Genomic DNA, 244,317 nt, shown 5'->3' on the forward strand with positions numbered 1-244,317 from the left:
TAGCCCAGAACAATACATATGTGCTGACAATGAATTATGCTCCTAGTTTATTCTGTATTTATGATCAGCCCCATTGTCTGACTCAAATGCAGTTTTACTGCTGGCTAAAAGAGGATAATATGTCTTCATCAAGAAAGGCCTTCAGAAAATACTTAAACAAGCTTCCTCCATCTGCAGCTGCAGGGAGCTTTTATTCTTCCTTCTTGGAGACATTATTTTAAATCACACCCTATTTAAATTTTGGCACACCATGTGTTCAGTGATGGACACAGCTTTTACACTAACCATCGCCTCACCAACCTGAAAGTGTGTGTGTGTGTGTGTGTGTGTGTGTGTGTGCGTGTGTGTGTGTGTGTGTGTGTGCGCACACATAATCCACAGCTGAGTGCCTCAAATGTCTTAAGTAGGATTAAAGAGAGCAATGACAACCTCTTTTTCTCCAGGCTGATTGTCATCTCACTCGTGTGTAAGACAGTGAAGGAGTGTCGAGTTAAATTGATGGATAAGCACTTGACCAAGAGAAAGGAGCAGATGACAGAGATGTATACACAGACGTTATGCTACACCAGCAGATTAGCAACACCTTCTATTCCCCTGATGGATCCTTAGACTTTGCTGTAGCCAGTTATCCAATAAGCTTAAAGATTCTTGAGTGGTGGAGGACAACACCACCATCACTGATAGATCAAAATAACTGAGTGTATATGTAGTGTATCCGTACATTCATAATACAATGCTGGACAACTATTGTAGGATTTATCTCTGGGTCTGGCTCATTATCAAGGCTCTGATCTTCCTGGGACTTTCTATGTGAAGTGAATGGGTGAACTTTGAAACAAAAAAAATACTGTTATAAATCAATTTATTTTAGAGTGCAGACTGAGAGATACACATTTGAGTTACTTGAGTTTCTTTTTAAAAAATGTTGTTACACTAAAAAAAAGATTATTTGATACTTATTGAACCAATAATTTGGAGTAAAATGTATCTGAAATATATAAAATCAAAGGTTGTTTATCTAAATAATTAATCATTAGGAAAAATATGCTTGTGATGAACTGAATGTATACCAGTCAAGTAAATTTGACCAACTTCTGTTAAATGTAAGTTTTACATTGTGCCTAAGTAACAAAATTACATCAAAATTTAACAAGTCGTCAAATTACTTATAAGATATTTAGGCCCCAAAAGTTGATTTTGAGCGTGTGATTTGAATGTGACCTATATTATATTTTTTGTGTATTAAATTAAATCATTTTTAATTTAATACACAGTCTCATATTTAGCTTATTGACAGTATGCTCACATACCTTGATTGAATCTTACTGTGTAAAACTTTGAATATTACCACTTCATCGCATGCTTAGCCATCAAAATCAGCTTCCCAGTTTAAACAAATTAAAAAGGAATAAATAAAGAATTTAAAGTAAACCAAGTGCACGTCTCAGGCACAGAAGTCATTTTGATAAAATCTGAAATATTAGCTGAGGAAAATTAAAACCAGGAGCTGACTGATGCATTTCATCATGCCCACATGATCCCGCTCTCAGTTGTAATCGCCGATGTGTCATTTAACCAAAAAACATTTTCACACATGAGGCAGTTTTTGAAAATGAGTCATAAATATTCTAATGGTGTTTGTCTTTAACGTCACAGTAGACTGGCTCTTAATGGGCCGGCATGACCCTTGACTCTCTGAGTGTGCCTGCCTGCATGTGTGTGTGTGTGTGTAGGTGTGTGTGTGTGGCCACCTGCAATCCAGTAAAGCCTTCCACGTGCAAATCAAAATGTGGCAAGTGTACAGGGACCTTGACACACAACAACACACACACACACACGATCAAAGGTAATGATTGCTTGGACTTCAGATTCAAGTAAATCCTTTCCTGGCCCAGGTGTTGGACGATATCCCAAATTACAAAAGATTCAAGTGTGTGGGGTTTTTTTTTACAAGCTCATCTCAAGGGAAAGTCCTATTTTGGGCTAATTAAAAGCTCAAAAGTTGGATTATTCCAGGCTACAGAAGTGAATTCTCTCTGGTGACACTGTTAATGAGCACAGTGTACAATAGAAGGCACGGTGGAAATGGTAATGGTGTGATGTGACAGTAGAAATATCTCGATCATTAGGAGTACTGCACATGGTCCGGCTTTCTTTTATTGTTCCCACCTCATTAAATTTGAACTAAGATCATCCTGAAGGCAGCGGCGCCCAAATGACACCAGCCGACATTCACAGATACAGTGTGCCTAATTATTAGAGCGCTGACTGACAGGCAAACAGTCTTTGTGAAGAGACGCTCTAGGTCAAGCCTTTGTTACCACCTTGGGGTGTGTGTGTGTAAAACCATATAAAACAGAGAGCAAGAGCAAGCCGAAGAGACAGAGACTGAAGGACTGAGATATGCGATGTGTCACCCTCTATATTTAGGGCTCCCCCCCCCAAATCAAATACAGTCATCAGTCTTTGGTCAGCAAAACCAGCACTAGGACACAGTGTTTAACACAGTCAAGGAGAGGAAGGCATTCAAGTGTTATGAACAGAATCAGACATTTTTTAGAAAGAGTTGAATTTGAGCAGTTGAGACCATCATCAACAACTCACAATAAATTTTTGTTCAAATAACTGACTTGTGTATACATTTTCTTGCAAAGCTATTTCCTGTCCACCAAATGATGACTTTCTCTCAGGAAGAAACAGCCAAAAAACTGAGCTTTTGACAGCATTATAATAATAAGCAGTGAGATGTGCTAAGATCTTGGGAAATTGGTTTTAAATGGAAGGGGTAATTTTCCACAACTTCAGATTTACTTCTGTCATTCTGCCTTCCTGTAACAGTGTGTGTACTATAATTCTTCTTCCTGCCCTGTTGTAGCAAAGTCACTGTGTTTCAAGATTTTTGTCTTTTCTTTTTTCTTTCCTTTCTTTGGCTAGAATAATGTGTAAAAACGTTATCTTTCAAGGAGCTCGTATGGCTCATTTTGGTGTTCTGCTGTGGTTTGGTGAGGAGTATTTGTGGGAAATTACTTGAAAACAAAGAAACAGTTTAATGATTTTTGGCAAAAAGACAAATGAAATCATGCACAGTTGGTTTCACATATGGTGTCATGTAACTGCTGCCAGTAGAGAGCTCAGATAGATTAACACTTTGTTCTCAGTGTCCTTTCCACCCTTTAGAAGGCTGAGCACCCCTGCTTGCTGGGTAATGTAGTGTAGTGGCCTGGTGAGAGCTGTTTAGATGGGTAGAACTAGTCCACTCCTGAGACCCAACTATTAAGGCTGTCCCCAGCCCATGGGGATGAAAAACAACACCTCCTGTCCACAGCCTTGAGTTTTATACACTACTCAACATTCTTTCCATTCTCCATCATCATTTAATCAGACCAGCGAGGACAAGTTGGAAGTTCTGTCATCGTGTCGTCCATATTTAGTTCTGTGTTCTCTGCAATGTCAGTTTTTAACTTTTGTCGGCCTTTTGCGCTTGTTTCACTGGCATATTTTTTTAACCACTTTTTCTCCTTTGCTCCTCCTCTCCTTGCTTGTCTGAGGGTTGTTTTGACATTCCCGCTGTTTATATCGTCCACAGGCACAACCATCTGCGGCTGACCCTGACCACACAGTGTTGTCCCTCAGGCGCAGACCCATGTTATTATCATCCACAGGAACATTCGTAGAGTGGGAAAAAAAAGAAGAAAAAGGACTGTCAGGACCACAGCAACACCAGTTTCGCATTAGGACTGCAGAGCTGCAGAAGGAAGTGTACACACAAATCCTTCATCCTGGCTCGGCGCTTGGTCGGTTAAATAAAACAAAGGCAAACTGCAAGCCTGTGCTGGGATGGGTCTGCTGATAAAGATCTGTTAATGGCACATTTCCACGGGACAGACTGGTTGGAAGACGGGGGTTGGAGAGGAATGGAGGAAAAAGAGAGTTTAATTGATTTCAGAGACGGCCCAAGTTTCCCAAATCTGTGCAGCACCTCCAATTGAAACATGCTAATCTGCAGCAGGTTTCTTAGCATGGAATTCAGGGAATGGGGCAAATTCCAGTAATAGGCTTCAGACTACTTCCCCATTCCCTCATCAGCCCATCTTGCAGAGGTGCAGACAGAGTTGCACTGGCACAGCCCCAAGTTGATGATCCTGAGGATACTGATCTACAAGAACATGAAAAAGTCTGGAATGGAAAGAGTTTTTTTTTTTTTTTTTTTGAGTAAATTCCACTGCCAACAAGGTACCACAAGTTTAAGTAAAATACAAAACAATCTTTGCCTGCAAATGCTGATAGCGCGAGCTTGGCTGTAAATCTGGTTATCTGGCTTTTTGCAGTCTTTAACAAGTCTTTAAAAAAAGTAATGTATTATATGTAAAGTGTCATCCAGAAGTGCAGCTGACCTCATTTCGGTAATGTATTCTTTTTGTGGTGGAACAAAGCTGTTGATGGTATTTTAGTGAAGCAATATGACCCTGCACTGAATTCCACTGGTGCACATTAAATTACAGCCTAGTGCCCCTGAAAGCTGCGGAGGATTGCAGTTGAAGATGTACAGCCTCTGTTATGAGGGAAACAGACTATCCACTGGGTCGGCACTTTGCGAATGGTTCCCATTGCCAAGAAATGACAGGATAAAGCTGGAAAGAGATTATATACAGCAAGCAAAGAATTTATGCATATAGCTTCCATCCAAAATCTTTCAACCATGGAAATTCTCAAGCTTGTTTGGGTAGTGTAAAGATGGGGGAATGTTCATTACTTTCTCTCTGGAAATTGAAATTATGCAATACCACACATGCACTGTGTACAGTATATCTATACATGACAACTGCCACCAGCATAGTGTCAGTCTTCTCAAGTTCTTTCAACAAGAGGATAACTGCAGGCTTATGCAGGGTGAGATATCCCTCAGGACGGGTGCAGTCTGGAAGGCTGAAAGAGCAGAGTGTCAAAAAGCCACCAACAATGAAACCAGACACCAGAGCCGGTGTACTAGTTCGCATTGGACAAGGTCTGAAAATTCAGACAGAAAGTGTGATGGAGCAAATCCAGCACATCAGGAATCCTCAGTGAAGACAGAGGGGAAAAGGAAGGAAGGGAGACATTATGGAGACTAAATTAAAGCAGGGCAGAGTGAAAGCAGAGCTCCTCTTATGTCCCTTATCTGGGTAGCATAAGGAATCTTAATAGTAGTGCAGGTTGTGTGCTCTGCGCTATCTCACAGGCGACAGAAGACTGGACGAGGGAATGCAGCATGCCCAATGGAGCTTCAGTCCACCCTTGGGAATTAATAGCAGAGGGATTGTAATGTCTGGGATAAGAATGAAAGGCTGAGGAAGGATACAGAGATGGGGAGGAAAAAAGCAACGGAAACTAGCTAACATCATGGTCTGATCATCTGACAACGTATGCCTTGACCATAACATTTAACAGGGAAACCTAGCCACACAAACCTATATGCGCAGGTCGCCAGCCAAAATGTGGGAAAAGAGAGCTAATGCTTTAAACTTAAATCTCTCTGCTGGCGTGGCACCGCGTTTGTCTTTCCTCCAGCGTTCCCAGCTGAAATTCTAAAACTCTTACCAACTCAGCAGTCCTTTTTGACTGGGAGGTATCAACTACTTTACTTTGTGCATGCATATTGCCTCTCCAAAGGGATTCAGTTAGAGACCCACAAACTGATCAAAGAACATAAGCCCTGGTATACAGATGCAAAAACACCATCTCTCTGATGGTTTGTTTTATGTTCAAAACCAGTACTGAATATATGTTTATGAGAAGGTGTAAAAATTAGATAAATACTGTTCATTAGAAATGGAAGAGCAGGCTTCAATGACTTCTTTATGGAGCTTTCCCTGTAAGTGAACATGACAAGTAGAATGTGTTGTTTGAGTCTTGTGTAACCGCAATAGTTGGATTAAAGGAATAGTTTGATTTTTTTTTTTTTTTTGGCAGGGAGTGTAATATAATTATTCCATTTGTCTATGGTTTCTCTCTATAAGCTACCACTGAAGGCTGGTTAGCTTAAATTAGAACCAAAAGTTGGAGACCAGTTAATTGTACTTAATCTGTACAAAACTCTAAGTGAATATATAAAGAAAGGTAAACCTATTTTTACCATCTATTGTCCCATTTTATGTTGCTGGCAGTGGATTTTTATGTATATTTTGAGCTGTAGTTTTCCTTATCTAGCTATCTGCAAGAGAAAAAAAACTGTACTTTGAAAAAGTTCTTTGAAATATTTCCTCTATCACATTAACTTTTAGCTTTTGTCCAAGACTGGCTCAAACAAAGAAAGCATGTAGTACCTCTCTTGAGCAATAGTTCTCCAGGCTTTCTGAAAGACTTTCAAAGTTTTTCTTTAGACAGTGGCTGCTTTTTGACTCACTGTCAGTCCATTTCATTTACCTGGCCATTTTCAGAGGAATGCTTTTTTTTTTTGTTAAGTCATTTTACAACCACTGTTGTGTCTACAGATAACAGGCAATCAATTTCAAATTGTATCTGTAGGCATTAAAGATATGCATAATTTGTTCCCATGTCTTCAGTTTAGAGTCTATGAAAATGCCAGCAAGAACAGTTGACAGATATAGAATATTATTTTTGCATCAACAAAGTGATTCCAAAAGCGCTGTTAGCTAAAAACCTGCCGTGCAATGTATCCTTAAAAGGTTTGAGGAAGAAGAAGAGGACAAAGTTAGAAGTAACAGGCCTAAAAATCTATCTGCAGTATCTGAAAGTTTCCTTCAGAAACTGGAAAAATCCAGAAAGGCCTGAGAGATACATCTGGTCCTTCAGTTTTTCCATCTATTGTTCACTGAAGCCTCGTCAGAAATGAATGATAAAAAGTTGAGTTATGACAAATAACACAAGAAATGGACTGAAAATTAGTGGTAACAGGTCTTTCTGATTCAAATCATCATCAATATGTACAGAAAAAGTCAGAAGAGAGATACAACAATAAGTGTCTACAGAAATCTGTAAAACACGGTGGGGGCTGTGTCATGGTTTTGGGTTTTAAGTGCATTTCAGCCTGTGGCATCGGGGATCTTGGCAAAACTGACTAAGTTATGAACACAGAAAAGTACAAAAAGTACTTTGATTCACCGTACAAAAACATCTGGAAAGCATCTGATTGGTAAGGATGGCTTCATTTCTCAGCATGACAGTGACTCCAAACACAATGCAATGAAAACAAAGCAGGATAGAAAAACTCCTAATGTAACACAATCAGTTGTGAATTGGATTCCCAGAGCCTGGACCTCAACATTACTGAAGCAGTGTGGGATCATTTTGACAGAGAACAGAACAAAAGGCAGTCAACCTCCAAAGAAGAGCTTTGAATGTCATTCAAGAAGCCTGGAGAACTATTCCTGGAGACTACTTAAAGAAAAATACAAGATTTACTGTATTAAAATATGTTTTCACATGCTTTTTTTTTAAAATCCCATTTTCTATCCAAATACAAAGAAATGTAGGTGACTTAAAATTTTTGCACAATACTTTAAGTTAAACTAGATTTCCCCAAATCATTAAAATCACTCCGACCATTAATGTATTTCAATTAACTGAGTATTTTATTATAATACAACTTTAATCAGCAAGCATAAAAAAATAAGGGCCCACTGTCAGTTTAGCCTATGAAGTTGCTTCAGTCAGCAATCTTCCAGAACACAGAGGAAAACGTGATTTATTATTATAACAAGAAAATTGTGTCTCTGTTTGCTTACCGCTTTGGCTGAATGGTGTTTAAAAGATTTCTTATCGATCAAAACTACTTGTACTTTGTAACTATATGTTACTATTCTTGGTGGAAATCACTGCTTAAAGCAACCTCAGGCAAGAAGATGGGCTTTATTACATAAACATTTTCTATTCTTAAAATCCTGAAACTTAAAAATATAGTTTGGGGTCTATTTGGAAATTTGAAGTGAACCAAGAAAGGTAGAGTGGATTTAAAAATCTTCAAAACTGTGGAAGTTTTAGATGCACACAGCTGTAAACGACAGTTTGACCACAAATCTAATTAACTAGTTTATCTGAATTGTCACAAGAATTATTTGCTTAATGGGGGATGCTAGTGATACAAACAGGATGTGCAGAGGTCACAGAGGACAAAGTGGAGCAATCAGTAACTACCAACTGTAGACCTGTGCCATTATGGAGCAAGGAGCAGTTAGTGACTAGAGGCGGTAGTAACTACACACAGCCTGTTTCCTGAAAGTGCATGTGGGCCATGAGAGCTGGGGGGATACACCTTTGCTAAAAAAAAAAAAAAAAAAGGAAGCTTTTTCCAAGATAAGATTAAAGTTGTCAATGAAAAACAGACAGGCTGCCTGCAGCCTCATGTGAAGTGGGAGCAACCGACTAAAATGTCCCAAGCCTCAGTCTCAGGCCGACGTGTGGATAAGGCCTGAGATTACAAAGGACTTCCAAAGTTTTTAAACTTGTGACTGTGGCTTGGTGGCAATAATTACACAAGTGCGGATGACAAGATTAAGTACATAGGGTATGGCTGATTGCTGAGAAAGCACAGAATCTGCTGAAAACATCTGCCGTTGAAGAGCCTGGTGGGCAATGGGCCACTACAATTTTTGATTATCTATATCTTCATGTGATCTCTAATCATCAGAGAGGAAGGAATCTGTACTTGAGGCAAAATACAATATTTCATCTCAATTGTCAAAAAAAAAAAATCAATAAAAACATGATGAAGCCACAACAGCTAGTCTTGAGTTTAGTGGAAATCATCCCACCTCTATGAGAAGTTCGTCATTACTTCTGCTCATGTAACAGTTCCATAATTAACAGGTTGACAGCAAACACGCCTTGTCTCATTTCTGTTGATAGTTATTTTGGGAGACTGTGAGCAAATTAGAGACTATAGAGGCTTTGACTACAAAGTGCAGCATGCCATTTACAATACTCTGGTATTAACAGGATGCGATAAACAAGTGAATTGTCATGACACCAACCAGAATTCCAATAATCTTTTGCTACTGTAGCAGTCTATTGCTGCTTCTCTATGGGTCAAGACAGGCAATTGGTATCTGAATAGCTTTCAGGAACTATAGCTTATTAGTTTAAAAAGTGATCCACGTGGATCCACTTTGTCAGGCTGTGATACACTATGCAAAAACCAATTCAAGTCCATTCTGGTGGCTTTTTGGGCCATCATCTTTTTGTCTCATATTTGATTACCACTTTTTGAGCAGCCATGGAAACTGGTCAAGGAGTAGCTTCTCTGTCTTCTAGTCCCACCTTTGCCTTCAGCCATCAGCTTTTGTTCTGGTCAACTGTTTATTTGTTTGTTTTTCCTGCCTTTGTTTGGACTGCAGATTTCCTGTGTAAACTCAAGGAAACTAGATCTCTTTGCAAAAAAAAAAAGAACTCCCTTTCCAAGGTGTTTGAATGCATCTTATTGTGATTTTTTTCTCTCTCCATATGTTTGAATAATGTACCAGGAACACGCAATTAAAAGATATCTCAAATTGAAGTTGAGGGGAATACCCGCATGCGATATGTTTATGGGGCACACAGTTTCCTTCTCTGTCTCTTAATCTCATGTATTCTAATATGTAAATATCCCAGTAGGTTGCAGGAAGTCATAACTTGCATCTCTGCAAAATAATTTTGCATAAAATAGACAAAACATGAAAACGTGAGCCACTTGATTAAGACCATGCTTACACTACAGCATATCCTCTCCTCAGCCATTCTTGCAACCGCACAACAACTATAATGCTGTTGACTTGTGGTCGCTCTAAATAAAAACTTGTACTTTTTCAGAAACTTAATTACTGTAATTTCAGACCAAAAATCAAATAAATCTAGTTTTATGCTCTTGAAAGTATGCCACTGTTTACTGCTCATCCAAATGCATTTACCCCTCAAGAAAACTATGCATGCAAGTGGGATTCACTGCAGCCAAACACAGAATTCCTGCAAGCATATAGAGCTGGATCTGTGGCTTGACTTTGCGACATGTTCAGTTATTATTTGTCCACTGAACTGAAAGTAAAGAAAAACAAAATATAAGTGGCTGCATATTAACAGCATGAACAGTATGAAAGATCTGAGGGCTTCAGTTTCTTTAGTTCCTAAACTTGCTGAAGGGTTTAGCCATCCTATCGACACATGAACTGCTCCCCCATCACCCAAAAAAGGTTTTACATTACGAAAAAGTCAAATGTCACATCATCTGAGATAGTACCTGGAAAGTATGACAGGCATCTTTATGATCCACTTAATAAAGTAATGCTCCCTAAAGTGTTTTGTTTTAATTTTTTTTTTTACAACACCACCATAAATATCTCATTATCCTCTAAATGCGACGAGATATGTGACTAAAACAGGCTTGAACATTCAGGTCTAGCCAGTCCAGCATTTTTGAACTCAGGCAAAAAGGCACTTCAAAAACAATTAGTTGGCTGAAATTCTATCGATCGGCTCTGGTGCCGGGCTAACAGTGGAAACATGCACGCTGTCTTCCTCTCACGTGTTGTGCTGTAACTTGTGCTTTCTTGCTATTTTTTCCTTCACTTTTTGGCCTATTCTGTCCTATTTTCAAATCAGTTTTAAATGAGGGAGGAAAATATAGACCAGAAATAGATCAAATATCTCTAAATACATCTAAAACTCTTAAAATGAGCTCTGATGCTAAAATGAGACACATCACAAATAAAGATAAGAAAGAAAAGTATTTTAAGGTTTCTTTTGTATAGGGACTAATTGGCTAGAGTGAGATCATGTGATACCTCATTTAGATAAGCTTCAATCTATAATATGAAAACATATGCAGCTCTGATGGACAGAGAAGCGACAGTGAAAAAGGGTGACATGAGTGTGATCCACTTGAGCTCACTGTGTTGTGAGAAGAAAGGTTGACCCGCTTTGAGCTCCCTAAACCTGCTCTTACTTTAGATGCTTTCAGACTGTCAGAGCTACGTGCTGGTCACTGGGCCATAACCCTGGTTAGCTAAATATATAGTGTCAATCTGAATAAGAGCATGAGCCATAAAGGTGATAGGGCATGGAATTAAATTGATACAAGCTGTTGCATTTGTGTTTCAAGTTTCCAAAGCCTCTCTAAAATATGAGTACTTTTAAGATTCTGTTTTTAAGATTCCAATATGACACACAATCCAGATTTGGCAGAATTTGGACAGAAAACTCAAATCTTTTTTTAGGACTCATGAGTTAAAACCATATCATAGTTCATGCATTAACACTGCTGTGTGAAACATAAGTATACTTAAAATTATTATTACAGTAATCAACCTTTTTGCATAACTTTGAGCAGCACAAGCCTGAATCGTTTACTGTTGTTTCGTGCGTGTCCAAGCACTTGTGCATGGGTGGATAGCTAAGCAACAGCTTTTTGGGGTTATTAGGCTGACAGACTTACCTTCCATAAGTCTTTGTGGCAAGAGGGACAAACGAGTTTGTAAGCTGGTGTAGATTTCTCTACTTCTGTGCAGCACAGAAGTAGAGAAATTGAAAGGTGAGCTTTCTTGATTAGTTAAAATAAAGACCAAAGTAAACTTTAGGTAAAGCCGACAAATCTTATTCAGTAGGTTTCACCCCCTAAACTAAGAGTTAAGGTAAGAGTTAAACTCCCAGGAGTATTTGTCCACTATGCTGGAGGGACTAGCCCGTCTCTGCTGGAATGGTGGGGGCTGCTCGTTTAAGCCAATAAGCAGTAAGCAACGCTAATGTCATTTTACTGTGACCGCTGAGAGGAGCACCACAGCGCACCGCGCGCCGCTGAAACGACTGGGATGTGGTGACAGAGAAGTCAAGACCAAGCTCTCTCAGCGCTTCTCTCCAATACATTCAGTATCTGGGGTTTAAGCTTATCGCTCTGCGCAGCTCTCGGTTCAGCTTTCCGGGACATCCTCTCTGGACTGTGCATCTAATACCAATGAGACGCAGCTTTTCTAACTTCGGGAATATTGGTTCTGGATACTTGGTTCACTGCGACTGAGCAATTTTGGAGGTGAGCAGACTAAGTCATTTAGAGCGTTTAACTCAGGTCTACCTAGTTTGTAAACAATCCCACCCACTCTGCTTGTTTTTTATGATGGCTGTGTTATTTTTTGCAGTTTTACGCTAATTACTCTAAATGCATCGGCGGCAAAGCTGACGATACTTTAATTAAAAAAAAAACAAACAAACAAAAACCCCAACAACTTTTAAGCATTTGTGAAACACGCACATACTCTGCAGAGACCATATGCCACTAGTGTCATCCACACAAAGTCAGAAAACTAGTTTTAATTTCCCTGCGCAGTTTTGGGGGCTTTTACGCAGCGACATCTCCAAAGAGACACGTTTCACTTTCCCTGCGCGTACAGTCACAGTAACCTCGTTTCTCTGACGCTGAAAAAACTTGACCAGAGACACTCGGACGTGGCGTCCCTGGGGCCTCCAGATGTATAGATTCAGCTGTCGCCTGTCACTTCGGTGACAACTGGTCGGCGCACCGTGACCGCTGCCTGTCCGCCGCCACAGGCTTCGCATAGCTGTCAAGAATGTTGTTGAGTGAACCAGAACTTAGTCACACATGAGAAGTTAGTCCACTTTTAAACTCTTTCCCCCCTCTTCTTTACCATGATGTATGCGGTGAGAACGTCAGCTATTAGGGTATTTTAAATGTATTTAAATAGCTACATGAAAACATCTGGAAACTTATTCTTATAGCTTGTTTTGATCTGATATACTTTGTTTTGCTCTTTGTGGGTTTAAAACAGAGCCTAAAATATCTATTAAAAAAAGCTTGAACTTAAAAAAGGGGGGAAAGGACTGCAACCTTCTTGAGTGAATTCATCACTCCTTATGGACCTCTCACAGAGCTAAACATGCCATAAAGCCCTTCCTTTGGAGAAGAATGACACACCCTCAAGTTTCACATATTTCCATCCTCAGCTGTGATACAAAGAGCTAAACCTACGAGACACAGGAGAGCAGATACTGTTTATATTTAACCAAGGCTGTCTGAAATAATCATTTGTCCTCAATGGACCGGGGGGGGGAAAGCCATTAAACCCTGAGCGTGTCTTTTTGAGGAGACCCACTTTCGACTAAGTGTAAAAGCAAGACTCAAACCTGAAATCTGTCACTGAGAGCACAGCGGATGAAAACAAAGCACTGCTGAGCTCGGGGCAGTTAGGCATGAAGAGCTAGGTGGAAGAGAGTGGTGTGGTCTTTATTTGGACACTAAATTGTTGGTTTGTGGACGTGATTTGAGACGTTGCATGGCAATTTAAGTAAGACTGGATTTAAAAGAATGGAGCACTTTGACAACACAAAGCAGGTATGTTTACTCCAGACTCTGGACAGTATCATCACAGTATGATTTCCAAGGTCATTTCCTGCTATAATTGTACCAGAAACTGTTTTCAGATATAACCCCACCCAGCCATTATTACAGCACTTTAAATTTTTTTTTTTTTTTTTGCTCGCCAGTCCAGAAAAACATCAAACAAAGAAGTAGTTTGAGAGAGAACAGATATGAGCAGGAATAGAAACGACAGCACAGAGAATTAAGGTGGTGGTGTCACCTAGTGGCCAGATTGCAGGTTGACTGCTTCACTGCTTTGGAGTCAGGAGTTAACCAAATAAGGCAAACAATCTTTTGAATTTTCATATAAATAAACGTTTATTAGCACTTCAGTGCTCAGCTCATAACAAAGACATATCAATGTCACTACAGCCCATGTTTAAAGAAATTCAGGATCCAGTATCTAATACATATTTTCATACTTTCAAATTATTGATTTACATCGTATTTCACTGCACATGGTCCTTGATGTGTCAAATAATGTTGCATAGCCACTAAAATCTGTTACTTTACCGTACTGCAGGCATCAGTGTTTACTTGATTGAGAATGAAAAGGGGGCGTGTGAGCTTACACTTTGAATGATCTGCTAAAGGTAAGAAGTCTCTCAGAATATTAGGTTTATTTATAGACTAAATGATTTACAAAGTGGTGCTTTTGGACCAGCACCACATGCCACACCATGCTTGTTCACATCTCATTTGCAAAGCCTCGAGGTGCTTCAAAGGTGCCATTAATAGAATCAGAAGACTTTTAAAGTGCTTTGTGCAGGATTGTGTGTGAACATAAGGGGTGGGGGTGGGGGTGTAGCTGGCCTTATCGTCATTTTTTGGACTCAGGAATGGAAACAGATTTGATCCTTCACAGCAAGCTTGATGTTTATGGGCACTTGCTTCATAATAGTAGATTATGTTGATGGTTTATTTTAGTACTACAATGCATTGCTAAGAAAAGGTGATGGTTTTTAGGAGAGAGAGAGAGAGAGAGGGGGAGAGAGAGAGAGAGAGAGAGATTGTAAGTAGGTGTTGGAGAGTGCTAGAGTCTGCAGAGCTAAGTGCGAAGGGGCAGAATTTAAATCCCGGTGCCCATATGTATATGTTTCCCACTGTTGATTTAAAAGCCCAGCACTAGTGAAATTTACACAGAGGCCTGTTTGTGCGAAGCTAGAATGAATCACCTTTGCGTCCGCGTAAATTGCCTGCAAGCCAAACACTCTGGCAGCCTTTTATCCCCCAGACGTGGTCCAGCTCACCGCAGCGGGGCTAAAAGCAGAGCAGGACAGGGGCCGTGTGTTGTGAGGATCTGTCAGAGGAGGCCAGTCTTTCACGGCTCTGGATGGGGAGATGTGGCACTGGAGTCGAGTTGCCATAGACAAACTCCAGAGAGCAGAGTCCACTGACTGTAAACTGTTTGTGGTAGGTTGGCAGGAGATTGGAAGAAATACGGCTTGTTTAAACGCCGGTGGTCCCTGAAGCTGTGGTCACTGGGCCTGGCTGAATTGGACGGCGGCTGAGATGGTCAAATTTAGGGCACTGTGACAGTGTGATTGTGGTGTTTGGGATAACTATTGTGGATCCTGCTTCCTGTAGGACGGAATATAACTTTGTGCTTGCTATACGGTACAGTTCCCCTTGTGTAATTTTCAAACGGCATCATGTATAAGAGTGGGAAATGTGCCCGAAGCGGTGGCGCACATTGGATCCACATGTTAAGCATTATTCTAAAGTGATTAGAGGTAGTTAGTGATTTAGCGCTTCCAGGCACAACTCTGTTTATTGGGAGCTGCAGGATGATGTTAGAGGAAAACGGGTTTGGCTCGCAGACTGGAGTTTAATGCCCCAGCAGATCTTTTGCAACCACACAGCATAATTGTGCGACCAACCATCAGACCACCAAGATGATGAAAGTCATACTCCACACACACACACACGTTTCATTATCATCACCATCTATAGGCATGATGATCAGCTTTGGATGTATACTGCATGATAATCATGGTGCATTGCTAAGAAGCTGATTATCATCAACATGCCTGAAGGTGGAATAACAGATGTAAAGATACCAAATGTCAGCAACTTTTGTGGCTCTGGAAATTCATCTGCGCCAGACGGGAATGCTTGCAGAATGGTGTGATTTCTCTTTGTCCTCCACATCTATAGGGATCCATCCAAGCAATCAAAGCATCGCAGGACTAGAAGCAAAAGAAAACATATTACGCAGAGTTGTCATTAAAAAGCCCAGCTCACTTCCCCAGCACACAACGGGGGATTCAGTTAAAGCTTTCCGGACCCCCGGCTGAAAATATGCAAAACACACTCCCCCAAACTCAGCCCCTTCCTGTGGCTCTTGTTCCTCCTGTTGGCATTGTCACAGGGGTGTAGTCAGTGAGCGTGGATGATATGGAAAAGGTCAGCAGGGTTTAAAAATGGACGCTGCAGGGCTGGGCAAGAGATTTTTCAGCTGACAACAAAGGTATTTCCGGGGAATTCCCCCCCCCCCCCCGAAAGGTTACAGTAGGGACAGTCTGCCAGAATATTCCTCTAAGAAGGTTTAGTTAATAAAAGTTGCCATATTTTCCTCTACCAGTAATTAGGTTGCAAAATAAATGTATGCAGAGAGATGTATTCCCAAATTGCATAGTGCTGAAGTTGACTATAATAACTCATTCAAAACATTTCTTAAAATATATCATACAAAGATTAAAAGGGACAAAAAGCAGTATGTCAATGCACTATCCCATTCCAGCTTTATGCCTGTTTCACTTAAAGTTTTACATATTTTTGGCTTCAAAGCTAATCGTCCATTTACTGTAGTTTCAAGCAACACTATACTTCAGGGTGTCAGGGTTAGGGATATACATGGTAGCCAATTCCTAATCAAAGCCAATACTAAATGTTTAACAACTGAAAGTTCTTTGTCAAATAAACATGTAAGGTTTGAATATGGTAGAAACCCAATTACATTGCTATGCTAGATTCAATGCACCATACAATATTTGATTGAAATATAAGTGGATTTGAGGTTGGGTACAACATAAGATACAAGTGTCACAGCAATCAATACTTGCAAGGGCAAAAGGTCAATCAAGTGCAACATTAAACCTGCCCAGTATTGTGTATAAATCTTCCCCTAGCAAGCAAACATGTCTGGGCTTGGATGCAAGACCTCTGGGTGGGGGCCCTGTGCTGTATGGCAGTGGAAGCTTTGGGTCTTATGTGTTGTAGGGGTGGATCCTCTAAGCTATTTCTGGCATATCCCTCGCATTGTGCCATTGAAACAATGTGCAATTAGTGTCGATGTAGCATGCATATAGAATCCAGGACCCATAATTTCTCTGCAGAACATGCAGACAATGCTGATATTAGTACTCTGATTAATTGTTGTTCAGTAAGAACTGAATTCAGTTGAAACATTGTATTAAAACGAAGAAAAAGATCCAGTATAGTTAAGCTGTGTAGCTTTAAGGGAGAAAAAAATGCCATATTCAAAGTTAAATCAAACTTCAAGTTGTTTAGCCAGACATTGTAACCAAAACTAGATTTATTTTATATTTGTTAAAGAGTAAGAGCAAGAATTGCCTGATGTCCTCATCATCCTCTTTATTTTCAGTCTGACCGCCATCTGACAGCTGTCATTTACAAAAATTCGATTTATGCATAATATGTGCTACCCGTATAATTTTCAGTAATCTGTTCACACTGAGAAAATGCATCACAGTAAAGGTGAGTAAATGTTGGTAACATACAAATGGGTTAATATTGGGAAAGGGCAGCTGAGGACATGTGTTGCAGAGGAGCAGCCTGAGGCCCGCAGTGGCTTCACCGAGCTGACGCAGAAACATTTCATTTCATTTGGCCACAACAACCCAATGGCAGCTCCTAGTGAGAGGCCAGTTCAAAGAGCCGGGTTTTTGTTTGCTGTGCTCGCGCTGTCTTCCTGTTAGGGGCTGGGCTCCCAAAGAAAACAGAAAGCAGGGGGTCAGCAGATGTGTGCATCTTTGTATGTGACCTGTTTGTACAGAAGCACACTTCAGAGAGCTCGTTGGACATTTTTGGATCTGGAAAAGAAACATAACAGATATTATTAAACTCCTTCACGTGTTCCATCGCTGAAGATGGTTTGCTGTCATTAGTGACCTCAGTATTAGCAGCTCCAAAAATAACACGCTGATGCTGACAGTAACAGACACATTACATGCAAGGTTTCTAGGAATGGGCTTTGCCCTGGAGGATTGGGATCTGTAATTTGGAGGGTGATAATGCAGCCAGTTGCGTCCCTTTTTCCATTCCACACATTGTGCCAACACACACGCACACACGCACACACACACACACACACACACACACACACACACACACACACACACACACACACACACACACACACACACACACACAAGCTGATCCCAGCCACTAATGTCTGGTCTGTATAGCTGATAAACTGACCGAGGCTCCCAGAGGGCTTCAGATTGGACCTCTCCATGTTTACAGTGAAACATTCACACGCTCCAACTTATTTGTTGGTAAGCTGGACAGGTCATTAACTACTGAAAAGTTATACATGCTCTAATACTCTAACAACTAATTCATACCACAGATGTTAGCCTGACCCTAAAGACATGGAGACCAAACATGGGTGCAAAGAATAAGAGTTGATTTAATTCAGGGATTTAATCAGTGTGAGTTTTCTTTTATAATGGAAAGCAACCAATGGCAATTTTTTCAATGGGTCATGATGCACCAGCAAAATATCAGCCACTATCCTCAACACCGCTTCACACTTGACATAGACATTACATCAAATTTCTATAAAGAAGTAGTCAATTCCTGACTCACATTAAGAGGAAAATAGAAATGTTAAAAGCACATATTGAGTTGGTATAATTAAGGTTTTATGATTCTTAAAAATTAGAGCATTGGTTTGGGACCAGTATACAGTAACAGCAGAAAGCCTGACCTGGATACATGGCTGGAAAGAAGTTTTTAAAAGTTTCATGCTCATTGTTTCTCTCTCCTCCTTTTCTGCTTCAAAAATGTGATTTTCTTGTCTTGTAGACTGAAAAAGATCTGTATAGTCAAGTGATCATCTTTATGGAAAAGAGCATCTTTCATGCTTTAAGACAGCGTATGTATAGAAAGCCGGTATAGATTATGTCAACAAGCAAGATCAGGTAGAAACACGATGATCAATAATGCACAACAAGAGGAATACTAATAAAAGCAACCCAATGTGGCAAACACATGCAAAGATACTCGTGTACAACTTTGCCTCACAAGATACAGGACCTCCAAACGTGTATAACCTCATGGTCTACTTCAGTTTTGCAACTACATTATACATGCTTAACTAACAAGCCAGTATGGGTCTCTCTGGACTGGATTTAACTTCAGCTATACATTTTTTCCACCCCTCTTTTTTAATGTGAGTCACATGAGAAGGTGAAAGGGTCAACAACATCAGAGCAACAGGGAGCCTTACAGGGGAGATCATTGGGCCTCTCCTTTGCTCTTTCTGCTGTTTTACTACCACCTTAATGACTTAAATTGTGTCCAATTAAGCCGAGTTGGAAAGAAGCATCCCCGCTTGCAGTTGCAAGTTCCCTCTGTGCTGTGGCACTGGAGCATGTGTTTAATTAGAACGCTCTAAAAAGACTGTAACAGAGCGTTTCTTCAGGAATGTTAATCATTAGTGGGATCCTGACTGAGCAGCTCTTAACTGTTTCAGAGTATTGTTGGATTCCACGGTTTGCCTTTTGAAGCCAGGCTCAGGAAAATGCTTCCACGTGTGGGAGTTGTCAGCCACTTCTTCTTTGCTGGACCGCGTCGTCTCCTTATACAAGAAAGCACTTCATTTTGAAGTGTTGCCCGTGTTCATTCAGGTGACTGTTTGAACCGGTGGGAAGTTGGGAAGACACAGGAAATAGTTCCATTTCCAGAGGAAGGATATACTATTGAACTTCGAGGAGAGTTAAGGAGAAAAGCCCATCAAGTGTGAGGGGCCGTGGTGCGTGCATGTGTGTTAGATTCTCTGAAAATTTGAGGTCATAAATTAAACCTTTTTGAAATTGGGTGCTGTTTTAAGAGGAGTAATTAAACCTTATCACATGTCATATAAATTAACAGCTTTTAAGGTCACCGAGATCATATCAAAGCTCAGCTGAAGAAACAAGACGGTGTTAAAGCAGAGATTTTTTTGGCCGAACATGCTGGTTTGAGGTGTTAATAGGACTGTTTAGCTATTTTATGTATATACTCGTCACAGTTTGCCCATGGAGACCACACATGAGTGGCTTTGCCCTTTGCTGATCCACCGCTTTTGTTAGCACAAGTGTGTAGTCTAAGAGCAGCCCATTCATCCTTAGCCTGCTCTGTGTGTAGACAGCCACAGGCTTTTGTTGAGTTATAGCATCCTCAAATAAAGGGGCTTCCTCTCTTTAACAGCCCCAGGAGCTCTGTCGCTCCACTTTCCATTGTTCCCAATGAGGTCCGGCTTTTACAACTGTGTGAGAGGGTGTCAAATTGAGGGTGAAAAACAAGGCGTCCCGATTGTGCGCGTCTGCCACGTTTGGCAAAGCACTAACGATAAAGCGAAGAAACAATGGGCTGATGCAGCATGCCGCGTGCTGCTTATTACAACTTGAGAATGTGTTGCATTACATCATACATGACACAACACCAGTGTGGCAAATTGAATAAAGCAGAAATTAATGAGTAAAGAAATAGTGTTTGTTCATAGATTGGTTCCATGCAGCCAGGCCCATTCATAGATCATCTGTTTAATCACTATTATATTATTGGTTTTAGACAATAGCATTACAATAATCTAATAAATAAAACCAGGTGGCCTCTATTATCGACATTTTTTAAGCATCATTAACTTTTGTGTTTCTATTTGGTTGATGAGGAAATTAGAATTTCAGCTGAAGTGGAAATGTTCACATGTAGTCGTAGCTCATTAGCAATAGAGTCCAATAAATGTTTTCCAATTCAGCACCCTTGAGAAACACGTGATCTTATGGGGTCAAGTATCAAATGAGCAGATATTTCTCTTTAATTTTTACAAATGTCTCCTGTCAGAAACGAAGCTTAGATCTAAGCTTTGCCCTCAGCTGCCTCCAATGTGTCAGACTGAAACAGTAAAAAGGGGTTATGTGAGGGTTATAGGGCTAACAAGCCCACAGTCTGACCTGAGTTTGTCAGCGCCAATCTAGCTAAGTCAATATCAATGCGCTGACTGCTCCACCAGTTGACCTTTTCCTCCCTCTTTCAAGGCGTAAAAAGGATTGTTGTTACAGTAGGGTGATAGGCTTTTATTGGTCTTTATAACAGAAGCTTTTGTTGGGCCTGTGTCCTGCTAATACCCCTTGGCAAGTCATTTAAACCTTGAATGCCTACTTTTTATAAGGTGGCTCACACACTAGCGAGAGCAACTCTCAACAATAGTTCATCAATAGCTCTGAGTTAGAGACTGACCTTCCATTTGCCTCCTTCGGTGGTAGTCCAAAACTTGACTAATACAAACAGTTAATAATGTTAATTTGTGCTAATTCCATTATAAGAATCACTAGTGGTAGATCTAGCAATAATGTTTGACCAGATTCTTAGTTTTATGTGTTCCCTGCTTTGGGATTGTGTTAAGAATGCAGATTTATCACAGGTGATGGTTCTGATGATCATCTTCCCTGTCCTGTCATTGTCAGGGCGTGCTAGTTCAGAACTACTTTGCCAGTAGCACAGGGTGCTTTTTTTTGTTTTGTTCTTCTTCTTTTACAGCAGTGAGAAGATACAGACCAGGTGTGAGATGCTGTTCAGGTCATTGTAAATATGACAGAGGAATGGGCTGTAAATCCCTAGGGCCATAGATTTATGGGTCATCTGGTGTTCTCACAGGTCAAGGGTCGGGGATCCGTGACTTGTCCGACTTTATATTTTTCAGCTATCTTGACGCGAACCTTGAACTGTGCAGCCGGCTACTTCTAACTTTAGAGTGGTGTAATCATAAATCGATACTCGCCATTCTGCACGTTCCTGGGTAGATGTCTTTGATGAGGTGTCTGCACATTCATATTTAAGTTTCTCTCTTGTGGGAAATAAGCAGGTTATTAATTTCTGTATGTTGAGGAAATGAAAAACAATTCAGGTCTCGTGTTTTGCCCACACTAGAGGAACCATCTTAGCTTTGCATTTCATGAATCCTTCTTTTGGGGGACGGGGGTACATTGTGTTGTTCCTCCCCTAAAAGACTTGCTAATGGAGCATGGTACTTAGGCCTTTGAATTAACACAAAGGCCTGAAGTTTGCTGTGAAAGGGCTCCTCTCCTCCCTGGCCTTGACTGCAACAATGGCTTTGTCCCAGTGCCCGACTGCAACAGCACTGGCAGGGGTTAAATCCCGTACTTTATAAACAGAATATTTACAGATATAAGCTCCATTTTTTTCCATTGAAATGACAGCCATCATTCGCCACCCAAGCTGTGATATTCTGGCACATAATGGTGTAAAGTATGTAGGCGTGTGGAGGATGGAAAAAGTGCCACTCAGATGGTGTCCATCATGTGCTAGAAATGAGTTGTTAGCCTTTTTTTTAATATATGATTTATTTTTGTTTAAACAACTTTCTTTTTAAAAGGCTAACTGAGTATTTCGCATGTAGACAATGATTCTCCGCTTGATTAAGTTCAATGCATTACATAAAACGTTTTCTATATTAATCCTCAAAGCAAAACACCATTCACAGAGTTAGGTCCCAACATTGCATCTCCTAAGAATAAACAGCTTCTAAAATGTTTATAAAGAAAGAAATCTGACCAGTTTAATAGATTCCTTGCTTCCTAGTAAAATGCCTTACTGCTTTGTTTTACAGTCTAAGTGTTTTTATACTCGACAGCAAAACCTCTCTGACGAGGAAGAACTTCTAGTGCTCTGGAAGTCATGTCCACTGTAAACATGACATGGGCAAAAGTAACACTTTGATATTGCAATTAAACAACCACAAAAGGATGCAAAAGGTGCAACTGTCCAGAGTTTGACCTGAACCGGCAACTTTTATTTTCTGAGGCAACAGGAAGAGGATCACATTCTGGCATTCCAGCAGAGGTGAAGGAGAGGCAGAGGTCAACAGTGTCCTCTCCAGGGAGTTTCACTGCGTGGGTGGATCTGTACGTTTGGGCTTTATAGATATCTGTCATTTTAATTCCTTCTAATTTGTGATAACAGAGTAAACATTAGGGTAATGATTGTTTTTACTGACAATACATATTATATTGCTAATATATAATATCTTAATTTTGAGCAACTATTAAGACCAGTTAATTCTGTTTATCAAATAGTGGCCTAATCATTTCATCTTGGAGATAACTTTGGTTACATGTGTGTGTTTAGTTTAGACAGTGTGAGGCTTTGTGGTTGGAGTAACTTGCATGGAGGACTCGTTTTGATTCACAACCGGATGGCTGGTCTCATACAGAAATGCTGACATCACATTCAGGTAGTAGAAAAAGTTATTGTGATGGTTGAAACCAATCTTTCTATAGAATTAAAATACATATATATATCATTTGATCTAACAATAAGCCTATAATCAAAACTTTTGTTAGCAGACAGCACTCTTTAACTTTACATGTAGGCACAAAGGAAATGTCAAACCACCAAATAAACCAAATCCTGACTCAACATTCACCGCCGTCCCCACATCTTTAAGCCGTTGATAGGGAAGAAGAAAGAAGAGCGTCATGTGAAAGCTGTTGTGGATACGGGGCGGTTAGCCTGGCAAAACAAGGTCTGCCATCACTGATGTGCTGCTTTAAAGCACAGTTTCTGCGTGCTCTACCAGTGATTCTCATTTGGGAGCATGTGTTTGAAGTATGAGGGGGGGCTCACTGAAGCAAGAGACGCCTTGCTCTGCCATACCCAGCCATGACTCGCTGCCTCTGAGTTTAAGGGCCGGGCTGAGGTTAAGAGGGCCGGGTTGGAAGAAAGAGGAGGGGAGGAGGAGGAGTAGTGTTTGACAGAGAGGAGGGTGGGATGACCATCTGGTTGGGCTCCTTCGTGTACACGCACATGCACACACACCTCGCTCACTCTCTGACTTTATACAGTCTTAGCTTTGATATGGGCTGTTACTGTGCTGACAGCTCCGGTAGAGAAGGCTGGCTGCTGCTGTCCTGGATTTAGAGTTTAGAGGAGCTTACATAGATATGGAGTGCAGAACAATTTAGGACTGGATATAGTGGCGACAAGATCCGTTTTTCTCTATTCACATCAGGAGAGTTGGCCTACACTGAGGTAAGACCTGCAGGAAAATGAATGAGATGTAAACCGGTTCCTCTGAGAGCTTTGCTTTGGTTGTAGTGAGGCTGAAAGAAAATGGAAATGTTGCACCATAACTCCTTGATTAAATGTATTTGAATGAATGTGTGGATGGCTTGATTGCAAATGCATGTTTCGCCTGTAAAACATGTAGCACATCCCAAATACAGGCAATTTCTGGTCTTTGTGGAAGTTGTCTCTTATATACGCATCAGTGTTCAGACTTGATTTTAGGTCTCATGCACGAGTTAATGCGTTTGAAGTCTGCTGCTGTGTGTTGAATCTTAGTTCAGGCTGGCCAGCACAGTAGTGTATATCTCTGTGGGGATGTCACTCCCATCCATTTGGTCTTGAAAAAACACTCCCCCGGCCACAAACAGAGGCCTCCATAAGCTGACCAAACTCCAACTCCTTATAGCGCCTCTGCACTGCGTAACTTATCCTCCTGTCGAGTTCTTTTTTCAGTAGCATTTTGACCTTGACTTTTTCTAATCTGACTGGTATCAAATTTTGTGTCGCTTTTCCAGGTTTTGATTTGATGATGCTGTGTAGTTTTATTCATTTTTGAATCATAAATACTACTCAATTACAAGTTAAGCTTTTTAAAATGTGATTTATTTAAGCATAGGCACGAGGCTTCTAGTTTAGCACAGGGGTGTAATTTTTCTAATGAACTTCATCTGGCCCAGAGGTTGGTTTTTTTGTTTCTTTTTTTATTTTTTGACATTACATTAATGGCCAAAGGCTGACAGGCAGTGATTTTTTAATATTTGCGTGTGTGCAGGGAGATAAATAATATGCTGCATATTTTTCAATCTTGTTGGACATGAAAAATAAACTGAGTTTGTCTGACTTCAAGCTTAAGTAAGCAGGGACAGTGAACAGAAATTCTTATTTTTCTCTCCCAACTACAGCCTATCCTGCATTACCGAGCTAGCAGAAGCCAAGTTAAACAAGTAGGGCCAGCCTAAACTGACAGAGAACACTGTGTTGGGTTGTGTGCATGTCCATCATCCACTTCCTAAAGAAATAGACAGTAATTCAGACCAGAAGTTGCTTATTTTTCCTGTGCACTCTCTCAAGGGCTGTTAATCCAAAGCTCCAGTGTCTGGATTTTTTTTGGAGGGGGGGGGACTATGGTTTAAGTGTTGTCGAACACTATTTAAAAATGTCACTGTTGATTGTATTTATTGGTCAGTCGCTGCATGGGGTCCTTTAAGAGTTCTGTATTCAACAAAGCGATAAATAATGCATTGCACTGTAGTTAGGCACACCACTGCTGTTGGGCATTACAGTCAGACAGGACTTTCTTCAGGGTGAACTCAAATAAGTGGTTGTTTTGTTCTTTAATGAAACACGTCTGAACCCACACAGTCACCGAGGTCCTGTTATGCAGCATTTGTGGGAATGTAAGCTCCATTGTCCGTTTTCCGTAGAACACGGGGCTCTTCCCTCCTTCAGTAAGTCGTGGGATGTTCTAAAATCAGCAATCACTGAAAACATTTCAAAGCAAGCGCGTCTGTTAAAGATTTCCCTCTTTCTCCTGGCATGACTTAACTTCCCTCTCCTTTGTGGAAAAAGGACATTAACATTTTCATACATGTCAGTCACCCCATTTTATCCTCAGTCTAATAGCACCCCCACTACCTTCTGTGTGTAGATCAGTCAGATATGCAGACCTGCAGCTCCCAAAGCCATGTTAACAAGCACCTTTACAAAGGAGTGAGGGGCTGTTAAACATTCGGGACTGCAGGGGTCTGGCTAGTGTGGGAGGAGGGCAGGGCAGGGGCTTGGGGGGTGGGGTGGAGGGTGAAAAGGGAAGGGGGGCAGAGGGTTAAAACTAATCTCACAAACCATAGATCCCTTGTTAGAGGAAAAAACTATAAAAGCCAGCCCGAGTGATGAGTCAGTTAGTATGAGCACGGTGAAGTTAGCTGGCTCAGTGCTTCTGTCATTCAAAATTTTAAGGAATTGTTTCGGGTAAAGCCAGAGGAAATGAACTGCATGACAGATAAAGGAAAAATTAGCATGCAACCAGCTGTATGAGAAACTTTTTTTTTTGCTTAACACAGAGCTGCGTGCATCCTGTATTGCTTTCGAGAGCCTGGCTAAAGTTCAAGCCTGACATTCCTGTGAGTCAGGTTTGGCTGTGTGAGACATCCTTGCAGATACCCAGCCAACATGCGAAAGCAAGAATTCCAGCAAATGTAGCACATGAGTGATTTTGTGCCTGATTAAAATGTGTGGCTCTGAAGTGAGCCTCTTGCCTCCTGACTGAACCTGCCTATAGTTAGCTATCTCCCACGTGAAACCCAAGCTGTTCTCAAACAAGGGCACATTTTTGTAGGTTATTTTGGTCTCATTTGCAAGTCAATAGATATGAATAGAACAACAGAGTGCCTTATTCCATCCCTAGCTCTCTCATTTGAAGACAGGTTATCTGGGTTCGAGGGCTTCGACTGTCATATGTGACAAGATAAAACGTGGCATCTTCAGGAAAAAAAATACTTGCAAAGAGATAAACAGACTCTTGATGGATAAAACCTTCAGTGACTTGACAAAGGCACCATTGTTTAGGGCATCAGAGGCATTTTAACGGGATATGTTATAAGCCAATCCGCCTGACCTGACACTTTATGGTACAAGGCAGCCTAAATTCACCCTCCCAAAAGCCCAGGAATCCTTTAACACCATTATCATCACACCTAACACTGATAGTCTGTGACTGGATAAGCTTAAGGGGGGGCTTGTCAGTCATTAGTAGTAGCGATGCCACAGTGGCTGACTTGTCTTTGAGAAAGATGAGCTGATATGAATAGCCAGTAGCTGCCTGAACCTGCATGTCTCGTGGATCTGTTAATCATCACAGAAAGGTCTGACATGCTAATATATCAGAGTCTTCACTAACAGAGTGAATCGACACGAGCACCTGATTTTGACAAGGTATTGATAGTTATTTCTGTATTCTGTGTATTTGTGTGTGGAGCACTTTAGGATAGAGTAGCCTGTGTCTGCATATTCCTTACAGAGGTTAAGCAACATAAAATTATATAAAAAGCTTGAAGTCTGTCTACAGGGATGGTTCTGTTTGCTGGAATGACCTGGGTCTACTTTTTTACAACAGAGAGCAACGTTTTTCAAAGAGGTTCTGATCATCTTTTGTACTATGACGAAACATTTCTGTCGTGATGGGAGTGGTCTCTTCTGTGATGACAGTGCCTCCAGCCTCGGGGCAGGACGGATCATTGAGTGGTTTGATGGACTATAAAAATTATATGGCTTTTGAGGTCAGCCAGCACCTATGGGAAATTTGAATTGTTAGACAGTGCTCTTTTACATCATCATCAAAACAAACAAAATATCTTGGAAAGACTGCTTTTCCATCCATCCGTTAGAGTTCCAAAGTCTCCCAGAATCAGTCTCAAACCTGTTGTGGTGGCACTGGTGGTCGATCTATTTATCATTTGAGCAGAAAGCAGATTTTAAGGCCCCTACACTGTCATCTCTGTGTTCAAAGGCTTGCCCTCGAGTGTATTTGGTTTTCTCAGCTGTCTCTCTGTGGCTCTCTGTACCTTTGCTGTCCATAGGGGTTCAAGGCTTGGGTAGGGGGGAAGTGGTGCAAGGGCCAGGCTGCTGGATGCTGGCTGGGCTCCCATTTGATCTTAGTTAGAGCTCTTGGCTAGTGAGAAATTACCACAACTGCACACGCATTCATTATGACTGTGTTTTCGTGGTCCTAAATGCTTACAGGAGTCCAGGAAATAAAGTTATGGGATGACTGGAGAGGGATGAATAAAGATCAGGGCAGATGGGGTTGCCTAATGATTATTCCAAAACCTGGTTTGCTTGGAATTTGCATGTCAAATAATCACTTTAAAGTTACTCTGGACATGCATCCATCCATCCATCCATCCATCCGTCCGGGTATATTCTGAACATTAAAGACAAATTAATAAATAAATTAAGTGATTTTATTTATTCGCTATTTCTTTAATTTTATCCAGCTTTGCACAGATTTAGTTTGTTTCTGTTTCATCACAACAGTCATGTCTGCAAAAGTTTGGATTTTTCGTAAGACATTAGTAACTGCAGACACCACATATATAGAGGTCAGTACAGTTCGAGTCTTTTATCTCCCTGCTCTGTTTGTTGCCTCAGGTTATAGTGTCAGTATCAGTCAGTCCTATCCATCCATGTCAGCCTCTATCCATCTGCATTCATCCAGCTGCTTCACCTGTCTGGCACTGCGCTCCCTGTCCATCTAAAAGATGAAAGAACGATCAGGCGCTCACTGTAGCAGGTTGGAAAACAAACAATCCAAAGAAAAAGAAGAGATGAAGGGAGAGAGCAGGCTTGTGGACGCTTCCCATATGGTGGCCTCGTCTTAAGGCCAGGCTTGTGTTTATACAGACCTCGGGCTCAACTGATCAAGCTAGCATCAAATCCCATGTGTTGAACTCCACCCCCCTCCCTTGGGGCATAGCATCATCAGCTTCTCAGCAAAGTAAAATGATGACTCATGCAGACATAAACCCAACAAATTATTTTAAACCTGCAGAAGATTCATAAGAAATGGTCACAGTTATAAGCAACTTCAAATAGTTTATACTTCTGAATAGTTTGTTATTGTCACTATAATGAGATAGAACATCACCTCATGAAGCTTTGGGAATTTCCTAACAATCTCTGCATCCCCAAAAACCACATGAGGAAGGCACGTGTTTAACTGCTACCATAATAGCGGTGAAAGGATGGAGTTGACTTTATGAGTGCCTTTATGTAGTAGACTCATCACTAAAAGTAAACCAAAAAAGCTTGCTTAAATACCATAATGGGTTTTTGAGGGGTGCTGTGAGCCTCATGAAAGAGGTGGCAATGGTGTGACTCAGCCAGTGGTTAACAATCAGCAGAATAGCACTGACATGAGAGAGCCGGATTAAGATGTGAGGACGTAGGAACTGATGTCATGGCTTGATGTCAAACATTTCTATTTTGTTTTCCTTTATATTTCTATCCTCTTCCCCCCTTCTGTCCTCTCCCAAATCCCGGTACTTCCCTTCTTCCTATCCTTTCATCTCCTCTGTCTAGTAAAAAGAGAGCCCGATGAGCCTGGTGAGTGCAGCGGGGCTGGTGGCTGGCTTCCAGGGTGGGGCACGCAAGCGAGATTTCATGATGGAGCAGAAAATCAGTAAACTGACATCTGGCTTCCAGCGGAGCTCAACGTCTGATGATGACTCAGGCTGTGCACTGGAGGAGTATGCGTGGGTGCCACCTGGCCTGAGACCTGAACAGGTAAGCACAATGTGGCTTACAAATGCACCAGTTCAAGACGCTCTGAGCTAAGATTAATCAAGCCTGCTCCGTTTGGATACCGGGACACTGTTCTCTATAACTGTGGTATCAATTTCATTGGTTCGCAAATCATTTCCTCCCTAAATCAACACCACGAATAATGGTGTATCCTCCTGACAGCGAATAAAAACAGCCCTGACCTGATTTTAACTCCCTTATAGCCCATTTGCTTGGCCCAGATAAATGCTATTCAGCGCATTACTGAATAACACACCAAGTCTCTGGAAAATGGCACCTATGGGAGGGACAACATATTTCATTAAGCTTCCTTGTTCTCACTGCTTGTGGCAGATTTCTCAGACTCTATGAGGTTGCCACTAAAGGGCAGCATGAGTATACGGCAGAGTTAGAAGCAGGACTTAGTGGGTCGAGCTAGGAATCGGAGTCTTCGCCTCCACAACCACAGGCAGAGCTGTTAGCAGTGTCCGTTGAGCAGTCGGTGAGATGGCACTTTCCCAGATCCTCAGAATTTTTAAACTCTGCTCTCACCACTGCTTGGTGTTCTTTTCTCTCTCTCGCTCAGTCTGTAGCTGTCCCATTGCCCTTGATCAACAACACACATGGAAGCAATGAGTGGGTGATGGGCAAGAAGGGAAGAGAATGCAGCAACAGCCTTAACATGCAGGGCCTTTTGTTTTAGGAACCATATAGGTCAACTGTAATGCTTTTACTGCTGCCAATTCCCTAAATTTCAGGTCACTACTACAGGGTTGAAACACCTAGGGCTTGGGTGCTTGCTAGCTGTTCCTCGGGCCTAGTGAGCTGGATAAGGGGTCATAGCAGCATCGTGATGTGCATAATTTATGATGGTAGAGGTGGTTGTTGGGGTCTGAGGGTGATTGTCAGGGTAAATTGCTGTGCTGTTACCCCTCCTCTAGACAGCCAAAGCTGCTGGAAGTCCCCTAACACACAGGACTACAGCATCCCATCTCTTTATCTAGCTAACTGTGATGGGCCCTCCCTCATAAAGTTTAGTCTTTAGCAGTCGGCCCCAAGGGTCAGGGTGCTACAATTACAGCCTGCTTTGTCCTGTCCCTATAGAGACAACCATATCACTGAAAAATATAACCCTTAAACTGATTTGACCTGTTGACCTGTCTTGGCTTGTTCAGCACAGATTTATGTAGACGATGATTCCTGCGTTTTTCATCGTCAAAGAGGATCACTGCTGTGTGTTGCACTTTTGAATTAAAGCTGATTTGGGGATTAGGGAAAACTCTTTGATTCCACAAAGTCATTCTTCCATACATTTTACATAGCGCTATCCCAGAATGTGTCTCATCACAAATTAATGTGCTTGTTCTCTAGTTTCTTGGAAAAGAAATTGTGTTAATATTGGCATATTGAATCCGAGGCAATAATGATAATATATGGCTGCAATAAGACGGGTGAAAATTTGGGTTTAAAATTACTTTTGGGGCGGACCAAAACCAACTCTCTGCTCCTGCAAATAATAATTCTGAGCCATTGCTCAGTTGTTATATTAGTTGGAATGCATTTAGTTGTCCAACCCTAACCCTTTTCAATTCAACCAAAAACATCATGTGTTTAACCTAATATTTCCCCCAGGTCCAGCTATATTTTTCGTGTCTGCCTGAGGACAAGATCCCATATGTCAACAGCCCAGGAGAGAAGTTCAGAATCAAGCAGCTCCTCTACCAACTCCCACCACATGATAATGAGGTGAGAATTTTTGGTGCCTGTGTGTGCAAATGCATGTCTCGTAAAAATTCAGCCCTCCTCACATTTGCACCGAAATTGCAGTAAAAAAAACAAAAAAAACCCTCTTCTGTTTGAGTAGCTGCATTTGATGCTGCTCACTCATCCTGCAGTGCTAAAGCCTCACCACCTCCATTGATATCCCACTAATGTGGGCCCATAGCGTCTCCATTGACATCACACTGGGGGATTTTTGTTCCACAAGCTTGTAGACGTCCAGTGTGGGTACAATGTTACTTTTGACTTGATAATTTTATGATGTTTGCCGTGAGCCCCCACCAGCAGGATTCCTGCCATAGCAGTGGTTTTTATGAGGACCACTCAGCGAGAGAGAGAGTGAGCGGGAGGCTGGTTGAAAGAGGCTTTATGTGATGCCACCACTGCAGTGGCACCACAGTTCGCCTCGGCTGTCTGTCTTCCTTTGTTGCCCACTGTCTTGATTACACTCTAAACACAGGCCTTGTTTGTGTAAACGTCTGCTTTCCCCCTTGTTAAGGACTGTTGTAAAAAAAAACAAAAAAACAGGTTCTCAATCGGGGACTGTGGGTGGAGATATGTTGGGTGGTGTAGGAAGGGAGAGCTGGGGTCAAGAGTTCCTTTTGTTCAAACTGCTCTGATAAGCACTTCGCCCTCAATCCAAAAAGGTCACTTATATATACTATTCTCAGTAGTAGATTTTCGAGAAGCATTAATCATCCCAATTCTTATATCTATATCTATATATAGATATAAAAGCCTGTGGTTGTGAAACTAGCCATCATATTCTTAACCAATTCCCTTCTTTCCCAGGTGCGTTACTGCCAGTCCCTGAGTGAGGAGGAGAAGAAGGAGCTGCACATGTTCAGTGTTCAGAGGAAGAAGGAAGCATTGGGGAGGGGCACAGTAAAACTGCTGCCTCGCAATTTTCTGAACAGCAGTTGTGATCATGTACGTTGCATGCAGCCCATGTATTGTTTATAACACGATGATGACTGAGAAATAGACAGTAGTCTAGAGTTTTTGTGGAACTAAGGATATAAACAGTATTCTTATATAAAAATAATCATCCATGAAAAGTATTAAACAAGGGTTTGCTACGTTTCCTCTTTGCATCTCATTCTTGGCTATTTAGCTAATCTAGATCAGAAAGAAAGCTGGAAACGAGAGAAATGCTGTCATGGACTAAAAAGTGTTTGCTGTCTGGGCTGGAAAGGCTCAGTATAAAGTTCTTTTTTTAAACTATAACCAGTGAGCAGCCAAGTGGGTGCCCATAAACTGATGAATCTCCGAGACTGCTGTTTTTCCTTTTCTTTCTCCTTTTAAATGACCTCTACTACCCAGTCCTGTTCTTGTCAGTCAGAAGGACAGACATAAAATATGTTCTGCTAATCTGAGAATAACCTGGTGGGATTCCAGGTGCTGATGGAAGGCATATGATTTTTTGTAGCCAGACTCAGACTTTGTGTGAAGCTAAATCCATGCCCATGTAGGACTCAAAAATTATTACAAAAGTATGACAATTGTTCAGTCTTAATGTGACTTGTGTTGTTTTTAAAAGTTGATAATTAGCCCTTTCAATTACAGTGCGGCGAAAACATCAACGATGGAGAAATGGCCGTGTTTGCTTCAAGGGCGAGCGCTGGGCTGTGCTGGCACCCATCCTGCTTTGTCTGCTCCACATGTAGGGAACTCCTTGTGGATTTGATCTACTTCTACCACGATGGAAAGATCCACTGCGGGAGGCACCATGCTGAGCTGCTGAAACCACGATGCTCAGCCTGTGATGAGGTAGTACTAAGGAGAAAAGAACACTGTGTTGCAAAGATAGATAATGCATCTGAAGCTTCTAAAGGTTGATGACCATTTTGTCTCAACTAATGCACGTCTGTGTCCACAGATTATCTTTGCTGATGAGTGTACTGAGGCGGAGGGGCGCCACTGGCACATGAAACACTTCTCCTGTTTTGAATGTGAGACAATTCTCGGAGGTCAGCGTTATATCATGAAGGATGGCAGACCGTATTGTTGTGGCTGCTTTGAGTCTCTCTATGCAGAGTACTGTGAGGCTTGTGGAGAACACATTGGTAAGACAGTGATCTTCTGGAGTTAAAATACTATTTCAAGCAACAGAGAAATGTTCACTTGCTTAAGATGTCAACTCTCCCCCTTTAACAGGTGTTGATCATGCTCAGATGACCTATGATGGGCTCCACTGGCATGCCACTGAGAGCTGCTTTAGCTGTGCCCACTGTAAGACCTCGCTACTGGGTAGTCCTTTTCTGCCATACCAGGGTCGTATTTACTGCTCCAAAGCCTGCAGTCTCGGGGAAGATGTGCATGCTTCCGATTCCTCTGACTCTGCCTTCCAGTCGGCGCGCTCACGTGAATCCCGCCGGAGTGTGCGCATTGGCAAAAGCAGTCGTTCAGCTGACCAGTGCCGGCAGTCACTCCTGTTCTCACCCTCTGTCAACTATAAGTTCCCTGGCTTGAGTGGGAATGCTGATGACACCTTGACCAACAAGCTTGCCCATATGAACTTATCAGATGAACACTTCTGGAGAGGCCGCAGTGATGAGACTGAGGCACCCGACGACCAGGAGGAAGAGTGGGCTGAGCACGAGGACTACATGACTCAGCTATTGTTAAAGTTCGGGGAACAAGGGGTTTTCCAGCAAGCCAGTGACTCTAGACCTACAGATTTCTGGATTGCAGAAAAGGACACCAAGTCAAAGCAGGTATCCTCAAAAACTGGGGGTAGTGGTGGGGGAGGAAGGGGAAGCCTTGCCAGCAAGAAGTACCAGGCTGACATGTACTGGGCACAATCACAGGATGGGCTAGGAGATTCTGCCTATGGTAGCCATCCAGGTCCAGCAAGCAGCAGAAAAATCCAGGAGTTGGAGCTGGATCATGGGGCTGGAGGAGGTTTTCGGGGAGAGGAGCCACAATGGTACACCGACTCTTTGGAGTGTATCACCAATGAATTTAAGAAGACAGATCAGAATGTCCGAGACTCTATGGATTCACTTGCTCTTTCCAATATTACTGGTGAGTAGATGGAACTCTAAAAATCAGATATGGAAAATAACATGATTTTATGCTATGTCAGTAGTTGGATTTTGATGTATTTTAGTGCAGAAATGTAATAAATTTTCTTCTCCTTTCTAGGAACCTCAGTAGATGGTGATAATAAAGAAAGGTCTATGGTATATTCCCTGCAAGGTTTCCATGAATTGGAAACAGAAGACTGTGAGAAAACCAGTAATATGGGAACGCTCAACTCTTCTATGTTACACAGAAGTACAAATTCCCTAAAAAGTCTTGCATCTGAGCAGGAGGAGGTGGAGAATGTTCTAGAAGCACCACCCCAGGAGGACAGACCCAAACCTCATGTCCCTGCCCTCAGAAGGACACGTTCACAGTCTAGGCCGCAGCAAGTCAAATTCTCGGATGATGTTGTGGACAATGGCTATTATGGTGATATTCAAGTGCGGCAGCCACCTATGAGTGAACGGACTCGGAGGAGAGTGTACCACTTTGAAGAACAAGGTCAGGACCTTCACTCTGGTCGCCAACAGCACCACCACAGGAGGCGTCGCAGCCGCAAATCCCGGTCTGACAATGCTTTAAACCTTTTGCCTAAGGAAAGGCCCCAGATGTGCAACAAAGTGGACCGCAGAGGGAATCCCCTCGGTTCCAAGGGGCACCAACCATTCCACGGTCACCCCCATTCTGCTGCCATGTCAGACTACAGGCTACAGGGCCAAGCAATGGGAAGGTTCTTGGGTCTATATGATGATGATGATGACTGGTGTTCTACATGCTCATCTTCCTCCTCTGATTCTGAGGAGGAAGGTTTTTTCCTGGGTCAGCCCATCCCTCAGCCCAGGCCGCACAGACACTATTATACTGATGACTTGCCAAGCTCTGTAGCAGGCATGTCCTCTGCTCCTTATGGCCAATGGACTAAATCCAAAAAGAAAAAAGGCCACAAAGGGAAAAACTGTATAATTTCATAGGCTTTACTCTGCTGAGCATTGGGCAACGATTTGCCACTCACCTAATCCCCTTTGTTCACCATCTAAAATATAAACAGTTTGCTTGCTATTAAATGCTTCACAGCACTCAATTTACCAAGGTGGTTGTGTAAGACACAAGTCCATATTTGGATTATTATAGGTGTGTACACTTTGTATAGCATTACAAACTGATGGTAAAGTATAATACATATTTATAAAATATAATCTAAACTGTGTTTATTTAACAGTGCAGATATATTGTATATATTGTAGAAATTTTTTAAAGTGATATTTTTGTACCTTTGTCATTCTTTATACCAAATGGCATTAAAATTAAACTATTGGCTGTTGGTACAGAGCCATTGTTAAATGAGGGTGTCAGAAATTTAAAGACAAACTGACATGACCCAGGCTCTGCAGATGTTTTTTCCAGGTTTGTGCAGCACCAACATAAAAGCACTGTGTATTAACAATTAGCCTGTTGGAACAATCTATTTATGGGTCACTGTACTGTAAGAAAATCATTGCAATTTGTATAAATGTATAAACTGGAATATAAGGCTAAAATAGGTGTTAATTGCAATAAAAATCTCTATATATCATGATTTGATTGTGTTTGGTGTTGATTTTTTTGTGACCATTTTCTGAAAACACATTTAATTGATGTACTGTAATTGATGTAAACAAGGAAATACGAGACATCATTTATTTACAGGTCTAACATTTTATTTGCGAAAGTTTTAACTGCAAAGCAAAAAGATATTCACAAGCAGAAAAAAAGAAAAATGCATATCCTAAAAAATGCACTCTCCTGCACCAGTAAAACACGTAATGAACTTGGACCCTTTGATAACTGGTGGATAATGCTTGTTTTTGTGTTGGTCTCAGCTGCACTTGCAGCCATAGCTAAAGGTAAAAATCATTCTATCTGCTACATTTCATGATTTCTTATTTTTTTTGTAATTTCCTTATCAGAAGTTTTTAGCAGTAATGTTAACCAAGACTTCTAGCTGGTGTAAATGATGATACATTTAGCTTTACATCAATTATAAATGCAATAACATTTTATGTTTCTGACAACACAATTCATGGTTAAAAAAAAAAAAAAAAAGGAAAAAAAAGCACTTTAAAGTATTATGTCAGTTCACAAAGTATCTTGATTTTGACCCAAAATGCAATAGGCATTTCAGTCATTCAGTTTAGTTTTAAACATACCCCTTTCTATCACAATGATCCTGTTTGCACATAATACTGTACATGAGTGTTTTGTGTAAATAAATTGCCAGTACTGTTCTTTGCAGAACACAGTAAAAATATAAAATAGTTAAACACTTTAGATAAACTTTGCACATGGAACATTTTTCCACTTTTTTCAAATGGAAAGTGTTGATACTCTATTCTATCTTCTCTATGTTTTAGTGATGTGCGGCTTACGCTTTGGTGTCCGGCTGCTCTATTACTTCATCCAGCTCCTTCACAAAGTTCCTAAGAGCATCTAGGCAACGCTGTTTGATCTCCAGCAGGTTTTTGTCTAGTGGCGCTTGCAGCATTTTATCCAAGCTGGGCTCTTTTTCCACCAGCATATTCACCACCGTGCGAAACGTCTCACAGTCCTGTCTGTAATGCTGTAAACAAAACAATCACATCAGGAATGTCATTATGCATGCAATATCATGACACAACAAATAAAAAACTAAACTAAACTAAATCAAAGCCACATTATAAAGACATAATAAATTGTTCTATCTGAATGTTATAACTGTGCCCTTATCTTAAAGGGGTGATTTGTAAGAAGGATAGCTGCAAGAATGAAAAGAAAGTCTAAAAGGCAGAAGTGAATCCTGTTCTGATGTGTCATTTGGAAACAGTGGCACTAAGAAGGAAGCTGAGCTGAGGTGGTAGAGTTGAAGATGCTCAGGTTTATACTGGGAGAGACCAGGATAGACAGATTAGAAATATCAGAGGGACAGCTCAGGTCGAGCAGCTTGGAGACAAAATAGAGACACAAGTCTGGTTTGAACAAGTGAGGAGGAGGCATAGTGGATATATTGTGCAAAGGATGTTGAATATGGAGCTGCCAAGAAGGAGGAAAAGAGGAAGGTTTATAGATGTAATGAAGGAGGACATGGAAGGGTTGATGTGACAGAAGAGGATGCTAGCGATAGGATGAGATTGAGACAGTTTTTTGCTGTGGTGAGTAGTAAAAAAAAATTAATATTATAGTCTTTGATTCTTTTTTTTTCTTGTTGCCTCTTCAAAATAAAATCTTGAGTCTTTTGGCTTTAAAAGCAACAGATCTTTTTTTTTTTTTTTTTCAAATTACAAGAAAAGCAAAGGATGTCGTTTGGATGTGTAGTTACACAATGAAATCAATTAGAACTAAACCTAAGTAGGTTTTCATACATGTAACATGTATACTTTATGTAACTTTATGTAACATGTATACTCTTGAAATTAATAATTAAGTCCCAGGTTGAGTTAGTAAGTGCAACATAAATATAAACATAAATAATTTGTTCGTTATGCACATAAAACAGAGTAAAACTGTGTATGTACAAAAACAGAATACACTTGAAATGTACTGATGTATTTATAAGCCGTCTGAGCAGAAATGATTAAGTAACTAACCTCAAATACAGAGTGAACACTGACAGTTGTTTAAATTATAGTCTAACTACTGTGCTCATGGATACCTGTGAACTTAATGAACCCACTTTTCCCGTATTCATCACATAGGTGTGTGAATGTGAACCTACATTCGTGCACGTCGGCTTATAACAAAATGGACATGAGGTGTCAGATTATGTTAACTGGACTGCAGCATTCTTTCACACCACATTGCAACAAGCTCTCATGTCCCATAGAGATTTTACTGCCGACCCAAAACAGCTATTAAGTTCTTTATTGGAGTCCCAGGTGCAAGCTGACAACATCTTTATCACCTGAGGGAAAATGGCAAAATGCAAGGCCTTTCACTGACTCTGCACAGAGGTTTAGGGCTACACCAGCCTGTTAAGGAGGACTATGGGACATCAGAGTCTTCCAGAGTTCAGCCGCAATTACATCTACAATCAAGGTCACTGGAGAACTTGAAACAGCCACTCTGCAGGTGATCAAGCAGCAAATATATATCAAAATAAAGCCAGTGCAAAAAAAAAAATTATATCATTTCTAGCTAGTTTTCAATTTTTTTGGTTATCTCAACTATTGATAACAACTTGATCAAACAGAAGACAGTCCTTGCTCAGTTTTGCACATGTCTGGAGACATGACCTACTTCTTCAAAGTAATGACTTAATTAAACAGTCTCAGCATCCTTATGTTAGAAGTACTACTTATCTGTGTCATGTTCAGACCACAAAGCCATTTTAAGACTGTGGGGTGTGCAGGCATTAGTTGCTGAACTAAAATTAGCCAACTGTATCGCATCTACTATGATCAGTCTGTTAAAATACAATAAAACACACACCATCAGCTTTGCTAGCTTTGAAAAGAAAAAACGTTGCCTGTCAACTTAAATCAGTGTCCGTGCTTAAACAGAAAGTGAGGTTAACCGGTTAAACACTATATTCCAGGGTTCTGTCAGTCCTGGGGAAATTAAAAACCACAGCTGCTGTTTCTTTGCCTAGATACATATCATGTAATGTCAGGCTAACTCAAAATTGTGTATCCATCAGTCAGAAGCATTTAGAAATTTACTGCCATAACCTAACCTTACCCGCTGAGAATTTAATAAAAGTTATAAGTGTCTCCAATATGTAATTTGCTAAATCTTTTCACTGTCATTATTGTAAATCTAGAATATTTTAAAAAATATAAATTTACCACAGTCAAAATCTGAGAGGGAGTTGAGCCGGGTGGGGCTTTAAACACACGGGAAAGGTCAAAGAAACAAGAATAACATTCACTCCTGAACAATATGGATGGAAACAGATCACCACATGGGAGCCATTTACTGTGTTTTCAAGCAAAAGAGGCTACTGAGCGAACCTGTTAGAGAGGGAAAAAAATCCCAGGTGCTGGGTCTGGTTAAAACGTTATGTGAAAATTACACACAAAACTTGGAGAGTGAAAATGAACGGTCTTCATTGTACGGTATGCTGTTCTTGATAATTACAATTAAGTTAAAAAACTGCCTCCAGCCTCTTTAGTTATCCTTTTTATATCATTCCTCTCTCACTTCACAGCTGAACCAGCCACAGCATGTTCAGATGCCTAATTCTCGCTTATTTGTTCATTCTCGCATCTTTAACACACCTTCTTCACTTTAGACCATTTGAAACAAGGCTAAAGGAAAAATGAATCAAATATTAGGTGAGTAAATAACTATTATGAATGAATGTTGATGCAATATAGGTTATTATCACTGTATTTCAATATGCATTATACACATACACACAAAGGGAAGGCTGTTTAGAATGAATCTGACAGAAATATCCCAGACTGTGGGAGATGTTTGGACTGCGGCGGATGTCTTAATGTCTGCAGATCATGTCATGTGAAATTTGCAACCCCACATAATGATAGACTTCAGCGCGACCACAAGGAAGTGAGCGACTCACGACACGTGTGGCCACTAAGCTGAGGGTCAGCTTCATACAGCAACGCGTGGGCCCCTTTTCTCTGTCGACCTACAAAACCATTTGTCCTTCTAACAGTTGCAACTATTTTCTACTAACAAATTTATCTCCTAAGAAAAGATCTGTCCTTCTTGAACATTTGCACAAAGTAAATATCATTTAGAAAAAAAGCCTGGTCCAAATGTGAGAGGAAACATGGGCTAAGTGAGACACAAACATGTGGTATAATGCCCAACGCACCAATCCCACCCCTTTAATCGCCTTCGGGTTGATTTTGTTTGCCATCTTTCAAAACAAAACCATGTCTGAGCTCTTCCCAAGTTACAGCCTTTCTTGGCAGTAATTACATTTTCACTTCATTATATCCCACAGACACTGTTTTACATGCTTGAAAGAATCAAAACAGACTTGAGAATGCTTCATTTGCTTCATTTTTCTGAAGGATTAACAACCAATGTATATATACAACATACTGAACAACTGTGGGGAGACTATTATTTCTATAAGAAATGTTTCTATTTCGCATGAACTAATAGGAAGTGTGTTTCTGACCTCAGCATGCTCTTAATGTTGTGAGTAAAGGTTGCGGTGAGGTTCTGCCTAAGTTCCTTCTCTGGAGTGGGAGCTATGGGCTGATTTTTAAGCCTGATACTACGGGCCCACACAGGACGGACCGGAGCCCCAGGAGAAATGGCAACACTAGGGGCCTTAAGGAGGAGCCTTAAAAAGCAGGCTTCTGCCCAAATCGGATGTTTGTGGAGGTCCAGATTGTGAACATACTGACAGGAGTGTGCAGTGGAATAGTGTGTGGGGGCTGGGAAGTAAAGGCTTGGAGTGAAATTATACATACGGCTCTCACATGGACGTTTAGTGAGGCTCTGTTCAAATGAGCACTGATGCAGGCAGGGGTCCTGCATAATAAGGGAAGTAGGGTAATGACTTGAGGGCTGGTACACATTAGGGGATATTAAAAGAGCCATTTTAATCACTCAAGCTGCAAACCGGACCTCTCAATGGAGGGGCTAATAGTTGAAATGGATATGTTTCATTTGGGCTGATTGAGATGATGAATGTACTTCTCTGAAAATCACTCCCAGGCACTTAGCTATGGTGTGATATTGAAATATGGATGTTTTCTAAGTTTCTACTCTGTTGTTGTTATTTTACATGTTCAGACTTGTTCTGTGGTCACTTTAAAGAATAATAAACTGATCCTCTGCCAATCTGTTGCAACAGAAAAAAAAGAGAAGGAGTTATGCACTTTTAACTTAATGTTCACACACTCAGACTCTGATGGATGCAACTTGGTGTCCAGTATTTTGCTCAAGGATACTTCGACATGCAGGTTGGAGAATCCAGGGTTCGAACCACCAACCTTCTGATAAGCAGATTACCCACTCTACCTCCCAGGCCATTGCCTCCCTATGATGCCTTCAGACAGTATGTTATAAGCTCTTGGGATGCAATGAGTCACTGCATTAAATCTATTTGTGACTGAATGAGCCTCGTGCAGGGATGTCCACAAATGATTAAAACTTGTAGAAAAAGCTCATTTTGAAACGACAAACATTTTTATAAAAAGAACACATTTTTTTAACCAGTGTATTGACTCAGTGGCCCGTCTCTGCTTGCTACCTGATCGGCTCATTTCGGCATTCCTTCAGAGTGACCGAGCACTATGTGGTTTTGACTGCGCCTGTGGCAGATGTTACAGTAAAGGCGCAGTTGAGGTTGCTGCCTCTCACCACGTCTTTAAATGGCAGGGTAAGCATGTGTGTGCTAATGCCAAGAGATGTACCACACTGTGTGTGGGCCGCCTGCATCCTGCAGGGCAATTCCTGCACTGCTTTAACTGGAATAGATAAGTAGTACTGTAGTGTAAAGTGATGAAGGGGATGGAAAAAGTGCAACTCCAAATAGCAGGCCGCGAGAGGCATCGCAAACTGAGGTGCTAAGCATTTTTCTGCTTACTCATCCTCTTTTTCTACAAGAAAAAAATGATTCTCACATATAAGCTACAACAAGCCGAGGCATAGCTTGTACTTATTGCTCCATGACTTACAGTGATACATAAAGTCAAGTTAAAAGGGCTGATCAACCCCCAAGATCATGGTGAGGCTCAAACATGTATAGCAACAGGCCACCGCACATTGAGGTGAACCTATTAGCATGTCCCAGCTAAAAAAGGTGGTTCAATACGTTTGGTATTTAATAACTTAAGACATCAGCTTAGTTTCTTTCCTGAACCTGTGCCTATGTCCTCTGTAACTGGCTGATCTGAGTGGTGTATAAGTCAGTCATGAGTCGGCCTAAAAAAAAGTGAGAGAAACGAGTTACAATGAGGCGAGTCTGAAGGTTTCACTGGCCAACAGGCGGTTCAGTATCCTGAAACAATACGCAATTAAGCTAATTTCTCTAGTTTCATGTAAAATCTCAGAAATATAATCTCACCTTTTTAAGGTCAAAAAGATTTTAGTTGATGTCGTATTAAAGACCCAGTGATATTATGAATGAATAATGAAGGGTCAGCCTGAGCAAAGAGCCATATAGGCAGTTGTGGTTACCCTTAGTTATATTATCCAAAGCAACATATAAAGAAAAGTGAATTCACAGAAGGTAGACAGTTTCATGGAGGAAATCTTACTACCGTCTCAATTTCCAGAGCCTTCGCCTTAATGGCCTCCAACCGGCGAGCCTTGATGTCCTGCTCTGGTGTCAGCTTTGGCTCCATGCTGGCAGCCGCCGCCTCTTCCGACTCCGCTGCAGATGCTGAAGTTTTTTCCTGGCGGGTCAAAGGTTAAGGGGTTAGAGCCGAGGGCACCGCGTTTAGAAACTGGCTCTGATTTCAAAGTCTTTCAAATGGAGACAACTTTGCTCTCTTACAGGTGTTGAGTTCTTGTTTTCGTGTGTGTCTAATTATGCATGCCACATGTCAACAGTAAACAGAAATGAGGTTACCAGACAGGGTATATCGCTCTGATTACAGAGATAACCTAAAGGAAACCCAACCTTAATGTCCGTGAACCAAAGAGCAAATTTTGCTTATTATTTTTACAGTAACATGCTGATGGATTTTTGCACAATGACCACAAATGTTATACAATATGTTTCACCCATAATAATCCAGATGCACACTTTTTGAGTTTTCTGTTAACTGAATTGAAATCAATTACCAAGGAAACTTATTATATTTATGTAAACGTATTACTAAAATCATCATTTATATATTCTTTATCCTCCTTATCTGAGTAATGCATTCTTAAGATTGACAGGATTTATGTTTCATTAACGCATTCACAGAACTTTCATTTGGCTCAATGTCCAAGATAAACCAAAAGAATATGTAGATCGTAATGGATATAAATTGTGAAGGATTACAGAGCAAGCCCCAAATGCAAATATTTCCCTCTTCTGTATTTGCAATGCAATAGTGCAAGTGATATTCTGTAACATCTTGTCATAGCTTGCGTTACCTGCACTTTTTCCAGCTGTTACCACATTTGTCAGTGCATTCAGTTTAAGAGAACAACTATTTGAATCTTCTTAAAAATGTTGCTTTTACCTTTGAAGATGCTGAACTGTGAGGAGACCCTTCCACAGAGCTGCTGGGAGTCTGGCTTGTCACCAGATTGGGTTTATCTGTAGAGAAAAGTAAAATTAGAGTAAGAAAATAAGCAGATAAGCATCCTGAGATAACTATCATACATCTGACTAATGTTACACAGAGGGACCCAAAAAATACATGCAAGTACCCATAAATACATGATTTAAAATCTGTTTTTTGTTGTTGTTTAATGTTCTTTTTCTAAAGACACCGAACTCTCCCTACTACAATGCCCAATAATGGTAAAATACCACAAAATATTTCTAAAAGATATCCTGGAGGAAAATTTGTTTTTAGAGTGAGACATGAGACAGTACCTCACTTATCACAGTGAACAATTTACCACAGCCTTATGAAGCAGCTGAAAAGTATAAGTCAGTTTTTTTAATACTCCCTTGTTGGAGCCTCCTACACAATAGTGGTCATGGAGTTCAGCTGTGCCTAAACTGAAATATTGCCGTCTTTGGCTCCAGTGTGTCTAGAAAAAACAAACAAAAAAACAAATAGAAGCTATCTGTTTATTGTAATGAAGGAAACTTCTCATTTTGATTTAATTGATCTGAGATGAAAGTTAAATGGTGTTTTGCTGTGGGACTATGGAGTCTCCAGATGGCACCAACTTTCACTGCAAAAAGGTTAGATACTGCGATAATGTTGCTCAGAGCAAACAGAAAAACTACAGTGTGAAAGTCAAGCGCTTATAATAATAATGAACCATGTTAAAGGCACAGCTAGTTATAACAGCCTAAAGCTATTGTAGGCTATTACACACTCTTACATGAGCACCAGTCTGCCATAATCCATATGCAGTTTAATGTTATAACTGTTCATATAAAAACACAGCACAAACATACATGTAATGGAAGTAGTTTAATGCAGAATAGCTCTCATTTTTAGACTCACAGCCAAATGCTACATAAAGGGAGTGTACTTGTATTGCTTATTTCAGAATGTGAGAAAATTTGTCATATGTACCCGACAACAATTGACTGTAAAAACGTACTTGAACTAAACCTTTTGTGTTCATGACAAAGCCCAGTGTGCCCTATAATCAAACTCCCTTTTTGAGTACTTTGCTGTGCTGCTCTAATTAACATCCCAGATGGTAGTGGAGCAGGGAGGTGCATCTGTTTTCTCACTGTTTTATTACATTTTCAAAGGGCTGTAGAACATGAAGCTCGGCTTTTAACACATAAATACATTTAAGCCTCTCAGAAATCAAAGAAGTGGAGAAATTATTGTCCACACTTCTTACTTTAAATTAATAACTCTGCTTGTGTCAGATCTCTTTAAAACATTCATAAATTTCGCTGACTCAGCACTGAAAATGACATTTCTGAAGCCTATAAAAGTCACAAAAGTGACACTGAGTAAAATGACACACCCAGTGTGATTCTGAAGACAGTTTTAAGCTAGTGTATTTAATACATTCGTACTAAAAAAGAGGTCAGGGTAGAGCCAAAGCCAAACCACCCCAAGCTAAGGGTACCCTTTTCCCAGCCTCTGAAAGTGTGTTTGGTGTTAGCCTAATTACCACCCTAACATTTTTCAGCACACCCTGACCCCACACATTACACACCACCTCTGAAAAACAGATGTTTCACCTGAAGTGGCTTAATTTGTTCAGACATTTTAATTATCTTTGTAAAATTGGGAGTGATTTCTAGTTTCACTACAAAGAATATAACAGTTGCACAGAAAGTGCTGTATTAGGTAAGGCAATTTCACAACTCTCGACCTATCAATGGGCTTTTAGGTTTTTCTCATGCAAAATCAAAGAATGTGCTTTGTTATTAGACGTCCTACTATCTGCTGCCACACCGGGTCACACAATCAAGTTCAACTTTTAGGTCTGATTTATCAAAGTGGAAAACAGAGGAGAAGAATTGATGTTGGACTATACACATAAAGTGGACTATGAGAAAGAGTTCAAATGCAAGTGTGACAAGGAACAACCTGTGATCATCCATGTGAATATCAAGGTATTGTTTTCATAGACTGACCCTTGGTGACCAGTTCCCTCTCTACACACTTCCTTTGGCATCTTTTAGCTAATCCCGCTGTGAATCTGTATGCGGGCATTATCAAAATCATTAAAATGAGCTATTTGGCATCCTCAGAGGATTTAACACTTACGCTTTTGCTGTCCCTGCTGATACGTGTAGCTTTTGTCCCCATCAGGAGAGAAGTTCCTGTTTTTGATGTTTGATCCAGAACGAACAGTCGGCTGGCCTTCTCTTCTTCCAGGAGAGCGATCCCGCACGATAACCGTAGGCTGAGGGTTCCTGTACTCATCATGGTCCTTTCTATGGAGAGCAAACTAATGCCATAAATACTGGCAACCAAACAAACTGCTTACTGTATGCATATAAAGGGATTACACAAAAGGCAAACTGGATTTCTCTTTATATAACTGATTGTAATGTATCCCACAAGGATATCCCAGATTGTGCTCATCTGGACGTAGCACTTGGATAACAAAAGAAGCCACTTGGATGAGTGACAAAATGTTTTTCCAACTGACAATGTTACATCCAGATGAACAGAATCGACTTTCTGTGGTTTCCTTATCTGAATAACTGAACATGCATCAAGACTGGACCGTAATTCATATTTCAAATTCAAGCTTTGTTTGCAAACAGTTAAGAGGATGTCAACACCCAGAAAGGCATGTGAGGGCACTGACTTGGCTTTTCTGTCGCGCACTGACCTTTGAGTAGGGCCTCCCCGACCTCTGTTGCGAAAATGGTGTCCTCGACCACTCTTTCTAAGACAGAACACAACAGAAAAAAAGTCAGATTTAAGCACTAGCGAATGAAGCAGTTTAGTTAGAAGCACATTTAAAGTAATCTATGAAAGTTGAGTTCAAAATGCTATTTTAGTTACGATTGCTGGTATTAAAAACAAATGTGCAGGTTATTCATCAGTGACTCCGTCAGATTGGTGATGGAAGCAGGAAAACTAATGAAAAAGACTTGAAAGACTCCGTGGGGTACTGATAAATTTCTGGAACTAAGGCAATCTTGGCAAAAGCAACTGTTGGCTGGAAAATGGACTGATTATGGTCTTCCCTCACTATGATCTGTCCTCAATTTCATGCAGCCTGTAGCTACGGCAAGAACGCACTGACACTAAATCTGTTCTTTATTTACCATTAAATCCAATTTCAGAGCATTTTTGCAACATTTGATAGCTCCAGCATAATTAAATCACCATAGTTCCTTACACATCGACTTCACAATTCTCCAAACTCAAAGCTTGTGTTCAAATAACCTCCAGAGGTATAAACAATTTAAAGGCACCTGGCTGTCACGACCTCTGCTTGAACCCAATCCTCATCTCAAACAAAAAGCAGGTCTAACAAGGCCTCAAACTTTTACGACTCATGGCCTGTTTGAAGTAGCAGACTTAGCATGCCATTTGCCAAACACTAACTGTCATTTTATGCAGTCCAAAACAAACATTAAAGGTAGAAAAAAAGCTTGTGTATCTTATTTAGAAGTCAGAAAACAACAAAAGAGAGTAAAGCGTTTATCAGACATGCGCTCACAGACAAATGACATACATTCAAAGGTTCATGTCTGCACATGAGTGCTCTTCATTCTTATAGTCAAGAGTTAAATGTATAATTTCCAGTAAGTAATAATAGTAATTTGTATATTTATCCACGCAGACAACTTTTAATTTAGAGAGTGACTAATTAGTGCCTGAGCTGTGTCTTTATTCCCCGTCTGCATGAGTCCTGCTCGGTCTTACGGAGCAAAGAGTACCTAGAGTTTATATCTTGTGCTGGGATTGTAAGAGTAATTTTACATTTGTCAGCTTGGCCTTGTTAGTAACCTTTACATAAAATGAATCTGACTTCCAGCTCTTTGGTAATGATAAAATGACTCAAAAAAATGAGCTGTACCTTGGCAGAACAACCAGAAGCATAAACTTTCTCTAAACTAAACACTTCATTTACACAGTTCTGATTGTGGAGCAATATTACACCAGTGCTGCTGAGGAACTGACAGAACTCTTGGCTATGCATTGTGACACAAATAGGATCAATACTGAAATTTTTAGTCATTGCAATCTTTGTTTAAAATACCCTCCTTTTCTACTCACAGAAAACATCTGACAGATCCAAAGTTCACGTAAAGGCTCAGTAATTACACAAGCAAGTCAAATTAAATGGGCGTCTTTGTAATTTTACAGTTAAACAGTACAGAATTCCTTCTTTAGTTGTTGTGCAGTGGGTGAGACTGATATAAGTGGGGAATCTGGTAACTAACTGTGAAAATATTCACTTGATTTTAAAGTATTTTTTCATTAATCAAAAACTATAGATTTAGTTTAGAATTACACAGAAAGCAAGTTGTACTACATACTGTATGACCACTCTGTGCATTCTGGGTTTTTACAATTTTACCGAAATGCCTCATTTTAAGGTTCATCTACAATGTCACTGTCAGCATTTTACAAGTTATGATAAATCTAACGTGGCAATCCAGCAGTGTCAGCATGAAAAAAACAGAAGGGGCAAATTTAAAAATGTGATATATGAGCTTACAATTTAAGCTGGCAAAATGCTTTTTTAATGCCAGGCATTCCTTCACAAGCTTTAAATAATATGCACCTAACAGAATTACTGCATCATACATATTCAAGATTAAACGACAACCTGAAATTATCTAATATTCATTTTAACTTTAGAAAAATAAGGCCAGAAATTAAATAAGACGTGCTGCTCAGAGTGTCAGAGTGCCTGAGACATGTATGTGTATATGGGTGGGTGTGTGTGTGTGTGTGTGTGTGTGTGTGTGTGTGTTTGGGTGGGTGGGTGTTTAACTGTGGACGGAGTGTCCAGCTGTTTTTCCTCTCAGGGTGGGGTTGTCTGACTTAGTGAGTAGACACTAGTGGCCTTTGTCCCCTTCTGTAGCCTGGTATGACTCCTTGAAAGTGAGGCTTGGGCCTATAAACTGGTGGTATGTCGAAGTGGCCAACGAGAAAAGAGTGTCTGCTGATGTAGCTGCTAAGAAACCACTTTTAAGGAAAAGCAATAAGCAGAAGAGATTTGTTTGGGCCAAGAAACACAAAGAAAGGACATTAGACCAGGGGAAATCTGTGCTTTAATCTTATAAGTCCAAATTTGAAATCTTTAGCTCTACCCACTGTGTCTTTGTGCGACGCAGAAAAGGTGAAGGGATGGTCTCTACATGCATGGTTTCCACCATGAAATATGGAAGAGGAGGTGTGATGGTGTGGGGGTGCTTTGCTGACGACACTGATGGGGATTTATTCAAAACTGAAGGTACACTGAACCAGCACGGCTACTACAGGATCCTGCAGTAATACGCCATCCCATCCGGTTTACGTTTAGTTGGGCCATCGTTTATTTTTCAACAGGACAATTACCCCAAACACACCTCCAAGCTGTGTAGGGCTGTTTGACCAAGTAGGAAAGTGATGGAGTATTGCACCAGATGTGCTGGCCTTCACAGTCACCTGACCTAAACCCCATCAAGATGGTTTGGGATGAGATGGACCGCAGAGTGAAGGCAAAAGGGCCAACAAGTGCTCAGCGTCTCTGGGAACTCCTTCAAGACTCTTCGAAAACCATTTCAGATGACTGCCTCATGAAGCTCATCAAGAGAATGCCAAGGGTGTGCAAAGCAGAAATCAAAGCAAAGTGTGGCTATTTTCAAGAAACTTTTTTGATGTTTTTCAAACTTTTTGTTTGCTGCATAATTCCATATGTGTTCATTCACAGTTTTGATCCCTTCAGTTAGAATCTACAAAGTAAACAGTCATGTAAATAAAGAAAAACCATGAAATGAGAAGGTGTGTCCAAACTTTTGATTGAGCTTACTTTTTAAAAGACAGAACTCTGCCACCATCTAGTGGTCAATAGAATGTATTACACAAAGAATTCATCAGAGTTGAGATCTGACACAAAGTAATGGACATGAAATATAAAAAGCAAAAATTGTTGACAAATTGAATACCTTAAAAAAACAAAAAGAATGAACATACTACCTTGAGCTTAACTGATGCCTCAAATCATCTCTGCTATAACACTGCTGAGAATACGATGCCTCCTGAAAAAATAAAAAATAAAAATCACAATTTCAGTAACTTTAATGGCGAAAGGCCACAAATGCAGATTTAACACAACACAGATTCAGGCTTCTGAACCACACTTGCAAATCAAGCTTATCGTACACTTTGGTGGGGAGAGGAATTTCTATGGAAATTGCCAAAGTTGAGATTTTCATCAAAGCATCGTTGATCGTTCACTGGATAACTGCCGTCATCAGAATAGCCTCTTCCATCATGGTAATCACGAGGACCTCCATACCACGGGTCATCATTAAATCTTCTGTCTAATTCCACTCCCGGCCGTGGCATATGGGACCTCTTTTCGACAATATTTACAACCCGCTGAACTGTCACCTGAAATAACAGCACAACACATTTGACATTTCAGAGCATACTATCCTTAATACAGCATCGAATAGAATAACAGAAACATGTCTAAAATTTCTGAGTGTCAAAAGACTTGGAAAGAACACTGACCTCCTAAAAAGTGGTCAAATACTCATCAACACACTATATACTGTGTCTACAAGTAGGGGTGGGCGATATAAACGATATACGATAGAAACGATATAGATTTGGCCAACGATAGAGATTTTGACTATATCGCTCTATCGCGATAGCGCATGTTGATGATGTCATCAAGCTGCGCCTGTTTTGGTAGAAAGTATCACGGCGGCTACAACCATTATCATCAGTAAATTATGTTCTCCTGACTGAAGTTTGGCCCGTGTATAGCATCCTGCTATGCGATTGCATTTGTCCCTAACCACCAGAATCCCTCACGTTAACTTTTATTGAGTGGAAAAAAAGTTGCCGTTCATCCTCCAGCTTCACTGTGCTAATGTTATGCTAACATAGCTGTGTCGCTAGCAATCGCGTAGCACAACATTATATACCAGGTAGTCTAACTTCGGTAACCCTGCAAACGCCACTGCTGTTTAGTTTTCTGTCTTCATTTATGTTGGAAGTGGTAGCAGAGCTGTACGTTTTAATTAGTTTCAAAAATCTCTCAGTCAGAACATGGTATGAAATGTTTAGGTATAAACTAGCGAGCTAACTTCCTGTTAACTTCTAACTCCGTTAAATTTAATAAATTCTGTTTTCATGGATGCATGGATGTTAAACTTAATTGTTACACCCGATAAAGCAGCAACGCTGATGATTTAATTAAAGATGAAAGAATTTAGACTGTTTTTAACTCTGTGTTCGTTTGACTTTGGGACCTGAAGGGGACGGAGTTTTGGACCCAGATTACTCCTCACTACGGCAGCCGTAATGCTCTGACAATCCATCAAGCAGTCCATCAGCAGGCTTACCAAAGTTGTACTAAAACATTTTTTAACAGATTTCTACACGCCAAAATCGGTTCAAGGTCAGTAAGCACAACCAGAATTCATACATAAGGCACACTCTGGATTTTTGAGAAAATTTAAGGATTTTAAGTGTGCCTTATAGTGTGGAAAATACGTTATACAGAAGAAAAGAATATATCGTGATATATATCGTTATCGCACATGCTTCAAATTATATCGCGATATGAATTTTAGGCCATATCGCCCAGCCCTATCTACAAGACTATAGTAATGATAACATCATAACACCAAAGATTTCTACTAATAAAATTCTTTTCACTAAATACAAATGAATTAGTCATGAAAAGCACATCCTCTCACCTCTCTTCCATCCACTGGTAAGAAGTGTTCTTCATATGCTTCTCTAATAAATGATTTTCGGCCATGTCGATATGCCACTGCAAAAAAACAACAACAAAAAAACATTTAAAAAAGGATTAAATAGCTGTTTATCAATATAGACGCTATTATAACATTGCTCTACAGTCAGCCAAAATAAAGACAACGTTTTAAAGAATGATCTTAATACATCAATGATCTCTCGTCATCAGAGATATTCTACTCTTTATGTAAGGCAGGGAAAAAAAGGTTTGATGATTACACACACGATTCTTTCACTACTCCTCTTAAACTCAGGGAACCCAGCCTGTAGACAAACCTTATCAGGTAGTGTGATATGAACAGGATATAGAAAACTGAAATGGATGCCTGATGATCTCTCAAACTATTCTAGCTAGAAAAACTACACTAGAAAAAAACTTCACTTCATGGTGTTTTGTGAGTTCTCAAAAGTGATGTTCTTGGCACAGACATCATTTTAAGCAGACTCTACAATATATGTCTGAAAATCACACATATAAACATTTAGGGTGGTTATAGCTCAGGAGGCAGACCGGGTCTTCTGCTAATCAAAACATTGGTGAAAATAGGCTTTAAAGTCTAGACTGATTCATGCAAATGTTCATTACTTATGGATTAGATTTTATGGTTTTTATGACCAAAGGGATGACTTATCACATAATGAGAATTTGTATAGGCATGAACTGCTGAAGCCTGCAGCTGCCATGCACAAGTGTCTCTCTTGTCTTCTCTCTTGTCTTTTTTTAAGACTAGAGTGCTTAAATCCAGAGATCTGATGGCTTTAAATCACAACTTGATGTTTGGCAAAATCCCATCTCATCAAACTAGAGGAAATAACGAAGGCATGTAAGTCAACATAGGGTGGCACTGTAAGTACTCTGGGATAGAACCCCAAGCTCAGCTCGAGCCTTTTGTGTGTGGAGTTTGCCTGCTCCCCCTTTACACCGGTATCCTGCCACAGTCAAAAGTCATCTGTTAAGTTAATTAGAGATTAGTAAATGTGGATCTTAGAGTGTTTTGTTATCTGTAAATCTGTGTTAGTCCTATTATGCCTGGTGACCTGTTCAGAGTGTCCCCTGCCTCTCATCCTCTGTCAGCTGGGACAGGCTCCAACCACCAGTGAATTGGTCAAGGGTTTGATAAGAGTTTAAGAAAACGGATGAGCGTCTACACAGACAGAGACAAATGAATCCATCCTTGGAAACTTAAGAGATTGAGAAACACATAACAATATATCGCAGTCTCAAATGAACTTGCTCAGGGCACTGAACACAGTAGAAGAGCCAAAAACGTTCCCTTATGAGCTCAGATCTGTATTATAATGTACCAGTAACGCACCGAAAAGTTGGTATATTCACTTACTGCCAAAAGAATGTTTTTGGTTCTCCGTCTGGTATTTTCAAGATGTTTCAGTAGCGAAAGATGAACCTGTAAGAAAGAAAAAAGTATTTAGGGAAAGCAAACCATGCGTGACCACATCATAAGGCCATTTCTGTTAAATACTAAATACGTGACTCTGCCAGTTTTTGTATCATGCTGCTCTAAATCAAGGACATAGCTGTTTTACCTATGTTATTACCAATGCTAGCTAGCTAAGCTAACACATGAGGCGAGGTCTTCAGAAACTCACCAAGTAGTGATTTCTATGTCTCTCACCGCGACGTCCACATTATAGAATCCTCCTATCGCAAAAAGGCTCCCATAAATAAATACAAATTATACGAGAGTCCAAACTATTCAAAAGTAAAACCAAAACAACCCCAGCAACACTGCAAAGCAGCACCCTGCACTGATTCTTATTTTCTATTTTGAACGAATTTAATAACAACTTTCATGCCATCTCATAGCGCCACCTAGCGCGCCGGAGTATACAAATCAGAATACAATTTACGTTATATACAGTACAATAAGCCTAGTCCTACATGATAACCGTCTTTAATGGTCATTGATTTGTTTTATTCTTAAACTCTATGCAATGTTTAATAAGAAAAATCATTTAAGCTATATTTTTGACTAAAATAAGACTAAACCAAACCTGTGACTAAAGAGTGTTTACTTAAAATGATACTACCCTTCCTTGAGTTTAAAACAGCTCCTCTTCTTACAGTAACCTCCAAAATCTCATCCTTACCAAACTCTTATATTTGTTGTTGCAAATATAACCTTCAGGACCCTACTTTCAATTAACTCTTCATTTTCATTTCATTTTCGTTTCATTGTTTTTTGAAAAGGGTTGTAAGTGTAAATGTGGATAAGTCCTAATGTTCTCAAGGAAACAACTTTTTGTTTTGTTTTTTAACTCTGAAAGAGGGGTCAATGGAGGTCTCCCCTCATTTGTTATTATAATCACTTTTTTTAAGTGTTGAGTTTTGAAGAAACTACTGAGATGTACATCTGAAATAACGTTTATTATTGTGTTGCTGCAGGAAACAAAATACGAGATGTATTACTTCACTTCGATGCAGCTGCTTTCATTTTGCCTTTTTTTTTTAAATGTTTTTTTTTATTAGTTGTGCGCATTGACTTTGCAGACTGGACGTGTGAAAAATGAAATACGAAATCAGTACAGTAACATAAACATTTGCAAATACAGTAAATAGATAAGTAAAACAGACATTTACGAAAATGCACACTTATTTTGCCGACATAAAATTATCATAGAGGATAGAGATCATATTTTACTAGGGTTTGTGCGTGTGCGGAGCTCACGGGCACGTCACTGCAACCCCCCCTGGCTTCTGCTCCGCAGCTGCTGAGTGACCCCTCATCTGGGGCTCTCCTCAGCTCTTTCTGGGATAGTGGCGCGGCTGCCCCTCTGTTGGTCTTCCTTGGTCTCTTGTGTTCTGGGGGCCTCTGGATGTCTGGAGTTTTGATCTCCTCCATACCTGCTTCGTGCCCTGGAGGACGGGGCAGTGGCCCCCACACCCTCTAGCAGATCATTACATGAAGGAACCTTTTAAAAACAAGCGCGTTCATGCTCACATGTGTACACACGGGTGATCACACACACAAACTACACCCTTTTTGGCTCCTACCTCAAAGCACACTGTGCGCTGTCAATCTTACGTGCTGCACAATAATGTTTAATATTTAGTATTTACTGTTATATTCCCATATTTCATTGTGATGTTGTTTATTCTATTACTCTCGTTTTCTTCTGCTTGTTTTCTTTATTCTTTCTCAACAGGTGATCCAGGTGATCGATATATGTATTTTTTGTCTACTTATTCTGTTGGTTTTTGTTTTTTGCCCTTTTTCCCCGTCCCTCTTCTCAGCTGTTTTTCTTTCCCTCTTTCTTTCTCCCCTTTCTTTCCCCCAGTCAAGTCTGTCCCGTATTCAGCAAGTGAAAATAAAATAAACAATAAAAGGTGAATCAAATAGACCATTACGGCAAGGCTGGGATGGTCCATTTGGTAAAGTAAATCCGTTGGGCATCTTTCTTCGCCTTTAGACAATAATTCTGATGGCAAAAGAGCCAAACGGGACAGGCAAAAAAAAAAAAAAAAACCCCAAAAAAACAGATAAGTCATAAACTCCTTGATATGCTGATGTTATGTCAGTAATTGATGCAGACATCAAATGTCAAGCCTGTACACACTTTGTCATGGATATAAGAGGACTGATAAAAAAAAAAGGTGTACTAATAAATAAATCAAAAATGTTAAAAAAAAGGGGTTTGTGTGTGTGTGTGTGTGTGATTTTAAGAGATCATTTACTTCTAGAAAAAAATCAACCAATAATAAATAATGTGATGTATGTGTATTTGTACGTATGTGTTCATGTACATGTCTATACTTATAGATATCTATTACTTTCATAGTAATAGTAGTAGTAGAATAGTTGAAATGTATTACTTGCATATTTCCACAACCCTGTATCCATAACACATACTGTGTATGCGTGTACATAGAACCTCAGCTACCGTTGTATATATTGTATTGTATCGTATATTGTGTTATCTTATTTATTTTGTATTTCTTGACTTTACATTCTTGGTTTACTCGTTTTATTTTTCTGCTATCTGTACCTGAGCTGTGGTAAAGCACACATTTCCCCGCCGTGTGATCAATAAAGTCTTATCTTATCTCTCCTAAATAAACAAGAAGTATTTTGTGTTTTATATAGCAAAACAGATCGATAGGCTTTTTGGTTGATTTTTATCTCATAAAATATTAACATTAAAGTGAACTACGCCTAAATATTTTCAGTCCTACTCTAAAAGATTCTATTCTTTCTTAAAATCCTGTCTCGTACTACATTTATGCATTTCCATGCAGTTTACTGCAGTAATAAGACTTTTAATCACATTTATAGCGCTTGTGATTACATTTAAAGTGATTGGGTAAACCCGCAGCACGTGACCGCCCTTCGACAGGAGTTTCTCCGACAGCTGAGCAGCAGCTAAATGCGTCTTTTCACCTGTAACATCGATCCTTTTCAAGTCCTGTAAGACCGCGATTCTCAAAAAATGGGAGACAAGAAGAGTCCCACGAGGTAAAACTTTCACTAGTGTGTTTGAATTTAGACTTAAACGGACAATTCGTGGAGGCAAAGCACCGTGAATGGATGAAGCCGTTTTACTGAAGTGTTCATGGCGGCTGGCTGCTGGTTTAATACGGGGCAACTGCCTGTGTCAAGTGAAGACTCGCTTTGCTTCACTGACTGCCTTCTGAGCAGAAAGTACTTCCTCGAAGAGTTAATTTCCACCAGCGGTAACCTTAGTCGCACATGTAGTTTGTGAAATCACCATTCCCGCTGTAAAACTGCCACTGTCCCTCTGTTTTTGTTTTGTTTCTGTCTGAAGGCCAAAGCGGCAGTCCAAGCCCTCCTCCGACGATGGTTACTGGGACTGTAGCGTGTGCACATTCAGGAACAGCGCTGAGGCGTTCAAGTGCATGATGTGTGATGTCAGAAAAGGCACGTCAACTCGGTAAGAAAAACTGGACCTACCCCATAACTGCTTTAATTACCCACAGCTGTGCGAAACCTCATTCACGTAGTCGCTTTTCATTCTTTCTTTCCTTTCTTTCATTTTTTTTAAACATTTGTGATGTTGACGCGTGACAACTTTATTTAGGCGTTTTTATTGGTAGCTGGGCTTACGACCTTAGTATTTCCTTTCCTTTTATTTTGTTTTATTACATTCAATTGAATTATACTTTAATTTGTAATTGTAATATTGTGTCCACCTCATTCATAGTACAGAGGACACACCAAATTTTAATGATCTCTCATAATGGTACAGCTCTACAGCCTTACATAACCTTCCAAAATACTTAAATCAGAATAAAGCCAACCACTCTCCAACCAGACCAGCATTTAACACATTGTCAGACTATGTCATATACTATATGACATATAGTATAATATGTCAATGTCATAGGCCCGTATGTGGAAGCAGGATTTCAGTTTATCCAGGGGGGGTTGGGTTGCTTGTGATGCGAACCTAATCTACACCAGAGCATCTTAGGTTTCAGATTAGAGATCACCAGGTATGAAATCACCAACTATTGGCCAGTTCACTGTAAAAATTTTCCAATGGTGTCAAATGCCTTTGTGTTGTTCTCATTATAAGTAAGAGGTCTTAGAGGTAACTTGGTTTGTTATTATACAATCCTAACACATAGCACTTATTTGTACTTCCTGACCTTCAGGGGGTTTGCATGTAGGCCTCTTTTAAAATACGTATGTATATTTATTCTTTACTTACTCTCAAACTGGTAAACACCACTGAGGCTGCAGCAAAGAGAATTTAAAAAAATATAACTGTCTTGCAGATATATGTAATAAACGACTTGATTATTATTCGTGAGGGTTTCTGTGTCTTAATGATTGAGCTGTGTCTGTTAACTCACACAGCTGGCCAGCGCTCTTTATGAGCTTTAAATAGGCTAAATTTTATTAGCCCCTTTTGTTCCAGTCTTTTTGACCAAAGCATTTAAAATCTTACCTATTGTGTCTGATAGTCTACAGTTATTTTTATCTCACATCGCTGATATTATCAGGAGCTGTATTGCATGTGTAATATTTTTTTTCTAAAATTATAGTTTACTCTTCCTTTTGTACATCAACTGCTCAGTTGCCAGTGCAATAATCAGTGTGACTGCCAGATCACAATGCCACCCCTTTCATGTAAGCGCGCTTATACCTAAATCAGGAAACCTTGGACTAATTTAGCAAGTTGATAATCAGCTTCCTGTGACCACTTATCTTGATCACCATTGTTAGGGTAACTGAAATTAGGTAACGGATGGATACCATGGGTATGTTGAACTCGCTTCATAGTACTTTCCAGTTTCTACACTGGCCATGTGTCTGCAGGTGTAAACATAAAGCATAGGGTTTGTTCCTTGTAGGAAAGACTACAGAGGAAGAAAATTAATTGCAAAGGTGAGACTGTAAATGTATTTGCTTGGACCAAGAGTCAGGTCGATCCATTACTGAAGGTTACATAGAAGTCTAAAGACATCATGGCAAATTTAGATTGAGAATTGTCACAAATCAAATTCCACAGTGTATTAGAATTATAACAGGTGCATTTTTCACTGCCAAATGAAGCCATGGCAATTTGAAGAAGTACTCAGAGAACGGCAAAAAGTTTCTGAGCTTGGCTAAATTTTCTGACTAATAAAGCAGAGATTTAATTCCGTTGTGGGCGTGAACAGACAAGTTGTCATTCCTATTATACTTCTTAGAAGTCCACCTTATAGGGTGCAAGCATATTTGGTGCATTGTAGTGGAAAGCCCTGCCGACAAGTCTGCCCTATGACTAAAGGTTGGTTGGCAAATGCAGCCTCGTGCTCCCCATCAGAGGATTGAAATTCCCGTAATTCAGAGGCAGGTGGATCCCAGCATACTCATGGTCAATAAAAGGTTGCATGTCATTGGATCCAGTGAGGTTGAGAGTGCGGCTGTCTGTGTCATTGTAGTAAAACTAAAACATGGCTGTACCATGAGAGCAAAACTCTTTCACATTTTCCCAGCTGATGTAGACTGAAAGGTTCTTGGTGGGGAAGGAGGTTCTACAGTTGTTACTCTGTAAAAATACATTCCAGAGTTTATCTGAAATATATATGAATCTGTGAATTCAATCACTGTCATTTATGTAATATTCTATCTTTATGTTCCAATGCTCCAGTTAAGCTTCAGCAGCTTAAGATTAAACCTCTGAATGATTCTATTTGCTTGGATAACATCAACTTGTGGAGCCCATTTTAACACACTGATGACAAGAGTTTAACACAAATTTGTTTTAATTGCCTAATACACACAGTCAAGCAGTGTAAACCTCTCACTCACCCGACTTACTGGTTGAGTGATCTAAATATTCAGTTTAATTTTATTTATGTTGTACCAAATCACAACAACAGTCACCTCAAAGCATAATAATATTATAAGGTAAAGACCCTACAATAATACAGAGAAAATCCCAACAGTTGGGTAATCCTCCAGGAGCAAGCACTTGGCAACGGTAGGAAGGAAAAACTCAGTTTTGATTGGAAGAAATCTCAGACAGAACAAGGCTCAGAGAGGGGCAGACATCTCCGTCGACAGGTTGGGGGTCAGGGGAGGAAGACAGGACATTAGTGACACTGTGGAAGAGAGGCAGAGATTAATAATTGATATAACTCCAAGTTTTTTTTTGTTTTGTTTTTTTGTTTTTGTTTTTTTAGAAAACCGCGGCCTGTTTCTCAGCTGGTTGCACAGCAAGTAAATCAGCAGTTTTCCCCACCAACACATCCCAAAAAGGAGAAGAAAGAAAAATCAGAGAAAGACAAAAGTGATAAAGAACCTACACTGAAAAAGAAGGGCTATAAAAAGATGAGGTAAAGAATTTGTTTTCCAAAGAAATCAATGAATGGGTCACTCTATTTAGTAATCCTTTATTTATTTTCTTTTTTGCTTTTCCTTTTCTTTTGCTACTGAAATGTTTTTTACCCTTTAAGCTGTACTTAGACCCCATTTGTTTTGGGTTCCTTCAACAGGCCCAGGTTAAAAAACATAGACAGGAGCAGCGCTCAGCATCTGGAGGTCACAGTTGGAGACTTGACTGTAATAATCACAGACTTTAAGGAGAAAGCCAAACCCACGTCCACTTCAGTAACCACTGCCTCAGCAGACCAACACAATCTGAGCGGCTCAAGCTCTGATAATACTGAACGAGGTGTCTCCAGATGCTCTTCGCCCCGTGGGGAAAGCTCGTCAGTTAACGGAGAGACTCACTAACATCCACAGCCCTGGTCAGCACAATCCATTCTCCTGCACTCTCAACAACCTCAGTCAGAGATTAAACTTCAAAATGCACATTATTTTAATAATACTATAAATGCCACTATGATAGCATTCACTTATTTTTTTTCCAGTGCCTTCCAATAGTAAAACAATTCAGGAGTCAATATGTAAGATGTCTGCTTGGTTCAAAGACCTGTTGCAGCAAAATCTATCATGATGAACTGAGAAAAAGGAACTGTAGCATTAAATCCTGGACGTCAAGAGGAACTGCGCCACGTGCTGTGGCAACTTGCGTTTAACACCTCAGTGTCACACAAGCATCGCTTTCAGTTTGCCGTTACAGCACAGATTAAATGATGTATTGTGGAAGAAATGTGTCTTCATCTCACAATTGTAGCTCATCCTCTGAAAACTGTTGTGTTTTGCACTTAATGTCAACCTTTGTTGATGAGAATGTTTCTGGGTTTTTTTTGTTGTTGTTTTTTTTTTGTTGTTGAAAAAAGCATTATAATTTTACCATTATCATAAATCATAACACTGTTGGTTTTTCTGGCCTTATCCGGCTCTCATTTTTTTAATCCCGTTAATGCAATAAATGTTTACTGTGTAACTTTTTAGTACAAATATTGATGAGCTATTCTCGGTATGCTTCTCCTTCACTTGGTAGAGTTGAGCATGATCTAATCTATAGAATGGTTTATATTGTAAAATGATGTTGAATAAAGTAAGTTGTAGATATTTGGCTATTTTTGTTTTTAATGATCAAAAAGAACTGTTAAATAAATTTCTGCAGTTACTGAACACAAATTTGAGGTCCTTTCATATTTCCACCTGTTTATTAACACACACACACACTTCTCCCTGCTCTTCAGAGAAGTATTGCACATTTGACACGGATATGAAATATGGCGCATTAATACATTAAAATACTGCTTATACACCAGTAAATACAGGAGATTTAAATATGTACCACCACTTCATAAAGGAGACTATTTTTTCTAAGATTTAAAGTTTAAAACTTCATTATTCGTGTATTCAGTTGGCGCTTTGAGGGTTCCCTGAATTTAGTCCAAGAAGGCATGATACTGATTGTAGAATCGTTATGGGTTTTGGTTGGTTTTTTTTCTACAATGTGTGCTGTAATTGTGAATGACTCCACCTCTGCCCTGCATATGCCACTTACTACTGTAAACTGTGGCACAGTGTAGGTAGATGGCTGATAAGACAAAACACGTGTAACAGAAGTGGGTGGGGCTGAAACTGTAAACACCAACTGTGCCTGTCTGCTTACTTTCTGACTTATTAATGAGATAAAGTAGCTAGCTGGTGATATGTCGTGTGATAGCTAGCTAAGCTTAACATGAAAATGTTTCTTTAACCTATAAAATCTGAAGCGCAAGATGCGATGCTATCTTCACACATTTCTCCTGTGCATGATCTTCGTCTTCTTTTCCTTTTTGTATGTGTTCAATCAGCTAGCCTCCACCTTAGAGGACAGAGACGGGTGGAGAGTAAAAGAACACGGAATACCCGGCAGGAAAAGTCATGACACCGGGCACCTTCTCAGGAAAAGGCCAGGCCTGGAAGGCCTCCGAGACCGCGAAGAAGGGCTTGACAGGTAGCTTAGCTAGCTGTGTCAACCAATTTTACACTAAAACTACAAAAATGAGTAGAAGTTAGCTTTACCTGTTTGCTACAGCTTCATTTGCACCTTTAGCATATCGCTGCAGTTTAACGTTAGTTTACTTGCTTCAGCTAGCGTGTACGAGCCGATACATGTATCGTAAAACCTAGTTTACATTAGCCAGCTACCAAACAAATAGTAATTTGGCGTGTTTTGGATAAGTTAAAAATGTTCAGTGTTTTAGTTGTGCTGTTTTTCACCAAATAATATGAAAACAACCATTAGCTACCACCTGTTAGCTTGCTAGATAACCGATCAGCTTAAGGTTAGCTTTACGCTGGATTTAAAGGACCGCCACATGTTAAACAAATCCTAATGAGAATCGCAAAACACTACTGATATCCGAGAGAGAAATTTGATTCTGAGGATCCAAAAGATGATGTTTCTATTCTGTCAGGTGTAAGTCACAGTCAGTTTCTTACTGGAAACCATATTGGAGACTGCCTGCTGATGTTTGTGGAGTGAACTGCTTATTGGAATCATCTTTTAGGTATGCCTGATTTTGTGAAACTATGAATGATACATGTTGCAATAATCAACTGCCTCCAGCTTTACACTTTTCACCTACTTCATAGGTCCACAGTTCAGAGTACATGCTTGATAACTGCTGCATCCACAGTGTTCTGTGTGACTGTTTTTGAGTTTTTGCATTCCTGCGTACTAGCACAGCATTAAAGCATTAAATCTTTCATTTTATTTATAATAAAAGTTTTTTTGTGGTATAATTTAATCAATGCTGGAAACAACCAGTTCAAATTTGAGGTCTGAATAAAACTAACGTTTTGCTTATTGTATTTTTGTAAATGGGTTTTCCATACAGTAAACATTTCTGTGCATACATGGAAATGATTGAATATGACAGGCTACATTCATTATGTCCAAACGTGAAAGCAGTAATTCACAAGAAGCACTTGAAGGCAGCAAAAAGTATGAATGATTGTTCTCTTCTGAGTCCCTCTGTTAAATCTAATGACAGTTCCAACCCTACAGGGCTGAGTACCAGTCAGCTGAGACTCACTTTTTGTTTTGCACTTGCCAGTGTATCCATTCTGATGTAAAAATAAACACCTTAATTTTTTTCTTCTTCCACCTCTCTCTTGGCTCTTAGTGAGCGGTTAAACTCTGCAGTGAAGGCAGGAAGCAGGGATGAGAGGAGTCACCTGGCTGTTGTGGCCTGTGGCCCCAGGCTAGAGGAAACAATCACCATGTTGAAGTCTGCTGTTCTCTTCAGCAAAAAACCTCTGCACTTTTACATCTTTGCTGAGGATGAACTTCACAAGAGTTTCAGAAACACTGTAAGCATATGTGGTTTCATTTGCTATGTTTCTTAACCATAGCCTCAACTGTTCCTTTGCAGTTTTTTTTATTCATACCGTGCAACTTCACAACAATGGTCATCTCAGGCCCCTTTACAGTACAGAGAAATCTTTTAATTTTGTTTGAGAAAACACTTGGAAACCAGCAAGTAAAAAGCAAACAAACAAACAAACAAACAAACAAAAAGGATTAGTGTTACTAAATGTATCTTGAAAGGTATCCTAGCAGCCTTGGCCTGTAGAAACATACCTGAGGATTGATTCAGAGTCACCTTAGCGAGCTATAACAATACAAGGCTCAACAGATCTATGGCTTTTTGGCAGCTTAGCTACAATGCTATAAAGAAACCTGAGGTTGGTCTTGTTTTCCGGTGGAAATACCAGGTTTCCATGGCAGGTAACTTTTGTCACTTTCTGTTCCTGTTTTCAAGATACCTGCTTTAAAACAGCAGTCCCCAACCTTTTTTGCGCCACAGACTCGTTTATGTCCGACAATATTTTCACGGACCGGCCTTTAAGGTGTCGTGGATAAATACAACAAAATAAAACCAGTACCGGTACCAAAAAAACTTTATTCATAACATATGGGAAAAGACCCAGGGAAACCAAGGTAACGATAAAACGATAAAAAAAATCTCCACCCTGAAAACCATAAATTTCACACCCGAGCCTCAACTCTCGCAGCCCGGTACCAAACGACTCACAGACTCATACCAGTCCGTGGCCCGGGGGTTGGGGACCGCTGCTTAAAAATACACATTTGCAAACTGTATCATGGAGCTAGTCTTCTCCAATTCATTTTTTTTAGAGGAGAAACAGCATTAAGTGTCCAGTTATGACTAAGTAAGGAAGAAAGTAAAGTCTTTACCCAGTTTTTGGTGCTTTTTGTTCTAAAGACAAAGATGCATAATGAATGAAAGAGCTCAAAAAGAGATGCAATTAAACATGTAGTGCTTTTCTGTTTTTTGTTTGGGGGTTTTTTTCAGCTGGAATCGTGGCCTCGGAGAGTTCGGGCAAGGTTTAATTCCACCATCTACCCTATCACTTTTCCCAAGGAGAATGCAAGAGAATGGAAGAAACTCTTCAAACCCTGTGCCTCTCAGAGGCTTTTTCTGCCAGTAGGTATCTTTTTACATTCGGATAGCTTAATACAGTAATGCTTTTTCAGAATATACTAATCTTTTTTTTCTATATGTCTTTTGCAGCTGATTCTGAAGGAGGTAGACTCCTTGCTTTATGTAGATACAGACATTATTTTTCTGCAGCCAGTAGAAGACATGTGGGCTCTGCTTTCTCAGTTCAATTCAAGCCAATTAGCTGCCATGGCTCCAGAACATGAGGAACCACGTATCGGCTGGTACAATCGTTTTGCCCGCCACCCTTACTACGGCAAGACAGGCATCAACTCAGGGGTCATGCTCATGAACATGACACGCCTCAGGGAAACAATTTTCAAGGTAAAGATAAATCTGTTGCTTATTAACCAGCCTAATGGTTATACCGCATTGTGTCATGATATATGTGAAAGTGTATCAGCTATTAAAAGGGGTTTGTTCATGATATACATTTATGGCCTTTAATATACAATATCTAAATAAGTACTCTGTTTTTAAAACAAGGACTGCATTAGGCATGTTTTTCTCAATTCCATGTTAGTTTTGCATTTTGACTGAAACCTCTAGAGATGTCTAATGTTCTTAAATCCTTAGAAGTAGCTGTTCTGCACCACCAAAATTGACCAGCTGAGGTCACTCTTGTAATTCAATGCTAAAGCTTCCTAGAGAGCTCACTGACAGTCCCTTCCCTTTGCGTGGATGGGAAGTGTTCCCCAAATGATTGATTGGCTAAAATGGCATGTTTATGGTTTCTAGAATCAAAATGACACACATCCCTTCTGCGTTTTGTCGTTCCAGAATGACATGACAACAGTTGCACTAAAGTGGGAGGAAATGTTGATGCCCCTTCTCCAGAAGTATAAGCTCAACATCACCTGGGGTGACCAGGACCTTCTTAATATCATATTCCACCATAACCCAGGTTAGTGCAACCACATACATGGCGTTATTGTGTGTCATGATAGTTAAGTCAGACCAGCAGACAAAGATTAATTAAAGAAGCTTCTTCTTTTGGATGTTTACTGTCAAGTACAAATTTCAGGGATTTTAATGGTTTTCTTTTGAATCATTGTCAACCCACTCATCTTACTGTGTTACAGAAAGCCTGTATATGTTTCCCTGCCAGTGGAACTACCGTCCAGACCACTGTATCTATGGCAGCAACTGTCAACAGGCTGAACAAGAAGGTGTCTTTATTCTCCATGGTAACAGAGGAGTTTATCATGACGACAAACAGCCAGCATTTCGAGCTGTCTATGAAGCAATTCAGAAGGTACGGGCATCTTCACAGAAGTCTACCTTACCTTACAAGAGGAACAAATATTCAAGTGTCCTTCCTTCTTACACAAAACTCTGTTCAGTGAAGTATATGAGACACAGCATGCAAGAAAGTCAGCCAAAGACGCAGATTGAGAATCCAAGCTGTACACTAAAGTAGCTAAGAAATGTTGCTACAAAGAACAGCTGCACTTATTGTCAATGTTTCAGTGGTTCACAGTTTGCAAATATCCCTCAAAACTATGTCAAGAAATGTAATTTATTGAACGGTTTCTGAAGCACAGACTCCAAATAAACAGCAAATATTTTGCCCCAAGTCTTCATCAAGGAAACCTCTCAGCTGTGAGGGTAAACCCCCTGCTCGGGACAGCCGCACACGCCTGGGGGTGGGACCTGGCAGTCAGCCAGTGAAATTTGCCCGTTCAGTGATGCTGCCGACTCGTCCATCTTTGGCTTGGGGCGTTAACGTTGTGTGGATTGTGATCGATCAGTGGTTTCTTGTAAACCTAATGGGGTTTTTATCAGAAGTTTAATCATTTAGAAACACATTACAAGTGTCTGTTTATTTCTTGGAATCTTTAAACCGCAATCATTCAAAGAACAGACACAGTTTGAATTCATAGAAAATAAACAGATTATGAAATCATTTTTTTTGCATGTTAATTTTGAAGTTTTCAAATGTAAGAAATATTTTTAAAAAAATCAAATATGAAAATTAGCCACATATCTGAAGGTATTGAAACATTTATTCTTCCAAAAGTTTACAACACATTCTTGAAATAACTGACTGGAAAAAGTTAGAAGATATTTAATATTTCATGGGACATGTTTATTCTTGTGAGAAATTGCTCTTTAGAGGGCAGTTGTGTAGGAAGACCAGATTATTTTGGAGAAACATTTGCCAGTTATTACATTATCAATAAGCACTCCAGGTCAGTGCTTTTCTCTTATAGATGCTTCCATCCACGAGTGCTTAATCAATAGCCTGTTAAACATTTTCGTCATCCTGTCTTTGGTCTTCCAAACCAGGCATGTCGGCTCCATCCAGTTTTAGTCAGTGAAACGGTTGCTTGGTATCCTATTAACTGCAAGGTTAAAAATACAAGCCAAAGTTATTGCTTCTCAACATTTAAGGCATTTATTCAAACATTTTCACATGGAGTTTAGACAAAGAGGTCATTTCACTTAGATTTTATACCACTGTGAACACAAATGCCTGACAAATCTATGCAAAGCTGAATTTATTTAACTACTATTGAATGTGGCTGCTTTCCAGAAAAAGGCTTTTTGTCACTTTGTCCACAAATTGGGTGAAAGGACTGAAACCAATTGTCTGTCAATATTTTTCACTTTGTTAAGACTGACTGTATATCTTTAAATACAGGTCACAAACACGTATTTTAACTATCTAGATCATTTCTTCAGTGCTGTCTTTAGGGGTTTTTTATGTAATGGAAGACTCATGTCACAGAGTGTGATTTTCTTTTTTTGTTCGGCACTGATGACACAAACAGTATACACCAATCAGGCTTTAACACTGTGAGCACTGACAGGTGAAGTGAATGACACTAACCGTTTCTTTCAAGCCAGCAGAGGCAGTGTGATGCTCTGTGCAATGTTCTGCTGGGAAACCTTGGGTCCTGCCATCCAAGTGACTGTCACTTTGACATGTACTTAAGCAATACTGCAGACATTGTAAGCTCGTCATGGAAATGGCATTTCCTGGTGGCTGTGTCTTCTTTCAGCAGGATAATGCGCCCTGCCACAATGCAAAAGTGGTTCAGGAATAGTTTGAGGTGTGTAATGACTTTAGGGGTTGACTTGGCCTCCAGAACTCAATCTATTCGAGCATCTGTGGGATGTACTGGACAAACAAGTCTGATCCATACAGGACCCACCTTTTAAAGGATGTGTTGCTAACATCTTGGTGTTAGATACCACAGCACACCTTCAGGGGTCAAGTGGAGTCCGTGTCTCGATAGGTCTGGCCTCTTTCTGGCAGCAAAATATTAGGCAGGTGGTCATAATTTTATGCCTAATCAGTGTATGTTCGTAGGATTAGTCTGTTATTGTTTTTTTTGGTATTTTTTGGGTGTTTTGATGGAATGTAAATAACATAAGTGTGATTTTTACCCGTTTGAAACAACTGGCTAGGTCTGATTTTGAATTAACACCTGTAAAGAGTGTCAACATAGCATTTTTAAGTCTGGACACAGGACGCCACCTGGAAATAAAGACTGAACAAAAAAGCATCTGGAAACTTGAAATGTGTTTAAGCTTATAGACCTTGAAAGGCTAAAATGCAGCACTTGTATCATAAGTGAGCAAGCAGATCAGCCTGAGAGCTCTTTCACCGTTTTGCTGGCAGCTCCCCTACGATCTGCTCATTTTGATTTCAGCTTACCGGTCAACATGCAGGCAGCAACTGGGGGGAGCAAGGGAAGCTTCATTAGCTGTTCTCCATCCATTACCGCCACAGGGCCGAGCCAGGCCGCTATCAGTGCGGGCAATGTTCTCAGCCATTAAGAAAACGAGCAGGCTTCATTATGGGGGCACTCGGTCCTCGTGCTTCCATCAGTCTCTCAGACAGCACAGAAACACATACAGCACATACCACATGGTTTTAGGAGGCAGAGGAGTGCTGCGGATTCTCATTAGTAAGCAAAAAGTTGAGAAGATGTTTCTAAGATAAAGGGCCGTGTTTCACAGTCGCTGTATTGGAAGAGAGATCTGAAGATCTTTTAAAAATGATTCTCCTTTTGTTTTTATCTTTAGCTGTTCTGCTCAAGTTTTCTTTTATTTTTTATCAGAGCGTTCAGTTGCTTCAGCTCCACAGTCTCCTCCCACTTTGTTCCCACTCCAATCTTTTGAGGCTATCATCCCAAAGCTCGGCGCAGGCAATTCTCGAACAAACTCTAATTTCGATCCAACCGAGACCTCCTTAGTCAGCCTAGTTCCCAAGGCAGGCTCTCTCTCAGCCAGCAGAGGAGCTTGCAATAAAGGGCACTACCATTACCCAGCCAAGCCCACAGAAGAGTTGTAAAATTTTTAGTGCTGATGCTAGTTTGAGACATCATGATGGCTGTGTGGACAACGCACCCGCCACATCCACATAAAAATCAATAGGAGGCTGTTAATGGTATTTTATTGCCTTCTGCACTATATGAAAGATAATAAAGAAAGTGCGCTTTGAGTAATGTAATACTTTGCCAAACTCGAGTCAAATAAGACGTTGTAAAATAGTGATTTCCCTTATTTACTCGAGCAGTAAAAGATTGGTGCACCTCAATATAAAAGTGAAAGGCACACATCCTTATTTGCATACCGTACGTGACAAAAGCCTTGGCTGCCAATATTCATTCACAGAGGAGGCTGAAAGTTTCTTTTTTTATTTATTTTTTTCTCCCCCCCTTTGCTGTTTACTTGGCGATACAAAAGCGTACAATAATGAAGCATATCTGGAATGCAGCAGCTGTAGTTTTCCCCGACGCTGTCACGTCTTATTAAGCCCATTTGCGAATAGTTGGGGTAATAGATATTCATCACTCGAACACACTCTGAATTGACAGATACGAATCAAAAACAGAATGTTATTTTGTCTGGAAGTGACGGTGATAAATGTGGCACTTAATTCATGTGAGATGAATGTAGTCGTCATTGTGCTTTTTCTTTTCTTTGAGCTGTCACAGGAAACAACAGGTGTTTAAAAAAAACACTTGTGCTGCTTTTATTTATTTATTTTAAAGGCATTTTTTGAGTAATGTCAGGAGAACAAGAGAGCTGCGTTTTAAGTTGGTGCAGCAGCCAAAAACGACGTGGGCATGGAAAGAATGCAATTAAAATGCAGTTTTTATTGTTTGATGTCTGAAATGAGGAGTAGGAAAGCTGAACATGTTTACTTTTGATCCTAGTACCAATTCGGCGACAACTTGGAGACCTCACTGCTTCGACCGCTGGAGACGTCGCTGCAGACAACCACCCACACCTACTGCGGCAGAGCCAGTCACTTGCTTACAAAGAGGTTAAAACAGAGCATCATGTCTGTTCAACAGGACGCCACACAGAGAAGAAGGTGATGATGGGGGTCAGCAGGCGTAATATCAAAGAAACGGTGCCTAACATCTCTTAGGTGAGAGTAGCTCTTCCTTTGGTGACAGTGAGCTGGATCAAAAACAGACTCGGGTTAACAACGAGTCATCATTTGTTTACAAACCGCCTATCAAGACACTGGGAATGCAGAAGGGTAGCCTGTTTTGAGATTGTATTTATTTTATTTTGTCATTTTATTCTACAGCCAGTGTTGGTGCATATCCATCAAATGAACACAATGGGTGTTAAATGTGGTATAACTGTAGTGGACAGTGCACTGATGCCACTTTGCCCTGCAGAGATTTTTGGACTTCATGGCCAAAAAGAAAAAATGTTTTCTGTATGTCAGACAATCAGTTTGTATTTTTGTTTTATTTTAACACAGAAGCTACAATCACTTTTCATTTCTGTAGTGATTTTTATTAACAAAAAAGACTTATCAAGAGTATTCTATTAGATTTTTATATTCATTTCTACTCCAGTTTATTTCACAGAAAAGGGATGCTTTCATTTTCAGGTACTATTTTCAGCTACTGTAGATGAGAATGTTCTTTTGAGGAAAGCACTCATTGAGAATATTTTAAACATTTTTCATCAGTATTTATTTTTGTTGGATATGTGCATCTGGAAGAAATTTTGATGTCTGTCTTAAGTTTTTAACAGGGGTCTGTCATTTCATGTACTTTGATATGGGAGTTTTCAGTACGTCGTGTACTGTATATTGTCATAGCATATCTTTCTTTTCATTAATTTTACAAGTAACGACACATTGTCCTATTACGGTACAATATATGGGATTGTTGTTTTTAATTAAACCAGCTGGCATGAATGTGTATGTTTAAAAAAAAAAAACCCGCACAGCTGATTTAAGAAATCAATGATTGTAACAGATGTTTGAACATTTTACTGCAAAACTGGAGTAAATATTTTAAATGCATCTCAGTTGTATGCTAAATAAATGTTTTATAAATAACACCCTAATGGTGCCCCCATTTTATTTAGGCATATATAACCAAAACACTACGGTGCTCATACACACATTACTCATAGAAACCTAACGATCCAGTGGCCCCTGCTGAGCAAACACTTGGTGACCATGGTGAGGGGAAAAAACACTCCCTTTTATCAGGAAGAAGCCCGTCGCAGGACCAGGCTCGGGGAGAGTGGCCATCTGCTGTTACTGTTTGGGGTAAGAGGAAGGAGAAAAGAAGAACCTAGAGAGAGGACAAAATCTTTGTAGTATCTGTGCTTGCGGTGGAATTTAATTGAAAATGCCATAACATTTTCAGTGTGACAAAGATTAATGGTGTGCGATTTTTAATTTGAAAGAGCCTATTGTTGATTTAAAAGTGCACAGTATACACTGTGTAAAGTATTGCAGTGAAGCCTTTTCGTTTTTGTAATATGACAAGCTAATGCAGGTGTAAGTACATGACTGTGCAAAAGACTTGAGGCTCAAGTAAGGACATTGGCTGCTTTTTCACTCATTTTCAGTTCAGACCTCATATCTGATCTTTTTCAGATGCAATGCAATTTAATGCAATGTATTTTGTATTCCACTAAACATTGACCAATAAATCATTCAAGCACTGAAAAAAGCCACATAAACCAAGGAACAGACAAAATAGCAAGTTAGCAGACCGTTGCCAAACCACAGAATCTGTTCAGACTATTTTAGCTGAATCACTGAAAAAAGCTAAGGATAACACAGTTTGACAACCATTAATTTCAGCCTGTGGTGCTTGTTGGGGATTTTGTCAAAATTAATGAAATAATGAATGCAGAAACATAACATGCATTTCCGTTTGCAAAGCAACTGGTTGATTTTTCAGCGCGACAATCATCCCAAATGCACTGCCAGCCAGGAAAGCGATACCTGGACAGAAACTAGGTGAGGACACTATCAGTCATGGATTGGCCTCTCCAGAGCCTCAACATCATTGAAATTGTGGGATCATCAGAACTGAATAAAAGACAGCCAACATCCCAAGAAGAGCTTTGAAAAAGCCTGAAGAATTATTCCTGAAGAATATGTAAGAAATTACAAGAAAGCTTGCCTAAGACAGTTCTGTGTGTGTAGAATAAAGGTGCTCATACCAAATATTGATTTTAGAACCATACAAATGCTGTTTTGCCAAATATACTGTATTTCCATCTAATAGATCAACATATCTATGCATCCATTTCCCATTTTCCTAGAAATGTATATAAAGAAATGAAGGGTGGCTCAAGACTTTTGCACAGTACTATATGTTCGTAGCAACTGGACATCCCAAAGCTTTTCACTTTCATGCATTTTATTTTATATTCATTATTCAAAGTCTGTTGCATCAGCCATCATAACCACTTTGTATAAACTGTACTTGTTGCCCACTCACTCCACACAAAAACTGAGCCGTGTCCTCGAAGGCAGCAGCAAACTGAAAATAATGAATCAATGTGTGAATGTGAAGACTTCAGAAAGTGTTGTTAGAGGCCAAAAAGGAGCTGATGTGTCTGGGTCAGTAGCCCCTGGCTCTTCATTTCACAGGCAGATTGACAGACGTGCACGGAATAGGCAATAGGTCTGTGTGATGAATTTAAAGTGGTCTCCATGCCAAGAAGCAGTGAGATATATCCATTTTCTTCTGAAGTGCGCGCTGAGCGGGCAAACGTTTTCTGTGTTTAAGGAAAGAATCATGCGATCACAAGTTTCATCAGTTAACTCTGAAGCTCAATGTCAGGATGTGAAGCTAGCTGGAACCATCAACAGATTTGCATATCCACTGTAAACTCACAAAGTTGAAAGGTTTCGTTTATTTCTTTGGGAAACTCATAATTGGTAGATCACTCATAACTTACTTACTTGTGGTCAATTAAAAGCCTAAAGCCTATAAATTGATTATTTATATTTTCAATATAATACAAACACAAATCACTCTCAACATTACTGAGTTTGCTTTTTCATGTGGATGAAAGTATATATTGCACTTGGGCCTGCAAAAGAAAAGAAAAAAGAAATTCTCCTAAACCCATTTTTTTCATGAAGTGATTATACATTCGCAGAATATTTAATATTAAATACCCCGAAGTGCACCTATTAGTGAGATGGATTACAACTTCAAAAGGCAAAGTGTGATCAGTTTTTAGTAGGAAAGGCTAATGCTGCTACAGCCTGGTTGCACTCCCCCTGAGTATAATGGTGATTGAGAATGGCCTCATTCTGTTTTGGTCTAACAGGAACTGCCAATGGATTATTCATGTTATTGCTTGGAACACTTGGCCCCCGTGATGTTCAATAGCGATTTAAAGCCCGGGCATAAATTAAAACAGTCAGCGGCAAACTGGATCAACACATAGCAAAAAGGTTTATAAAATAAGCATTATGCACTCTTGGGCATTGTAAAGTTATCAATTTCATCTTTACAAGAATAAAATGTGGAGCCTGGATTAGCAATAGTTAAGGTTTTTGCAAAGTGAGTTTCAAGAGGACAGTTTTTGTGCTAAGATAATTATACCTGCTGTTGATACAGTTTATACAGCATTCCCCAATCCCAGAACTACAATTCAGTGAAATAGTCACTTAAATGTAGCTGCAAATGATGCCACTTCTACACATGCTTGTGTTATAATACTTAAAGGGTGCTTAAAGCAATGTAGAAATAAAACTGAAGATTATCTGGTGGATAAGCTACATGTGGAGATGTAGCCTTACATCTGGGACTCTCCACTGGTTGAGTCCCAGGCATTGTCGCCTTTATTGTTTTAGTCATTGAATGCTTCTATGCATTAAGAGTAACAAAGTGGTATTAAATGAGTGTATGGGTAGGCACTATCTGGTTAAAATAAAAAGACATTAAATAGACATGTTTTAACATTTTCTTCTTCACATTGTAATATATTTTTGAATGTTTTAAACTGTTTATAAAACAAATCTATATACATATGTATATATATTTTTAAAAAAAATCTAATTGTTAAAGTTCAGACTCTCCAGTCGGTACTGTTGGAAGGCCCGTTTGCCTGTGTCTGAACTGCCGTCTTCAGGCCTCTCTACAGATATACTATGGGGGTCCGTGTTGGGGCTACTTAGCTACTCATGTATAAACAGAAAATTGACCTGCAGCTATTCCAGCACTGCCGAGGCTGCATGTTTTAGTTTGCAGTCATGCTGAAAGATGAACTGTTGCCTAGTGTGGAGCAGCGTCCTCAATGCCCTTTCCCCATTAGCCAGGTGATGATCTGGTATTCACAAAATACAGTGTTCAATTTTTTGTCTTAGATTTGAGAATTTTTACCATCACAACCAAGATTGATCAGGAGCTGCTTAAGTAGTTCTGGTAGGCTCTCCCATCTCTGCAGTAGACTTCTGAAGCTGTTAGAGAGGCAGTTTGGTCCTCGGTCACTTCACTGACTGAGCGCCTTTAAATGATTATTCTTTTCCAAACTTTGGGAAGAGTGCTGGCAGTTGGAAACTTATTCCATTTCAGAATTAGGTCACTTGCTAGGTTTTTTTGACCCGTATCATGATCTATGCATGGGTGCAGTTTTATACTAGCGGTCTACAGAGAGTTACTTGGCTTGGTTTTTGTCTTGGACTTGTTTAATGTATGACCTTATGGACTGAACTGTGTCCAATCAGTTCATTTTGGCACACCAAACCAGTGCAGCTCCTCACAAGGCTTAAGGATAATTAAGACACATTTCGGTGTACAGAGTGATGAGTCTTAAGGCTTTCAAAAATGACAAATTTCAGGGGGTTTTCCATATTAAATGTTTGAACAAATATGTAGAATGCACAAAAGTAAGAGGCTCTAAATACATCATGAATGCACTGTACAGTATAGATTTGTTATAAATATTAGCATCAAACTTCTTGCAACGACTGATGAGGCTCTCATTGCAATGAATGTTGCATATTAAGGGGATTTTTAAGGAATGTTTTTTCCTTATTGGCTGCGAGTTACAGGACAGCACTTCAGTGAATGTAAGGATCCAGTTAGTCAAGAGAGGAACTTGAGAGTCATTCATGTATTTTGTGAGTTTGTTAAAGTGAACAAAGTGACCTATCAGAGCAAGAATGAGAAGTTTATCACAGCTGAATGGATCGGGTAGAAAATCAGTTTCTTCCCCATGCATACATCTCCCTTGCTCCCTACCCTTCCTGCTGCAATAGGATATCATTTAACGAGTGAACATTTTGATCAATAATACATTTGCCTGCACTGCTGAGACAGGTATAATTGTGCCGGTATGTCAGGGTTTAAAACAATTAGTGTAATTTACCGTTGAGCATTAGCTATGCATGGATCCTTCAGTATCACGCTGAGAAGTAAATTTGCCACTGTAAGCAGAACAAGATGAGAAATACGCATATGCAAATACAACGAAATTGCTAGTTCAGTGCCTCCAGTCAGAAGTATGGATATCACCTTGTCATGAAATGAAGTTCTGTTTATGACAAGGTATGGCTTGGGTGCTGACTAAGTCTTCCAGTGCACTTCATTAGGCATAAAGTGACTTTTGCGAGTATTGATAAACGGAACTATGAAGTTCATTTAAGCTTTGCCTGAACATGGCTACAGATCTACAGTCAAAATCCCCAAAACAGAGCATGGGCAGTGCTTTAAGCAGAATGCTAACTGTGGCATTATAACATACATTTAGCACGGTGTCCATCATCACAGGTTAGCGTGTTAGTATGTTAAGTTCTGGCAAATAATGGAGATGTACTTGTACTTCATTCATTTTGTTAACTTAAGTCAGTCTTAACGAGTGTTATGTTCTTCAAATGTCTTGCATCACATAAGTCAGTATGTACTAAATGTCCACACACGTTTATGCTAATCTGTAGAGTGGTTGTTAAGCTAGCTATTTCATGGGCATGAAATAGCTATTTCATGGGCATGAAATAGCTAGCAAAAGATTATGCCTAGTTTAACTTCTCTAAGCTAATCTCGATCTTCTAAATTCCTTCAATCCATTCCTTACTGAACATAAGGTTATCTGCATGGATCATTGTTAAGACAAATAATCAATACCACCATCTACCCAGGCTCACATTTAGGAGCCATAAACAACACTTGAACAAAGACCCCAAAAGGGCTGTCACCGTCATATGCAAGATAGCAGCGCATGTTTTATAGATGCTCAACATTCAAATACACAAAAATAAGGACGTTATTGTTATTCAGTCTCACTCCTATATCGTTTTTTAATGGCCAGGTTGTAGTAAATGTCATTGAGATTGAGCAGTCAAAGTGCACAACTAATATCGTCCATATTACGACTCATAAAAGAGGATATCAATCACTCAGGCTGACCTTTTCCCTGATAAAATGTCTCATCAATGAGCTACATCCTGCTGCCTGAGGGCTAAAGGACTATCGGCTAAAATCAATGCCACGCCAAGAATGGTTAGCGAACAAAGTCCTCCGCGATTCAATACTCAGCACTTTCTCGATTGTTGACACTAGTGACAAGCAGCATTAATGAACTGAGTGTTTGATTAACTGAGCGACCATGCACGGGCATCTGGAAGGCCACTTTCGTGCACCGACACAGCAGCGTCATCTGTGGCCATATTGTACATTGTCTGTGACTTGACCGAATGCCAAGAATGTGCTTCTGCTGGCTGCTTGTATACAAATTAATGTGTAGCTGTGTCTGTGTGCACATCACTGACCTTCAGGGGACAGTCCAAAGTCTTACAGTTCTATATGCTGATGTTTTAACACCCTCTAAGCTCTTCGATCACCATAATGACTTCACTGTCAGTGTCTACCATTTTCCTTTTTGACCCAAATCCCTATAATTGCTTAATAATTACAGTGTACTGTGCAAACTTTGTTCTAGGAACTTGTTTGTTGAACAGTTGGCTTTTCCCTTCATCTTTTTAGTCCCCTGAGTCCTCAGTCCCCTCCAGTGTAGGTCATTTAATTGTCTTACACATCCACCCCTCCTCCCCTGGCATTTCCTAATGAATCTATCTTTTCTCGGCCCACCCAGAGAGGTTGCCTTCATTGACTATCGGAGCAACTCGACCTGTGTGTGGAACCTTTAATTGTTTTTCCCACAGTCTGACAGCAGGCGGCACATGATGGATTTGCCAGAACACTTATCTCTGACATGAAAAAAGACAGTCTATGTATTCCTCAAAAAACATTTGCTATCAAATGAGACCTTCTGCAAAAAATCCAGCTCAGTCAGCACAAATCATTTTTTTTGTTTTAATGTGTGCATTTCTTGGCTTGGTTTTACACCGGTGTCTCATTTGAAATTAAAAGTACATTCAAAGGAAATCCCTGCGGCTACCGTTCCTCAAACTCCACAATTTACCACAAATCTCTTTCCACCTCGTGAACAGATGGCTACGATGGAAGTGTTAAATGAGCTGGGCTCTCCAGGAAAAGACGTAGACATGCCCCTCATGTGAAACCTATTATAAAAATCTAATCTCGGAGTAATTTAGCATTATATTTTTTTGCACTCTAAGGCATTTGTAACAGCGAAGTAGATTGATCAGACACATTACAGCAACAATGCAATTTAAGGTTACCAAGCTGCAAAAGCCATATTGAGCTGTATAGTTTCAGCTAACGAGCAGAGCACAAGTACTCCAAGAAAGACATTTTTCAGGCACCGTTATTTATGTTCAAGGGCACTTTGACCACAAAAACACAGAGACGGTTCCTCATCAAAGCTCCTGTAAGTCATTATCATTATTTATGATGCTTGGAGGATTGAAAGGCCTAATTTATCAGCGATATGACTGATAGTAAGTGAAGGTGTATACGATTAAGACATGAAAATTTTACAAAAATATTACTCAAGAAAACCACATTCTGACTGAAGCCAGTGTGACTTCTTAAGGTCAAGTGCACCAAAGCGAATGGTAATTCCTTGCCTCCTCAACGATCGCCTGCATTGTGAGTACTTATATTCAGATCCCGTTATCAAAGGCAAATTTGTTGTCCTACACAGTGCCACAGAAAAGGAGCTGATATCTGCCAAATAAGTTTAGTGGAGAAAAGTTAAGTGCACTTAGTTCCCATAACCTCAGGATTAAAAAGGACTGAGAGCAACTGCCTTCATTTTATAAGCTGTCCATCATGAGCAGAGAATAACTAGATTTCAGTTAAAGGAGAAAATCTTTACTGTTACGGGACTGAGAGCGAGTTACTCGTACGTGTCTTAAGATTTGACTTAACTCTTTCATTATCTCTGTCCTGAATGCATGGATTTCCTTTTAGCAGTGCCTGGCAGCCATTCAATGTTCCATTGACTCTGTACTTTCTCTATCGAGGTATCCAAGGAAAATCAGTCAAATGCCCTGATGCGCAGTCAATTCTAAAGAGTTACACCGAGTGAAAAGTTTCCATTTTGATCCCTGGGTGATCATTCCTGCATTAACACTGCATATGTAAAGCACGTTATCAAATTGCATTAAAAGTCTTTAGTTGTACTCTTGTCTTATTCTAAAAATATTGAATGAAGAAAGGCACAATGTGTAAATAAAAGTGTGTAGGTAGAATGTCTTTATTTTGTAATAAAGATTAGAGTGATTTTGCAGATGGATTGCGTCATTATATAGCACATGAATGACAATTTAATAAGAAGATTAAGCTCTAATCCTGTTTGCGGATCACTGAGGTTTACTGTGTGACATTGGAGGATAATCCAGGAGCCTTCTCAAACAATTATCTTACCAACATACAAATACTGATAAAATAATCCTTTGCGCCATTAATGTGGCTGAAAACATGAAACAAGGTTTTTTTGTATAAGCTTGTACATAGGCTAACAATATCAGTCACCACAGCTATAGTTACCTAATCATGCTTCTCTAAGATTGAGAATGTGAGGACATTATTTGCTCCAGCATCTTAATGACCACTCAATTTTTAAAAAATAATAATTTTCTAACTCAATACAAAATAAGAGAAGAAAATCTTATTTTGTATTTATTATTCTATTTAAGGTGAATGGCAATTGGACATCAGATAGATATGCTTAGCAGTCTCTCCCAAAGAGAAGCAGGTGCAACAGTTGCATTTTGGATGGATGGATAATAAATTTAGCAAGCATCGCAGTTACTCTAAAAAAAGTGGCAAAATGGGGCACCTGTTAACAGCTGCTTTCTCATTACAGCTCTGTGGCAGTAAAACCAATTCCACTGGCAAGACCTTTCTTATGATCCCCTTATCAAATTAAGCTTCTGAGCAGACCTGCAGAAGCGCTTAAATTGCTTTCTGACCTTTGTCTATATCTCCCTGATTTAAGGTGAAAATCTCATGGGTTCACTGTTTTAAAAACTCTTACACTGGTTACAGGCTATCTATGTGCAAGAAGCTTTTTTTGGAGTGAAAACTTTTACCATCCTTTGAAAACGCTCTTAGGAGAATGGCTGTTTTTCATGTTATCATCACGCCAGCAATATAATGCTACACTACATAAGTTTGATAGTCTTCTAATGTTAGTAAGGCAGGTTGTTTTCACTCTGTGTAGCACGTCAGCATCAGTGACACTATTATGAAAATGCACATATACATTTAGCAGTGTTCAGTTTTATGAGCATGAATAGCCGCTGTTTGCATTGAAATGTGTAAAAACAACCAATCTAGCTTGCAAATATTGCTTGAAAGCAACAGTAGCTCCATGGATGGCCACATAATCATTTATAATGGATGTGATCAAGCTCGCTGGCAGAAAATGGCTCTCAATTACAAGCAAACACCTGACTGTGTCTTTATAAATTAAATGCACATTCATTGAGATTCAGATTAAAGATGTAAACATCCTCCAGGTGCCTGTCTGGAAGGGGACTGGCTTGTCAGCCCTTACAAAATGATGGCACTTCCACTGATTACGGGTAATATAGCAGCATTTTCTGCAGTGCTTTCTGCTGCAGTCTCCCCCGTTTTGTTTTATAATGAATGGTACTTTTGAGCAACAGAGCAGAAAGCAATAAAACATTTGGCTTCATACTACCACTCTGAGCAACCTTTCACACCAATGCACTTTCCTTTAATTTCATTAGAAAAATGTATAATTGAGCAGAGATGGGAATGAAACAACTCAGCAGCATGATCTATTTAACATACCCGCGATTCTGACCAAATTAAAATCAGCATTAACCCCCCCCCCCCCCCCCCCCCCCCCCCGCCTTTTACAGCAGAAACAAGTTTGAATCATCACACATTCATCTCAAACTCGACAGAGCTCTATCTGAATTCCTAATTCAATTAACATTTATTGGAGATTCCCTCTAATCATAATTATATGGTCTGGCATTTATATGACTTGTCCACAAAGAGCACCGTCGCGTTTAATCCTCTCCAGCACGTTGTCACGATTGTTCCCTGACTCCAAGCGATAGCTGTAATGGAGCTCCACACATGTTAAGAGCAATGATTCAGCTGATATAATATGATTGTTCTTTCCATCAGCTGGGCTAAAGGTGTGAAATGGCAAGAACGCGTGGCTGAAACGAAGCCAGATCTGGATGACAATCAACAGTGGAGGCTTTATTATTATGTTAAACCTCGTGTGACATATATTTCGCTCTCGCATTTCATTTTGATTTTTCACACTTGAATTATTCATGAGGCCACAAATGACTAGCTGGAGAAAAGCATCAAGCATAACAAAAATGTAAAAGATACGTAACTCAAATTGTGTGTCCACTCGTTTTATTTATTTTATTTTCATGTTGAGGAAAGAAGATCCAAAAAATTAAGACTTCAATTCTACTCGTGCTGCCTTCTGGGATTTACCAAGTCTTGCCACAGTGACTAAAGTAATGATCCCCTTTACTCAAAATACCACTGTTCTGGTCTCTGTTGTGACAGGGTTGGTTCACAGAAATCCCTCCTCTCCTCTCAGTTGTGTGTCATTATTATTCCGGTTTCACATCCCGAGAGAAATTCTCCCATTGGAGGCTGCATCTCCAGTTTTTCACACGTACTCTTCAATCATATACAGTGAATTTAATTTTTTGTTGAAAAAACAACATCGCCCTGGTTTGTTTCTGGCCTCTGCTGCAGTCTGTGACGACAACATGTAGCTGAATAGAAATCTTCTTCTACTGGAATGAGAGCATGTCTTAAGTAGCATCAGAGACTCAGTGGCCAGGCATAGGTTGGAAATAACTGTGTGACTAAGTCAAAAAAAAGAAAGAAATTGCATCATGCTTTAAGCATTCATAAACAGTGCCTTAATTTGGTTAGGGTCAATGTCATTACCCGTAGCACGAGGCAATACCTGGACCCTACAGAGCTGCACAGGTAGTCCAACTCCTTCTGGATACATCCCATTAAAGGTTTGCTCTTTTGTGCAAGGAGGAACGGTATGAGCACTGTCGGAGCACCACAAAATGACCTCCTACAGCCCACTGGTGTGAATGACTCTGACCAAACAATCAGAAACAGACTTCAGGGTGGCCTGAGGGTCCAGCGTCCTCTAGTCAGCCCTGTCACCGTGGAGCCCGATTGGCATTTGCCAGTGAATATCAGAATTGTCAGGTCCACTGTGCTTTGCACAGATGAGAGCAGGTTCACCCTGAGTACATGTCACAGACTGAAAGGGTCTGGTTTGGCTTTTATGATGGTGGCTGTAACATCATTCAGCATGACCGGTTTGGTGGAGGGTCACTGATGGTCTGGGGAAAAATATCCATGGAGGTATACACAGACCTTAAGGGGTTAGGCAACGGCACCCTTACTACCATTAGGTGTCATGATGAAATCCTTGGATCGTCAGTCAGACCCTATGCTGGTGCAGTGGGTCCTGGATTCCTCTTTATGCACGGCAGTGCCTGGCTTCATGTGGTGAGAATATGCAGGAAATTCCTGGAGGATGAACGAACTGATACCATTGACTGGCCCCCAACGCTCACCTGACATAAATCCAATAGAGCACCTCTGGAACATTATGTTTCAGTCTATCTGACTCCACCAGATTGCACTTCAGACTGTCCACTGATGCACTGGTCCTGATATGGGAGGAGATCCCCCCGAGACATCATCTGTCACCTCATTAGGTGCAGGCATGCATGTGGAGGCCATACAAACTACTCAGTACTATTTTGTGTTGCTGCAATGAATTTTCAGCAAAATAGGCATTTGTTTACTTTGAATTTCAGGGTGTCTTTGAATTCAGCCCTCCATAGGTTGATCATTTGTATTTCCATCCTTTTGTTCATGACACATTACCTCAACTTTTTGGGATTACCCATATGAGTATAGATAACCATCATAATATTTTTTCCCCATTGATATCTGATATGTTTCTAAAGTGTTCCTAAATTATTTTGAGCAGCGCATTTGCTTTTTTTTTGAAGGACATACAGAACATCCCTAAATGCATCCCCAAAGTGTGGAAACGCCTTTAGGCAAGTCATCCATCAGTTAAAGAACAGTACATATTTAGAAATTCAGATTATGTCATCTAACTGACCTCTGTGTGTCTGGACTTTGGGATGACATTGACATAAATGGAAAAAAAAAAAGAAAGTAAACATGTAAGTCTTCTGTAAATGACCATTTAAAATGTACACAGGCTATGTAGATGAGAAAATGGTTGTTAATATATTTATTGCATGTTTTCCAAGATTTATATGATTAATATAAAAGTGGCCCCTTCACACGGCTTGTTTTCCATAAAACAAGTCATGCATGAATCAAGAAAAATGTCATATCATGTGAAATTAATGTAGTGGCCACCTTCATTAGTTCAAAAATATGTATTAAGATACTTTTTAGACCCAGGAAAACATACACTGCAGTACCAACAGTAGTCTGCACAGGAAGGATTTTGTTATTGAGAATCCACTGTATTTCTCTGTACTGAACTGAAATGACCTAGATTTCAATAAGACATTTTGCTACAATATGACCCTTTCTCCTCCCCATCTATCCATCTATCCACTATTAATCAATAATGCCTCGCTACAGAAAACAGCTACTTTATAAAATGCTCTTTTCCCTTGTATACGTATTCGTCAAATAAAAACATTCAAAGAAAAGTTCAAAAATAGCTGTCTCTGTAAAAATGCCTTCAATCCAGAAAACCTTTTGTACTCAGTGTTGCTCTCCCCCAGTCATGCTCCAATGGGGATAGAAGCGTGGTGAATGAATTTTAAAAAACCTCAACAGGAGACAAAACTGACTTATTAAAGACAGAACCATTTAACTACCGCGGTGGAATATCTGGGGAGAATGTGCACAAAGCAATGAAGGTGGGAGCAAATGGCTCTCCTGAAAAATAAAGCATTCACAGCTTGAGTATAATAAAGTGGGACCTCTTCATACAGCTATTTTCTCTACAACATTTAACGCGCATAACTGACTGCCGGTGCCCTTGGCAATGAATACTACATCAAACTGAGCCATTGAAAAACCTGCATCTGATATTATAAATAGAGGAGAAAGAAAGCTATGAATCTATGATGCTTTTATTACCAGATTTTAATCACATTCAAAAAGCACTTCTGAAATATTAACTTTACTTCTTGTCTGCTGACTTATTGATCACCCCAAACACTGCAGCAGTGAAATATTCACCAGCACCAGTAACATTTTATAAGAAAGCACTCATTAGAATGACAAAGAGTATTCTGTGGACTAACTTACATTTAAAATCCAACTGATTTTTTTTTTTTTATTACAGTCTAATTATCTCCAGAGTGATTAAAAATCAAGCAAAAACACATAATTGACACTGCTCATAGGCAAATTCCCACATTCAGTTTAATAAGAGCTTAGAATAGAGAGCACACATACAGGCAGGCTATTGAGAATGTCATTTTTTACTACTTAGTTTGATGGCAACAGTGTTTTTTGATAATAGTACTTTTGACTATATTTAATATACTTGACTTTAACCATATCACATTTAATTCTATCTGGTTGCATTGATTTTTGCTCAGTTTGTTTTATTAAAACATAACTCCTAGCATTTCAGTTTGTGAAAGCAATTGTTCTTCTGTAATTTTCTTAGTTCAGTTTCATAAAGTTCTGAGGCGATCTCAGAGTGATTCAGAAAGAATCCAATTTGGCCTTTTTTTCATGAAGGTATCAAGTTTATGTTATGTCCCTGAAAACACTCTCCAGCTAACTACTGACTTCATGAAGACACCCGTTTCTCACTAACCTTCTCCTGATTGTCTGTTTCATAGACTGCGACTTAAAACATCAAAAGTTATTTGGCTGGTTTTTGGGTTTTTTAAATAATTGTCAAACCTCTTCTCGAAACAGAGACTTTCCTTGATTGTCCATATCAGTCAGTATGTGTGATCAAAGGAGCCACTGCACCATATGACTAAATAAGTAGATGTAGGTGTGAAGTAGGTGACCAGTCATACATGCTTATAGCAAATAAGGGTATAATTAAAATGAAATAGCACACAATATTATTTTTTCACTAGTCAGGTAGCCAGGTGCTGGAAAGATTCCTAGGACATTTTAGTCCATATTGACATGATAGCGTCACACAGTTGCTGCAGATTTCTCAGACACAAATCTCCTGTTCCACCACATCCCAAATGTGTTCCATTGGACTGAGATCTAGTGACAGTAAAGGCCACTTTATTACATTTTATTACATTGTTATCATTAAGAAACCAGTTTGAGATGCTATGAGCTTTGTGACGTGGTGCGTTAACCTGTCGGAAGCACCCATCAGAAGATGAGCACACCGTTCTCATAAAGGGATAGACATAATCGGCAACAACACTCAGGTAGGTTGTGGCATTTAAACAATTTTCTGTTTCTACTAAGGGCTCCAAAGTGTGCCAAGAAAGTATTCTCCACACCATTACACCACCACCACCACCAGACATGTTGCTGCAATGTAGGATAAATCCATCTTTTCATGTTGTTTATTCAAAATCTTGACACTACAATCTGAATGTCGCAGGGTTAGTGCGAGTTACTGTTACCTTCATATCAACTCAAAACAGTCTGGCCCTTCTGACCTCTAGCATCACCAAGGCTTTTTCAACCAGAAAACTGCCACTCACTGGATATTTTCTGTTTTTAAGACTATTCTCTGTAAATCCTAGAGATGGTTGTGTCGGAAAATCCCAGTAAATCAGGAGTTTCTGAAATACTCAGACCAGCCCATCTGGCACAAAAAACCTTGCCATGTTCAAAGGATATTACTCTTCTTTAGTCTTAAGCAAAATAATAAGAGCCTGAGATTTTACTTAGTTTAAATCTAGATGTGATTTTATTGTACTTTGCTGAGATGTCAACGCTTAAAATATTTTTATTAGAGGCTGCCGGGCACATGTTTTTCTTTATCAAAAACAGTGCAGCCATTGTTGAATATTCAGTCTTTGCATTGTGGGTTAATTAGATGAGCATTACAGAGGCACAGGAAATCAATTTTCATTATATTGTTTTAAGGTAATTGCTCTTAGATAAGCGTATATTCCCCAGAGTTGAACTCAAATGAAATCACAATACCACAAAGGCAACATAAGTTTAAACCCTCAAATTGATTAGTAAGGTAATTAACTTGAATGAGCCACAATGACAAATGATTAACTAACAACCCATACTCAGACGAGACAAGCCGCTATTTTGTAGAGCAGCATTACTGGAAAATGAAAGTAAACTGTGCATAATGGACAGTCAAACATGAATATCCAGAAATTACAAACAAGTTTTAGATGTTTTCCTGTGACAGTAACTCATTTCACATCTCTGTGCTACTAGCCCCACTCCAGTCTAATCACACAGCTCATCTCGCTCATCTCAGCAGCAAGTCATCTGTTTCCCTGATCTGAGAGCAACAGCTGCCCAATATTTTCTGTCTTCAGCAACTCCCAAAAGCCGCTTTTTTCCAAGTCCACTAAATAAAAAGTACTTGCAAAGAGACACTTCTCTTTCATCTTCCCAGGGTCATCCTTTCCTTCATTTTTTTCTTCTGTTGTTTTTTTTGTTTTGTTTTTTAATCACAGCTTGATCAAACTTGATGCTTATTCTAGACATCAGTCTTGTTGGCTGATGGCTCTGTCTTGGACATATGAACTTCAGTTGTTTCTGGTTTCAGAACAGGTAATGCCAGGCATTTAGATGGATTTCATTTATACTTGACTAATAGAAATATTTCAACTGTGTGGACAAATTGTTGCCAAGCTTTAGTATAATCATTCAGGATTTTATGGGATGCTGTAATGCAGGGGTCTCGAACTCCAGGCCTCGAGGGCCTGTGTCCTGCAGGTTTTAGATGTGTCCTTGATCCAACACAGCTGATTCAAATGGCTAAATTACTTCCTCAGCATTTCTTGAAGTTCTCCAGAGGCCTGGTAATGAACTAATCATTTTCAAATCAAATCACTTTTATTGTCACGTCACATGTGCAGGTACACTGGTACAGTACATGAGAGTGAAATTCTTGTGTGCGAGCTTCACAAGCAACAGAGTTGTGCAAAAATACAATAACGTAAAAAAGGAAAATATAAGAATGGCTAAATCTGAAAGTAATAAATATATGTACAATATATAAGAGTATATGCATTACTGGATGTGTATACTAAATATGTTTCTCTACGTGTGTGTGTGTGTGTGTGTGTGTGTGTGTGTATGTGAGTGTGTATATACATATTTTACAAATGGAATAGAGTAAATAATAAAATAAGATATATAAAATATACAGAGGTTGGTAGTTGACATGTGCAAAACAGTGGCATTAATGTACAGTATGGAGTGCATAATGTTGAAGTTCCAGTAGTGAAGATGAGGTGTCTATGACGTGTTCAGCAGTCTGATGGCCTGGTGGAAAAAGCTGTCTCTCAGTCTGCTGGTACGGGACCGGATGCTGCAGAACCTCCTTCCTGATGGAAGTAGTCTGAACAGTTTATGGCTGGGGTGACTGGAGTCCTTGATGATCCTCCCCGCTTTCCTCAGGCACCGCTTCCTGTAGATGTCTTGGAGGGAGGGAAGCTCACCTCCAATTATCCGTTCAGCACACCGCACTACTCTCTGGAGAGCTTTGCGGTTGTAAGCGGTGCTGTTGCCGTACCAGGTGGTGATGCATCCAGTGAGGATGCTCTCAATGGCACAGCGATAGAAGGTCCTGAGGATGCGGGGGCTCATGCCAAATCTTTTCAGTCTCCTGAGAAAGAAGAGGCGCTGCTGCGCCTTCTTCACTGTTTTGTTTATGTGTACTGACCACGTAAGATCCTCAGCCAGATGTACACCAAGGAAGCGGAAGCTGCTCACTCTCTCCACAGCGGCGCCGTTGATGGTGATGGGGGTGTGTACTTCTCTGCACCTCCGGAAGTCCACTATCAACTCCTTTGTCTTTGCGACGTTGAGGGTGAGATGGTTGTCTTGACACCAGTGGGTCAGGGCGCTGACCTCCTCCCTGTAGGCCGTCTCATCCCCGTTGGTGATAAGACCCACCACTGTAGTGTCGTCCGCAAACTTCACAATGATGTTGGAGTTTCTAGTGGCCATGCAGTCGTAGGTGTAGAGTGAGTACAGGAGAGGGCTCAGTACACACCCCTGTGGAGCACCAGTGTTCAGTGTGATGGGGGATGAGGTGGTGCTGCCCAGCCTGACCACTTGGCGTCTGTCAGACAGGAAGTTAAGGATCCAGCTGCAGAGGGAGCTGCTCAGTCCTAGATCCTGCAGTTTCCTGTCCAGCTTCGAGGGAACGATGGTGTTGAATGCTGAGCTGTAATCTACAAACAGCATTCTCACATACGTGTCTCTCTTCTCCAGGTGTGACAGGGCAGCATGGAGTGTCAGGGCTATGGCATCATCAGTGGACCTGTTGTGGCGGTATGCGAACTGTAGAGGGTCCAGTGAGTCGGGTAGTGCAGAGCAGATGAAGTCCCTGACCAGCTTCTCGAAGCATTTGCTCACGATGGGGGTCAGGGCTACAGGTCGCCAGTCGTTCAATGAGGAGATGGTGGAGGATTTGGGTACAGGGACGATGGTTGCCATTTTGAAGCAGGCTGGGACTACAGACAGAGAGAGGGAAAGGTTGAAGATGTGTGTAAACACTCCAGCCAGCTGAGCCGCGCATGACTTGAGGACGCGGCCGGGAATCCCGTCCGGACCAGTAGCTTTGCGTGCGTTCACCCTCCTGAAGCACTTCCGCACATCCTCCTCAGACACAGTGTGCGCACTGACGTCATCCGCGGTGCGCACACTGTCCGGTCTCATGGTGTTCGCTGTGTCGAATCTAGCGTAGAATACGTTCAGATCCTCACACAGAGAGGCCGTGGTCTGCGGTGTGCTGGTTTTCCCTCTAAAGTCTGTGATTGTGTTTAGTCCCTGCCACATACTCCGAGGGTTGTCAAACTGTTGCTCCACCCTGTCCCTGTACTCACGTTTGGCTGCTTTGATCGTCTTCCGGAGTTGGTAATGTGCGTGTTTGTAGTCCGATGTGTTGAATCATTTTATTCAGGTGTGTTGACCCAGGGTGAGATCTAAAACCTGCAGGACACCGGCCCTCGAGGCCTGGAGTTCGAGACCCCTGCTGTAATGTAATCGCCATCAACATAACTGGCAGTTTAGACTTGAAGAAATGACTCTTGATTCATTATTTCAGCCTTACAGTGCATCATAAGTTACCCTTTTCCCTGAATCTGGAATATTGTTTACCTCTCAGACAACAATGTTATTACTGCATGCTTTACCTGATAATTGAATTCTGTTTAGTCAGGGGAACAAAAAATATTTAACACAAGTGCCTGGATATCCTCATGGGACTAAGAGTCACATTAGTATCTCTAGATACTGTGGATAGTGGATAACAATGTGCGTTCATATGAAATATAACAATGCATCACATATTGAAAATATACCATTTCCAAAATTTCTTTGGTCTGCAGACATGGGAATGGTTATTGAAAACCCAGTTTTTTTGGTACATCTATGGAGGACCACAAGAGCCACGCGCATCGAAATAAAAATTTCTGTGCTTTAATAATGAATTGTAGAATAAATTCTGCAATTGTAAATTCATTTTTGAATTCCAATTTAATAAACTGCATTTCAAAATCCTTTTTCCAATTGCATTTCAAAATCCTTTTTCCAATTGCACTTTAATAAACTGCATTTTAAAATCCTTTTTTCAGTTGCAATTTAATAAACTGCAGTTCAAAATCCTTTTTCCACTTGCAATTTAATAAACTGCAGTTCAAAATCCTTTTTCCACCTGCAATTTAATAAACTGCAGTTCTAAATCCTTTTTCCACTTGCAATTTAATAAACTGCAGTTCAAAATCCTTTTTCCACCTGCAATTTAATAAACTGCAGTTCAAAATCCTTTTTCCACTTGCACTTTAATAAACTGCAGTTCAAAATCCTTTTTCCACCTGCAATTTAATAAACTGCAGTTCAAAATCCTTTTTCCACTTGCAATTTAATAAACTGCAGTTCAAAATCCCTTTTCCACCTGCAATTTAATAAACTGCAGTTCAAAATCCATTTCCCTTTCCTGTTCGCTCCGGGATTAGCTGCTGGATTAGCTCCTGGATTAGCTGCTGGATTAGCTCTTCGATTAACAACTTGCTGGAGGCTATTCAAATTAGCCACACCGTGGGATGTAAGGAGCTCTCTGATTGGTTGGTCAGACACAGGCTGTCTGCCAGCCTGGATTTTTCTAGCTCATAGCTTCTCCCTGCTAAGAAGCGTGTGTGCTTGTACAAAGGCCGTTCAGCCTCGGGATTTACACTCGGCTCGACACGGATATGTGAAGAATGAAGGGACCCTGCAGCGAAACGGAGAGCCCAACCTCTGACTGAGTACTTGTTTACGCAGTCTGACCACCTGTTGAAGGTAAGGTGCTAACGTGGCTAACGCTAGCATCACCGCACGTAGCCCCGTTATTTTAAGGTCATCTTAGCTAATGAAAGTTTTACGTCGCAGCTGTACGAGCTCGCTACGTGTTTTGTAAGCTGCTGTGCTCTTCACAAATAAAGCTGGAAGCAGCTCAGACTGTTAGAACCAGCACTGAGGCCTGTTACATTTATACAGTGTTAGAGCAATGGCTGCAACCTACAGCCTTTAAACTAGCGATTACAATGCTGACAGTAAACTCGTCAGTCCAGATGTTACCACATTACTTTGTGATACTTGGAGTTAAAACAACTGAGACAGGCTGATTAAAATAACAGCTGTCAGTTCTCTCATTCCTTATATCAAGACTGGAGATCACACTACTGATTTCAGTTCATTTAATATGTGAGTGCACAGATTCATTCTCAACTGGACATAAATGATGATCAAAGGTTGTATATATGATGAATTCATCCAATCCCAGCCTCTAACACAGTGCGCTGAATCTTAGCTTTGAATGTCCAGTATATTCTAATCAGTGCAATGTAAGCATTCACTGAACCTACAGTATCTACACCTGTGTGGCAAATGTGTGGTAAAGATACAGATAATGAAATTTAATTATTAATACAATATACATCATGAAAAATGAAAGCTGAAATTGATTCAGTTTAGTACTTTTCTCTGTATGCTCTGTGATTATAAAGGCCTTAAATTCTGTGATATATACTGTAAATGATTTTCACAGAGGTCTTAAAGTAGTTAAATCACTGCTGATAGTCTGGTTGTTTGTATTTTCACATGTTTTTGTGTCTATAGGGCTATTTGATGACGATATGAACTCCTCTGGGAGATGAGGACACACCCACATCTGTTCCATACTGCAGCCATTGATGGTGTTACAGCTCTGAGGCAGCTTTGGGCCATCAGACGCACACACTGGAAAACCAGCACCTGGACTTCATGCAGGAGAGACGGCCTCAGTGATTTAGGTTCATAAGCAAGTTCAAACATTTCTGGCCTCTTATCACTTAGGTTTTTTAATCTCAAAAGTGAATGCATTTAAAGCAGGAACTGCACACCTAGCTGTCAAAAGTTTGGCAGCATGAGTAAAGTTTTGTAGGGTCCTTGTTAAAAATTCCACAAGCACCACATTTGTCATATATAGTTCATTTTGTACAGGACATTTTTGAAATTATAAACTATATATTCTAGTTGTCCACTTGTCAGTAATTTTTGAGTAAATGGATGTCACTGATAAATCAGTGGTGATTCACCTGCAAATGTTTTTAACAAACTTTGTTTTTTGTAGAATTAATCAGCAGCTGTGGAGAGATGCATTTGAATATCTTCTGGTTCCACTTTTCCTAACCTGGAAGCTGAGGATGGCTGATTTCTGACAGGGACACACACCTCAGCGCTTATCATGGGTGTTACAGCCTCTGTGCCGCGATTCCAGAGAAAACGAGAGAGCAACGACCACTCATTAAGACCAGCCAGAAATCTGTCCCTTTCTGGCAGCTGTGGAAACTTCCAATAAGAAAGTTTGCATTCTTAGAACAATGCTGGGTCATGTGTGATGTGTCATCATATGAGGATATTACATTTTGCCTTAATTCTGCTCAATTAAGTGTTTTGATCGTTGATCCAGTATGGCAGCTTTGTATTGTGCTGCAAGTTAAAACCTATTGTCCTCATGAGCACAGCATCTAACAACTCTCCTTAAAAGAAAACGAATGACTTTAACTGGACACAATGGTTTCCAGTGGGAGATACATTCATCACTCATCCGTGACACTGGAGAAATCACCTGGGCCCTGTTTCAGAAAGCCGGTTTAGTGCAAACTCTGAGTAAGTATACCCTGAGTTAACGAAAACTCTGGGTTTTCGGTTTCACAAAGCGAGTTTAGATTAATTCTGAGTGAGTTACTATGACGACACACTCCGTGAAGCTAACCTGCCCCCTAGCAGGTTTACTTCAACTAACCCTGACTGTCTCCGCCTCTTTGTCGGAAACCTGACTGTAGGAAGTGTCAGACATGGCGTGCCCCTTCCTTGAAGAGCCAGTAGATGTTGAAGCCCAAATTCTCCGCAGAGCTCTCCGCCGGGAGAGAGTGATTAGAGCGCGTTTGGACATTTTATCATTTCCTGATGATTTTCTGTGTGAACGTTACTGTTTTTCAGCACAATCTATAATTTATTTGAATAACATCCTCAGGCCTTATATTGCTCATGTGAGACATGCGCGGACATTCTCTCAGTTCTGTACATATTATTTGTATTGCACTTCGTTTTTTTGCAAACAGGAGCTTTCTGTATAATACTGGTGACGCTGAGCACGTTTCCAAGGCTACCGTCTGTCGGGCAGTCAGGAATGTGACAGTTGCACTGAAACGTCTCCTGTACTCGTTTGTGGTGTTCCCCGGTCATAGACCCACAAGATTTATCAAAGAGGGATTCCACAAAATTGCAGGTATCAGGATGAACAAAACCTAATTCATGATGTGGTGATGCTTGAACGACTACTTAAATTTTACATTTATTTTCAGGGTTCCCAGGCGTGATTGGCTGTATAGATGGCACTCACATTCCAATCATTGCTCCTTCAGTAAATGAAGGAGACTATGTGAACAGGAAGTCTTTCCACAGCATTAATGTACAGGTACATAGTTCCCTGTAGCATTTCAAACTAACAAATTATTTCATTAAAGTAATGGAGTATAGTAATTAACCTCTTATGTAGGCACTTGTGTCTTGCGGGGTTATTGACTCAGAGGATGTCCCCGCAGAGATGCCTTCAGCCACAGAGCGCCCACTGTTTTGGCTGAGGGCCAACTGCTCCGCCTCTGTGAGTGGTGGTGGAGGACCCCCACCTGTTTTTCGGGCCTTTTTTTCTGTTGGCTATAACGGGTCACATTTGAGCATACTGAGTAAGCAAATATGTACTTGTAATGTGCTCAGATAATTTCAATAAGTGCTTACAGAAAGAAAAATAATGTAGCCTCTAACTGCAATTGATTTACATAGGACAAACAGACCAAGCACTATGGCTCATAATACAATTACACCTGTTTGGACTATATTTTTATATTTCATTTTTACTTGCTGCCAGGAACGTTTGGGGCCTGTTGGGTTGCACCTGCGCTCACATCACATCACAAAATAAAATGTATAAAACAAAAAATAAAATGAAATATAATAAAATAACGTGTTAAATGGGTGGAAATCCCTAGATCAATGTTTGAATTAACACTCACGCATTGACTCTGTCGGCTATGTTTTGCCATGCATGCTCCCTTTCTTTTGCAGCTGAGGCTGTGTTACTTTTTTTCCGGAAAATTTGCATGTTATCGGCATATGCTGCCATCAGAATTTCGGCCTCAAGCGCTGTAAAATACATTGACCGCGCCTTCTTTCCCTCCGTCTCCATGGTGACTCGCTTAATCTGTGCTCCACTAATCAGGGCTTTATGTGCGTGCTTAACTTGGGGTTAAAGCAACTCCGGGTTGATTGAACTAATTGTTATCAGCCTTTCTGAAACCGAATATTCCGAGTTGGACAGTTCGGGGTTACTCAACCCTGAGTATCATTTTTAACTCTGAGTTTTCTAAACCGGCTTTCTGAAACAGGGCCCTGGATGAGTGATAAAACAATTTCCCATGGAAAATCCAGAGGAACTAAACTTTGTTGTTTCTCTGGGCTCAATTTCAGCTCTAGGAGCATCTCTCAGAAGAAAACATTTTGCCAATAATCAGATAAAAAGATTGTTGAACCAGGTGGTATTCTCTGGAGTTTAAGACCAAAACTGAACTCAGTGAAATGACATTAGACTGGAATTCATAAGATGAATAGAAATACTGCTGAAGCTGAATGATATATGTGTGTGTGTGTGTGAGTGAGAGAGAGAGAGAGAGAGAGAGAGAGAGAGAGAGAGAGAGAGAGAGAGAGAGAGAATGACTGTGGTACATGATACAAAAGAATAAATACAGAAGAATAACAACTTTATGTGAATAACTTTACTCTTCTTAAAAATAACTCATAAAACAAGTAAAAGTACAAATGTGTACAAGTTAGAGACTTCCTCAGTAAGTTTACACTCTTTTGGAGTGATTTTAATGGTGTGTTAAAGAAGAAAGAGATTAGAGGTAAAGTAGAGGATGCAGAGTCCATCATCACTGAGGCCGTCTCTCCTGCATGAAGTCCAGGTGCTGGTTTTCCAGTGTGTGCGTCTGATGGCCCAAAGCTGCCTCAGAGCTGTAACACCATCAATGGCTGCAGTATGGAACAGATGTGGGTGTGTCCTCATCTCCCAGAGGAGTTCATATCGTCATCAAATAGCCCTATAGACACAAAAACATGTGAAAATACAAACAACCAGACTATCAGCAGTGATTTAACTACTTTAAGACCTCTGTGAAAATCATTTACAGTATATATCACAGAATTTAAGGCCTTTATAATCACAGAGCATACAGAGAAAAGTACTAAACTGAATCAATTTCAGCTTTCATTTTTCATGATGTATATTGTATTAATAATTAAATTTCATTATCTGTATCTTTACCACACATTTGCCACACAGGTGTAGATACTGTAGGTTCAGTGAATGCTTACATTGCACTGATTAGAATATACTGGACATTCAAAGCTAAGATTCAGCGCACTGTGTTAGAGGCTGGGATTGGATGAATTCATCATATATACAACCTTTGATCATCATTTATGTCCAGTTGAGAATGAATCTGTGCACTCACATATTAAATGAACTGAAATCAGTAGTGTGATCTCCAGTCTTGATATAAGGAATGAGAGAACTGACAGCTGTTATTTTAATCAGCCTGTCTCAGTTGTTTTAACTCCAAGTATCACAAAGTAATGTGGTAACATCTGGACTGACGAGTTTACTGTCAGCATTGTAATCGCTAGTTTAAAGGCTGTAGGTTGCAGCCATTGCTCTAACACTGTATAAATGTAACAGGCCTCAGTGCTGGTTCTAACAGTCTGAGCTGCTTCCAGCTTTATTTGTGAAGAGCACAGCAGCTTACAAAACACGTAGCGAGCTCGTACAGCTGCGACGTAAAACTTTCATTAGCTAAGATGACCTTAAAATAACGGGGCTACGTGCGGTGATGCTAGCGTTAGCCACGTTAGCACCTTACCTTCAACAGGTGGTCAGACTGCGTAAACAAGTACTCAGTCAGAGGTTGGGCTCTCCGTTTCGCTGCAGGGTCCCTTCATTCTTCACATATCCGTGTCGAGCCGAGTGTAAATCCCGAGGCTGAACGGCCTTTGTACAAGCACACACGCTTCTTAGCAGGGAGAAGCTATGAGCTAGAAAAATCCAGGCTGGCAGACAGCCTGTGTCTGACCAACCAATCAGAGAGCTCCTTACATCCCACGGTGTGGCTAATTTGAATAGCCTCCAGCAAGTTGTTAATCGAAGAGCTAATCCAGCAGCTAATCCAGGAGCTAATCCAGCAGCTAATCCCGGAGCGAACAGGAAAGGGAAATGGATTTTGAACTGCAGTTTATTAAATTGCAGGTGGAAAAGGGATTTTGAACTGCAGTTTATTAAATTGCAAGTGGAAAAAGGATTTTGAACTGCAGTTTATTAAATTGCAGGTGGAAAAAGGATTTTGAACTGCAGTTTATTAAAGTGCAAGTGGAAAAAGGATTTTGAACTGCAGTTTATTAAATTGCAGGTGGAAAAAGGATTTTGAACTGCAGTTTATTAAATTGCAAGTGGAAAAAGGATTTAGAACTGCAGTTTATTAAATTGCAGGTGGAAAAAGGATTTTGAACTGCAGTTTATTAAATTGCAAGTGGAAAAAGGATTTTGAACTGCAGTTTATTAAATTGCAAGTGGAAAAAGGATTTTGAACTGCAGTTTATTAAATTGCAACTGAAAAAAGGATTTTAAAATGCAGTTTATTAAAGTGCAATTGGAAAAAGGATTTTGAAATGCAATTGGAAAAAGGATTTTGAAATGCAGTTTATTAAATTGGAATTCAAAAATGAATTTACAATTGCAGAATTTATTCTACAATTCATTATTAAAGCACAGAAATTTTTATTTCGATGCGCGTGGCTCTTGTGGTCCTCCATATACATCACACCAGCTCTTGGTTATTGTCAACTGACTGACAATTAATCTGCAAGAATTTGTAGATAATTAGCAAATATTCTTGCTTAAACTTTTTCATTTCACTGCGCTGAATTCAAAATGTTCACGTTTTGTTGCCGCATGTCATTTCATGACATCACCATTGGGTCATTTATAACTTTGTGTTTTGTTTTTTTACTTTTTTAACCAAATAATTGTAATCCATTAGACTAATGGATTAATTGCTTACTAATTTCAGCCCTGTTAGTACTGACATCACAGGAAGTCCATTATTGTGTCGACAGTCTGCCTCTGGCTGGGCTGACAAATGGAAGTAAGACATGTTGGACCACGGTGCTGCACAAAACTTTATACCATTTCTGCTGAATAACCTTCAGTAGGCCTAGAAAACTATTCTGAAAGACTACTTGAAGAACTCTGTTGCTGCGTTTAATACTTTATTGAAATGTGCAAACATACATAAACTGCTGGAGCTATCTCCTATTTTCCTAGCAAAATATATAGAAATGAGGAGTACTACATATCATGGGTCCATTCTGCCCTATTATGAGCTGTGACTCTCTTATTAGTTGTATCGACGAAATCAACTGACACTTAACCTGAAATCGGCCTGGTCATTTATTTTTATTAGGTGCACATTTCTAACCTTCAAGGATGAAGAGATGTGGACTTTCTGTTATGCTCACTGCAGAATCACCAGTTATACCTTTCAAATGATTGCCACTCAGCGTATATGCATCACGCTGCTCTGCACTGCTCATTTTATCTAATGCGTGGCTCTTCAAATGCACACAGATATCAAAGCAGTGAGAGTTTGTTGTTCTGTGAGCCTTGGATTATCAAAGCTGTCATATTACCATATTTACTCAAGCAGACCTACTAGGATGTCAGATGTGACTTGTTTATTGTCCAAGCTTTATTGCACTGCCTATCTTTCTCATTACATCCTGACATTGCAGTAATTTGAAAAGATTTGCTTCTTAGACAATGGCGCTCCTGCATATTCTACGTTGCACATGTGTTCCCTGCTCTTTTTGCCTCCTGGGTCTCCTGAATATGAATAGACAGGTTGAATGAAATGATGATATCTCCAGCTGGTGCCTGTGTCTGAAGTCCATAGCTGACAAATAATGATAGTTTACCCCCACATCAAAAGGTTCATTATTCCAGACAGTTTCAATACATTCATTACATGGAGCCGTTCTTTACTCTTCTGCTTATTCCTTTTGTAAAGGCTCTGGCAGAAGGTGGCAGATCTATTAATGAGTGCTTTAATATTCCTCTATCATCGTCAACAAACCCAGTACAGCGACTTACTAATGGGATAATGGTTTTGTAATAAGTGATATTGTGATGGGTAACTGGATACTCACTTAATTTATTCTGGAGCTGCAACCCCGTAGGCTTGTTTCCAAGCAGTATTGAAATCAGAATGCATAGCTAATCCCTTCATGTCATATCTATCCTGTAAATGATAACAAAGTAGACTTACTTAAATTCCAATTATATGTTAGAAAACCCATTAATGACATTAATATCCCCTGCTATTTTCATTATGACAGATTCTACTTCATCATGAACTGTTCTCTATAAGCATTAACTTTAGCTAGACCAACATATTTTTTTCATGTTAGTATTTCAAGTGAAAATGAAAATGTTTCTATATATCTTTAATAAAATGGTCAGTGTGGCTGCTTTACCAGGTGTAACAATTAAGTTTAACATGCAGGCAGCCACGAAAACAGAATTTATTCAATTTAACGGAGTTAGAAGTTAGCAGGAAGTTAGCTCACTAGTTTCAACCCAAACATGATATAGCATGGTCTGACTGAGGGATTTCTGAAAAAATTAAAACGTACAGCTCTGCTGTCACTTCCGACATAAATGAAGACAGGAAACTAAGCAGCAGTGGCGTTTGTAGGGTTAACTGAAGTTGGACTAGCTGGTATATAATGATGTGCTGCATGGTGGCTAGCTACAAAGCTATAGTTAGCATAACAAAAACACAGTGAAGCTGGAGGATGAACGCTAACTTTTTTCCACTCGATAAAAGTTAACATGAGGGTTCCCGATAGTTAGGGACAAATGCTATCGCCTGGCAGGATGCTGTAAACGGACCAAACTTCAGTCAGGAGAAAAACTGAGATAATCCATCCACAATACAAGGTTAGTCATTCATTAATTGCTGCATGGGTTGGCTGTAGTTACATTGTAAGGTTTTAAAAACTGAGCTTTAAAATGGTGATAAAAACCGAGAGAGGCCGACAGTGATCACTGCCTTTTTTAGGGGCTTGTTCAGATTAAATAGAACAAGATACAAAGCATTAAAACATGTTAAAAACACAACAGCCTTAATAAAAGCAGAGTAGTTTGGACCAGGAAGCAGGATTCATCACGTCATTACTTAAAGACCGCGAGTCTTGACAGCAGGCATTGCCTCAACAACTCCTCCCCTGTATTTTGCAGATGACGTAACGCTTGATTATATTATACTTTTTTGCAAAAGCTTTAAAAGTTTAATTATGGATTTACTTCAGAAAAATAGTAGCCCAATTAACAAAATAATGAATAAATCCAATGCAGAGGATTCCAGTATTGACAAGCAGTAGTAATAATTGGCATGCCGTATGAATTAAAGCCATGCTTCAAAAACATTCCATTAAATTGTTAAGTGTTTGAAGAAATTGTAAAGTTGGAACACTCATTTCAATAAATTTACAGTGCTATACCAAATTAAAAGACACTGTCAGTCAGAAAAAAACCCTTCCTCAATTAAATAAGTATGAATGCTAAAATGGTTTCCATTGTTGATTTGTTTTCAGTTTTGCTTCTAAACCAAGCATTATGCAAAGATTGACTTAAAAGTGGTAGAACTCCTCAGAGCTTTTCAGAATCCTGCAGCCACCTATCAGGGAAAAATCAAACACATATCCTGGTGAAGAGATGATATGGTGAATTTATTAAGATGCCAGACCAGAGGAGAGTGAAAGGTGGTAGCAGAGGGAGAATTGAGCCACTAATAGTTGTATTGTCTTTGTTTGCTTTAAATATGACCCGAAATAGTATGGACCCATTGACTGTCACCTAACTTGTTTCTTTTGACATGTCATTTTCTACTTGTATTGCAATATTTTATGAATACAGAGTAAAACAAGCAGACTTGATGCATCCCACTTTTTTAGCTAAGGGAGCAACAACAGTGCTGTGGCATACCATTAAAACAAAGCAATCTGGGAGAAATTCGTGAATATCTGTCATGGCTAACAGTGGAATTTATAAAGTCTATAAAAGGTGTGTAAAAACAGATGCATGGCTGTAAAGATCAGTCCTCAATCACTTTGACCAACTGTGCCAATTTTGTTTTTACAGATCCACAAGGCATGTGCCAGTACTTTGTGGGCAGGATCAATTTCAAAATAAAAGCTTTCATACACACAGGCCACTTGCTCCAGCATTTTCCATCTGCTGTAAGGTTGTTTGGCGCTGCTGAGACCCCCTGTACAATTCAGACAGGTGCCTTTCCCCATCCCGCATGCAGCTGCCAATGAGCCTGTCAGCAAACAGAGGAGGATTTGGCATATAAGAAAGAACAGCTGGCAAGTGCTAATATACAGTCCCACTGAACTGCCAAGGCCTCTCTGGTACACATATGTACTCTCATAGACATGCTCAACCTCAAATTTCACCCCCTCTAGGACCCCCAGTCATCCTTGCTGTCTTAATTCTAAATCTGGCTTCAGTGCCACCACCACCTGTGTCCCTAATTGAGGCAAAACATACAGCTACAGGCAGCTCTAGCTAGCCTGTAAGTGGATGCTGATGGGCAGTTTGGGGCAATAATATCTTCAGCTAAATTTGACAAATGAGTGAACAGTGTAACTATGGTCAGTATAAGCTAATGATTTCCAGGTGTTAAGCAATAACAAAAAAATGAGAAAATAAATCAGTTAAAACCATTTAAGTTTCTGTCCTTAAAGGGAGATTGTGATTTAATATTACAGTTTCAGCCGCTGTGAGATGAGACTCAAGGCTTTTACCTTTCATGTTAAATGCTAAATATCACTTTGCTTTATCTTCTTTGTCTTTCAGCTGCTCACTTTATCAGTTTCCAGAGCAGATCATCTGCCTCCATCTCACCTTATTCTTAGCATCTTCTGTCACACCAACCCTCTGCAAGTACTCCCATGAACCTCCTCTGTGGTTTTCCCTTTTCCTCCTGCCTGGCAGATTTAACATCCTTTGACCCATGTAGCCACTATCCTTCCTCGGCACATGTATTGACCTTCCTTCTCTCCATCTCCCCTTTTACCAGTCAAAGCCCCTACATTTAGAGTCCCTACTCTCATCTCCAGACTCCTGCCTTTCTTCTCTCTCGCTGCCTCCTAACCTTCCCCCGCTCATATTGCTTTGCCTTTAGCCAACAGTACAACAGCACCCTGTTGGCCAACAGCACCAATCAATAGGAAGACCAGTCTTTATGATCTGAATGTTTGATTTGGCCGAAATTTTACACTGGATGCCTTCTCTGAGGCAACCCTTCCCATTTATCTGGACTTGGGACCGGCACTAGGAGCACAGTTGGCTTGTGGCCTCCCTTGTGGCCGTTGATATAAAGTTGCTTTATATCAATTTTAAATTATTTGTCTGTGAGTGTACATTATTAGTCTGCAGTACACTTTGGCTTTGCATGATTCTCCTGCAGGTACAGTACCATCTAATCCGACTGCGGTTACTCAAAATAGGCAAGACTTTTCAGTCATTTATACCGCTGCTAAATGATTGATACGATTTTAAATATGTCTGACATCTAGGAAAAACTGTATTATTAACGTTGGAATCAAAGAATCAAGGAAATTCTATCAAATTATCCATTTTAAGATCAAAACTAACAGCCTGTTCACATTTTATGTCTCCATCGGTCTCCTTATGGCACAGTTTTTATACAACACCCAGATAAATCACACAAAAACCAGACAAACTGTTTTCATTCCAACTGTGGGCCCCGGCCAGGTACACACCCTATGATGCCACATTAAAGCTGCAGTCTGGGGATCTGGAAACGAGATGATTGAGCAGGAAGTAGGACATGCAACAAGGGGTAAAAATCAGCTTAGAAAATCCTCAAGGGGCTCTGAAGGTATCTTCATTCAAACAGTCACCACACACACTAGCCTGCACGTACAGATGCAAGGCACAATGGAGGCTGTTGTGATCCATTAGAGGCATGATAAGAAGGGTGTGTGGCAGGAAAAAGACTATAGATCTCAATGCAAATTCTCTGCTTTCGTGACAGAATGAAAAGACTATTCTTTAGGGGCGAGCACGCTGGTATGGCAGCAGCGGGTGGCTTCAGTGGGGTGAAAAAGGAAGTCTGGTAAACAAGGATTAAATGATGGCGAGTGTGCACCGGAGCTGCCGGCATGACATTTCTGCTCTGTGAGATTAATAATGAAGGAGATTACAGGCATCTCGATGGGGACACACAAATGAGACCAAACCCAGGAAGATTATTAGAAGGCTGACAGGCCCCGTCAAATAAGGGCGAGCAGACAGCTGTTGTGAAATTAATATTTCATGGCCTTCCATCAAAGACTGTGAAAAGGAATCTTCCTACGTAAGATGTGGATGACTTTATCGCCAAAAACTGGGGTGTCTGGGTGTTGGAAGTATGTGTCGACTATCATTGTAAGTATATAATGAGCTAAAGTGTGACTGTACCCTGAAGGGAGAGGGCATGAAATATTTATTTCGTGCACTATACGGAGGGTTATATCATTTTTGAAAACCGTGCTGCTAAAAACTATTGTTCTGTTAATCAAACGACTTGCCAAAGGGAGCAAATAAGGCGAGGCAGACACATCTCAGTTAGGAGGAAATGGGAGGTGGCAAGCTCAGGTCAGGAGTGCCTTAGATGGTAATAAAGATCGTATATAAAATCTATAATAAACTCTCATAGAGCCCAAAACAACTTTGAGGCAATTTTAAATTCAGTTGTATCCATTTTCAAAAATGTTACTGACACAGACACGCATTTACAATTGTGTGAAGGCAAAGTAACACGGCTGAACACATACCCTCTTTTTATATTCTTCAAATGATGTTGTAGTGAGGAGTCTTGATACAGACTGACAGTGAGACAGGATCAAACAGATGTGGATTGACAGGTGAGTTTAATTTGCAAGTTTTTTCCCCTCATTTAGCTCTGAGTGTTGATTTTGATTTCTGACAGACGCGTCAGCAGCTACCGCTAGCTCCTCTCCTACCAGAAAAGCACCGAACTTGCTCCTGATAGATGTCTCATAGACCTGTTTTATCTCATATCTAAAACAGACAATACATTTGTTCAGGCAAAGCCCAAAACGTGTCATTGTAAAATAGCATATTTTTTTCACCTTTGGTAATGGGATGTGTTTGACATACTGTAGATGTATTACTGGCTAAACAGTCACCACAGAAAAACAGACAATTTTCTTTTGACAGGGTGAAATGTAAGCCATGGTATCCTTAGCATTTGTGCATGAGGCCAAATGCATTAGATTTTCATCATACTATGAACTCCAGAAAGCATAGAGCAATGCAGCACCATAGTGTAAATATAGGGTGTAAAGCATCAAACAAAACATTTAACAATTAACAGGAATTGTGTTGATATTCATTAAGTTTGCAGCAGTTTTCATACACTAGTTAACACCTTACACAGAAGACAGTAATCAGCTGTGGATGCTGTGAAGCAAACCGGCTCTCACGCTATTGTTTTATTCACTGCACTTTCATTAGCACATGTAGCACCATTAGCATATGACAGCACCATTTCTAACTACTCAAACATCTTTTTTTCTGGAGCATTGTGTTTCTTAAAAAATAAATACATGAGAAGAAAAATCTATCTATCTATCTATCTATCTATCTATCTACACACATATAGTGATAAGTGATGCATGGGAAAAGGGGCACAAATGGCATAAAGCATTAAATATGCTGACCTATTCAAGTCTGTGGTAGACAGGTAATGGTTATCATCTATCCCCCCTAGAGCTGGGCGATATAAGATTTTTTCATATCACGATATGTTTTTTTCATTTCTGGTGATAACGATATATATCACGATATAAGCCAAATAACTATATTTGTAAGATTTAAATGTGCCGTTGCTCACAAGTAAAATGTGAAATAATTAGCAGCTTGTTTTAATTTAAATATTTATTTCCCATAATAAGTTCAACAGGGTAGATGTACTTAAGGAACATGAGACTTCAGTTTCAGATAAATAAAGGCAAATATTGCAAACTACACAAAACGCAGCCGCTAAAGCGTTTAAGTTTCAAAATAAAACAAACAAAACAGACTACTAAATTGTTAATTCCACTTAGAAACAAAATTTTAATTCTAAAAATAAATCTTAGTTTGTTTTACAGAAGAACAGACAAAATTGACTAACTTTTGTCAATATCAAATAAACTGAGAACTAAAAGGAAATTCTCAATCTCTCCTTGTTGTATAGCTTAGCTTTTCAAACAGTTTTAACAGTGACTTTAGTCTGACAAAAGCCCAATGACGAATTAGCGCTTTCAGTCAGAGATTGAGCATGCACCGGTTTATTGTATTTCCAGACTTGCTTTCGGCACAATTTACAGTGCGCGCTACTCTGTTTTTTGTCAGACTTGAAATAGCCGAAATACCTTCACACTACGGAACTTCTATGGCCCTTCCGTTCGACAAGCTCTCCGGAATTGGAACCATCATCGTATTTTTCTTCGGTAACCTTCGGTCACGCTCTCGGTTGATTTTTCTCTAGTCGGCACACTCATTTTCTTCATTACCCAGGCGGCCCGGCTGGATGCTTCCCAAACAAATACACATGTGCGCTTTGGCACTTGTGCTGCACGTAACAAGTCACGTGACGTGACGCTGCGGCTGTGATTGGTTTGGCTCTGCGCTACTTAATTTGGATTGTTTTTTAAGAGGACAAGAGAGATGAGGCCTATCGCAATAGTTTAATTTTTCTATTGAGAAAAAGTTATTTCGCAATACATATCGTTATCGTTCTATTGCCCAGCTCTAATCCCCCCAGACCTCCTTTCTACTTTTTTTTTTTTTTTTTTTTTTTTTAGCTCTGTGTAAAACCTCCATTGTTCATGTTAGTTACTGCAGTCACTAACAGGTGCTTTCATGATGTAACTGTAGGGGCTGTAATAAGCTTCTTCAACAAATGATTAGTTTCTTTTCATGTCACTCTCTGAACATGGTCAAAAGCAGGATGAATTTTATAACCAGCATACTTAGGTTCAGGTAACCACACTAAATTGCTACATTACACAGGTCTCACACTGCCAGGGAAGCTCTTAAGCAAAATGTACATTCTAACTCACTGATGACTATAATGCAGGTGAGCCATCTTCAAAGTGCCCATATAGCTCATTTACAGCTTCATAATGTTACTATGATGGTCTGCCCAAATACATTTAGGTTTTTAATGATCAAAAAAATCAAATACCTCTCCTCAACCTCTGCCTAAAAGCTTTTAGCTCCTGTCTGTGCAAGAGACCCCTCCCCAAAAGCCCATCTGAACTGATGAAAATGTTCTTTTGTATAGACACCATCATATAAGAGCCATTTAAGGGATAACAGCTAACAAGACCTTGGAGTTCAACCATGCTTCTTGAAACTAGAATTAAACCCAGATAAGAGAGACATTCCTGCACAAGTCACTATATTACACTATGCATTCATGCAATGGCCTTACCATTTCTGATATTACTTGCATCATGAGGTTTTATTCCTCTGCAGCAGCTGAGGCAAAGACTCAGGCCTTGGCGAAGCTGTATGTTTGGTTATGTTTGCTTTTCTGCTAACAAAACAACTGTAAAACTACCCAAAATTCATGAAACATGAAGAAAATGGGTTGCATGGAAAAAGAAAGACTTGGACCAGGGTCCCATTCTTTGAAGCTGGATGACACAGAATGGGGGGGATGTCAAAGTAAAAATAAAGCATAGGTCTCTATAACCTTCATTCTACTGACACATTTAACAATCAGGTTTCCCTGGGAATCCCAAGAAAATAAAATAATAATAATAGTAAAATGTATTTCTTCTCAAAAGATTCTCAGTTACTAGCAGAAATCCCTCCTATGGGTGGTTTTTACCAGGCCTGCTGTGGGGTTTGTTTGTTTTTTTGCTTCTCTTGTGTATGGCACAGACATATATGGTGGCTTATTATGAATAAACTTACTGGCAAAGTCATAGGGAATTGGAAATATAGAAAAACAAAACTGAGATATGACAAAGAAAATCAGAATCTAGTTGGTAAGATAAGGATTAAATTCTGAAGTTTTAAATCAGGATATAAAAATAATCTGTTCCATACCAGGTCTCAAAATTAGATAAATACAAAACATATACAGTGTCATATACAGTCTCATATACTCTCATATACAGTGTATCATTATTTATTTAACAAAATGTAGGCTAAAATATAGAAGCAGAATGTGAATAACTAAGAACTAACTAAGGTGCTGATAATAAATACACTTGAGTAACTGAACGTCAGCAAGTATGACCATCTATATGAGTTTTACAATTTGCAGATCTGGAGCATTCACCTGTGTGTTAGCACAATGGCACAAGAGGAAATGTCACAATAGTTGCTGCCCATCAGTCTGGGATGATTATAATGCCATTTTAAAATGATTTGAAGCCTGTTATTCCACAGTGAGAAGGATTATTCACAAGTGGAAAACATTCAAGACAGTTTCCAATTTTCCCAAGAGACAACGTGCCAGTAAATTCATCCCAAGATCAGATCATGCAACGCTCAGAGCAACTGCAAAAAACCCAAGAGCTACATCTCAGACTCTACAAGCCTCGGTTAGCATGTTCAATGTAGTACAATTAGAAAAAAAAATACAAGTATGGCCTGTTTGGAAGGGTTGCCAGAAGAAAGCCTGTCATCTAAGACAATAATATGTGAATATTAGTTAACAAAGTGCTTGTATGCAAGATTTTGGATGAAGTGCAAAGTATTTTGAGTGCTCAATTAGAATGGAAAAGTGTACATAAGAACCATTACATTTACCACATTGTGTTGTGGTCACCATAGATTAAGATGGGAGAGAATAGGAACGAGCCATGCTTTGCTTCCATGCTGAGCAAAGAGAGATGGGTAATTAAAAGAGGCCATCTGTTAACCACTTAAGCCCCACGCCCCTGGTACCGGGGGCAAAAAGGAGGAGATCACGTTTAATCGGTTATAACACGAGGTGAGAAAGTCCTGACATGTGTGGTATCCACAGAAACCTCTGAATCTCAGCTAAAATCCCCAATAGACCAGTTCTACAACCACCAAACACAACGAAAGCAAGCCATGATTAAACGAGCAGTTACATAAATGCGTACAAGTCCGCTAAACAAACAAAACCGAACAGGAAATTCGTCAAACTTCATGTAACCGGCTAAAGAAAGGCCAGTCATCTTCCAGAGCTATCGCTGACTCCACGCTCTGACCAAAATTCACTGACTGAGCCACAAAAGAAGACCACAAAAACACATCGCGGCACAAACGCGCTAAGACAGAAATTGGCTTACCATCCCGATTTCCTCCATTATTTTCGCGGGTAACCACGTGATTATCAGCAGTTACCACGCCTAACTAGCTGTATCAGAGCCATTTTCCGTCAACAACCTCAATTTTAGACCCCCCTATACACATGTGACTGGACACACGTCACATGCAGTAAATTTGGGCCCACATGAGTTTTGGACTTGCAACGTCTGATTGGTTGAAGTGACATGAACGTGGCATTGTTACTGTGATCCTATTGGCTCAAACGATTAAAAAGCGGTGTCAATCATGCAGATTAACCAAAAGAAACCAAAGTTACAGCCCCTCAAAGTTTAAAGGGCCAGAGGCCAATTAAACGCTCCATGCCGGCAGAAAAGGGCCATTGCCATGTAAATGTGTGGTTAATTCTTCAAAAATATATTTTTAAAAAACATTTTCAGGCCTGTAAATAAATTTCATTAATTTCTGCTCTTTAATACCTAAACAATTCAACTGGCATGGTGTCCAATGTGTGCCAAAATTGGACATTTTTGTACAACGTCTGGATATTCATGTATTGACAGTGCTGTAATTTTTCACAGTTTCATTTTAGAAACATAAATCTTTGCACAGATGATGTTTATATGTTGGTTACTGAATTTCTGAAATGAAATGTGAACTGAGGCATATTTTTAAAAGGGTTACATGCTAAAAATAAAAAAAAATAGGTGAGGATAAAATCTACTTACTTTTTCTGTGTTCTAGTCTCAGTAACTTTGACACAGTAATTTTATCTTGCCACTTATATTCCATTTAAACAAATCATGTTATATTAATCCATCTTGATTGTGTTGTTTCAACACGATATATGTTTGTAAGTTTAACATAATATTAACATTAACATTCCACTAATTTGACTTTTATTCAAACAACTTGTTTGTACCAAGTTAGTCTAATTAAATTTATTTAAAGTCATGTTATATTGTTTAAACACTTTGGCACATCAAAAGTCAGTCTTGTTACATGAACTTGTAAAATATTTGTTTGTTACACCAGTGATAATCTTGTTGAATGAACAAATGTAACTTATGTCTGTAGTACATGTTGTCTTCATATTACATAATGTTCAACAAAAAAATTCAATGGATTTAGAGCAACTTCCAATCCACCCATCCTCTTATCTTTATCTGGGCTGCGGAAGTGATAGGGTAAGAGGGGCAGGGTACATCCTGGACAGGTCGCCAGACTATCACATAGAGACAAACAACCATTTGCACTTTAACACCTTTGGGTAATTTAGATCCTAATAACTGCATGACTTTTAACTGTGGAGGAAACCAGAGTATGCAGAGAGAACCCATTGCAAACTTGGTCAGATTGTGGACTTGAACCCAGGACCTTCTTGCTCTGAGGCAACAGCACGAACCACCATGACATTGAGCTGTCAATACAGGCTCAACAAAAATAGGAAAGCTATGCTTGATGCATAATTTTCTTTATGTTTTTGTCCTTGACAAGTTAAACCATAATAAATAGTAATACATACACGTGGTGTGTGTATGGTTGTCTGCCTCTTATAACCCCAGGGTTTTACATCTCGTGTGATCTTGTGAATTTCGTGAGTCCAGGCAACTAACCACTCTTCCTAGATTGTATCATGTCATCTGAACAAGAACAAATTAAGTTTTTGAATTTCATGAACATCCAACATGATTTAATTGCGTTCACCATAGAAACATTAAATTATTTTGTTCAAATGACAAGTTAGACTTTTGTAAATGTAACAACCACCCAATTTACTTTTTTGAGTGTAAAAGAAGCATTTATCATATTTTGAAAATGGAGAATATACACACAATTGCAGGATTTAGCCTGAGTGCTATTATTAATCTCTCTCTACCGTAGTTATTCTGCAAATGTGTTGTACAGTGACATATAAGTCTTGGAAGTCATGAAGCTTGGAATTCAAAGGAGGCATTTTAGGCATCTTCAAGAACAAAAGTTTTTGTGTGCACAAAAGCTATGCAACACAATGCAAGGAAAGAATAAATGGAAAAAAACAAAACAAAACTCTAATCTACTTTACAATGAATTCATGAAAACTTAAAATGCTCTATTATGAGAGAAGTGCGTTTGCACCCAAAACTGTTATACTGCTTATATGTTTTTGATGGATTTTTATGCTTTTACCATTATGGCCCATTAAACTCCTATTATGGCGCATATGACGTGTGAAAAAGGTCCACTAGCTTTGAATGAATGGTATGTTATATATGCACTTACATTCTTTTGATTATCTTTTGATTGATCGTACAGCTGGTTTTGCTTTATGTCTCCTATTTTTCAGTTTTATCTGACCAAAGCCTTTATTGAAACATTTTCATGTGCAAAAAGAACATAACAGAGTGAAAAATCAGGATATTCATATTCTGGAAAATCAAAGAGCTTTTTGGATCATTGGTAAAATTATTGTAATGCCTTAGTCGCACACTATGGCCCCACATTAATGACTATCAGATCCTTTCGTGTTTGTGATCATCAAAAGAAATATTAGCCAACCTACTGAGCTCCCACTATTGAATGGAATCTAATTTACAATATGCTTACAAGTTCTTTTTATAGTAATATGAGGTGAGCATGTGCATTTGTAAAGGACAGAGGACTATGTGATAGAATGAAAGAGGATATTGAAAATGGCTAATATTCATATATATTAGTACAATATAGTATTCTGGTTTTATTAAATGGGGTGTCGAATCGAGAACAAAGCCAGTCTGCACCCTACACTCCCATTTGTCTTTTTGTCTTTGTTACATCAGCGTTGAACAGTGCTAGGCAAAAAAAAAAGTTTCATACTCCTGAAGGTGCTCAGATTTCAGGGTAGAGTACTGGATGGTAGTTAACCTTAAAATATCATCAGAAACCCATAGAGATCATATTTCATATATTCATATATTTCACAAAAGAAGGGTTGTTGTTTTTATCATAATAGCACAGCAGGAAAAATCTTGAACAAATGGTAACACATTTATCAAAAACAACTACATTTTCTTTCTTTTTTTATTGTGTACTTTCAGGTTTATTTACTATCAGTATAGTTTTCAATACTTAATAAGGATTAATAATTGAGTTTAAATGTCACATCAAATTTTAATTATTCTACCCATCAAAAGTAATGCTATCAGAGGGCAAGAGGTGGTGTACGTCCTGGACAGGTTGGCAGTCCATTACAAGGGTAATACAGAGAAACAAACAACTACACACTGTCACATCCACACCTATGACCGGTTTAGAGTCACTAATTAAAATAATAAGAATGTCTTTGCACTGTGAGAGGGAAATCCATGAAGGCACATGGAGAACATGCAAACTCCAAACTAAAGGAGGTTGGGACTCAGAATCTTCTTCCTGTGAGGCGACAGCAAAAACGTGCCTAATTTTCTGATCCTCTTGTGGACCTCTAGACCACATTCAACACTCCTGCTGTTTTTAGATTGCTCATTCTAACATTATTTCTGTCTGTTGTAGCAAGATCATATCACTCTCCTGCCAATGTATCTGCAGCCAAGCAAGGGAGAGTGACACAACACACTCTTGCGACTGTATTTACAAGGACACGAACAGTAAATATTGTCATGTGCTGACTCTGCTGTCTAATACAGTTTCTGTGTTGTTTAAAAATTGCATCTTAAAAGACGAATACATCAGTTATGTTCATATTGGTAGGGATGGAAATCAAGGGCAAAGTCACTGTGCAATAGAAGGAGGAATGAATTCAATATCAAACTGAACAGAGCGGTGGTAATGAAATGTACACAGTACCTCAATATTAGGCATATACATAATACAGGGACCACAGGCAGTTATCTTTGCTGGTAGTTTGGTCTGTAACTAATAGCCTAATTTACCTCACAAAGATGCAGGACCAAGGTCTGACTTATCTATTCAGATGCTCAGACTTGCCCATAATACTCATTTCCTGCTTTTTCTGCTGGTCTAAACAAAACAATGTGCACTTAAGATAATGAAAACGCCCTACGCTGTAATGTCTATGTACACCAATCTCCTTAAAATGCAACTAATACTCTCAGCCAGAAGCAATTTTAATTGATTACAATGCACCAGAGTGGTGGATGCTCATAACTTTACATTCTTTATGAGATCCCTTTGTTCTCGATGCACTTATATCCCCCAGGTTCCCTAAAGAGCAGAGGGCACACCTGAGGAGTTTTAAGCTCAAGGGTATGTTAGAGGATTATTCAAGAAGTAACAGAACTGATGCAAGAGAATACAGTGATTAAAAGTGAAATTTACATATTGCAAAAGCACATTAAACTTAAACACCCTTCCACAGTGTACTTGAACAGTATAATGCCTAAACTCAAATGCATGCCTTTTCTTATCTTCAGATGACTAGAATACAAATATATGTTGACTTGATTAGAAACATTAACTCAGAAGTTGCCAACAGTATTCAGACCCACAGTATTCCATAATTCAGTGTAGCTGCTTCACCTTTCAAAGGTATCACATCCCTGTTACTCATACCAGCTACCAGGCTAAGGCACATGATGTGCAAAAAACATTTTACACGCTTTTGTTGGTTTTAGTATGATTGTGTGGAACGCAGATAAAAGCACTGGGCACTCCAATGATGGAATTCACCTCCTAACATCAGCTACAGTATATGTAGCCTATATTTAATTAATATAACTAAAGGCAAAGCTAACATTACTTGCTATTATTTCATTAAAGGTGCAGTCTGTCATTTTTTGAATTTATTTACTAGAAAAAATAATTCTATGCTATAAATATACACTGATTAGTGTGTCACTTACAACAGCAACAGCTAACAGTGGCAAAAACAGCAGTGCTTACCAACAGAAAAGTTCAGGATATTCTCAACAATCACCTCATTATCTCTGGCATGGGACACAAGTGAGCCTCATTGACAACCTGGATTTGACTCCTTACACAGGTTTTATAGGCTCTTATTGAGTAAATAAACACGGATACCCAGCATTTTGACAGCTAAGGAAAAGACTGCTAGACTACAAAACAGAACTCAGCTGACTAGAGTCTGCAATACACTGACATCTACTGGCGAGATTTTACACATTGTACCTTTAAACTGAAATGCAAATGTAAATGAAGCTTCAATATGTGATTTCTGCCTGGGTTGCAACGGATTTTCGGTTGTGGTAAAGACAAATTGCATAATGCAAAACTTCTTTTGCTAGCAGATTCACATCTGGCTCATGCAGCCATTGTTGTCTTTGCATACTGCAGTTATCGGTGGCATTCACGGAGCACATTCTCACCGTGTGCCATGCAAATAGGAAATTCAAAAAAGCAGGATCAGGGTGACAGTGATGTATAGCCCATCTGCTACTGAGAACACGAATACGTATTGCAGTGTATATTTCTCCCAGTGAGGATTCTGCTGCTCTACTTTATGATTCTGCACTATTAGTAAAGCTGCAGAGGTTGATATCGAAACTAACAGCACTATTCCAGCAGCACCCTCTGATGTATGTGTCTTCTCAAATTTGCTTTAAACCTGACCTTCTCTTAAATGTACCAAGGGATATGGCACATAATAGCTGTATCCTTTTCCTATTAACAGAAAGAAATTAAAGCCAGGACAAAGAAGGAGGGATGTAGTTTTTTCTATTTTATAAGATTCTGACCCATTTGTGTCATTGCAAGGTGATGATGTTGCTTAGCTGACTTGCTCAAGTTAAATTTAACTTTACAACAAAGGCCATTATTGCGCTTTCGCTATGACTCCACCTTTGTTGTCTTCTTTTTTAAAACTCAGCACTGTCAAATGGTCTGCAAAGCACTATGAAATCAGCAGCAATGAATCATAAAGCTTGCACAGACATCTGAAATCTACAGTAATAAAATATAATGGTCCAGTCGAGCTTCAAGGTCAGTCACTGTGAAAAAGGCTCTGCTGTGCAGTCAGCTACATCTTTGTTTTTTGTGGGCATTCACTAAATCCTCACCAGCCACCAGCGTCCTCCGGACAGCGTCACGCCTTGATCAGCTTACTTCAAAGGCAACGCAGGCCGATCTTTAGGAGATGAAATCTGCCTTTTCTTGTGTAGCTACAAATTATACTTCAAAGGCGTTAAAATGATGAATGAACTGTTAATGCACATCATAATAGAGGAGAGAGGTGCGCAAATTAATGACTAAAACAGAGAGGAGGTTTTCAGCTGCAGAGATGATTTAAGTGGTTAATTGGGAAAAGGCACTTTCAGCTTCGGTGTGTGGAATTTTCCCAGGCCGTCTCCAAACAAAGCATCAGTCGAGGCTATTACTGTTTCTACATCAGAAAACAAAAAGCTATCATTAGCAGATTTGGAAAGGCAGCAGGTAATGTTGGGCAATAATGGCATTTCCTGAAGATGGAACTTATTTCTAATCAAAACAGCAAATCGGGAAGAACTATGAATAATCATCTCTGTGAAATAATTAAACAATTTATCCTAAATCACTAAATATTTCAACAGAAGAGCAAATCATAAAATGTCACTGTAAAATGAACTGTTCTTTGTTTGCATCTGTCATTTTGGGAGCTGGAAACATGTATGATTAGTTAGTTGGTACACCTATAAGCAAGCTGACTTACACAGTGTGTTAAAAAAGAAGCAGTGCTTATACTTTGTGCGTGTGCAAAGATCAAGTCAGTAAGTAATGACTTGTGGATCATTCCCAGCTTCGCCTGTGGGAAAGCCTGGAAGCAGTGAAGAGCTGAGCTCTGACCCACAAGGCCTCCAGGCAAGATTCTCATTACTCACAGAGCAGGTGTCCCTCTACTCAGAATGCACTCGGGAGAAAAAAACCCTACAGTGGCAGAAATACAGAAATATGAGTTATAGTCTCACTCTACATGCAATTTCATTAGGAGGCACACCAGGAGCCAATTAAATAAATGTGAAGACAAGTGAAATTATGAAATTCCTTCATGACAGGACTACATAGTGTCTTACATATGAATATGAACTGGTAATTGATGAGCTCACTATAACTAATAAAAAGACCCTCTACTTTCTTGTGATGCGGACACCTAAATAACATGAAAGGCGGTGGGGGGGATAAGTGTTTACATTGTGTAATAAATTGGAAACACATCCTGCGCACTGACTGCCGACATTATTTATTAATTCTAAACCTGAGTGAGGCAATCACAGACTGAGAATTATAATAGTAATTTCTATTGGATACGGATTCTGACCCGGGGCTCATGAATAAGGGGAAGAGGAACTTTACAGGAATGTTAATGGGATTCACAGAGACAATGAATGTACAAAGGTTACAATTGTGTTACATTTGTGTACAGCATAGAGTTTGCATGGTTGACCACACATGTCAATCTTTTCCACCTTGGAGGCAGGAGAAAAAAAACAGGACAAGTGACCTACCAGGTAATGGTAATGGAGGTGAAGATTGAAAAAAATGAAAAAGAAAAAACTATTGGTAGATCCCAAATTGAGCTTTCACTGAATGTTAGTATATGACTTGTGATGGGAAGTGTGTATGTGGGCCTGAGTTAGCAGCAAATGTGAATTTGTGTCGTACTTCTTTGATCCAAGTGCAGCATGACTGAATACAGAAATAGGTGAGCGGGTGAATTAAAAGTAGTTTGAACCATTGTTACATTTTTGTTTACATGTATGATTTCAGCCGTGGTAGGGGATTGTTGAAGTGAGGTTACGTTTCCACCAACTAGGGCATTAAATAGCTCTTGAAATCTGCAATGTGTGTCTATGAATAACATAGTAACACATATCTTTCCACAGTAAAGAGTATTACAATATGTTTTAGGGAGTATTATAAACGTTCTAATTGCACTTCCAAATAGTACATATCTGAGACTTCGACAGTATGTACCGCAGTTTGGTTCACCCATTTTATGAATAATGAATTGTAATTAGAGCTCTAATTATGCTCTGAAATATTCACAGGTTTTTGCTTAATAGGTCTCCAAATGCTTTTGGCTGGGGTGAAAATGAGACAACAAATGACACATAAAACTGGGGGTGTAGGAACACAGGGAGACAGAGTCCAAATGTTTCTAAGAAGCAATAAAAGATCTCTGCCAGTAATGACACGCAAACATATCCAGCAGAGAGTTTGAATACGCAAAGCTGTGATGAAGCAAAGGCTGACACAGTAACACAATAGATAATTCGATTTTTCAAATAATTCTATTAATAAAACTATAACATTTTTATTGGCCTGTTTAGCAGTGGCATGACTTGATGGATGGTGGTTAGTTTGTTGTTCCTCCATTGCCCAGATAATTTTATTTCACTGTCACAAATGAGCACCAGGATTTTTATTTGTTTATTTATTTTTTATATTGATGCTGATTTTTGAATGTAAAAAGCTAGAATGGTTAAACATAGAAGCTGTACTCAGATCCACAACCAGTGTAATATGGTGTATTTCAAAGAGGCAAATCAACCGGTTTCCCATCCAGTGACAAGATTTCTTTCTTTCTTTGGATTTCTGGACTGTCATCATAAAATGTGATGTGATTCTGCTGTACTTTAAGTTGCTGCTCCTCTCCATACCATTACCAAGGTATGAAGAGGGGGTGGTAATGAACGGGTGCCTTCCTATCACCTTGAATCAGTCTGGTCATTCTCCTCTGACCTGTGGCACCAACAAAGCATTTTCACCTTTTTGGGACTCTGTAAACCTGATTGATTGTTTGGGATAATCCCAGTAGACTGTCAATTTCTGAAATACTCAGTTTAGTCCATCTGGAACCAACAACCATGCCAAAGTCAAAGCCACTTAAATCACCTTTCAATTCACTTCAGTTCAGTTCAATTTATATGGTACCAAATCACAACAAAAGTCACCTCAAGGCACTTTATATTGTAAAGTAAAGACCCTACAATAATACAGAGGAAACCCCAACAGTCAAAGGACCCCCAAAGAGCAGGCAGTTTGCGACAGTGCGAAGAAAAAACTCACTTTTAACAGGAAGAAAACTTTGGCAAAACCAGGCTCAGATAGGGGTCTCTGCCGATACTGGTTGGGAGTCAGGGGGAGGCAGACTTTCCCATTCTGATGTTTGGCTTGAACTTCACACAGTTGTCTTGACCCTGAGTTGCTACCATGTGATTGAGTGATGGTTAGCTGTATCATGATAGATAGGTAGATTGATTCTTATTGTATTGGACTGTTGTTTATAATATTCTTGTGTACTTTTTTGATTTTAAGATTTTATTATTCATTTTTAAGGCGTTGCACAGGTTAGCACCCTCATACCTGATCTTCAAATTGGTACACTCCTGCAAGATCACTGAGGACTGAGGATCGAATGCTCCTCGCTGGCCCGAGGTCCAGATTAAAGCACAGAGGAGAGCAGGCCTTTGCTGTGACTGCTCCTAAATTGTGGAACAAACTGCCCCTTCACATCAGGACCTCCCCAACATTAGACACTTTCAAAACCCATCTGAAAACCCACTTTTGGCCTTTGGCTCAGAATGAGTTTGTACTACTTGTTTTGTCTTATTTCTTACTCAAATCTTCTCATTTTATGCTTCTTTTTCTTAAATTTTTATCATGTCTTCCTATGTTTTTATCTCTTTTGATTATCTTAAATGTACAGCACCTTGGTCAACAGTCGTTGTTTTATACGTGCTGTTTAAATAAATTTGACTTTGACTTAGTATGACCTATTTGAGTAAACAGCCTAAAAATATGTGTAAAAAAATCACTTTTACTCATAAGAGACACCTATAATTATATTTAAACTACAGGATGAAATATTTACTGAAAATTGTTTTTTGGTTGTTAACTTTAATTCCAGCTTTCCTTACTGCAACTATTCCAATACGTACTTTGGCACAAAAAAAAAAAAAAAGCTGGAAAACTTTTGTTCTTAGGGTTTGGAGAGAATTTGGTTCCCTGTGATCGTGCCATGTGTTACTCTTACATATAATAAATGTGCAGATCTTGATTCCCGCTGCTGTTCAGCCTGTAAAAACCACCCAGTAGCTGCCACATGTGGATCTGAAAAAACTGGTGTTCTAAATATTAGTTTAGTCAAGTTTTTGTTTAGATTTTAAGGAATCATGTGCAAAAGCAGTCATGTCAGAGATGGGAGATGCTAGCATTTGAACATAGGTGCAAACCAGCAGCCTTCATATGTTAGCATGCATAAACCTGTGACCATGATAAACATTAGCACAAAGCACCACTGTGTTTCATAGAGCAGTCAGCTGGTTCAGCATGCTTCATCTTATGTTATGACATAAAAAAAGATGGAGAGCTGTCCTGGAGTCGTTTTTAAGAATATCCTGATACACAAAGCGATTTTGTCCTCTATAAAGGAACTTGCAGCTGATGCACTATTGCCTTGATTAAAACATTTAAGCATTATAACAGCTGGCTCAGCACTTTAGCAGTCTATCCACAGCATCCATAAGCAGCAGGCTGCATCTGATGTGACAGGGGCAACTTCCTACAGCATAACAGTTATGATACTAAAGATCAAAGTTGCCATCAATTTCCAAAGAGACATGTAGAGATGCGTGATCTGAGCCAATTAGCAGTTGTTTCTTGCCTCTGAGATTATCAGGGAGAGGGAGCACTGTAAAGTACAAAGCACCATCATGTGTCAAGTGGATCTGTACATCAATAAATATGGGCCTTCCTGGCTGAATAATGAGGGAGAATTTGTAGTTTTTGCTGTTCAGGGAATCCTAAAGGTTATCGGCAAACATTTATAACAGAGGCAATAACTTTGTATGTGTGTGTGGGTGTGGGTGAGTGGGGGAGGGGGTGTCGAGGAGGAGATGAGCCACTGCTATCTGCTTGACATTTCAGTCGGTATGGGTATTTGAACTGCTGGTTGGCTCTGACAAATGCCATGGCTGTCACAGGCTCAGTTTTAATTACACCTGACTGGGTTTTTCAGGGGCCCAGGGATGAACTTAATTAGCTAGCAAGTACTTGGCTAGTTCTGGCACTGGTTGGTACAACCTACGCAGCTTCTTCTCTGGCTTTCCGTTGGCATTTTAATGGTCTTGGTCTATACAGGCTGGGAGAATTAACAAGCGAGAAGAGAGCAAATGGAGTCGAGGAAAAATGGAGTGAGTCTGATTTTCAACACCAAGTTAAATTTAATGTATGCTAGGTGTATAAATGGAGAGCTTTTAAGTGACACTCGATATATTAAAAATTAAACTGCGCTGACCATAGAGTACAAGCTAAAATCACCCAATGGGATACACCTTGGCATTATAAAACAGTATGTTCAGTAAATTCCATTAAGCGAAGCGCTTTCCTAAGCCGTTTGTACTCTGGAAAATGGGAAGGTCAAGTCAGAAGTTTACCCCTTTTTTCATATGTTGCTCATGTAGCCTTGAATTCACCAGACAATCCCCACCATTATTTTGGGATGGATGCTAACATGGACTGCACTGGGAAAGTCGACCAATCCAGCTGCCTCAGACATGAAACCTTTGCATGAGTTCAGTAAGAAAGCTCTATATAATAGCTTGCAAAAATATGTTGTGTGATTTAGGTGTTCCCATAATTCTGGGACAGTGTCTACTTCTTCCTCTTTCACCTGCTCCCTTTAGAGGTCACCACAGTTGGTCTGCCTGAAGCAATGTGTTAAGTACATCTTGTCACCTTCCCTTTCTGTCACAAATCACTGCTGACAGGTGTCTCCACCAACCCCACGCTGCCTGCACTCTCTGTCATTGCATTTGCCATGTATATAAACTTGCCTGCCTTCACTGTTACACCTGTCTCCCTCTCATTCACTCATATGTGTTTTGTCTTGCTTGTCTTTTGCCTGACTTTCATTCTTCCTTTCTCCAGGGCATACCTCCACCTCTCTTCCACCTGTTCCCTCCTCTCACTACAGGTAACAATGTCATCTGCAAGCATCATAGTCCACAGATACTCCCGCCTGACGTCATCTGTCATCATGTCCATCAATAAGCGCAAACTAGAAGGGGATGAGACCCTGATGTAAATCCACCCCGACTTAGAACTGATCTGTCAGTTCTACTACACAGCTCCCAGCTGTCGCTGTCCTCATACATGTCCAGCACCACCTTCACATTCTTCTCTCCAACTCCTGGCTTCCTCATGTAGTACCACAGTTCCTCTCCACAGATCCTCACATGCTTTCTCAAGATCCACAACGACACTCCTTCTGAACTTCTCTCTGTGTAAATTAATTGTATTTCACTCATGGAATCGTTTACTTTAAAAAAAAAAAAAAAATCAACAAAACTTCTCATATTTTTACCAGTTTCTTAAAATGGAACAAGTTCTCAGTTAAATGAAAACAAAGTACAAACCAGTATTCGGGCAATATGGTATTCATGACACTTCAATTTCATCTATAGCACATGACAGCTTGAGATAACGTAGACACCAGAGTATCCCAGTAGCTCTCCCTGTGCGTATGACAAGGCCATAGCGATGATTAAGTGGTCGGCACATTTTAATGAACACAAAGCCATTCAAGTGGAAGCAGATTTTAATTGAAATCTCCTTCTGTTTAATAACTTACCATATTCAGTGAGTCACTTTTCAGGAGATATAGAAGGTGAATGTGTGCTGAGTGAACAAGTAATTCTGTTTCACTTCACAAGGCTGCTCTGTGCCCTGGGGGGGGCTTGCTGTAGTTTTTGTCACCGTTTACTTTTCCTGCTTACACCATTTCCCAACAACATCCACCTCTCTTCTTTATCCCTTTAAGACCTACCATAGAACCAAGTCCACCAGAGCTTATCTTTGTATTTTTACATGCTGTAGGTGCCATTTTTGGGAGCATTTCAAGTTGCTATACATCAATACAACCGTTATAGTCCAAATTTTAAAAATATGTATGTATGCATTAAGTCAATAATAACTACATAAATTGCAAACAAGTGCAATAAACAACAAAAAGTTTGAAATTCGTTTTTGTTTTGTTACATATATTTCTAGTTAGAGAAATTTAAGAGGTTTATCCCTCAAAACTGTAAATAAAAAAAAGTTGCACAAAATAGTTTCCAACAGCAGGAAATTTATTTTGAGTGTCTTCATAGTTTTATCTATGAGATACACCAATTTTTATATACTGCAGGAAAAACGAAAATAAATATTATAATACAAATTTGCAAAAAAAACAGCATGTGCATCAAAATAAACTATTTCCAGCAGTGCAATTTGAGTTCTAAGCATCCCAGAAACTATACAGAAAAGCATGAAGTCAAACATGACTTTTAAAAACACCAGTATAGGCTTATAAGGCCCCAAAGGTAAAAACTACATTTTCCGCGAAAATGACGTCACTTCCGGTTTCGGGGAGGTAATGGCGGACATACGATAGTTCACGCTGACGTCTATTCCAACATAGGAAGTGTTATGAACAGCTGATCGGATCATCAAAGCGTGTTTCTGGAATATTATGCTTTTGTTGCTGCAAGTGGTTTTTGTGCAGTTTTTGCAAAGCTATATGTGGAAGGAAACCGTGACCTAGGACAAGCTGATGGCATAAGATCTAAGTACCACTGCACCGGTTTCATATGCAAAAAAATTTTTTGCGCTAGTTTACCTGGTTCCGGTTCTACAGGGATTTAAAAATAGTCAGGCAAAACGGAGCGTGCCCACTCAGACCGGTTTTAAAGGGTTAAACACTTCCATGCACAATTATCACTCACAAACTGGACAATTCATTAGTATTATGTTAAGATTAGTAGTGTGTTAAGGTTTAGTGTTGTTCACCAGCATTTTTTTTTTTTTTAAGTTTTTGGCACCAACTAAATTCAAATTTTCTTAATGAAAAAAAAAACACAGTCCAGTGCAAAGTTATATAAAAACCCAATAATTTATTATCATTTCTTTTGCAAAGATCACCATTATAACACATTTTACCTGGCTACAAATGTTCCACCTACGCTTTACTTCAGACCATCAGACATCGACTTAAAACGTTACAGGACTTGGTTTTCAAAAATTTCAAATTTACAATACTTCACTTAAAAAGTATTCATTTGGATGGAGTTTACTATACATGTAACTGGACTATAAGACTTTTGATAAATGGCAACCCGTTTATCTCACCAGTTCTAAAATGCTGTGTTCTGAGTCCTGCTCAGTGGCAATCATCCTAACACCACTTTGATGTAACTGCAAATATGAATCAGAACTATTATACAATATATATGAATGTTTCCAGTTGTCAAAAACTCAAATCATACAATGTATGAATAAGTCTGAACAAAATATCTCTGTTGCAAAGATACACAGACAGTTTTGCGGTTGAAATCAAGTCGCCACAGAACTGGCAACTTGATCGCCGTTGATTCATGTCTGGTTGTTAAGGCTATGTTGAGTTAAGGTGTATGTGGGAGAGTAAAAAGTACTGATATGTAAAAGCTATGGGAAGGTTCATCTGTTGTCATATATGTAGAAAATAAACCCACAAAATAAAACTGAATACAAAAATTTTACCCAAAGCTGCCAAACCAGACAAACAAAGCATATCAGGACATTTTTTTTAAATGTCCTCTTTACTAATGAATCAAAAGTAATTAAAAGTTTTAAGACATGTGATTCTGTGTCCAAAACTGTATTTCTCCACAGCTTTGCTTTGTTCCCAATTTGTACCTTTGTTGTTGAGGTTATAGAAACAACACGTGCTTTGCTGTAAAATGAGGTATCCAACTTTTTTAAAGATGGTTTTGCAAATTGCTGATAACAATTGAATTCAACGTGCAGCGCCAAATCTTTACCCCCTCCCACCTCCTCGTTTCCATGGGAATTGTCTTTAAAATTCAGGACAATGAGGAGTAACTATGTCCACGTCTCCTTTGCTTTGAATAGGAGACAAAGACTGCATACGTATACGTTAGTTTGTATTTATTTTAAAAAAGTAAAAAGCAAATGACCAGCTGATCCTCCATTGGTAAGTGTGCATATTACATAAAAGAAAAAAAAGTCTCTTAGAACTGTCTTGAGTTAAGTGGTTACAACATAAATATGAAAATAGAATTGAAAAGATAAACATGTTTCGCGTAAAGTAACAAAATAATTGTATTGTCATTGTATCATAGAAAAAATGCTTTTTCCCACAGAGTGATGTGAAAAAAACAATCTTGGAAAAACATCAAAATGTCATGATGCCGTTGATAAATTCTTTACAAAATGCTTTTTTTGGGTTACAAAGTGTGAAAAATATTCCTATTGTCCATGTAAAAATGCCACATTTAACGAGGCAAGTATGTCGTACCACATGGGGTAGAATGCGTGTGTTTGTTTTGTTTTTTTATACAGTAGTGACTGAAAGGAAGGCATTGTGTACCTTAGCTCCCTCTGGGGCCTTGGTACCATGAGTCATCAGCTCCTGGATTGTCATCCAGTTATCCAAGATCTTCTTGTTGCGTTTCTTCATCATCTTCTTGTGGCTGAGCTCTATGATGCTGACTTCCTTTCGACCCTCACTGCTGCTCTGAGGGTTCTCCCTCAAGCTCTCCAGCCGACTGCGCTGCATGAACTCTCGCCTCTTCCGCTGTTCTTTCGCTCTGACGAGGTGCTGCTTTCTTTCCTCTTTACTCCAGTACCTCCCCATCTTCATTTCACTCATTGCGTCGTCATCTGTCGTCATTCCCCCGCTGCGTTCCTCTTTAATCTTTAGGGCTCGCTCCTTCAGGATCTTGTCTCTCACAGGCCTCTTGGTGATGTAGCGGGTACCGTCACTACGGATCTTGACCTTCCACTCCATCTTGGGCTCTGTAATGGGCCTCTGAGGCTCTTTACAGACGCTAAGTAGACTGAGCTGGCTCTGAGCGTACTCTACAGCTGAGCGCTGTTGTATCAGCTGCATGTAGCTCTGGTAGTGGCGGGCGTGAGCTGGGATGTTGGTCTGCCTCTGCTGGGAATTGTGAGAAGGTGAGAAGTATGGATTTCGGGAAGTGCATTGGTTTAGTTTCCCTCTGCTCTCTTCCTCAGCCTGAGGTGTTTGGTCCGACTCAGATGGATTGCTGTGGTCAGGGCTGCTGCTCTTACCCAGGACTGGAGCGCGGCACGCTGGGATGGGGCTCAGGCTAAGAGAATGACCAGCAGCGAGGCCGCTGCAGAGGTTCCTCTGGTTTGTAAGACTAACCATTCTCTGGAGTGAGTGCTCCGGGGAGCGGTCCATTGCTAGAGGGGTGCTGCGCGAACTCTCTGCTGTGTTGTAGGCACTGGAGCTGTCCTTGTCCGATTTCTCTAGCCTCTCGTTAATGTCGGTCAGCTTACCCTTTGAGGGCTCACCGCGGTGAAAGCTTTGGATTTTGGTGGAGGGTGTAGAATGGCCCACTGAGGGAGACTGCTGACCCTTACGAAGTTTATGGGCCTGCATGATGTTCTGACATTCAAGCTCGATGCTGCGCAGTTCCTCATTGAGCATACGCAGCTCATGCTGTACCCCCGCCTGCTCCCCCATGCTGCACTCAATAGTGCTCCGGCGGCTGTAGAACAGGTCGTACTCGCCGCTGTTGCGTATTTGACACTTCAGTTCCAAGAGTTGCTGGAAGCGATCACCTTCTGCTTCATCGTCATCCTCATCCGCTTTGTCGTCTAGCCGCATGGAGCTGGTGGTAGAGTGCGTGTCCCGACTGTCTTTCAGGCACTGGGACAGACGTTTCTGGATATGTGCCATGACATTATGCTGCGAGTTCCCCATCCTGTCCTTTATGCTCAGTACATTGTCCTTATGATGAGGGAGTGTGGAACAAGTGGGTTTATCATCCTCTGTTCTCTGAAATAAGTTGAAGAGAATCAGCGTGAATTACTTCTAGATAGATAACAGCTATGGGATATACAGCTGTGTACAACATAAGCATGCGTTGTACATGAATGTGCAACAGCTACGCTCTTTTTGAAAGCATGGTAATTAAACCTAAATGTACAGACTTTCTGTTTGGTAATACAGAAACATGCTTATTCTGAATTTATTCTCTGATTTAATCATGGAGCAAGGGGAAAAAAAAACCAACAACAAAAAGTCACAAGAACTTTTTAAGAGTTCAAGAAGTGCAACCCTCTTCTGCATTCTCCTGAAGGAATGCATATGTTGTTGTGCATAACTCTGTTAACCAGCTCTGTTACTTCAGGGATTGTCTCCTCTCTGCCATGTCTTTGAAGTCCCATTTATATGGATTTTTGAGGTATGCTATCCTCTCAGCAAAACAGAATTTTAAATCACGGTTACTAATGTTTGGAATTTAAATGGTTCAACGGTCCCCCTCCATAAATATTCATAATCAGAATTTAATGCTCACATCTCACAGGGCGAAGCTTGTTTTGACTCGGTTTTGCAAAGAAAGTTGATGAACAGTTTGTCTTGTGATAGAAATGGCATCAAAGATAATATTGGCTGTGTATAATGATCTGTCGCAATGAGCTGTCCTTTTTTTCCTCCTTGCTGACTTTTAGAAGCTTCGTTATACTGAACAGTGCAAACAAAGAGCTTCAGAATTTCTTACATGGAGATAAGCTTTTTCATTCACTTGCTCATTACTGGCAGGGTCAATATGTCTTGATGCTGTCTAACCTGTTCATGCTCCTGTTCCTCTTGTAAGGCAGCTAATTCCATTTCCTCTCTTTGCTGCTCCTCCAACATTTCCATCTTCAGTTGCTCCAGGAACTCGCTATGTTCATCATCCAGCCAGGCTTCTTCCAGCTATAGGGGAAGGAAGAAGGAAAGCATATGGTGAAGGAAAGGGTTTAGGCTAGTGGCTTAGTGACATTTTGTTATCCTTTTTGGGGAATAACAAGCATCACGATACACATTTGACAGATATACACTCCTCATCTTTTAAACATGGACTCTAATCGTAGAATCAGAACCACGTAACTTGATGGCCACCACTTTTAACCTGTTAGGCCGTATCATCCACATCATCCATCATTTGTTTGTACATCTGATGCAAACCAAATGGTATCCATATCTGATGACTTCAGATTTACTACTAAAATGCATTTAATTAAAGAGCCTACTATTGCTTCCTGCTCCTCTGCACTGCGGCAGAGTCCTTCCACTTAGTTTGTCATCGGCCCTGGGCCTGAACTCACTCCACATTAGCATGCCATTAGCTTTTATGGCTTACCGTTGGAAGTCAATTACAGTGGCGCTACATAAAAATAAAACATGATGAGGTCTCAGTCGTGGCTTGCAGTAGGAGTGGTTACATGTGGTGGGAGGGTGTTGGTGGCTACACCAAACTGCTAAGGTCTTCTTTGAGCAAATACACAGTACAGTACAGTAAAAGCCTAAATTTGAAACCATACAGGTTATGTAAACTGTAGATTATGTCCAGACAGTTCAAAAGCAGCTGGGTTATCTTAGCTCCATGGTTGTTCTTTTGTAAGTCTTTGTCACTTCTCTTTTACATTTTCACTTTTTTCACTTCAAACTTAGTTTCTTTTCTTTTCCAAAGACAAGTCGAGGTAATTAGTTTTTACTATTTGACTTCAGTGCATAATAAGTCAGTGTGAGTTGAATGTGTGGTTATTCCTCACCTGCATCTCAGGTCTGGCAACCAGCAGTATGATGTTCCTGCACTCGTCACTGGAGAGTGCAGCCATGGCTTCCTCCCTGTCCTGTACATCCTGGCCATTAATCTGAAGACGACAAACATGATTAAGACAATATTAGGTGAAACACAAACAAGCAAAAATTTCAACACAGGCACAAACACACAGGTTAACTTTCATCGCTCTAATGCAAATGCCCTTAAGAAAAACAAAATGCCACACTGAAACACAATGGACAGTAGTGCCCTTTTCCTGGGCAAATTGTCAACCCTCTCTGTAATAAATCTGGACCCAGCAGCGATTATGAATGAGACACCGGCCGTGGGCTGACGGAGGTGTTGTGTCCACCAAAGTATCCAGCAGCATACATACATCTAGCCGTACAATTAACTGGCCACTGACAGGTGGCGTCCATCTTTTTGCAGGCAGAGTAATGGCCCTGTCACTAGTGGATAATAGTGCCAGAGTACCCGTCTGCCTCACAAACCTACGCACACCGCTTCCCCTTGTTCAAATCAGCCACACAACATGTACTGTTGAGACAATTAGACCAGTAGCACTCATGGATCCACTTCACACAGCTATTATAGGCCAGGCAGACTATTTCCGTCTCTCTTTCCCTCCCAAGATGGTCAAATATATATAAAAGGCAAAAACAGAGTCTGAACAACTTTCACTCACTTAGACAAGCTTTCTTATAATTTCTTTAAAAAGTCTTCGACAATAGCTCTCCAGGCATCTTGAAGGAGTTTTAAAGCTCTTCTTTGGATGTTGACTGCCTTTTGTTTTATTCTTTGTTAAGGTGATCCCACAGTGTCTCAATTATGCTGAGGTGGGGGATCTGAAGAGGCAAATTCACGACTAGAACAACAGTGTGTTTTTTCTGTCCAGATATAGTTTTACTGCATTGGCAGCGTGTTTGGAATCACTGGCATCATTCCAAAAGACCTGTTGCTACTGATTTTCAGTTTACTTGTTCTGTAATTTGGTAAACCCCCAGTCTTTTCTTCCTGTTTCCCCATCTTTAACAATGGCTTCTTGACAGCCACCCTTCCACTGAGACCATTTCTGATGAGGCTTTAGCAAACAGTAGTTGGCTCAACCGGCACATCTCTTAGGTCCTTTGTTGGGTCTTTAATTAATTTTTTCCTTTTCTCTAAAGAACACGACTTTCAGAAACTGCTGTAGATCATTATTTTTAGCTCTCTCATTTCTTCTTTTGTTCCATATTTTTAAATGTATTTAAGGAAACGCCACCATGCTGAGATATGCTAAGTTTTTGGCTAACAGGTAAGAATGACCATGTTGCTGCAAAAATATTACTGTGTACTGTGCATTTAGTTATACCATTCAACCATGAAATTGGAACAAAAAGATGAAAATCCAAATTAAAATAGGTTCTTTGATAAGTTGTCTGCTATGTGCGGATACAACAGTTAGGTAACTGTTTTATGCTGCTATAATATGCCCATCAATGTCAGGAGAGAAATTTCAGGAGTGAAAATGAGTGAAAAAGCAGTCAATGTCCAAAGAAAAACTTTGAAAGATCTTGAGAAAGTGTAAAGAACTATTGCTCAAGACCACTTTAAAAAAGTATGGCTCTTTGGAAGCAAAATACGTATATTGGAAGCATGTTTTTTTTGCCTGGTGTGCAAGACAGACAAGTGAAAAAAAAAGATGAAATTGTCTCTATACAAGGGTGCCCGTTTAACTCTCTGGGATGAGCAGCTAATCCATAAAGCTAATGCAGAGCCCTGGGTTCCATCTGTTCCATCACAATAAAGGGAAGACAGCTCCAAAATTGCTTCTATACAGACACAGATTACTGGTAAAACATACAAGTCCAAAATTCTGGAGGTGGTATCTCAGATGTTTTCAGTTTGTTTTGCTGCGCTTAACTGGCAACCATAAATCCATTAACACTGGCTTAACAAGCTATTATGAAGCTATTATGGTGACAAACACTGTAATCGCCTACCTATCCCACAGAAACAACACGATCCAACCCAGAGCTCTAACAAACGTCAGTCCTTGTCAGTAGTCATTCCAAATCTCAAGCCTGGATATCTAGCTAGGGGCTAATAGCAGTTACTGCCTCTCAGCTATCCCACAGGAGGCAGCAGCACAGTGTCACTCCCAACCAGAACTCTTAAAAAAACCCTGCTGGTGCTGAGTCGGTAACTAAAACAGCCAGGGGGACATTTCTCCCTCTTTAACAGTCACAGCGGGTGCAAGTTCCCCCTTTAATGTGCTGCCATTAAAAATGAATGGGCTCTCTTGCTGGGAGACAGTGGTTGAGTGTGACAAAATAAGAGAAGAATTTTATTTTGAACCTAATAAAAGCCAGTGTGGAGGTGACCAGCGAATGCTTTACTGCACCTGTAAAATGCGATCCCCCTCCCGGATTCGTCCATCTCTGGCAGCAATGCTGTTTGGACTTATCTGTGAAGGTGGAGAAGGCACAAAATTATACATGAAACACTTTCAATCTTCATTCGAGAGAATCTAGATGTGGCTAGAAGTATTGTGTGATAGCTTTCCAGACCATTCCTGACCATTTGATCTGTTCCTTTTATTGTTTCCTGAAAGCCTGAGGAAGAAGCTAAATCATCACCTTTATCATCCAAGACATCGATTGCACCTGCCTCAGTTATTATTTTTTTTGACAACTTGATAAAAAAACAAGTCTCTGCATATAGCATCTCCAGCCCGTAACTCAACTCCAGTACATTGTGCACCTGCTCCTCATGTAACTAATGCTAGTCAACAAGAGGGCAGAGCACTCTTTCATTGACCAATCAATCGGCATCTGGGGCCATTCGTTTCACTTTCTCCTATCAGATAAGATCTCGGCAGACAAGGAGGTGTTCAAGCACTCCATCTTCATGATAGTTCACTCCTACACAGAGGGCCGCTCATTAGACTGGGACAGAAGTCCCTAGGCAGGAATTAGTGAAGGGCTGGAGGAAAAAGAGGAAATTGAAGGTAATTTCTCAGCAGTCAAGGAGAGAACTTCAGATCGTGAATAACTTACAACCGTTTACGTGTTGAAGATGACATTGTTAGTGGCAAAACCGCTGTTTACAGAATGAGTATCTTAGCTTTGCCTCTTAGCTTTATTCTTTTTTGTATGGAGTTTCCTTTTTTAACTGTTTTTGAACTGTGAGAGGAAAAGGGCAAGAGGCTCTGGCAGAGCAGTAAAGAAACAGCAGGTGAACTGAAAAGTCTAGAGAATCAGCTACATGTATTCACCCACTGTGCTATGAGGCAATAAAATGGAAAATGGCCATTCAACAATCTAAATTTGGAAAATTCAACTTGTTTTAAAATAACCTTGTATTCTTCCCCCACTCAACTCCCAGTGCAGCCAGTATGCAGTGACATTCAGACACCTCATGTAAATGCAGTGCACTCCTCTTAGCCCTACTTTTTATAGAGTAAACACTTAAAGATGCTGCCAGGAGCCAGCGACCACAGTGATTTATATTCTACTCAGCTCTCAAAGAGAACACCTTGCATGGTCCAAGTCGACTTCAAACGAATTTGAAAGTTGAGGAGAGCGGAGAATGGCATTTTCTATGCTTCCAACAAGTGGGAGAAAAATAGTCTCTCTCTTTACATGTATGCCAGTGCCTGCTTGTTGTCAGCTGCACTGAGACTGGATGAACAACAAAGACAAGGCCTGAAAGCACTTCTGTGTTTTTTTTCTTCTTCCTCTTTTTTGTTGTTGTTTGCTGTCTTGGCATTCATTTTGTTTCTGGTGAACTGACAGTATGATCACGCACACACAGATCAATGCTAAACTGTTCAGTAATGTCAGATTTGATAAAAAATTCAATTTTAAAACTTCACCAAATAAAGAAATTGTTGTTTCTCACATTGAAGATGAATATTAAATGCCATGAGTAATTTTGTGTGAGATTTTTCATTAGACATTTCATCAAAGTACCCATGTAGGAAGATATTTAATATTTAAGTGTTAGACTTAAAAGAACTGAAAAATTGACTGAATATGTATATACTGGAGTATGCTAGAAATGTCATCTTTCAAATGGTTAGCAGTCCTAAATCTGGTTGCTGGATTAAAAATGGCTGTCAGGAAGAAGATACAGGCAGTGTTGGGAAGGTTACTTTTAAAATGTATTCCATTACAGAATACCGAATACATGCCCCAAAATGTATTCTGTAACGTATTCCGTTACGTTACTCAATGAGGGTAACGTATTCTGAATACTTTGGATTACTTAATATATTATCATGCTGTTTACAACTACGTGAATGTACTATTGCTGTGATTTATTACTGTTACTGAAGGTCCGCGGCTCCGAACCGTAGTAAAGGGACCTCTGGCTAATACGTGGGGTTCGTGTCGGGCTCGTAGCTGAAAACTAGCTTTACTTTGTTGTCTGGGTCAACTTTGCTAGAGACAGAGAGAGGCATTGAAAGGCTGCTCCAACGGAACTTATTTTTTCCGGAGGAAAACACGAACACAGTGTACAGTTGAGTCTTAATATCTTACTTACAAATGGGCTCGTCAGGCACTCTTCTTGGCTGCAGTGGTTATTATTATATTTACATGCTTCAAGCTCCCGTTTTTGCTCCGTGACAGCTCGGACTTTTCCTTTCTCTCCCTCCCTCGCTCACAGACACATAACGTCCATTTAAGTAGTCCATTCTCGCTGCAGCACGGACTACACTGCCCATTAGGCTACATTCTTTAGGGCCATGTCTGTAGCATTCTGCCTTATAGCTTAGCACAACAACAACAACAAAAAAGCGCTCTCTCACCCAGGAAACACGCAGAGAGAGAGAGCGTCACCCTGTAACCATGGCAACCGTAACGCTGCCGCCTGGAACAACAGAACATAGCTGTCAAACAAAACCCAAACAGTCCTGACCCGCGACAATATGAAACAGGAAAGTACCGCCGTGTAATCCATTTATTTCAACAAAGTAACTGTATTCTGAATACCACCTTTTTAAACGGTAACTGTAACGGAATACAGTTACTCGTATTTTGTATTCTAAATACGTAACGGCGGTACATGTATTCCGTTACTCCCCAACACTGGATACAGGATACATGTATGTTGCAGAGAGAATACTGTGTCTCATTCATTACAGATTTTGGATCCTTACTCTCATCCTTCTGCTGTGTTGTATTGTCTTTACTACAAGAACTAAAACAACACAAGGGCCAGTAGTGTTTTTTACTTGGCATGACTGAAAAGGTCCAACGACTACAATGCTGTTCCCTGTCAGCTTCTCTCTCTCAGTCTAGATTTGTGCAGCCTTTATCGCACTTACGGCATCCAAACGAGCTGTCGTCACCTTGGTTAACGTCACCGTCACCTGTGTCATGAGCTCGAAATGATAATTTTTATGTTTGTGTTTACAGAGCTAGAAGTTTGATGTCGCCACATAAAAGAAAGATCTCCAGTCTCTTCTTCACACTGAGGAATGCAGATTGTTAAGTTCATATTCTGTCTGATTTTGCTAGCGTTGGCGCCTTGACACACCAGCTGTAACCGTTTTGGACACAGAGGGTTAGCAGGCCGGTTTGAAAGACTGATAAAGCACGCAGGTTAGAGGGGTGGCTGTGGAATACATGGCAGGTCTATCAGGCTGGAGACTGCAGTTCGTGACTTGTTTTAGAGCTTTGTGTTCTGAGCTCCGTTTTCCCTTTCCCTGCTGCTTAGGTTGAGACATCAGAAACTTCATGATTAGGGTGAGGAAGCTGCCTTTGTTTAAAAATGACTGAAAAATGACACTTTGACAGCACATTTAAATTTGATCCCAGAGGGTACTTAAAAAGCATCCCAGTGTGACGAGTGGAAGCGAGACCCTTCCTACTACAGTCTATAAAATGGTTACATGTATATGATACACATGCCAAAGGACAGCTAGTGGGTATCTGCGAAACAAAAGGGCAGTAGTTGATGCCCTAGAAATGAGCAGGTACTGATTCAGGGTTTTGTGTGATGGTGTACATGCCAGTGTCACAAAACCTTTAAGCTTAGTGACTAATGTATGAAATTCACAGTACTCACACTCAAGGTAATTGTTTGCAGATGTCTCGTATGAATGCCTTTATTTTATTTAAGTGCGGGGCAAGTTATCTACTCACCTCGCTAACATAGATGGCCACATCTTCTTCTTCATCTGTCCTGTAGCACAGAGTTAGGCCCAACTTCTCTTGGCTGTTGAGTCGACACAGTTCTACTTCCTAAGTGGAAAAGAACAGAAAAAAAAGATCAAGAAGATGGAGTGATTTTACTAAAAGGTTTGGAGGGTCCACAGGACAGACTCCTCTAACCTCTAACCTTTAAAGGAAGAAACACAAACTGAATGAAGTAAATTCTATACACTTTACGTAAAAGCATGAGCTAGGCAATGGCTACACAAACCCAAAGAAGCTGTTCCACTGATAGACACTAAATGAGGTCCTTTAAGTTCAGCGCAAAATAAAACTATATGATTTTTGAGTCTGGATTTCCAACTTTTCTGAGGTTTTTTAGGATTGAAAGTGTTTGATCATGAAAGACATTCTTGGCTCTGTGAGTTTGATCGGAGGGGCTTTGATAAATGTCAGAGGACTGAGTTTTTCTCTTTCAAGTCTCTGCAAAGTTATAAAATATTAGACTATAAATAAACTATATGCTAATGCCATCAGAAATGCACACTTGCTACAGTACTAAACTACTTCTCCGTGTCCTGTGGGGAGAGATAAACAAACTATTGACTAACAAATCAGTGGTCTGCAAATTTCCCACGAGGCTCTTGGATTATAGCGTGGTACCCTGGTGAATACATGAATTATTCGTCTTTAATAAACACTAGTGGAAAAAAACGAAAAATCGCAGAAGTTCCCCTTCGTTTTAGCTCCTCGTTTTAGTGGAGCTTTTTTTATTTTCTTCAGTTTCTAAACTCTTAAAACCACTTTGCACTCTGTTTCTTTTAGCCACTGTGCAGCCAAACACGGCGCTGCACAGGCCTACACTCCATCTTCAAATGCTCAAACATATCAAGGGTGTTGGAGGGAATCAAGTGTGAAATGGCCTCTCCTCCCAAGGTCTTCATTAGAGCAGCAAAACACTCTCAGCAGCAGGAACGAGGTGGTTGAGTGAAGGGGAGGATGGTGGGGGCCGAGAGAAATAAGGTGGCGGTGAGGATTCTGGTGGGGCTCAGAGGGGTCTCAGACAGAAACCGTGAGAGTCATTTCCTCTTTGACAAGGAGCAGGTTGGCTGGTTACATGTGTCAGATGTGGCGGACTTTACAGAAGTGGATGGGTGGCTTTGGGGGAGGAGGGGTGGGTCTGGCCATGTTAGGATGAGATGAGGGAAAAAAGGGGGGAAAGCCCAATGGCTGCTGCTTCTGGCTACCCCTACTAAGCTGTTTTTGAGACCACACACACACACTTCCTCACATACACACAAACAGACCTTTAGGCTAAATTCCCATTTTTTCCTGCCCCACTGCCACTCATTTCTTCCCACACGTCCGTATCTCAGCTTGTCACACACACGGTGACAGATCATTGACGTGTTTTTGGACCAGTAACCTGCTGCTGCTGGGGTACACAATCCCGTAGACTCACACACACACAAGCAGTTCTCTGCGCACATCTTATGCTTACACCTACACATATTCTCAACAGAGCACACATTCGCACATGCAGAGACAAAGAGCTTAAGGAGATCTGCATCATCTGAGCTTTGTGATTTTTTTTCCAGCATCTCCATCTGAGGGGGAGTTTAGATCTTTAATTGAGTGCCTCAGAAGCGGTGGCGGCTCAAAATCCCGGCTGATGCGTTAGTAAACAACACAAAAGCAAGAAACTTTACCTGTAGATTACCTGAACAAAATAAGCTGCAAAAATCAGTCATTAGTTAAATTAAAAATGTTTCTAATGAGATATCATGCTATTGTTGGAGGAGATACTATTAAAGAACCACGGCTCCAGAGGCAGTGAAGCAGTCATGGAGGTAATGGGGAGCCAAGGAGACAGTGCATATCTGGCATGCTAATATGATGTGTGAAATTGTGGGATATCTGTGGGAAATCACTAGCAGCGTCTCTGAGACATCTGCCTAAAAATAAACCACACAAATTAATTGCCGCGACTGAGGCGAAGCAGCAGCGTGAGCAGGTAATGCATCACCCCTATCTGGCTCCGTAAAACAAGCTTAAACTTACTTCTGACTAATTAATAGCTAGATATAGTGCTGCAAACCTGTGGCTAAATGATCAGAGAAAATAGATTGGCACCATTATTACATGGTGGATGAGGCATCAAATCTGTGCGCGTCTAATGATGTGACCCCATTTTATTTATCAGATGTTCTTTTTTGCCTACTTGTTTTAAGACAATATTGTGTGGAAGAAAAAAAAAAAACACCCACTCACTCTGAAGCTTCTGCAAAAGGAGGTTGACTCCTGAACCATCAAACACACATTCGGCAATCACTGCCTCTCTCTTCTCTTTTCATTTGTTTTTTTTCTCTATTTTCCAGGCGAGCTCTCTGCCTCTCAGGAAGGAGATTGCAGCACGGCACTGGGACAAGGGCTGACAGTAAATTAATGACTGCGATGGCGTGATTAAGGAGAAGATTGCCACCAACCATCAAAGCGCATTGGATGCTGTCATAATAATCGCACTTTTGATTACCAGTAATTGAAAAAGCAGCCAGAAATGTGCGGATGGCTACCGCTGGCAGGAAAATTGGGAGGACTATCTCTGTGCTTGGAGTACTTCATGTCTGCAGAACTCACCTGAGGTAATCACAGGAATGGTTACTAATATGGTTTTGCGGCCACATGCATGCAGGAATTCTAGGAAACGTATGTTTTAGTGCACATTTTCTGACATAGAATCTCAATAAAAGATGGGTGTAGCCACCATGATGGCACCAACTGGTTTGTGATGTTAGAGCCTTATTTTACAACCGTAAATGAAAGGAAACTTTTAGCAATGGCAAATGGCCTGTATTTGTATAGCGCTTTACTTAGTCCCTAATGGACCCCAAAGCGCTTTACACTACATTCAGTCATTCACACACTGGTGATGGCAAGCTACATTGTAGCCACAGCTGCCCTGGGGTGCACTGACGGAGGCGAGGCTGCCAGACACTGGCGCCACCGGGCCCTCTGACCACCACCAGTAGGCACGGGTGAAGTGTCTTGTCCAAGGACACAACGACCGAGACTGTCGGAGCCGGGGCTCGAACCGCCAACCTTCCGATTACAAGACGAACTGCCAACTCTTGAGCCACGATCGCCCGCAATGTGTAGAAGCTGCTACTAGTTATTTAAGTTTATGTTTTCATTTGTTTGTTTTTTTGTTTTTCCCAGACTCTGTCTCGGATATCATTTTGGATTGAAATTTGCTCGTCTCTCTGCATAAAATTCCCTGTCATTACTAAGAGCAACACCTTTAAACATTACAAAGTCACTTGACTGGTGTGAGTGCATGTAAACATGTCAGCGATGCGGAAAGTTGCAGGTGTTTGTTAAATGTTTCACTCGATACTTTCAGGTCAATGCAAGTTGAGGCGTTTAAGACAACTAGGGTGGATGACAAGGACATTTTTTTTAAAATTTTGCAACATATTCATATGGGTGTGTGTGTTTATACAGCACCAACGGACTGCAATCAGATGAAGGATGCCCAGCTGCCTCTAAATACACAATTATATGCCATTACATGACAAGCTATAACCTGTAATGTGTAATGATGTCAGGTTATTTTGTGAGGTCAGAGAATTCAGCACTCGTGTTTTTATAACTTAACATGAACCATATAATGGAAGGCTTCCTGTGTCCTGTTCATATGTCCCCAGACCTGGATTAAATTACTGATATACTCTCTTGCTTTGTTAGGTACACATGCGCAACTGATTGTTAATGCCAATATCTCATTAAATCACATGGCAGCAACTTGGTATATTTAAGCACGTAGACCTGCTGAAGTTCAAATCGAGCATCAGAGTGTGGAAGAAAGGTGATTTAAGTGACTTTGAATGTGAAATGGTTGTTGGTGCCTGATAGACTGGTTTGAGTATTTCAGAAACTGATAACTGAAAAATGTTGCCTGGTCTGACGAGTTTCAATTTCTGCTGCAAAATTTGGATGATAAGCTCAGAACTGTGTGTAAACAACGTGAGAGCATGGATCCATCCTCCGGAGATGCTGGTGTTGGTGCATTGGTATCAGGATATTTTCTTGGCACACATTTGGCCTCTTAGTAGCAGCTGAGCATCATGTAAACACCTCAGCTTACCTGAGTATTATTGCTCACTATGTTTATCACTTTATGACAGTGTAACCGTCTACTGATGGCTGCTTCTAGCAGGATAACACACCATGTCACAAAGCTCAAATAACCTCAATCTGGTTTCTTGAACATGACACCAAGTTCATCGTACTCAAATGCAATTATCCAACAGAACAGCTGGTAAAATATTATTAGCACTGTGGATGTGTCACTGTGTGATGCTATCGTGTCAATATGGACCAAAATCTCTGAGGAATCTTTTCAGCACCATAATAAATTTGCACCAGAAAGAATTAAGGCTGTTCTGAAACTAAAGAGAGTCCAACCTGGTACTAGCATGGTGTATCTTACAAAGTCGGTAAACTATAAGTGTGGACTTGAAGCATCAAACTTCTCTTAATCTTATTAAACCTAATTTACAAAGTAAATTAGATAAAGTTAGTTGTTAGTTGCTATCACATAACAAAGAAAACATCTTAAAGAACTGCCTTTCCTTCATTTTTGTTTCTCTCCTTCAGTGCATCAGTGATCATATCTACTCTGAAAGTGGCTTTTCAGCTTCTGCTCATAACCCCCTCGAAGCATTTTCAGTCAACGTACAGTAAGTGGAACAACATCAGGGTAGTATAAAACCCTGCAAGCATTTAAAAAAATAAAAAAAGAAAGTGGAAAGGCTGCAAAGCACACAGAGTATAATAGGATTTGCTAATAGCAATGAGGCGTAAAAAGATGCTTTAATACATTATATTTGTTCCGAATTGACACTCAAGCCTCTGCGATCCAAATGGGTGCACAAATCTCTTTAGGATGTGAAGAAACAGCTCAACCTCAGTGGGTGAAAACATTCAGAACAAATTCAAATGAAACAAATAGGAGGGAGGGGTGAGCACCTCAGTGACTCGGAAATAAAGAATATTGGACCAAAGCGGTAAACAGACACAGTCTGTTTATCACTTCCTGTCACTGAATCAGCGATTCTCTAATGTGCTAGAGATCATTAGCCTCCAAAGCATCACCTATCCTACTGATTCTGTTACTTACACTTTGGGAAAGACGCATAAGCAAAGATTTTTCTTTTTTGCTAGCAGCTGCCACACACACCTCACTTTAATTGGGTTCGATCATACTCAGTCAAACAGCTCCCTCGGTTTCTCTTCCGGACACATGAAAACAACTTACAAATCTCAAGCAAGAACGGGTACACTTGGAAGTTTTCTACTTTATCTTGTCGCCTTTTGAGGGCAAAAGCTTTGGTCATTTTCAACAGAAGCGAGGACTGTGATGCGGCTGATTATCTCGCACTACAGTGCCCCTGGGATCTGTCCTTAATAGATGAGCACAGGAGAAATGTGTTTGCAGGAACATAGATGTACACTTCACATCTGTGCAGGGATCCTACTCACATGCATACACTTTTGATAATAATCCCTTATTGCTAATATTGACCATTCCAGTTGGCACTGATGTCAAGTATAAGTCTTACCTCATACTCAAACTCCTCTGTCCTGTCTCCATCAGCGGGTACAGGGGAGAGGTAGTCAGTCCCTTCGTAGTAATCCTGGTCCATTGTATGAAGGGAATGACAGCTGTCAAAAGGGATGGACAGGGAGCCAGGGAAACAGAAAGAGGTGGAGATTTTGGTGTAAGCAAGATGCTTTTCCTCAGTTTGACAGTGACAGGACTTAGTTGCTTTTGTCTTAGCTGAAATCTGAAGAAGAAAGGATTTGTCAAGAGCTTTCATTGGTGCTGTAGTGTTAATAACAGCATATCCACATACTGTAATTTGCTTCCTGCTCTTGACAGACAAAACCCCCCACACTGTAAAGTGTAATTCTATTATGCCTCCCTCAGTCACAGAACAAAACAGCATTGTGAGGGCCTAACGCAATGAACAAGCTTTGGTGCCGCACAGGATAATCACGGTGGACAAAAACCTCAAAAAGACACTCTGTCGAACACGTTGAGTGATGTTTCCAGGGGCTGTCTGACTCCCAGATTACCCAGGACTGTAAAACTGTCTCAAAACAACCTTCCAGTGATAAAAAAAACAGACTGGTAAATGTCAGAATGCTTGATGGCTCAATATTATTCATGTAACAACATTTGGCAGTGGGTGCAAAGAACACAATTACAAATTTACAATCTAGCCCCAAATATAAGATGCCAAAACCTTTGTTATAGCTATAAAATCTGCCGTATATTGGATTGTGCACCTGATCTCAGATGAAGAGAAGAAAATGTGAGTTTTATGGGTCACATTGATTACATTCAGACTTGGCCTGGGGCTGTGAGGATCGGGCATACATTCCTTTGTGTTGCCTAGCTTTTTTATTAGCCCATTTGCTTTAATCACCTTGTAAACCTTCCATGAGGCAAAATGATACCCCAAGCAGCTCCAATTAAGGTCAGAAGTTCCTGTGAGGATTTCTATGGTGACACTGAGTATATATAGATATATATATCGTGCATGTAAGATACTTACCCAGACAGTTCTTTTTAAATAATATCTCCAATATTGACACACAGTTGCATTGACTGACTGAATACTTACGCAAACCTCCAATGACAAGAAATATACAACTCAAAATGTGTACTGTTTTTGGAATTAATTGTCTACTGTACCAAACAATGGGGCAGTCTTAATTTCTCGGCTCTGTGCAATAAAGCTGCAGTGTTGCTCTCGCTCATTCCCTCGAGGTGAAACCTAGATATTCTTTTATGCTAAACTTTTCTTGTACACACTTTACTTCTCCTCTGAGATAAACACAATACATAACACATAAACTAAAATGCCAAAAGATGAAATAAGGAGCCATGTTTCCTTTGTTGTTTTCCAGCAAAACCTCTTGTTGATGCTTCAAACTCTGGAGATCTTTTAATGGATTGCTCTCACAAACAATAAAAAAAGGAAAAAAAACAACAACTTGGCTTTGAAGTGATGTACAACCCAGCAAACACTTGAGCTGTTGAGATACGATCAGACTCACATCCGCAAATTATACATAGTTATACATTAGTTATATTTTCTCTAAATATATAGAAATTTAACTCAAAATATATTTAGTCTGACTACTGAAAAAATAATCTCTGTTGACTTATTATTGCAGTTTTTCATCTGCCACCCAGCTACAACTATCCCCCTTGTAAATTTTTAAGTAGTACACTGGTAGTTCAGATCCTCAAAGTCTAGAGGACGTTGTATCTATAACAACATTTATTTGTGGTCTTGGACTTTATCTGCCTAGTGATACATGTAGCATGCTTGGCTAATCAGAACCACTTGAAACTGTCCGTAATTTGTCTTTTGTTTCTTTTTTTCCCCATTTCCTCGTATTTGTGAAGCAGGAAATGAATGGTTCTAAGACGCCCATTCAAACAAATCTCTATTTGTCAGAATAAACTGCGCGTCTGGTTAGGCAATTTATTTATAATAAACAGTCGTCCTCCAGACTTGTAATGCTAATCCTACAAACGCTGATATTTCTGCTTCATGGCTCAATGACATTGCTCATTTCCCCCCATCCTTAATTATTGTCAGCCTCAGCCAAAGTCAGACAAGGACACAACAACAAACTCTGTATCGCTATCTACTGCAGCAAACCTAAATCTTCATAGCGGCGTAAATCTAAATAAAAAAAAAAAAATGTATCAAGAAATAATATAAAATCACTTGCTGCTAAAACATAATAACTATTTGTTGCGATGCTCACAGTCCTTTACTCTGTGAAAGCAGGGCTCCCGATCTTTTTAAGCTTTACATTTTCTGCATACCTGTCAGAGAGCAGGAAGGGACAGACGTCAGGCACAGGAGGGGTTGAAGGCCGGAGTTTTGCCAGCGCCATGATGTGTTCAAAGGTGATGTCAGTCTGAGTGCACACATCCACCACATGGATTTCCTGAGGGGGGCCATGGGGGCGCCCGCTGGGGGTCCGCCGGATGACCTGCACCACGACGGGGTCCTTGGCAGGGCGAAAGGCTTCCACAGTCTCTTCATGGCTGGACTTGGACAACTCTTTTCCATTCACCTGAGAATAACAGTGAAAAATTGCATTCTTTTGTGCGCTTATTTTGACAACTTTTTGGCATAAAAATGTGTAAAGATACTATAAGCGCAGGTATCATTTAAGTGGTTCTACAGTACTGAATTTCGCATATGAATACTGAGACTAAGAACCTGGGGACGCCTATGCCAGGCTTATCCGCATTTTTGCAGAGCACGCTAAAGCAGAGACGATGACAAACTAAAGCTGTTTTCATACATGCACAGCAGCTTCTGGACTTTTCTAGACAATGCAAATATCTGTATCATTTGAATGAAACAAAATGTACTCTGCCACTACAACTTAGCAATGTTCATTTGAGCACATGAGAGAATAGAAAAGATCACTGCCTGTACACCAAAGGCATTGCTCTTTGTGTATCATGCTCCCTGCATGCTCTACTCTAAGCAGTGCCCCTCACCTACACCAACGGAGTACTGTTTAGCAGTAAAAATGCACCACATGTTAAAAAAAACCCCAATCTTAATGCATTCTTCTAAACTTCTCTACCCAGTGTACTGACTCATTAAAGGTGGAGGCGATAAATGTCTTCTCAATATATGATCAAAAAGACATCTTAATGAATATAACAGTGGAAAGCATGCACACAATCAGTGTGATGCAACATAATTAGGCTGTTAGATCAAAAACCCAAACGGCCTCTGTCCACTCATTCCATCTTCAACCTCATCTCCCGAAAAAGAACTGGATTTTCTGGCAGACTGAAAACCATTTGCACTACAGCTGGCACGTATAAAGAAAATCATTGCTTCATTTAGCACCAGTAATTTCTTTGCAGGAGAAACTCTGGCTGTGGAATACCCCAGAGAATGTGCTTTGGTATAAATGCTCAAGCCAGAGATTATAATTTAGATAACGGCAGAAAAGTAAGAGGGAAAATAAGGTAGACGCAGGATAATTACAGTTACTGTTGCATTTAAATGTGGCTTTGGAAGGGAGTATTTTGCTCACACTGCAAACTTAAATTAGTTAAAATGGCAACTATGAAGTAAAAGAAGGCATTTATATTCACAAGTGTCAGCTGTGGAAAGATACAGCGAGCCTGGGAAACTCAAAAGCGGCAGTGTTTCTGGGCCTGAATTATAAACTCTTTAAAATGCAAAGTCGTGGCAGAAATAAACACACACACACACACGGAGTCTACTTCTGACTGTAACAAAATGACCTAAATTCATAAGCAGCTGGCAGTTTTAAAGCAACTGACTGTGTGCATGTACTGCCTCTAAATGAACATTAGAGACAAAGAACGCACCTGGGAAGTCCGACAGAGGAGGTTTATATTTTTAAACCCAGAAATCCCACCACTAATTCTTTACTCCTGCGTTTGAATGAAATGACTCAACGTGCTTTTGTACTGACAGGACCACACAGCATTAACTGTGTGTAAAGCATGGATGTTTCCAAGTCCTCACAAATCCCATTTGAGCTATATGCAACTAGTTGGATTGGATTATGGAGGCAAGCAAATATTTGTCTTTTATTTTATTGTTATCATCACTTATTTGTAATTGACTTATTGGCTGATAGAAAAAGCCAGAACAAAGTCCCACAACTCAAAAGCTGACTACACCAAAAAGTATTCACCTTATATTATATTTCGCGAAGAGTTGGAACCTGAGATTTAAAGAAAAAAAAAACAGCCGAAGTGCTGCGTAATCATCTTTAAAGTTTCGAACAGCTGAAACTATCCAGATAATGAAGACATATATCTAATATCTCGAGATACCCTAAGGAAGAATCCCTTAAGGGGTCTCCACACTCAGTAACCGCTCCATTATGTGCACAAATGAACAGAAAAGACTAAAGAAAAAGAAGAAGAAGAAAGAAATATCCCCATTTGGCAACTCCCAAATTGGGCAATTCACACATACGCACATCACCGACATCCTAGGACACCATCTGAGGAGTAGTAACACTTCTTCTCCTTCAAGGAGCACTTTTAGTAATTTGTGACTACACTTCACTAGAAATGGAGAGATTTTATGAAGAAAGTCCCTACAGCATCATGTGGACTTTGCTTTTTCCTGGTAGCATTAAAAGGCTACCCCACAAGTGCCACAGAAGACAAGTAAATAAATCTTCATCAGCACAGCACTGCTATAATTTCATCTGTTTGCCATCCCCATAACTAACACCATTATGTACTGGCAGTAAATATAAAAATATTTATAGGGGGATAAACAGTGTAGGACAATGAATATTATAACTGTTATGCCACAGCAGTGCTGCTCTACTGTTCTACTTATTTCGTTCCTGGATGTGTCTGTGTTATTCCTTTTAATTCTCCACGTAAATCCCCAGAGACTGAGGGATGCCCTACAAAAAAATAAACAGCTTCTTTTCTCAGCAGTAACTGTAGCCATATATAACTCTCTTAGCTCTTGTGCTCTGGCCTGCTCCCCTGCCTCCTGATGTGACCTTTGTTTGCAGCAAACCTACATTAATCACCTCAGCAGGAGATAAACTCGGTCAACAGATCTATTGTTCAACTGTGGGCAACGTGAAGGTACAAAAGCAAAGGAATGTGCAGTCGTGCAGCCTCTCTCATCCCGGCTTCACTCCTACCTGCAATTACAATTGAAATGCACGACTTAATGCCCTTAACTGACTCCCTGACAAAGGCTTGTATGCCAAAACACATTTTAAGGTTAAATATTTCCACCCAATGACAATAAAAGCTTTTCACTGTTGTTAAAATCAAAAAAAAGTTCCAAGGCACCCACTCTTAGGTCTTCAGGTATTCCACCCACAAAACATACCTCGTATTCACTTTGAATCTAGTAAGTGCCCCCACTTAAATCTTTCTTGCTTTCATTCTTGGCCATTCAGCAGTTCTTAAGTACTGCAGCAAATACCTTACACATAAGTACTGTATTAAAGAAACATGGAGTACTGTTGTAATTAGCTTATATAGCTCCTTTAACTGTCTCTCGTTCTTTCCTCTTTTGCTGCATGTCTCTTGCTCTGTAGCCTAATCCTTGAACAGAGAGTCTGGTGGAAACAAAGGAGTTGGAGCAGACAAATGAGGCAGCCCATAGCGTATGACAGACCCAAAGAAAAATGATTAAATTTTCCAGCTCTCCCCCTTGTTCAGACTGTCCAGTCCAGGCTCCTCCTCCTTCTCCTCCAAGCCTCACCGTTTAACGAGTCATACTCACAGCCAAACGGAAAGAAGAAATCTATCAGGGAAAAAAACGGGGAGGGAAGGTTGTGTTGTTTTTCTATTTTGTTCACTGGTTTTTATGTGAGACAGATGGAACAATTAATCCCCAATAAACACAAGAATATTAAGTAGCTTTAACTCCATGAGGGACGCTGCCATCCTTCTTGTGTCCCCTTGACTGATGTCTATCCAGTTAGACACACTGCCTATGTTATTTGTGTGGATCTGTAGTCCTATCTGACAGATGGGAAGGGGTTCTATAAGCCTGGCTGCGGCTCCCTCGATATTCTCAGATATTCTTACACTGAATATCTGCCTTCAGCACACTTTTGCTTTATTATCCACAAAGTACACCATCAATCTGCATGCTTAACAATGCTTAAGGTGAGTTCCTACACTAAAACTGGAAATGGTTAAATTCCACAAACACTGTTTCTTCACAAATTAACAGCCCGAACAAGCTGTAGCCTCTTAAAGTTTCATCACACATTCAAATGTAGTTATGCAGGAATCAGCTATCCTCCTCAAGTGTGCATGCAAAGTACGCAAATACATATTCATTCATAAACACGTGCTGGTAAACAAGATCTGTTTGCAACAAATTATTTAGCAGCTGTAGTGTTTATCAAGTCCAAAGCAGCTCTGCAAGTGCTTCATGGCCAAAAGTGTTCCATATGCACAGAGTCAACATGAATTATCTTATTGGTCTGGAACAAAACAATGGTGATTGCTCAGGAGAGATCATTTGCTCTACAACCGGGACAGGAGATGATCAGGTAAATGTGAAGTTGGAAGGAAACTGGTGCTGGGATGGAGGAGCTGGATCAAGACACATCTGCTGGCTGTTTGCACATGGATATGCAGCAGCTGTAGCCAGAGGAGAAATGTGTTTTCATTCAAAGCCCCAGAGACGACCACCAGCCTTCCAACAACAAATGCAGTAAACCAGCTTAGTGGAGTGTAACAAAGGGATGGAACCACTTTTTTTCCTCCTTTCTTTCATTTCCTTTGTAGCAGAGTCCCGTATTGACAAAGACATTCAAAAAACTGTATGTGTTACGCGGCTGAGTGCATTAAATCTCCTCTTCAGCAAACATCTGATGTCACTTTAAGCCGCCCTGAGCTGTTACCGACAAACAAACAGACTTACTTGAAAACTTTAACAGTCACTGTTTATATAACTACGAGCTTGTAGATGCCTACAGCAAAGCGCAGTCCTGAAGGCGCTTTCATCTGTGACCCATCTTATCATTTATCCTCCAGGTAAGAGGACAAGCCAGGAAGAACAAATACGCGGCAGCTACAGCTCGACCCCTCGAGCGCCTCCTCTGTCACTGCTTTTGTCTCATCGACTACTCCCTCCCATCAATATCTCCGAAGACCGAGGGCAGAATGTAGTGATAGTGGTAGGAGAGTGGGGGCAGTTTATCTGTTAATGTGTCAACTTCAGCCACATCTGATGCTGCTTCTACAGAAGAGACAGCTTCTCTAGCGGGAAGCACAGACAGCGCTGGCAGCTTGCAGGGGATTACTGATAGAAGTGATTGATGTACTTCTTCTGCGAGGAGAAAAGACAGCCTCAGGCAGTAGACTATAATAGTCCATTAGCTTTTTTATGCCTTTGAATTAACTGCACACATTGCTTTATAGCGTGCATGTAGCACTTTGAATCTTAATGAAATGTTTTTGTTTTCAATTTTCAAAAGATTACGGTGCGACTAAGGAGACAGCGTTTGCCTTCGTGGGTATCCTGGCTGATGTAGAAGAGCACAGAAATGAATGAACCAAGGTCATTTATTCCACTTCAGCTACAGCGACATGGAAACACGGCTTTCGACAGAGCCCGGTATTAACTGTGTAACCTTGTCTGTTGTGCTTAACATCTGTACATGCAATAAGCCTCAGTTACGCGCGGTTTGCAGCTCATGTGCTCGGTCACCTGCTGGTCTGAGTGGCAGCGTGTGGGGTGCTAAGTATATGCAGGCAGATGGAGGAAGTATAACATGTAGGTCATCCAGGCCCGGGAGTGTGGGGCTTACATCCATCGATTACACGCCTGTTCCATCTCCTCATCTTCTGGGAAAAGGCAACATGACCCCCTCATTGTTGGGCTCCAGTCACCTGCGCAGAGCCCTCAGATAAAAGAGTCAAAGAAGACTGTGGGTATGACAGTTAGGGATGGGTTCAGTTTGTCAGCTTTAATTTAGATCATGTTCCCACTTGAGTTGAATTCATCCGGTTGTCGTTCTCTCTCTCTCTGACAGTAAGGATACCGGCAAAGTGTGGTGCATTAATACGAGTTAATGATTAATGTCTTTTTTAGTGCATTGTTAGCTTCAGAATACATATTTATATATTTTATTGCACAGCTTAGTTAACATCTGTTTTGTTTCAATGCTTAGACAAATGAAAATACTTTTTAAGTTTGAACTAAACCTCACCACAGTGTTTGTCTTAATTTACTCATCTGCAAAGTAAAAACACAAGTCTTTTGGATGGTGTTTACTCATTTTTACACTCTGTTTTTTTCTAATAGGACAACTGGCAGTAATTTTGGAACATCTGGTGGATTTTAACTTTCAGCAATGCCTGCTAGTCATCTGTGAGTGGCGTATCATCCCGTCGAGAAAGTGAATCAGTATATTTTCCAAAATGTTAAATGATTTAAACCGTGTCTCACTGTGGTTGTTAATTGGATATGACATGGGATGAGTTTAAAATGTTCCTTGGACATTGTGGGGCTTTTCTGGTAACACTCTTTGCATTTCTTAGAAAGTCTACATCAGTGATATGAGCAAAAAAAAAAAAAAGACAAAGATAAGCACTTCCACTCAATCGTGGTGGTGATTTACGGAAACACAAGCCTCAGTGATGCTCCAACTTTTTTAGCTTTATTTGACAGACAAAGTGAAGAAATGACAGGAAAGTAGGGGTAGAGAGAGAGCGGGGAAGACATGCAGCAAAGGGCCGTGGGTTGGTCGACCGCTCTCAGCCGTATGGCATGTGGTCGCCTGCCCGACGCCCAGTGATGCCGCAACTTTTAATAATGTTAACACTGTCAATCCATTGAAATTCTGTCAAAAATAATTACTACAACTAAACTGAACTAAAAACACAACTACTGTACTGTTAGTTGATTTTTTTTCCCAGCTGTGTCTATGCAGCCATATGGCACACGATGTGCTGCCAACGGAGTCTGCTCTACGACACACGAACAGAAGCCCCCGCACCGCAGCTCCAACAACATCGGCATGTTGGAATTCTGTCCTTCGACACGCGAGGCGGAATTTGCATTTTCATAAAAAAAAATAATAAAAAAAAACTGCCTACGAGTGGGACATTCAGTAGAGAAGTGGAATTAAATACTCCCTGAGGACTTTCCAAATGCTACAAGACCGAGATTTGATGCGAACATGACTGCTAGCTCATCCTTCTCGGCGAGAAAGCGGACTGGGTTCCTCCTTACACCCAAATGTCTCATTTCAATAATAAGTGTCAGAATAAAATACGGGCCAAGGTCTGCTACAGTGCAGCTCTTATGACTGTATAAATCACAGTCAGCGCTACTGTCTCAGCAACTCAAGCAACGCTCCAACGACATGAAACCGAAAGAAAAAGAGAGAGAGTAAGGATGCCACTGGGGAAATTTGACAATCCCCTCAACATCTCTACATGAGCCAGTGTACATGCCTCCTTTAACCCCTCCAACCACATAAAACACACCACACAAGGCCCCTGGGCTATTTTTCACATTAAAGGCCCTTCGCGCTGCTGCTGAGGTTTTATGCCCGCAGAACATTTGATGAATTCTGCCAATTTTCTTCTCTGAGCACCAATCTTCTGTGGAGCACTCCCTTTATTGCGCAACTCGTTCAAGGTGTATCACCTCTTTCAATCTGCTCTAAAATTTACTGCGTGGTTTTTACATATGTTTATTATCCAATCTCTTTCTGTAATAACTCAGCGCAAGGACAACTATTTTAAAAGGACAAAGGGAGAAGGGCAACGACACTCAATGTCAAACCTGCTGAGCAGCATAGCGGGTAAAGAGAGCAACAGTTCACAAATGTTCTGGGTTACTTTCTAGCTTTTGGTAGCACGTAGTGAGCAACAGGTCATTGATTTGAGCAATAAACACCAGGGCCAAAGCACCAACACAAACTTGGTCCAATAATATCCATGGCACCCTCCTGTTCTCTTTACTTTCCCATAAAATAGGTCACTCTTTTTTTTCAACATTAAAAGATTAGGGCTACATGTGAGATAATGATACTATCCTACTTCGGTTTCACTCTGAAATTCTGCTGCAAATTTTAAATACGATTTGTTCCCGGTGAGGGAAACACCACTGCTAAGTTAATCAGCTTGTTCAAGGTTAATGGCACATGCGGGGTACGCGGAGATTTAGAGATGCGGTTAATCTCTGTGCTTAACTTTTAAGATCTTGCCATCTTGGAGTGGTTTTTAATGTAAAACGGAGGGAGAAAATCGAATTAGAGTAAAAGCTGCACTTGGGTGGATGAATAACTAATGGATGAACAGCCTTCTCCTTGGTGATAACTGATAATTGGTTTGGGGGGAGGGGGATGATGAGGGGTAGCTGGATGATGCTATGTGCTGTGCAGATCAGCAAAATGGCCTGGCGTGAAAAGATGTTATAAGGAGTAATGGTGCCACCCATATGCTGACTGAAGAAAATCAAGTGGGTACTGTCATGGAACGCCTCTTTATGTGAAGAGAATGAGGTGGAGGGGGGGTGCGACAAACACAGGTGAATCGTAGTGTTTTTAACACACACACACACACACACACACACACACACACACACACACACACACACACACACACACACACACACACACACACACACACACACACAGAGAGAGAGAGAGACAAACCGAAACCACTAAGGTTTGACAAATACATCTCCTCCTCTTCCATTTCTCTTGTACGTCTTCAGTTTATTCTGTGCAGTAGGCACATGCATTTAAAGAAAGAAATGCAATGTAAATGTTAGACAACAACAGATCATTTTACACATTAATTATTGTGCAAATATAGAAGAACCGGGAGGTAAATATCATGACCTTTGGAAAGAGCCAGACTTTCCATATTCCATTTTAAGTCTTAATGTGAAGTATCTGGGGCAGCTATTGCTCAAGGAGGTCCTAAATTGCTGCCTTTCCTTTCAGTAAGTTTTCTACCCATTAATGGCAAAATATTAAACAAGCAAGTCCAAAAAGTGACTCACTCAGCTGCTGCACCTCTTTTCTGAATACCCAGTGCAACGAAGCTATCATGGGATTTATGACGAGGCCAGGTTTGTCCCTGTTCAAAAATAACTTCCAGGAGGTTCACAGTAGAAAATATTTATGCAATATTTTGTGGAACACATCTTGCAATCAAGGAGAAAGGTTGAACACACTTCACAGCAGTCATCCTCTTTTAATTCTGAATCTAACGCAGAGTTACAGATAGGGAAAACAGTATGTGTATGTAGTATCTGCAAGCAGCCTTGTGACTCATCACAGAGTCAAAACACAGTAGATGTTTACAATGGACATGGTTTGGGTAGTATTTTTAACATTTTCTCTGATTTGCTGACTTTTCAGCTGACACTGCCACCTTCCAAGAGTTTAGTAATTAAGTTGTGCATCTGTGTGCCAGAGCAGTGCCATTAAATGCCAGGTCCTTTTTTTAAATTTCATTTATTGTAGCTTTATGAGTTTTTGAAAATGGGAGTTATTTTCTTCACAAATATATGTGGTCATCCAAGCAGTAGAAGCAATTAACACTGGATAAAAACTATTTATATAATGCCAGACAGACTTGTTTTTTTTTTCACATCACAGACATTTTGGTGTCCCTCTTTTTCCCCTGAAGCTGTCACTGTGAAGGTTACTGGTTTGGGAAAGAGAGCGAAGTTCAGACAGCTTTAATTGTGGAAATGATATACTGAGAGTCTTTGATGGCTGATCACTAACTCACCTATTAGTCATTAACTAGGAGCCAATTGAAGTGGGTTGTCAAGCAAAGAAGGGAAGAAAGGAAGTAAGGAGGAAAGAAGCCGAGTATGAAAGAAGCTGTCAAAACCTTTAAAATACGAGTCCAAATGCTGAAGTAAAAAAACTCTATCCACAAAACAATTTATTTTGTGCATGATGTGTGAGATTGCTGGGTCTTTTACCTCAGGCTGCTTTTCTTCTTCTTTTTTTCCCCTCTGGAGTCAAAAATAATAATTAGCGTCCCATCATAAATACCAAGCAGAGACGTCAAAAGTGGCCATACTGGCAAAATCAAGACAGCTTCAAGGATTGACACTGAGCAGGTCTGGTCAATTCAACTAACGTCAAAGAGAGTAAAACGAGTGGATTACTGATGATAGCTCGAGGCTGTGAGGTCTCAGCTCTCATTTGAGCCTTTATCTCACAAAACTCGCCGTCAAATCTTAATTCAAACACTGAGAATGTTTCAGAGAAAGCAAAGCTAGGGGGTGTGTTGCAGGTAAATGGCTGGTGATTTGATAAAATGTCAGGTAGTTTAAGGAGTCATAGGATTATAAGGTCTCAATGGTACGCCATGTGTAAGTACGAAGCTATTGACTTCAGAGCACTCAGCAAAGCTCAACACCGCAGGGATCGAACCAACATATAGTGCAAGCACCGCCAAGCCTTTGATTTTACAAAAAGCTGTTGTAGAAGTCCTACGGAGTCTTGTAGAGTAATTACCTTCACCTGGCAACTGACAATCACACTCAAGCATTAAAAAACCCTAAATGCAGCAAGCGAAGACAACACACTGACGTCTCTTTGTGAAGGAGAAAGCAGCACATTAGACAGCAGACACACACACACACACAGAAAAAAAACAGATGGCAAAGGAATGCAATCCAAAAATGATTCCTCTTCAACCGAAGGACACACAGCAGTAAATAAGATCAAAACTTCCAAGGAAGAGCGGAGCCGTCCAATTAGGACGGCATTTACAATGAGACAGTGATGAAGTTGCTGATGATAATCTTATCCTTGTAAAGAGCGGCGGCACAATTCATGATTAAAAGGAAGGACATTATCTTAGAAGAGTGATCACAAGTGTAATCAATCTACTTCACGGCTCCCCACTGCGTTGTTCATGGCACAGCAAGTGCTAGCAAGAGGTTAGGAGTGTTAGTGTCTGTGGTTTTCGCTCAACCCACTCAAGTCTCACTCTTTGTCAGGTCCCTGAGTCAATAAACAAAGGGAAGCGAGAGGAAATTGGATGCAATTCAAGTGTTTCCCACTGTGTCCTGATTACACAGTTTGAACAGGAGGAGACAGAAATGATGCTCAAAAGAGCTACTGTATAGAAAAAGTACTTCTGTGCATATCAGACCGGAGATAAAGGACATGGACATGAAACCCTGAGAGCTCAGAGTAAAGTGAGGAAATACCACAACTCTGCAGCCATTCTTTTCAAGCTTTGACTGAACACTTGTTAAAAAAAAATGGCAACCATAGCACCAACTATTTCAGCATTTTCAAGTTGAACAGGTCATGAGTTCAATTCACTGCCTATCAGGCAGAAGACTTGGCAGTCGCCGGTGTGTCATGTTCTCAAAAGTTTGCTGAATTTACTCCTTTGCCATTTGGTGAAGAGAGAACATTTGCTGTGGGTCACTGTGCTAATGACATGAAACAGAACGGCAGTAGTGTTTTATTCTGCTATCCATTTCTTTGTTGGTTTATTGCGTTAGCTGCAAATGCTCAGATATATGCGAATGAACATTTCTGGTTGTTAGAGTGCCATGTGCTTTTGAGTGTGTGCTGCTAGGCTTAAGTTCTCTGGCCTGTTTTTTGATGATGATTTGTCCTTTGTTTCTCTGCCTTCTGTTACAGTTTCATTTGATATTCACCTTTTTCACCTGTTTTTTCTTTGGTTAACATGGAGCTGGGGTGTAGGTTTGTAATCCTTCTGTTGACTTTTATTTTAAGTTTTAAGATTTCAATTTCAGGGTTTAAGATTTTCTCGTTTGTTGTGTTGGCCTTGGCTCTCCTCTCAAATTAACTTATATTTCTTTCTGTTAACATTTTAGCAATAAAGTGTCTCAAACAGGCCCAAATAGCCTTCTCATGTCCTCCATTTAGTGTTATGTTACTCCCCTCACACCCTAGACCTTTTTGGGTATGTAACAATCAGTTAAACAAGCCATCTATGTCCACTGTGAGCAACCATCTTTGAACAGAGGCGGTGGTTTACGACACCAACTGTCTGCCATCTATAATCCAGTTTTGAGTTCCCTCCCCAGACGCCTTAACGCCCACTCACATCCTGGGCCATCTGACCTCAGGAATTCGCATGATAAGGTGGGGCCAGGTTTCACAATGAGCTCACCCGAAACCCTGGCTGATTGGGACCCACACCCAATTTCACACCTTGGCTCAGGCGATTAGAGGATCATCAGGGGGTCCTTTTGTCCCTCTTTGGGGGGATACTCCCACTAGGTTTAAATCTGGGACTCCCCACCATTTGACCTTAGAACTGAAGAAGCTTCTCGGATGAGAGGCGAAACGTCTTCAAGCAACTTAAAGAAGTCCAGACGCTTTTCTTTGCAAGCTCTTTTGAATCAGTTAAACAGTACTGAAGAGCAAGATATGACACTGAAAGCATCATATGAACTCAATAACCAACCTACACTGTAACAGCAGGGATTATTAAGTAACCTCTAATAGAAAATAGAAACACCATCAACCAGTCTATTCTGAATATAATGAAACAGCTGTCAAAACATGTTTATATGACCTGAAGCTCTGCACAGTAAATGAACTGTAACATTACCTTGCTCTTGATAGAGAATATATTAATGAAAAAAGAAAACAGTCCACCTGGCATTTTTAATATATGCACACACAAAAAAAGCAAACAAACCAAATTTTGATTAAGAACACCTGGCACTGTTGTTTGAAGAGTGCATCCGGGGATGAGTGGTATGATTTACAGCTAATTCACAGCAAAGTTCCTGATTAATGATTCTGCCATATCTTGAAGTTTCTCCAAAAGAGAGAGGGAGAGAGAGAGGGAAAAAAAGTGTTAACAAACATATTGAGCTCATGGAGGCACTCCAGAGATGCACTTATTAGCTGGCGCTTCAGAAATGTTTTGACGTTACAAAGAGTAAGCAGAAAACTGTACTGAATCCACTGATTGTGTGAACAGAGGGTGGAATGGGCAGGGATAATGTGGTAATGGTATGCGTGTGTGGCGGTGGAGGTCTTCACACCGTAGTGGGGACCATAATCAGGCCACGTATGTGATGACTAGGCTGTGTGTTTGGCATCCCCTGTTTCACAGGGCTCCAGCTCCTCTAGCTAATGGGTGTAATAAAGGATTGTTCATGCTTCCGTCCGCTCATTTATTCTCATTCCTCGGAATGTGAGGGGACCGCTCCGGCAATCAGCCTCCACCCACTGGTTAATTCCAGTGCAGATTTATAGTCCTGCACAGACTGTATAATGGATGCCCGTGTACATGCCCGTGTGATTGCTCCTGCTTGTGTATACTTCAAACTCATCCTACCTGCACACAAATTCTCTGTTGTTGTACAAAGCTTTATCCTTACAACTGCAAGGGCAAGATTAAATTTTAATCAGCCGCTAAGTGCAATCACAGCCATGGTCCGGATACCAACGAGGCTACACCCAGACCCCACACCTAGAGCAAACAGGCTACAGCGGGGCTGTCATCTGTTCTGGCTCCGAGACAGGGCCAGGTCACTTGTGGCTGCAGTGGAGAGGAGACACGCTCCTGACAGACAGAAGTGACATCTGTTCTGCTTCCCCAGCACAGTGTGTGTTGTATGAGAAGTAATGAAGCCAGGTGAAGGATGAGAACAGTGGGGGATGAAGAAGAGACAGAATTAGGGGCATAGTTTACTTTATTTCTTTACTTAAAATGTATCTCCCGTTTGGATGAAATCGTATCACCAACACGTCTGAGGAGCAGTTTGTGATTCAGCCATGACGAAGAGAAAGCCAATCTCTCATTCAACCAATTATTTACTCACTAACTCAGTCACTTCTTCATCTCTGGCATGTCTCATTAAAGACATGATTGTTAGATATAAGCATTCAGTCCCACTTAGTTTTCAATCATACCTAGCGCGTGATTTCATGCCTCCCCTACACAATCCTTATAGAAGCAACATTCTGACAAGTGAACGAATAAAAACGGAGGGAAAGCTGTATTTCCCAGGAGTGTGTTTGGGAACGTCAGACTACTTCGTGTTTGTATTCTCATTATTCTTCCTTATGTTTGGGAAGAGGTTCCTGGGACTAACACACGTTAAAGTTACAGATGGGGTCATGTGATCCTATATGATCGCATATGCAAATGCCCTTTATCCTCATAAGGCACAAGGCGTCATTCAGGTCATAGATTACTATAGTTACACATGAAAGTTAGATTTTTTCTGCTTCTTTCTTCAGAAGTGCTCTAATGTGTGCTCGCCTTCGTTTTGCATGCTAAATCCTTTCCCTGTCCTCTGTCGTCTCAGCTCATCAGCACCTCAGCGCTGTATCAAGCAGCTCATCATTAGCTCAACATTAGCATTACCTGTCTGAGAATAATAAGGATTAATTTTGTGAACATTAACTTCACAGTCACAGCCATTCGTAAGAGATTTTAAGTCTGACTCCTTCCAGATCTTTTAAACCCGTCTGTGTATTCTACCCGGACTTCTTACAGAGGGAGGTCACGGTCTTGCAGAGTGAGGGGTGAAGGGGAGAGAGAGCACTCCAGGTGTTGCCCTGGTCAGATGTCAGGCCACCTCTGCAGCACTTGTGGCCAGTCTTTTTGCACCAGTGCAAGGGTCGGACTGATTATAAGATCACTTTAATTGCGTGCAGGAATTTCCTGCATAGTAAGTGGAAATCGACGAAATTATGCATATTCCTGGACTGCAGTTCAGGCCCCGTTATTCTATTTTTTCTGTCTTTCCACAGAAACAGCCTAATTATAGCTTCGCTCCAAATGCAAAGACACTGAAGCTGTTACTTAAAAAAGAAGTAGTGTTTGTCATTTAGATGGTATCTCTGACACAATGACATGCATGAGTCCTTACCGCAGAAACAAACTCTGAAACTAGACACCAGAAGCCGAGTACTCAGGCACCGCAGCAGGGTATGACACCACTTTAACTAAAGTAGAAGTTCTTTTGTTCTTGTCTACCGGACAGTGTGCAGAGTTGGCGAGCGATTAGGTTCATTTATACCATGGCAGCCACTTGGCAAGGATCACCACTCCATGTGGAGCCAAAGTAACACTAGAATGAGACCAAATGGCTCTCTCAATTGGAAGGCAGAGGGTGGCAGGAGGGTAGGGGGACTGGTGGAGGGCATCTGCTCAACATTTACCTAGTGTTTTATAATTAGATGAGAGCAACTGCTTGGGAGCAACGCGTCTGTTCCACTGTGATTTTCTGATAACAATTCCAAGGCTTGGAAACAGGCGGAGGAGGGTTATAGATGGAGACAATTAGTGGCGCTAATAAAATATAAACCATATTGCAAGTGAAAAGAAGCGCACCATCAAAACATGCAAACTGGTGTCAGGGTGAAAGCTGGTCATGACAAATACTAATTGGTCCCAAGAAGCAGTAGGGCAACATGTGAAAACCTGCTCACATCTGGCACTTTCAGTCTCTGTTTCACACGTTTAGGTCTCTGTCAAATACCAACACTTGGCCAAGGAGAATAACAGCTGAGTGAGTGTAGATATACAAGCCAAGTATCATACTCAGCAAAGAACCCCGCCTCTGGCATCATAAAAAACAATACCAAAAACACAGTTGTCTCACCACATATATTTTTCTAGCAGACAGGGATGATATTAGTAAGGGCTGTTGCACTGCACTGACTTCCACACATAATACTCGTCTCTCTAAAAGATGCTCCAATAAACTGCTAACTCCTACTGCCACCCACTAAAGACCAGCTGGTTCTCATTCTAAAATACTCATGGCATCTCGCAGATACGCATGAAGAATCCACTGGCGTTGGTACCTCGATGCAGCACGGGTTAAAGTGGGCCAGGACCATTCATAATAATGTTTCAGCACATTCAGTTATGAGTAATTTAATCTGATAGGGAGTTTAATGGAAAATACTTACCAGCTGATGCCACAGAGAAAGTAACGTCACCGCCTCCTGCACACTCTGCACACAACCTTTTTGGATCCCCTCTCTTTCACACAGGCAGATGTCAATACATTTGCAGTGGCTGTAATTCAGCATCTAGCTAGCGCTACAGATGTAAATCATACCTAAAAGCGACATCTGCATTCAATAACATTGCAGGATGGCTTCACTGGTGCAAGCTAACCTGCCAGCGGACATTTCTTTGACATAAAAAGACCTTATATATCTGAGATTCACCTGGGGCCACCCTTCGGTGTAGACTTGTCAAACAAAGACAAAGAGAAAAAAGGGAACTCCCTCAGTTGTGTGACTGCTAAATTTATTCCTGTACAAAGAACAGACTGGCTTGATAGATTTTCCCCAACAACTGGGATATTTCCAGATTCTGTGTCTCCTGAAATACAGCTATCTCCCAAGAGGAGGAAAATCTAACGGAGAACTGAAAAAAGACACGATATGATGCTTTTGCGTGAACACACTTACAAACACTTGCATAACAACCCCCCTCCACACAAAAACACATACACACACATACCCCGAGACCAGAGAAGCACACAGAGGCACCATGTCAAGTACTCTTTGTCCTTTTTTTTTTTTTCATCAGCTTTCTGTCAGTTCCCTGATGAATTACAGCCCTCAGGTAGAGGAAGTAGCTCATCCTAATCCCACCTTTTCTCTCATTCTCTCTCTAAACATATTCTACTATTGATTAAATCACAAACAGTCCAAAATGCACTCTATCTAAAAACAGGCATTTTGATATTGATTACCTCGGCGCTATTCCCTCAGGCTGCTTCAGTTTCAAGGCACGCCTCAGAGGAAAACTATTTTCAAATCAAATTCACTTTGTTAAGCTGCTTTTACTCTAAAATGGTGCTGAGTCTATGGCAAAACTCGTATTTACTTTTTTTGTAGATCCTGCTTAACATTGAATACAGCCGCTTATGCCAGACTATCTGACATAAGCAAGCTTTGGGACCTCACTTTAATCATTTGGCACTAATCCGTCACTGTCAGGGGTTTTTTTTCTCCCCGTTTTTTGAAGAAACTCTCAGCAGGTCTCTGTTTGACAGCAGTCACTCCCTCTGCAGGTTTTATAAGTGGTGGCGAGAAACTGACAAGGGCCAGTGATACACAGAGTTAGAGTGACACGTCGATGACACTAATACAGTCCCACTCTTCGCCTCTTCTCACATTATCCATTCTCTGTCTGATCTCTGTCTAGGGCACCCACAGTTCAACCCAAAGTTTCTCTGCTTTTACTTCTGAACTATAGTTTTCCTTATTTTGGAATAAGTTATCTTTATCTCAGAAATATATCTTTGTGTCATTTATGTTTGTACGTCCATTCATAATGCACCACTTAATTAGATCAGAGTTGTCATCCTTCCATCCATCCGGACAACTTTCTTCACAACACTGGCATAAAAGTCTTTCTGGGAGATTTTGAGGTTTTCCCAAGCTGCACAGAAAGCATACCACAATCCATCCCACAGGTTTTAGGACTACACTTTGCCTCTACCTAGATGGACATGCTTGGATGTTGACCAATGTCATTCCCCACACCCAATTTTTTCACTGTGTCTCAAAGGACGAGGCCATCTCATTTTGAGGACATCTTATAGTTTTGCATTTTCTAATTCTTATTAATTTTTATTTCATTTTGACTTTTTGTTTTGAATTCAGTTTAGTTTCAGTTTCTAGATTTGATAATTGTTTTAACTCAATGTAGTTTTTATTATATGAAAATGTTGATTTTTGGTTAGAATGTATTAGTGTCAGGGTTAGTTTGAAGTCTTTTTAAATAGGCAAGATTTAGACCTTCCCCTCACCCTAACAGGTCGCAGTATTTGGCTGGCCCTCCCTGCGCCTGGTTCTGCTGGAGGTTTCTAAATGGGAGTTTTTCCTTCACACTTTTGCCAGATGCTTGGTTGGCTTTTGATTGTTTTCTCTCTTATTATACAGTGTTTACCTTACAATATAAAGGACCTCAAGGTGCTTTATATTAACTGTTTTTAACTGTTTGGTGCAATACACATAAAAGTGAATTCAAATTGAACTGAGTAATGTCTGAAATGTTTTGAATTGCATTTCCTGTAGACATCAGAGTGTCAATAGATGCATTCATCAGTGCCTCGTCGACAAGTTGCAATAACATTTTTACCAAACTAACAGATAATAAAACTAAGACCAGATACCATTGATCGATAGTTAGTCTTCTAAGTTAACCTCCTATGACCTGGCGTTCACATATGTGGACATCACATTTTGGGCTGTCTAGACAAAAATACTAAATTTTGCTCTACAAGGGCCTGATATCCACTTACAAGGACATTATACTGCCACTGTTCTATCGAAATTTAAAACGAATGACCTCTTATGTGGATCTCATTTTTCTCAGAAACAAAAATCAGGTTAAAAAAAAAAAAAAAAAAGTAAAATCAGGTAATTCTTTGTTTTTACATTCATCAGGTCAGCCCAAATAGCAAAGAGAAATTGAAAATGCATGCCATGAAAGAGTTCGGGTCTTAGGTTAGTTTTTCAGTTGTTGTTTGTTTTTTTCAAAACTCTAGTTTTTATTTTTATTTTAGATTTTTTTTTCCACATCTAGTTTTAGCTTTTAAGTCCATTTTTAGTTTGCTGTAATAACCAAGATCAGAGATGCATCATCAAAATGTATCAAAGTGCTCTGTCTTTTGGTTCTGCTTTTTCTTTAAGTTTATAGTCTAGCATGACACCTGACACTACACCAACGCACCTGATGATCTCACTTGCTAGGTGTGGAACCAAATGTGTTATAAATAATTAGCGATCACTTTGATGGAAAACTGAGCTCTTAAAAAAAAGAAGATTAAGAGATAATTAAGTTTATCCAGTAGCACCAAACCAACTCCCTCTATATGCATGCACAGGTTCGGTCTAAAAGGATTCACATAGGGCCTCTGCTGTGTTTTGTGGGCTAACAATATGGGGTATTATACTAACATCTGTCTATAAACTATCCAATCTCTAATAAAATTGTTTTTGTCAGGCAGTCCCTTAAGCGTTTGCCCACAGCCAGTACTATATACTGCATGTAAAAATGTGAGTTTGGATTGCACCCGTGCTTTCTAAGCCTGTATATTTATGTGCAATACTTTCAGCCTTATTAAATCAACCTATAAATGCAGTTTTATGTTTCTCTACAAACAAGTTAATGAATAAGACAGGTGTCCCCTCCCCCTGCTTTTCCATTCTGTCAGTCTGCCTGCTTGTGTTGAGACAGTGAGGAAGTAGGACTGAGTGCGAGAGGATCTGGGTTGTGTAGGAGGTGCTGGGTTGACTGCAGTGCTGCGGGGGAGAAAACACGGTCGCCGATCCAACCTCGCAAAGATTGCATCGAGTTCCTGCTGTGAACTTCTGCTAGCTGCTGTTTCACAACAATGTCTTGCGTTGTAAAAATAGTTTGCATTCTCTCACATGCTCATATTGAAGCATAGAAAATGAACTTCGCTAAAATTTTAATAAAGCGCCTTTCATTTTGCCTTCGACGACAACAAACACAATTCGTCATATGGAGATTACCACTTAACCAACCCTCTCATCTGGAGCGTTTCTTGTAAATCAATTAACCTGCTAGACACGCTTACCTCAATTTCTAATGCACTTGGACTTTTAAATCGATTTTGCAATCCAATGAAATTACATTTACACTTGGGTGTCAGCTGAAACGCGCCCTACATTGATGAGACATTGATTTCATACTAGAAAGGCTCAAGTTTTTAAAAAGCCACTGATTCTCTCATTGCTAATGCAACCAATTAAAACGAGGCCTTTGTAACTGTGTCAGTGTGTCAGTGTGACAGTGGCAGCGACAATAAAATCGCTGCATGACTCGCCACAGTGGACTCCAACTGTCACCCTATGCAGCACATCAACCCAGGACAGGCAGCAAAGGGCTCTTTGTTTGCCTGGCTAATAATACTGGATGCAAATTGCTCTTTGTGTTTTGAGTTTTCTTTGAATTTGAGCCCTCAGGAATCGCCACTAGATGCATTCACAGAGCTTCTTATCGCCATCTTCCCTGGAGCCTGCCCATGCGAGCTGTGGCGCAGGTAGGTGTGCGTGTCAGCTTTCCCATCAAATGGCTGGCAGGCCAGGCTTATCACAGGAGCTGCAGGGGGTGCCCAGTGACCTGTGGAGCGACACCCAACATGGCTGCCTCATCTAGGGGGGGCTTTGTGTCACCCTGACACCCTCTCACACACACACCTGCCACCCCCCACCCTCCACCCATTTTCCAATGCACGTACACAGACTGAAAGCCTGACCTTTGAGAACATAAGTCATTCTTCCACACAAGCGTGCATTTGCAATCATACATACCTGTCACAGACAATCCAAAGCTCTCGAGTCACAGGAGTCATGCAGAGGTTAATGTTTAGAAGCAGAGGCAGTAAAAGAAAAAAAAGGCAAAGAGGGTGAAAAAAGTTCGTCAATGAAAGCATCTCCCACAAGAACTCAAGGCTTTGTCGTTTCTTTTCATCGAATATAGATGATGCAGCCGAGCATCTCAAACCTTCTGATTTTTCCAAATGTCACTGGCAATGATGAGGCTGATACTTTATTACTTTGGGGAGGGGGGTGTCACTATATGACACAGGCAAGAAGCAGCATGTGTATACTGCCAGGTCCTCTTTCATTTCACCATCATGTTTCATCATGTTCACAGTCGCACTGACTACACCCACAGCAATGTAGAGTTAAATACTGTTTACACAGTTCCTACAGTTATTGTACATATTGTGCTTTATTTCGCATTTTGTGAAGCATTTTGGCCATATGGCCCGTTTAATACTGCTGCACTTTTTTCCGAATTTGTCCAAATCAATTTCTTAGTTTTCAGTGTTGCTACTTATATAGCACCAAATCACACCGTCAGTCACCTCAAAGTCCTTTATATTCCAAGGTAAAGACGTTACAGTAACAGAGACAATCAAATGACCACCCTATGAGCAAGCACTTGGAAAGTGGGAAGAAAAAACTCGTTTTTCAACAGGAAGAAATGACCGGCACAACCGGGCTCAGGGAAGGGCTGCCATCTCCCCCGACCAATTTGGGGTGAGGGGAGGGAGAGTACAAAAGACACACTGTGGAAGAGATCCAGAGACTAATATTAACAATTAATTAAAATAATAATTAAATACAAAGTGGGGTGAAAAGAGTTAAGTGAAAAAGAAACACTCAGTGGATTATGGGAATCCTCCAGCTGCCTAGGCCTAGGGTTTAAAATTTTTTAAATTTGTTAATAAAGATGTAGACGTACAAACCAAACATTTTTTTCCTCCATAATACGGCAAATAAACTTCAACTCAAATTTATGAAGGTTTATCATTAATCTTTATCTAGAGTATCATCTAGAGTATGTGGGCGTGTTATGACTGGGTTTTAATGACAGCTTTTTTGTTAATTAGTCGCTGACTACAAGAGGGGGACACACTTAATTATATCCCTAATTACTCTTTTTAAATCTCCATCTGAATGTATCTGTATCCCTAATAAACTTTAATGAATGCAGAGCTGTGAACAGTGCAGGTTGGCACCATACAAGAGGACAGTGACTCTGGCTGCCATCAGCTCAAATAACACTAAGCCAGGTGCAACAAGCCAAACACACCAGCAAGTCAGCGCTGGGAACTGATATCAGCCTATCTGGTAAAGGCTCCATGTTTGATCTTGGTTAATTTCCCTGGATACAATAAAAAAATAAATAAAAAATGTCACTCCACTGCCTGTGTTGTGACACTACAAACACTATCAAACTGTCCACAGATTTTGATTCCACTTCCTGGATTTCTAAATTCTTACTTCTGCTAGTATACAAGCAAAAGATAACTTTTTTCCATCGCTTTGTGGCTGTTAAATGTGCAGATGGTTTTTCCAGCACAAATCCATCCCAGCATAGAACCAACTCTAATTGGAATAGAGGGGAAAATGCATTCTTATGAATAGCAATAAATTAATGAGGGCCCTCCTGTCTGCTTAAACACAGATAATCAGCTAAGAGGCACCCTGGATGCAGATGCACAGCCCTCTGTGTGCGCTCTTTGTTTCCACCAATGTTTGTACTGTGGAGAAAAGCACAAGCTGTCAGGGCTGTTCACACTTACACTTAATACACACAGTAAGTTGAGATCATAATTTAGCAGTCCAAAGTCTTGCATGAAAGCCCACACTGCACACACTGACATACACACAAACAAACACATATATACTTGCAGTAATCAGGCACAGACAGAAACCACTTTAGACAGAGACACAAACAATTCTGAGAATGCACACACATTTCTGTGCACACATGCATACTGATATTTTCATAAACAGTCGTGCTTGTATAGTCTACTTGCACGTGTGCAAGGAGAAAAAAAAACCAAGTTGCTTGGAAATGCATAATGTCATGTTCTTAGATATCAAGTCACGGGTGGTAATAATGGGGGCTGAGAATTATGCCCTCTTTGTCCTTTGCTTTCTTGTCAGGATATGGTGACAAACAAAAAGCCTGCAAATTATTATTATTTTTTTAAATTAATACCAGGCCACAATAACTTGCAGCATCCCAGCTCTTTACCTACGCACAAACACACCCAATACACGTCAACAACAACTCCATCATTTTACTGTAGGTTCACTTCATTAAAAAGATGTCTTGGTTCATTGGGAATTGCCATTGTGATACTCGGACATGCACTTTATTTTCTCCTCCAGTCTGATTGAAGTCGACAGCCTTTGATCTCAATGAGAATGTGAAAGTAAAACATGCACTAAGACAAGCCAAAGTACTACTGCGGGATGATGCCACGCTGATGTCATCTTCCAAAGGGAGACTTGCATAGTAACTAAGTAAGTGGCTGAGATTGAGAGCATGGGAATCACAAAACAAAGGCAAATGAGCTTATGCACTCAAGGCAAGAGCGCTGAAACAGGAAGGACAAGACTTTAAGGCTTTATGGTAATAAACTTGTGACGTTTAAGCCAGGTATTATGCTCACAGAACCACGACAGTAATTTCCTTTAAACCCAATCATAATTAACCGCTGTTTAATTCAAATGAACTCAAAATGATCTGAAGGACAGTAAATTTGATTATGAATAGCGTGTGTGTTGGTGTGTGTGGTATTCATGCTGTTTACAATTTATGGCTTGCGCCGTCTTTGCTGACATACTGTACATTACTGTACTAATTATCAGGGATGTCACAGCTTCATGCATACATCGTTTTGATTTCATGCATCATATAAAGAGTGGCAGAAAATTTGCAGTATCCTCCTGACAGCAGTCACCTTCAGCCTTCATCAACAACCGTTTCTGAAATATATAAATATATACTCCTAACTCATGTTATAGTTATTTCCTTGAAATGAGTCAAAGCACGATGCTCTGTTGCAAATCCTTAGTTTGTGTATTATTGTTCCATATCAATTCATATAACTGATCCAAAGTAATTGATGCTATATTTGTACAAACTAAAATAAAATGTAAGCTTTTTCTAGAAGCAGGTAAAAATGACTGCTTTTAGCAATTTAGCATTTAGCTCTGTTTATTCTTATTTGCTTAGGATTATCTTCTCTACAACTCTCAGATGAGCCCTTGGTGTTCGAGTCAGGCTGGGTCTATACGTTGTCCTTGCAAGAAGGGTGAATGCAGGAGCGAGTACATCACCACCACTGGCACTACCCTGTTCAGTAGGTTTCCACTAGGCTGCTGCTGCTGCTGCAGGGCATGCATTACTTATCATGTTTTAGGGGTACAAAATGAGCAAAGCTGGGCAAAGACTAAAACGAAGCTGACAAAAAGATCACTAGCTTATTACTGCGTCCAAAGGTGGACGTCAAACCACTTCAAAATCTATCAGAGTACCTCTAGGACTTTGTTTGCCTTTATAATTGGTTTCTTGTCATATCTGTACACATATATTAGATAAAACCCTCCTATCACAGTCCTTGTCTGAATACCTCAGCGCAGCAGACGGCCAAAACAAGAAGTTCTACATCTGATGGCCAGCGGTGATATGTCGAGAAATTTATTCTCAGAGAAAGAGCTTTAGTTTACTAAAGAAAATGGCATGTCATGGTTTGTTTGTGCAGCTTTTCCTCGGTGGTGGCCGCGAGTCAGATGAAAGAAATCGGTACAGACAGGAGCACATACAGGAGATAAAACTAATTTTGAAGAGCCTTGTTCATCTTGGGTTGGAGAGCGGCATGGAGACAAAGAGGTCCAGGAGCAAGATGTGTGGTAGAAAAGGTCAGTTGGGTTCTTATTGAGATAAGAAACAGATGAAAAGGAAAAAGGTCACTTCATCAGCTCTCTCTTGAATCCCTTTTGCACCTCCATAGGGAGATTTCGTGGAAGAACTGATAAAAACCCATTGACTTTATGTCTTGTGCCAAATGTAGCATCATCTGTATCTGAGGAGCAGGGCACACATCTCCGTGCAACAATGTGCACTGAGGATTTTAATTACCTTTTTTAATTTCACCTCATCGAAAACATTGTTTTTGAAAACTAATTTGAGCTACTGCAATTTGAAATGCACAAGCAGTCATGCAATTGGATATGTGATTCTCACAAAATTAGACTATGAAATCCCCAGTTACACTGTCAGTGTGAAGCCAGCATGAAGCAGTAGTTATGCAACAATCTCTGCAGTGTTCTAATAAGTAGGGAAATACCATTAGATGCTCAGAGTGACACTGACATTTTTTTTTTAATATTACACACTATTTATGCATTTGCCCACGTGCCTGCACACGTTCGAAGCGACAGCTTTAAAAATATGGACCTTTGTATTGTTTAGGAACAGTAAAAGTGTCACCGAAAGCCTGGATTATAGCTCAGGCTAATCTTTCCAGGGTGGACACAAGATCAATCAAGCAGCACATTTTTCCTCTCTCCTCCCCCTCTTTCTTCACTCCCATCAATTTTAATGGTTGAGGGACATCTTTCAAAAGAAACATAATGGGACAAGAAGACAGATGAGAACATTTGTAGTTAACTGTCTGGAGATAGTGCTGAAGGTGTGGTGGGGGGTTCGACAGCCTTAATGTACCATCAAAGCATTCACAGGCCCCTGATAGAGGCATACCTATAAAGCATTAACGCTGTACTAAAGGCAACTTTTTTAAATGTGTGGACCCATTTACTGAAGACTTCCAAACAATGTCTTCCTTGTTAATCAGTGCAGAGTGTCATTAGTCAGTTCTCCAAAAGTTGAATCTGTTCATCTGGACGTAGCGTTTTGTGGGAGAAACGTTTCGTCACTCATCCAAGTGACTTCTTCAGTCTCAGCTGACTGCAGGTTTCCCCAATCTTATAAACAGTACATTTGCATAATGACTGAAACCAGCCCACTGAAGGAACAATGGGCTGGGAGGTCAGTTCCTTAATCATAATTATGCAAATTGTCATGACCATTGATCAACAACCACTGACCAATACCCACTGACCAAAGTCCACTGATCAATGGCCATGAGTACCATTCACAGAGAGTTGGGGAATGGCTGCAATCACAGCATTGTAAGATGGCGAAAGATGTACCCTTAGGCCCCCTCCTCGATTCAGAGATGGTCTTTCCCTTTTCACGTAAATGGCCTCCTTGACTCCGCGCTCAAACCAGCGTTCCTCGCTGTCCAAGATGTGTACATCCTCATCATTGAAAGAGTGTCCACTGGCCTGTAGGTGTAAATAGACTGCAGAGTCCTGGCCTGACGAGGTAGCTCTTCTGTGTTGTGCCATCCGCTTCGCCAGAGGTTGTTTGGTTTCCCCGATCTATAAATCCTGGCAATCCTCCTGGCACTTAACAGTGTACACTATGTTACTCTGTTTGTGTCGGGGGACCCGATCCTTGGGGTTGAACAATTTTTGGCGCAGCGTGTTTTGGGGTTTAAAAGCCACAGAGACCCGGTGTTTAGAAAAAATGCGTCTCAACTGTTCCAATACTCCTGACACATATGGGATCACTACAGGTTTTCGCTTGGGCAGCGGTTGTCCTTCTTAGTCAGTTCATTTGTTGGTCTATGATAAAGCCATGCAATAGTGGGGAAAAATGTTTATCACCCTCTACTAGTTTACAGATAAACTAGTAGAAAAAGTCGATTCTTGGAGTGAAACCAACAGGCTGAAATCAGAGAAGTTTAGCATCTGTTTGAATCTATTCTCAAACCATTCCTGAGTAGCTGGCCTCTGTCTTGTACTATTTATTTTTTATATCACACCTGGTGCTTTTTCAGTCTTCATTCCATATTTAGTAGTGAGTCCAACTAAGTTGTACTAAATATGAGCTCCAGATTAATTTAAACCTGCATTCTTAGAAAGTCAAAGAGAAAGAAACAGAATGATTTTTTCAAATTAATTAATTCATTTAATTATTTTCGCAGAACTAATAATCACTTCAAATCCTAGTGACTTGATGACTAGCCAAAAGAAACGAAGCAAAAAGACCACAAGATGGCAATGACAGCTTCAGAAAAAACCAAAAGGGGTCCCCCAGATGTGACAACTTTCATGCAAACCTGACATTTATATGACAGTCATTTCTTAAAAAAATAGAAAAAGAGGTGAAGTGTCTTACAAAGTCAAAATAACACAAAAGTATACTGGTGCATACTATTTATGTATCAGGTGCAGCTTGCTAGCCATTTCTCAGGAAGTTTGGCTCTTGGGAAAACTCTTCAACATTTATTGAATACATACCATTACACACATGGCTAGTGGCACTGCAGAAGCAGGAGCAAGTCATCTGTGTCCCCCCCTTAGATTGCCTCTAGTCCACAGGTTTCACATCTGATGCTACTACACAAAATAGAATATCCACCCACCCAATTGCAGGACCACCATACTGGGAATTGCCTTTTGCCACAGAAAACATAAACTCCAGATCTGCTTCATTTCACATCTGTCTGTCCCATCCCATCAACCGTGTGACCCTGCTCAACATGACATCGCTAAACTCTGAGATTCCATTACAGTGCAGTTGGCCTCCTGCACGCTGTCCCACTCTAAAATTCATGAACACTGCTTTCTGGTTTTTTTTATATCTAGAATATTCACTAACCATGTGTTTTTGTTTCCTGGAGAAACGTGTGTATGTGTGTGTGTGTGCACCCAAGCTGTGGGTGCCTCATTTTCATTCATATGCATCAGCAAGTTATCAGGGACTGTTGTGCCTCATTGAGCTGAGAAGCTGCTTTCCATTTATTTCTCAAATGCAGTGGAGAGTGATTCTTCTCCTGCCTAATAAAACTTATAAAACTGGCTATACTGCTTTCAAAACTTCTACTAACAAAAAAAAAGCGAGGCTCATTGGGCAATTATGAAACAGGATAATGAAATATGGAGAGTATGTGCCGTGCAGTGTGAAAGGTGAAATTCATTACCCAGCCACATTTGGAGCAGCTGGCTGCTACAGTAGATAGTGGAGGCTCACCGGGGAAGTTTTGAGACCTATTGTAGGTGGATCTTTGGTTTTGATCGCAATCCCATTGCAAAAACAGCTTTTGTTGAAAGCCAATGCAGGCTGTTCCTGCAAAAAATCTTTAACTCTATACTGCATTCCTCGTCTCATCAACATCTGCCATCCTGCTAATTAGGCCCAAAAAGCCACACATCACTGGGTTTTAGTGGTGCACAGACAATGTGTGACACTCACGAGGGGAGCTCATGGACACAATGGGAATTTCAAAACCCTGCTAGATCACAGAGCGAATCGGAGTTTGTTGCTGTCGGCAAGATAGCCTGAGCACCCACATGGTGGAAAATACATGCTGTAAGAATCTGCCTGACTATAGCTTTTGAGTATAGCTGCATGAGCCTTGGGTCTACATGCTAAATGCATAAAGCAGTCTACTGTTCAGTCTACAGGTTTTGTCTTCGATGACAAAAGTGCCGTCACTGGGAGGTTAACTGCAGTGGAATCCCACAGAGATCAGCTGGAGCAAAGGTTAAAAGAAATGCAATCAAAGAAGATGAGCAATCAGAGGACTCAAACAGAGCAGTCAAAGACAGAAAGATGGACAAGCGTTAATCGGTCGGAGTATAAAAATAAATGCGAGGCTGGAAAGTTAGAAAAAGAACAAGGCCACAAGAAGATTGCTGTGTCTTCTTGCTCAAGCAAGAAAGCTGATTCAATAAACAAAGAATCTCAGCTCTGTGAGATAGCTTTGCAGGCCAGCCGACAAAGGTGAAGATATTTTCATGCAGAACACCTGCAGCCGTGAGAATAGAAGAAAGGGGAAACGGAGGGAGTGCGAGTGAGAGAGCGAGCTAGTCATAAATCTCCCACAGCTAGCAGGGTCAGGCAGACGGAGAGAGTGTCAAAATTGTTTCTGGACGTGAAGGAAAGGGGAGAAAGGTGGCTAACCAACCCCTGCGACTGTCTCCTGCTCTTCAAATCAACCTGCCACGAGGCTGGTCAGTCACGCTGTGACACCAGCAAGCCATTTCTACCTCATTTGCATACACACACTCACATACTCTGCATAATAATAGTAGAGTAGCATAGCAAGCGTGTGTGTCTGTGTACAATTCTAGCTGTGTGTGCATTTCTGAACAACAGAAACACAACCAGAAGACAAAAACACCAACACAAGCTGTTAAAATGATGGGGAAAAAGACATGTAGCAAGGGCGAGAGCTAGACAGACATGTAAGAAAGACGATTAGATTGCTGGTGGCGAGAGCGGTGAGTACAGCTTTTTGCTGTCACAACATACTTTTCCTGACTGTAAAAACATTGTTTGCCATTCTCGCAGGGGAAGCTTTGCTACTATAGGAGACTTGCCTCACTGTCCATCATCTTCTACTTTTGGTACCCATCCTGCTGTACACCGTACATACTGCTTATTTGTTCAGAGAGGACATGTTTGAACGTGTGCATGGAAGTGTGCTTGCAATGCTGTGAAAAGAGGTGGTTTCAATGTTTCTCACTGGTGAAGGAACTATACACTTCCCTTCTATTCCTTCTTTTTTCCCTCCCGTGTCAAGGATGCTTCACCTGCTCCTGCTCCTTTCCTCGATTTCCTTTTCACCCTGCATCATTAACAGCTTACTCTATATTCCCATCTCAGTCTTTATCCTCCTTACTCTACATCCTTTCTGCCTTGCCTCCCACAGTGGTGGTCAGAAAGCAGCTGCTGATGTTGCAGCTCACACCTGACCCAGCTCAGTATATCAGTGGGTGGACAGATATGCCAGAGAGCTCCTGTCAATGGCAACTGTGCCCTGGAGACTGCCCCACTTGGCGGATACTGAGCCCCTTCTGCTAGACTACTAGAAAGGGGAGTCAACACTATTTCTTAACAAGTGGTGCAGAGAGAGAGGGACGCAAAAGGCCAAGATAAGCACCAAGGCAGCACTATTTTTACGATCCTTCTGTGGCGAGGCAGGCACTGCAGTGGCTTCCTACTCATCCTTCGGGGTCCCTTGACAGTTCTGTTTGCTAATATTAAACAGGCCATTAGTGTGTGCAACTTCCTCTGCTGCTGATCTTGAAGCTTGCAGCCCACCTTTAGTGTAGCACCCTTTTCTGACCATTAAAGCAGCTCAGAATCTCGCTGATAATGTTCATCATCGTAGTTTGGCAGCATCTCGGGGCGCATATGAGCCCAAATCTACAGGCGGTGGTTAACCAACACTGGTTTACCTCCCCCGCTTCTTCTCACCCCATCGCTTCACAAGGGTAAAGAGAGACATTTCACGTCTAATTAATGCACAGGATGGTTGTATAAAATGGCTAATGAGGCTGTGATCACAGCGGCGTGAAGGCAGGCACTACTGCTGGGGAGGGGGATGAGCATGACTCCACTTCCAGGAGACACATTGCTTCATAGTTATTAGCCTGTCATAGGAAGAGGGCTAATGGGGAGAATGGAGGTGCTTGTTTATGTGTTTGGCTCCACCTCAGTCAGTGAGATGTGTGTCCTCCGCCTCTTTGCCTGTTTCCTGACAAAACGCTCAAGCAGTTGCTTAAAAAAAAACTTTATGCTGTTTCATCAGCTGTGTCAGCCTTAAAAAAAAGAAAAGAGCACATTAAGGGAACTGATATAAATGTGCAGTCAGATGAGCAACATTTGCTCGAATGTAGGCGCTGTTACCTTTGAGAGCAAGACTATCACACTCAAGTGATCCACAAGAAATATAAACAGAACGACTGCTGGTACAGCACTGAAGTGTCTAATGAAAACTTTTCATAAAATACCACAAAAAAAAAAAAACCCTTCGGCAAGTCTCGCTGAACATTATGAAAGAAATTGGAACAAACACGTCATGTAGTAGAAACCAGGTGCTACTATTCTATTAAAAACTTGCTCCCTCAGCACGGCTCTTCGAGCAGGATGAATGGATTGCACACTAGCTACTCTCTGAGAGACTGCTCATTACTCAAATCACATCTGCTAGTGAGTTAGAAGCCCCACTCTCCATTATGCTGCCTCACTTTCATAGTGCAAATATATTCATTTCAATCTTCTACGTAAAATGCCCTGAACGAGGCTCCGGACTTGAACTGCTCTCTTCAAAACATGCACAGTGAATCATCCACACACACACACACAGACAATATTCGATACCAAAGTCGGTCATGCCTCACCTGTGCGATCTCATACAGGAGCTTGTAGTGTTCCTCTCGCTTCTGTAAAGTGCACAGATTGCAGCCCATTATAGTTGTCGTGGAAACGCCAGGCGTCCAATTCTCCCCAAGTAGTGGTGGTACGGACACAGGGGGTCACCCTCCACACCGGAGCGCTGGTTCTCATCAGTCACTCCTTAGCGAGCATCTCTTTTCAGGCATCCCATTCACACATTCAGGCAGTCACAAGCAACCCCAGCTTAGAGGAACAGAAAGCTCCAGCTGAGCCTGACAGAAGAAGGTTCAGATGTGAACAGCGGCAGTGAAGTAGCGGCGGCCGTTTCAGCATCAGCCGGAGTGTCTCCTCTATCCCGCTCCCTCTATTTCAGACTCATACACTCACACACGCACACACACAGGCGTGCGCACAGGCTCATACACCAGGGTTGTGACTCGCGCTCACTGAGACACTCCCCCCTTTTTCTTCCTCCGTTTCGGCGCACATGAGCACACCGATACCAGCTCATGAATAATGAGGGGAAGACGCTGTGATATTCATGAGAACAGCGGCAGGAAGGGAGGGGACTGACAAAGAGGGAGGAGTGTGCTGGAGCAGGAGCGCTGGTTCATTAAAACTGAGGCACAGTTACACAATGCGCTCCTTTGTGCGAACAGCTCCTGTGAGAAGCTTGGGCAGGGCTGACTGCACCGAGACCGCACAGCACGGGCAAGCGGAGGGTTTCTGTGCTTATGTGTGACCTACCTGTATGTAAGGCTTTTCACTGGGTTTATCTGCTTCGCAAGAGGAGGATGTGTTGCAGTTCTGTCGGAAATAAGGAATTACACTGGCTGAGGAGAAGTAAAGCAGCAAATGCTGTTTCAACACATGGTTTAATAAGTTCATTTACTAATAAAAAATAATTTAGTGCTCGTCTGTTTAATACATATCACTAAATTATTTTGGTTTTGGACCTTTGGTAACACGTTTTAAGAGTTTTGAAAAGCCCGTAATTTTTACGATAATGTTTCGTTTTCTCTGATTTTGCTGTTTTTCTCTACGCCTTATGTGTTACTCAAAACAAGAAACCTTCTCTTTTTCTCCATATTTATATTATACATTTATAGATCTATATTTCTCCAACTGTTTCTAGAAAATCGATAATAGTAGGTGCATAACGAAGAGAAGGGTCAATCAGTTTAATGAACACAATATGACATATATTTGTGAGGAGTATGCACATTTCCAACTTTGTCAAAGTTAAAAAAAAATGAGTTGAAGTAGGCATCACATATTTATAACTCCGGCACCACTGCTGTTGCTGATAATGGGTGTCCCCACAGCAAAACTGGCAGCAAGTAAAGCCACAGACCTCAGAGACGATATATCAATCACCAGCTTCCCTCAAATTGTGATAATTGCAAGACAATAAACCTTGGCTATTGTCTCACTAGCAGGAAGCTACACAAGAAATGAGCAATAACTGTTAACAAATTGGCCTCCGAGCCAACATTTCTGCAGAATACAGTGAAGAGTAGATGAGTGCTCATCAGCTGGCTACTGGGCATCTAACCCCCCAGGGAGGCCATAATCCGATTTTCTGGGCTTTAATTTTGCTTCACTGCCTGGAGGCAAGCCAAACAGAAATCACCATTGTGATTAATACCTTCCACCGTCTTTTCCTCTACCATCATCTCCACCGCCGAACCGACCTCCCCGCCCGTCTCTCGTCACCCTGAAGAAGCCACGAGCAGCGGGTTTTCTGCAGTTGCCAGGCAATATCAAATCCATGAAGTGCTGTTCACTAAAGTGTCAATTTGACATCAAAGAGACTTGTTGCGAGGATGGGGAGCGGGGGATATAATACTACATTTGATGAACAGAGGACTATGGAGAAAGTGCGTGTCAGAAAATCAGTCTCCTAAAATTGTATACCAAGAAGCAAAGTTATGAAGTGCTGCTGAGCAAGAGGAACTGTCTTTTCGTTTTCCTGTGGTCAGATGGAAAATGTAAACCCATTAAGGATCCTGTGCAATATATCCACACTGCATAGGAATATAAATATTCCATAGACAATCTGCTGACAGTTTCCAATATTGGTACATGTGAAGGAGTGTTTTCAGGGTTCGGCTGTGGATGACCATCACTCTGTGATGGTGCACTCAGTGACCCCTTTAGGTTAAGATGCTCATCAGTCACCCAAATGGTCTTTCTCATCATCTGTGAAGTGAGACTGATACAGTAGCCTTTGCCTGCGGTCAAGCAGCACCTCTCGATGAGACGTGCAGATTGAGGAATGCTCTTTGAAGAGTGCATTAAGACTGATAAAAGCTCTTCTGAGCTACTTTATGGCCACGGCTTTTACAGTTTGATGGGGTGAATTTACCTGAGACTGCGCTTCCAACGCAACCTGAGGGCAGGATTTACACATTAAAGTTACATTTACTCAAACCATTTACTTTCTAACAGGGTGACGCTCAGTGGGTTTTATAATTCGTCTCCTTGTGTGTCCCTGAAAGCCTGTAGACATTATGATTTATGTTAACAATATAAGAAACTTAATGAAATGTATTGTTTAACATTTATATGGGGAATAAAACATGCTACCGCATATAAAGTCTCCATTTCAAATTGATGAACGCCGATTCTGTGCCCTCTTTGTGTCACTTTGCCTTCGACTTCCCAACTGTCCTTTTCTCCTGTCCAGCTGTCGTTTATCATCCAGTCTGCCCTTTGCCTGCTCTCGTGGAAACAGGCTCTCAGTCGTGTTCATTCTCCTAGTTAATGGACCTCACATCACAGGGAGCGGAAAACCAATTTGTCCTGACTTTGATGGGTGCATTTTGAGATTTCTTTAACAGCATTTCAAACAAACTTGATACTCGAGCTCACCTTAAACCTGAAGTTACAACCTTCAGCCAAGTGTGTAATGCAGGTCTATGGTGTATCTGTAAACCCCTTGTGTCCCCAGACATGTCTGCCTAATGCTCACACGGACTTCCTGTGTGTCTATCCTGTTCTGCATAAGTGCACACATACAAGCCCACAAACACTAAAATGAGCAACAAAAACAAAGTGATGTGGATGCTCCTGGCGCGGAATGTGAAATCATAATCAGTACCCGCAAACTGTATTTGTATTGATTTTTTGTCTGGGGATAAGTACCAACCATCACACAGAGCACAAAAGTTGGATCAATTCAATATTCCACTTCATGTGGTTCAACAAGCTGACATGTGCTGCATCTAAATGACTTTCAAAAAGGCTAACACATCGAGTATATTTTTTTCTTTCCATTCTACCTTGCAACACAGCTTTTGTTGCCACTCACTTCTATTTTGTGTAAAGCAGCTGGCCTCACCAGACACATCACGATATATTATCACACTATACGATATTATTGTGATTTTTCACAATATGCTGAGTATTGGAGTAACAGATATCGTGATTTAGCACCTTATTTTTAAATTCATTTTAAACCACATCTGTTTTATCCAAAAAGATAAAATTCTCTCAAATCACTTATTTTTGCTGCAAAATTAGATTTTCAAGCATAGTTACTGTTACTAATATCTGTCACTACAAGACAATGTCAGTCTACTATCAGTCTTGTGATTGGGGTCAAGTTAGCAATTACAGGCAGCTTATTTCAAATAACACAGCAATTAACTGTAATAAATCATTGAAAATTACATTACATAAATCATTGAGGACATCTGTATACACAGAAATTCACATTTAATAGAAATGTATCATCCATCCATTCTCTTCCTCTTATTCCATTCAGGGTTGTAGGGGGCGCGGGAGCCTATCCCAGCTACCATAGGCCGAGGGCACAGTAAACCGTGTAAAGTAAACACTCACACCTATGGGTAATTTAGAATCACCAATTAACTTAACCCCACTAGATGCATGACTTTGGACTGTGGGAGGAAGCAGAGGTAGCCAGAGAGAACCAGTGCAGACGCAGAGAGAACATACAAATCTATAAAGACAGAAAGGCCCAGGCTAGATGGTTGATTCAAACCCAGGACCTTCTTTCTGTGAGGCAACAGTGCTAACCACTGCACCATTGTGCTGCATAGAAATTCACATTTAAATATATGTAAACCCTCCTGCACTATAGGAATCTAACCAGAATACAACTAGCTGGCAGCCAGTTGAGTTGAGTCCCTTTGAGTTGTGCGTAATAACAAAGACTCCTTCAGACTGATGCCAACATGTAGGCAATTTGTTTGTGTTCATAAATTTGATTGGAAATATTTGCAAACCTTTGACAACCTCTCTTAGAGCGGCTGCAGTCACTCCGAGTCAGACTACAACTGTTTGCAGACAGGTTGCCTCCTTTCAAGCAACCGGTGCAATCGCCTTGCAATCATAAGCAGTCGTGAATATGCATGATCCTCAAGCTCTGGGCAACCATTTAGTCACCATGCATTGCAATCAGTTGCATAATGTGAAAATATGATAAGAGTCACCAGACAGCCACCAATGGTTTTTGGCTGAACCAATTTAAAGTACTTGTTCTCTAATGTTCTCTCAGAATGGCAGTGCATCAGATGAGGTCTCTTGTTCAAAGTATTCCCAGATTATTTTAAATTATCTAATAAAATATCATAATTATATATATCGATACAATATCGCCATGCAAAATGTCACAATACTATAACCAATTTTTCCCCCACCCCATTTGGTTTGAACAGAAAGGTAGAGATCATCCGAATCTAGCGAACGCTATATTCTAGCAGTTGTGTAAACTTACGCTAACCTTGACAGGAAACATAAAAGCATCCTAAATGAGTCGGAGCTTTAATGAGAAGGAGTTATTGCTGTGATTACTTGTCTGTGGCAATGTCTGTGAGGAATATCAAATGTCCCCACAGCGTTTAATACATAAACAGGTTTATTAGGCCAGCGCTGACACATCATCTGGGTGGAAATCTCTTTGGTGTGAGCAGTGAAGATTGAAATCCCGTTCACGTGAATGGAGAGCCGCGGGGACCTGAGAGTGGTTTGTGATTTGATGTGTGTCTCAGATCTGATCGCCCACCGCCACTGCAAAACAGCCGCTTCTCCTGGGTATTCATGCGACCTGATTTGGGAGTAATTAAATGAGAGTCTTTTATGAATGAATCATCGTCGTAGCCTGCTTTTCACATGACAGCTCTGAAAGGAATTGGTCCAGTGTGCACATACAAAAGGATAGGTGAGTGCTTCAAAATAGGCGTAGCCACATCATGTGAAGCCAACCAAAACATTTCTCAATGACAATAAATTATTAAAAAGGCTTGAATCTTTAATTCATGTGGGAACATGACCGTGGCTAAAAATAGCACACCATAGGCTCTTTTAAATGATAACACATGTAATGTTGCTTTGTAAGCAATTGGCATATCGAAAAACTAATTTATTGGCTGAAAAGCAATTTAACCTCATATTACAGCCTACATAAAGCCTCTGTTATGATCAAACAATGAAATTATCTGTTATTAATTTGGAATAATAGCTATTGCACCATGTCATTGGTATCATGGGCATCGCACAAAATCTTCTCACCTTTTTTGGTCAACTTTCAGCAGAGGTGCCAAACAGGGCCAGAATCGGGCTGGTAAATTGGGTTGCACCTTAAATTTGAAGGAGGGAATAAACTTTGGACTTTTAACTGTAATTGTATAGATTTTATAAATTTTACAACTTACTTACTAATGAATAACCATGGAGGAGGTAAGTCAACTAAGTAAGTAATTAAGTAGGACTCCATGACTGATAAGTTCCTGTTTTGTCCCAGCAGAGGTGCCAAACAGGGCCAGAATCGGGCTGGTAAATTGGGTTGCACCTTAAATTTGAAGGAGGGAATAAACTTTGGACTTTTAACTGTAATTGTATAGATTTTATAAATTTTACAACTTACTTACTAATGAATAACCATGGAGGAGGTAAGTCAACTAAGTAAGTAATTAAGTAGGACTCCATGACTGATAAGTTCCTGTTTTGTCCCCGTCTACTATAAAAATGTGTTTTTTACAACAGTAATAAATAATTAACAAAAACCTAGAAGCTACCACAACTTTTTCTGAAATTTTAAACATTTATTGATTGTAATTTATGCCCAAAGAGGAATGGCAACAGAGCCATTTCATTTACTACAGCAGCATTCGTTCATCATGGAGAAAAACCGAGATGTACTATCGAAATTGCACTTTTCTTAGAAAATATCTCATATATTAAATGCAAATAACAATTTTTTTTTAAAGGTCTGTCACGTAATTTCGTATAACTCTTCACCAACACATCTTACCACCTCTCAAAATGTAAATTAAAAACTCTAGCACACCACACACAGAGCCATCCTGCACGAAATCTGGTTAAACCCGATGCCTCCCGTGTGCCTGAAGATCAAACAAAGTGCAAATCAGACACTAAGCTTCAGCTTTTCTCTACCTGACTTCTGAAACTTCTGAGGGAGTGGCATGTGCCAAGCACTGGTTAGGTTCTGGGATCAGGAGTAAATGAAAGTATGACTGGTGCATGTGTGATGTCTGCCTACACCTACAGTGGTAAAACCTGTCAATGCTGTGATATAGGAGAAAAATTCTTCTTTTTTTTTCCTTTTACATTTTTGGATCGGATTCACAAATTTGTCCCATCAATCTAATATTAAAATATGATGGACATGGATTTAAAAGAAATTATCACTGAACATGTCACAGTATAAACAAAAATCCCAAAACAGAGGTTGCTACATTTCCCATAACCCATTTTCATTCAACCCTCCTTTTCTGATAAATAAATATCTACCTAAATCATCTATTGTACCACGTTTCCTGTCTATATATGTGTATACATAGCCTCAAGCTAAAACTAAAGAAATGTCAGCAACATCAATATCGAGACTCCAGAGTCACATTTATGAGCATAATCTGTAAATGTTCAATTAGAATGTCATTATAATTTCTAGGAGAGCGAGAGGGAGTGAGAGATAGAATCGCACATAGCTTCATTAAAACTGTTATCATATCACCAATCCCCCTTTTAGACTAACAGTTTCATCACCCTTTGGCTGCGCACCAAGCTAAGTAATCCAATTTTTTCATCATGTCAGAAACACATCATGCGTGACCCAGGTGTGGCTCATAGTACGAGCAGTGAATGTTACATCGGTTTAACACTTGTCAGAGTAGTGACCTTTTCAGCGAGGAAACATTCAGTTTAACACAATCGGCTGCGGGAGAAGAGGGGCGTGAGGGGGCGCGGTGACTGAAAGACAAGATCTTTCCACTGCTATCTCTGCTGGATGCTCCAGTCTGTTTTCATATTCATTTAACCCCAGGCTGTAAAGTGTGTTGGCCAACCCCAACTGCTGCCATGAAAATACTCACAACCGCATGACACCATGACCCCGACACCACCCGTGTAGCAGCACACCCTCAGGACATCCTGCATTACTGCTGCACCAGCCTCCCTGCAGTTCCGGGGGAATGAGAGTGAAAATGTTTGTTCTCATATGTTTAACTTTGATGGTTGTTAACGCTCCCCAGCCACCCGTTGATAAATAGTAATAATTCCAAATGCATTAAGCACTCAAGCATAAACATAGCATAACTCTGAAGTATGTGTCTGTTGATCCAGCAAAGACTGAGCAGAGGTCCAAAGGTCTGCCTGCTTTTCTTTCCTAAGACTATAATGATATTTGTGGTTGGATACAATCCCCGTGAGCAGTGGGCTCACACTCTTTTTATTATATCATATTCCAATATCATCTGACATACAGTAACAAGGCTATAGAGATTCCCTGCTATACTGTATAACCCTCCACAGTGCAGGTATAAAAAGTATTACAAACACCCTTAATTGCAAGATAAAGCTGAATTGTAAAATAAAGATTTTTTTAAATTTGAAATAAACACAGACCAAGAGGAAAAATACTATATATACTTAGCCCTTGCTAGTTTTCATCTTCTTAGTATTAAAAATTGACTCTGTGACATTCCATCACACCAAATGAAGGTCGTCATCTATTGTCTGTTTTACTTTTTTTTTTTAAAAGAACACTTAAGAACCAATGGAAAGGGTAAGTACATTTGTGTGGTAGAGCCTGGCAATTCTTACTATAGACAAGTAGCAAACATGTACAACAGGCATATCATTGATTTCGGACTGTGAGCACTGCTGGCGGAGTCCTGGTCAATATGCAGTCAATACACCTTTGATTGTGGATGAGAGTTTTGTGCTCCAGAAGAAAGAATGGCAATCTATACAGACAATCAGCTCAGGGGGCAAACGGGTTAGACTCATACCAACTTGTTCTGCTTGAGCTATTCAAGTCTTATGCTGATTCTAGCATAAGCACCTTTTATTGTGTCCCAGCCAGTGCCTTTTGAGGCAATGTCACCAACAGGTCATCTCATTTTATGGACACAATAGCAGCGTCCTGATGTTGGGTTCCAATGTCATGTTGAGACAAAGTCACATACAGCACGTCTAGCGGCAGTCGGCCCGCTCGCAATTGATGTTATACAAAGAAAGACCTGAAAACCTTAAGTTAAGGCTTTTAGCAACCTTGAAGCTGCAGTACTTATCATTTTCTTATGCTAACAATAGATCTCGGTATATATGATACGAAAGAGATGACAAACCAGGACAAAATTATCACATGAATCTGCAGTTGGAATCTCCAGGTCAATTGACTTTTGGCTTATGCCAATACCTTTTTCTTCGATAAAGTAACCATACACTTTCTGCCAGTCACTAACAGTAGACAAAGTTAGCAACAGGCAGTGTCATGTAACACTGTGATTACACCATCTATCATCTAGGGCAGCGGTCCCCAATCCCCGGGCGTTTGGTACTGGGCCACGAGAGTTGAGGCTCGGGTGTGAAATTTAAGGATTTCAGGGTTTTTATCGTTTTTTAATCGTTATTTTTTAATCGTTTTTATCGTTAACTCAGTTTTCCTGGGTCTTTTCCAATGTGTTATGAATAAATCTTCTTTTTTTTGGTACCGGTACTGGTTTTATTTTGTTGTATTTATCCATGACACCTTAAAGGTCAGTCCGTGAAAATATTGTCGAACATAAAGCGGTCCGTGGCGCAAAAAAGGTTGGGGACCGCTGATCTAGGGTCTATCATTGCTGATAATAAAGGTAGCCAAAAAACTCATCTCTGTGTGTGTTGTGAGCTGTTAGTACTGACATTAAATCACAAAACTTGCATGCTGACAGAAAAGATTAAGCGGGAACGAAACTGAATGATATCTCCTGCCATTTTGTTTTCAATTTGTAATTCTAAAGCAATATTACAGTGCTGCATGGTATGACCTTGGCAGAGGTCTATTATACGAAAATCACCTGATGTATTTTTCGCAATTGATAAAACCCCCCAAAAAACATAAGGAGCTAAAGTAATAATAAAAAGATTTAGAAAAGCTGGAGAAGCAGACTAAGTTCATCTTCATGCTGTCAGACTTTGGCAGCATCACAGTAATTTGTCTTTGCTCTACATCAATGCAGCAGCAGGCCTGTACCAGGACCCCTCATGTACTCTATAATTTGTTTTGTGATCGGCTTGCTCATTGTGCTCTTCCAAGCGCTTCAGCTAGCCTGGTGGGTGCACAAATACCTTCTATTCTTGTATGATTTTTTTTTTTTTTTTGGTGACTTTTATTTCTTGCCATGCCAGGTGAGAGAAAATCATCTGTGTGCGCCTGAGGATCAGCTTAAAACCTCCACCTAAACTGGAATGCTCCAGAATCAGAACGGCCACAGATCCACTGGTAATAGCAGACCTGCAGATGGATAAAATGCTTGTTTTTCAACACACAGATTAGTCAGGAATTATGATGATACCCAGGGGGCAGGAATCTTATTTTCTGTACTCCTGATAAGAAAACAAGAGCAGCCTGCAAACAAATGGAAAGCGAGGCAGAGGTGTATGATTTAGCATGCTGTGCTGCAAGATGGCGTGTTGGCACTCTGGTTTAGGGGATTGGATGAGACTGTGTCTGATGGGTCATGTTTTAGTAGTGGTTACTACAAACAAAGCTCCTGTAACATCAATTTTGCAATTCATAAAAATCACATATTTATAATTGCATGTGCTGTCGTCTTAAAGCTCTTAAAATTCAATTCACAACTGTTTGCACATCTACTGCTGTGACAAAGTAAAGAGAAACTAGGACAGTAAAACAATTCGTTAAGGTCGATGCTAACAAACATTTTGAAGCTTCTACAATAGATAATGAGTTCTAACAAACCACTCACTATTTACACTCTTAGGGTTGTTTATGATCTTTGCTTGATATTTTTCTTTGACTCAGAAAAACCTGTATTTTAGTGTGTTTAAAATTTAAACACAGTAAAAATACATTTATATAAACTAGTAATGTTTTCAGTGGATGAAAACTCTGTAGTTGGGCCTTAAAGCATCTACTTACTGTACTGCATATGTAAAATTGTTACATTTTAGCAATAAGCTAAAAATGTAACAAGTTAAGCAGAAACTTACTGCCACTTAAATTAACATAAAAACAACCACTAAAGTTAATAATTTCTTACATGCCATTATTTTTTATTAAATTTGTGCATTATTGCCTTACAGAGTATCTTTACATTATGCACAGGCTTTTAGGCCTTCCTTTAATTTATAATTACAAAGATGTTTTGAGTCTACTGAGAGAGGAGCACCTCTCTTCATGTTGCAACATTATTTTCACATCATTGCTTGATTCTTATTTAGTATTCTTTTAAATTTGTATGTATGTATATATATATATATATTAGGGGTGCAACGATACACAAAATTCACGGTTCGGTTCGGTTCGATACTTTGGTGTCACGGTTCGATATTTTTTCGATACAAAAAAATGTTCATGCCTTTTTAATTTGTCATTTATTAAAATTATAAATATATATTTTAACTCAAAAGTACAGTTTTTAAATTTAATGTTGCTGAAATGACAAAGTAATAAAAAAATAAATATCTGATGGAGAAATCCCTCATCTTTGGAAAAGAGTTTATTACAGAGAAATGGCTCTTTCCAAAATAAAAGCTATACTATACGCTTCTTCTGGGGTATATTCTCAGCAGCATATTAAACATATCAGGTCCCCATAAGGAGAATCATGTGCTAACGGCTGTCTAAATGACTCGGGTAAAGTCTGTAGCATGCGTGCTTGTTGTTTTTGTCTGCTTCCACTTGTCTTTGCACTAGGATGATGTCGGAGTAAATGTGCAGTCATATTCATTGTGTTCCCACTAGTGCTGTCAGCGTTAATCTGAAATGACGTTAACGCCACAACACGGCAAATCTCCGTTAACGAGCTACCGCGGATCGCCCCGTGTGTGGGGCTGGACAGCGTCAACACGTTAACGAGCAAACTGCACTAACGCAGTAGTTCCCACCCATGTAATTGAACACTGCGTGGCACATCCGACATACTGTTTTACTTTTGTCCATAATGCGCTTACCTTCAGGGTCATACTTCACATGAAGACCAAAATAGTTCCAAAGGCCAGATCTGAATGAGGGTGGGGGAGGTTCAATTTACCATGTTGCAACGAGCTAAGCTTCTGTCTTGCTAGCTTGCGCTGCGCTCAGTGGATCTGCGCTCGACAGTGCAGCCTAGGCGGAGTAGTCGAACGCAGATCCACTGAGCTCTCAACACAGACAGCATCGTCAGAAGAAAAGTTGATAAAATAAATTAAAAATCTTGTATTGATCGATACACATGCGTACCGAACCGAAAGCACTGTATCGAACGGTTCAATATCGATACGAGTATCGTTGCACCCCTAATATATATATATAATTATATATTATTATAATATATATATTATATATATATATATATATATATATGTATATATATATGTATATATATATATATATATATATATATATATATACACACACACACACACACACATTATAATAAATACATATATATATACATATACATATATATACATATATATACACACACACACACACATATATATACACACACACATATATACACACACACATATATATACACACACACACATATATACACACACACACATATATACACACACACACATATATCTATATATCTATATATATATCTATCTCATATATCTATATATATATCTATCTCATATCTATATATATATATCTATATATATCTATATCTATATATATATATATCTATATATCTATATATCTATCATATATATATATATAGATATATGAGATATATATATATATATATATATATATAGATATATGAGATATATATATATATATATATATATAGATATATGAGATATATATATATATATATATATATATATATATATGAGATATATATATATATATATATATATATATATATATATATATATATGAGATATATATATATATATATATATATAGATATATGAGATATATATATATATATATATAGATATATGAGATATATATATATATATATATAGATATATGAGATATATATATATATATATATAGATATATGAGATATATATATATATATATATATATATATATATAGATATATGAGATATATATGAGATATATATGAGATATATATATATATATATATGAGATATATATATATATATATATATAGATATATATATATATATATATATATATATATATATATATATATATATATATATATATATATATATATATATATATATATATATATATATATATATATATCTATCTATCTATCTATCTTCAGGTTGCACTCTTGAGCTTAGTGCACAGGTACAAATACGTACAAAAGGGCTCCCCTCTCTGCCACTCTACATCCCAAAGGAGAACCATTGATTTTCTAGTTACAATCAACACCAAATTATCGAATGTCACTTGATGAAGTGCTGGGGTCCGCAGGCACTTTGCGACTCGTCGCGTTGCTATAGCAACCCCGTCTGTTTGACAGGGCTTATGACAAAAAACTCCTTTGCGGAGATTCATCTTGAAAACGGCCCTTTCTACTGGAGCCAGTGCCCTTAATCCCCACACACAGACCAAGCACCAATCTCTGGGTCTTAAACTTGAAGCCAACAAAGAAGTTGTAAAATTGTACCTTCTCGAGTGGCCGCTTGAGGGTGACTCCAAAAGCGAGTCAGTCCTCATAGAATCCAATGTTAAAATACTTTCCAGCAGCAGCAGCAGCAGGGAAAAAAGCATGTTTGTAGCTTTGTACAAAAATGGTTTTGGTTTCTGGCTATTATGCCCCATCAAAACAACAGCATGAGAGGTGATTCTTTTTTAAAACTCACCTATTTAAACCTCACTTGGGGCTTAAAGTGATGGCTGTAGCCACATAGACTGACACTGCCAACTGCGCTGGTTGTCGTCTGTGACAGAAACAGGCCTCTCAGCAATGTCTGTGGCGTTGGCACCTTTTGGATCATTTTTAATGTAATTATCTGCTAACTAACATGGCTTGCTGTAGGGTTAATTATAGTAAGTATAAGAAGTCTGTGCTCCAGTTTTAGTGAGTACAATTGTTGAAACTGTGCACTCGCTAATTAGCACTAATAATTAGATACTGTTCTACCTTTGAACCTTTGCACCTTGCTAACGATGTTCAGTGTTAGCGGATAATTTGGCAGTCATCCAAATATGATCGCTTCTCCAGAAAAAAACTAAACAATCAAAAAAAACAACATGGCAGCAGCCAACACACTTGAAATGAGACTTCACAAAGCAGTGATGTGACGTCACGTCACGGTGGCTATGTCTGTCTTTTATAGCCTACGATACTTTACAGATACACACTAGCTCATCGTTTCAGAGAGAATTTCAGTATTTGAACTCTGGGGGACAAGGCTGGACTTACATCCATGAATCATTAAAGAAACTTTATATTAAAATAGAATTTGAAATCATCAAAACAGATTTGCAGCTGCAACTGCTGACACATCAAAACATTTTACAGACTCCAAGGCATTGATCAGGATGGGCAAACCACGGTCAACAAGCAATAAAATCAAAGCGCTGAATCTACACCACTGACAAAAACTACTGCATTATCATATTAGGCTGTATTTCTCTGTAACAACCATCTAATGAGATTATACATCTTGGATGTAGTGTTTTATTGATTTGTCTGTTATGCTTGATGGACCTCGGGTAGCTGCAGGGCATCCTTGCTACTCATATGGGACAACAAATATGCCGTATCAAAGGACCTAACACCCTCAAACAAATATGTCTTTTGTCTGCTGGCACACCCTTGAGAAATCATCCCTGTGTACCGCTGATCAGATATTAAAGTATCGAACCTACAAGGGTGACCCTTTTGCTGTAGGCACGCAGCCACACACAGGGCAATATTCCTGACTCTGTATCCCTGAATAAATGCCTGTTGGGGGGAAGACAGTGGGAGGGTTAATCATAAAAACTCAAACGTGCCCTCTCATCGCCTGGTTTGTCATTAAATGGAGTCCATCTCAAGGTTTTGGGTCAACACGGGTCAACATTTCTCCTGTTTGCTTTGGTGAAGAGAAGGTCGGGGTGTATTCTCCTGCCAAGAAACTGTTAATACACAGGAGATAAATTAGCAAGCCCTCTGGCAGCCTTCTGGGAATAGTTTCCGCCTCAAAGCACACGGCAGATTAAACCAAAGGGGAACAATATTCACAAATCAGCCGATGGTTATGAGAAAAGAGGCAACACTATCTGTCTGACCCTCACCCCCACACTCCAATAAGCTCACACCACACTCTTTGGTCTCAAAAACTACAGTATAACCACCTAGATTTGGCTCACTGTGCTGTGAGGGACCAATCCATTCATCTGGGAACCAACATCAGAAAAGAGGGATGGTATTGTCCTGTAAATATGTATTGTTCTCACGTTTGTCTGTTAAATTATTATAATACTTCCTTGTATAATCAGTGTATTCATTATTTCTGCTCTTTCTGTATTCATCATATTGCTTTCAAACGTCAAAAAAAAAAAAAAAAAAAAAAAAAAAAAAGGGCTAGGCTACATTATATTTGAGGACTATACCTGATCAACGCCTATTTTATTAGAGTAGTGCCGATTAGTGTTATCAAAAATATTGATTTCTCATTATATAGGCATTTACATGGATCCAAAATATTTTAAATGTTATCAATAGCCATTCATTAGAGTTTCATCTGTTAAACAATCAGTGTTTTCACTGAATGCCATGTTAGGAGGTAGTGAGCCCAAAAAGTGAAAGACTGAAATTTCAAGTTAACTGTGAACCTGCTGAAACTTGTTTAGCTTGCAAAGCCATTATTCAGATGAAAGCTTAAAAAAAACAGGTGAGTCTGTTGTGCAGTGCAGATTGCCTCTGCGACAGTAAAAAGCTAAGGTGACACCTTAATTTTCTGTTCCAGAAGTAAAGATAACATAATTCAAAATCCCAGTGGCATGTGTGAAAGTGCTTTTTTTATGCAAGCCATGCAACACAGCCTCAAAAAGTGTTTGCTGTTTTGTTTACACAATGGAAATTTTCTTATTTTCAATCTAAGATCAACACTGATTAAATATCTATCTATCTATCTATGTCTATATTTATATCTAGATTTAACTCTCTCTCTCTCTCTCTCTCTCTGTATGTGTGTGTATGGGATTGTAGTTCTCTATTATTTCAACTGGCAAGTGGCAGCGAGTATGAATGAAAGGTTATTCTCAGTAGGTGATCCAAACTGTGGCCTTGCAAACCCTTAAGTCCACTTTGCTTCAGTAGTTTCAATCCTGCATACCCCACTAGTAAACAGTTCGGTGTATCATGCTCTGGCCTAGTTGTAGTCGGGTAAAATGGGGAGAAAAGCAGTGACCTAAAACATGGGGAGCTACAATGTACTCAGGGTCAGAGCGATTTGAACGCTGACAGAGATTTATACGACTGTTGCTGAAATGTGACAATAACATGAAAAAAAAAAGTTTTAAATACTATCTTAAATCTTAGTTTTATCCCAGTTGTGGGAATTAAATACGGGAACTAAATAAATGAAATGTGACAAAATGTACAATACTGCAAAACAAGCATAAAAAGCTAAGACTCTGCTTCAATGTATCTACTTATCCATTCACATTTACTTACCTTGGCTCAGCAAGTACCATCCTGCCCTGTTTTGGCTCAAATGTAATGAATTTTAGTATAAGGTACATTTTTTAATACTAGTCAGAAGGACGAAGTACACAACACAGCTCCCCCAGTAATTCTGCAAGGGAGTATCCTTGCCCCTTTTCTAACCCTGTTCCAGTCCTCACATCATAAAACTGCTGTTAGCTAATACTGTGTGTTTAATTCCTCATTGTGGAGCTCACCTTGGGGTGGCCCTGCCAAACCCTGCCCGCAGGAGATTTACAGTCAGCCATTTTGTGGACTAATTGCGCAGTCTTAGTGCAGGGAGGTCAGCCATAACCAACACAAGGAGCTGGCTTACACACCTGCTACAAGCCAGACCAGGCATAGGGCAAACCCCTCGAACAGCAGGACGCATCAGACACCACACCAGGAGTCTCCTTGAGTTGTCTAGAATAAAATCTGTCAGATGTAATTGCTCGTGCTGCCCACTATTGTTTGAAGATAAACAAGTGGCATGTTGTTTATTCAACAGACCCTGTGCTGCTGGATCATAAATCAAAGTCATATCAGAGGTAGATGTCTGATGGTGGAGATAGATAGGCTTCATGCTCTCCTTAATGCGGATCTAATCTTTTCAGTTCGGATCTTATTTGTGATTCATCTTCTCCTCCTCGTCCACCCATATCGTCAGTCTCTTGTCTTCCCTGGTGAACTCCTACCAATCTCGTTTGGACTGGATGGATTAGACTGACATTTCATACATGAAACCAGTCCGAGTTATGCAGATGATCATTCAGTGCCGTCACCTCATCCTCCTCTCACATTAACATTTCCAGCACATCCCACAGGTATTATTAGATCTACAATGGCCCACCTCATTGACTCCTCTTATTGGCACTGAAGAGTTAACAGATCAGTCCACTCTTACCATTTACTACATGCACTGGAGTGGTTCTGCACATTAAATGAAAGCTAAGCACAGTTTTGCCTTTGTCTAATCATTCTAATAGCTCTTAAACACTATCTATTAAAGGCTACTACAGACTCCATGCTATTCTGAGCACTCTCCCTTTATTAAAATCAGCTGACACCTCCATCATTCAGGGCTTGCTTTGACTTTATCACCGCTGTCGACCCTTCTATCTATCTAATTAACCACAATTTACTAATCACACAGGCCACTTTCCCAGAGCTGTGCGTCCTCCATCACTGAGCAGGGACAAAGGCTCATTAACGGGGTCTGCCCACCATTACCACTGAGAGGTGGAATATAGGGATTCCTCATGTCAATTTGGGCTCAAGAGCCATAAGAAATGCAGAGATGCTGCCAACATGCAGTCCAGGCAGGTTTGATGGCACAAAGCCAGATACAACAATGTAAAAACAAAACTGTGTGGCGAAAATAGTTCTTTTGCTTTCCCAAGGCTCAGGAAGAGTATTGTATAAATTGCAGGCTGCAAAGTTTGTCAGGAGCAAGTGAGCGAGGAAGGGGGTGGGGGGGGACAATTTCAGTTTTCATTTTATAGGAAGAGAAAATCGATAGGTTGGATGTTGGCTTATTGCCAACTTGCTGAGGGAAAAATGAGAAGATAACCAAAAAGCAGCAAGTTCTTTTTTTTCCCCTTACGCTACACTCACATCCTGGGATATTACATCACAAATACAACAGCAAGGTAAAGTTTAGCAGGGCACCAGCAGCACACACACACACATTTATAGCCGGTAGATTGAAATGAGCCTCGCTCTTTCTGAGATGTGAGATCCACCCTCGATTTAGAGAATCCATATCACGTGTATTTGTTCAATTCAAGCAGGCTTATGTTCTGATACCCTTCTCAGGGTTGAAGATAACCCTTTTTTTAAAAAAAAAAATACCTTTTTATTTTATTTAAATTAGTTAAAAAAAAACTGAGCAATCGTTTCTTTGAGTTTTCATTTGTCGAATGAACAAAACAAGCATTATAAATTTCCCCTGTTAACCCTCCATAACACTGACACATCGCCACATCCTGGCACTAATTTCTACTGTCACAAGCTTTCTTGCTCAAATATTAATATTGGTATTTCTCTTAAAATCCAGCAAACCTTTATGTTTTCTTCTTGCAAGGTTTTAAAAAAATGACAACCCTTTTTCCAAAAACTGAATCCAAAGCTCACGGTAAAGACAAGCATTCTTGTTTTACTATGTGTTTCCATAGTTCAGTGAGTCTGGCACTCTACGGTTCACATTAGTGAGCGAGAACGTAACCCTGCGCAGCTGCTCATGTCAGTAATGGGCATCAATAACCGGCGCCAGGCCTGTGGTTCGTAATTGTGTTGGAGGGGTCAGTGTGGGGTCAACAGGGCATTCCCCCAGCCTGTCTAATGAAGGGAACACAACTCGCCATCACACCAATACTCACACAGCCATCTCCAATCCCAGGCCCCATTGCCCATGTCAATCACAAGATCAGTAATAGATATGCTGCACAGCCCAACGCTGCTAAGAACATGTGGAACTGTGGCCAGTGAAACCACGCTTCGACTAATGTATTGTATCATGCCACTTAATTACACTGAGTATAGTTTATAGCCATCTTAGATTACCTATTACAAAGGAAAAATTTAGTCAATAAGGCTAGGTCAGGCTCAGATGTTTTAGCTTATCATGTAGTAGCAGTGTAGGGCTGTGGCACTGTGATGTTTCATTCTCTAAATGTAATACTGTCTGACAAACAACAAATGTACTGCCAGCTATATACACCCACCAGACACTTAATGAGGTACACCTTGCTAGTACTGGGTTGAACCCCCTTTTCAGAAAGGGGGCCGAAAGTGAGCCTTAATTCTTCAAGGCATAGATACAGCAAGGTGCTGGAAACAAGACTCAGACATTTTGGGCTGTATTGAAATATTGACATGACAGCATCACACAGTTGCTGCAGATTTGTCAGCTGCGCATCCACGAATCTCCGGTTTCACCACATCCCAGAGTTGCTCTGTTGGATTGAGATCCAGTGACTGTGGAGGCCGTTTGAGTACAGTGAAATCGCTGTCGGTGTTTGAGAAACCAGCTGGAGATGATTTGAGCTTTGAGATATGATGTGTTGTCCTGCTGAAAGCAGCTATCATAAAAGAGATACACATAGGTGGTCATATAGTGGTGGTTGACAACAATACCCAGGTAGGCTGTGGTGTCTAAAGGGGCCCAAAGTGTCCCAAAAATATTCCCCATTACATTGTTACACCACCACCAGCAGCTTGAATGGCTGTTAGAAGGCAGGATGGATCTATACTTTCATATTGTTTACACCATACTCTGACCCTACCATCCAAATGCCACAGCGGAAATTGAGACTCATCGCACCAGGCAATGTTTTTCCAATCATCTATTGTCCAGTTTTAGTGAGCCTGTGTGAATTGTAGCCTGTGTGAAGGTTCAACATGTTGTGCCTTCAGATGCTCTTTTGCATATAGTGGTTGTGACAAGTGATCATTTGAGTTGCTGTTGCTTTCAGCTTGAAGCAGTCTGGCAATTCTCTTCTGACCTCTGGCATCAACAAGGCATTTCTGCCACAGAACTACTGCTCACTGGATATTTTCTCCTTTTCTTGAAACTTCAGTAAATCAGCAGTTTCTGAACTACTCAGACCAGCCTGTCAGGCACCAACAACCACCCCACTTTGAAAGTTAATAAAATCGCCTTTCTTCATCATTCTGATGCTCGGTTTGAGCTTCAACAGGTTGTGGCCGGTGAGTATATTTACATCTAATGATGACTGGACTGTACACAGATACATCTTGGTGCTGTTATTGCAGCTCTGTCGCAGAAGGAGGGAGAAATATCCCTGCTGCAGGAAAGCAAACCTGCTATATATAGAGTTACACTGTCAATAGGTTTTAAATAGATGCAAAAAATTATATTTATGAAATGAAACACGGTGATCATTTCTTTTAGGCAAGTCAAGGCAAGATGGTATACATGAAAATACATTAAATTAAAAACTCAAAATCTCGTACTGAAAATACAAATACCTGCCCAATGAGTAAATATCTAAATAGTCAAAGATCCAGGCACAACTCTACTTTGGAGCCTTTGACAGACGCACTGGTGATTAGCTCATTTTTTTAAAATTTATTTCCCATATAGAGAGGCTAGTATTTGAGAACAGCCTTGACATTTTGCTCTCCCACCCACCCAGCTACAGTTCAATGATGTATTACAGATCATCCATCACCATTGGCTCGTGTAAGGCAGGGGAGGGCCCGATACACCCATGTGTCAGACATACACTAAGGGAAGGCAAGGTTCTGCTTTGAACTCTAGAATGAAGGTAACAAACCTCACAGTGATTGGATTAGACTAGCACACATGGGAAATGAAGTTGAAAAGCCTGTTTTGTTACGTCTGCCTTATCAGACCTGAGGGACAACGAGATGTCAAGAAACAACAGAAATTTAGTCATTCTCAGATATTGACGGTAATGACTTTGTTTCACGATAATTAATTGCAAGACAAGTACATAAAAAAAATTTAAAAGAAGCTGCATTGTATCCAAGTCCGGATTCAATTTGCTTTTGCCTCCAACTGAAGCACCAATAGATTAGGATGGAGGTCTAGCTGGAATTGAATTAGAGCAAAAACGAATGGCTTTGGTTACATGAGGAACAAGCCGTGTGCAATCAGTGTCTCTTTTCGCAGTGAGATGCTCCAAAACATCAGTCAATTACGCTTTGTTTGAGTTGTTGGAGAGTGCAGAGGAAAAACAATAGACGAGGTTGAACTGCGGGGAAGATGGAGAGAGTAAAAGCAAACGGAAGAGAGTGAGGACAAATTGGGGGCAAGCGAGACAGAGATGGAGGGAGGGCAGAGCTGTACACAAGGAGAAGAGGTTGAGACGGCACGGTGAGATGGTGAAAGAGAACTGCAGAGAACATTTGAGAGAAATATTGCTACACGTGTCAGCAAGTGGCCCAAGATGTCAGTGTAGTGTAAAAATAACCTGTCCAATTATGAAGAGAGACTGCTCACCATTCTATCTGAGATACTTTACTGCAGACTAGCACCCCATCGGCTCTCTCCTCACATATACATCTCCTGTATATATTTAGATGCAGTCATATATTGCCTCTGATAATGTGATTTCAAAACTAGATTGGGACTGTTCACTATCCTTTATAAAGATAGATTGTTCTGTCAATATTCCATGGCTGGCTAGAGTTAGCTCGCCACGCAGCATATGACTTTCCATAGCCCAGCAAAAATGGCATGTAATGGTTCCTGGAGAAAGTATGGCTGCTGCTGTTTCCATTATCCATTTAACAGCCTCTAAAAAGAGGATTTATTTCTGTAAATTAGCTCCTGTGCAATGTGATTGTATCATGGATCATAAACTTTAAGTCAATACAGCACGGGGATATCATGGTAAGAGGAAGAAAATACCTAGTTGACCCTTTCTTACCATGTGTGTGCACAGTATCCAGCAGACCCAGCTGTAGAGGTGGCAGCTGTTTGCAGAACTTTATCTTATTCTTTTTTCATTTACAAGGCTCTCCAATGTCCCATAGTAGCCATTTGCTCATCAGCTTATTACTTTCAATACGCATCAGAGTAATTGGCTATTTCACACATGTAAGAGTTGAGCTGGTAGAGGGTAAAGGCCAGGCAACCAGGCTGTCAGTGTCCTGCACTACACTCATCCATCAATTATCATCAGGCACAAGGAAAGCCACTGTGGGCCTGAGCCGGCACTTTGTCAAACCTCATCCAGGCCTTGCTGGTTAATCCACTAACACATGTGGGCTTTAGCTGACTGGATCTGGTTTAGTGTGTGCTGTGTATCTGCTTCAGAGAGTACAGGTGATTGCATTCAAACTGAGGCCAAAGGGTTTTCTTTTAAACATCCAAATGGTGTGTGTCTGTCAATCATTTCCTCTGAACCTTTTCTAAGTAAATGTCAGTGCTAGGTGTAATGCCCTGCAAAGTAACATGTTACTATAAACACAATAAATTTTTCAGCAATGTAACATGCTACTCTAATAAACTTAGTAAATGCATAATGCTTACAATTATGTCATTAGCTCTTTTACAAAGACTCTTCATTTATCTGCATCCCAGGCAAATCACCAAAACACCAAACAAACCTTTTCTTCCTGCGCAGTTGCGCTACAATCAGCAGTGATTCAGCTTTTCAGGAGTGGAGATATGAGCATTATTTTAAAAATTATTACACAAAAAGGACAAAAGAACTGCACCCAAGCCCGTAACATTATAATTCTAACACAATTCAGGCTCTTAGCGTCTGCACAGACAGCATGCTAATGCTAAGCTAGCCGAAATAAACAGAGTATTTTTAAAGCTAAGTGAATGCTGACTCCAGGCCTGTAGCCAGACCCTGATCTTCAACAGTTGACAAAAGCAGTCATGAGCATGCAAAGTACTAACCAGCTAATAATAATCAGTGTTAGAAAAGCAAGTAGATCAGTCGATCAAATCTGTAGACAGAGCATAATTTGGTAGGGAGTTCATTACACAATGGCTTCCTCCATTACCACCTCTGATAATGATAGCAAAGAAATAAAAGATGAAAGACAAAGGCTTTAAATGAAGGAAAATTATTCAACAAAGGGGTTCTAATGATTGTCTCAGCCCACAGAGTCAGGAGGAAAGCTGGTTGGTAGGAAGGTGCTAAAACACAGCATGTTCCTGGAAAAACAGTGAAACAGCTCATCTGGAGAACAAAAAAAGTCCTTTATATGGATTTCTAATTTACATTCACTCCGATGCTGATTTACATATAATAGCATGTAATAACACACAAACTGGTGGGTCTGTAAAATAAACCGCTGTCTAGACAACTGAAATCTTATTTCTGTGGATTTCCTGTATTGTTCAATCATATGACTTACTGACAACTTAGTTGGGGGGGGGAAAGCATTTTTCAATACACTGTAATTTTGGTGTTTTAATCCTGCCAAGTATTACAACACTGCACACATCTTTATATTCATAAATAGCAATGAGTCAGTCGTTTGCTCCCACCATCACTTCATCTCTCTCTGCAGTAAAAACTGAGGGAGAAGATGAAGGAGAGCTGCTGGTTGGCTAGTTGGCTGGCTCGGTCCCTGCTGACAGGTTGTGATAGGTGTCATCTATCAACTATGAAAAGGCCTGAAGGCTCACCACACCAATCACGCTGGTGCCAGATGTTAGAGCTAAAGCACTGCACACAAACACACACACGGCCTTGCACAAACATAAATCACACACGGATAAACAACATATGCAGAACCGTGCTATTGTTATTCACAATGAAATCATATGTATACACTATTCATGAGCAAAATCACATATATTTATTGCTCCTTCACAAAATTCGGGTGCAGAATGGGGCAGTAAAAAACAAAGAACATTGACTTGACCATCAAGTTATCACCACAAGAAAAGAAAGGAAGACCTCCCACCGTCTCTGATGAACCTGTGCAGACAAAAGGGAAGGCCGGCTCACCGCATGAGCAATTACAGCAACAACTTCACATGTCTTTGTACCCCCTAAGGGGCCACACATTATGAGCCCACCTGTCAAGTACCCACACGCCTTTCCACAGATTCATCGAATGCACATATGAGCTCCGACTCTCAATTAGTCCATTAAAAAAGAGATACTTGAGCTAATGCTGTTACTGAATTGCTAAATAACTATTTTAATTAAATGTAGGCTATTGTGAGGTTAGCAGGGGATAAACACATTTAACAAGGTAGATGATGCAGACACAAACAAGAATAAATAAATACACAAAAAGGACTGTTTTAATAAGTCATTTCTGTCAAGCTAAGCATTGGAAAAAAACAATCCAATTACTGACTAGAAAGAGCCAAACTCAGTGTTATTCCCAGTGAAAAGCATCTTACCCATACTCAAACTGTTCACCTGCAGCTTGTGAACTGGGGTTTGGTTTTAGCAGAGGTTTTTATGTAATTCCTGCTGGTGTTTTTCTCAGCAGTGTGGAGCTGCTAGTGGAGGAGGGGAAGCGATGGCGACGAGGTAATGAACCTCTTCATACAGTTGGTTCCTAGCATGGGTGCAAGGAGTGAGGGGCGACCGCACGGCTGACTTTACAACACACTCTGGGATCCATTGAGAGTAAGGCCACAGCAGCCTAATGTTGATTTATCAAGACAGACTGTGATGGTTATATTAGACTCTGAACTTCAGTTTTCCTGTGTTTAATCCTGCACTGTGTGTTGTGTCTTGCAATGAAACGATGTCATCCATTGAATATTTAATGTTTTATTTCCCTGATTTTACAAAATTTTTGCTACAAGTGTGAGATATATCTGTAGGCACCAGTAATACAGAGCTCAGTAAATGATGCTACCACACCATGGTGGTGGCAAGATAAATTTCTATTAAGGTCATATGAAATTGTGTATCCTTGGAGCATTAGGAGATTGAGAATTGTGGAAAGGTTTCTACTCAGCCCCTTTCCTTCTAGATGACAGCGTGCCTCGGTCAAGGGATCTGCAGTTTGTTGCTTCTGAGCTGTCATTACACACTGCTTTATGAAATCAATAAGTCACATGTGTTTTCCTGGTAACAGTTCATACAGAATTAATAAAAATGATTACAGGCTGCCACAATTCTGGGTCATTTTCCTCCACCTGGTGACCTTCAGAAGAGGATGGACACCCTTGACCTCAATTTTCTGACAACCCTCTGTCATGTTTAGTGATCGGTAACATGCAGAACGGCACATTATCTTTGGAGTAAAACCTGTTGTAAATATATTGTATACTTTTGTAAAATATAAATGTTTAAGCTTTGAAATTGAGCATTGTACATTCTTGCCACCATATAACTTCAACAGGACATCTTGATACAACTGGGAACATGCTGAGAATGTCAGTGTTTGCCGATATGTGTGTCTGGTTATCAAATTAAGATTTATTTCTCGAATTAAAGATCCCATTCTGCCACTGTTAAATAGGAGATCAATAATTACAGTTTAAATTCATACTCATGACATTTGAAGACATCGCCTTGCCCCCAAGGAAAGACATGTTTTACAATGTTCTAACATTCAATAGTCTAAACAATTAAGCAGAAAAAAGTCAAATTATTTCACTACAACAAATCACTGAGTGCAGCCTGAGTGATAAGCCATAAACGAAAAGTATGTTTCTTTGGGTGAGAAGAAATCTGGAATCAATCAGTGAAGACAGGAGCTCAATAAAACCTTCACCAGACTTGTCTTTAGGGTGGTCACTGAAGTGTTAATGCCAGCTAATTGATACGCTAAAAGAAAGAAGATTTTCTTGGGGAGCAGTCCATCTGGACAATTTCACCCCGAGGTTAACTTCAACTACACATGACCCTCTTATCTAGTGACGCATGACCCTGCCCTCTGGGTCCAATGGCATGCTGAGCGACAAAGGCATCTCAGACAGCACATTCAGTTTTGGAGAAAGCCTTTCATCCTTTTTTTTCCTTTTTCTCTGTCTATCTCTCCCTTACTATCTTGTCTGGAAAGACATTTCAGGTGACATTTCCCTCTACAGAGTTTTATTCTTCAGTCTGCTGCACAGTTTCACTGTTGAATGGTTTCCCTGAAAGAACCTAAATGTGCCAGGGCTTCAGCGAGAGACTCATTTTCACAATGGCCAATAATAGTAACAAATTCACCCTTTAAGTCCTGCTGAAACCTGATGTTACATACCATCCTTCTTGAGAACAACTGTCACCGAAGCTGGGCATTATTACCCTTTCAGAGTTGCTGAAATATGTTAGCAGTACGCTTTCCAGACAAGTGAGCACTGACGAAGATGTGAATAACAAAACAGCCAAGGACTATGGATCTTTCGGTACATTGAGCATACATTTGTCTGATACACATCTTACTACAAAGGAAATGATATAGCAGGATTCTTTACTCTTTGTGTTGCTTTAAGCATGTAATGTACTTGAAGTTTTTTTATACAAGTCACTTCAAGTTCAAATGACGATAAGTAAAGGTCCCTCATCCTGAAGTCTTAACCCAGGTTGGCCTGTTGAATATGACACTTAAGAATTGAGAGGTTCGAGGATGGACTGAACCTGATTTAAGAACTAGACTGAGAACGTATACAAACAAAAATCAACTTCACATCATTGCAAATTTTCCTTTTCATAATAAACGAGATCAGAGGTTTGCAAATACCCACTTTAATGTCATGGTAATTTTGGGCTTAATGATTTCTTTGAATTGTTCTTTTCCCACAGTGAAATGATTATATAGCATACCATTTAAAAGATTTTAAAAAACAAGAATTGGGTGCACAACACATCAAAACTGGTTTTGGAATGGATAAAGCTGGCTTAAGTTTCTGCAATGGCCTTCTCAAACCCTCGACTTTAACCCTAATAAAAATCTGTGGTCTATACTTAAAAACCAGATCCAAGCCAGGAAATCAACCAATTTAATTGTACTCTACCAATTCTGCCAAGAAGAGTGTTCAAAGACTGGAACCAGAACTGTGCCAGAAACTTGTTAATGTCTATCAAAAACATTTGGTTGAGATGCAGCTTTCTAAGGGACATTAAATCAAATATTAGTGGGTGGGTGTGTATACTTTTGACTGTGTACTTTCAACCCTGTCTTGACTGGAGAAAATCTAAAATAATTTCAGATTTGTGCTCCCATTTCTTGCTTTTTAAAGCCATTAAAGATGTATGTCATATAATCACTCCACTCTGGCAAAAGAACAGTTCAAGGAAATCATAAAAGCCCAAAATTACCATGACAGTCACGCCGGTGATTAGTGTATGTAAACACGTGACTACAATCGTACATAGTTTGACTGCAAGACTGCAACACATGACTGCACTGTAGCAAATGTTTTTTTTTCTGTTAGAGGACAGATTATGTCAGCGCAATATTCATTTGTGTTACTGTTTTCAAAGCTGTGCAATAAATCACATTTTATTTCTGACTATAGTTTAGCATTCAGCTAATATGAAAACTATCTTTTATCAAGATAAAATGATTATTGTACCACATCACATCATATGTAGATGTTACTCTCACTTTATCTTCTGTTATACAGTAAATTCACTGCAGAGAAGCTCTGACCCTTCCCCAAATGCCCAAACTAATCCCTCCATATTTAAAAATCCCTGATCCCAATTTAAAAATGCCTGATATTTCAAAGTCTACAAGTAAATAATCATATTTTCATTTACTAGAATATTACATACACTAGATCATATTTTTGCCCTAATGACTAGTTTAAACAAATCGCCAGACTCTCTCCAATCAAAGTATTGTTAAATTATTAATGGAGGCCCCAGGAAGAGATGCTACTGTTACAACAGAGTCGCTAATGGGGGTCAAAATGGACAAACAAACAAACCTTCCAAAGTTATTTACTTTGAATTAGCAAACAAGCTGTAGGAGAAATGTCAAAATCACAAAGTCTGCAGATCAAAGTCAGCATTAAATGCTCTATAAAAAAAGTTTGGCAATTGCTGTTGACATACCAAGAAAAAAAGAGTAAGAAAAAAAAACCAAAAAAAGGCTCTGAAAAATAGGGGGAAAAAGTGGGACATAAAAAGCAATGGGAAAGTAAACACCCAAGAAGAGAAGGAGTGAAAACACAATCTCGCAATCCCATGAGGTCTCACTGTAACATAAGGTGGCGGTATATTACAAAGGAAGTGCTTTATCATCAAGATCTAAAGCTTCTGCACTCACACTTTTCCAGAGCTAGAATGTGGATAGATATTTTCTAAGGATTTCTATAACTTCCTGAAGTAACAGTCGTGACAGTCACACCCACATCACACAGCGGTGGACCAGCTGTGTGAAAGTGTGCTTTCCCTTTGTGGTTTTCCTTTACATACGTGTGTAAGCCTGTGGCAGCAGCACTTACCTTTGATTGTTTTTGTTCACAGCTACAAACACTTTTGTCTTCCTCTGTGGATGGCCATCATCGGACAAGTTAATTTATAGGAACCCACTAGAGTAAGTACAATCATTCCTCATTACTCATCTATAGTCATTTGTAACTGTATGTATAGATGTTTATTGTCTTAATTGGATGAACAAATCCTGACTAGGTTAACATTTAATTTCATTTATAAGGAAAATCTTTGTGGTTGCAATCTTTGGAGAGAACAACTAACATGTAATGTTTACATGTCACAGAGCCATACTGTCACACTTCATTAACCATTCCTAGTCCCTCATCACCCATGTGTTCAAATGTTGGAAATTTGCAGGATATCACCAAGCGTGTGATACGTCAGCCTGGTTATAAATTCCAGTCAATGACTAGACCTCATTTCCATTTTGCACTCAAGCAGCTTTGATTTGAATATCACTCGTCCCAGTTCACTACTCCAGCCTTTAGAAGTATTGTTGGAGGTTGAGAGCTCTCAGTGCAGGGTACTCAAAATATTGAGATGGAAAACTTGGTACGTTTTTGTTTTTTTTTTTTGTTTCACACATGGGAAATGTAACATTTTAACTTGTTATTAAAAGGCCCGCTATATTCTTTTTTCTTCTTTTTTTTGTCAAAGAATATAACACCACAAGCCCTTTAAATACAACTGCCTTTGTGTTTGTTTGTCATTTGTATGTGATGCATGTACATGAACAACCACTTTATTGCTTCTATGCTTGAATTTTCATCACAACTTAACTTATCACAAATTATTCCTTTAGATAGTATTCCTACTAACACCTTATACCAATACTAGCTTTAGATATGATACCACACTAATTTTCTTTTGAACCTTGATTGACAGATTGTGATGGCAACTCTAAAGATGTAAAACTGGAGTTAATGTTAACATCACACTACATAACATTTCAACTCACCTGTGTAACTTTAGTAGTGTTAATATATGCTGTAGGGTACATTTTTTTCCCTTTTAATTACTGAGGCATCCACAAATTGGGTACATTTAACTGTTTTTAATGTTTACATTTCTCATGTTTATAACATGCACTCCCTGGGCTCTGAATAGATTCAACAAATAAGCAATTATTCAATCAGGTGATCAGGGGCAACTATGATATTGCTATAAATCTAAACATCACGTGTTTACTTACACATACTGTAGGTATAAGTAAAAAGGAAGTGTTCACAGGACTCTGTGAAGGACTGTGAAGGAACATCGTCCTTTGGACAGACAAGACCAAAGTGGAGCTGTTTGGAGATGTTTCATAATGATTAGTGCCGAGTTTTGTGAAAACCAACCACAGCATATCAGCACAAACACCTCATATAGACTTCCAAGCACATTGGTGGAAGGATGATGATTTGGACTTGCTTTGCAGTCACATGACCTGGGCACTTTACAGTCATTAAGTCCACCATGAACTTCTCTGTACACCAAAGTATTCAAAGTATTCACTCAAACATGGGGCATCTGCCCGACAGCTAAAGCTTGGCTGAAAATGGGTCATCAGGGCAATGATCCCAAGGACAGAAGCACATCTACAACAGAATGGCAAAACTCAAGGTGATGCAATGGCCCAGACAAAGTCGAGACCTCAGCTTAACTGAAATGCTGTGGCAGGACCTTTGGAGAGTTGGACTTGAAGAAGACCTGTGAAAATGTCCTTTTTCATATGACACTATTATCAATTCTATGACTCAACTTTTCTCTTTAAAAAAAAAAAAATCCCTGCAAGTACCAAATTAGACATAAGTAATAGATTTATTTTTCTATTCTACAGCTGAGACGCTGGAATTATAGTGCGTATGTTTCTGTATGCATGTCTCGACAGGTTTGGGGTGTGGTGAGACTATAGGTTGGGAGCACACTGTGATGACAGTCACCCATCACCAGTGTACAAAGACTGTCCATTGGCAACAACCCTACTGTGAGGGTCTCCACACAGTGTCTGGGTTACTGCCCATGTATTATGCATACCTCAGCCCTCACAGCTGGCTCTGATAACACCCTTGAATGGCTTCCTCTATCAGAGGCTGGGTAATGTCAGCGTTAGCCTGCGATGATCATCAGTCTTTATTACCATTCACACTCTCTCCCCTGCAGACAAGAGGTGAAAAGGGCTCCAAACAGATGGAGGGAGGGAAAGAAAAAGATGGGTTTATGTGACATTAACTCATTCAACCTATAAACTCTACCTTTGAAAGTCATGCATGATTTTCAACACAAGCTAGTTTAAACTTTGCAAAGCTAAAAGGAAACAACATACCCCCAAAAAGTCATTAAGCAAAGACGGTTATTAAGCGAAAACTTCTTGAAAATGTATGCAAAACTGAGCGATTTAGTCCACTAAACTATTTTGCTGTGGCGATAGAGCCACAAGCTGCTCATTAGCATATGACAGTACAGCTTTTATGTGCCATGGTTAATTAGAACACATTATCATAGCATTATAAACCTGATGTTCAAGGATCTAATTTATGCAAATAGAAAGCTACTAACCATAAATATGACTGGCCTGAGCTTAAACATCTTCCACAACATTTTATATACTTAGCATACTTAAGTCAATCTTCGATTTAGGAAATTGATCACTTTAATTAATGAGGTTTTTCTATAGTGGTTCAAAAGACAAGTGGTGGTGGTTTATACACACCTAAAATACTTTGCATACAAAAATGTGTTTTGTGGATACATGTGTGTCTATACCAGGAGAATAAAGTTGGAATACAGAGTATGTATTTATGCTGCAAGGGGTGAACTGATCCTCTAAGGGTAAGTAAAGTGAAAGTTTTGAATGGCATCAAAAAAAAGTAACCGCCCCTTGGAAGTCTATTCAATTATTCAAAAGCTCTTTTTTGTTTTGGGATATTTGGAAGGTTCTAGGGCCACCAGAGAAATACTGAAAATGTGTTTAAGCAATATAAAGTGCTTTAATGTCCCCACAGAATTCAGGCGGCAGTGATAAGAAAATAATAAGTCCTCACCAGGTGTTTGTTTTCATTTCACTTTTCATCTCCAAATCCTATCAAACAGACGCTGTCCTTGAATAATGATGACATTTTTAAATTCAAAAAGAAGCAACAACACATTCAAACAAACTCATTCACAATAATTTCTGTTCACTATTTCATAAGATGTGCTTAGCCTCAGTTAACATGAACTAGAAAAAATTCCCTTAAATACTGACATGGACAGCGACTATTAAGGAACATCTAGTAACCAAATAGTGACCCTAATGTAACATCAGCTTCTTCTTTTTTTATCTGAAAAGGAAACATGGACATTAACAGACATTACCTTAAAAGAACATGAAATACTTTGTGACTGACCAATTTATGCCAGAATTTAGTTATGAAAGTGATGAAAGCTGTTTCCATGGACCAGCAGGATGGCTTTATAGCAGATCACACATCAGCTCTCTATCGGATAACTGAGAAGTCTAGAAAGTTCTGGAAGGACAGTCCCCTTTGCATCATCTTCAAAAAGTCAATCAGGCTTCACTTGGAAAACATGAGTGACTCTTGGAAAGCGTCCCAAGAGTCAATCGATGTCACTCTTTCAGCAACTTTACCTGTGTTCATGTCAGTGGTAAAGATTTGGATTGGTTCTTTATAAATCATGTTCGTCAAGGCAATTGTGCAGCTCCTGAGCTCTTCAACTGCAACTTAATATGTGAGCACTTGCCTGACTTTCCTTTAGCAACTAAAGCTTAGCCTACCCAAAATATGCTGATGGTACCACTACGCTCTACATGACCAGCTCATGGTTCAGGCTGAATTGACCCAATTGAAGGTAAATATGGGAAAAACAAAGCTGATGTTTTACAGGTGTCCTTGTTTGTGTACCTGGGGTCCCTGTTCTCAAACACTGGGGACGTTAAATCAGATGCTGATGATCAATGAGCCCTAGCTGCAGGAGTCATGCAGGCTCTATGGAAGCCCCTATGGAAACATCTTCAGAAAAAGCAAGCTCCACATCTTTATATTCCCTCAGTTCTTCCTGTTCAACAAGACCCTCAGAGACTGAGTGAATGGATTTGACTCTTGACTCAAAATATCAAGGGAATTTAGTACATTGGGACCATCAGGTGTTTGGACATCCATTCAACCCAGATAGTTCTGCAGTTCAACCTTGTGCTTCAGCACTTTAATCACCCTGAGGTGCTCCACACGCGTGATAGGTCAACATTATCACTCAATACTTAATGAACCTGGCATGGATGCTCTGGTTCTCACCGAGGATCATCTCCACTGGAAACAATTAGTGCTTTGTGTCAGCTTTAGGCACACATCAAGAGATCTGATTATAAACTGCTTACCAGATCTCAACAACATAGCTTACAGAAACATAACATACTTTGGTGAAGAATATCTATAAAGCTAATTTTGTCATAAACAAAAAAGCAGGTAAAAGTATTGAATTGCCTGTCTAATAATTGAATAAATTGAATGTGGTTAAGAAATATATTACCTTGATTTATTCCATTATGAAAATAAAATAAAAAAAACATTAAAACAAAATTAAATGGATTTAATTTAAAAGGGAGGCATATGAGATTGCTTTTTACCGTACTTATTCACAAATGTAAGCAGGGAGAAGAACAGAATGATTGTCTTCTGATAATCAACCAAGCAAGAAAAGGTTGCAGTATTGAAGAAAGCTGGTTAAGTTCAAACAGCAGAAATTTCTTGCAGTTGGTGGAATTTCAAGGCCAATATTATAGTATCAATAGGTCTCATTTTGATGTAATGAAAGAAAAGTAAAGACCCCAGATCTGTTTCTAATAGGGCAAAAAATTATTTTGTAACACATTTACTGTTTATATGAAACAAACCATCCAGAAGGAACTGTTGGGGACTCGACAATTCTCTGTTTTGAGCGACAAAACCAATGATGTGTCGTGTTTTTTTTAGCAGGTACCTCTTGAGGGTGCATTATATCCATGATGTGAAAAATTAAGGCGCGTTTCATTCCATAACACCGAGTAAACAACTAGAGAAGCAACTGAAAACATGGGAATCAAACCACTTGAGGAGAAATGTTAGGACAATTTAAGTCTAAGACTTAGAAAGAGCTACATTCCAGCATACAAAGGCAGAATGCACTGTATGCACAATGCAATCCACTTTGTTTAAACTTGGTTCTAATAGAGATTACAAAGTCAAATAAACACTTTGTGTATGTTTTCCACAGTGTTTGAAAAACTTTACAACTTCACTGTCAACTGTGTAAAATGCCAGCAGCAGGATTTATGAAGGAAGGACCTCTCTGCTGGATCTGTGGTGATATGACAGACTGTCTTCAGGACATGGGAAAAAATGCTGTTATGCAGTATAAATTTGGAACCGATGCACTGTTTGGGAACTGCAGCACCAGTGTTCCTGCAGACATCAATTACTTCCAAGAAGCCTTCAACTTAACAGCTGAATATGCTGTTGTTGGTGTCCCATATGCATAGAGGGGGGAAACTATCATCAGTTCACAGGGATATTCCCCAAAGCCACAGCAGAGGCAGTGTACAATGACATGTTGGATGAGACTGTAGGCCGAGGAAACTCTTGAAAATTCAGGTCCAAATACTGAAGGAGTACTATACAGGAAGTAATGCTTCACTTTTCAAAACAATTTAAAGGTAGGACTTTGGATGATGGTACAATAACGTCACTGATGTACTCTTTAGTTTATTTTGGATAAGACACTGCAGTAGATTAAATTAGAAATGAAGCAGTGTCCAACAAACAGCTCTTTTGCAAAACTTCTGACACACAACTTTGACAAATAATTGTGATATTTGTAAATTGCAGCTAAACTGATACTGACATATATAATGGCCCATTTTATTTTAAAGAAACTATTATAGAAAAAATAAAATATATACAATTGTAGTAGTGACACTATTAGATTCTTTGTCTCACCCAGTAAGAAACTTACTTTATTCTTAACTATTTTAAAAAAATATTTCTGGGATTCTTAATATTAATCAAAACAAATCTTACGCAACATTAAGAAAAAATATATATTTTTGTAACTCTAATAATATCGGCCCCTATAAGTATTGTTCTCAGCAGTCCATTATTAGCCAGACTATATTTTAAATATAAAAATAAAACAAATAATTAGGTTGGTCTGCACTCCTCATGTTAGAATTGTTTTTCCTGTAACTGTAACTAACAGGGCTCTGATAACGTGGACACTGTCACTCCACCGGGATATATTAGAATGTAATCTAATGCATACACAGAGAATCTGCATTACTTGTGCATCCATCAGAGTTTCTCAAAAGCCCAACATGTCACTGCAATGCCTGGTTGCGTAAAAGCAGTAACACAAATCAAAGTCAGGACGCTGAGTGACGCCCTCTAGCTGCCCCCCTCCCACACCCCGCCCGCAGAATGCATTGATAAAGGGCATGGGCGGCATAAATTCTGTGCTAAATGGGCAACTGTCATGTAGAAGGTGAAGGATCACGTCACGTTGCAGGAATGAGCAGATGCCTGTGAAGGTCTAATGACGGTGACTGTGTCACCCCAGTGTGTGTATGTATGTATGTATGTATGCACATGCATGATGTGCGATATGTGTGCATGAACCAGAAGCGTTCCAGACACACAACCCACGCATACACCCACACTAACCTACACCAGACTGAAACAACGCCTACATAGCATATTTGTCACACTTAGATATTTCAGATCATCAAACATTTTTTTTTATATCAGACAAAGACAACCTGAGTAAATACAACTGCTTTTTCTAAATTCTGATTTCATTTAGTAGGGGAAAAAAATTCTAAACCTACTTAGCCCTATGTGAAAATGTAATTCAGTTAAGGTCAGTGTTCATAACCCAACAACATGAAAGAGAATGAGCAAAAATGGCATCCAAGGGAGAATTCCAAGGTGAAAACCATTTCTGACCAGAAAGAACACAAAGCCTCGTCTCACATTTGATCCTCATGGCTTCTGGGAAAATATTCTCTGGACTGATGAGACAAAAACTGAACTTTTCTGGTGTAAAAATAAGGACGGTGATCTGAAAACTCCAGCTCTGAATGACTCAAAAGAAACAAAATCAAGGTTTTGGATAAGAATAGTCAAAGTTTGGACTTAAAAATCTGATAGAGATCCTCTGGCATGACCTTAAACAAGGCCAATCATGAAAACCCTCCAGTGTGGCTGAAACGATTCTGCAAAGAAAAATGGGCCACTATTCCACAGCAATGTGAAAGACTCATTGCCAGTTATCACAAACACTTTACTGGAGTTTTTGCTGACAAGGGTGGTCCAACCAGTTGTTAGCTTTAGGAGGCAATTACTTTTTCACATTGGGCCAGGAAGGTTTGGATAATTTCATTTTCATGTGAACAAAGAAAAAAAGTAGAGTAGACAGGTCCTAGACAGGACTTGGAAAGAAAATCCCTTAGTTTACAAAGATGTGAAAAACATGTGATGATGTAATGCATCTGTAAAGCTGTTTTAATGGAACTCATTTTCAAACCAGTAACAAGGTAACATGTGCGCGCGCACACACACACACACACACACACACACACACACACACACACACACACACACACACACACACACACACACACACACACACAAAGAAACACACACACAAAATGCCTATTAATAGTGTTAGCACAAGCCAAGTGTCGTGGTGTGGGGGAAAATGTGTGAATATGTGTGTGGGAGGTGGGTAGACAATGGGGTGGGCATTTGCTTGCTCTCATTTGTATAATGCAGGGCAACAATAGAGACAGACTGAGAATATTTTGAGTCCAATGGACAAAAAAAAAAAATCAATAATAACCTTTTAGTATATTAATTCATTAGGATTAAGAAATGGACTTTCACCTGGGTGAGGTGGGTTCAAATCCTGCATTAAGCCAAAAGTCAAAACTGTCATTGTGTCAGTGCATATACAGTTTGTGCCATGCATTTACTAATGTGCTACTGTTCATTTGAGTCTTAGGCTCTTTAAAAGTTTAAGTAACAGTGGAAAAAAAAATAGTTCCCTACAGCTGACTCAGTAGGTTTGTCCATCACCAAAACCTTTTATGGCCCCTTAAAGAAACTGCATAGTTGTATTAAGAAATATTGTGCCCTTTTCTGCCTCCCCTGGTTGAGCTGTTTGACATCCCCCAACTTCACACTCACATGAATCCCATAAAATGATTAGTGACACGGTTTCCAAATTCTTCTTGTTTCTTCTTGTTTGGTCTTTTGGTTTTGGACTGCAGCTAAATAAGGCAATTCATCTTAAGTACAGTTAACTAATAGATTAAAGTGGAAAATAACTGAACAAATATCAGTAATGAAAAAAAATGCAAAGCAGGGTGCAAAACCCTGCCACCGGGACATTATGTCAGTGTTGCCTCACAGTTAATTCTGCTTGACTTGACGAATTGTAATGACTCTGGTGATCCTTTAAAAAATGAAAGACATTTGCATCAGCTGGTCTGCCAGTATTGACATCAACTTCTTTACCATCATCTCTTTCTGTTCTTCATTTTTTTTTTTACCTTATCATAACTAAAAATACATTCAAGAAGAGCAAATGTAGGAAAAAAAACCTTAGTAGCCTTCAAATAAATGTATAGAAAACTACTGAGCTGTCAGAGCTTCTGTGCTACATGTTACTATTTGGACAAATATATATTTGTGATTGACAAAATATTTTCAATCTAATAAATCATTAAGCAGACAAAACAAGCAGAGGAGGCTAGAGCACTAAAAATCATGGCTCAGGGCTTTAGGATATGAGATCATCTGATACAACTTTGTCCATAAACAGAGCAGCAGCTTCAGCAACACAAACTGTTTAACCTTGCTCTGAATAGATTTGCATCCATTAAAGTCAGACAAAGTATTGTGGAAGAGGACAAAGAAAAGAGACTGCTTTCTGCGTTTTCCCAAGTGAAGGCAAGTCACATCAGTATCTTGGAGGATAAGCAAATTCATTAACAGCTTCTGGCAGCATGGGAGACAGGATTAACAATCCATTTATGCTGAAATGTAATTGAAAATATGGCTTGTCTCATTTTTCACACAAATGTAATTGGGTATGCTCCTATTCTGTTAAGGTTAGCTGCAGTTCAGCTATAATTCGATTTTGAAACTACCACATGCAGAGTGTTGGCGTCACCCAGTTAAGATAATGTCAAGTGATATCATTAGGATAAACTGGGGAATGATTCCACTGTAGGGAAAAACTCTCTCTTTCTAATGAAATTAAGTGATTTGCTTTTCAATATGCTAGATTGAATCCACAGCCTGAGTATATATACTGGAGTCCAAAGCTGATTCAGATACAAAATTTTCTTGCACAAATTTAATAAAAATTGTATTTGCATTAGAATATGTGCCATAAAAACACCATTGTGCCTTCCAAAAAACACCATAAAAAGCTCAAATTAAAAGCAACACACAGTGAAAAATCACATATTGAAGAAACATATTTAGTAACTGGATGCTCAGTGACATCATGAATAAACTAGCTCAAGCCTGGAGCAAATGACAATTGACATATTTCTCCTTGAGCTGGATGTGAATTGCCTAGAAGCATACATATTGTATTTTAGTTTAACATGCTTCCACCCTTTTAAAATGAAACTGCAAGAACGCTAATCATGATAAAGACAGCCACTCTGCCAGTGACAGCATCTTATTTTAACCAGTTAAGTGTATTGAGTAAACCATGTTAAGCAGCAGTATGCAACACTAATCAATGTGACATTCGCAAACTGTGGTGGGCCTAAGAGTTCAAACACAGCTTAAGAAAACATGAGCAAATAGAAAAATGCTGCAAAAGCACATAAAACATAATGGAAGTTGAATAAAACACAACAAAAATAAAAAATAAAAAAAATTCTCACAAAACACAACAGAAGTGTTCAGGAGACAATAACATGCAGAAGTGATATGCTTAAACATGCTTAAAAGAAGTGGAGGATTCATCCCCCAAAAATTATAGGTAATACAGGTAATTTGTGTTTTAATTGCATGATTCATGTAATACTGTAGGTAAATGTTTACCATTAGCTGTTTACTGCTAGCTTATCAGTTCTGCAGCTGTTCCATAACATACTGTCTCTGCAAAAACATGTCTCTTGTGCTTTTTTTAGAGGTTTTTAAATCAGCTTTTGCTGCATATTTTATTTTTTTTATTTTTTTTTGTTTAATTCAACTTTGGTTTTGTTTTGTGCGTTTTTGCAGAATTTTTCTATTTGCTGCTGTTTTCTAAAGCTACAGAGAGTCTGACTTCTCGGGGCCACCGCAACACACAGGCACGTTCAGCAATCATGTTGCCAATCAAAGGTCATAAAGACATTTAATATATGACATGGTGGGTATATTTTATCATTTAATAATTAATTTTCTAGAATTCTATAGCTTGTTGAAAAAAAATTGTTCTTAATGAACCATAAAATTCTGTGCGGCTTCTAAGAAAGACGTTGTAACCTAGCCAAAAATGCAAACCAAAGCCATGTTCACTTAAAACTCAATATTGCTTGTTGCTAAAAACATTTTGGCAGTAAAGTGGCAACACAGTTACAAATCAAGATATATATATATATTTTTTCTTTTTTTAAGTGTATGAGGAAACTTTCTCTATATGAAAGTGATGCAAGCTTGTTGGCTTGTTGCAATGGTGACAACACACTTAAGACAGTTGGCCAAGCAGGTCTAACCCACAGTAACAAAACAAGTCACATCACGTCATCATGTCATGAAGTGGATCTTTCCCTAGCATGGACTATTTAGCATCGATACAAACTTGAATTTGTTCACTTTTTATTGAATGAAAATCTCTATAGTACAGTTATCGCTGACACGTGCTTGTTTTTTGGTGTTCTGAAGTGGAGGAATGATTGATGGATTGTGGGCATGTGGGCATGTGGACATGAACCATTCTGCCCTCAAAGTGTGATTCAACCCTAGTCTAAAACACATCACCATGACTTGCTGCCACTTGCCTCATTTTAGGTGTTTAAGAAGCTCATAATGATCAAAAATAGAAAGATTCTACAAATTCTAAAATTACAAATGACTACAATATGTGCCCAGTTATACAAGTTACACATATTACACAACATAAGTAAATGACTTACTTTCACAGCACCCTGCAGGACATTAAAAAAAACAACAGCTACTCTTCTTTTATTTTGACTTATGACACTAATATAAATTTGCCACAACTGGCTATCTGGCTATAATAACACATGGAGAAAATAATAACTCAATTATCAGGACTGTTATGATCAATACTTAATATATTGAGCAGAGGGAGACTTCAGGATGGAGAAGATGGGTTGTCTGGTTATCTGAGAAACACAAAGCTGAGTCCCATTCTTTCTGTGTTTGGCCTGAGAGTCACATGATTGGCAGCAACTGATGAAGCACGGCACGATAAGACCCCGGCTTTCATAGCTGATGCATCCTTCCAGTGACCCTTCATTGTTTCTGCCCCTGAGCCTGGCACATCACTGATCTACTGACAAGTCAAGAACTTTACAGCTGTTTTTCTGCCTGAGTGGACACGAAGAAGAAAAAATACAGAAAAAAAAGCCACAACCAAATAGAGGGGGAGGAGCAGCTGAGGTAAGACCGCTTGTGTGCGTATTTATTGGTCCATGAATCAATATGGCTTTTCTTATACAAAAAGGCCTAGCTGCCACAGAGAGTGAGTATCTATCACTTCCACCTGGAGCTGGGGTGCAGAGGCAAGGTCGTTGCTGATAGCCTCAGATTGGCTTTGAGGAGGGACTGAATGAAGGGGGTGACAGCCAAGCAATATGAGGAATATAACTCATATTACTCATCTTATACACAACCGATGGCAATGGCCCTGATTATAAGAGGTGATTTACTGGGCGCGTAGCTCAGGGCTCATAAACATCCAGACACAGGACACTGCATATGGTCCCTGTTTTATGTTGATTTTTTGCACCATTAGGTCTATTTGCTGACCTGCAGCTCTAACCCACTGTAATAAAACATGGCATCCATGGTTTATTAAGCACACAGCTCAGTTTTTAACAGCATGCACTGAATAAACTGTATGTGTAGATTAGTAAATGAATCTTAACTCTAGAGCAGGGCGATATGACCAAAAATATTTATCACGATATACATTTGAAAATTTGCGATAAAGATATAACTGACGATATAATTGACACTAGACAAAATACTTTACAACTCCACAACTTTATTAGTGCAAAAAACCCCATCAGTGTATTTTCACTTAAACAAGCAGCTGTTTTTTATGTGCATTAAAGTTATATAAAAATGTAACAGTGCAAATGCAAATTCCTTGCTGACAGTTTAACCAAAAGGCATTTCCAGTGGAAATTGGCCGACATATCCTCAGCATAACCATGCATAATATCCACAAAACTTAAAAAGAGGTTATACACACACACAATACGGTAATATTATGTTGAAGCACAGTAGTATCACTCCACGAGGCGCCTGCCTACGATAGCCGTAATGCTCCGACAATCCATCAAGCGGTGCGGCTTCGTAGCTTAGCAAAGTCGTACTAAAACATGTGACAGATTTTCGAGCGCCGTGTAGCACATAAAATCGTTTCGAGGTCAGTAAACACAACCAGAATTCATACATAAGGCACAGGATTATAAGGGGCACTGTCGATTTTCATTAAAATCAAAGGATTGATTTTAAGTGTGCCGTATTTTCCAAACAACACGGTAATAACGACGGCCCGCTAGCATGCTCTACCAAAAATAGTGCTTTGTTGTGTATCTGACGGATGAAAGCTAAACCAGTTCCACACCACTGAAGTTGCAGCATTTTTACAAACCAATTCTGGTTCATCCTTTTCATTTAACGATCCACTTTCGCTCTTCTCATTCTGCGTCGCCGCCATGTGCGTATGTAAACATAGGCACTGCGCATGCGCGTTTTACCCATATTCTATCGCAATATTTCATTTTCCTATCGTTGCCCAAAATTACACCGGTATTACCGTGAACGGTATGATATAGCCCAGCCCTACTTAACTCAATTGTATAGCAAACCTATGACAAGTAAAAGGCAAAGTGTTTGACTCAGCACTATGTTATTAAATGCATGAATTAATGAATTAATTAATCTTTTCATTTGTTCTTACAGGCAGCCAGACATCCAACTGTGTATTCAATGTAAATTTATAAACGTTTCACCAACTGTAAGTTGGATTTTAATGCACAGTTCATGCATTGAGTATTGAGATGCAAGAAAAAAATAATGATGAATTATTTTTAACAGAGTTTAATCGTTTTTTGCCAAAGAATCAATTAAATGAAGGATACATTCACAATTAACATCCCTGAATGTGGATGTGGTATTCTGCAACTAATGTTGTATTAATTCCTGAAGGTCATCGCCTTCCTTTTAATCTGCACACAAAACAAGTAATTGCATTCACAACACTTAACACAATAATTTAATACTGGCTGAAAATATAATTTATGTTTAGCTCATGGCGTTACAAGCCACAAGCTTAACATAGACGAGGTGCAAATAATGTAATACTCTCTTTAGCGACTGCCTCTCCCATCTTTACTACCTAAAGTTAAGTGAAGTTGTGCAAGAATTCTGTGCACAGAATAACAAAAATGCAAAAGAAAAAAAGTCCTATACTTTTTACAGCATTGCAAATATGGATCAATGGTACCTTATCAGTAGTTTGAAGGAAGCCCTGAATAAAATTTGCACAGTATGCTACTTCTATAAAATTAAATTTTCTGCTATATCTGACTTATCTAGATAATCTATTTAAATTCTGTGACTTTGTCTTGTGGAATACAGCTCAGGGAATTCTGTAAGGTTCCAGAAATTCCACTGGGATCCTTGAAGAATAAAGAAGAACTTGGGAGAAGAGATATAGGAGCCACGTGCAGGAAGAGAGAGGAGATTTCATCTTAGACCAAAGGAGGCACACATCTATATCAACGAAAAACACACACACACACACACACACACACACACACACACACACACACACACACACAGACACACACTAACAACATGGTTTACAGCACAGAGCACTGTATGAATATATTAAAAACAAAACCTCAAAGCAAATATGCAAGATCCATAATAGCAGTAAAGCACTACAATCATACATCATTTTCACTTTGAGTGTTATGTTCACTAACAGCATGCAGTTTGATATTTGTTTCTGCAAAACCCAAATGTTCTACTTTCAACCTCATAATGTACAATATGAATGCTCTAACTGAAAGCAAAGCACCAAAGTCTGGTCCCTTATTGTTAATATTGGTTATTAATACTGTGGTTAATGACAACTTGAAGAGACAAGTCTGGGATCTGCAAGTTCACAGTCAGCTTGACTACAACAACCAAATGCCTCACTTATTATTACACCAACCTCACTGCAGTTTCTAACGCATCTTTGCCAACAGCCATGGGCCAAATCAGACCCTACCACTGCTCATTCTGCGACCAAAGGCTGCCAACTTAAATTTATCAGGCTTCTTGACCCCACTCCACCTCAACGTCGGCTAACATTTCAGCGAAAAAACAAAACAAAAACACAAATCGTCAAAAGATTTTCAGTTAAAACAAGAACCTAATCTCTATATTGTTTGCTCTGCATAAAACAACTAACTTATCTCCCCTTGCAAAATTTGAATTTCCTCAAGAAAGCATGCAGTGAGAGAGAGGTGCCGCCGCAGGACGTTACTCTATGTACACATATATTCTCATATTCTCTTTGAACTATTTCAGTTCATCAAAAAGAGGAACACAAACACACCCACATCGCAACAGAATTCTTATTCTTTTGGAGACGAGTTATCAGATCAGGTCGATGGCAGTGTAGCGCCACCGTCTCCCAGACACTTCCCTCCCTCAGACTGTAATTAACTGTCACCACCGATCTAGAGGAGAGGTCCCATGTCACAGTGTCAGAATGGTTCATTAAGAATCTTAAAGGTGTTTGAGAAGAACAAAGACCAACCCACCCCAGCAACAACTGTGACACGCAGAAACACTGCTTCTGATTAACTTCAATTAAGAAAACCCTGAAAGATAATCCTGTGGTTTTTTTATGTTAATCCTCTCTCCCCCGAGACTAAAAAGAATAATAATAAAGAGCTCTATCTCTCACTTTTCCTTCTGGCGATAGGATTGCAGTCAATCAGAGGAGGTGGAGAGGAAATCAAAGGGATGACTGATGTGTGTTTCTCTTCCTTTGTGTGTCAGGGAAATGAAGCCTCGGCCTTTGATGGCATCGGTAATATTATTATATACATGTCTGTCAGTGATATTGCTTAATTACACAGCTGCGGACGACAGACCCTATGATCTGTATTTTGTTGTGCCTGTCTGCCAGCTATTATCTCACAGGACATCGATGAGGTTGGATATTATTCAGAAGATGGGCAAATATTTCATGTTATTGCACTCCACTCCCCATTTCTTGTTATGTTTCTTTGCTTTCTTCCAGTGGCTGACTATTTTCCAGTCCTATCATGAACTTGTTTATTTTTCTGCTTCCCTTATTGTGTCTGACTCTTTTCCCTCCGTGTTTCCTCCTTCTTACTCAATCCCACTTTTCTGTGTGTTCAAGCACCACATGTGTCTGTGGGCCCTTAACAGTGGTGAGCGTCTACAGAGGCACCGTCTCATCCTGCTCGCCTGATTGCAGGCTGCTGTGACACAGTGAGGCAGGATGGCTCATTGCCAGCCCTGCTGACCCCACCTCAGAGACCACCTTTAACCAATCAACACTCTCATCAACTGTTGGGAGAGACAATCAGAGGGAACAGCACCATAGGTAAACATGAAGAGGCAGAGGCGACGGGCGTCGAGGGGGAAAACAGCAAGAACTTAAGCATTTGAGGGAGGGTAGGAACAGGGAAGAAATCACCAAAGAAGAAAATGAGAAAACTGGGAGAGAATGTCATTTAGCCAGATAGCTTGTTGTACAAATATTCATCTAACTAGAGGGTCAATAGAGAGGAAAACCCAAACAAGCAAAAGACTTCCTTGTTAACTGCCATCACATGCTAGAAGATGGCTTTGCACAGCTAGAGAATGAAACCAATCTAATCTTCATTTTTAGATACTCATCATTCTCCCATTCCTACTGCAGCCAAGTGAAAGAACCAGCTAGATATTGCTGTATTAGTCTCCTCTGCCATGGCAACCCAAAGTAATCAACTCCATATCTTCTAACCCTTCTGCTCATCCTCCCATCACCATCATCATCAACACACTGCTTCCCCTGCCTGGTAACCCCAAAGATAGGTCTCTTCCTTGGCAACCCACAGCAATCTAATTTATATGTAATGATGCCCACCCTCCAAACAAGCCCACTCATGAAAATGAGATTCCAAATTTAATGAATTAATGAGCAAGAGTGGACTGTGGATGCGTATAAAGAGATCATTTAAATAACATTACAGAGGATGGGAACGTCTCAATGTTGAGAACTTTCTTTTCATTTTTTTATTCCCCAATGTGTCCATCATCAGTTATGGGCTGGTTTTTGAAGAGTGCTTTTCTACTCTGCTGGAGCACTCAAAGCATTTTATACTACAAGCCAGATTGCCCCATTCACACACACATTCATACAAGCACATTTTTCTATGCCTCAGTGTTTTCTAGCTAACATTCACACACATTCAAACTCTGATGAATCCACTGGTAGCAATTCTTTGGCCTGCAGAGTGGAACATCCATGGATTGAACCAACAACCTTTTGATTAGTAGACAACCTGCTGTGAGGTGAGCTCATCTCTCATCACGGTATTATCCCAACCTATGAAATGAGTGACTGTTTGGCAGCTTCACAAACACTGACCACGTACTGGTGCATGGATGCAAAAGGATGGAGTTTTGCCAAACATAATGAATAATAAAGTGCTGTACTTAGAATAAGTAACAATTTAAGTAAACTGCCTTTTGTCCTTAAATAACATATTTCAAAGCAATTTAAAAGAAGCATTTAAACAAAACGCACTACTCTTGCATAGTTGAACATCTAGTAACTAAGTAACTAGGTATCCTTATTATAGACCTTCACAACATTGCTTCCATCCATATGTATAAAGGGAAGCCAAATGACATATTCATTGAAGTCAACCATTATTTCTCCAAGGGCTTTAAAATGAAACAGTCCCGTCTTAAATTAATTCTGATCTTTCTTAGTAACACCTCTATCGGTTTGCAGGGTAGGGTGTGGAAGATGTGACACCATTTGAAACAAGGTCCGGTGAAATGATGGCCAACTTTCGTCTGCTCACTAGCTCAGGTTAAGCCCCAGACTCCCGATAAGACGGCTAATTGACTGGTCGTTTGTGAGAAAGAGGAGAAAGATGTGACGGCCGGGGAGTAAAGTGACAGGATATGCGCATCTCCGATGAGGCTAAGGTGTAATGTTTTTAAGAGAAATTAGATCATTTTGAAACTAGCCAAGGTGAAAGTGTATTTCTCTTCTACACAGTGAGAGATGAAGAAAGGTTGACAGAGTCATTCCTTACATGGATTTCAGAGGACACGGGAAAGGAATGGCTTCCATCAGGTGCACTAAGGGCGAACAAAGACTCTTCGACTGTGGTGCCTACGACAAGAGATAAATGTTTGACTGAAGGCTATTCTCCCAGCTGTGGGATCCTAATGATCTGCAGCCGTCACACTCTCATATCTCTTGTGGTACATGAGGCACTGTGACACACTTGATGCGCCGGTCTATCGGTCAGAGCACAGCCATATGTTGTGTGTTCACCATTTCTCTGCAGGTCACAATTATGGCATCCCTCAAAAAAAAAAAAAAAAAAGATCAAACCCATTTTGTGGTGGTTTTTCCAGCTGGCTCTAAACAACACATTGATCATACAACAGCTCACACTTGGTAGATATTTGAAGCCTCGGACCGGGCGAGATACTGTCAACACAGATCCTGCAAATTATTGAACCATCAAGGATTAATTATGTTTATCCTCTAATCCTCAATTGGAGCTATGTGCATGCCCCTAAATAAGCGGGAGCAATACTCTTGGGCATCCAGATATGTCAATAACAAGTAGTGTTAGCCCTCTATTAAGCAGTATACAGTTAAAATTGCTGCTAATGTCATGACTTTCTAACTATGAACACCCCTGCCCTCCCTTCGCTTTATAAATGAGCAGCAAGCCACTGCTGCCAAGCTAACAGGCAATAGAGTGAACCTCCATTAGACATGCAATTACTGCTACCCCATTAAAAAGAAGAAGAAATGGTCTCTGACTCAGCCACAGAAATCAAGTGAAATACAAATATGAGCTTCAACAGTAACCTTTGGCCACAGTATCCTTATTAGCGCTGCATGCTCTCCGCTCTCTTTTTCTCTCTCCCTGCACACCATCACTTCAGCCAACAACCAAATGAATCCCAGTCATTAAAAACATATCCATCTCAATTAGACAGAGCATTAAGACTATCCCATGTGAAGAATTCTGAACAGCTATGTCTCTATTCAGACTTATGACAAAACCTGGCAACAGTAAGGTAATGATCCACCAAATCCACAGATGGCAAATGGGCACTCGCTTCCACTGATAGCCTAATTAAAAAGAATTCAAACATAACATCCTTAGTGTTTTCCATTATTTAACTTCTGTGGAGCTAAATGTACAACATTGCGCACACACAAAAAACAAAAAAAATCCCCAGAATGAGCTTCCGGTCTTGATTTCTTGCTTTGATAGGCTGTTAATGAAATTTACTGTTTTAGACAAACTCTGGCTGCAAACTTTCGACTAACTTGCTGCCGTGTCAAGGTTAATTTCAGTGTCTGCTTCCCCGGTTTCACTCTGGCTACCTGCTACCATTGATTTTGATTAGCCACTGTCCTCTCCTGTTGGCTACAGAACAACGTTGGTAATGACAGCCCCTCAGATGTCTTTATGTCAGCAGCAGAGCCATCCGTCAGCCTGCAGTGCTGTACAAAAGTGGCTGACGTGCCACCTCTGCGTCTGATGAATGGAGCCTGTCTCTGTATTGCCAACCTCTTTTATCTACTGAGGCAGACCAATCCCTCTAGATCCACCTATAATCAGTTAGACCCCTTCTGATCCTCGACAAGAGCCCCAGCCCCACATCTATTCATGCTTAATGTCAGATAAGAAATTGTTTGTGCAATATATAGCCTGTGAATGTGATGCTCGTTTGAAAAATTGCAGCTCTCCAATCAGGCTTAGCTTTTTCCCCCCCCATTTTTTTTCTTTGATAGATTGCTTTTTGATTGATTTGATTGCTTATTTAACCTTGATAGAGATAACACGGATATATTGAGCTGTCTAAAAACAGACTTGCTACTGCTGCTGGCCATTATGATATATACACTATCGGAAAGTGGAGGTGGGGGAGTGTATGATAGATAAAATCATAGATGCCTCTGTGTCCAAATCCTCTCAAGGAGTAACAATAATTCTAAACACTCTTCATGCAACCCCAACCATCATTTATGAGAAAAATGCATTTTGCTTAAAATATTCCACCATCGACTAGTGAGCATTTATACACACTGAGGTGCTGCCTCCCCTACTGTGTTTCTGATTACCTGTGCTTGTTTTTCTGATAACAGTGTAGTCACACATCTAAGAATGTAGAGCCAGGCATGCATCCTCCCGAAGGCCCTTATCTAATTTTCTATCCAGCAGGCCTTCACTGTTTGGTCTCAGTTGATCTGGTCCCCCAGCACCTTCACAAACAGCGGGAATGCTCTGCTGACGCTAACATAAACACTTATCTTTGTCTTGTGCTTATTCATGTTGCATTTAGACATGTACCGGTGTGGTTCTCAACATAACTGAATGATCCAACACTTTGGTGCAGACCAAAATATCTTGACCGTTATTGGGTGGATTTTTTTTGTTGTTGTTGTTTTTTGTTGGGGTTTTTTGTTTGTTTTTTTTAACAGATATTCATGGTCCAAAGAAATTAAATTCTAATAATTTTAATTGGGAAATGCTGCTCGCTTGTGGATGGATGGATATTTTAAGAGCTAAGTTAGGAGAAGAAGGAGTTTTAATGTGTCCCTCAAGTTACTATCCATCTTGGTGCATTTCTACACTGCTGGTTAAAGGTCAAATCCAGTGCTGTGTGAAAGTCTTGGGTCACCCCTCATTTCTTTATATATTAGAAGGGAAATAAGACATAGCTGCAATGATTTATTGAAGCGTGTGCAAGAGTACATAGAAATACAGTATATAAGGCAAAAGATACACACTTCTAATGATCTTGAAAGTCAATATTTGGTATGACCATTTTTAATCTTCCATACAGCCTGAGCTCTCTTAGGAGGCTTTCTTGTCATTACACGACTAAGTAGTCATCAGGAATAGTTCTCCAGGCTTTTTGAATGATTTCTTTGGATGTTTCCTGCATTTCTGTTCCGTTCTCTGTCCTGATGATCCCACACTACTTCAACAATATTGAAATTTCAAATGTGGATTGATCACTCCAATCACATTTGTTGCTGCTGATTTTCAGTCCAGTTCTTTTGTAATTTGGTATACCTCAGCCTTTTCTCCCCATTTCTCTTCCTTAAGAACGGCTTCTCGACAGCCACCCTTCCACTGAGGCCAATTCAGATGAGGCTTCACTGAATAGTAGATGGATCAACTGAAGGGCCAGATGCGTCTCTCAGGTCCAGTGTCAGAGCTTTGCGGGTTTATTTCCTATTTCTTAAGGACAGCCCTTTCAGATATGCTTCATCTGCTGTAGATAGCATTTTATTTTGTCCTCCACTTATCCAGCTTTGCTAAATTTTCAAAGAGACCATGCCAAAATATGTTAAATGTAGAAAAACATGTAGTTGGCGTAAAAAACTCTTCTATACGTTATACTGTGTTATCTTTGGTATTTTTGTAGATTTGGCTAAATAAATGGGGATAAATTCTTTTTATGAAAATCTGCTAGAAAATTATATTAAATACATTTATTATATAAAGGTTCAAATAGGGCCTATAAAGGCATAACTGTGTATACTTTATAGTACAAAGCACTGCAGATCATTCAGTGCTGCAACACTACACCGCTCCTTTAATCAATGGAACTGGCTAAACAGGAATGAAAACATCCTACAGCCAAACGCTGAAGAATGCTTACTGATTTGTGTGTTGTATTGGTGTTAGCAGGGCTGAAGAGGGGGTGTCCATAATCACACTGAACAATTAATGCAGCAGCACCCTTACTCTTGTCTTTGGACTGTGTTGGCTTATGTCTAAATAGCCACAGACGGGGGAAAAAAAAAAAAAAGATAATAAAAACTTTACACCAACAACTACTGACACCAGATAAATATGATTTCACTAAAGACATGTCGCTCTCAGCAAGAATGTCTTAGTCCACATATAATTCCATTGACAGGGTAAGACTTTGGCATTAAAACAAGTGTGACAGTTCTGTGGGAATCAGAGCGCTTCTCAGAAAGCGGTCTAATTTATTCCCTTGATAGCGCTTGAACTCTTAATGACTCTTCCTCAGCTAGTTCACGGCCCTTTGCGGCTACACGAGCAGGTCTGTGGCTTTTTGTAGTCTAATAAAATCGTAAGTGAGCAAAAACGTCTTTCATAAAACGTGTCGGTTCAACAGCTTTATCATCCTGGCTGCAGGAAATGTCAAACAGGCGAACTGCATTGGCACTCCATGAACGCATCCCATAAAATGGCCAATAAAACTTTACATGGTCCATGAAATTAGCTATTTGTTACAAATCTAATCAAATGTGTGTTGATTTCTTAAGTCCTTTCATTAGTTCCCCCACAACACACTTTCTAGAAAGTACTGAAGTCTCACCTCTCACCATATTTGGATTTGTCTAAATTGAACAAACCTTTTCCAAAATATGGAAAATTCCCACTGAAGGGTTTTGCATGCGAGACTTGATCTTGTTGGAACGCTTATTAAAGCATGCCTTCGCCATTTTTATTTCTTCTCCCCTCATCCTTTGTAAGACCACATTAATTGCATTAGTTAATACAGCTGTTAACCTGGGCAATCTCAGCAACCAGGCCAACCAGACATGAAAAATAAAAACCTACATCACTGCAGCCGGGACAATAGATCAAAAGAGGCATCAATAAATAATTACATTTAAATGTCTCTTAATGAGTGGAGTTTGCTGACTTGGCCAGTGTTTATGACCTCTGATGAAACTGTACGCACAAGGCATCCATAATACAGAATGTCATTAAAGACTGGCCTGTTAATGGCTCTCAGTGCTCTGACTGCCATGATAACAGCATCCTCGATTACACACTGACGACATGCTAGACCTAGAAATGCAAACACACTGATAATTCCTCTGAAATGTTTTTTGGCCTCGGCACAGCAGCTTTGCATTTATTATTGTAATTACGCATTTTATGGTATGGGATTAGGGGAATCGTTTTATTAGGTGCTTTAACTAAAAAAAGACAAAGGAAAAAAAAGAGCAAGAAGGGTGGGTTTACCCAAAGCTAACACAAAATCATGAAAACTTTAGTACTAGCTTGTTTTCCAAGGAGTTTGACAGGAAGTGAAAACTGTTGACAGCAGCTAGATGTTTGGATTGCACAGACGCAAGAGGTGTTACTACTGAATTTTTTAGATATCTTCTTTTTATGCTGAGAATCCAAAAAAGTCTTATTCCCCTAAAATAGATTTGGGTGGAAGGGGTAAAACATCAAAGAGGCAGATTTCTCAAAACTTGGACAAATAAACCCAAACACTATCTGTGTATATAACATGAGTGAACAGGCCCCTTAAATTCAACCTTTCACAATTACTCATGTCAAATAATTTAAGATATATATATATATATATATATATATATATATATATATATATATATATATATATATATATATATATATATATATATATATATATATATATATATATATATATATATATATATATATAGATATATATATATATATATATATATATATATATTGTTACGGGTTCGAAATTGAGGACGAGAGTAAAACAATGATGGTCCAGAAGAGGTCGGTCAAACAATTGATTTTAATGAATGCACGCAGCGTGGAGAGGTGTAAACTGCAAAACATCAGTTGTACATCTCTACCCAAAATACACTCTAGATTGCTTTTATAACATCAGGGTATTGTAACGCCCCCTCATGCGTTTACAAGCACATAATTTGCATGTAAAGAACATCCATGTATTTTAAGAGATAACTGCAGACACAGAAGTTCCCCATCCATCCAAATATGGTAAAGATCTCAGGCCTTTGAGGTCCCCATGGACTGGACATCCTTTCGTCACCTGTAACTAAGCAAACTCAAATACCACAAGAAGCTGAATACATTCAGGCCTTTGCTCAGCTACTATTTTACTGTAACCATATACTCAGGCTCTGAGTTATGATATATATATATTAACTCAATCATTTTAAAGTAGTTATAACTGCACCTGTAATAAACATGTTAATATTTGATTATGATAACCCCTATAATATAACTTATAACATAATGCCAGCAGCTTCAATAAATGCTTTGATGAAATGATAATTAATGTAATGTTAAGGATGATGGTTATATACAGTTCAGCAGTGACCTAATTTCTTTAAATATTACAATTCCCTCTCTTGATGTCTCTCCAGAGACATCACCACACCATTTCCTTGGGTCACTCCTCGACCCACTCTGTCACCTCTACATCCATTAATGGCATCATGGGCCCCGAAACCACCATTCCCAGGTCCACTGCCTTCGCTCTGACCCTCTCTAGCCGTCCTCTGACTCAGCAAATCAGAAAACCACCTCATGTCCTCTAGGTGGTCCAGTAATAAAACACCAGCTCCCACTTGAAAACACTTCATGCTTAAGTGGTCTCTGCTCCTTTTCTGGGTCCCTCTCTAGTGGAAATCTTCTCCTGTAAGGGATAAAAACAAACAGCCTCTCTCTGCTACACCTTACTAACCTACTGTGTTCATCTAAGGTTCCTGTCATTATTCAAAGTTGGTTCACAACATCATGTTCTGGGCTCTATCCATTATATTAACTTTACCTAATCTCAATACTCTTTATGTGTGTGAGCAACGCTTTTAGTTCTATTAAAAAACACCCCGGGTAAAATATACACCATCCCTATGTCAGCCTAAATGTCCGCTAGAAAACACACTTCAAAATTTTCTATCATCATTTACGCCTCTTTTTGCTTCAAGCATATACATAACATGCAAAAGTTACTGTTAATACCAGTTTAGACAAGTTTCCATTATCTACAACATTTTGTTTCACCCGACTCAGTAGTTGCTAAGCAGAAACAAAGCACCATGTGTTCCACCTTTACCCTACAAAATAAATCCATAACATGTTTGTGTCTGTAATCATGTTTTGCATTCATTCATTACAGTCCACGCCATTCCTGCAAGTTAGGAGCTGTAAATTTAAAAGCTACATAAAGTCCAGACCTTCGGCCTGGCCTATATTTAAATCATGTGTGTTTGTAAGCGTGCATGCAATTAACCTGCTATGTTCTCATCTTCCCTCAACATGTATCACCTGGACACTCTCACCAGTGAAGCTTAAGACCCTTTTGGACGGAACATGAACTCTAAACAAGCACAGTTATGCTTTGTGTATGAAATAAACTCAACCTGTAAATAGAGACATCACTGTTATCACAAACATATTCAATACTATTAAAATTATACTGTACAACCTGTTATTAATGCAGTCATCATAAGGCACATTATATAGTAGCAATAAAAATCTCTAAATCCCCAATCCCAACAGGTCCTGTTTTTAAATCTTCCCTGACTTTCCCTTCAAGTTCTGCTTTCTTAGTACAATAATTAGGTCCTCCTAATCCCATTACATCTGCCATATTGATTCCTTCATGTGTAAGTGTCAGATTTCGAGCATCTAAAACTTTACTCAGTCTCTGTTGTGCTAATGATGTCATAGTTAAAACCTGCAAGTTCACATAAGCCACCACACTATGTTAGTCAGAACTTTTAGTGAGTGTTCTCTCCCTACGTGTGCTGTTTCCTATATTATTTTGGCCACCCCTGCTGCATGCTGTGCACATTTGGGGTGCCTTGCTTCTATTGGGCTCAACCTTATGTTAACCTACATAAGTACCTGTCTTAAGAGCGACCTCTGCACAGCTCAGACGCCAGTTGCAAGAGCTCTCTAACATTAGAATCATCAGCTGTGACTTATATAGTGTTATTTCGGTACTTTATACTTCACACATTTTGAATGTTGTTTATATGGGGAGTTCCTCTTTTTGTGTCTATATTTATTAATATGCCTTGTGCACTAAAACTTCCTGTTTTTCAGTCTGGCTGAGCACTTGTTTGTGAGTAAAAGGTGGCCTTGCTCTACAAGCCAGCCTTCATTATTAAAGTACATAAAACAAGATAATGAGGAGATTCATATTAAAAATATAGCTTTTATTCCTAACACCAGTCCCCGTTTTTTTCATTTCTCCCCTGAGAAATGAACTAATTCCTAGTTTATGACATTTAAGTTTACTTCAATACATTCCCATTTAATTTTATTTATATAGCGCCAAATCACAACAAAAATTGCTTCAAGGTGCTTCATATATACAGAGAAAAACCCACCAATCTTGTGACCCCCTATTGAGCCAGCACTTTGGCAACAGTGTGAAGGAAAAACTCCCTTTTAACAGGAAGAAACCTCCGGCAGAACCATGCTCAGGTACGGGCGGCCATCTGCTGCGACCGCTTGGCGTCAGCTAACAGAGACTTCTTTTAACAGAGAGACTTAATATTTAATAATCCACATTTCACTATTTTATTCTTTCGTTCATATTTGGATTCTGTATTATTCTTTATTTGTTATTATTTATATTCAGATTGTTTTTTGCTAGTCTTGGTTTGTTGTTGTCTGTTTGGGAGCTGACATGGTCTCTATGGATAAGCGTCTTTTGGTGGGGTAACATCAGGAGAGAAGCTCCAGAGAGGCATCTTCCATGTTAAACACTAAAATATAACATAAGAGATCTCCTCAACGTGTTGTATATTTTTAATATTTCCTTATTATTTTGTCATAAAATAAATCAACCAAATAACTTAAGCTGTGTGACAGCACCTTGCGTTTACGCCGGGCTGTGAACTGCCCTGAAGCTACACCCCCTTTTACCCCATTTAATTTCTCAATCTTACTTTAAACTATTCCTGACCTTCTCCTTCTCTCATCTAATCATCTCAAGTACGTCCTGTACCAAATTTGCTTCCTCTTTTCAAGTCCCACATTTAATTACAAGCTCTAATACATTTGCCCTATATGGCTATTCCGACGTGTTTCCTGTCAACTTAACAGAGTTATTCTCAAAACTCAGAGCTGAAGTTCCCCTTTCCTAAGTCTGTATGTTCTACAAAAGAGCAAGTCGGTAAACAAGTTTATCATCACCAAGGTTGTTAGGTAAAGGTCACGTAGACATTTGCTTAGTAACCCTAAAAGAGCACATTTCATGTAGCTAATCGCATATATTAAGACCCCCCTTTTTGTGACACATCTCATGTGTTACAAACTCAAAATCCTTCACTCAGGTTAGGGAATTAAAAGAAGAGTTAATCATATCATATTAGGTATAGATGCTCCGGGCCTTCAAACCTGTGTTTAAGGAATGAAATCAAATTAATCATCATGTCAAAATCCCTTCTTGGCTCCATCCACAGCCTGCATCCTTGAAACGTCCTATAAACAAAAGCCTGTGTGTTAACCAGAACATCACCTTTTATACTCACTTTCTCCACTTATGATCCAACCTGTGTTATAAAACAAAACTTAAAACATAACAATTATCAGTCATGTGTCCAACCTTAGTCCAGTCTTTTGTCAGTGTCCAGTCGGTCCAACCTATGGTCTGCCTGGTCCGTCCATTCACCCACACATTCACTCACACGCATTAACATCGGATATTGGTAGACTTCCGCACGAATAATTAGATTTTCCACTTTCAGCAAACTCAGTGTATTTATATAATCATTTATTTTCTTTTTACTCGTTTCTTAAGAAGATAGTTCTTTATACTTTTAGACTGGATTGGCTCGCTGCAATCCTCTTAGACAGGGACCCACAATCTGACCCATTGTAATTCGGAAAAGGTCACCTTACTTTTTGTTTTCCTGAGACTATTGTCGGCGCCGTTATTCATTGTTGTCTTTTGCAGGCCTGCTTAGAACAAAAATGAGAAAAAAAAAGAGAGCTGAGTATTAGCTCATCAAAGTACAAACAAAATCACCTGACAGGTTTTTTCTTTATAAGTGCACTGTTACAAAACCCCTTAAACATGTCCATGTTTATTAAAACTCCCTCTTTAAAAATAAAACAACAACCTCCAAAATCTTCAACAATCTTAAATTTCAGCCATAGAACACACCCAAAACGTAAAAAGCTACACCGTTTCGTACACAATATCCCCCTTTAAGCACTTTACCAAACTCACATTCAACCTAAGATATAAACACATTATAACAATGTGTCAACACTAATTTATAAACCTCTTAATCAAATTTGCACCTCTGAACTGTCTACTCCTCCTTGAAGGCCTCAATCACACACACACAGCAAGCTCCTCTGTCATCACTCACATTAGCTCTCCAACTAATTTTCATACTCAGTCACAAGATAAATACATGTTTAAACCTTATCACATTATTCAATTATTTTCATTTTCTTTCTATACTAATCACTTGTTTTTTATCAATCAGTGCAACAGCGCTCCTAAGTCACCCTTCTTAAACTACTTTAATCACTTCTCTTTTGTTTTTGTTTTTTCCATAACTCACTCCCTTGTCATACAGCTTCGTTTGAGTTATTCCACAACTCTATTTTATCCAAGTGTGTTTTAAGTTTATTTTCTTCAACATTCACACTAGTTTAACACTCATGAAATTAGCAAGCTCATTTAATTACATATGTTTGTGTTCTTAGGCAGGTTTTAATCACTATCTATGCATTACTCTTCATGAGCTTATCTCTGTAGGGTTAGTGCATTTTCTGTTTGTATGTGTGATTTTTATAAATGTTTATTCGTGATCTTTGTGATCTCGTAAATGTTTCTTTTGCAGTGTTTCAGACTCCTTTTGACAGGGTGTGTTTTCTCTCTCTGGCTCATCACTGGTCATTGTTAGTGGCATTTCCCCTTCGCCTGTACCCAGCAGCTTTACCCATTGAAGTCCCGTCTCCTCCGGTGACTCCAAGGTCACTCCGGGACTTAGGTACAAGCAATCGTGACTGCGCCTTGCCTTAGGTTGTCCCAGGGTTTCGAGGTGGGATCTTACCCGTCATGGGCTGTCCAGCCTTCCATGCTCGCCTGATACGGGGGCCAACTGGGCAAGGGTGTTATCAGGTCTGGGGGACACACTGGTTCTGGAAATTAAAGGAGTGTAAACTGCTTTCTTTATTTCATGTGTGTATTAAGCTTTCCAACAATAATTTCACATGTAACAGTTTGTGTACGTGCGTTTTCACTTCCTTAATGTAATTGTTAGTTCATGCATTTATTTCTCTCGGTCTGTCTCTTTTCTAAAACCTGTAATTAATATAATTTTATTACTTTATTACTTTTCTTAAAACATGCATTCGCTTAATCTTCTTAGAATTTAAGGTCTGTCTATTTCTCTGGGTGCTCCCCTCACATCATCAATCACTCACACACCTTCCTCTCACACACACAGCAGCACAGTATTTCCTGTTTCTACAGCTTCTGCAGAGACTTTTTTTTTTTTTTTTTTTTTTAAATTTCACAGTCTACAAATAATCAGTAATTCTACTAAATCTTTATTTAAAAGCAATATGCCTTCATTTCACTCACACACATTTTAATAGCGCTCTTTCACATATCAGGACAACTAACACTTCTCCACACACATCACCATTCTTTAGGTCAGTTTTGTAGCATCAGTCACACAATCATTTCTTGAGTGGGTGTACTAAGTGCATATACTTATGTGTTTTCAAGCAGCGTCAGTGGGATTTAGATTTCTATCCTGCCTACAGTATAATTCCAGGGCCCGAAATATAACAATACTACTACATGCAAAATCTAATAATGCTTCTTCTGATCGCCTTATTACTGAAGTTACTAAAAAGCCGTAATAAGTATCTGAAACCACAGCGTGACATCGACAGGTTACGTCATAAACATCCCCTGTCCATGTATATTCAACTACACAATACCCTGAATCCAACATGTGTATTTACACAAACTGTTATAAAATGTTAGTCAAAAAACACGGTGTCAGTACAAAGAGTCAATAAAACACAAGTCCTATTACTTTCAACAAGTATTACGTCGTTTAAGGACGTGTAAAGCAAAACCCATACTCCAATTCTACATGTATCATAAAGTAGTCCTCGTATTTAACAACCGTAATGTCAACAAAGTAGAAATAAAAGCAATTCTTCCCTTAAAACACCAATACAAGTCATCCTTAACCCAGGCTCTGCAGTCAGTCATTAGCCACTCATTAGTAAACAGGAAATGTCACTGTAAAAAGTCACAGGCACCTCATTTACATAGACACACACACAATCTCAAAATAACCAGCCTGCTGCAGTGCCCGTGGCAGACAGAGTGTATATACAAACATAGAAATTATAAGTAGAAATTATAACACAGAGACGTCTGATAAAAGAAATAATATTTACAAGGCCTTAAAGTGCATAACCTACAGAATTTAAACAAAATTTTAAGTTAACCCTCCAAGGGACAAACTCCAAGTTTTTGATCGTCAATGACAGTCTCAGTTCCAAACTGTATCTGCTCTAATCCCTAAATATCCTAAGTAAATTTAAAAGCGTCCAACGCCCAAGGTCCAACCTTTGCTACCCAAAAAAGCGCAAGTACCGTTCCAAACGGTAAAGTGGTCCAACCACTAGCTATTTTGGAGGTTCCCAAGTTCTCCACGATCGCTAATCGGACTATCCCTTCCAAAGGAAAATCCCAAGCGTCCCCAGGAAATTTGGAGCGTCACCTCCGAGAAATGCGCTTCTTAGAACATCCCACAGTTCCGTTCTACAGAAATTTAATTATGTTTTTAAAGACATCCTATGAAACCACAAAACCGACTGCATTGATGTCCAAGCCCAGCTTTATATTCAATTATAACTGCATTACCATATACAGATTTCAAATTACCTATAATCCTAAATTCAGTAGTCCAACTACTTTAAATTATCTTTCGTTAGCAGTCCAACTGCATTTAAATCCTCGTAGCAGTCCAACTGCTTTTCCTTTAATCAGTACTGTCACTTAACCTTACATTATCATTACTTCAACTTCAATTCTCATGAGATTTTCACCAAAATCAAAACAGACCTTTACCAGTAATTTTCAGTGAGTAGACTTTCAATTTTGTAATCGTCAATCTGGCACAGTTTGGAAATAATTCAACAGGTAGTGCCTTACCTTTAGATAAGCCGGCTTATGTCAACTCACTTCGACCACTGACTCGTGTCTGGCCGTTTGAGTACCTCGGACCCTCTCGGTCTCAATCTCCAACTCTCTCCCTCTCTCAACCCTCGGCCAATGCACCAAATGTTACGGGTTCGAAATTGAGGACGAGAGTAAAACAATGATGGTCCAGAAGAGGTCGGTCAAACAATTGATTTTAATGAATGCACGCAGCGTGGAGAGGTGTAAACTGCAAAACATCAGTTGTACATCTCTACCCAAAATACACTCTAGATTGCTTTTATAACATCAGGGTATTGTAACGCCCCCTCATGCGTTTACAAGCACATAATTTGCATGTAAAGAACATCCATGTATTTTAAGAGATAACTGCAGACACAGAAGTTCCCCATCCATCCAAATATGGTAAAGATCTCAGGCCTTTGAGGTCCCCATGGACTGGACATCCTTTCGTCACCTGTAACTAAGCAAACTCAAATACCACAAGAAGCTGAATACATTCAGGCCTTTGCTCAGCTACTATTTTACTGTAACCATATACTCAGGCTCTGAGTTATGATATATATATATTAACTCAATCATTTTAAAGTAGTTATAACTGCACCTGTAATAAACATGTTAATATTTGATTATGATAACCCCTATAATATAACTTATAACATAATGCCAGCAGCTTCAATAAATGCTTTGATGAAATGATAATTAATGTAATGTTAAGGATGATGGTTATATACAGTTCAGCAGTGACCTAATTTCTTTAAATATTACAATATATATATATATATATATATATATATATATATATATATATATATATATATATATATATATATATATATATATATATATATATATATATATATATATATATATATATATATACATATATATATATATATACATATATATACATATATATATATATATATACACACATACACACACACACACACATATATACACACATATACACATATATATATATGTATATATGTGTGTGTGTGTGTGTGTGAACGTTGACAGAACTTGCAGACGAGAAGTCAAACACATGGCGGAGGAAACAAAGAGCGTTTAATCCGAGCGTGTTTGGCGCTCTGAGGTACACTGGCCTCTTATCTACATGGCACCTTCTTAATTATTCATCGAGGTGGGTGCGTGTGTGTTTATGTCTCACGTGCTAAGGCCTGTAAGGTTTTGTGAAATGATGAGCATGATAAGAAACATGAAACAGGTGCAGCAGCGGCACAGCACAGCATGTGGCCACACGCAGACACAAGCAGACATGCACAAGGGTAAATACATGCACATGTCACTGATAGCCAGCTGTGTGCTATAAAGCACAAAGGAGTGTATCAGTCTGATGGTGTCATGCAGGAAGCGGGTGCAGGGAGCTGAGAAGACAAAAGGGTGACTGCTGTTAGAGTGCTGCGGCTCATTTTTACACTTTCATTACGGCACGCACAAACACACGTGCACGAACACACAGACTCCTACAACCACTTGTAGAACAATGTGCTGTCTGCTCTTGTTGACAAGCCAAGAGCATTCTGTTACCTCCAACTACACACACACACACACACACACACACACACACACACACACACACACACACACACACACACACACACACACACACACGTTTCCTTCAATGTCATGGATATTTATCACTATAAATAATGAATGCGATGTTGTGGGACTGTGCGGTTACCAAAGCACTACAATACTACACATCAGAGGGAAGTGCAGAGCCGTGTTTGGTGAAGGCTCACTGAAGCAAAAAAACAAAAATGTGAGCAAATGGAAGGAAAAAGGAAGGTTCCTCGAATGGGCACTGAACCAGCTCATCAGTAAAAGTGGTCACCAACAGTAAATAAATAAATAAATAATAAGGTTCAACCATGAAAAAACAACTGTTTGCCTTTGAGACTGACCTTGTGACTGCACAAATAGCTACAATAGATAATAATGTTATGAGACAGCAGCACACTCACTCTATATTATTGAAAATAAGGATATAAACGAGAAATGTTAAAGCCAACTCACGCTGAACCAGAATACTGACAAGATACAGTGACAGACAGACAACAGGATTTTTTAATCTTTATGTAGATCAGAGTTCTCCAAAAATAGCTGGTTCTCACATTTACTTTATTCTTATATTTGCAAGAATTCTGCATCAATAAAATAACAGCACCACAGTGATATGATAGGTGGCTCTTACCTGACAGAGCAAGTACATTATAGCCCATTAAGAAAGCAGAGCAGTGATTGAAAAGTGACTGATGGCAATCCTCTCCTCATGTACTGACATATGCTCTGCTTCCAAAGTGACCAGCTGCTGCTCTCACAGGGTAGAGGTGCTCCTCGTAGGCTGTGGAACCACCAAAGCTTAGAAAGCTGCATGGTGTTTAACCTGTGACAGCAGGATCATTGTGTTTTGTTTGGGGTTTTTTTTTAAACTGGTGACTGTGACAGATTTCTATACTGTTGGGTTTTTCACAATAGGATGCAATTTTCTTTCTAACCTGCTCACACTGACAGTAAGGCCTGACAGTATAAACCTTGGCGTAAATAAGAAAAATCGCAACACTGTTCCTTCTCAAGGAGTATAACATGTAACCTAGCTTTCAAAAAGCAGAGATGCTGCAGAATATATAGGGGGACAAATGTGTTTTCTCAACATTAAACCACTTAAGCCATAATTAAATTACATATCTAATTGCATAATATTATGTCTTCAAAAGCTGCGTTTGATAGTCCTTCACTTTTCCTGCTGGTATGCTCTTACTGCTTGTTTACACTAAGTTCACATAAGTCAGCTCCTAGAGCATCCTCAGTGAAGCAACACTACACTGGGTATTTTGAATCACTATCTTCTGCATGCAGACTGAACTGGAATATTGCAAATCTATGAAAATACATGTTCAGATATGGAGACTGACAAAGCATTACTTGTTCTATGACTAAAGCTTCAAGGCAGCATTTTGAACATTTGTTTTTCTGAAATGATTTCCAAGTATTTTGACATGAGTAACACGTTAGTTAATAACATGCCACAAACCTGCCCCAACCACCATCATGACATTAGCTGCAGAGCAAATAAGTCATTCAGTGCATTCACTCACACTGCAGATAATTAGATTTTAGTTGTTCCATGTGACCAACGCTGAGCCGTCATCTTGGGCCCAAATGCTGCCACTGACAAGAGGTAAGATTAAAGGAAATGCAAGATAATGACTTGGCTCACTTTTGAGACTTAATGTGCGGGAGTCGTGATGCGGTCTGCATTTGAGGATATCCTCTTATCACCTCATCATACTTTAACATCAAACAAGGAAGGCAAAAACAGGAGACAAAGATAATTCTGCCATGCCTCATTGGGCTGAGAGATGCATTGCAATTTTCTCCACACGAGGAGATTATGTTTAATGGTTTCTCATCTGTTGATGAGAACATCGTGCTTCCATGCACAACAGGTCAGCCCCGAGTGTAAGAATCATTACAACACACCGGGAGATGTGAGGACGCTTTGCTGTGGGTTCTAGGAGCCTTGCATTGTGACAGAAACATGTGCTGGGAGGATAAACTACAAGCTTGCCTGGTTAAAGACAACTAAAGAGGTTACTTACACTTTGCTCGCTGCTTTAATCCAAGGAATTGAGCAAAAGCCCTCCCCCAGCCCCTATGGCTGGATGGAAATGTATGAGAATAGACCCAGATTGGCCCAGATAGCAGCCATCCATCAGCACAGTGACAGCAGCAGGTCTCCCTGCTCCCTGACTCTAAGGGTGTGAAGTAAGATGGTCAGAGTTGGGCTCAGATAACTCCAACCACCCTGGCCTCAGCCTTACATACATCAATCAAGAGACAATACAGTGTCTGACCATTAGAGACCCTCACTGTACATAGCAACAAATGGAAAGTAAATCAACCAGCCAAACCCAGCGGGCCCTTAAGACAGCACTGCATCCCATAGTCATCCTCACAAAGTAAACATAGTCATAAAATCCCCATAGAAGAGCCAATTATGGCAGGAACCTGACATCTCCTTGTCGTAAAAGCTACAGGAGGCCGTAACTATCGGACAGAACGTAAAATATAGCCAGTTGTTATTGCCGCCCATTTGTGGCGATTAAAAGCTACCCTGGAGACCTGTGGTACCGGGTAAGGAGGGCATTCTGAATGCCTTGCCTCACCGTATGGCACAGCTCCGGGAGGCCTCTGGAGGGAGCTCCCTGTGCCAGGCAATCCTCTCTGTGAATGCCTGATTTATCACCAGCCGTCCACAGCTAATGTACCCGGCTCTGTGGCACTCATGGTTGGCCCATATTTGATAGAAGCCTGCTTTATTATTATCTGTATTGGCATCGAAGAGTGAGCAGCTTGTATTATTCATAAGATCACCCGCATTTCCTCATTGAAACATGAGATACATTATGCAGAGTGCAAATGCAGCTTTGATTTATGGCCTTTGGTTGTGTACAAACATACACATTGATAAGATGGAAAGACCTTTGAAATAATGTAGCTATGTAAAGCACACAAAAAAAGAGGCTGAAAATGGAATAAAAATTCCAAGACCACAGTACCAAAATGATGAATCACGCTGCCTGCGCCGCAGCAAAGAACAGCAAGTTGCCCGTCCAAAGGCAGCTGAGTCAAGACAAAGAGAATACCAAATTACACAATCGCTCAATACGCTACTGGATGAGGATGAGAAACAAACGCTTATTAAATTCTCTTACAATGAACAAAAACATTGTCTCACCATTCGTTTTCAGCATGTGGAACCCAGAGCCAATTAAACAGGCTTAAAAACAATAAGGACTAAAGCTGCTGTCTGCAACAGGGGGCCAACTATTCACTTTGATTAGCCACAGATTGCTAGCTGACATCGATTTTAGCCCTCCCTCTGTTGGGAAGAGGAAATTTCTGTCATTTGTATAGACGGAGATTTTGTCTACTTCCAAGGCATTATTTCAAAGGAAACAATCAGGCGTGTGAACAAAAATAGATACGATCAATATTTCTTGGTTTTCATCTTTTCTTTTGTTTCTTTTCTCTTCTCACACACACGCGCCTTCTTTGTCGTTCTGCATTTCCCTCCGTCTACACACATATGCAGCCAAAACACACTCACATTCACAGCTAAACACCTCAAATCACCCTCATCAGTAATCTGTGACTGTTCAGGGCTCTGATAGTCCAAGGCTATTGATTTTACAATGCAGCAGCATTCAACAGTCATTTGCAGTGATGAGGGAAGACAATCGTAGCCAAATCATCCCCGGCATTCATTAGGAGGCTAACGGGAGGAAACTAACTAGTGAGACTCTATTGAAACTTAATCAACAACTGGTGCAAGCTAATGGGGAGAACAACAAGCGAGTCTGTCCTCGGGTCCCTCCGGCGTGTCACTGTAGGCAGTAAAAGTTGTTAAACAAGTAAAAATCTAAACCTCAAAGTGTTTCGTTCAGCTGTCTATACCACATGTTTATGCGGAGATCCTATTCTACTTCTGCGTCTATACCCACCCTGTGAGATATGTAACACAAAAGGCAAGGTAGCGTGCGGTTACGTGAGGGGCCATATGATCCACTTGATACGAATGCACAGAAGAGAAGCAGAGTCCACAGCTTAGATGAGTCATACTGGGAGAAAGATTAGAAATGAGAGAGAGAGCACAGCAGCACCAAATCCTTTCAAGTACTGGAGAGCTGGAGATCTTCTGCACAGCACTTATGCACAGACACAATTCAGGATTAAAAACAGTACATTTCTTAAACATGTCTAAAGTGTATGCATAATTTAAAAGAATTTCAGAGTATTATTTATAATGACTTTTGACTGTTGCTGATGACCGCAGTTGGCGAGGAAGAGCTGTGCGAATCAGACACACACAGCTGTCACATGTGCAGCCAAACATCAATCATTCACATGAAGCAATCTATCTTAATGAGATTAAAAACTGCAAATCGGGAGCACTACCAACATCTGTACGGGTTTGCCAATAACCATGAGACACAGCGTACACGTGTGTGCTTCCTGCCATCTGCTGGTTAGATCATGCTGTTACGCTTCCTACACTGCATTCAGCTGTCGACTTGTCCACCACAGTGCATGCTTTTGCTTTTGCTTTTGCTTAATCTGCCAATCAAGGGCCCCTGATAATGAGAAACGCATGACGTACAAAAACAATGTGTTCTCAATGCGGGCAAACGGCGGCGAAGCCAACTCCAATCTGGAGCCCCGAGATACTATCAGATGTAGTGAGTGATAAGCGTGCCTCTTTGTTAGCACAACCAGATGGAGGTCTGGTACCAACACCAGTGCTGTGACCTCAACATGCTGACTCAACACCACCAGTTTTGTACTGTGGTCAAATATATCTGGCTCACTATCGGCAGCAGTTACACAAACACACACGCACATGCAGATTGGTATCAGCCTCCTTCCCTACACGGTGGAGATCAATTAGCAGGAAATGAAGCAAAGAAACACTGACGTATGTGGGCTGCTCTGTGAGCACACCCTGCAAATTTTAAATCGTACACACATGTCAAACTCCCACACTCTCATTTGTTCTTACGTATAAACACTTGTGATATTTGTTGTAATATCCCTTTTGATATAAATGCTAACATTTTGCCAAACAATATAAATATGAACATAAGAAGTCATCTTATGGAATGCGGCCCCACTTGATCAACTGTACAAAGTATTAAATTAGGATCTAAAATGAAATCTTCCACAAGTGGAACTCAGTGAACCCACATGATGATCTATAATAACTATAACAGCACCGATAATGTGGTCATTGGCTATGAAATGACTACATAATGCTTATGATTTCAATTATCTGTTTGTGAAAAAAAGAACACTGAAAAAGATCTGCTTGAAAGAATCACTCTGCTTTCTAGATGGTGAAACTATCAGGATTAAAACTCCTGCTTTATCTGCGGGACAACAGCAATCATAATGAATATTTATAGTCAATTTCTCTCCAAGTCCATTTAGCTAATTAAAAACCTCCCTCTGTTTCAGCAGCAACATGAAGGCAATGATTGGAATAGAATTAGACTGCTCTATCTGGCTGCAAAAAGTAACACGCTAAGCCTGTCACTAACTAGTTCCTAAGAGGTCGCGCTACAGCGAGCAAACACCAATTTCTGGCTATTACTGAAAGAAGCTACTCACTCACTGTAATCAGAAAAGACTTTAGACTGGTGTTCTCTGCAAACCTTCTCTATTGTAACTGTTTAAAGTCTTATTTTCTGTAAAAATGTGATAAACCAAGTTCTTAAGCTGGAAAAGATCGAACAAATCCATCTTTTTACGGGGTAAGATTTCGGGAAGAGTAGCTTTGGGGTTTTTTGTGAGGTACACAATAATGAGCTGTGATTGTTATTTTGGCTGCTCAGAGGTCAAACAAAAGCTATTTAAGTAAAACGTCTTTATGGTCACAAACAGACAATAGGAGCATTTAAAGGAGTGGTTCTGCTTTGCTGTCTTGCTGAACATGAGATTGGGACTCAGTAAACAGCTAGCCGTCCAATTACTTTGGTTAAAAAAAACGTTTTTTTAGAGGTAGAGCTACAATAATAGAACACTCCACCAGACAGCAGGTGCTTTTAGTTTTAATGACTTAAATAATGGGTCTGTTTTATAGCAATACAGCAGGAAAGATCATGTTCATTTTCATTTTCTTTGAGCCCCTGTGTTATATTTTAAGAGCTTTTGATGTTCTTGTTTGTTATAATGCCAGGAATATTGAGACTCACAATGATAGTGATGTTATTTGCTTTTTATACAGTAACATCATTTTCAGGAAGGGCATCCATTATGTTAGCCAACCTGATGTCAGGGTAAAAGTGAAAAAAATGATGTGGCAGGCTAGTCCAGTTTGCCAAATTTTCATTGCAGCAATTGATGGACTGAGATATAACGTCCTACAGCTGTTCTACTGGATACAGATCAATGGTATCAGTTCCTCCATCCTCCAGGAACTGCCTGCACACTCTAATCATATCAGGCTGATATTGTTGTACACCAGAAGGAACCCAGGACCCACTGCACCAGCATAGGGTCTGACAATGGGTCCAAGGATTTCATCTATATGCCTAATGGCAGATATGGTGCCACTGGCTAGGCTGTAGAGGTCTGTGTGTCCTTCCATTGATATGCCTCCACAGACCCACCACCAAACCAGTCATGCTGAACGATGTAACAGGACTGCTCTGGCAGTGTTCATCCTGTTCCTCCATGCAAAAAGGAGCAGATACAACTCCTGGTGATGGGTTAAGACCCTCTTAGAGTAACTGCCTGTCTCCTGGAATTTCCTCCATGCTCTTGAGACTGTGCTGGGAGACACAGCAAACCTTAGCAATGGCATATATTGATTTGTCATCCTGGAGGAGTTGAAGTACCTCTGCAACCTCTGCAGGATCCAGGCACTGGCAGTAGTGACACTGACCCTAGCCAATTGCAAAACTAGTGAAAAAACATTCAGAAAAGATGAGGAAGGAAAAATGTAACTATATAACCATTCTTGTTTTGGGGGTAGTCTCATTGTTGCCGCTCTAGTGCGCCTGTAGTTAATTTCATTTACACCAAAGCAGCTGAAGTTTCACTGACTTGATGCTGTACTCTTTTTCCTACACAAAAGGATAGCTATCACAAAAGACTGATGATGATAAACAATCACAATTTCTTTGAGATCTGTCTGTCTGTGCCCGTGTGTGTTAGTTTGTGTGTCATCTGCATTGTTGAGCTTATGCATATGTGCGTGCATATCTAAAGGAAAAAGATCTAATATGCTGATGTGTGTGCAGCTTTAAAACAAAACGTTTCACTGTTTTTTGTATCCGATACAGGCGAGTGTTGGCCTTCAAAATGGAATGAAAGCCGGGACTCCAAAGGGTAGTTTTGTTTTGATCCCTCATCTTGGCAGGCGCACAGAGCCATGCCAGTGTTTGCTAATACCCCGAACGCACCTGGCATATTACACAAGCTTATATCCCATTCCTCAACACCTTCCTAATGTACTGCACTGGTCTTCCCTTGTACAGTTGGTTCTCTGACTACGAAGCCTCTGCCCAGATGTAATTAAGCGCTAATCCTCCTGCTGACAAAAGCAGAGGCAGTCTTAATTCAGTTTGCGCATCAATGTGCAGCACAAAGTCTGCAGGAGGCTTTGAGAATATGATGCATGTCCAGTGAAAGGCCAGAGGTGATGCTGTGATCTTGTCTTATAAAAGCCATAATGCACAGTCGAGGACAATCCACAGAGGCCTTTCAAACACTGGGTTCATCTGTAATGAATTCAGCAGTGGCAGGCTCCAATTTTGCCCCCAGGTCTAACCACAACATTACCTCATTACACTCTCCTTACAACCTTTGCAGAGAACCATGATGCAAGAGTGACCACTGCAGCGAGTATGTGTATGTACACACACACAGCTGTTTGTGCACACAAAAGCACGATGCTGACTCAAAGCTTTCAGTGTAATCTCCCTATAACAGCTGTAGTTACATGTGGTTAAGCCACATGTTTATCAAGTCTCCAGGAAATCAGTGGTTCTGTGTGAGTTCAAAAGGCATCAGGTAACTGACTAACCAAACCCCCCAGTGATGTTAAAGATGGGAACAGAGGGGGCGACTGAATTAGGATTTGACCACAGATGCTCAGTGGTTGAATCAGCTTCACGTCGAGCAATTTTCTCGACTGCTTGGTTGCACGAGAGCTGTTGTGTACAAAGAGTTTCGTGACATCAATTGCAAGTGAAGTAGGAGGCACAGATATGTACATCTGAGTGTGTCAAAACCAGGATGTATATTTGTACTGCACTTGTTTGTTTGCACATGTAATGACTGTAAGTAAGCACTGGTGCATGAAAGTCATTTTTCAAACACCCCAGTGGGAAGTGACCTGGAAATTTCATCAGTTTCTTTTCAGCTTCCTAGTTTACAGTCTCTTTGACACAAGGCTCTTTTCCAGATGTTGGCTGCTGAATCCTGAACTTATACAGCCTACGGTTTACAGTCATTAAAGTGTGAGCAAAGCCAAGTGCTCTCCCTTCTGGATGAATGAAATGATCAATCACTCCAGTCACTGTGTGCTTCCTGTGGTACACCTGAGAGCAAAGCTACAGTACAGGAAAGAGCTGCCATATAAAATCTGCACACCTGATAGGCAAAAACCTCAGTCCCTCGAAAAAATTAAAATAAAAAAAACCCCAACATGTTTTTCATTCCTGATTACTTTGGGGGCTTTAAATTATTCTTATTATTTAAATATTTTACTTTCTTACTTAAATAAATAGCCTTTCTCAGATATTTTACTAAGACATGCTGATAAGTCTTAAAAAGCATCCTTCTTCATACTCACTGTTGTTTTGCTGATTTGCCTACCACAATCTGACAGCTGAGGTCAAGTATAAATAAAATGCCAACAGAAAACTGACCATCATAACTTTCATCAAGGCTTCATAATCAAAAAGGACATTAAGGTGTAAAAATAAAACAGCTGTACCCACAGACCAGGCTCTCCAACATCTCGCCGACATTTAAAAAGGGCCCCTTTCAGCAGGTAGGCACAAGCTACCCATAGTGCCCCTTCTTAGCAGCGTGGTGGTCTTTAGCAGAAGGTTTTCTTTTTCACACCTCCTGCTTAAAACAACAGACCCAGACAGCTAAAATAAACTATGCACACAAGCACACACAAAATGTTTTACATTCACAGTTTTTGGTTGGGTCTAAATACACACCCTTGGAATCTGGAATATTCTAATCTCAATATCTGCCTCACAGCTTTGGAAAAACATCTCATTTGCCAAACCAACACCTAAGAAAACACAGCAAATTCCTTCAATTAACAGAATTTCCTATAAATATGCAGAGAAGTCAGACTACGACATTAAGCAAGACATCGACTAAAAGTTTCATTTAGGAACTAAGCGCTTATCTATGTCAAATATCTACAAGCAGAAAATTTGAAGTTAATCCAAAACGATATTTTGTTTTGCACAAAGTTTGTGTGTGTCTGTCAAATTGGACAGGAAATAGGAAATGGTGAACAGGGCGGTCCCTCTTTCTCACAGCAGAAGGACAAACAGTTTAAGTGGTATAAATTCTGGGTAAATGGCATACCAAACAGAGCAGAACAGGTACGGGGAAAAAAAAAAAAAAAAAAACTCTAGAGGGCTAAAGCATACAAAACATGGCGTCCTATATTTCCACTACTTCTATGCCGTACTTGAAAAGATTGATTGACTCAATATCTGTATCAGCCAAGCACAAGTTTTCTAAATCTGTCACCTTTAAGTGAAGAAGTGAAGAAGCTATAAACCAATAAGAAAGCTATTTTCTCTGAATAAAGGCATTTTTCCTCCAGTTTATCCCGTTTAGGCAAAGTCTTTTGGGAATTGGAGCACAAGGAGATTATAAAACTGTCTAGACATGCAGTAAAAACATGGGTAAAACTGTTGGCCCAACCAATGTCACCATCATACGTCTGCCATTGCAACATACAAAAATGTGTTTTTTTCTATATTTCTCAGGTAGTTTTTTCATTCAACCCAGCCAGCAGTTATACTTCCAAGGAAAAAAGACATTCACTCATTTAGCAACTTATTTGGGAATGCAAAATAGACACAAAAAAAATCAAAATTAAACTGACATGAAAGTAGATTTTTCTCTTATTGTGAAGCAATCTTATCATCTTTTGTTATGCAAGCAAACAGACCGAACTGCTTTCGTCTCCCTGCTGTCACGCAAGACAGGATTTTGATGACACTGATACTTAAGTTGTGTACTCTCCATTCTTTTGCTCTTTTTTGCCCTTTTCTCTTAGTATAAACAAAAAGGAGAATTAGCCGGATCTCTTGAGGCCACTGCACTCCCACTCTTAACCAGTTTAAAAGGACTTCAAGAAAAAGAAAAAAAGCCTTCCCTGAAATGTCACGGGCACAGTATTGGTCAAAAGTGTAGATCTGAGGGTCCTGGTTTGAGACAGGAGGCATGGTGGGACTGTTTTACTGTACCTCAGCTGTGGTTTCATTTGTATGTTTATCTGGCTTTACACAAGCATGGGGCAAACTTCATGGGGAAATGAATGTTGCTGTGTTTTTGTAATGCTGACTAATCCTGCTGCTGTTTCAGTGTCGTGCCTTACTTCCATTATCCCTTTTCAACATAGCAAAACTGTCAGCCTGACTCGAAGTCACCGACTGGATTCAGTGTCAGGCCAGTGAGCACACAATCAGTTGGATTAGATCAGTTCATCTCAGAGTTGCATGGAAAAATGCAGTGTGACTTGCATAAAGTCACAATCTTAACCGCCATCCAGTGCCACCTCACAAATTTTTCTTCTCTCTTCTTTCTTCCTCTCTTTCTTTCTTCCTTTGTTTCTTTCGAACACAATACTGAACAAATCGGCAAGCTGTTGTCTGCAGGAATGATCAGAATCACTGACCAAGAAAAACTGGCATCTGAGTATTTTACATTACAAAAGTCTCCTTCATTACTGAAAGATTATTTTCATAAAAGCTGCAATCTAGGCTTCAGCTTTTCACGTCATAATGAAGTGAAAACAGGATTTGATCTTGCATTAGTTACCACCAGTTTGCTGTTACTACCCATAAACTTGGGGTTTAGATAAGAACAGAGAAAGTTTTCAATTACAACGTCACCTGAAAATCTGAATCAATTTACTACTGAAAATACTAACTTTTAATTTAAGTGAAACAATTGAGAGATAACAAACTTAAGAAAGTGACATCCCATCCTTATTCCATAGGGTTTAAAAAGATGTCACTGATGCTAGACAAGAAGGCCTGGCTCGCAGTCTTCGCTCTAATTCATCCCAAAGGTTTTTTTTTATTGTGTTGAGGTTAGGACTCTGTGCAGGCCTGTCAAGTTCTTCCACACCAATATTGCTCATCCATGTCTTTATGCACCTTTCTTTCTGCACTGGTGTGCAGTCATGTTGGAACAGGAAGGGACCATCCCCAAACTGTCACCACAAGGTTGGGAGCATGAAATGTCCAAAGTGTCTTGGTGCTAAAGCATTAAGAGTTCCATTCACTAAAGTGCCGAGCTCAACTCCTGCAAATAAACTCCACACCATAATCCTCCCTCCACCAAACTTTACACTTAACCCAGTCAGACGAGTAGCGTTACGCTGGCAACCACCAAACCAGACTTGGTCAGTTAGACTGTTAGACAAGTGTGATTCGTCACTACAGAGAACATGTCTCCACTGCTATAGAGTCCAGTGGCGGCATGCTTTACACAACATCCAGCTCTTTGCATTGTACTCGGTGATGTAAGGTTGTGATGGAGCTGCTTGGCCAGGGAAACCCATTCCATGGGTTGGGTGGCTGTAGCTCAGGTGGTAAAGCGGGTCACCTACTCACTGGAAGGTTGGTGGTTCAATCCCAGGCTCCTCCAGTCTACATGCCAAATATCCTTGGGCAAGATATTATACCCATGTTGCCCTCCGATGCATTCATTGGAGTGTGAATGCAAGTAAATGTTAGATAGAAGCCCTAAAAAAACCCTTAGTGCTTGTGTGATTGGGTGAATGCACGAGTTGTATAAAGCACTGTGAGTGCTTAGTGAGAGTAGAAAAGCGCTATATAAGAACCAGTCCATTTACCATGAAGCTCTCTTCTTGAGTTAATCTGAAGGCCACTTGAAGTTTGGAGTTATGTAGCAATTGACTCTGCAGAAAGTTGGTGACCTCTGTGCAAGATGCACCTCAGCATCCGCTGTGACTTTATGTGGCCTACCACTGAATGGCTGAGTTATTGTCGTTCGCAATCAGTTCCACTTTGATATAATACAAATAAATATACTGTAATACCGCTAACAGTTGACTATGGAATACTTTATACACCTATGGCTATGGAAGTGATTGGACCATCTGGATTAAATAATTTAGACTGGTGAGCACTTCTGGCAATATTATACTATCGCCAAAATAAGAAAAGCATTCCTTATATCTCAATAAGCTTTTTGGAGCATTGCCAGATCATGCTTAGATAACATGGGTCATCCAGATTTGTGGAGCCCATACCTGTTTATTTATCCTGTCAGTAAAGCAGTAAAATATTAAACAAAATGTAAGTTAGTGTTATAAATTTAAAATAAATGGAAAAAAAGATACATCTTGATTAGTCTTAGTTTTGCAGGCCACACTATATGTACCCATCAAGGGTAAAAGATGTATTTCAAACATATTTCTTTTACCCAGGCTCATAATGAGAAGGGTTTTGTTTTACCTCCTTTGTCTGAAATGAGAGAACCACTGCTTCAATAACTTGCAACACATTTTCCATTTTAGCACTACATGTGTGCAATTCTAGGATGGAAAACGTGACAGGCATAACTAAAGGGGCTCAATAAAGTGTCATTAGGCCTGCTTTCCAACCACACAAAGAGGCCTTTGACGATCCATAACTTCTGCTGGGATGTTTACTAGTCGCCCAGCTGCATTGTCCACACAGACAGAAGACCCATCGCTTTTCCAGCAAAGTGGATTTCCTCTAAAATTGAAAACCATGTTTTATGAACAGCAACCCAGTGCTCCAAAGTATTGGAAAATCCATTTGGAAAGAAAAAGAAGCAAACAAATGGTGAAAAAAAACTATTAAAAGACATATTAGAAAGGAGTATTTAAACAAAAACAAGAAAGAGAAAGCTTAAAATAGATGCTGTGTTGCTGCCCAGGGCTGGCAGAGGAGAGTTTTCCACATTAATCAAAAGTGAGTCTGTTGCACTCTGAGCATGCTGCAGGCAATTAGAGAGATACTTTACGTGACCATTACCACGATTAAACCCATCCACCTCCACCAGCAGCCCAAACACAACACAGTCCCTGGCCATAACACAAACTTTCAGGTTACCTTGTGAGCTTACCAAAAACAAGAGCTTAATGTTAGATTTGGAAGCGAGGGGCTTAATAAACCTCTGTAGCAGCAAAGTCGCAGAAGCAGTTACAAAGTTTAGCTCACCAATTATATACTGACACGGTTGTGAGCAATTACACAAAAATTACACCCAGGCTGGAGAAAACACATTACAAAAACAGGCATTTAACATTTAATCCAAACTGCTGACGACAGAAGTGAGAGTGGGCTTTTTAGTTTTTCTTTCTAGCAGAGCTGCAACAATTAGTGAGCAGAGCCATCAGTCGTTCTCCCAGAAAATTAACCAAACCTCATTTTAAGGGAAATGTCAAAACATTGAAATTCCAGTCTTTCCAGTCTTTTCCGCTGCAGACTGATCGACTAATTTTTTATTTGAGATCTGAAGCGATACTTGAAGATTGAACCTTGCGGCTTGGAAAATGGAAGTTAATTTATTTAGGAGATAAACATTAATATATTAATGGCTTGTAAATGCATTAATAAGTGCACTTGCAACTCAATATAAATGTCATTCGGTGATTCTTTTGATAAGTTTCGACACTCGCCTACATTTTTTCTTACTCTCTGTAGGTTAAAAGATACAGAGGATGCTATGATTGGCTGAAATGTGCATGAAAGTGATCAAGGCAATGCCTTTGTAAATAAACTTACACAAAATTAAAGTACACTACACCACTACACAAACATGACGAATAAGCAGGAAGTGTGATGAGAGAATACCTGCTACTGTTTAAGCATTCTTCAGACAGACTGCTATCCCACAGTCAACATTTACTCACAGAATGAACTTGCTGTGGGGTTAAAGCTGAGCAGAAGCAGCAGGTGAAAGACAGCAGGAGGAAACACATCCTTTCTCAACAACACCAGAAGTGTCTTAGTCAGTGGATACTACCAGATATTTAACATTTAACAATTCAAAAAGCACGTGCACTGTTGCCTCTGGGCACGTTGGAAAAGCACTGTATGCTGTGAAGCTTTTTTTTTTTTTTTTTTTTTTTTTAAATGAATCAGCCACATTTACCGGCCATGTCAGCAAAAGGGCTTAAAGCCTGATTATGACATTGATTGAGAAGCTGTTATGGGCAGTGTGCTTCTCTTACCTGGTGTGCTTTGGTTTGACCCTGTGCCATTTCCTCATTATCTGATACCTTGCTCTCCATGTCAGCAGCTAGGCTGGAGTCACTCTGATTCAGTCAAATAAAACAACACAAACACACATTTAACAACAAAAAAAGTCCCACAGTGTTGTGTGTTTCTCAACTGATAAATGACATTTTTTTTACACAAAATAGCCTTAGAGAAATCATCTCTCACCTTGCAGTAACCAGCTAACTGTTCTGCAATACTGCGGATGTGCACCAAGTACTGGTTAAGCCTCCTTTGATACTTGAGTGCGTCGAGTTGAGCCTGGTTCTGCAGAGTTGACACCTGGGCTAAAAGGCACTGCTCCCTCCTGTTCCACCTGAGCCTCGCTATCCGGGCTTCGTGTTCCAAAGTTACGCTTCTCTCCTCCAAAGCATCGGCGACAGTGCGGAGCGCCTCCACACAGCAGTGCTCCCCTTTACTTACGTCCAGACCGGACAGCAGGAGACCGCATCCTCTCTGACAAACACCTTCACCGCGATGTGGCTTTGTTTGCGACTCCATCCCGCCTGGGGCTAAAACTTGGCTCTCTGGGTCCTTCTCCACACCAGCACTCGGGCAATCAGCGCACATAGTTTGCCAGGGCAACTTTTGTACGCGGAACAACGAGCTCGGACGAAGTTATTCCAATTTACAAGTCTGGACACATGAAGGCGTGCGCGCACTGAAAAGTTTGAGCGATCTGGGTTGCTCTCGCTGAGCTGATGGGCTGCGCCACTTTTTTCAGCACATGACAAATGTGAAGAGCAAACTTCAGCCTCCTGACTTCCTGCTGTTTCTGGACATGGTCGATATCTCTGTAACTTTTTCTCTTCACAGTCGATATAATGAATTTAATACCAGTTATGTATGATGTGCAATAGTTATTTAATCTTATTTGATGATTTGATTTGTCAGTTCGTTATCCTGTCATATATAAGTGAGCCTCATCACCATGTTGGTATTTTATTTTGCGCATTTTCTCTCAGTTTTGTGCAACTTCTCTTAATTGTAATGTGATTTCATGTGTTACTAACCTTTTCCAGCGGAGGTCGCTCAATATCCCACATAGTCTGAAACAATTAACTCTCCCTCCAGCTTTTCAATTAGGCAGTCCAAATGATGATTGCAGTTATCAGTTTGCTCCTCCTCCACTATTAATTCACTTTGCTTATTAGTACACTACAGTAGTTCTACAATAGTGAAAATAGTCTCAGGGGTGCGATGCTTCTTTACTGGAAATGCAGTTTATAGACAACTACATTAGTCTATGCAGCATGGCATGCAGCAGCCATCTCACACAGCATCACATTTCAGATCTCCCTGCAAAGCATTCTGTTTCTAGTCAGCTGTTGCACTGCTTTAAAGTGTGTTTTGTGTTTTCTGAGCTGTGAAAGAACTGGCGTAGATTTACAAAGGCAAAAGTACAATCTGTCCAGGAACTGCACACCTTTCTGCAGAAATGCATGTTTTATTTTTTTCCCCCCATCACTCGGTGCAAATGATATAGTAGCACTTTGTTGTGTAAATCTGTTTAAAAGAAGTGCTGCTACATTTAAATGATTCCTGCTGTGATCTAGAAGAGCAGTGGGACTCCTCTAGAGCACAGCACCAGACTTTAACAATTGCTGTACGTGTGTTTTGTGGAAAGTGTTACACGGCCACCTGGGATCGGGACCTGTCACAGAGGCCATATGCTTGGACTGATAAGCCACTAAATCGTGGCAGAAAAAAAAGTTATCTCTGTCTTTTGTTCTCTCTCTCTCTGAGCTGATTTCACAGGGGTAAAAAACTGTTAAGAACCCTGGGTGAAACAGCAAGATGGCCAAAAGCCCAAAAAGAATTCGACCTAATCCAAGAAAAGAAGTGATAACAATTTACTTTTCATCTGCTCAATACCTGATAGGACACACAACTCCAACAGCTGTTTCTCCTTGAAAAAGTGGAACTGGCCTTATCTGTAATGGAGGCCAGAATGAAACACTATCTCTGATATATTTGGTACCAGCTTTGGTAAAGAAAAACTTTTTTTTTCTCTAGATAAAAGGGGGACAAACACAGAAACTGACAAGAACATGCCTATACATGACAGATGATGCTTTTGATTCTCTTACTTTATAGAGCATTTTAGAGCTGAAAGTCTGCTATACTCCTTGTGAAATGTCTGGTCCTATAG

The 244,317-nt window shown here is 40.0% G+C and overlaps 5 protein-coding genes and 1 long non-coding RNA gene across 8 annotated transcripts; 4 read left to right on the forward strand and 2 right to left on the reverse strand.

The window, feature by feature from the left end:
- The first annotated feature begins 11,790 nt into the window (after positions 1–11,790).
- On the forward strand, positions 11,791–35,312 carry prickle1a (prickle homolog 1a). 2 transcript variants are annotated; one of them, XM_063481009.1, is made up of 8 exons: positions 11,791–11,992; positions 28,730–28,933; positions 30,563–30,676; positions 31,502–31,639; positions 32,276–32,479; positions 32,589–32,775; positions 32,867–33,736; positions 33,857–35,312. In XM_063481009.1, the coding sequence occupies exons 2-8, from the start codon at positions 28,745–28,747 to the stop codon at positions 34,705–34,707; spliced, it is 2,553 nt and encodes an 850-aa protein (XP_063337079.1). In that variant the 5' UTR covers positions 11,791–11,992; positions 28,730–28,744; the 3' UTR covers positions 34,708–35,312. The 2 variants fall into 2 exon arrangements, with proteins under 2 accessions (XP_063337079.1, XP_063337080.1); XM_063481010.1 differs by lacking the exon at positions 11,791–11,992 and adding an exon at positions 23,477–23,617.
- Positions 35,313–35,423: 111 nt separating this feature from the next.
- Positions 35,424–52,479, reverse strand: LOC134632332 (periphilin-1-like). Its single transcript, XM_063481011.1, has 10 exons — positions 52,318–52,479; positions 52,050–52,115; positions 50,649–50,725; positions 49,099–49,329; positions 48,913–48,974; positions 45,602–45,658; positions 45,028–45,197; positions 42,850–42,926; positions 41,935–42,069; positions 35,424–36,332 (listed from the first exon to the last, which is right to left on the reverse strand). Coding segments are annotated over exons 2-10 (1,005 nt in total). The 5' UTR covers positions 52,051–52,115; positions 52,318–52,479; the 3' UTR covers positions 35,424–36,137.
- A 2,571-nt stretch (positions 52,480–55,050) lies between these two features.
- Positions 55,051–59,679, forward strand: LOC134631221 (YY1-associated factor 2-like). The gene is made up of 4 exons (XM_063479328.1): positions 55,051–55,181; positions 55,492–55,617; positions 58,361–58,513; positions 58,673–59,679. The coding sequence occupies exons 1-4, from the start codon at positions 55,156–55,158 to the stop codon at positions 58,911–58,913; spliced, it is 546 nt and encodes a 181-aa protein (XP_063335398.1). The 5' UTR covers positions 55,051–55,155; the 3' UTR covers positions 58,914–59,679.
- Positions 59,680–60,158: 479 nt separating this feature from the next.
- LOC134631220 (glucoside xylosyltransferase 1-like) lies at positions 60,159–69,335 on the forward strand. The gene is made up of 8 exons (XM_063479327.1): positions 60,159–60,537; positions 61,001–61,093; positions 61,712–61,898; positions 62,906–63,037; positions 63,125–63,376; positions 63,833–63,956; positions 64,135–64,307; positions 68,224–69,335. Exons 1-8 carry the CDS (start codon positions 60,320–60,322, stop codon positions 68,386–68,388), a joined length of 1,344 nt encoding a protein of 447 aa, XP_063335397.1. The 5' UTR covers positions 60,159–60,319; the 3' UTR covers positions 68,389–69,335.
- An 18,416-nt stretch (positions 69,336–87,751) lies between these two features.
- Positions 87,752–89,606, forward strand: LOC134632334 (uncharacterized). Its single transcript, XR_010094496.1, has 3 exons — positions 87,752–88,179; positions 88,999–89,171; positions 89,492–89,606. It is a non-coding gene; the product is annotated as an uncharacterized LOC134632334 (long non-coding RNA).
- Positions 89,607–118,704: 29,098 nt separating this feature from the next.
- On the reverse strand, positions 118,705–242,893 carry LOC134631223 (PDZ domain-containing RING finger protein 4-like). Of its 2 annotated transcripts, XM_063479329.1 has the most exons (9): positions 242,334–242,893; positions 242,120–242,203; positions 137,443–137,696; positions 135,155–135,257; positions 129,525–129,623; positions 125,777–125,839; positions 123,383–123,484; positions 122,415–122,543; positions 118,705–121,619 (listed from the first exon to the last, which is right to left on the reverse strand). In XM_063479329.1, the coding sequence occupies exons 1-9, from the start codon at positions 242,733–242,735 to the stop codon at positions 120,147–120,149; spliced, it is 2,709 nt and encodes a 902-aa protein (XP_063335399.1). In that variant the 5' UTR covers positions 242,736–242,893; the 3' UTR covers positions 118,705–120,146. The 2 variants fall into 2 exon arrangements, with proteins under 2 accessions (XP_063335399.1, XP_063335400.1); XM_063479330.1 differs by lacking the exons at positions 242,120–242,203; positions 242,334–242,893 and adding an exon at positions 167,685–168,089.
- Between the last annotated feature and the right edge of the window lie 1,424 nt (positions 242,894–244,317).

This window comes from Pelmatolapia mariae, linkage group LG7, assembly GCF_036321145.2.
Source record: "Pelmatolapia mariae isolate MD_Pm_ZW linkage group LG7, Pm_UMD_F_2, whole genome shotgun sequence".
In the NCBI taxonomy this organism is placed as follows: domain Eukaryota; kingdom Metazoa; phylum Chordata; class Actinopteri; order Cichliformes; family Cichlidae; genus Pelmatolapia; species Pelmatolapia mariae.

What these genes read in the sequence shown, in the direction of transcription:
- prickle1a (XM_063481009.1), top strand. Translation starts at nt 28,745, where the DNA reads ATGAGCCTGGTGAGTGCAGCGGGGCTGGTGGCTGGCTTCCAGGGTGGG. An exon ending in CTGGCCTGAGACCTGAACAG is followed by an intron (nt 28,934 to 30,562) that starts GTAAGCACAATG and finishes TATTTCCCCCAG; the next exon opens with GTCCAGCTATATTTTTCGTG. An exon ending in GATGCTCAGCCTGTGATGAG is followed by an intron (nt 32,480 to 32,588) that starts GTAGTACTAAGG and finishes CTGTGTCCACAG; the next exon opens with ATTATCTTTGCTGATGAGTG.
- LOC134632332 (XM_063481011.1), bottom strand. An exon ending in TACCAGTGGATGGAAGAGAG is followed by an intron (nt 49,330 to 50,648) that starts GTGAGAGGATGT and finishes CTGTTATTTCAG; the next exon opens with GTGACAGTTCAGCGGGTTGT. An exon ending in ATTCCTCTCCCCACCAAAGT is followed by an intron (nt 48,975 to 49,098) that starts GTACGATAAGCT and finishes TTATTTTTTCAG; the next exon opens with GAGGCATCGTATTCTCAGCA.
- LOC134631221 (XM_063479328.1), top strand. Translation starts at nt 55,156, where the DNA reads ATGGGAGACAAGAAGAGTCCCACGAG. An exon ending in AGAAAAGGCACGTCAACTCG is followed by an intron (nt 55,618 to 58,360) that starts GTAAGAAAAACT and finishes TTGTTTTTTTAG; the next exon opens with AAAACCGCGGCCTGTTTCTC. An exon ending in AAGGGCTATAAAAAGATGAG is followed by an intron (nt 58,514 to 58,672) that starts GTAAAGAATTTG and finishes TTCCTTCAACAG; the next exon opens with GCCCAGGTTAAAAAACATAG.
- LOC134631220 (XM_063479327.1), top strand. Translation starts at nt 60,320, where the DNA reads ATGCGATGCTATCTTCACACATTTCTCCTGTGCATGATCTTCGTCTTC. An exon ending in ACAAGAGTTTCAGAAACACT is followed by an intron (nt 61,899 to 62,905) that starts GTAAGCATATGT and finishes GGTTTTTTTCAG; the next exon opens with CTGGAATCGTGGCCTCGGAG. An exon ending in CTCAGAGGCTTTTTCTGCCA is followed by an intron (nt 63,038 to 63,124) that starts GTAGGTATCTTT and finishes TGTCTTTTGCAG; the next exon opens with CTGATTCTGAAGGAGGTAGA.
- LOC134631223 (XM_063479329.1), bottom strand. Translation starts at nt 242,735, where the DNA reads ATGTGCGCTGATTGCCCGAGTGCTGGTGTGGAGAAGGACCCAGAGAGC. An exon ending in AGTTAGCTGGTTACTGCAAG is followed by an intron (nt 242,204 to 242,333) that starts GTGAGAGATGAT and finishes TGACTGAATCAG; the next exon opens with AGTGACTCCAGCCTAGCTGC. An exon ending in AGGGGGATCGCATTTTACAG is followed by an intron (nt 123,485 to 125,776) that starts GTGCAGTAAAGC and finishes TGTCGTCTTCAG; the next exon opens with ATTAATGGCCAGGATGTACA.